This window comes from Vipera ursinii (assembly GCF_947247035.1).
Source record: "Vipera ursinii genome assembly, chromosome: 2".
Lineage (NCBI taxonomy): Eukaryota > Metazoa > Chordata > Lepidosauria > Squamata > Viperidae > Vipera > Vipera ursinii.
Window position 1 is genome coordinate 203758974 of NC_139513.1, and position 261124 is coordinate 204020097.

At 40.8% G+C, this 261124-nt stretch overlaps 1 protein-coding gene across 11 annotated transcripts; it reads left to right on the top strand.

Annotated features, from left to right (window-relative positions):
- The first annotated feature begins 60234 nt into the window (after positions 1 to 60234).
- ZNF462 (zinc finger protein 462) lies at positions 60235 to 236681 on the top strand. 11 transcript variants are annotated; one of them, XM_083352498.1, is made up of 15 exons: positions 60235 to 60462; positions 140588 to 140838; positions 141567 to 146995; positions 148867 to 149031; positions 152664 to 152941; positions 161190 to 161225; positions 161727 to 161845; positions 170510 to 170701; positions 195185 to 195304; positions 206403 to 206658; positions 212363 to 212499; positions 223207 to 223430; positions 226240 to 226372; positions 230911 to 231025; positions 233633 to 236681. In XM_083352498.1, exons 2-15 carry the CDS (start codon positions 140622 to 140624, stop codon positions 233847 to 233849), a joined length of 7638 nt encoding a protein of 2545 aa, XP_083208624.1. In that variant the 5' UTR covers positions 60235 to 60462; positions 140588 to 140621; the 3' UTR covers positions 233850 to 236681. The 11 variants fall into 11 exon arrangements, with proteins under 11 accessions (XP_083208624.1, XP_083208630.1, XP_083208628.1 ...); XM_083352504.1 differs by having other exon boundaries at positions 152838 to 152941; XM_083352502.1 differs by lacking the exon at positions 195185 to 195304.
- Positions 236682 to 261124: the final 24443 nt, after the last annotated feature.

A 261124-nucleotide genomic window follows, 5' to 3' on the forward strand; every position in this document is an offset into this window, starting at 1 on the left:
TTAAGAATCTGGCAGAAAGGCTTGGTTTGAGTCCAGTGCCACTGAGCTGGTCTGAAAGTCTTCTGTGTTGCTCTGCAGATGGCTAATGTTACAGAGCGTGACAAGAGAAGGGTAGAGAAAATCAGGATCAAAAGGAACTATTGGGCCACTAGGTCCTAGGACATTCTTTCAACAGTCAGCATCCTGATCAAACTGGCATCTTCAAACAACTGATCAGTCAATGAATATCTGTTTCAGTAAATTAAATCAATATCTGTATTGGACTGTTAGTGAATAATAATTAAGGATTTGATCTGTTAGAAACATTTCACTGGGAATTAATGTATGTCTCCCTCCCTCCCTCCCTCCCTCCCTTCCTTCCTTCCTTCCTTCCTTTCCTCCAAAGATCTTAAGGCAAAGAAAGTATGTGTAATTGCTTTCGTCTTTTCATCTCTTTAACTATTCTAAGATTCATGACTGATCTGATATTTGAACTCAGGTCTCCTATATATCCTGTCATCTGTAACAAATTAACAGAGGCTGTACAGGGCTACTTAGACCCTCTAGATCAGCGTTTCCCAAGCTTAGGAACTTGAAGATGCGTGGACTTCAACTCCCAGAATTCCCCAGCCAGCTATGCTGGCTGGGGAATTCTGGGAGTTGAAGTCCACGCATCTTCAAGTTCCTAAGGTTGGGAAACGCTGATCTAGATTGTCTCACTACTCTGGCAAAATTATTTATCTTCTTCCTGACCTGTTCTAGGATCTACCTTGGTTTTGAATTAGACCAGGCTTTCTGAAGAATGGGGTGACCTTAGCGGATTGCCTCTTCTTTGATTCTCAAGGATTTCTCAGTCACTCCAGGGGCTCTGCAAATGCAGCTGCAAGTTCATTTAGTTGACTTCAACCCTGAAGGCTTAGATTCACTTAATGTCTTGTTTCAGCACTCTTTCGTTGTTGCCATTTTTGTTTTTGTTTTACTTTTTCAACACAGTCTTTGGGTTGATGTCTTTGAGTTGATCCATTCTGCTTGCTCCAGTGTGAAGTCGGGTCATCTACCTTTTGGGGAAGCAATGATGGCATCATCTTCAGCCCATTACTGGGAGAGGCAGCCTCCCCGATGTTTTCTGGCACCACCTTAAATGTAGTATTCTCCCTTCCACCCCAAGTCTCAGTGGTGTAAACAGGGAAATCCAATCCATCTGCTGGGCTTCCATTACACCAATGCTTCGGGACCAATGGGCCAGGATGGGCTTTGCCTTCCATTGCCATTTGCTCCCCATGAAATAATGTGTGTTTACAGATTCAGAAATCAAATAGTAAAATGCTAGCCATTTCTCTGTCATTGCTCTTTTAAAATGTTCACCAGAAGAAGAGAGAAATACTGACTGTACTTTCCTTATATTCTATTTCCTTCCTTCCTTCCTCCCTCCCTCCCTCCCTCTCTCCCTCCCACCCTTCTTTCTTTCCTTCCTTCCTCCCTCCCTCCCTTCCTTCCTGGGTGAACTTGAAGAGTTCTCTCAAGTCTCCCCTTCTACCTCAAATAACAGAAAGGCCAGTAAAGATTGAGATTCAAGGTGCTGGTGATGACTTATAAAGCCCTAAATGGCTTGGGGCCGGATTATCTGAGGGAACACCTGCTGCCGGCATCAACTCCCCATCGTCCTGTGCGCTCCCACAGGGAGGGCTTTCTTAGGGTACCGCCGGTGAAGGATTGCCGGCGGGTGACTCCCAGAGGGAGGGCCTTCTCTGTGGGTGCGCCTGCCCTTTGGAACCAACTTCCTATGGAACTCAGGACTGCCTCCGACCTCCGCTCATTTCGCCGGGACCTAAAAACCTGGCTCTTTGAGCTGTCTGGCCTAGACTGATGGGGTTTTTAATTGGGTTTTAAAGTTTTAATTTTTAACTTTGGGGCTTTAAATTTAATTAATTGTTTTAAATTTATTTTAACTTTGGTATTGTATGGTTTTGATTGCCCTGTAAACCGCCCTGAGTCCTATGGGAATAGGGCGGTATATAAGTCAAATTAAATAAATAAGTAAATAAATAAATAAATAAATAAATAAATAAATAAATAAATAAATAAATAAATCTGTTGTCATTTTTTGCTATCAATCCTCCAAACATGTACACAAAAGAGAAAACAGCTGGTATGGATTGCAAGGGGAAAAATCCTCCAGTCAGGGGTTGTGTTGATGGCAATCTAGTCATCACTAGAATAAAAGCTGAGAAAGAGCTTAAAATCTGGGAAAGGGTTTTTTAAAGCTGGTTTCATTATCAGCTAAGGCAATTTCTTTGAAATTTTAATTACGGTATTTTTCCATTTCAGTTTTCACCATTCCTCTTCCTATTCCCATGATAAATTTCTTAAGTTCACTCTCAGGTGTGTTAAGTTGACTGGCTCTCTTCCTTCCTTTGATCTTATAGTCTGACCCAATGTCCTTAAGCCAATATTCTTGGTATACCTCATTTCTTGAACATTCTTAAGTTTAAACTGTACATTTGCTGACAATAATTCATGGTCTGATCCAGAGTTTGCACCTGGAAATGTCCTGGCTAATTGGATTGCATTTCTCCATCTTTTATTTTCTAATAACTAGTCAATATTATGTTAAAATCAGGGCTTTTTTTCTCATAGAACGCTCAGAACGGAGTTCCGGCACCTTTTTTGGATGGAACCTTGTAGGGTAGGCAGGCGGGTTGTATGACATGTGTGAGTTCCGGCACCTTTTTCTTTTACCAAAAAAGCACTGGTTAAAATTGTGCATAAAGTGCTCTCCATGTATTAAGTCTGTGTTTATGTTGCTCAAAGAAGATGTCGGCAGTGACAAAACTCTTGCATAATTGCAATTGTCAGCTATTCCTAAAATATCCAATTTGTATGTTGCCTTTCTGTTTTTATAATTTCATAATTTATTTGGTTCTCACAGGGTGGGACTGCTCAGTAACCTCCAGTGAGGCCAGTGATACCTTCAATAATAATCCAAGGTAAAGTAGAAAGAGAACTGCTAAAAGTAATCCATAAAGGGAGGCGGTAATCAAGTGAACTGAGGGAAGCCAACCCAACAAGAAATGCAACTCCAAAAAACAAATCAGAAGACGGCAAAGGGTAGATCACTTTGGCATAATTTCAAGGGAAAAGATACTTGAAATATTTAGACAGTTTTCATGAAAGATGATGAGAGCTCATGTGGAAGGCTCTTCTGTAGTTGCTGAGGAAGAACAATAACACTTCATTTGGCATCTTTGGTTCCTGAAGCTGTGGCCAGATACCATCTGCAAGAACGTCTGGTCACAGAGAGTGCCAATGCTGAATTGGACGAGGAGTACCTGTTGATTCCGAGTGGTCTATAAGATACTTCAAATAAATATTTTTCCAAGCTTAGTACTTATTATATTTGGGGGAAATACCAGAGGTAGAGATGTTTATATGTTTCCAAAGGCAAAGCTAAGGTTACCATAAGTGACTTAAAAACTTTCAAACCTATTGATTTAAATGCGAGACAGTTAGATGCATAGGTTACCTTCTCACTAAGAACAATGAGACATAGATGTGCTTGATTCTGAGATACACTGTGCTGATTCCCCCCCCCCAAAATAGGGCAGCGATATTAACATTCTGTTTTGTTTTGTTTTTTAAATAGAGACTAATGGACAAAAAGCATTTTGGTTTCTCTGACCACTGGGTCTTTTAGTAATCTTTAAGTTTAGAAGCTGGCAATCTACAGTTCAGATATGGGTTTGCACAGCGCCCAACTATTTTCTGAGTTGAAGTCTGAATTTCCCCCCCCCCCCGCACTCCTGTTATCTGAAGCAACCTTCCCAAGCCTAATGCCCTCCAGATGTGTTGGGAACGGTCTCTCCTTGCTCAACATTTGGCTTCTCAACACACAAAGGTGGGGCTGGGGATGGTTTGTCTTTGTGTTTTTTTTATCAAGGGGCTCCTGACATCACTGTAGAGGGCCCTCCCATTAGCTTTTTCGGAGTCACTATGTACAGGAAAGCACACACAAAGCTTAAGCTGTAGCTAAAGCATGTAATATAGCCATAAACAAGCTTGCAGCATAATATGGACACGTTTTCTAGTTATGCTTGGCAACACCTCAAGCATTAAACTAAACAAGGCCAGTCTGATGGCTAGGAACACTACTGGGGGATGGGGGGGGCTCAAAAGAGAGCAGGAAGGGGATTCCATGCTTAACCATCTGCTCCGTTTAGTTGGCCATGTGGACAGCCCTATTAAGTTCAGTGAATCAAAGTCCAGGTAAGCAAATACGTGACTGTGACAATAGTAATTCAAATTACTGTTTGTTGCCCTCAGATGGTTGAGATTCTGATTATCAGAAGCCGGAGCAGGATTTTTCCCTGCCTCTTTTCTTTGAAATTTTTTTTATTTATTTTAATTCCATTTATATCCCGCCCTTCTCCAAAGACTCAGGGCGGCTTACAAACTTAGCAATGGTGTTTTCTTCCTTCCTGTTTTTCAGTATTGGAATAAAAAGGGTTTGATTATAAACATTGTTTACCTCCCGAACAATTTCTCTGCTCAAGATCACAGTGGAAGTTCAGCAATCGGACATGTTCAGATGCAACAATTAACTGCAACTATGAGAAATAAACTGTGAAAAAGATATATCTGTGTAAGAGGTTTTGTTTTTTTCCCTGCTCTTCTTCATTTGTAATGTGAAATAATGGGCTACTTTGTACCACTTGTTGAAATCACGCAACCTGGAGATGCTACACAAATGCTACTCATTCCTTTTATCTGGCTACCTTTCAGATCTCTAACTAATTTCTATGATTTCAGGATGCTTGGTGTAAATAAGGGCGCTACCTTGCTATTGTTAGGATGATAAAAAAAGGCACTCAATGGGAGAAGAAAAGGAGCAAAAATGGAAGTTGGGGAGGGAAATCAATTTACCTTTCAGGTAAATGATAATGCTTAATTTGCAATCCAATCAGGGGAACCTGAACTTAAACAATAATTTGCTTATTACAACTTGGCTTTTGTGACTTGGCAGTTAATTACCCCTAGGATTAGACAGCCATTTAGATTATGCTAAATTGCCAAATACATCATCTCAACCCTAGCTGGAGGTTGTATTATTTGACAGGTGGTGTACGAAGCAGTTCAGGAAGGCTATGTATTCATTGGGCCGAGGAAATCTTTCTGAGCGGCTTTTCAGACCAGGAGCGGAAAAAAACATCCTTTTTATTCCTGTCGGCTCAAAACAGGATTAATTGATAGGTCTCCCGTGACCCTGGGTGAGAAAACAACTTTATTACAATTTTCCAGTAAAGTATCAGTTTTAGACGCTAGACCTACTGTGTGACAGCAGGTTTCCAGTTCTTGACTGTGCTAACTTGTGCTTTTGGAAAATAAGAAAACGACTGGCCCCTAAATGGGAAAACAATAGTTAGAATGATCATAAACAGAGTTTTGGCTGACTTGAAATTCGTATGTCCATGGCAAAGAAATATTTTGATGTTAGATCAGTGGTTTGGGAGGGCATGTTATATTTCTAAGGGGGGGGGGGCAATAGGTTTCTGAGGCAGCACCCCAAGCTTACAATAACAGAATTGGAAGGCACCTTGGAGGTCTTCTAGTCCAACCCTGTGCTCAAGCCTATACTATACTATACTCAGTGCTTTTTTTGTAAAAGAAAAAGGTGCCGGAACTCACACATGTCATACAACCCGCTTTGCCTACCCTACAAGGTTCCATCCAAAAAAGATGCCGGAACTCCGTTCTCAGCGTTCTATGAGAAAAAAAGCCCTGACTATACTATACTATACTATACTATACTATACTATACTATACTATACTATACTATACTATACTATACTATACTATCCCCTTCATGGATTACTGCCTTGTCGTGGCGAAGGGGCTTGCGTAATTCAATGAAGCTATGAGCTATGCCATGCAGGGCCACCCAAGACGGAAAGGTCATAGCAGAGAGTTCTGACAAAACGTGATCCACTGGAGAAGGAAATGGCAACCCACTCCAGTATCTTTGCCATGAAAACCCTATGGACAGTACCAAAAGGCAAAACGATATGACGCTGGAAGATGAGCCCCTCAGGTTGGAAGGCGTCCAATATGCTACTGGGGAAGAGCAGAGGGCTAGTACTAGTAGTGCCAGAAAGAATGAAGCGACTGCGCCAAAGCCGAAAGGATGCTCAGCTGTGGATGTGTCTGGTGGTGAAAGGAAAGTCCGATGCTGTAAAGATTTTTTCTCCATAGGAACCTGGAATGTAAGATCCATGAATCGAGGAATGCTGGATGTGGTCAAACAAGAGATGACAAGACTGAACATCGACATCTTAGGTATCAGCAAACTAAAATGGACAGGAATGGGTGAATTTAATTCAGATGACCATCAGGTAGACTACTGCGGGCAAGAATCCCTCAGAAGAAATGGAGTAGCCTTCATAGTCAATAAAAGAGTAGGAAAAGCAATACTGGGATACAATCCTCAAAATGACAGAATGATCTCAGTTCGAATCCAAGGCAAACCATTCAATATCACAGTAGTCCAAGTCTATGCCCCAACCACCGGTGCTGAAGAGGATGAAATTGACCAGTTCTATGAAGCCCTACAACACCTTATAGAACTAACACCAAAAAATGATGTCCTTATCATCATGGGGGATTGGAATGCTAAAGTAGGAAGCCAAAAGATAACCGAAGTAACAGGCAAGTTTGGCCTTGGAGTACAAAATGAAGCAGGGCACAGGCTGATAGAATTTTGTCAAGAGAATACGATGGTCATAGCAAACACTGTTTTCCAACAACCCGAGACGGCTCTACACATGGACATCACCAGACGGTCAACACAGAAATCAGATTGACTATATGCTCTGCAGCCAAAGATGGAGAAGCTCTATACAGTCAATAAAAACAAGACCAGGAGCTGACTGTGGCTCAGACCATGAGCTTCTCATTGCAAAGTTTAGGCTTAAACTGAAGAAAGTAGGGAAAAGCACTAGGCCACTCAGGTATCAATTAAATCATATCCCTGTTGAATATACAGTAGAGGTGACAAATAGATTTAAGGAATTAGATCTGATAGACAAAGTGCCTGAAGAACTATGGACAGAGGTTCGCAACATTGTACAACAGGTAGCAACCAAAACCAACCCAAAGAAAAAGAAATGCAAGAAAGCAAAATGGCTGTCTGAGGAAGCTTTGCAAATAGCTGAGGAAAGGAGGGAAGGGAAAGGCAAGGGAGAAAAAGAAAGATACACCCAATTGAATGCAGAATTCCCAAGAATAGCTAGAAGAGATAAGAATGCCTTCTTAAATGTACAGTACAAAGAAATAGAAGAAAACAATAGAATAGGGAGGAGCAGAGATCTTTTCAAGAAAATTGGAGAGATGAAGGGAACATTTTCATGCAAAAATGGGCATGATAAATGGCAGGGACCTAACAGAGGCAGAAGAGATTAAGAAGAGGTGGCAAAATTACACAGAAGAACTATACAAGAATAATCTTAACGTCCCTGATAATCACAATGAGGTGGTCACTGACCTCGAGCCAGACATCCTAGAATGTGAAGTGAAGTGGGCCTTAGAAAAGCTGAGCAACAACAAAGCTAGTGGAGGTGACAGTATTCCAGCTGAGCTATTCAAAATCTTAAAAGACGATGCATTAAAAGTGCTGCACTCAATTTGCCAGCAAATTTGGAAAACTCAACAGTGGCCACAGGATTGGAAAAGATCAGTTTACATTCCAATTCCAAAGAAAGGTAGTGACAAAGAATGTTCAAACTATCGCACCATTGCACTCATTTCTCATGCTAGTAAAGTTATGCTAGTAAAATCCTACAAGCTATACTCCAGCAGTATGTGGATCGAGAACTACCAGAAGTACAGGCAGGATTTTGAAGAGGCAGAGGAACTAGAGATCAAATTGCCAACATACGCTGGATCATGGAGAAAGCTAGAGAGTTCCAGAAAAACATCTACTTCTGCTTCCTTGACTATGCTAAAGCCTTTGATTGTGTGGATCATAACAAACTCTGGCAAGTTCTTAAAGAGATGGGTGTACCAGATCATCTTATTTGTCTCTTGAGAAACCTATATGTGGGCCAAGAAGCTACAGTGAGAACTGGACATGGAACCACTGATTGGTTCAAAATTGGGAAAGGAGTCCGGCAAGGCTGTATACAGTACTGTCACCCTACCTATTTAACTTATATGCAGAGCACATCATGAGACAGGCAGGGCTAGATGAATCAAAAGTTGGAATTAAGATTGCCGGAAGAAATATCAACAACCTAAGGTATGCAGATGATACCACTCTAATGGCAGAAAGTGAAGAAGAACTAAAGAGCCTCTTGTTGCGAGTGAAGAAGGAGAGTGCAAAGGTTGGGTTGAAACTTAACATTAAGAAAACCAAGATCATGGCATCTGGCCCTCTCAATTCCTGGCAAATAGATGGGGAAGACATGGAGGTAGTGACAGATTTTATTTTCCTGGGCTCGAATATCACTGCAGATGGGGACTGTAGCCAAGAAATTAAAAAACGCTTGCTCCTCGGGAGGAAATCCATGTCAAATCTAGACAGCACACTAAAAAGCAGAGACATCACCCTGTCAACAAAAGTGTGTATTGTCAAGGCTATGGTCTTCCCAGTTGCAATGTATGGCAGTGAGACTCCTGCCTTGGACTGCAAGGCGATCAAACCAGTCAGTCCTAGAGGAGATCAACCCTGACTGCTCTTTAGAACAGTGTTTTTCAACCTTTTTTGGGCAAAGGCACACTTGTTTCATGAAAAAAATCACGAGGCACTCCACCATTAGAAAATGTTAAAAAAATTAACTCTGTGCCTATATTGACTATATATACAGTAATTCTCTTGAATAGGAATCAAATAAACACAAAGAAAGTATTTTATAATTACTTTTCAATTTTTCCCACGGCACACCAGGCAACATCTCGCGGCACACTAGTGTGCCGCGGAACAGTGGTTGAAAAACACTGCTTTAGAAGGCCAGATCCTGAAGCTAAAACTCAAATACTTTGGCCACCTAATGAGAAGGAAGGACTCACTGGAGAAGAGCCTAATGCTGGGAAAGATTGAGGGCAATAGAAGAATGGGATGACAGAGAATGAGGTGGCTGGATGGAGTCACTGAAGCAGTAGGTGTGAGCTTAAATGGACTCCAGAAGATGGTAGAGGACAGGAAGGACTGGAGGAATGTTGTCCATAGGGTTGCGATGGGTCGGACACAACTTCACAGGTAACAACAACAAAAATACTATACTGTACTGTACTGTACTGTACTGTACTATACTATACTATACTATACTATACTATACTATACTATACTATACTATACTATACTATACCATACCATACCATACCATACCATACCATACCATACCATACCATACCATACCATCACATCACATCACATCACAACACAACACAACACAACACAACATAACATAACATAACATAACATAACATACACCTGATACTATTCCAGACAAGTGGCTGTCCAGTCTCTTCTTAAAAGCCTCCAGTAATGGAGCACCCACAGCTACTGAAAGCAAGCTGTTCTACTGGTAAATAGTTCTAACTGTTAGGAAGTTTCTCCTTAACTCTAATTTGCTTCTCTTCTTGATTAGTTTCTGTCAAAGTAATGATTTAGAATCTAACCAGCTTGTATAATGTGAGATGAGCAATGCAATTTTTGGAATGATTCAGCAGGAGTCTGTATCCCTTTAAGAGCTTAAGATAAAAGGGAAGGCTTTGCTGGAGTCTTTCTCTCTTCCTGTTTCCTGCTGTAATTGCTGTGTATTGGAGTTTGCTGAATGACCATGTATCTTGTTTCTAGTGTATATTGTAGATAGTGTAATATAAACCACCATTTAATAGAAACCACTGTTTACTGTTTTTACTCCTGGCTTACCTCAGCGCAGTAAGACTGTGCAATGCTCTGACAGTTTCTATCCATTGTTTCTTGTTTTGCTTTCAGGTGCTTTGGAAAATAGTTGACTGTTCCCCCTCTTCTTTGTGGCGGGCCCTTCAGTTCAATAGCTGAACTACCAGACCTATGATCAATTTGTTATAATCCTCACATCTCATTCTGTGTGTTGATTTCAGCAGTATAAACACTTGAGCTTTAATAATAATAATAATAATAATAATAATAATAATAATAATAATAATAATAATAATAATAATAATAATAATAATAATAATTTGGAAGGGACCTTGGAGGTCATCTAGTCCAACCCCCTGCTCAGGCAGGAAACCCTATACCATTTCAGGCAAATGGCTGTCCAGTCACCTCTTAAAAACTTCCAGTGTTGGACCATTCACCACTTCTGGAGGCAGGTTGTTCCACTGGTTAATTGTTCTAACTGTCAGGAAGTTTCTCCTTAGTTCTAGGTTGCTTCTCTCCTTGACTAGTTTCCATCCATTGCTTCTTGTCCTGCTTTCAGGTGCTTTGGAGAATAGCTTGACTCCCTCTTCTTTGTGGCAGCCCCTGAGATATTGGAACACTGCTATCATGTCACCCCTCACTCTTCTCTTCGTTAAACTACACATACCCAATTCCATCAACCATTCCCTATATGTTTTAGCCTCCAGTCCCCCAATCATCTTTGTTGCTCTTCTCTGTACCCTTTCTAGAGTCTCGACATCTTTTTTACATTGTGGTGACCAAAACTGGATGCAGTATTCCAGGTGTGGCCTTACCAAAGCATTGTAAAGTGATATTAGTACTTCACTTGATCTTGATTCTATCCCTCTGTTAATGCAGCCTAGCACTGTGTTGGCTTTTTTGGTAGCTGCAGCACACTGCTGGCTCATATTGAAGTGATTGTCTACTAGGACTCCAAGATCCCTCTCACAGTTACTACTATTGAGCAAGGTACCACCTATACTATACCTGTGCATTTGATTTTTCCTGCCTAAATGTAGAACCTTACTTTTTTCACCATTGAATTTCATTTTGTTAGATAGCACCCAGTGTTCGAGTCTGTCCAGATCCTCCTGTATTTTAAGCCTATCTTCTGGAGTATTGGTTATTCCTGCCAGCTTGGTGTCGTCTGCAAATTTGATGAGTTCCCCATCTATCCCCTCATCCAAATCGTTAATGAAGATATTGAAGAGCACTGGGCCCAGAACAGAGCCCTGGGGCACCCCACTACACACTTCCTTCCATGTAGATGCAGTTCCATTGAGGACCACACGCTGAGTACGGCCTGTCAGCCAGCTATGAATCGATCTAGTGGTGATGCTATCTAACCCACATTTGTCTATTTTATCAAGTATTAGGTTGTGATCTACTTTATCAAATGCCTTACTGAAGTCCAAGTAAATTATATCTACAGCATTCCTCTGGTCCACTAATTTTGTCACTTGGTCAAAGAATGTAATAAGATTTGTCTGGCATGATCTGTTTTTGACAAACCCATGTTGACTTTTAGTGATGACTTTGTTTGCATCAAGGTGTTCGCTGATTTGTTGTTTGATTATCTTTTCCAGAATCTTCCCAGGTATTGAGTTCAGGCTGATAGGTCTGTAGTTTCCTGGATCTATTTTTTTCCTTTTTTTGAAGATGGGAGCTATATCAGCTCTCTTCCAGTCCTCTGGTAGTTCCCCAGTGCTCCAGGATCTTTGAAAAATATAGTTTAGTGGTTCTGAGATCACATCTGCCAGTTCCTTGAGAACTTTGGGGTGTAATCCATCTGGTCCTGGTGATTTGAACTCGTCTAGGCTGGACAGGTGTTCACTTACCATTTTTATGCCTATCTTAACTTGTGTTTCTATTCTGTTTTTAATGACACTGGTTTTGGTAGGTTGGACTGTTTTTTTCCCTTTGTGTAAAGACAGATGCAAAAAACGAGTTAAATAGTTCTGCTTTCTCCCTATTGCTTGTCACCTTCTTGCCACTTTCCCCCACTAATGGACCAATCATTTCCTTAACTTTTTTCTTGTTTTTTATATGTTGAAAGAAGCATTTTTTGTTATTTTTGACTTTGGTCTCAAGCCTTAGTTCATTTTGAGCCTTAGCTTTCCTCACTTCATCTTTGCAGGCACAGGCTATTTGCTGATATTCTGACTTAGTTATGTGCCCCTCTTTCCAATTCCTATACTTGTCCTTTTTATCTTTCAATTTATCAGAGAGTTCTTTATGCAGCCATGCTGGTTTCTTTTGAGAGCTGTTATTTTTCTTCTTTGTTGGTATTGTACTAGACTGGGCCTTTATTATCTCACTTTTCAAAATTTCCCAAGCTTCTTGAGTTGTTTTCCCCTTTAGGATTCTCATCCATGGAATTCTTCCCATGGTCTCTCTAAGTTTATTGAAATTAGCTCTTTATTTGTTTATGTATTGGTATGGTATGGTCTAGAGCAGGTGTCAAACTGCTGGCCTGCGGGCCAGACGCATCATGCCGAAACCGCACCCACCTCATTGCCAGCAATGGAAAAAAAGTCACGATATGTCGCGACACGTCACGTGATATTGCGAGTTTGACACCCCTGATCTAGATTTTAAAAAATGCAGATGTTAAATACCTTTTTTAAGCTAACAATGACTATAGGAGGATCATAAAGGTACATGATGCTTAGAAGGGAGCCATGAACAAAAAAAATGGTTGAGAATTCCTGCATCAGATGACATGTGATGGCTGCAAAGATGGCCTGCAGAACTACTCAGGCCAAGCTACGAAAGGTAGTCCTCCCTTTAAACAAGTAGTCTTCAACTTACAACCACAATTGAGCCCCAAATTTCTGTTGCTAAGCAAGATATTTGTTAAGAGGTTTGCCCCATTTTATGATCTTTCTTGCCAAAGTTGTATTACTGCAGTGGATAAGTTAGTATGATGGTTGTTAAGTGAATCTGGCTTCCCCATTGACTTTGCTTGACAGAAGGTCACAAAAGGTGATCACGTGACCCTGGGACACTGCAACCATCATAACTGTGAGTCGGTTGAGAAGCATCAGAATTTTGATCACATGACCATAAGGATACCGCAATGGTCGTAAGTTTGTTGAATGGTCATAAGACACCTGTTGTCGGGTTCTTCTGCACATCATTTTCTTGGTGGAGCAGTGGGCTAACGCCTCCTTAAGTAACACCAGCTGCCTGCAATTAGTGCAGGTTCGAGTCCCACCAGGCTCAAGGTTGACTCAGCCTTCCATCCTTCCGAGGTAGGTAAAATGAGGACCCAGATTGTTGGGGGCAATTAAGCTGACTTTGTAATAATGCCGCTTGGGGTGTGTGTGAAAGCCGTAATAAGCAGGCATATACATAGAATGAAGGCTACTGCTAAGCTTGTAAGCCGCCCTGAGTCTTCGGAGAAGGGCGGGATATAAATGGAATTAAAATAAAATAAATAAAATAAATTTTCCAACATAAATAGTTCAGCCTCTGGAAATTTTGTGGGAGGCAGGGCCATTTTCCCCACAGGGAACTCATGCTAAAGTTCAAAATCCTTCCATATGCTATTATCATCTGGAAATAAAAGGTTCCGTGTCCAATAACAAGTTTAACATCTACTGAAATTGAAAGCCAACTGAATCAGTTGATAAAGTTAGTGCATAGCACTTAAGATTTTGAGGAACAGCTGCAAAAGTTTAATTTCTGGCAAAATAACTCAGCCTTAGTAAAAAAATATCAGAATCGGGAGAAAACCTGGGATGTAGATTCCAACAAACATGCCTTGAGATAAAATTCCAAAGAAAATTGAGACTAAAGGTTCTTAAGGAGAATATATTGATATGAGCAAAGGCATAGTTGGAAAGAAAACATAATTTAGTAAATTTAGTAAATCATAGACATGTTTTGAACTCAATCAAAAACTTAATTCTTAGCCCTGGCAATACATATATGGAATAGAAAGTACTTTAAAACATGTCTAGATTGTCATTTCTCCCTGAGTGAGCATGGAGAAAGGAAGATTAAGAGGAAAAGAAGAGGAGGAGGAGAAGGAGGAGTTTTACTGCTGAGAAAGATGACTTGTCTCCTGAAAAGGCAATTTGAAATATTCTGTGCTTACTCCTAAATAAATACGTTGCAGATAATAATAATAATAATAATAATAATAATAATAATAATAATAATAATAATAACAATAATAATAATAATAATAATAACAACAATAATAATGATGATGATGATGATGATGATGATGATGCAGCTTCCTGCAATAACTCCAGCAAAGCTACAAAAAACTGTGCTACTTGGAACATCTTACGTTTTAAGGAGGTACCTGATTGATACCTGGGATGATGACAGCAACCCATGTCAACCATCAGTGCCAGTCAGTTTAAATGTTCAGTTGACTAAGGTTCATGTTTAATGAATAAAAGTTCTATATTATTATTATTATTATTATTATTATTATTATTATTATTATTATTATTATTGTTGTTGTTGTTGTTGTTGTTGTTGTTGTTGTTATTTTATTAAAGAGTTTTACAAAAACAAAATTTTACAATATGTCCCCAAATCCCCCCCACCCCAAACCCGCCCACTTCACCCCCCCACTTCCCAGAGCTAAATACAGGATTATAGTTATAATAATCATATTCTAAATAAAAATTATGCATAATATACAATTAACCAAATTCATAATGTGCTTTAACTCCCCTTTAACATAACTACATACGAAGTACCAATAAGAATATCCCACTAAAATCTACTCATAAGCTAAATGGAACTTTTTAGTCCCATATTTGTTCTGAATATAATCTATCCATCTCCTCCAAACTGAAATTTTTATTATTATTATTATTATTATTATTATTATTATTATTATTATTATTATTATTATTATTATTATTATTCAGCAAAGAAGCTGAAGAAACAGTGGACCACCTGGTAAGCTGCTGCAAGAAGATCGCACAGACTGACTACAAGCAGTGGCATGACAAAGTAGCAACAATGGTGCATTGGAGGATCTGCAAGAAATATCCTTTGCCTGTAAGCAAGAACTGGTGGGATCATAAAATAGAGAAAGTCATAGAAAATGCTAAAATTAAACTGCTCTGGGACTTCAGAATTCAAACAGACAAGCACCCGCAACAGAACACCCCGGACTTAACAATTGTCGATAAGAAAAACAAAAAAGTCTGGATAGTGGACGTGGCAGTGCCTGGAGACAGCAGAATAGATGAGAAAGAACTGGAGAAGATAACAAAATACAAAGACCTACAAATAGAAATAGAAAGACTGTGGCAAAAGCAAGCAAGGGTGGTACCAATAGTAATAGGCACCTTGGGTGCAATCCCAAAACAACTGGAGCTCCACTTGAACACCATTGGCATTGACAAATTCACCATTAGTCAATTGCAAAAGGCGGCCTTACTAGGAACTGCTTCCATCCTGTGACGATATGTATAATACCATCAAACATCCACATCTGCCTATCCCAGGACCTTGGTAAGGACTTGATAGGTAGACAAAAATGCCAAATCCAGTCTGAACATCTGGCTGACTGTGTGATAATAATAATGTTGGAAAGGACCTTGGAGGTCATCTAGTCCAACCCGCTGCTCAGGCAGGAAACCCTATACCATAGTAGAGATGCTCCTAGCACATCAGGTGTAAAAACTCTTAATTTTTTTCCCACACTTTCAAGAGAAAACTGGCACTTTCAGACTGGATCTCCTATTGCTACTAATGGTCATCCATCTAGAAATGGTAAAAGTTGCCTAATACAGTATATATCAAGACTGGGAGATAGCTCTGTATACAGAAATTACAGTGTATTTCCAACAAAATGCAAGTTGTCTGATACATTACAGGGAGATGGTGAATGTGTAGCTTCTGTTTAAGTAACAGAACTTTAGTTTCCTCAACTCCCAACCTTATTCATTCTCCAAACCAACATCAATCTTCTAGTCCAGAGGTGTCAAATTGGTGGCCTGCAGGCTGGATGCGTCACGAGGAAACCGCACCTACCCCATTGCTGTGCCCTGGGACATCACACATGGTGAACTAAAGATCGTTGAAGAGACGAGGATGGTATTGTGGGGGAGATCAGCAGCCCAATGGTGAATTCTAGCCAGTGCAGTATCCCCACAAAAAAGGAGTGATCATGAGATCGTCCATTGCACTCTGGACAGCTACTCCTTATTGCCAACCTGTAGGAATTGGGTTTTTCAGGTCAACTTGTGAGTTGAGTAGCTGGAAGTCAAGGGATTTCAGTCAACCTCACAGTTGTAATGAAGCCTACATGGGGATAAGATTTTCACAAGCCTCATTTCTTAACTACTTTTGGGTATAACTAACTTACAGATAAAGAGAGATTTTCTACTTTGGCAATAATTTTATTTAAGGTTTTAATTACAAGAAAAAAGTTAATGCAAACTAAAAGAAAAAGAAAGGAAAAGAATAAGAAGAGTTCAACAAAGCAAAAAAGTGAAAAGAATCCCCCCTCAAGGAAGCAAATTCTCACCACAAGTGTAAACAATTTCATAATCTACTCACTTCCTCTTAATTAACAAATATAAAACTTTTCGTCCTATAATTCATCTCTTAATAACAGGCAAATCAAATAAATAACATCTTTCCCAATCCAGTAAAAAGTCCAATCAGCTCTAAAATAATATTAATTAACATATATAAAACTCAACATTCAACATCCCAGTTCTTAGCATTAAGCAAACCTCCCTTTAAAAGGCATTAAGAGGTCTCAATATCCTGGTATAAACAAAAAACTAAAGTTTAACATGACAAAGAGTAATGGTTTCCCCTTTTAAAAAAGACAAACTCCAATGCACAACATTTTTCCATTCCAAATGCCAACAGTTCCAAAGAAAACCATCCCAAATATCAACATATCTCATTCAAATAAACATTCCCTATCTCAGCTCTAAACTATAAACAATTCTACATTTAGCAAATATAATGTAATGCCAGCATTTGAAGATAAACAAAAGATTAAAATTTAACATAATGAAGAGGTATAATTTCTCCTTTAAAAAGAATAAATTCACAAAACATCCTTACTTTAAGTAAAAAGGCAGTTAGATGCAGAGCCAGTTTAAATGCTAACAAATTAGGATACATAAAGTAACTGTAGGGGAAAATGCTTAAACATCATATTAAATGTTGTTGTTGTTGTTGTTAGTTGCGAAGTCGTGTCCGACCCATTGTGACCTCATGAACAACGTTCCTCCAGGCCTTCCTGTCCTCTACCATCTTTTGGAGTCCATTTAAGCTCACGCCTACTGCTTCAGTGACTCCATCCAGCCACCTCATTCTCTGTTGTCCCCTTTTTCTCTTGCCTTCAACCTTTCCCAGCATTAGGGTCTTCTCCAGTGAGTCCTTCCTTCTCATTAGGTGGCCAAAGTATTTGAGTTTCAACTTCAGGATCTGGCCTTCTAAAGAGCAGTCAGGGTTGATCTCCTCTAGGACTGACCGGTTTGATCGCCTTGCAGTCCAAGGGACTCATAGTTCAAAGCACCATAGTTCAAAGGCTTCAATTCTTTGGCGCTCAGCCTTTCTTATGGTCCAACTTTCACTGCCATACATTGCAACTGGGAAGACCATAGCCTTGACTATATGCACTTTTGTTGGCACAGTGATGTCTCTGCTTTTTAGTGTGCTGTCTAGATTTGCCATGGCTTTCCTCCCCAGGAGCAAGCGTCTTTTAATTTCTTGGCTACAGTCCCCGTCTGCAGTGATCTTGGAGCCCATGAAAATAAAATCTGTCACTACCTCCATTTTTTCCCCATCTATTTGCCAAGAATTGAGAGGGCCAGATGCCATGATCTTGGTTTTTTTAATGTTTAGATTCAACCCAACTTTTGCACTCTCCTTCTTCACTCGAAACAAGAGGCTCTTTAGTTCTTCTTCAATGCTATATAACAGTCTTTTTGATAAGCAAAAAAAAAGTTACAATTGGTCTCTGGAATTGTCATTTTTATTTCTTTAATTTTTAAAACTTAATCCTATTGTTTCATTATATCTAATGACAAATTATAATTCAAATTTTCATTCAGTTGTTCTTGGGCAGATTTTGTTGCATATATTTTGCTATAACAACTTCTTCTGGGAACATAGCTGACATAATTGATTCAAAGTCCCAATGCAGTTACCAGTGCAGTTCCTCAAAGATATCTCTGAATGCCATTATATATATTACTTGTCTTATTATATGTCAAAAATAAATTCTCTTTCCCACAACATGCATTTATTCTTTAAAATTAATTTCAAAGTCTTAATATTCAAATACAATACTCCAATTCTTTCTGAGTCCTTAATCCACTTAAAATTTTCTGTAGCCAAAACCTTGTCTTGTTTTTGCTGTTTATTTTAAATTCTTAAAATTATAAAGGTACATCTTCATTTTCTTATATTAAGGACTGAGGGCAATCTCCTGGTATTTGCAATCATGTCACTCTGAAGTTGTCTAACCTCTTTGAAGCGGTTAATAGGCAATTTCTGAAAGTAGCTAACAAAGGACTTACTGTCTTTTAAACAGGCTCCATGTGTGACCGGAGCAATTATGGTGAATTCCTTCATCTCCCAATTCTCCCCCAACCCCTTCCAGACACAACTATCTTGCTGTCCCCTTCTGACAATCAACCATAAGGTGAAGTGCTTGGGTGATCTCACATTCTCTCTTTATCCAGAGAGGACTAAAGGAGTTGATCTACTCATTGGCTCCTATTCACGAACGCAAATATTGGATCCACATTTTAGAGAGTTATTTTCAGTTTGCTATCTTCCTGAAAGTCCCTAAAAATTGGTGTAAAAAAGCTAGAAAATTCTGCATTCAAATACATACTGTGTTGTTGTGATTCAGGGTCAGCCTGTGGGTTCGGCAGTTGAGTCGGACGATTCAGAGGAGGAGGAGGGGGGTGTTGGAGAGGTTGCTGAGGGTGTTGGAGAGCTTGCTGATGAGAGCCCTCAGCCAGGCCCCTCCCACCTGGTTACGACACAGACCCAGCTGTGTGAGCCTGACAGCATGGATGAAGATGACCCACAGCTGGCCCTGTTCAAGGATGCCAGACGCAGGAGGCAGTCAATCAGGAGTAAACAGAGGAAGGCAATGGGGCACCTCGGAAGGAGGCAGAGAGAAGCCACGCCCTGATCTGTTTAAAAGGGGAATGCGTGGGAGGGCTGGTTTGCTGAAGGCAACCATTTGAATAGCTCCTGTTTCATGGTTCGTGTCTTGTTTTTGCTCTGTTTGCTTTTGTGTCCATAAATTTGGCAGGCTTAGTTCCAGCCTCTTGCCTTTTTGTAAAGGGGTTGTCCCTGCCTTATCTGCAGGGCCGGTAGTAGGTTGGTACAGAACATGTGTTTCCCCAAAAGTAAGACCTGGTCTTATAACTTTTTTGCTGCCAAAAGAGGCAGTAGGTCTTATTTTCTGGGGATGTCTTTTTTTCCTTGACGCCTTCCTTGTCACTGCGTTTTTTCCATCTGCTTTGGAATAGGGCACTTGGAGATGAAGCGAATTGCTCTTTTTCAGAGCACCCCATTCACAAGCAGATGGAGCTTCCAGTCTCCATCAGATCTCCATTCGGGTGAAAAGCGTTTGTATACCTATGGGGTGCTTAGGAATGAAGCAATTTCCAATCACTCAGTTTCCAAGTGTCCCACAGGCACCCGAATACTTCCCCCCCCTCTGCCTCTGCCTCCACACACAGACTTACCTGCTCTGTGACAAGTGGGCTGTGGCTGCTGCCGGACACCATTGGCCCCTGAGCTCACTGCCGCTTGTGCTGGCCACGCCCACCCCTAAGCTTATTTTTGGGGTAGGGCTTATATTAGGCCCATCCCAAAAAAATCAGGCTAGGGTTTATTTTCAGGGTAGGTCTTATTTTTCAGGGAAACGCAGTACATTGATCCAGAAGATTTTAAAGAGTAATATACAATTGAGACCAGATGTTTTTCTTCTAGAATTGTTGGATAATCAATTGGAAAATAATCATGGAATTTTGCTTTTGTACATGATAACTGCAGTGAGGTTATTATATGCACAAAGATGAAAAGATTTAGCACTACCCACGATGGAGGAACAGTTGATGAAGATGATAGAACTTGCTCAGATGTTGACTTATTTGATCAGAGACAAGACAACATTTACATTTATGGCTGAGATGTAGTGACATGTAGTAACTCCCTATGGAAATAGAAATCATAGCACTGATTTCAGAATAGATACTTTTATGAACACTAAAGCATTTAGATGTAACTCCAGTTTAATAAACAAGGATCTCATGTAGCTGAAAGGCTAAACACTGCCACTGTATTTGTAAATGGCTATTTTTTTTAAAAAAAAATTCTCATAATAAAATAAATCATTTAGTTTGATTTGAATGTGACAAAAACTGTCAAGAAACTGGCCTTACATTCAAATATTAACATGATTTTTTTAAAAAAAAATTCAGAAATGAAATTGCCCTCTCATCAAGCAACTTATTTTTACGTTGGTATAGCTACCAATTAAACCTGTTCACATTTTAAACTCTAGTGCTTTTCCTTTTTGAAACTGGGTTTATTCTTCAAGCCTTTGTAATTGAAATTTGAGAACTCATAAATAACTTTAATTTTCGGTAACATTTTTATTTAAAGGCTGTATAGGTTCCCACTCCGGTGGGAAGGTAACAGCGTTCCATGCGCCTTTGGCATCTAGTCATGCCGGCCACATGACCACGGAGACATCCTCGGACAAGCGCTGGCTCTTCGGCTTTGAAACGGAGATGAGCACCGGCCCCTAGAGTCGGAAACGACTAGCACGCGTGTGCGGGGGAACCTTTACCTTTACCCAGGGCTTTTTTCCTCATAGAACGCTCAGAACGGAGTTCCGGGACCTTTTTTGGATGGAACCTTGTAGGGTAGGCAAGGCGGGTTGTATGACATGTGTGAGTTCCGGCACCTTTTTCTTTTACAGAAAAAGCACTGCCTTTACCTTTACCTTAGGTTTAAAAAAAAAGTCAGCAAAAGAGTTTGAAGGACCAGATGCTTCAGAATTAGGTATATTTATTCATGGCTATTGATTTGTTTTTTTAAAACAAACAAAATGCATTTCAAAATAATCTGTTCTCTACTTGTTAGAATCTGCAAGATTAGTAGTAATGACCAGAAGGAATGAAGACCTTAAATCTGATTTTAAAAACTTCTTCCCTTCCAAAAAAAGACAAAATTTGAAGGAGAGGTACCTGAGAATAAATAGAGTCCATGCTAAAGGAATGGGTAGATTGATAGCTATAGGACAGCATTGTTCAAATTTGGCAGCTATAAGATGTGTGGACTTCAACTCCCAGAATGTCCCATCCAGGTTTAGAGTTTCTTCTTATTACTTTCTGTAGGGTTGGCAAGTGTCTCTTACACAGACTTTATGGTCTACTGTGAATTGGAAAAATGCAAACCTAGAGCATCACACAAAGAAGAAATGAAAAATAGCAATCCTTTATTTTAACTTATGGCATTTTCACACCATCAGAATTTCCACCAGCATGCTTTGCAAAGAACTTGCTCAATGTTGACACTGAAATATAGAGAATATTAAAAAAAAAATACAGTGTGGGACGTGAGTTCTCTCCTTCCTCTCCTCCAACTAATAAACAGGATATAATAAAAAGCATTATTTAATCAATGGCCTGCCCCCTGACTTATCTTCAGTTATAAAATAGAAACATCTACTCAGTCTCCATAAAATAAAATTTTCCCATCCTCACTGTGTATTTCGATCTTTTTCAGTACTGAATAGCTCTAGGCATTTGCTGGGATGTGAATCGAGGCAGAGAAGACTGATTGTAATAAATAAACAAAAGCAGATTGAAATCCTCAAAAGGATTTTAATCCTCCTCTTTGCCACTGTTCCTCTGTCACGTTTAAAAGCCCCTATGAGTTGTAACAGTGAAATGCTGCTGGGCTGGCAATTTTGATGCTCAGTGCTTTCCCCCAATACTGTGACCAAAGTTGTATATTACTATTATGGCTAGATTAGTAAAAGAAGCAGTGGTTGGATTCAGCCTGTTCACACCACCTCGGTGGAACCGGTAGCTAATTTTTTTGTTGCCCAGGCCCAGAATGGACTTCCGGAAGCAGTGTCCACACAGAGAACCGGTTGTTCACATATCTAAATCCCACCAGTGAAAAGAGGTGAGTGCCGAACAGCGTTTGCAAGAAGATATAATCCCAGAAATTTCTGTTGAATTTATAATGTGGATATGAGGACAGGAGTAAAAAAAAAATGGCCTTTCCTGAGCACAGGATCTGAGAGCAAGTAAGGGAAGAACCATCTGCAAAGGCTGTAGAACCCCAGTGATTCCAAAGAAAATACAGGTTTTGCTGCAGTTCCAATAAGCGGGAGTAGAATTACACACAAGTTGCTTCAGCTTCCCAAAACTAATTTGTTCATGAGATCAATCAAATCCAAGGCTGATTCCAAAGTGGAATGGAAGTACCTGTTTCTCTTGGCTTCCTGGAGTAAACTGGCTAGGTTAGAATAAACCGGCTGAGCTTATTCTATTTTATTGTAAAGCTACATCGGCAGAACTTTGCAAGTCTGAAAGTACAATTTTCTCCCCATCTCCTTTATAACCCAAGAAACAAAAGTGGGTCTCTTAGGAGACTCTTGCCTCACCCACTATCCAGTTGTAGGCTATGCTATCTCTTATCTGACTGTTCCTTGGCAGCATTTCCTTGCTCAACCTCCCAAGGTTTTTCCCACATACCACTAGTTTCTCAGACAACCATTGAGCCAGAAGGTTTTAAGAAAGAATCTGTCAATTAACAAGGAAATTGCCAGAAAAAAACCCCCCAACAAACAGATCGTGATATTTGGCCTAAGGAATTACAGAAATGCTTTTTTTAATGAAGCATATTAAATTTAATACCCATTGTGTTGCCATTGAATAAAACACAAATAAGAACCCTAATCAGGGAAGTTCAGTAGCTAGTCAAGTGAGATATGATCTGCATTAAATATTTGTGTCATTTTCAGTGTCAACGAGTGATAAAATGAAGTGGTATGAGCGTTATTGCAATTTCACGCTTCTACCAAATCTGTCTCTCAGTGAAGTTGGCAAGATTCAGCTGCCATAAGGACTTGAGTCCACCTTCCCTTATGTGATGCTCTCTAGCTGTGTCACAGTGCCCATGATATTCAGTCATGAAATCATGAGGTTAGAACACACCAGAGGTGGGAAATACTGTCTATCCAACCTCTCTAGGGAGATGCTATCTTACTTACCAGAACAAAATGGTTGTATGGGATGAGTACATTTTGCTATGCATTGTACTATATTTCTGTGCAAGCAGGTCTAATTATGATTACATTTCTTTACTAGTTGACAGTACAAGGCAGGTGATCAAGCTATATCAGATAGAGAGAAAAAAAATCAATCCAGGACTGATTGCTTATTATAAGGCCATACATCAGGGGTGTCAAAATCAATTTCATTGAGGGCCGCATCAGCATTGCAGTTGCCCTCAGGGTGGTGGGTGGGTGTGGCCTACTAGGTGGGTGTGGCCTACTGGGTGGGTGTGGCTAGAGTGCGTATGGCCTACTGGGTGGGCATGGCCAGCTCTACATCATTGGCATCAAGGGTGCCTATGGGGGCCTGGGCAGAAGTGGGACAGATCTGAGGGTCTCTGGCAGAAGGAGGGTCTCTGGGCCAGGGCCAAGGCAGTGAGGGCCGTTCCCTCACTGTTTCCAGGATGGCTGGAAACCACTTCGCGGGCCGGATCCGGCCCCCGGGCCTTGTGTTTGACATGTCTGCCGTACATGAAGGCAAACTACTGATGTTGTCAGATATGTAAAATTCAAGTTTTACCTGCCCAAGAAGCAGAAGAAAGTAAGCACCACCGATCTTAAAAGAACAACAACAACAACAACAAAACCATTGCAAGTTCAGACTAGCAGCACATTTTGATTAATTTGTAGCTCTTTTGATATTGGGATGCAGGAGCAGTGTTTCCCCCCTGAAAGCTATCTTAACAAAGTATTCCAAATTTACGTACATTACATAGGATCTTCTGCTTGTTTTCCCCTTTAATCCTTTCTTCTTTCTATTCAGAAGATCTATTTAATCTAATAATATAATCCTCTAACTTGGAAATTGTAAAATCAGTTGCCTTTATAACCATGTTGGATTTATTATTAGTTCAGAATAATGTCATTTGTTTTTAAACTGAAGTCTCACTTAGGTAATATATCCACAGACAATTTAACCATAGGTAGCTTCTATTCAGAAAGAGAGAGAGAGAGAGAGAGAAGGAGAGAGAGAGAGAAACGGAGGGAGAAGGAGCGAGAGAGAGAGAGAGAGAGAATTAAACTAGAACTTTTTAATGTAGCAATGATCAGTTTGAACTCTGGGAAAATTCCAAGAAGATTTATTCCCAGGGCTTTTTTTGTCATAGAACGCTCAGAACGGAGTTCCGGCACCTTTTTTGGATGGAACCTTGTAGGGTAGGCAAGGCGGGTTGTATGACATGTGTGAGTTCCGGCACCTTTTTCTTTTACAAAAAAAGCACTGTTTATTCCTAACATCATTTAATAACATTTGTTTGGATAGTCAGTTATTAGCCATCCATATAAAACTCTGTTCTAAATATGTTCTTCTGAAATGTACTCAGAATTTCATATTTTTTTCATTTTTCATTTTTCTCTTTCTTGGGATTTCAACACATTCTGTAAATGAGAATAATTTCTTTCCAAAAACTTTCTTTGAAGACATGTAATATATAAACTTTCTTATCTCTCTTTCCTCTCCGGTATTTCTTCTTATTGTTAATATTTACACACTGATCACAGAATTTTTGGTAGGGTTACTCAGAAATATGCCTCATTGAGCTCACTGGGGATTATTTCCATATAATTGTGTGATTTTTTAAAAAAAAATGTGGATTGCTGTAATTTCCAGAGGGTGCAGTAATGACATAGTGAGGTCATCAGAGGAGGAAAGCAAGGTGTGTGGACTATTTTGGCCTTTTTAAAAAATTTTGTTTGAAGGAGGTCAATTTAGCATGGATAGGTTAAACACACTGGCGTCTTTGATATACATGTAGTTAGTTAATTTCCCCACATTGGAGTCTTTGAGGAGATAATTACCAAGAAGACAAGTCTTAGATGCAGAAGTGAAGTCATCAGGATTCCTGCAACAAGAATAGAATATCGCATTCTATTGTAATATACTTCTGACAAATAAAGAAAGAATTGGAAACATGGCATACGGTACTGCAAAGGAATGTGCAAGCCTCCAGATTTTTCTTTATTTCTAAGAAGGTGCTATAAGTATTCTTAAGATATACAAAAGAGAGGGAAAAGGTCGATAATACGCTTTATGTGCAGAAAAGTGTGCCCAAATTCTGGACTGCAATAATCCTGATTACCCTTAGATGGCAAACTCTTCGCTGTTTACAGCTATGTAGTGGCTTTTGTATTTTCCCAGTCTGAATCTGGTGATTTCTTCCTCAAAATTCTAAATGTGTCGATCAGTTTGAAACGTTGGCAGGCTCTTTCTTTGAGTGGAAAGTTCAATGAAAAACTGCTCATTTTAAAATTAGATCTTGGGCAGAATAGAAGCATTGGTATCTTCAAATATCTGTCCTTCAAATATTTGAAAAATGCTATCATTGTTTTTTTCCCCTTCATTTTTTCCTACCCCCCTCCCATTCCTTCCCCAATCCTCTTCTCAAATTACTTCCATCTTTTCTCATACAATTTATTTCCCATATTCTTAATCGCCTCCTTCTGAACTTTCCTCATTTTTTTGACGTCTTTCTTAGTATATCACTTGAAATGCTGACCATATTTCAGATGATGTATGATCTGTTACAATATCTAACAACTTGGAAATTAGCCTAACTTCTGCCAATCCTTCCTAAAGCTGCATAAACATTTTTTACAGTCACATTATCCTTCTGAATCATGTTTACCTCCTGTATGTTCAAAATGCTTTTACACATATTAGTGCCATAACAATTTTTGTCATTTTTGTAGCAGCCAGGTTTGTTGAAGATGATAATGAAAGTTTACCTCAGCACAAAAACTTTGCACTTGATTGGGTGGGGATGATCACTTTTGGGCAAGCTTTCCTGAATAATCAAGGTTATTTTGAATTGTATTAGTAACTTTGCATGTATTAGCTACTTTGAGTTTTATTTACCTGCAGATATAATAAGGATTCTCAAAACACCTTAACTACATAAAGGTAAAGGTTCCCCCGCATATGCGTGCTAGTCGTTTCCAACTCTAGGGGCCGGTGCTCATCTCCGTTTCAAAGCCGAAGAGCCAGCGCTTGTCCGAGGACGTCTCCGTGGTCATGTGGCTGGCATGACTAGATGCCAAAGGCGCATGGAACGCTGTTACCTTCCCACCGTAGTGGTTCCTATTTTTCTACTTGCATTTTTACGTGCTTTCGAACTGCTAGGTTGGCAGAAGCTGGGACGAGTAACAGGCACTCACTCTGTTACTCAGCACTCGGGATTCGACCCGCCAAACTGCCAACCTTCTGATTGACAAGCTCAGCGTCCTAACCCACTGAGCCACCACGTCCCTTCTTAACTACATAATTGAGTTAAAAAAAATAAGTCAAACAAAAGAATGGTACTGGATTCAGGACAGAACTACAGTATGAATAAATCACCTTCAATAAAATGTTCTTCCATTCTTCTTTTCTTCCTTCTGTTTTCCCCTTTGGCCTGACTTGAGATTATGTTTAGTAATTTCCTTTTCAGGAACTCTTACCTATCTTAGCTTGCTGTCTCTATTATTTTATCTTGCCATGAAGTCCTTACCTAGCATTTATCTGACAAATCACCTTTTCTGAAATCTAAGATACAGGATTGATGTAAGATTACACTCATACTTTTCTAAAACTCTGATATCTCCTTGACCTTGACCAATCCTTCCCTACTGATTAGATCAAATAAAGAATGTAAACTGATCCTCTCCACTTTAGGAAAGAGTAGCTGGTCAACTAACTATGGCAAAATTTACTGAAGGTTCTATATTAGCAGAGTTCTCTTCAACAAATGCTAGGTACTATACATCTCTATATGTATGAATAAAAATGGTCCATATTTTCCCCATATTAATGCTGCAAAAGGGAATATTTCTAATTCTTAGTAAAAAAAAAGAGCTGGGAAAGATTTTTTTCCACTTTTATTTTCATTTATTTATTTACAGACTGATTACAAAAGATCAGACAGAGCAGGTGACCATGGTCTCTTATCATACAACAGAAATTTCAAAAATGAAATTTTTCAAGTTTCAATGCAATGCAATCTGCTCCAAGTATTCAGTAATAAAATGGCAAGTGTTTTCCAGAACACGCTTATTTTTGACAATTTGATCTTGAATGTCTCAATGGGGGTGTACATTTGCAAATGTGCAACTTGTTGCCATAGGAGCTTTAAGAATGGAGCCCTCTTTACAGTATTTAACCGTAGCGGTTCTTTGATTGCAACTGATCTCAAAAGACTGCATAGCTGATTTCTAAAACTATTTTTCCCCATGCACCCCTTACAGGACATTTAATAACTTTTTTCAAACTGTACTAGCACCTGTCACAAACTCTTGATCATAAAAAAAGGGCTGGGGGTTTCTTTTTGTGTGTGTATGTTTCATAGACCCCAGCTTTGCATTTTCAGTTATTTTATTTATTTGAGCTGAAATGCCTTCTAATCTTATTGTAGACACTTAGGAATTATTGAGTCCAATTTGACAGCTGCGTCATCATTTCAGCTGCAGATGTCTTTTGAATAACAGTCACTGGGTCTTCCATATGCAAAGACTGTCAATTCTACTCCCTTTACTGTAGTTCTATAGGTTTCTTTTTTCCTAATAAGATTCTTTGAATCCTCCACTTGTTTGAGTTGGTTTTTTTACCATGGCATTGGATTGTGGAAATAAATAACGGAGTCAATAAAGTGAAAAAATCCTGTAAACTACATATCTTTTGCGAGTATCCTGAAACCTAGAACAAAATTAACAGAGGTTACCATTTGCAATCCCTTTTGGCATATTCTGCTTTGCAGTCTAGAATTGATTACTAATTTACTTGTGACATTCTCAAGCAATTACTGCTTCTTCCACATAGTTGAAAGCACTCTGGAAATTCATGAAGTAATATATGTCAGTTGGGGTGATGTAGGGATGGGAGGAGCATTATTTCTCACAAGTTAACTTCTGACACATGATTATTCCAAATAAATAGAGCCATGAAGCTTTCTCTTCATCAAGGTTGACATATGACCACCATCTTGAGCACTCTTTCAAATGCCTTGACTTGTCTTTTGTGTTCGAAACTGCAGAAATATGTTATTTTCCTACTTAACCTACTTCAGTTTCTGTATCTTTTGAGCAGTCTGATTTTCAATTGGTATGAATTCTCGCCTCATCTCACTTTCTAACTCTTGACTCCATAGTGATGAAAGATCACTTATGAAAGAAACAAACAGAATTCAAGATATTCTTAAATGGGTTAAGGCATTTTATGGCTAATATTCAAAACCAGATAAGATTACTTTCCTGTAATATGGATTCTAAGCTTGTATTTGGAGGAACAGCAGGGTGACCACAGAAGCAAGAACCTGAAGTCAAGTAGCAGAAGACCCAAAGTAAACAAGATCAAATGCTACTGAGTGAACCTGTACGTAACAGTGAAGTTGGTCAACGTAATTTACTTTGCTACCTTCACTGTGTCTTCAGGTAGCAATTTAACAGAGCTTCTTCAGCTGCTGAAACGACTACAAAAAAACAGTTCCAGTAACCAAAAATGGTAGACTGCTCAAAAGCTTATTGTGACAAATTTGCAACACACCCTTTTCATCCAAGTTCTTCAGAAGATGGGAAGCTCCAGAAACACTTTGCAAATTATCTTGCCCTGTTTACACTGGTACAGTCCCAGGTTGAATAACAAATGACCTAGATGACTTTTGCCAGGAATGACAGAGTATCCTCCTGACGACAGACAGACAGACATTTTATTTCAGTCATTGACCAATAAAAGTGCAATCAATAACAAGCAACACAAAACTATCCCCTAACAACCAGAATTATTAGCAACCATTGGTGGGCGAAGCTTACATATAACGTAGCAGAATTTTGCTTTTTTTAGAGAAATTTATCTTGATTTAAATGATAGTGAAAATAAAACTTATCAGAGTGTCCCTGAAATTTAAACAAAAGGCGGCAAATGTCCCTGTTAGAACTGGCAATATAGAAGTACATGGGCTCTGGTTTCTCCAGTACCTACATCACAGAAACTGTATCAAAATTCAAATGGCGTTTTCCTATATTTTCCTTCCAGGATAGCTGTGGGAAAACATGAAATTGAAAGACAGGGGTCTCCTAAATTTGGAAACTGTGATGTACTATAAAATATGAACCTTGTTTAGACACTAAAATTTGGTTATTTGCAATTGTATTATGAGAGAAAGCAGCCATTTGTGTTTGACCTTCTGTATCTAAGATGCTCTGCTTTAGTATTGATCTAGCTCAGGGGTCTTCAAACCTGGCCCTTTTATGACTTGTGGACTTCAACTCCCAGAATTCCTCAGCCAGGCATACTAGCTGAGGAATTCTGGGAGTTGAAGTCCACAAGTCATAAAAGGGCCAAGTTTGAAGACCCCTGATCTAGCTTGAGCTAAATCTAAGGTTAAGATGGCACCACTGGAGAAACCATAGTGGCTCAGCTTCTTTTCTATCGCTATTTCCTGGAAGATTTGCATTGTCCTATTGATTTTCTAGACCTCACATTGACGTCTGATGCATGAGTACAAGATGCTTTGGATCAGACCAAGGATTTTCTAGTCCAACATATTTTATCAGTGACTATCTAGATACACAGCTATTTATTAGATTTCGCCCTGCATGCAGGAGCCCAAGGCATATGAACAAGGAGATCATAAAATCTTGTTCCACTGGTGTTCCTTAGTGGCTGGATTCTGAATGTATGCCGTCTATGATTCAAGAATTGTAAGACACCAAGGGCTATATATGAAATGAATTTGTCTAGTTCCTTTTTAAAAAAATGCAACTAGACCCATTTTAAAATATCTAAATTGGTAGTGTTGCCTCAACTGATCAGATGGTTTAACTATGTTAAATAACTTTCTGTATCGGTTTCAATGGGTGAGCTCAATTTCTAACAGTATAATAGAGCAAGGGGAAAAAGCCTCTGGCTACAGTATGATTTTATAATATTTTTTGGTCACATTTCCCTATACAGTACTTGCTTATAAACTAACACAAAAAGCCTGGTCACTGTTGTGTTTCCTTGTAAAGGAACTGCTGTAGCCTATTAATCACATTGGTAGTCCTTTATTGGATATTTTTCCCAGCATCTTTTTATATGTAAAAGTCAGATACCATCAATCATGTTATGCCATGATTGATAAGGCAATTGGACTTTCTTTTTTTTTTTCATTTGAAGACATTTTGCTTCTCATCCAAGAAGCTTCTTCAGCTCTGAGCTTCTTGGATGAGAAGCAAAACATCTTCAAAGAAAAACAAGAAAGTCCAGTTGGCTTGTGAAAAAGCACCTTTGGGATAACTATGACCTGGATGACTGAGAATCTCCATAGACGTATTTTATTCTCATTTAATAGCAATAGCACTTAGACTTATATACCACTTCATAGTGTTTTACAGCCTTCTCTAAGCGGTTTACAGAGTCAGCATTTCCCCCCCAACAATCTGGGTCCTCGATTTAGCAATCTCGGAAGGAAGGAAAGACTGAGTCAACCCAGTCAAACTCCTGGCTTTGGGCAGAATTAGCCTGAAATACTGCAGTGCATATAAGGGATGCAGTGGCTCAGTGGGTTAGGACGCTGAGCTTGTCGATCAGATGGTCGGCAGTTTGGCGGGTCGAATCCCTAATGCCGCATAGCAGCGTGAGCACCGGTTACTCGTCCCAGCTTCTGCCAACCTAGAAGTTTGAAAGCACGTAAAAATGCAAGTAGAAAAATAGGGACCACTACGGTGGGAAGGTAACAGCGTTCCGTGCGCCTTTGGTGTCTAGTCATGCTGGCCACATGACCACGGAGATGCCCTCAGACAAGCGCTGGCTCTTCGGCTTTGAAACGGAGATGAGCACCAGCCCCTAGAGTTGGAAACGACTAGCACGCATGTGCGGGGGAACTTTTACCTTTACCTTTTACTGTAGTGCATTCTAACCACTGCACCATCACGGCTCTTTAACAACATTGGCTTTATTTGGATGAATCTCCATGTGATCCTCCTTGCATACTGATGATAAACTGGATGTAAAATTAATTCAGCCATTATAATTAAGCAATCATTCATAAGAAAATCTTGGTGGAGGTTTGTTGTTGTTTTTTCAATGTACCCCATTTGCTACCCCTCCCTTTCTCTTTCCACTTTTTCCAAATCTTTGCAACACTTCCCTGAGATTATAGATGGACTGTTTGTTTTTTTCCTTCATTGTTTTACTTTCTGTTTCCCTTTTTGACACTCTGCGATCTTTGCTGCTGGAAAACTTTATGAAACAATGCCACCGGAGGAAGGGAAATTACTCCATGCTGTGGAACTTTTGCTGCAACTTGATCTTAAGATATCAGCGGTGAGTTTCATTTCTCTCCTCCTGCTTCCTATAGCCACTTCACTTCACCCACACGTTCGCTGTGCATTTTGGTTCCTGCTATCATTATGCCTTTGCAAGTTGCCTCTGCATTTTCCCATCACAGAGGCCTGAAATATTGCCTCTGAATGCAACCAGCATTCTCAGGTAATTGTGTGTTATGCCACTGATGGTAATGGAAGGAAGGCATGCTGGAATCCTGCTTGGAGTAATGTACTGATTAGAGCAGACATGTCAAACACAAGGCCCAGGGGCCAGATCCGGCCCATGAAGTGGTTTCATGCGGCCCGCGAAGCCATCCTGGAAACAGTGAGGGAACGGCCCCCACTGCCTTGGCCCTGGCCTAGAGACCCTTTTTCTGCCAGAGACCCTCAGATATGTCCCACTCCTGCCCAGGCCCCCATAGGCACCCTTGATGTGAATGATGTAGAGCTGGCCATGCCCACCCAGCAGGCCACGCCCACCCAGGCCACACCCACTCGGCCCCTTGAGGGCAACCGCAATGCTGATGCGGCCCTCAATGAAATTGAGTTTGACACCCCTGGATTAGAGAAAGCAATTCAGGTTAAGTGGCCTTTTTCAACGAAGGAAACGGCTATCTACTTCTTTCTGCAAAGCTACCTTCAGTGCTTCAGGCTGCCTTAGGAACTGCAGAAGTGGCCTAGGGTTCAAAAAGTAATTAATAGCTTGGGATGACTATTGTTGGATGAAAGAATCGGCTTAGTAGGAAAGGAAGTTGCACTGGTGCTGCTCTTTGAATGAGGTTTCCAGCAATGCAGCAAGATAGTTTTAGATCTGGGACTGAATGATGTTAAAAGGTGGTTAGGGATTTGAAAAGGCTCTGGGTATTGCATTCCTTTTGTCTTGAGATATATAAATAGCTTGGGAATAAGCACAGTTTTCTCGCAGACAAGAACAATATCTTTTTGGAAAAACAAAAGGCAATGGAGAGCTCTAACCAAGGGCACCTCCAGGTAGCTCACAATATATTTTTTAATAACAATAAGACAAAGGGAATCACCAAAGGTGCTTTTCTGCCTTTGTGACAGTAGACTGTCTACGAATACCTCCAGGGTGGAAAAGATTGCTATCTTTCTAGTGACACCAATACAGAATTGTTTTTACTATCATTAAGTTTCTTCTGATGTTCATGTGAAATATGTCCTCCTACCCTTGCAGTTTGCAAGATCTAAATCTCTCCAGGGCAACAAAGAGTAAGCCTTTGCTTCGGGTACTGAGAAACACGATCTTGTTCCCCGTTACTTCCTCAAACTCTGTCACTAATGATAAAACAAAGTCCTAGTAAATATTTTCTGAACTTTCATTATGTCTGGTGAAAACAAACAAACAAACAAAAAAATAATCAAAGCCCTATTGTAAGCATTCCCAAAACCATTTGGGAACACATGCCCTTAAATCATTGTAGATCTGCAAGGCATTTTCCCCACACACACACATTTTAGTGGTTTATATACTTTATATTATCAAGAAAATACTGCAGCCTACAGAAAATGTTTCATAAAAGAAATCTTGCATATCAATAGTGAAAGGAATACAAATGTAATTTTACTACCTGCAGACTTTGCATTTGTTAAATATTTGAGGCTTTTCGGACCTATCAAAAAGTAAGTGCTTAGAGGGACTGATCAAATAAATACCTGAGTGTATCCCAACTTGAAATAGGGTAGGAGTTACACAATATGGGAGTTTTTAAGGATCGAAGGACAGAAAAGACACCTCAGCAAGAGATAAGCTTTTTGGACCTCCAGACCTTGAAAGTAGAAATTAATCATCCACAAGACTTGGGTAGCATTGAACAGCTCATTTCTGCTGTCCAGCAATTTCTGTGTTGTTGTATTCTTTTTTTGCATCAAGAACATGTAACACTTTATAAAATGCATAGCCAACAAGAAAATAAGCATATTTCTGGACTGCACTGGGAATACTGCATCTAGTTTGGGTCACCACGGTGTAAAATTGATGTTGAGACTCTAGAAAGAGTAGAGCAACAAAGATGATCAGGGGACTGGAGGCTAAAACATATAAGGAACGCTTGGTGGAATTGGGCATGTCTAGTTTAATGAAGAGAAGGACGAGGGGTGACACGATAGCAATGTTCCAATATCTCGGGCTGCCACAAAGAAGAGAGTCAAGCTATTCTCCAAAGCACCTGAAGCAGGACAAGAAGCAACGGATGGAAACTAATCAAGGAGAGAAGCAACCTAGAACTAAGGAGAAATTTCCTGATAGTTAGAACAATTAACCAGCGGAACAACCTACCTCCAGAAGTTGTGAATGCTCCAACACTGGAAGTTTTTAAGAATAGACTGGACAGCGATTTGTCTGAAATGGAATAGGGTTTCCTGTCTGAACAAGGGGTTGGACTAGAAGACCTCCAAGGTCCCTTCCCACTCTATTTTTGTTATTGTTATTTCACCACTTAGGCGGTGCAATCAAATACACCTGCACATAAGTAGAGAAACAAATGGTCCTTGGGGAGCAAATGGTCCTTTATACCGCCCTGAGTCCTTCGGGAGAAGGGCGGTATAAAAATATAATAAATAAATAAATAGCAAGCTCCCTTTGCCATGCCACAGAAGATCAGCGTGGCATGGAAAAGTTAATTTCAAACCATTTTCCTTGATGTGCTAGTTTTCTTAATGTGATACAAAGTCTTGGGAACAAAGACTATATTTCACTCACAAAGTACCCAAAGGAAAGCAAGCTAATTTCAATCAGAGAAATTATGACTTGGTGCTTTTATTTAGGAGATCCAGTTGGGCAGCAATCTCTTTCTTGACCCTCCAATTGTGTTGGATTGCAATATCAGTTTCCAGAATATTTGTGTATCATGGGAACTGTAGCTTGAGCTGAAGAAAGCCAGGATGAATTTGAAAGAGCTATCTTGACTTAGAGACTGAATCAGTGACTGAAACAAGAGTCGAGATTTTTTTTACCTGCTGGCATATAAAGCTCTGAACAACTTGGGAATATAATATCTCACTGGATCTTTCCAGATATAAATCTGTGCAATTATGATGCTGATTAGATAGGTCCTTGTGGCTTATCTCACAACCTGTGGGCTATCATTTTCCATTGATATGAACCCTTTTAGAACGGCACCCACACTTTAAATGATCTTTCCCTGTCATGTGGACCAACAAAGGGCCAGTTACTACCTCTTCCAGTCTGTTCTACTTAATTTTGATTTTTTTATTTATTTTGATTTTTTTATTTTAATTCCATTTATATCCCGCCCTTCTCCGAAGACTCAGGGCAGCTTACAAGCTTAGCAGTAGCCTTCATTCTATGTATATGCCTGCTTATTAGGGCTTTCACACACACCCCAAGCGGCATTATTACAAAGTCAGCTTAATTGCCCCCAACAATCTGGGTCCTCATTTGACCTACCTCGGAAGGATGGAAGGCTGAGTCAACCTTGAGCCTGGTGGGATGCGAACCTGCACTAATTGCAGGCAGCTGGTGTTACTTAAGGAGGCATTAGCCCACTGCTCCACCAAGGCTCAACAGGGTTGCATATCTTTTGGTTTTCAATGCTTGTATATTCTAATTATTTACAGTAATTATATTCTCCCTATCAGAAAAAATATATTCTGAATGTTCAGGGCTTACTGTATAGGCAGTCCTTGACTTAGAATGGTTCATTTAGTGACTGTTCAAAATTACAATGGCATTGAAAAAATTGCAACTGTTTTTCACCCTTAACGACTGTTGCAGCCTCCCGTGGTCACGTGATAAAAATTCAGATGCTTGGCAACTGACTCATATTTATGACTATTGCAGTGTCTGGGGGGTCAGGTGATCAAAATGGAGAAGCCAGACTCACTTAACAACCGTGTTACTAACTAACTAAACAACTGGGGTGACTCACTTAACAGCTGCGGCAAGAAAGGTCACAAAATGGGGCAAAACTCACTTAAGTGCCTCAGTTACAATGGAAATGTTGGGTTCGGTTGTGATCGTAAGTCGAGGACTATCTCTAGCTGATTGTTACTATGCACCATTCTGAGGTGTTTTTTTTTTAATATACAGAACCTGAGGATTGATTAAATAAATCAGTGGAATAATGGATTGGACGGAAACGCGCACTAGGGTGAACTTAGTAATTTGCAGGAAGAGTTGGAAGGGCTGGGAAACATGTAGCCTACTCACAAAGGAGTCATGGTGTCCTCTTCTGAAGTCAATTGCCTGCCTTGAACAGCAACTGGGACACAACAGCATGTCTTTTATTCACACCTATGATTAACATCTGAAGCCTGCTCTCTGTTTTACTTACATCCAGTAAGGAATGTGGGAGAGTTAATAGCTATTCAGAAATGTATCTTTCTTTCCCCTCTAGTCCAGCCTAAGGATAAGCTGGATCGATTCTAAAATTCACACTTTTTGCAGTGCATTTCAACCAATGCCTTGGCTGGGAAGGTTTAATTGACCGTAGAGATTTGCAAAGTAATCCACACTTCACTCAAATATTTTGCTTACAATTATCCTTGTAGGTAGTACAAAACTACTACTGCTAGCAATGGTGGTGGAAGTAGTGGCAGTAGCATCAGTGTCATTCAGGCCAAGGTTGTTGATATTTCAGGACGTACGTCTAGGTAGTAAGTTTGCCCTGCAACCTTCACACGTTCCACAAGAGGTGGATGGAGCTTGGTACCACACAATTGCTAGCAGTGCTGTTTTATTTCTGATCACAACTGTCTCCCGCCCCTCTTTGCACAAGGCCTGGATGGGATATAGGGAGCCGAATCATTTTTAGCCACACAACAACCCTATGATTAAAGCTCGGCTGAATGATGAAGGGCTGAATCGAGACTTTCATTAATATTGCCAAGTGAGACACAAGTCACTTAAAATGCTTTGCCTTCTCCTATAACTAAACAAAGGGCCTTTCCACATAAGGCTTGGGTAGTACACACACGCACACACACACACACACACACGCACACACACACACATAAACACAAACGTACAAACGTTACAATTGGAACTTGAGAAATTCGAGAGCAGAGCATGGTGGAAGTCCCCGCCTTTTGGCTCCTAGGCTAGGGGTCCCCAACCCCCGGTCCGTGGACCAGTACCAGGCTGCAGTATGCCAGCAACCGGTCCGCACAAACAAGCAAAGCCCCATGCGTGGGATGCAGGCAGCACACAAAACCATGTACCCTCCGGTCTGCAGAAAAATCTCTCTCCATGGAACCGGTCCCTGATGCCCGAAAGGTTGGGGACCTCTATCCTAGGCTGTCTTCTTTTCCACCAAAATGTAGTTCTACAGGTAGCCCTTGATGTACGATCACGACTGAGCCCAACATTTCTGTTGCTAAGCGAGACATTTGTTAAGTGAATTTCTGCTCCATTTTACAACTTTTTTGCCACAGTTGTTAAGTGAACCGCTGCAGTTGTTAGTAAGATGGTTGTGGAGCGCATCTGGTTTGTCAGAAGGTTGCCAAAGGGGATCACATGACCCCGGGACACTGCAACCATTGTAAATACAAGTCAGTTGCCAAGTGTACAAATTTTGATTATGTGACTGTGGGGATACCACAACGGTTGTTAAGTGTGAAAAGTCTTCATAAGTGACTTCTTTCAGTGTCGTTTTAACTTAGAATGGTCACTAAATGAAAGGTGGTAAGTTGAGAAGTCCTATTTTGTTTTCTTTTGATGCTCCTTTTACATAGCCATGGGCTTTGTCCATGACAGCTATTTAGTCTCCCACCACATCCTGATAGCTTTTACCAGAGAGGCAAAGACCACTCAAGAGAGCAGAGCGCTGGTTCCAAGTTACCTCTTGCCTTCTGGAATTAATCAGATGGAGGCAGGCGACTCAACAGGGGCATCCCTAGGGACGATGAAAAAATGTTCAAGATTCAGTCCTCAAAAGCCCTGCCCTTTTTGTAGGTTTTACCTCTATAAGACATGAAAAAGGGGCGGGGCTTTGATTGCTTTACAGCACCTGCCATTTTGACCTCACTATGACCACCTATGCAGAAATCAGATCCGTGGAACTGAACCGTACCGTAACACTGAGTAACCAGACGCATAGCACGGTATTCGGCTTCAGGAAGTGGATGGGGATTTCATTAAAACATGTTTGGCAGACGCTGTCTTTTAAGGGCTCTCCATAAAAGATTATTGTGAGAGGCTGTCAAGCCAGGCTGAACCTCCTGACACATATAGACTAAGAGCTCTTAGTTCATCTAATCAGGGCATCCCCTTCAAGCCAGCTCTATTAGAAAGAGGAAAGAAGATATTTTGGATTTTCCTGCCCAAAGCCTAGAAATGGAGAACAAAACTGGCGCCAATCTTTAAACTCAAGAGCTAGCTGTGTAACTGTAAACTTGCCTGTAGGAAGGATCTAACCAAAGATCTCTTGTTACACCCAACCAACCAACCAACCAACCAACCAACCAACCAACCCCGCCCCCCCACACACAGAGTTTATTGGGAAAAGGAAAACAGTGGTAGGCTAGAATTGGATGAACTCTAATGCACTTTAGGATGGGTGGACTTTAATTCCCAGAATTCCCTAGCCTGGGCTAGAGAATTCTGGGAGTTGAAGTCCATACAGCTTAAAATTGCCAGCATTGAGAAACAGTGTTCTAGATTTTCAACATCTACTCACAGCAAAGAGATGGTATTTATAGGGAGTCCCTCCATTGCTTTTCTCTTGTGCACTTCTTCCTAGTTTTATAGAATGTGGGTTAAGCGAGGAGGCTGACTGTTGCTGTGCCCCCGCTAGCCAACAAATCAGAAAGTCTAGCATTCCCCAGTTTATCCCTTTATATAAATGAAACCCATTTGAGTAACAAAAGGTGAATTATATTGATGTCCTCCGTGGGTGGAGTCAGTGTAGCAAATGCTTTAGGGAGCATTGTGGTGCTATATCAAGATTTGAACCTTATTCCACACTATAAATGAACTTAACTGTAAAACCAGGTTTGGGTCTGAGCTTGAATTCAGATTTTCTTGACTCAGTTGCCTACCTCAATGGTTTTTTGTGTGCTCCCTCTTCCCCTGCCACTGCCAAACATGCCTAATAAAAAGAACCCATAAAAAGAACATTAGTTTAATTTAGCCCTGACACTAAACTACAATGAGATTTTTTTTAATTTTGTCTTAGTATGTTGAATGAATCCAGATTTTATGGGTTTGCAAACCATAGTTTATATAGATAAGCATCTTGGGGCAGCACAGCCAATAGTGATTAATCCATTAAAATATAAAGCAACTCTTGGTGTACCATGATTGATATAGACACTCAGTGGCAAGTTGGCTATGGCACGTTGGCCATGGTGAGTTGGCCGTGGTGAATTGGCTGCAGCAAATTGTCCTAGACCCAACCTGCCCTGATGAAAGGTCTAGTGATGTAATGTATCATAATACAAATCTCACGAGTTCCCTCTGACATCAGGGTAGAAATGGAAAGGTGGAGTTTTTGTTGGGACCTCAGAGCACAAACCTTGTAGTTTTGCATTATCATGGCTAGCTGTGGAGACCAATGCCACCATGAGTGATTTGTTGGTTACATCCCCTGTCAATACCAGTCAGTAAATATTAATGTTCTCAGATGTGCATAGATGCAGTCCAGGAGAAGAACGGCCTTTGCTTTAATTGGCAGAGGAAAATTTAAGCTCAATTGAAATGAACCAAATTGTTGTCACAAGCTGAAGGTAATCCTGTGGGCTGCTTCAACCTTAGAGCAGAAATCTGCTGCCAGTGGCAGAAGTGCTCAAAATATCCTCTGAAATCTCTGCTTCTACAAGGAACTGCTAGATTGGAACCAATAATTCCATGACATCCATTTGTGACAGATCTGTGCTTGCAGAAACAAGTCTATGATTGCATGCTAAAACTTTGCACCCCATCTCTATAGGTTAATTAAGTGATGCCAGAAAGATGTCTCCCTCTTCGCTCTACCAACAAGTAACAGGATGTGGATACAAGACATGATTTTGCTTCTTGAAATATGCACTTAACTGCTATAATTGTATACATTTATAACATCTACTCATATGTAAAGATTACTACTAAATAAGTATACATAAGGATGGCAATATTATTTATCACATGATAGTACAGTACATTTCAGCTAGGATTTCTGAATTGGCTGCCCTTGCTATTTCTGCTTATGCTTAAAATAGGCATTTAAGTTTATGTTTAAATTAGCAATAGCAGTAGCACTTATACCTATATACTACGTCATAGTGCTTTACAGCTCTCTCTAAGCAATTTATAGACTCAGCAAATTGTTCCCAACAATCTGGGTCCTCCTTTTACTGACCTTGGAAGGATGAAAGGCTGAGTCAACCTTAAACCCTGTCAGGATCAAACTCCTGGCTGTGGGCAGAATTAGCTTGCAATACAGCATTCTAACCCCTGCGCCACCACGGCTTAAATGTAAAAACTATGTATTGGCTGTATTATTTGTCATATATGTCTGGAAAAGCATGGGACAATTGAAATATCAATTAATATAACTCAGTGCCATTGACTGTCACCTATACATTTGGTGAATGTTGAAAAAGAAATCTGGACCACCAGTAAAGGCAGAAAACTATGAAGAGTTTTCCATGTCATCTGCCATCCAGTGGTCCACTGGATTTTTGCAGCCTACATCTGGTAGCCTTCTCTATCTGAGCTTTGGGTTTAATTCAAGTGTTTTGATCAACTTCACATTCAACTTGAAGGAACCAAGTATTTTGGAGAGCACTTATGTCCTCCTCTCTTATGACATTCTGTAGTTCAGGTATGTAAAAAAATCACAAAGGAAAGTCCTTTCAAAATATGGGGACACAAGGGCAAAGACGGTAGAAAGCAGGAAATAATGATCAGATAAGAGATGCATTATGCAGTATGTGATATGATCTTCTCTTGACCCTTTAGACTAGCTTGTTCCCTTCAAAAGTAACGTAAGAGGATGCCCAATCCTCAAAGTTAATGTAACTTATCAGCTGTCAAGGGTGGTCAATTGCTTTACCTGGATTTCTCAATCTGTACATGCCTCAGATAACAACATGTGATCTGATACTGCATGAATCCAGCTTTTATAGTTTGCAAACCATAGTTTATATAGCTAAACTATAGAAACCATAGCTTATATAAACATGTTATGGGCTAGTTTGAGTAAAGTGTACTTCCTGCCCTGCTAATCCTAAATTGCTTTTTAAAAAAAAATTGAATGTATGTTCTTCATTTATAATAGTGCTTCAGAAAATACATTTTGAAGACTGGATGTTCTATTATTTCTATATGCATATTAGGGTTGTTAGATGTCATATTCCCATTAAGAAGAAAAGGACACAATGAAATAAACAACCCCAAATAAACTAAACTTAAAATGTAATACTGCCTGCAAGCTCAGTTTTCTTGGCATAGTGTGGCATTGCCTTCTTCCAGAGTATTGTTTCAATTTTCCAAATTAACCAACAGTCTTGAGCTTCTCAGATGAAGCGACATCAAATACTAAGCAAGGATGAACTTGTTTAGTTTCCAAACCAGACATATACCTGGACAATGATTGAGAAAGAATAATTTTGCAATAATAGAAACATCCCTTTCAGGACATTCAGTTTTCACATCACCAAAAGAGATTTCTAAGCTTCATGTTAACCCTCCAAATGTGAATAAATGCCTTACTGGCTTGGTGAATTCTCTCATCAGGAAAGCTGAAATGTCACTAAGTGATGTGCCAACTTTGCTTATTCATCCTAAAGGGCTGTTAATTGCAGAGGTTCATTAAAAACACTTGGGTGTCAACTGGCTAACAAGAAACAAGAGTAATATGATTCCGTAATGAGGATGCTGAGATATGCCTTTTACTGTAGGCAACTCAAGTTCCCTTTATAGAACAATCCAGCTAAAGTTAGGGATTTTTTTAAAAAAGCCTTAATGCCTTTAATGGGAAAAAAGTTTGCAGTTAAAACTTTTGTCTGAAATCAGTGGGAATTAAATGAGCTCAACTTTAGCTGGCCATTTGTTTCACAGGTCTCTTCCCTTTCATCAAGCAAAGGTTTCAGGCCTGGGTACAGCACGGAGATGGCATTGGTCGCGCTGGTGGATGATCTCTGGCGGGCCCGAGATAGGGGTTATTCCTCTGTCCTGGTCCTATTAGACCTCTCAGGGGCTTTTGATTCCATCGACCATGGTACTTTGCTGCGACGTCTTGAGGGGTTAGGAGTGGGAGGCACCGTTTTATGGTGGTTCTCCTCCTACCTCTCGGGCCATTTGCAGATGGTGTTGGCAGGGGGGCAGAGGTCAACCCCTAGGCCCCTTAGTTGTGGGGTGCCTCAGGGGTCGGTACTCTCGCCCCTTCTGTTCAACATCTATATGAAGCCACTAGGTGAGATCATCCGTGGTTTTGGGGTGAGGTATCATCAATATGCTGATGATACCCAGCTTTTCATCTCCACCCCGAACCAACCCAGCGATGCCCTCGACGTGATGGCCCATTGCCTGGAAGCGGTACGGATTTGGATGAGGAAGAACAGGCTCCAGCTCAACCCAGCCAAGACTGAGTGGCTTTACGTACCATCATCTCGTTTAGTCCAAGAGGTTCCATCTTTGGTTATGGGAGGAGAGGTGTTACCTCCCATTGATAGGGCATGGAACTTAAGTGTCCTCCTGGATTCACAACTCAGTTTTGAAGATCATATAGGAGTCGTGGCCAGAGGGGCATTTGCCCAGGTTCACCTGGTGCGCCAGTTGTGCCCCTATCTGGACCGAGATGCCTTACATACGGTCACTCACGCACTCGTTACCTCCCGTATAGACTACTGCAATGCTCTCTACATGGGGCTGCCCTTGAAGACCACCCGGAGGCTTCAGCTGGTGCAGAATGCAGCCGCGCGGGTAGTGATGGGAGCATCCCGATACTTCCATATTACACCCGTGAGCTGCATTGGATACTGGTTGTCCTCCAGGTGAGATTTAAGGTGCTGGTACTTACCTTTAAAGCCTTACATGGCCTAGGCCCGGGATATTTGCAGGACCGCCTGCTGCCAGGAACGACTTCCCATCGCCCAGTGCGCTCACACAGAGAGGGCCTCCTCAGGGTGCCATCGGCTAGACAATGTCGGCTGGCGACCCCCAGGGGGAGGGCCTTCTCTGTGGGAGCGCCATCCCTGTGGAACCAACTTTCCCTTGAGCTTCGGACGGCCCCGGATCTCCAGTCCTTTCACCGCAGCCTTAAAACATTCCTTTTCCATCAGGCTGACTTGGACTGACGATAGGGACTTTTAAAATGTTTTAAAATTTTAATTTATTAATTTTAATTATTTTATTGGGGCTGTTAGTTTAATTTTTTTTAACTTTTGCATTGCTGTATTTTTATTGTTGTTAGTCGCCCTGAGTCCTTCAGGAGATAGGGCGGCATATAAGTCCAGAAAGAAAGAAAGAAAGAAAGAAAGAAAGAAAGAAAGAAAGAAAGAAAGAAAGAAAGAAAGAAAGAAAGAAAGAAAGAAAGAAAGAAAGAAAGAAAGAAAGAAAGAAAGAAAGAAAGAAAGAAAGAAAGACTGTAGGAGAGGGAGTGGCAAAATCTGGGGTGGAGTTAAAAGAGGGATTAGCCTAGAATCCCTATGTAGCCACAAGTGGACTATGTAGGGATTCCAGGCTGATCCCTCCTTTATCTCTCCGCCCAGGTTCTACCACTCCTCTTCCTACAAAAGCCTTTCCACCTATATAGTGTTTTCTAACCATTGAGGGTTGGTGGACCACATACAATTTGTAGAGGTGGTTGGGGCTTTCTAAAATATGGAGAGGGATATGCCCTTTCACAAAATGGTTGATGTGAGAGATATTAGGAGTTACAAAGCACTGATTTGCCAGAATGCTATCTACTCCAACATTCCCTTTTGTACAACACTATTACCCATTTAAGGGACGCGGTGGCTCAGTAGGTTAGGACGCTGAGCTTGTCAATCAGAAGGTTGGCAGTTTGGCGGGTCGAATCCCGAGTGCCGCGTAACAGAGTGAGCGCCTGTTACTCGTCCCAGCTTCTGCCAACCTTCGAAAACCTGCCCAGCTTCAAAAGCACGTAAAAATGCAAGTAGAAAAATAGGGACCACTACGGTGGGAAGGTAACAGCGTTCCGTGCGCCTTTGGCGTCTAGTCATGCCGGCCACATGACCACGGAGACGTCCTCGGACAAGCGCTGGCTCTTCGGCTTTGAAACGGAGATGAGCACCGGCCCCTAGAGTTGGAAACGACTAGCACGGGGGGACCTTTACCTTTACCTATTACCCATTTGCATTTTTTTTTCTTTTTTGCAAGTGGGCCTAACAAAACCTTATTTGCCTTCCCTTCCTTTTCAGGTGTGTATTTTTTATTTTTTTATTTTTTGGCAAAGCTTTAAAGCTCAAAGCATTCTTGTAAATGATGCTGATGCTGGAGACTAGTGCTGTGCATTGTGGCTTTATCTACATGAATAGAATGCTTTTAAACTGGGAGGAATGAAGAGCGAGACACGGTGCAAGGGGACAAACGCATGGATGCCTTGCAAACTCTGTAGGCTGCGGGAACCAGAATTTTATACAAAGAAGATTAAGAGAAGAAAGGGAGTTTAGGCGAGAAAAGGGAAAGATTGGTGGCATCTTATGAAAAGCATTTGAGAGTTCTGATGTTTTTTTTTCCAATTGTGTTGCTGGAGAAAACCTATGAGAATAACTTGATCCCAGGGAAAACAAGCCAGGCTGTTTGCTGAAAGCACTAAAGCTAAAGTTTAAAAATACTGGATACATAATTCAAAGGCAAGAGGCGCTGGAGGAGACCTGGAGAAGTTCCTGGTGATACCAGGCTTTTTGTAATCTGAACATTTCTTCTTGTTTCTTTAAAAACACAGTCTCTCTTTCTTTCTGTCTCCTCCCTACAAAATGCTTCACATAAGTGATGTGCGCTTAGAACTAAACTATTCTGAATCGAGGGATTGTTTTCAGGACCACAACTGACTACTACACCATCCCTTTCAGACAAAAATCCAGACCTATCACACCTCTCCCTTATAGTTTTTTTTGTTTGTTTCGGCAGTATAACGTAGGAGTTTGTCCTTAAACTATTGCTAAAATAAAACCATTAAAACTCAGCAACCCACTGTTTAAATGCTAAATGCTCAGAAATCTATCTGTAGATTCCTTTAATGATGTAGACCAGGAAGTGAAAAGATGTTTTCAAAGCAGACATAAATAGACTTTAAAAGATGGGGCAGAAGGACCCATTCACAGTTAAGAATGTGTACCAACCAAAGTGTAAAAGTCCAAAGTTTAAAAATGTCCATCTGACTAGGAGAGAGTTACGCATGGCTCTGATTCTTCCTTCAGTCCCATCAGTGTGGCTCCAAAGTCTTCAGCACTGATTATGTCTTCTCCAAAGTATACAGAGCCAAGAGAACAAGACTACAGGAAGAGTAATCTTATCTGAGAATTCAACATTAGTTGACCAATGCTGAAGTAATCTCAGCAACTCAAATTTAGATAGACTCCTGATCTGTTTCCATTACTAGTCCTTCCATAAGAAATGTATCTATCAAGTCAGTAATCCACAAGGACATATAGTTCACAAGACTATTCACAAGACAACAGCCAGATCTGATTTTTGGATGTAGGGAAGAGCTTTGTCCAAATACTTTTTCTTCTCATTTAAAATCATTCTTGTCCTGATCCAACTTCATCTGACCTGAAACCTCTAGGAATGGTGGACTATATCCCTTCATCCCTACATAGTCATGTTGTCTTGGTGGGGATCATGAGAGAGATAGCTATGACATGTCTCATAAAATGTATTTATCCAAATTTTCTTCTCAGAACCATTTGACGATCTTAGACCCGAGTCTGTTCCTTGGGAGTAAACTTTACTATACACAGTACATTTTCATACAGGTAGTCCTCGACTTACGACCACAATTGAGCCCAAAATTTCTGTTGCTAAGTGAGACATTTGTTAAGTGATTTTTGCCCCTTTCATACAACCTTTCTTACCACAGTAGTTAACTGGATCACTGCACTTGTTAAATTAATCCCGTGATTGTAAAGTGAATCTGGTTTTCTCACTGACTTTGCTTGTCAGAAGATTGCAAAAGGGGATCACACACACACACACACACACACACACACACACACACACACACACACACAAAAACACCTGGACCCTGCAATTGTCATAAATATGAGCCAGTTGCCCAGCATCTGAATTTTGATCACTTGACCATGGAGATGCTGTAATAGTTGTAAGTGTGAAAAATGGCCATAAGTCACTTTTTTTAGTGATGTTGTAACTTTGAACAGTCACTAAACAAACTGATGTAAGTTTAGGACTACCAATACAATATAGGACTGAAACATATTATTACAGCTCTCCAGGATCCAGATGATGCCAGCCTGCTGCACTTTTATGAACCTGATTTTTCCCTTGAACATTGGGCCTGGGGGTTAAGTAAGCTTGTTTTTAAGGGGTTAAGGTGTTTAATTTTAGGGACAACTATATACATTTGGCCCTTCACTTTCATTGTCTCCCCAAATAACTTTGACTTCATATAAAATGAACATGATGTTGGGATTATTCTGATTTAGTTACCATTTTTATGTTCTAAATTATGCTTTCAATTCTAGTTGCTTTGTACCGTACTTGGAAAGATAGTGGCCTTGAAATAATGTGTGCTGCAGTTGTTAAACAATGTTTGGGGAAAGCACATCTGTGTAAAAGTTGTGCTTTTACACAGATGTGGAAATTAAGTGTTATCTACAACCAGAAAACCATTCTTAAAAATAAGAAGAGGCCAAGGTTGAGCTCTTTGGAAAGACAATGAAGAGGATCTTTGCCGCTGGATGTAAGAGACCTTCTTTTCCATGGGTCAACAGTTGAGACGTCTTTGGTGCAATAGAAGAAAACCCTGCCACTTTCCAGAGGTCAACAGAACACAATTCTGTTCTTCTCCATAGCTCCCTATCCCCTCTTGCAAAAAGCTTCTTAGTTTGCCTACCAACATTCACTTTGGAGAAGCACAATTTTAATCATAGCTAGCTATCAGTTGGCCTAATAAGGAATCTGGCAGGTACCAAAGTAGATGTCCATGAGCACAGATGTTGTGCATTTCAAATATAGTCAATTCTCTCTCATATACAAGAAGAAAAGGAAGGCTGCTGTGGATATGCTGTCATATCCAAAACCCTTCCTTGCCTGGTAGATCCTTTACAAGATTCGATCTCTTCCTCAGGACAGTTGCTCTGCTGAAGTTTGCAAAATGCAGTGAAATGTTCAAAACTGTGAAGCAATTATGTTTGTGAACGAAAAACCTGAGCAGAAATTAGGGCGGAAAATGGAAATGAGGTAGGCCAGGAAAATACTTTGAATGTTTGTGTTATCCATATAAGCCTTATTCCCCTCTTGAAGCTTGGTTATCATCTTCTTTTCTGTCTGTTTTCTTCGTTTGTATGCCAACCATCTCCCTGGTTTATTTGCCATGTTCAAAAAAGTGTTGTTTTGCATATTTAAGTTTCTTTTCAATATCTGAAAGAGTCAATAAAGAAATTTGTTGTTGCGATAATTTTGGCTGATTAAGTATGTTAGGATCTTCTGGTGAATTCTGGAGTTCCCTCTCCTTCAGTTAAAGTTCTTGTAGCACATTTTGGATTTTTGCTCCCCTCCACGTTAATTGCTGTATTGTATTGTATAATATAGGGACGCGGTGGCTCAGTGGGTTAGGACGCTGAGCTTGTCGATCAGAAGGTCAGCAGTTTGACGGGTCGAATCCCGAGTGCCGCGTAACAGAGTGAGCGCCTGTTACTCATCCCAGCTTCTGCCAACCTAGCAGTTTGAAAGCACGTAAAAATGCAAGTAGAAAAATAGGGACCACTACGGTGGGAAGGTAACAGCATTCCGTGCGCCTTTGGTGTGCAGTCATACCGGCCACATGACCACGGAGACGTCCTCGGACAAGCGCTGGCTCTTCGGCTTTGAAACGGAGATGAGCACCGGCCCATAGAGTCATCTATATATAGAGAGAGATAGAGGCAGAGATAATTTATGGGAAGTAGATAAAATTCACAAACACGCATGTGTGAGGGAACCTTTACCTTTATTGTATAATACTCTAACGCAATTCAGATTGAATTGAATTAAATTGTTTTAAATGTATTTAAATCTAAATCAAATTAATAAAGCATTAATGATAATATATTAATTTCAACCTCTCCCTTCTCTATCTGTATATATACATGCATATATATGTATACATATACATATATGCATACATATACATGTAGATGAAATTTAACTATTCTCTGAGCTTGATTGTTTGCTTGCAGACATTTCATTACCCAACTAGATGACAATGTGAGGGAAATGTTTGCCCCTTGTTTATATACAGTAGCTTGCCTTGCCAGTTTGTAATTGCTTGATTAGAATATTGTTTTATGCTTGATTATTTATCTGGTTTTAATCCCTGCTAATCTAGGTGTTGACTGCTGGAAGAGATGTGTTCTATCCTTTTTGTTTCCTTCTTAGTTTTGCTTTGCATTTTTGTGTTATTTCATTCCATGCTGTATTTAAAATCTTTCCCTTTTTTATAAGTCTGAATTTTCAACTTTTGGAACAGCTCTAGCAGCTGTCCTTATGACTTGAGAAGGCATTTGTGTACCTGGAGCTTCCAATCCCACATTCCTGATGCAAGAAGAGAATGAGTGTTAATTTGCCAAAGTAGGCAGTGGACCTTTGACAGTCCAAGGAGGAACTTCCTGAATCAAGAGTCTGGCCAGGAATTCAGTTTATTACCAGGTAATTTGGGAGGGTAAGGAAAAAGAGAAATGCAATCAAAATGTGAAAGATTGTGATGGAAAGAATGTTACTTCAGACATAGAAAAACAAAACAAAACCTTGCCCATTTCCAAATCTCTGGCCCTGAGTGGGCATCCATTTTGTTTCAGGCCCCACTTGTTTTCCCAGTGGACAAGGAAGTGATAATAGTCTCATTATTTGTACATGTTGCTTTACATTCAGGAACTAATGCTGTTTAATGACACCAGCCATCTCAACCTGGAATCCTCTAGCCCGGGGGTCCCCAACTCCTGGTCAGCGGACCAGTACTGGGCCGCGGCATGCCAGCAACTGGTCCACACAAACAAGCAAAGCCTCATCCATGGGATGCAGGCAGCACACAAAACCACACACTCTCCGGTCTGCGGAAAAACCTCTCTCCACAGAACTGGTCACTGGTGCCCAAAAGGTTGGGGACCTCTGCTCTAGACATATAAGATTATAGCTTTCAGAGCTCTCAGTCGCACCTGTACGAATTTGCTTCAGATGCCATGATGCCATTACTTAAGCACACCAATGACCTCATTTTACCTAATGACATCCAGATTGACAAGTCATGGTTCTGATATAATTTATGCTTTTTAAAATGTATTATTTTATTATTTATAAAGTAGCGACTAAAAAAGCAATGGGAAAAAGAACAACATGCAAAGATAAAAATACAGGAGGGTCCTAGATTTAGAAGCAGAACTGAGCCCAAGGTTTATGTTGCTAAATGAGATATATATATATTAAGTGAGTTTTGCCCCATTTTGCAACCTTTCTCACCACAGTTGTTTTAAGTGAATCACTGCATTTGTTAAGTTAGTAACCCGGTCGCTAAGGGAATCTGGTTTCCCCATTGACTTTGCTTGTCAGAAGGTCCCAAAAGCTGATCACATGACACTGCAATGGTCATAAATATGAATTTTGATCATGGGGACGCTGCAACAGTTGCAAGTGTGAAAAACAATCATAAGTCACTTTTTTCAATGACGTTGTAACCTTGAACGGTCACTAAACAAACCATTGTAAGTTGAGGACCATTTGTACCTACATTCTTAAGGAAAATTTTATAAAAACATAAAAAGTATGATTGGTGGTTAGTAATGGAGGCTGCTGACGCCAACCTTGATCTGCATCTAATGTTATTTCATCGTTTTTGTATTATTAGTTCCCTTCCCACAATTGGGCAGATTGCAGAGTTCGTATTTTACTCCTTGTACCCATTCTCTATCCTACTTGTCACTTCAGACCTGTGATTGGTCTTATTTTGTGCAAACCCTTCTACTCTGATTTTCCACAACATCACAAACCAACCAACCACATTATGACATGACATGAATGACTCAGATGGTCCTTGACACTTGCTTTAATAATGGCAAAGAGATGGAGGGTTAAGCTGACGTTTGTAATATTAGATTGTGCTGAGCCAGCTTTTTTCCCTAACTAAGGAAATCAGTTTCTTGGATCTAAAGACAGTGAAATAATTTGCCTGGCAAATAATAGAGGAGTCACAAACTGCTCAAAAGACCCATAAAGATTCTCATAAGGAACTTTGGCTTGTTTTGTCTTTTCAATGAGCCATTTAGGCTAATGCCCACAACCAGTTTGGAAAACTAGTTTCCATGTTTATTTATTTATTTATTTATTTATTTATTTATTTATTTATTTATTTATTTATTTATTTATTTATTTTATTGCATTTATATACCGCCCTTTCCCTGAGGACTCAGGGCGGTTTACAGGGAGTTAAAAGACCAGCAATACAAAAGTTAGAAACCAATGTAAAAAAGATTAAACTAACCCTGTGCAATTAAAAAACCCCGATTAAAATAAATTACTCCTCAGCCAGGGCCCGAGAGCTCGAAGAGCCAGGTCTTCAGGCCCCGGCGGAATGACCGGAGGTCGGGGGCAGTCCTCAGCTCCACTGGCAGCTGGTTCCAGAGGGCAGGCGCCCCCACTGAGAAGGCCCTATCCCTGGGTGTCACCCGCCGGCAATCTCTTACCGGTGGAACCCTGAGCAGACCCTCCCTGTGGGAGCGCACTGGGCGAAGGGCATTTGAAGGGCATATGTTAACTATAACTTCAACTTGAATGAGGAAATGACATTTTCTATTTACCTGAAATAGGACTCGAGCATCTGTATACGTCCTTGAGATGAAGACAAAAATAGACAGACAGACAGGCCGGCAGGCAGGCAGAAAGACATCACTATCAGCTGATATTTTTCCTTTCCACCTATAGGTTCACATTTGATTTTATATGGTATAGGACGGTTCTCTTTAGACAGTTAGAGATTTAGGTATAAGCGGCAATCACATGATAATTAGAGAGTCTTGTGGAATTCCTTAGCAGTAGTGTCTTGCAGCATTTTTCAAGATAGTATCCTGATATATTGGTTATCAACTCATATAATTTCTTGTTGATGTTTATGGGAATTTAGATTCCATACGTAGGTGGGATGAGCATCAGACCAGTAGACTCTAATGAAAAATGACCCTCAAGAACCAATTTTGTATCTAAGTAATTTAATACCAATAGAGGACATTCTGGGCATTCTAATAAACATATTATAATCAATATCCTTCTCTTCTATAGTATTATTTTCCTTGTTCAAAAACTTAACTTTAATGAAACTGCTGAGGTTCTAGATCAATAACAGAAGCAGGCCACAGCTGTTGTAAATGGAGAAGTGCTCACAGTGAAAAAAAATATGTCTACAGATTAGTGGTGCTTTCTGAGATTCAGGCATGCCTCTGGATGGCCAGATGGCAAAGTATCCAGGAAAATCTTTGGCAGTTTAGACCAGTAAACCGACATACTTGCTTCTGAAGAAGCCAAGTAGCACACTGTTTAGTTACATCTAGATTTAATTACTGCAGCATGCTCTTCCTGGGGCTATTTCTGAAGTGTTTTTTGGAAGTTGCAGTTGTTCCAGGCTGCCTCGGTAAAAATGTTAGTGAGCACTATCCATGAATTCATTAGACTAGATCTCACAATGTTTGAAATTATCTATTTGCTCCTAGGCCTAAATCAAAGTATTGGCTAGCCCTTTGAAGAACTAAATAGTTTGGTTCCAAGTTGGTTGGCAGATCATCTCCAGACATGCTAGAGATAAGTAGCCATTCTCTGCACTTCCTGTAGCAGATACTGGTTAACCAAATCCCTTTCAAAATCTATGTGTGAAAAGAAAAAATGCTACTATGCAAAAATGGGCTATTTAACCAACTTCTATAGATTGTCTACTAAGCTACACGCTTGCTAAAAACATGACTTAAGGGAACTAGTTCTTTTCCAACATTTCTTGCCCTGTATTTTATTCCTATAGGCTGTTTGCATTTCTGATCTAGATTATATTTACCTGATCTTTAATATTCTTCTTGTTGGTATCTGTTTGTTTTTCTGCTTGGTGCCTTTCAGGACTCAAATCAAGTAATGAAACAAATGGAAAAAAATATGACTAAAGGATAAAATTCACAGTAATAAAAAAGCAAGGAAAAAGCAACAGTTAGAATTGTTCAATAAAATCACGGGTCACCTTCAGATTAATCAGTTCAGTTTGGCAAAAAAATACAGGCTTTAGACCATATTAAAATCAATCAAAAAGTAAATGAAGCTCTATTTTTTTTCTGGGAGCAAGGGTGAGTATGATCACAGAGAAGGCTGCTTCTCCTGGGCTTACCAGAGCATGTGCCTTGGGCAACCCTTAAAGAAAGTTAACTTCACAATCCACAGAACACCAGGTTAATGCTTCTTAAGTAAGCGTTCATGCCAAGTCTATTGAATTCTAGTTGGCAGAAGGCATAAAGAGGCATACATTTATGCTTTGTGGGACTATGACATTCTGGAAGGATGAATCGCCATTTTAAAATAAAGGGTTATCTGTGGCCTTCTTTGGGGATAAAAGTAATGCATTACCTAAGACAATCTGTATATAATTATGCAAGCTAAGATAGCAGGAAGACAAAACCCTTATGGCCATCTCTATGGAAATGAGGTCAGCTAAAAAAAATAATAATCTCTGGGACGATCAGTTTTGATTTGAAGAGAAAGGGAAAGAAGGAGTGTAGGGATGATATGAGTCGAGTTTCCCATAACTGAAGTTCCAAGCTTCCTCATGTTCTTATTTTCCAGGAGAACTAGCTGACTGGAGGATTATTAAAAGACAAAGAGACACATTATCTGCTCTTGTGCTGAAGGTACGTCAAAGATTTTCTGAAAAGTCTTGGCGTTCCTTTCACGAGAAGGGATGATTTATTGAAAATTGCTGCCAGAACACATGCACACCCTGGCAGCAGCAAAGTCTACCCCCCACCCCCTCTTCCCTAATAATGTTCTTTTATCAGCATCTTAGGTTGTGTCTGCTTCTCTTGTCTGCATAGAACTGTGAGAATCCATACAAATTGTTCCAGATCTTCCCCCCACCCAATTGATTTTCTAAAATCGCCAAATGTTGTCTATCTCATCCCCCTCATCATTTGTTTCTTTTTCATCTTGTTTAAATATCACTCAGTAGAATAGTAGAATTGAGGCCTTTGAACTATGGTGCTGGAGAAGACTCCTGCGAGTCCCTCGGACTGCAAGGCGATCAAACCAGTCAGTCCTATAGGAGATCAACCCTGACTGCTCTTTAAAAGGCCAGATCCTGAAGTTGAAACTCAAATACTTTGGCCACCTAATGAGAAGGAAGGACTCACTGGAGAAGAGCCTAATGCTGGGCAAGGTTGAGGGCAAGAGAAGAAGGGGATGACAGAGAATGAGGTGGCTGGATGGAGTCACTGAAGCAGTAGGCATGAGCCTAAATGGACTCCAGAAGATGGTAGAGGACAGGAAGGCCTGGAGGAACGTTGTCCATGGGGTTGTGATGGGTCGGACATGACTTCGCAGCTAACAACAACAACAGAATAGTTAATTCATGTAGAATTACAGTATATAGAATGGGAGATCCAGTTTGGTGTAGTGGTAAGGCACAGGCTAGAAAGCGGGAGACAGTGAGTTCTAGTCTCACCTTAGGCAAAAGCCAGTTGGGTGACCTTGAGCCAGTCCTTCTCATCAGCCCTAGGAAGAAGGCAATAGCAAACCACTTCTGAAAGGCTTTACTAAGAAAATCCCAAAGGTGCTTTTTCAAAAGGCAATTAGATGTTGTTTTTCCTTGAAGGTGCTTCGCTTCTCATCCATGAGGCTTCTTCAGTTCTTCATTGATGAGAACTGAAACATCTTTAATGAAAAACAAAGTCCGGTTCCCTTTGGAAAAAGCACTTTTGGAATAACCCTGATCTGGATGACTGAGAATCTCCATGGACATTTACTAAGGAAACTGCAGGGATTAAAAGGACTTGTCTGGGGAAAAAGATTGGATGAATTTGGTGTTCCCTTAAGATAGTTAAAGGGATGGGATCCAAAATACAGCATATGATGTGCATCAGTTAGTATATAATGTCCAACAACCAATAAAACACTTTGCATATCTTTTCAGAAGCATACGACACTGGAATTTATTGTAATGTAAATAAATTTATGATTGCAGAACTAAATACTGCTGCTCCGTTGATTTGGTTTCAGTGGGAATTATCTGAATACATATGTAATAATGTCTATTCATCAGAGATGAGCAACATGTAACTCTCTTTATGTTTCACTACAAGCTCCATAAACTCTAGCCAGGATCACGACGGTGAAGGATGATAGCAACCTGCAATCTGCAGTTGTATTATCAGTGCACCTAGAAGTCTTCTGCTTTACTGCCTACTGCACCCACAGCATTAGCACAGCCATGGCCAATGTGTTCTTCCTCCAGCATCCATCTAACAAGATTCTCTTTCTATCATACCACCCATTGCTTGCAGCATTGTCCCTGACTTTCCAGTTAGAAGTGTTGCACACAAGTCTTGCACTGAGAACATGGTAAATGTTCTACTATATTCTACTGCTAAGAAAAATTGCCTCTAAACATTCCAGCAATGCTGTCTTTCTGCAGCAGCTGAAGGATGCGGCACACAAATGCCTTGCCCCATGAAAGGAAAACTGTGACCTATGCCCCACCATGAGGACAACCATGCATTTTGTCAACCACTTACATCAGGGGTCTTCAAACCTGGCCCTTTTATGACTTGTGGACTTCAACTCCCAGAATTCCTCAGCCAGGCATGCTGGCTGAGGAATTCTGGGAGTTGAAGTCCACAAGTCATAAAAGGGGCAGGTTTGAAGACCCCTGACTTACATCATGACTTCTGCAACACAGCTGCAACATTCCACCTTGCAGGATTATTATGCTTCCACTATTAGCCTTCAGATTACACCGTTCTTTGTGCAGCAGCCAGAACAAATAGGAGCATAGCCCTGCATCTTTATGTCCCATACAAGATCTAGCCTGTGGTGGGTTCGTCTGTATCCACATAGGTGGACTGTCAATCCTGTTTCCAGGAAGCTAAAGACTGGATAGATCAAGTTTTCTATGGAGGATTCAGAAAATTCACTGCTGGATGCAATGTAGATACTGCTGCATGACATTTGTGGACAAGGGCCATGGTATGTATTACTTAGAGCCAGGACCTGAGAGTGCTGAACTGCCCAGAGAGGGCTGTAAAGCCCTATAGAGCGATAAATAAGTCTAGGTGCTATATTATTAAATCCAAAGCATATTACGAGGACCAAGCAGTGAGAGGCCACTGAACAGGTTGGCTTGGTGCTGATTTGGCTTGATTTTCCTACATGTCTGTGCTTGCTAACTTGTACAGGTCTTTTGCCAAACTTTGCATGGAGGACTATCTGTTCCTCCATGTCTGGCCCAACCAACAACAAATGTGAAATTATATTAGTTGTGTATGTCCGATATCTTTTGATAAGCCTACATCTACCACTCACTGTTTCCAAGTGCTAGGCACAACGGGAGGCTACTGGAGCCCACCAGACTCCCTGCATCAGTAACATACTCAGTCTCTTGTCATTTATATTCCACCTGTAGTAGGAAAGGGAGGACCCCTGCTACCTGGCATTACATTTTGGAAACCCAGTCTTTATCCCAATACATTACTTTGTGTTACAATCTGCACCTTTTGCTTCTGAATTGTAGACAAAGGCAGGAGCTGTTCTGTGGGTATGCCGTATCTCTCAGTCATCCCACAACAACCCTAGTGCACAATAACACAACATGCCAGTAGTTTTAAATTCAGTTTCAACAGAGGGAATCTGGGCAGGGATATAAGCAACTCTGCGATCAGAGAGTACACTTGCAAAAATTGCCAATGCAGACTATTGCTCAAGTTTCATGATGGGATATTGGGAAAAGTTTTCAATTGGCAATAATTACACCTCTGATTAACCTCATTGCCACTGTGTAAAAATGCAATACCATTCAGGGGAAGAAGAGAAACAAAACTAGTGTAGTGTCCTCAACGTAGTAGATTATGTCCCAGTGTCTCCTAGACATGGTGCAACATTTTTTGTATTCTCCTGGTAAATTAGACTCTATGACTCCATAGTTTGAAGCTTTCAGCAGGGATATGCTGCTTATGCAGACTGGTAGATGTATCTGCACGGAAGTCCAATTTGGAAGTTATGTTTCCTTGTATAGGAAGACAATTCTGCTATTACGCTCGCAGGGACCGCTCTTGTTAAAAGGGTCAGGATGACATTGCCTCTGGGAAATCGGCATGGTGAGATGCCCATCACCCACCAGCATACCAAGACGTTATGGGATTTGCAGCCTTAGTGATGAAAAATGAAACCAAACCTTTGGGTTGGGAGACTGGTGCCTGCAGTGTGCAACTGACTGGAGTTAATGACTGCACCATGATGGCATTCCAGCCTGTGGTGTCATAGCAGATGGTGAGGATGGTGCAGGAACTCACATTGGTGAGTCTGTTTTCATTGCCTTGTCGGAAAACCTTGGTTAAACTGTTAAAATTCCAACAGACCCATCATTTCTCAGCTGCAGAATTGTATGGCCATGCCCACCACTCTCTCTCTCTCTCTCTCTCTCTCTCTTTCTCTCTCTCTCTCTCTCTCTCTCTCACACACACACCATATCTGACAACACTTGGGACTGTCCAGCATGGTGTTAATGAGGATTGGTGAACCTTAAGGTGCTATGTTTATGGAAATAAGGAAGGCTTGTCAATTTAAATCCTGATATTTGTTAAGGGAACCTCTGAGCCAACCACTCAATACTGTTTAGACTAGTAACCTACTACAATCCTCACCTTCCTTCATGAGCAAAAGAGAAACTCTGGATTATACTTGACCCCTGATGTGCTCAGTAGGGGGTGTATCTGCCAGAGAAAGAATGGAAAAGATAATATGACCATCTCCGGTGCTATTTCGCCAATTCAGTGTCCATTTGCAGGCCCATTGTGCCCTCCTTCCATTGCCTTCTGTGTGGCTGGTGTACAGGGAGAAAGCCCTGAGCATGAGCAAAAATATATGGTAAACAGAAGTAATGTTTTGGTTGTGGCAGAGAACACTGTCAGGGTTTCCCCAAACAGCATTGCTCACTGCTGTGTAAACTGGGAAAGCAACACATAATCATTGAGAATGAGGCCAGGGGACAAAATGCATAGCAGTTAAGTGATATTCCTTCCAATATGGTCTTCCACCCTTCCTACCCACCGTTACTTTATAGTACTATATGAATAAGCTTAAATGGACTCCAGAAGATGGTAGAGGACAGGAAGGCCTGGAGGAACGTTGTCCATAGGGTCGCAATGGGTCGGACACGACTTCGCAGCTAACAACAACAACAACTATATGAATAAGTGGGTGACTGGTGGCCTTCCCTAATGCCCATGGAGAACCAGTCTATCTTTAGCCTTTTAAAATTCATTTGGATTTGATATGATAACCATTCAAAGCTGGCCTTACCAGACACACACACAAGCAATGCTACCAAACTATGGCTGGCAAGTAGCTGTGGCTGCCCAGATTAAGGAACCGCCCCAGAAAGGATCTTGATTTCCTTACATTCCGGCTCTAGCAGCAATGCCATGAGAGAAGAAGGGGGCCGAAAATCTGCGGGCCTCGCTTGTAAACACCTTTGAGCGCATGGAAATTGTGCAATTAGTGGTATGCCTGGAAAGCAGAGGATTCAAAGTGAATGGATAGTTTGCCACGATGATGTTGAGAAGGGCAGCGGGTTGTCAAGATGGCTGGTGTTAGGAATTCGCTTCCAGCCTCATTGGATGCCTGTGTATTAAATATAGAAGCACACGTCTCTAACTTTGTCTCTCAGCACTATGTATGTACGCATGTATAAACAGAGAGCAGTAGTTGGGGAGTGACCAAAAAAATTGAGATCTCATGGGGGGAAAAAAGAAGTTGGCATGATAATTGGGCATTGGAACATATTGGCATTTTTTGCACATAAACAAAAACACGCACAAAGTAAAGAAAATGATCGTTGAAAAGTGACATCAAGTGGGGGAATTCTTGTCTAATAGTTGTTTATAGGATGAAAGAAACTTTTTTTTTTAAATAAGCAATGGTGTACCAACTTAAGAGTGGTCTGAGATGCAGATATGGCAGCCCCTCACGGTTGGAAACACCATCCGGGATCCTTACAGTGTTGCAACGAATGAAAGAAGGGCCTTGGACAGTGGAACTGAAGCAAGTGCACAATAAAAACCCAAATGCAAAATTGGCAGGGACACCATCGCTAACAGCATTGTCATGAGAGGTTGATACGTGGATCTTCTTTAAATTCAGTGGAATTTATCTTATTTAGCCCTATAGCTGAAGAGTGATGCAATTCTGGCGGGGATTTGCCTTTTCCCACAAAGAAGGCCGATGCACTTTAGTTTTGGCATGTCCACCTTGTTAGAAGAATTATTGCCTCTTTGATGACAAAGTCAAAATTGGGGCGGTGAGAAGCATCTGCATAGGTTGATAAATGTATTACTCTCCCAAGTGCGCAAAAACAATCCCCCCAATTATTGTAATAATAAAACATGAAACATTAGAAGGGTTTATATACTAGAAGCCATTGATCTCTCATTCAAGATCACATCAATCCTGGCAATTTTAGAAGGACTAGGTTTTACTCATTATTAATCATCATAATTTAGGAAAGGAGAACTAACACTGAGGACAGGATGGAAAATTACAGACAGATACGCTTTCTCATTTTTACTTAATTGATGAATGTTTTTTTCCTTCCAGCTTCCCAATTTCAGGTTTATTCTGTAGCTCCTGGACTCAACTATTCTTTAAAGCCTGAATCGAATTGTTTCTCGTCTATCTTAATTAAAACCACATATTTAAAATAAAAGACTCAGCTCTTTTTTTCCCAACAGAAGATTTCTCATTCCATGGAAAGGATTCCCTCCCCCATCTTTTAAAGTCCTACCCTCTCTTTACTCCAGAGAGACTAGTTGAAGGACTAGAGAAACAGAGAAATATCAGGAGTGCCATGTCTTCCATTTCAAATTGCTTTCCTCTTCACTACAGTGTTTATTGATTTTTTTTTGCAATGTTAACTTCATCTCCCTTCTACCCTTCTCTCTCCAACCTACTAGATTAAAATCTGAAAGGTATTAAATTTGGCACTGAAGATCCAACTAGAAGGAAAAAGGGAGAGAATCCTACACACTCATAGGCACACGCAGGTATATTGTGTGCAGGAAGGGTTCCAAATGATTTCCTGGAAAAATAAAGATGCATGATTGTAATATCTTCATTTTTTTTCCCTCCCGTCTCTCTTTTGTCTTCAAGGTGATGACACCTTATCATTGGCAATCTTGATTGTCACTTTCCATAGCTTGCACCTATTATAGTCAGCCAGAGAAGTGCAGACAAGGAGAGGGAAGGGAGGGGGAAGATGGCACCAAAGTTTTATTTTTAATTTTAATTTTAAAGTAGGATCCTGTGTTAGTCAAGACACTGCACAAACCTTTCTAAAGAAGCAGAAGCATTCACTCCTGTGCGCTACAAGCTTTCTCCTTTTGTGTCTCTGTGCGTGTATATATTACACACACGCACACATATGTATATACGGACACACACACACACACACACACGCTAGGAGAAGAAATCAAACGACAAAGAATCTTTATTTCCGGGAGAAGACTTCAAAATACGTGCTAGAAATGGACAATTTGAGTCCTTTTTCTCCCCTCACCCACAAATGCAAGCTAAAAGAGGAGGGAGGGGGGGATTAAAATCAACCACGTGGTAGATCTGAGCTTTCCTTTTCCTTTTCCTTATTTTTTTTAAAGATACACTTTGCAACCTCCAGTTCCATTTGTGTTTTTTCACGCTCCCGGGGGGGGGGGGGGAAGAAAAAGACTAAGCCTCTTCTAGGTGGACGCATCTCAGGGATCAGCTTAGGGGACAGACAACAAGGCGCATCTCTGGAGGCGCACAAACCCGGCGGTACAGATTTTATTAGAACTTGTCAGGTCTAGTGGCAAAGGCTGTGGTAACCCAGCAGCGTGGAGACCTCAGCATCTCCAAGACTAAAACAAGGGTTGGAGTTTTCAAGCAACAGCTTAGAATTGGGAAGCCTCTCCAGGTCGCTTTTTCTTTTGAGCTCTCTCCCATCTCAGGAAGCCGGGGAGTGCCTCAGAAATATAAATCCCAAGAGGACTTAAGTTTGTAACCACCTTCTTCTCTCATCTTCTTCATCGCCACCACCACCACCACCTCCTCCTCCTCCACCATCACCATCTCTAGCTTTCTTTCCCCCTCCTCTTATTCTCTTGCCTTTCACCCCCCCTTTTTTTTCTCTTCTTTCTTCCACACCCCCCCCCTCCACGTTGTTGTTGTTAGAAAGCCTTCTTGCACCCCCTGGTGCTCTTGCGTTTTGTGTGGTAGGCAAGGAGATTGTCTTCTCTCGCTCCTTCTCTCGCTCCCTCTGGTTGCTCATTATTCAGAGAGACACACAGAAGGTTGAGAGAGAGAGAGAGAGAGAGAGAGAGAGAGAGGGAGAGAGACGGATATCTCAGGTCATCTGCAGCTGCAGCAAACCAGTAAGGGAGAGAGAGAGAGGGAGAGGGGGGAAAAAAAAGCAGGGAAAAAGATGGCGATTCTCCATTGCTGAGACCTGGCAAGGAGCACATGAGTCTAGCAAAAACAACTTCCACAACAATTACAAGCAGGAGAAGGAGAGAAAGGAGAGCCGTGGAAAGCTACCAACGCCGGCGCCAGGACCTTCCTGCTGTAAGTTCTTGCAATTAAAACCCATCTCGGGTCTAAGCTATGGGAACGGGGAAGAAAAGCCTTCTTTTGGCTGTCCCACCACCTTGGGAAAGATAGGGAGATAAGATCCTCCTCTCAAAGCCCCTGATCCATTCATTCCGGCAAGCCAGAAGAAGCAGCAGAAGAAGCAGAAGAAAGGGTGTGTGGGGGGGGGGGGACCCGAAGTAGTGGTGGGAAACGATGGTTTTGTTAGGGAGAAGAAGTCTCTTAATGGGGGAGGAGGAGAGGAGGAGGTGGTGGTGGTGGAGAGCTGGTGGTGGGAGGAGGAGGAGGGAGGAGGAGGAGGAAGGCAGTTAATTAATTTTTTGTTGTTCTTGCATTAAGATGGGGGGGAGGGAGAGATAAGTGAGAGGAGCGGAGCTCAGAAGTGTGTGGGGGCAGTTGGGGGGGGTTGGATGTGGGGAAGTGATTGGATCACAGGCGGGAGAGGTGGGGGTGAAAAAAAAACAGCTCTGAGCTGACTCGACCCAGCTATGTGGTGACCTCTTTCTTTCTTTTTCTTTCTTTGCTTTCTCTTTCTCTCTCTCTCTCTGTGTTCCTCTCCTTGCAAATCTGGTCCCTCTCTCAGGCAGGTATACTGGATCCAACACCCCTTCTCCTCCTACAGCCGGTGTGTATATATAGAGATCGAGATATAGATACGTGTGTATGTGTGTACACACGAGCTCCCGCCTTTCCTGAAGTTGATATAGTGGGGGGTCTTCCCTTTGGCTGCAGTTTCTGAAAGGGTTGGAGGAGAACCGCGGTTAAGCTGGAGAGAAGCCATTACACACGTCCTGCTCTTTCCTTTGAGAGACAGAAGGGGAGAGAAGAAAGAAGGGGGGAGGACAGAGACCTTCACTTTTTGTTCAGTTCCGTGGTGTCTATGGCTTTCTAGGGAATGAGAAGCAGCTGAGCTTCCTCCCCCCCTCCTCCTCTCCTTCATTCCCCCCTTTCTTTCTTTATCTCCTTGTCCTCCATTTGCAAGCTGTCTGCGTTGGTTCCAGTCCAGATTCCAAAATACAAAGCTACTTCTCTTTTGCTCACACAGGCACATACGCGCGCACAAACACACACACACACACACACCGTCTTTCTTTCTCCTCTTTCCCCCCCCCCCTCTCTTGGAGAGACCTTCTTTCTTTCTTAAGCTTGGCAGTTTCTGGGGGAGGGGAGCAGAGGTGTGTGTGTGTGTGTGTGTGTGTGTGAGGGGGGTAGGAATCTCTTCTTGGAGATCCTTGAGATCTGTTCCTTTTGTACCCCTGGAGAAAGTTTTCTCCTTTTGGTTTTGGAAGGACCTTCTGGTAAGGGGGGGGGAGGGAGGAAGGTGGCGAGATATGGAGTTGCTTTCTGCTGCTGTTGCTTTGTATGCCTGGCTGTTTGCCTCATGAAGCTACTTGCATGCCTAAGAGGAAATGAATAGTTGGACAGAGGGCTGTGATCTGAGTCAGGTAAGCCATGTCATGTTCTCTAGCTCCACCAGAAAATGGAGGAGAGGGAGAGCAAGGACAGGCTTTTCCACCAGACAAAGCTGAGATGGGAAGTGCTCATGCAATTATGGATGTTTCTCCATTTTTTTTTTCTCTCTGAAGGTTTGTTGGCAAAGCCTGGCTTTGACAAGATTTTTCCTTCAGCCAGCGACGTTTTTTGATGTCTCTTCTTTTTCTGCCTCCAGGAAATGGATGATTTGAGGAAGTTTCATAGATTCTTTTCATAGAATCTCCAGAGACAGTCAGAGAAAGAGAGGAGAAAGAAAGAAAGAGACCTGTCTTCTAAAAAGGACGTGTTTTCTGTCCTGTCTTTTATAGTTTAATTCTGAAACCAAGCCTTTTTTTCTTTCTCTTTTTCTTTTTCTTTTTCTTTTTCTTTTTGGTTGAACTTTATGGCATTCAAGCGAATGTGATTCAGTTGATCAAAGAGGTTGATTTTTAAAGAAAAGGAATAGTTTCGTGTAATCTGATGAGACTGGCAGTGTTCTTCCTCAGTATGACATGAGAATCAAATGTCAATCATATCTCGAGATGGTCTTAAGGTGGTGATCATTCCACATTGGGAACCATGATAGTAGGCTGCCTTCTGGAAACCATTATAATTTGGGCCTGTATATATTATTACAACTACTCTTCGTATTGTTGCTCTTATTTTTTAAAAATCTAAATGGACCATTGTTAGGTCCTCTGAAATTCCGTGAGGCACTTTATGGATTCATTTGTGATAAAGAGCAAACCTTAGTTCTGGCCCTTATAAATGGTGACATTTCATGTGAATTACCATTATGAATCAATCATATCTGAATATATTTACATTTGTTTGATTTCAGTAAATCTGCATCCAGAACTAAGTGCCACTGACTTGTGTAGAGCTAGGATTAATTTTTTTACACTCCTATCTACATCATTTAAAATGTCTTTAATCTAGTTTGTGAACTCAGTTGTTAAGTATATGGGTTCCTTTTTTTTAACAGTATGGCAGCTCAGGCAAAGCACGGTTCTCTCCATATATTCATCAGTTTTATTTGGACTACTTTAAGGTCTGTATGGATGAAAAAGTATATAGCAGTATATGTAACATTTAACTTTGCCTTCTAAATTCTCCAGAACTAATTACCATGAGAATTTATTTATTAGGTTAAATTTCTCTTTCAAAAATCAATAAAAATTTCAACAGTAAACTATTGAAAATAAGGTAACAAAAATATTTGACATATTTAAAGGAGTTTGGGTTTCCACAATGAGCAGTAAAATTGGAAAACCAAACCAGGTAATGCTGCCAGATAAATTTCTGTGCATGCCACTGATAACTGGAAGTCATGAGAAAATAATGAATCTTCCACCTCGTCAGTATAATTGTGACTAACATACTGACAAAACAATATTATAAAAACTCTTGTACAACTCTTGATTATAAATAGATAACTTTTGATTCAGCTTATGAGATGCATGTTCACAGAGCCATCCTTGAAACAAAGCACAATGTAATCTGGGCTTTATGCTTAAGCTTTAAGCTATGATATGATGGTCCTTGGGAGGGCCCATTCTGTGAATGTCATTGAATTTACACCTAGGCCAAGGGTCACCATAATTGACACCATCATTTATTTTAATCATAGTTTATTGAAACACATATAGTATTTGGGTTCACACATTATGCCAGGTCAAAAACAAATACACTGGGATGAACCTAACCCAATTAATATCTGTTCTTGATTTATTTAAAAAGCTTGTTAAGTCCTGTCGTTTTTTTTCTTTCTGTGATGAATTTATTCATATTCCGCTTCTACTTATAACAAAATGTACCTACCCCTTTTCACAAAATCATATATTCTTTTCATCTCACTTTAAGGTAAAGATGGATCAGACATCACTTAAAGGCATCCTTTGTAGACATTCAAGAAAATTGCTATAAAAAATGTAAAGGTCATTTGCATGACAGTTTTTAAATGAAATACCATTTGTAATCAATGATGAGTGTTCTTTTTTAAAAAAGGAAAGAGACTCAAGTTTCTTCCCATTACAACTACTTAAGACAACTTTTAGCAGGAATTTAGCAGTTTGCCTGCACAAGCAAATATTCCAATTGTATTCTATTAGGAAACTCTGAAGTATTTAAGAGCTTTGACTTAAATTGAGTGTGGGTTTCTTTCCCTTGATGTCATGTGATTTGGATGTTTTGGCCATTTCCATCTTAAAGATATTGCAATCACCTACATGCACACCTTCATATACTGTATGTTGGAATTCATCTCTTTCTTCTAATGTTGGCCTTAGGCTATATGGTGATTGAGCCCTTTAGTTTTTGATTTTTGTCTTCCAGTCAGCTGTATTCTTTTTCTTTACCATGCATTATTTTCTTTCTGATTTTTAACTGTAGTGGCTCAGAGTAGCTGTGGAGTTGAATGGCCTCAAAACTGAACTAATAAAAACATAGATATGTCAACTTGTTGGTCCTCTGAAAAAGTGGACATGTTATTCCTTAATAACATGCTATTATAGAATGTTTTATTAGTATAGAATATTATTCTATAACAGAACTTTCTATCAATGAGGAAATTGATATATGAATAATAAGTAATATAGAAATACTAGTATGGGTAAAAGTGTAGCCTCTTGAAGTTCTACTTTTGTAAAGTACAGTGAAGTTCAGCACAAGGGAGTGACAGCAAAAAAAGGTCATCCAGAATGGATGTGATTACTATAAATTATATTCCCTTTTTCTTTGCTCTTGGAGTTAAATAATATAAAATATGGCAAATACCCCCTTAAGTTAAGTTGCAGCCTCCCACAATAAACCTCTGTAGTTTTCATCACCCATCAGTATCTGTTTTTCTTAAGGGTTCAATTAAAATGGAATCCAGATAATCTCCCATACAAGCAAGAAGCAAGGAATCTTGCATATTTTATGCATTAAGTTCTAAATGATTGCTAAGGTGGTGAAAATAAAGATTTGAGGGCAAGATAATGTCCCTTAATGTGGAGTTAAAGAGGTGTTAAACATTTGTTGTTTATTCAGATCTTTGCAATTTTTTGAAGTGAAGGAAAAATGCATAGCTATCTGATGAATTCTTTAAAAATTAACAGAGTTGCTCCCTAATTTCAATTCTTTGTAATAGCCTCCCTGCATTATTAAAATAATTCTAATAAAATTTCATCATTTTATCCTCAGTTGGAATGATTTTATTTCCTTTTGCCTTAATTTATTAAAGTATGTTGCATTACCTTCTCATTTGACATTGCAATATAGAAAAACAAGTTATTTTTGTTAGTTGAAGGGATGGAATCTTATGATGACCGCTAATAATAAAATTTATCAGATACATTGAAATATATATATATTCAGTTATTCCTTTGTAGCACTTAACTTGCAAATCATCAATACATTTAACCACTAGAAGAGCATAATTAAATAATAGTAATCCAAGTTTAAACTTTAGCTAAGGCTGACAGGAAACAAAAATATTTTGTGGAACAGATATTCTTAGTGGGAGAGTGGAATAGATATTCTTAGTTGAGAGAAAAAGGATGGAACTGTGCACATGTTGAAAATTAGTAGGGGAAAAAATACCTTAACCTCTTGTGTGAACATAGCATCTCTCTACTGTTGCTTAAACCACCATCTGTCCTTTTAGGTGTTGCATATATATATTTCGAGGATAGGGAGGAAGCTTATATGGAAAGCAATAAATAAATAGATGTTGTAGATTTGTGAGGTCCAAAGCATTCAATTCCTTTAAAAAATGCAGTACTGATTAACATAAATTTCTATAGTATACAGTAGTATGTTTGAAAACAGCATTAATTTCATTCTTATCAACTTGTATAACAGTTTTCTTTCAGGATAACACCTATCTTGAGTTAACTTTCTGTATTGCAGGATGCAGATGTTAATATTTTGCTTTTTTCACCAACTGGCCTAATCAGTCAAACTGACAGTAAAATATGATTTTTAATATTTATTGATTGATCTGATCTGATCAGACTTGGAGGAAGTGAGAGGAAGCTATGTTTATGTACATTTTAACTAAGAGTTGAAAACTTATACTGAAATAGTAGGAATATGTAGAACAGCCTTCCCTAGAAAATGTGAGCATTGAATTCCAACACATCTGGATAACACATAGTTGGGATAAGCTGCTAGGAAAGATGTGCACTGATATGCTAGGGAAGTCCTTTGTTATGTTAATTTTGAAGATTTTGAAAAATATGTTCACTAGCTGGATTTTCAGCCTATTTCTGGAAAATATTTCAATAGTTGCAGTAATCCTTCTTGATTTGAAGGCTACCTTTTTCCTAAATCAGACAGTGCTATTACTCAGATGTGATAGTGTTGATTTTTACCATAAAACAAAGATGCAAAAAAAGTATTTTCCAACTTCTGCTATCAGAGACACAGCTGTTGATATTTATACTAAATATGAAAAAGTATTCCATTTTTGCATGTAAGGAGACAAAAAAAAAATCAATTTCCATGGTATCCTTCCATGGCGGCGCAGTGGTGAAAATACAGAACTGCAGGCTAATTCTTCCATCTGCCAGGAGTTCGATTCTAACTGGCTTAGTCTTCCACCCTTCCATGGTTGGTAAAATGAAGACCCAGATTGTTGGGGGCAATATACTGACTCTGTAAACCACTTAGAGAGGGCTGTAAAGCACCGTGAAGTGGTATATAAGTCTAAATGCTACTGCTCTTGCTATCCTTCTTGCATTTGGCTGTGAGGAACTGTGGTTAGTAAATCCTGACCTTTTCAGACAATTGCTCAGCAACTACTCCCACCAGTGCTACAATGCTGCAAAGTTGTATTCAGTAGAATTTGGAAAGCTGCAGGTTCCCTTAATCTGGGATTATGACTTCTGGGATCTTCTATCGCCTGTCAGATTAATAGAAGATACATTAAGGAATCCTGGTGCACTCTAGTAGTGGCCTTGGGATAATGTCACTGTGGACACACTAGCAGGTTAAGGTCAGTGTGTACATATCAGATGAATAAGACCTTGTTTCACCACTTAATGGACATACTGGTTATGATGGTTTACGGTACTTTTTCAAGAAATATTTCAGCCTGTTGTGAGAAAAAGAATTTCTCATCTGTTTGGGCCTTTGACAAAGCTATGGTTAATCCCGAAGCTCCTGAAATGAGATAGCATTTACGAAATTCTTAATTGCAAGAGGTGGCAGCAATAGCATTTGAAAGATTTAGACTGAATATAAATCTAGAAATGCATTTCAGTGAGGTGCTTGGAAAGTAGTTCTGCATAGATATGTATTTAAGAAATAAAATACTGCAACAACTTTTTTAAAGAAGTATTTTATTGGTTTTCTATCATTACAATTTATCTGTGCTTAGTAAACAACATGTTGTCTGGGTTAATTTTGCCTAGTCATACAGATTAAGTTCTTACTCTCTATCCCGCTTTTCTAACCATTGGTAAAATAAGTTCTATGTTTGAAAGTATACCGTGTCTTCTTTTAATTTTGATTCTCAATGTAAGTCTGTCCATCCATTTCTGCACAGTCCAATATTTTCTTAATTATCACTTCCTCCGATGGTGTTGTCTCATTTTTCCAGTGGAGTGCAAATATGATCCTGGCTGCAGTTAATACATGTAATGTTAAATATGCATACGGCTTTTATAAAGATGAGAAAGTGTTTGACCAGGTGTTGTTGACTTCTGATGAAAAAAGATTAAAAAATTGTATAATTTTCAGTTGAATTTAAAAATGGAAGACGAACAAGTAAAAGAAACAATGATTATATGGGCAAAAAAAATGTGGGCATAGCATAGAATTAGAGAAATGGCAAAATCTATGGGAAAGAAATTATAATCTGACAATGGCTACTTCATATAAAGAAAACCTATATAAAATGTTTCATAGATGGCATTTTACACCTGTTAGATTACCAAAAATGTTTAAAAATATGTCTAGCAAATGCTGGAAATGTAATCAGAATCCTGGTACATATTATCACTTGTGGTGGACTTGTGTAAAAGCCAAAAAAAAATATTGGACTAAAAAAAAGACTGCAACAACTTTTAATGATCTGCTTCTATAAATATTCAGAGGTGGCTTTTCAGAAGATATATTTTGATGTTTTTGGAAATGTGGACTTCTTGAAAGCTGTGGTTTTTGTATATGAGTGTACTAATGAATTTCTTGATGTTTTGATATGCGTTACAAAAGTGGCCCTTTCTGTAAAAACCAGCATGAAAACATGAAAGCCATCTCCACATTGTTGCAATTGTTTATCATGGTCTTACAGGTATATTGAATTTTAGAAAGATTTAAAAATACCTTCTTATGTCCTAGAATTGAACTTTTTAGTTGTTGAAAAGTTAGAATTACAGTTTCCCCCATTATTTTTTTTAAAAAAACAAGGTGTTTGGGACACCGAGAAACGTAAAGGTAATAATATAATATCTGCTGTTACAGTTAACATTGCAATGGATGAACCTCACTCACCATGGCAATACTCCAGATGAGTTTACTGTTGAAAATAAAATGTTCCAGAAGAACTGGGAGAACAGGAAAGAAGTTAAAATAGCATGGTTTGTATGCCAGTGCTGAGAGGAGGAGGAAAAAGGGAGACAGAAGGTAATTATCACAACGTGTTGCTTGGAAGAACACAATTTCAGAGGTGCATTTGAATGATTTCTTTCCTACATCTCTCAAAATGGTCTCTGAATCATTTTTATACTACCGTCTTCACTTCCAAGCATAAGGAATTAGAAAATAGGGGAGCTGTGTTTTAATTTAGATCATAGCAAGTATACTTTTTTTTTGGGGGGGGGGAAATAACACTCTCCAATATTCTTTATGATCTAAGTCGAGCATGAAAAGATGTACCTGCACATGGTTATTTTTGGGTGGAAATTATGCCTAGTTTTTTTTCTTTTTATAATTGGTATATTCTGTTCCTTGGCCAAATAGAGACAAGTGATCCCACATTAATTTACTGGAAAGCATAGAATTATCCTTGTTCACCAAAGGATTTTTCTTCTAGGACAGGGGTGTCAAACTCAATTTCATTGAGGGCCGCATCAGCATTGCGGTTGCCCTCAGGGGGCCGGGTGGGTATGGCCAGGGTAGGCGTGGCCTACTGGGTGGGCGTGGCTAGAGTGCATATGGCCTACTTGGTGGGCGTGGCCAGCTCTACATCATACGCATCAAGGGTGCCAATGGGGGCCTGGGCAGGAGTGGGACAGATCTGAGGGTCTCTGGTAGAAGGAGGGTCTCTGGGCCAGGGCCAAGGCAGCGGGGGCCGTTCCCTCACTGTTTCCAGGATGGCTTCGCGGGCCACATGAAATCACTTCGCGGGCCGGATCCGGCCCCCGGGCCTTGTGTTTGACATGTCTGTTCTAGGAGATATCAGAAAGTTTTCAAAGCAGCTTCTCCCAGGAAATGGAGTGATGTGACTCTTATTGTTTGGCCTGTAAATGTTTACTAGCCACCAAGCCCAGACGGACAACTAACTAACCCTAACTGAGATGTTGGAAGTTCCCATTACCTTATGAAAAGCTATTCTGTAAGCAGTATGAAACAGGTCAGGTTGTCCTTAGAAGTGTGATTTAAAATCAGCTGGTTTGATTTATGTGATACTTTATAACAAGAGGATCTGTTATAATTTTATAACACTTAAAACAAGCCTCTTAAGCCAGGGAAATTTAAGAGCATTCTTTTCTATTCAAAAAAATAGCCAACTAATTGATTCTGATTCATTGCTTAGTGGTCTGTTGATTTAGCTACCACTGAAAGTTATTCTAGCTATATTGAAATGATACTTAATTCTCCAGATGGGATGTTGATCCCTATTCCAAATCAACAAAAGTTGGGCTCATTCCATAAGTACAGTATACAGGTAATCCTCGACTTACAATCACAATTGGACTAGGAACTTTTGTTGCTAAGTGAGATGGTTGTTAATTCAGTCGGACCCGATTTCATGACTTTTTTTTGCCATGGTGGTTAAACAAATCACTTCAGTTGTTAAATGAATCGTGCATTCATTCGGTGAATTCAGTTTGCCCCATTGACTTTGTTTGTCAGAAGCCTGTAGGGGAGGTCTTTAATGGTGATCACCTGACCCCAAGACTTTGCAACCATCATTAAGCCATGCCAGTTGTCAAGGGCCCGACTTTTATTCATGTGACCTCAGGGATGCTGCAATGGTCTTAGGAGCAGGAACTGGTGTTAAGTCAGTCTTCAGCGCTGTTTTTAAGTTTGAATGGCCACTAAATAAATTTTAAGTTGAGGACTACCTATATAGGAACAGTCCAATATTTTATTGGACTGGAACTAAGACATTCCTAATAAGACATACTTCTGAAACTGTCTTAATTTTAGTAGGGCATAATCATGGTTACTTGAGACCTGTATGTCGGGCTAAATATAATTGAAGATTGAAGAACAGTGTAAAATGTTTTTCATATCTTTATATGCTAGTTACGCTTTTAAAGATGAAAAATAAGTTTGAAATAATATTCAAGAATAATTGTAATTGGCATTATTTATATGGGGTAGATATGGTGGTATCCTATAGCAATGATGATGTAACAGATCACTGTTCAATTAACTCTTACATTTCCTGCAAAGAAGAGGCTCCTAGCTGGATTTTTTTAATTTATGGACCCTGTCATAATAAATTTTGAAATATTAACCCACTGGTGACCATGTATGGCTCTGGGTGCCACTTGTTCACTGTCCTGTGCTAAGGCATTCAGTTCATGTTAAATGTTTGGGAAACATTGGTTTGTGCTTAAATTGTAAGCCGCCCTGAGTCTTTGGAGAAGGGCGGGATATAAATGGAATTAAAATAAATAAATAAATAAATAAAATGCTCCCGTTTGCGTGACTGAATCTTACCTTATGCTATCAACAATTATGTAGCAAAGAGCAAGTAATGGTTTCCACTGGTTTATGTACAGATAAACATTGTTTTTTTAATACACAGAAGGGGGTAAACCAAATATATACATTAGATTGGAGGAGAGATTTTTAGGAGGTGATCTGGTGTCTTTCATGCTCCAAGAAGGGAAAAACCTTTGCCAGAAGTTGTAAGTGATTCTAAGAAGCTCCATTGTTTTGTGAGGGAATGTACAAGTGACTATTAAGGGAACAAAACAATGTTTTTGATTAGGGGAATGAAATAACTGCTGAAGAAGAATTCATCAGGGACAAAACCTGTGGACTAGTTAAAGTCAATTCTTGGAAACTTCACTAGTAATGAGTATATGGGAAATTACTCTGGAAATCATAATCATGGCTATAAAGGCTTTGCAAGCAGTGAAAAATCAAGACAAGTCATGTTTATTACTTAATGTTTTCCTTTAAAGCATTCAGAGTGATTTGCATATACATACGTTCAGAGTGATTTGCATATACATACGTTAAAAGCTCTTACTGTGGATTTGCCATGTAGTTCAGCATTAATATCCTTTTTTTCTTTTTGGTAGATAGGGAATTAAGGCAATCTGCTCCATAAAGCTTTAAGGGAACAGATGTCTCATACTGCCATAAAAAGGTAAAAGTGGAGTGGACCAGCTTTAGCCAAGAAACTCTTTCATTCCTCAGTATTTCTCAGTGCTGGCTTGGTTTGTGATTTTTTTTATTTAAATGTTCAATGAAAGGTAGAGCTTGCTGTGTATTTCTCATCTTGCTGCCTCTTTTCTCTCTTTACCACTTTATATTACAGTTAATTACTTAATAATTATCAAGGGAGAGGAATTACCTGTGACATAACAATATTGTGATACTGACATCCTGCAAAGCCATCTGACACCCGAAGCGTCTAAACTGTCTTGAAAAATGAAGATAGGTGATGCTTAAACCCCTGCATGACTATTATTAATGGAAAGTATTAGAAGAAACCTAAAAACTAGAATGTCAGCTTATAGGGTTGGCTTTCAAAGATGCAATGATCACTGTCAGGAAGAGGAAACAGGAGACACAGAAGCAGAAGCAGAAGGCAGGCAGAGCTGTTAAGCAAGCACAAAGTAGGTTAAAACATTCCATAAGCAATATGTAGTGGAAAATCTCTGGTAACAAAGCTATCTGTGTTAGAGAAAGAGAGACTGGGCAATTAATCATGGCCTATAAAAGAAGGTAGACTTTTCTGAAAGATTCTAGAGAAGTAGAATCAGTAGACTTCAAATGAGAAGACGATTTGGTACTAAAATTGGAAATGTCATTTGTGGACACTTGTCTGGTTCCATGATATTTTTGACAGCTGTTGACAGTTGAACAGAAAAAGAAGTTGTCTTATTGGTAAGAGTTAGGAGATTTAAGCTGTGAACTAAGATCTGAAGTTTGTGATTGTGGAAGAAGCTGTAATGTGAATATAACTCTCATGCTTCCTGTGAAGTCATAATTATAGTTGTGGTATTAATAGGAAAAGGAAAATAATGTTGTTCTGTGTTGTATTTAGAGATTGTGGCAAAGATAGGTACGCCGTTTGGAAACAATCAAGATTTTCAGCTCTTATGCAACTGGTAAGCAACTTTTACTTTTTCCTAGAGGTCTTTTCAAACACTGTTTGGATTTGGTGTTCCGCTTTTTCAAAATGGCCTGTTGCCAGATGCACTTGGCTAGAGACACTGATTATCTTTATCGATTTTATCTCTGAGTTCAGCCAAATCATACTGTTCTGGGACGGATATTAGCCAATAGTCCATAATAGTTATGAAGAGACACTCTAACCTCGAGTGTGAATTTGAAGGCTTAGCTGCACAAGTAGGCCAGAAAATAAAATAATTTACCCTTGAAAATTAACCTAGTTCATTGAAAGCATTGCTTTAATGTGTAATTGGAAAGTCCATTAATCATACGCACTAGCATCCTTCAGGTGAAACTGTTCTACCCATAAAGCAAAAATGGAAGCATCAGACAGTTTTTCCAGCATCTCATCTTCCAGATTTCCCTCTGAAATCCTTTAAACCAAGTTATCTATTTAATTGATCACATTAACCTTATTTGGCAATACCTTCATTTGTACATCTTAACACACGAGGGAGAATGAGCAGTCCCACCTTTCTCTAAGGTGCATTGGTGACGTCACTCAAGAGCTGTCTCTAAGGGGAAGATGTGACTATTTTTCAAGGAGCCTTTGCAATTTATGCAAAGATTTTTAAGTGAGCTGTAATTTTGAAAATGCAACACATATTCTGAAATGGGAAGGAAAATGCCATGAGTCTTCCTGGAAGCAATGTTGTCTTGTTTTAGAATGCAGACATAAGGAAATCATCAGATATGTCTAGAAACTCTTTATTTGATGTCTCTGAGTCAGTGCTGACTTCTGGTGATTGCCTGGACTAGTCCGTGAAGTTTTCTTGGCAACATTTTCAAAAGTGGTTTGCCCTTGCCATGAACTAATAGGAGTTCATGGCCTTCAGTCCAAATCTGTATTTTAGGTTTATTTTTGGTGAAACAACTTAAGTCTAGTTAACAACATAAGATAACGTAAGACTACATATTATTTGCCTTTTCATAGCTGACTTCCTCAAGTTGAGATGGCAACTTGCTGGTTGAGTGATTATGAGGATGTACAAGGTCAATATATCTGAAAGGCAGTGGGGTAGGGACTTGATTGTATAGTATGTATGGTTGATAGTTTTTCTTTTTCATGCTAAATCCATATTTGTTGCTAATTGGTGTTTAGTTTTATGCCCCCCCCCTTTATTTTAAATGTTTGGTTTCTTTCTTAAATATGTTCTAAAATAGTTTTGACTAAAATTATTTCTGCAAGGAATGAGATAGAAGAAATAATACATTGTTCATGGCTTGTCGATCATGACAGTGAATGGTTTCAAGTGGAAATCCATACCGCAGAGAACATTGAATGCTATGACATTCTGGCAAAGATGGGTTTGAATATGGTGAAATTTAACTTAATTGTTTCTTAATTCTTTCATTTAACTTACTTTACTAGTTTGATATTATTAAATTTTATCCTGATCACTTAGACAATTAAGAATATTTTATATAGAAAAGAGACTACATTTTCTCTACTATGCTTAACAATTTTAATCTGTGACACCCCCACCCCCCAACTGTTATGGGAAAGGTTTTTTTTTTCTAGAATAGAAAACTTGGATACTGGTTATTTCAGTAGATATTTCAATGCTTTCTTCAAGTTGATGTTTGTTATATTTTCTTCTTAGCAGCTAGAAACTGGCAGCTAGGTTATTAAAATCATGATAACCCTACTGTTCCGTTAATCTGTAGTACATATTTTGAAAGCAGATGATGTTGGCCTATGCATAACTTACATGCTGCTCTTGGTCTAAAATAGCCTCCTGTATGTTCCTTCAGGTGGTTCTCAAATCATTTCATCTATGGTGATGGACTCCTGGTTTTCACTGTAGAGTTGTTTATTTTAAGAGTTCATGTCTACTTAGCTTTGCTAATGCTATACTGCTATATCAAATGGTCTATTGAGACTTCAAGGGGTTGGTAAGCTATTTTTATCATGTCAGTTTGGTAGATGAAGTTTCAGATTATCTAATGGTACTTTGGAGGTTCTGTTACCATATACAGAAGAACGTTGCCGCTTTGTGCATCTGTGGAGTATTGCCATGTTTTGATATTACATAATCTCGAATTAGTTTTTCAAAGCTAAATCCCAACTCTGGATGTTATAGACTGTATTTTGATTTATCAATCTTAGCATTTGTTAAGAAGCATAGAAAGGAAAATGCGTTGATTCTGGTGTTATTTCAGAATCTTGATATTTTATAAAGTTGTTTATAAATTCAGAAGTTATTTTCATCATTATCATTTTTGGGAAATACATGAATGGGAGAGAGAGAGTTTACTGAATGTTTGTTGATTTAGAGACATGCATGATTAAATGAGTAGACCTGAAGTACAGGATGTGTTGCGTGATTATGGAGCTGAAAGTTGATTTCTGAATATGATAAGAGAAGATAAAGCATGTGTAAGAATAAACAAAATTCTTAGAAATAGTTCAACACTGAGAAGCTAGTAAGACCAGGATATATGATAGTATTTAGTATTTATGGATAAATATATAAGGAATTATTAAAAGTGTTTTGGTTGTCGGTGTGTATATAAGTATACTTATGTATACAAGTAATGCCATGTTGGAAAGAAAGATTGTAAAGTTAAATAAGCATGGTGAGATACAGTATTCTATGTACTGTATACAAGTATTCTATGAGAGACATGGGTGGCCCCTAAATATGATAGATAGATAGATAGATGGATGGATGGATAGATAGATAGATAGATAGATAGATAGATAGATAGATAGATAGATAGATAGATAAAAATGGTGTTGGTGTAGATTAAGTTTACTTATATATCCTTTTTCATTGATCATGTCTTTCATTTATTTGCTTTATTATATTTTTACCCCCTTTCTACACTTTACATATTATTTATTCTGAAAGGGAAGAGTATGATAAGTACTATTACTAGTATTAATATTATTCTTACCATCATCCTAGCTAACCTCACCAATATACTTTATACTTTATAGAGTAAAATATTACTTTGTAAAAGAGTTTGTTTTTTGTATATTTTTTTTAAAAAAATAAGATTTTCAATTTTTTTAAAAAAATTCTATTGAAAATTTTAATAAGAACTAATATATATTAAAGTAGGAAAGAGGCTGAAAGTGCAGAAAGAAAGAAGTAAAGGAAAAAGAAAAAAAGTTACAACGTTATAAAGAAATGGCTCCTGATCTTCAGAGCAGCTATTAAGTACATTTATATTTTAAACTCTCTAAAGTTACATCATGCTTCTCTTCTTTCTATAATCTCTTCAGTACAATCATCAAAACCATAACTCATAAGTTTATTATGACTTTTTATGCAAAAAGTCCATAAGAAGTTTTTAGTCACCCATAAATGTAGGTACTGTCTTTTTTCTAATAAAACAAAACTATTTTGGCAAATTCTGTCCTCACCAGCCATTCCTTTTATTGTAGGTAATGCCAATTTTTTTCCATTTGTGTGCATGCAATAATCTTGCTTCGATTATCAGATGTAAAAACAACATTCCATGGCTCTGGAGATCTATTCTGAGAACAGTTCCTATCTTGCAAGAACGAAAAGGGGAAAATGGTCTACAGTAGTATTCTTAACCCAGAGATTCAAAAAGCACACTACAACATCCTAATTGCCATAGTCATCCTGGTTGGGAATGATGTGTTACTGTGGGGGGGGGAAATATTTTTTTCTGACTGCAATAAGCGTAACACAAGTAAAATCTGACCTAACTGAGGCATACTTTTTCTTTCGCACCATTTATTTTGAACAAATTAAATTTAAAATTAATTTGAAACCTGGATTCTGAGAACATTGCTTGTAGTCTCAACTATGATTAGGGACTATTATTTTTACATACACAACAATGTGAAACCACAGCTGCCAGTTCTTTAACTGGTGTTGGGATTCATATCAAGTTCTTCCCAAGAATCTAGAATGTTGGTAATGTATCCATGTAGTAGTACACATGCAGATCAAGTGGTGTGGCTGGCCTTTATAATTGACAGACAGAATTTTTTGTCAATGTGCAGCTTTTCTATGTGTTGTCTATTTATTTTTTTTGGTATAACACCCATTGTGCTGATAACCACTGGGACCCCCGTGGCTGATTTGTGCCATAATCTTTCAGCTTCAGTTTTCAGATCTTGACACTTTACGATCTCCTCCAATTCTTTGTCTTCTAATTCTGCTATCCCCTGGTATTGCCACGTGAGTTATCCATATTTTCTTCTTTTCAACTACAGTAAATCTTGTGTATCATGAGCCAAGACTTGGTCCATTCATATTCAGAAATCCCACAATATTTTAACCTGCTCATTTTCTATTACTTTTTCAACTTTCCTATTACTCATTACTGCCACGTGATAATTTTTACAGTTGTCCCGGTGAATCATTTGGTCAAGTGTGTTATGTTGGTTTTTTTTAATAATTATTTTGTGCAATCCCCTTGCATGACCTGAGTATAGGATTTACTGTTTCTTCTGCTTCTTTGCACAATGTGCACTTTGAATGATCTGATTATTTTTCAATTCTTGTCTTGACTGCATTCATTCAAGTCCCCGGCTCTTAAGCAGCCAAAATCAAGCCTTCAGTATCTTTTTTTAAAAAAATGGCTTCCAGTTGTAAGCCATTGCCAAGTTTTATCTTTATCCACTTTCCCCTTGATCTTTTGTAGAATTTTTTTTTATTAAAGAGTTTTACAAAAACAAAATTTTACAATATATACCCAAATCCCTCCCACCCCAAACCCACCCACTTCCCCCCCACTTCCCAGAGCTAAATACAGGATTAGTTACAATAATCATATTCTAAATAAAAATTATGCATAATATACAATTAACCAAATTCATAATGCGCTTTAACTCTCTTTTAACATAACTACAAACAACGTACCAATAACAATATCCCACTAAAATCTACTCATAAGCTAAATGGTACTTTTTGGTCCCATATTTGTTTTGAATATAATTTATCCATCTCCTCCAAACTGAAATATATCTTTCCTGTGAATGTTCCTTCAGATAAGCAGAAATCTTAGACATTTCTGCAAGATTCGAAACTTTAAACACCCATTCTTCTACAGTGGGCAAACTATCCTTCTTCCAATATTGTCCCACCAGTAACCGTGCTGCCGTTATCATGTTCAACATCAAATTAGTTTCTTTAACATCACAATCTACAACAATGCCCAATAAAAACAATTGCAGGGAAAACTTTATCTTTCTCTTAAAAATCTTTTGAATGTTCCACCAAATTTTAATCCAAAAAGCTTTTATATTTCTACAAGTCCACCACATGTGAAAATAGGTAGCTTCTAAACTACCACACCTCCAGCATTTAGACTGTACATTAGGATACATATTGGACAGCTTCTTGGGATCCAGATGCGATCTTTTGTAGAAATTGAACATGTATTTTTTTTTCCTTTCCAGTATTCTGTTTGGGTTTATAACAATAACAACAACAACAACAATTACATTATTTCCATATTCATTATTTTAATATTTATGTCTTATTTTGTGTGCATTCAGAAAGTTCCAATTTTTAACTTGCACCAATGCTTGTTCTTGGTTATCTTTTACATAATCAGCCAAGGCACATTTTTCTTCTTCAACAGTTTGTTTGACCTGAAGTAAACCTCTGCCTCCATTTCTCTGAAGCAGGTATATAATCTATCAATATCACTACAAAGACATAATGCACAATGAATATTCCTCAGTTTCCTTGTTTTCCAGTCCAAACTGTTAAGCTTATGTCCAGTTAAATTATTCCAGCAGTGCCTTGTATAACAGGTACAGTATGGGCCAGGTGTTGATGGCTTTGATTGTGTTTCCACTATTCAATATTGTCTTTAGCAGACTTCTCACTCTTTGGATATATTCTTTATTAATCATATTTTTAACTTGTTCATGCTTGTTGTTATCCATCTGTAATATGCTCAGGCACTTGTTGGCTTCGTCCTGATGGCTCCTAATAGTTTGGCTGTGTGGTATTTAATTCCATTGCTGTTTGTGATTTTTAATCCAATTTATTGTTCTGGTAGCACATTTCCCTAGGCCAGGGGTAGGCAACCTTGGCTCTTTTATGACTCATGGACTTCAACTCCCAGAATTCCTGAGCCAGCCATGCTGAGGAGAAATGGAAAGGTTTCCATATTGAGCCATGCTGGCTCAGGAATTCTGGGAGTTGAAGTCCACGAGTCATAAAAGAGCCAAGGTTGCCTACCCCTGCCCTAGGCCTAGTTCCATTGCTATTGAAATCTTACAATGTTTCTTAAAGACTAGATTTCGATTTCTGATTTCCCATTATTATGATTGGTCGCACAGTCAGCCAGATGTTTAGACTAGATTTGGCATTTTCATCCACCTATCAAGGCCTTCACAAGGACCTGAGATAAGCAAATGTTATTACTATCTGTTCACAACAATGTGAAGTCACAGCTGCCAGTTCTTTAGTTGGTGTTGGCCTTCATGCACATTGAATTCTTTCCAAGAATCTAGGATGTCGTAATATATTAGCGTAGTATAGTTGTGGATCCAAGCATTGTGAACTTTTGTTGTTGTTTTTATTGTTGTTATTATGGGTTTGTGTGTTGCTTTTGATAACCTTGCTTCCTTTTCCCTTGGTATTAACGGAAAACTACATTGTGTTTTTTTGTTCCTTAAAGAGTTAGTCCTAGAGTATAGCAGGATTTAGCATGGTAAACAATAAGAGAGATTAAACTATATATGTATGTATGTATGCATGTATATGTATGTATATGTATATGTATATGTGTGTGTGTGTGTATATATATATATATATGTATGTGGACCTTTGGTCATTCGGGTTTTTTCCCGCGTAGAAATGAAGGTGTAGGCGCAACGTTTCGACGGAATCCCATCCCATGTATATGTATACACACACACACACACACACACACACACACACACACACACACACACACCTGTCCTTATAGATCATGCTCTGTAGATTGTGATCTAATGGAACATGAGTTATGCTTAAGGATGTGATTTTCTCATGACTTGTTCCTTTCCATTTAGTCAGAATTTAAAACTAAAGTACAGGAATATGATTTTCAGTTATTTAAATAAACTGTATTAGTTAAATTGGACTGGAAGCCAACAAATATATTATTGTTGTTGTTGCGAAGTCGTGTCCGACCCATCACGACCCCATATATCTGGATCCTAATCTTATCTATTGAGAAACCCAGATTTTGTGGTCACCTCAAGGTTCACAACTGATAGTTTTCTCTCTATTAAGATAAATATTTTTGATAGCCTGAACAATTGAGCGTTTGGCTAAATTTGAAACAGTTGATGAGAATCAGTATATATTGTAGCAGCCAAAGTTGTGAGTGCAGAAACTTAACCCACATTCTACTGACACTCAACCATATTCTTTTCTTTCATCACCCTTGTTTATATTGATCACTTGGGTAGCAAGGGAATATTACAAAGAGCTTTTGTAAACATGTAGTTTTGGTTTTAAAGACTACTGTAAAGGCAGTTCCCTGGGTTTGAAATTAGATTAACTGGATAGTAAACAAATGAGAAGTGTTTCCATGGCCTTTTAAAAGTAGAAATAGGCAGTTGTTCAAAATATATGTGGTTTACCTTGTCATGGTGCTCAGTCTGGCACATCACTTCATTTGTGTCTCTCTATGTGTGTTTTTCTTCCCTGGTAGTGTGAATTACAGCTTCTCGTTATTCTTTGAGGTCATGTTCTTCTCGGCAGTCCAGTTGGAGATAGACCAGGCGCACTGTTGCTCGCAGACTCTACGTTAATGCTACAGTTTTGATGTTGCTTTGTGCTTGATTAAAAAAAAAGATTGCTTTAATGAAGTGAAGTTTTAATGCGTTTGGGGGGAAAAGAGACCATCTGGCTAACAGAAGTTTAGGGCAGGTAATGTCTTGCTGAGAGTGCCCCACAGATTAACTCGGTGTTTCTGAAAAATGTGCTCTGTTACCGCTTATGTTAGAGTTTTGAAATAGTGCCTTTCGTATTTGCAGAGCTAGCAGATCTATTACCACTGCTGTGACACAGGAGATAATTCTGTTGGGCAAGCAGTAACATGGGGGTGGTTCTATAGCAGAGGATGTGTAATGTCAACATGAAGCACTGGAGTTGGCACTAGGAAGAAAAGCAGCCATTTCATGCCAGTGCAGGAAGTCTAAACAGATTCTCCCCACTCCAGGCTCTGCATCTTGTCCTTTACAGCACAGCCTTCCCATTTTGTAATAAAGCTGCACTGTTGTGTTTTATCATCTGAAAAGTTCAGCCCAGACGTGCATTTCTTGGCTCTCCCCCCCTTTTTTTTCTTTCTCTATCTGCCTTTTTTATTTCTCCTGAAGGAACTGAAGAATATTCCAAAAGCTTTGTATAATGAAGGCTGGGAAGGGATGTTGGGAGAGGTTCACAAAATCTGGAGAAAAGGGAAGCATTCAGTCGTGTGAAAAGTCCTAAGCTTCTGATGAAGATCCATTGTAATGTGTTGATTCCTTCTTTTGTCTCCAGCCCAGAGACACTTTTGTTCAATGGCTGCAATCATCTGAGAACATTGTGTGATGACTGTGAAGTGGGGAAGGGTGTAGAATACCGCAAATGATACAGAATAGACTGTGCAATTATGCAATTGTCATGTTATAGTAAAAATCCATCACAATTGTCTCTTAATAAGATACTACTGTAGATTTGGGGAGCATTTCTTCCTTTTCTTTAAATTCATTGCCATTCAATTAGGTGTGTCGCAAGGAGGTTCAGTGCTGTTAATTAAGGAGTCTGTAAAAAAAAAGGCATATATGGTGCAACGCTTATGTAGGCAAAGTTCTGGGGATGTTCAGAAAATTTTTTATCTTTATTCTTCAGAACTTATTGACCAGCACAGCGTTCAGGTACACTGAAAATTGGGTTGTTTTTATGAATAATAATCAGGGTTCTGCTTTACTTATGTATAGTCCTCGACTTACAGTCGTTCATTTAATGACCATTCAAAGTTACGACCCTGAAAAAAGTGACTTATGACTGTTTTTCACAGTTATGACCTTTGCAGCATCCCCATGATCATGTGATCAGAATTTAGATGCTTGGCAATTGGTTCATATTTATGACCGTTGCTGTGTCCCGGGGTCATGTGACAAGTGAAGTCAATGGGGAAGCCAGATTCACTTAATAACTGGGTTATTGCAGTGATTTGCTTAACAACTATGGCAAGAACGATCATAAATGGGTCAAAAGTCATTTATCAACAGACATTTTGGGCTCAATTGTGGTCGTAAATCGAGGACTATCTGTATAGCATAGATATTCCTGTGTTTACTAAGTTGAAAGCATAGATGAGGTTTTTCCAAAAGTAAGATATTTTCTAGCTTTCTGGAGTATACTGAAACATTCCCATGGAATGATTAAATTGAAATATTATTGAGACCTCAATGTGAGATGTAGTTTGCATTTCTTGGCACCATCTGGGATGGGAGGGCAGACAGTAAACTGAAATTACATAGCAAGAACCTTCTGTTGCTTACCCTCCACTTATTATTGCAAGGAGATGTGGGGGGAGAGTAATAAAATTGAGTTTTTAATCTAATCTTTTGGTAATTGTTCAAGGTTTACATTTAGGTGTAATGAGATAATGGTCACCTTGCAAAAATTGTTCTGTTGTTTTCCGCTACCTTGTAAAGAGTTGGCACCTCCATTCATGCTCAGCACAAAGTAGAACTTAACACCTGCGTGTGTTCAACGGGGATTGCAGTGTAATAATTAGGTTTTTACATGGCTTTTTCTGTCCAGGTTCCTCTGTTTCTTTGTATCCCAGAAGTACTTTGAATAAACAGTGCCCATGCAGGTAGTTTAATAAAGATGTTGCTTATGGCTAATCTTTCCTGTGTAATAAGGAATGGGTCATAATTTACAATTAGGGATGACTCGCAGTTACAGTCAATGAGTTATATCACCAGAATCTTTCCTCCTGCTCACCAAAATGAACATAGTAGCTCAAGGCTACTGGAGCCTCTGTATTCCCAAGAAACCAGTTTGGCAACATCTAAAGTAGCTTTCTAATCTTAGTGTTACCCAAATATCCTGGACTACAACTCCCATAATTCTCCAATCAGAGATGAAATCACATTGTGCATGCTGATTAAAAAGATAAGCTTCAGTTCCTGACCTGCTACATTCCAGTGTTAGAATCTATAATTTTTTTTAAGTAAATAATCTGATTGTGCTTATTGTCATCTCTTTTTTAAAGAGGTTTTTTTTTGTGACAACAAATATATAAACCAATTGACTGAAGGACTGAATGGCTGTTTGTGTCTTCCCAAGAAAGCTGGTGATTTCATTCAGCAGTATAGCTTTTCTAATTCTCAAGACTGCTTGATAAAATGCTAAATATTAGTCCCGCCTAGATAAGTGAGTGGAAGCAATAAGGGTACATTTGATGTTCAGGGCAGAATATAATGCTGATCAAAAGTATACAGGGAGTGCAGAATTATTAGGCAAGTTGTATTTTTGAGGATTAATTTTATTATTGAACAACAACCATGTTCTCAATGAACCCAAAAAACTCATTAATATCAAAGCTGAATATTTTTGGAAGTAGTTTTTAGTTTGTTTTTAGTTATAGCTATTTTAGGGGGATATCTGTGTGTGCAGGTGACTATTACTGTGCATAATTATTAGGCAACTTAACAAAAAACAAATATATACCCATTTCAATTATTTATTTTTACCAGTGAAACCAATATAACATCTCAACATTCACAAATATACATTTCTAACATTCAAAAGCATAACAAAAACAAATCAGTGACCAATATAGCCACCTTTCTTTGCAAGGACACTCAAAAGCCTGCCATCCATGGATTCTGTCAGTGTTTTGATCTGTTCACCATCAACATTGCGTGCAGCAGCAACCACAGCCTCCCAGACACTGTTCAGAGAGGTGTACTGTTTTCCCTCCTTGTAAATCTCACATTTGATGATGGACCACAGGTTCTCAATGGGGTTCAGATCAGGTGAACAAGGAGGCCATGTCATTAGATTTCCTTCTTTTATACCCTTTCTTGCCAGCCACGCTGTGGAGTACTTGGACGCGTGTGATGGAGCATTGTCCTGCATGAAAATCATGTTTTTCTTGAAGGATGCAGACTTCTTCCTGTACCACTGCTTGAAGAAGGTGTCTTCCAGAAACTGGCAGTAGGACTGGGAGTTGAGCTTGACTCCATCCTCAACCCGAAAAGGCCCCACAAGCTCATCTTTGATGATACCAGCCCAAACCAGTACTCCACCTCCACCTTGCTGGCGTCTGAGCCGGACTGGAGCTCTCTGCCCTTTACCAATCCAGCCACGGGCCCATCCATCTGGCCCATCAAGACTCACTCTCATTTCATCAGTCCATAAAACCTTAGAAAAATCAGTCTTGAGATATTTCTTGGCCCAGTCTTGACGTTTCAGCTTGTGTGTCTTGTTCAGTGGTGGTCGTCTTTCAGCCTTTCTTACCTTGGCCATGTCTCTGAGTATTGCACACCTTGTGCTTTTGGGCACTCCAGTGATGTTGCAGCTCTGAAATATGGCCAAACTGGTGGCAAGTGGCATCTTGGCAGCTGCACGCTTGACTTTTCTCAGTTCATGGGCAGTTATTTTGCGCCTTGGTTTCTCCACACGCTTCTTGCGACCCTGTTGACTATTTTGAATGAAACGCTTGATTGTTCGATGATCACGCTTCAGAAGCTTTGCAATTTTAAGAGTGCTGCATCCCTCTGCAAGATATCTCACTATTTTTGACTTTTCTGAACCTGTCAAGTCCTTCTTTTGACCCATTTTGCCAAAGGAAAGGAAGTTGCCTAATAATTATGCACACCTGATACAGGGTGTTGATGTCATTAGACCACACCCCTTCTCATTACAGAGATGCACATCACCTAATATGCTTAATTGGTAGTAGGCTTTCGAGACTATACAGCTTGGAGTAAGACAACATGCATAAAGAGGATGATGTGGTCAAAATACTCATTTGCCTAATAATTCTGCACTCCCTGTACTTTTGTCAGGTTTAATTACCTGGATTGATTTTGGCTTCTTCATCTTTGGGTGCCAGTCCTGACAAGCCACATAAAATTTTGGATTATAGAGCTATCATACCATATGGATTCAAAACCCCCACATAGTCACAGGATGGCATGCAGCCTTTTATATTTTCCATATATTATAATTAACCTCAAAAGGGTAGAATAGGATAATCCCATGCAAACTATTACATATGAATCCAGGGTGATACTGATTTCTATAATCAAACTAATATTAATAGCTAAGGGGTGCTGTTGGGAGAGATTATGGAATTCATTACAACATATTGGGCAAAAAGAAGTGCCTAAATTAGTATCTATTTGGAGATATAACAGCTTTAAGATTGATCCTTGTCCATTCCATTTGAGTCACTGTCTTATTAGTGTCTCCAGTTTCAGGTCAATGCTGCGTGTTTTCAGTTTTTCTCTGTTTGCAAAAGTTTCTGTACCCTGAACTATTTGCAGTATATATACATCATACCTGTAGGAATAGGCTGCCATGACATTCTTTGTGTTCTTCTGGTTGTCTTTCTTGTGTGAAACAGTACTATATAAATTTACACCTTACAGGAATTGGTACATATGTGTGCCCACATATGTATGTATACACAAATGTACCAATGTACATATATGTATACACACATAAGTACCAATACCTATACTGTCCCTGAAATGTACGTGTGTATGTATAGATTTAAACCTTAATAATACCTATATCGGCCCTGAAATGAAGTGTTGGGTTATAATTGATGGTTGCAGAGGAAATAGAGGTTGAAGCTTCTTTGCTGGCATAATGTTTAAACGAAGGATGACTTCGTTTTACCCAGACCGCAAACACTTGATAAGTCAGATAATGTAGAACGGGGGTGTCAAACTGCCGGCCCATGGGCCGGATGCGTCACGTGAAAGCCGCGCCCACCCCATTGCCGGCAATGGAGAAAAAGCTCCGATACGTCGCGCAATGTCACGTGATGTTGCGAGTTTGACATGTCTGATGTAGAACCTACTTTGTCATTCCCAAAAACGTGTTTCCTCTGTATTCTGTTAAAATGTGATATTTATGATCCACTTTTCCTTTCAAGATGGAATGCATCATATAACAGATTTTCAGGCAACCTACCTCTCAGTCAAAATACAAATTGTGCAACTTCACAGTTTTTGTTTTTCTTTAATAGTGGTTTTATTCAAAAATACAAGTACAATAAAACTAATAGAGATAAAAAGAATAAAAAAGGTGCAGAGAAGAAAGAAAAAAAGGATGGAAAATAAGGGAAAAGATAGGAAAGAAACTAAAGAAAAATATATATAAAGAAATGTCTTCCCACTTTATCACAAGTATAAACAAATTTAGTAACTTTTCTTAACATACCAACATATAATAGCTTTTTTCTCATATTTGATCTATAAACAAATACTTAAACCCTCATCATTTCAACCCTGATGTCAGCAGAAGTCCATTAAGAGACTTAAGACATCAGTCGTTTTTCTTTTGTATGTCCAGACTTTTTCTGTATCGCTCTTATAGCCTGTCATTTTTAAATCCATCTTCCAATCATTTCCAATCTTGGTCAGCTGTTTCTTTTAAATAACATTTTTTAAACATAATTTATCTATAGAGACACAAATAATTCCCAAATCTGATTTCAAATTTATCTGGATATACAGTCCATTTGTCATTTTCTAAGTTTTAATCATCCTTTTGCTGTTTATTCAAAAAAGAAAAAGAAAAAAAAGTCCTTAAACATGTTATGCATTTAAAACTTCTTTTGCTAAGGATTGAAAGAAATTCACGTGATGCTCTAAAACGTGTTGATCCAAAGGTTTCTAATAGCTGAAAAGAAGTTAGCCAGCTTTCTCTGAAAGTGATTAGAAAAGGAAGCATGTGAACTCTTGTCATTTTAAAGGTGCCAACCATATTTTGAGCAAGATGGCTGCTGTTCCTTCATCTTCCAAAGCTCTCTACCTGGTGGAGCCCTGCAATATCCTTATGAGAAGCAATTGTCTGGAGCGCCTGTGGGCAATCTGAAGTCTTCTCCTTGTCCAGAGGAATTTATTTTATTTTTATTTTATTTTATTGCATTTATATACCGCCCTTTCCCTGAGGACTCAGGGCGGTTTACAGGGAGTTAAAAATCAACCATACAAAAGTTAAAAACCAATTATGAAGAGCTGATTTCCTCACCATCTCCTCATTCCGCTGTGGTCCTTGGCTCTGGTTTTTGTTTTTTTTCTTCAATCTGCCATTTCCCTCCTAAGTCCCGTAATGTCAGTTTTTGTGTATGGTACTTTTACATCCCTTCCCCCCCCTAGTCTTTATCTTTGGTTTTTCACTGTTGATTAAGAAACTGGTATATATAGTGTGTGAGGTTAAACACCCTATAATTCCTATGCATTCAGGGGGAGGAGTTAAAATGATGACACATGTTAAAGACGTGATCATGAAAATGCTGTGAATTACGTATTACCAGATGTCTTGCTTTTGCTCTAATTATTTTGTAATAAACAGTAGTCAGGCTTAAGGTATCCGTTTCAGTTTTGATTCATACTATTTTGTTGAGCAAAATAACATTACATAGTCAATCTCCAAGCAAAGAAATGCTTCTCTTCCTAGATGCATAAATTGCACTTCAGTTTCTTTCTGACAGAATAAATAAAAAGTCAGGGAATGCATGAATATTCTGGACCTTTAAATTTAAGAAACCATAGCCAACGGTGGCTTCTAAATTTGTTTTGTTTTTTCTGTGAAAGTTTCTAGTTTACTATATAAGAATTTGAATGGCACTTATCTTTCTACCTATGGCCCTCTGTGGGAGCTGTGCAGTTTTTATAATCTTGAAGGTTCACATTTCATGGTAACAAGACATCTAATGCACCTTTCTCCAAGGTACCCTCCAAAGTTGTTCGACTCCAGCTTGCCTATCATCATATTCTTTAATCATCATTGTGGGATGGGACATGGTGGCATATGTTTGATTTTGGCCCAAGCTTTTTAATAAAAACTAGAATTAGTTAGTTCCTACTCATAGAAAAAGGGAGGGAGCGAAGGAGGGAAGAGATTGACAAGAATATACAATTTTTTGGATGCTTAACAGCCAGAAATAATAGTCACTGAACATTACATACTGTATGGATTTGTCCTGATCACCCATAAAGCTTTATCATTTGGGGCAAACATTATCTTCTTAGGATGACTATGAAAACATTAGATAATGGATTCCTTGAATGTGATCAGAGTATACTAATATGAGTTGATTCCTAAATCTATTGTATGCATGTTTATTTGAATAGATAACCAGGAAGCCTGTTTACACTTGTCTGGAAATAAACATATTTTAGAATAAAGAACACTTGAATAGATAAGTATAGAATTGTAGTGCTGGCTTCATTTATTCCACTGATTTATTACTTACTTTTACTGTGATTTACAAATAGAAGTATGCAGATACTGGGATTTCATATGGAAATTTTAAAAACTAGATCTGCCTTAATCCCCATTCAGAATTTTTTTTTCTTATTTGCCAACATTTGAATTAAGCTTAAAGGGCAGACACCTATGAAGAATCACACTAAATTGCTTTCTATTCCAGTTAATGGTTAATTCAGTACCTTGAGGAAATTTGCATGTGAAACATAACCACAATAACTCTTATTCTGACTTTGGCAACTCTGACTTTTTGAAAATTTTGCTTCCTCCCTCTTTCTACTGAAGAGAAATACTAAATAATAGATAAATGCTAAATTTTGCAATAGGAAAGTGTTAATCCTTCTGTCAGAATGAATAACGAAAATCTTTGCCTGGTGGCAAACCTGCAGTTAGGAAACTTCTCCTTTGTAGTTACCCCAGGCTCTGAAGTGTCAAGTGGCAAAGAACAATGGAATAAAACCTTATCAGAGGTCTGCTACAACTATATAGTGACTCTGATGATTTTCTCTCCTCCCACCCCAGAGATGTTTAGGAAAGCTTGCAATGCTGATTATAGAAAATGAAGCTGTGATGAAGGCAAATTCTCCACTATGTTCAGGCTTGTTAAATCTGATAGCTGTGATGTAAAAGAAACCTTAGTATTGACCTCTCCCCTCCCCCTCTTTTTTAAAAAAAATGGAATGTCATTTTAACTTGTGGTGCCTGAAACTTTTCTACCTTTGGATCAGGGGTGTCAAACTCAATTTCATTGAGGGCCGCATCAGCATTGTGGTTGCCCTCAGGGGGCCGGGTGGGTGTGGCCAGGGTGGGTGTGGCCTACTGGGTGGGAGTGGCTAGAGTGCGTGGGCCTACTGAGTGGGCATGGCCAGCTCTACATCGTTCGCATCAAGGGCGCCTATGGGGGCCTGGGCAGGAGTGGGACAGATCTGAGGGTCTCTGGCAGGAGGAGGGTCTCTGGGCCAGGGCCAAGGCAGTGGGGGCCATTCCCTCACTGTTTCCAGGATGGCTTCGCGGGCCACATGAAACCACTTCGCGGGCCGGATCTGGCCCCCGGGCCTTGTGTTTGACATGTCTGCTTTGGATGAATCAGGCAGCCTTAAAGAAAGTCCTTGGAAGCTACCAACTTTAACCTGATTGAGGGACATGTTCTAAAGAACTAATTCATTAAGCAGACTTTTGAAGGGCATCCTTTATATAACAACTACCCATTTTATTTGGTTAATGGTTGACCTAATTCAACTGTTCTGTTTCCTGGAATGCATTTTAATATAAAGAATGCTCCAAACAAGATGGGGGATAAAAGCAGCAAAAGTCAAATCTATCATTGAATTAAAATCAGTGCCATGCTCAAAAGAAGGTTGCAGAGTGTGTTACAGAGTTTTTAAACGGCAAGAACATTTTGTAGAAAATTTTAAGATCAAATATTGTTTGAATATCAGTTAGCAACCCAGCTGCTGTATTTTGAAACAAGTTTGCAGATCCAAACAAGTTTCCAAGGCAGACCCGTATAGAGCACATTGTAGAAACTTAATCAGGCTCCAAATTGTGTATTTTTATATTTGTGTTGACTGTGGTCAGGCTTTTCTTTTTGTCTCCCATTTCAAAATGGAAATGTACATATTTTACCTAATATATTTGGAAGTCAGCTTTGATTTTTAAATTGAAGCAAATTATAAAGGGGAAATTTTAGCCTTTACCTTTTTGGAGAACATATCCTAAGTAAATAATATAAGAGCAATTTTCTTACAGAGTATCTGTTATCTGGACAGAGCTTTTTCTTGTGTGCCTTGATTGGGCTCCTTGTGACTTTAGTTACAGAATTTTGATAAGCACATTCAATAACATAGTTGTCTCTATGTTAGTATCTACATTGAACATTAGTTTTTGCGTAGACAGTGGCACTTAAATGTTTGTGAACTGTTTTAAATGTTCAATATTTCAGCATAAATATGACATAAAATATTATTTGTTCTCCACACGTCCTAAAACTAGATAAAGAATCCAAATAAATAAATCAAAAGCATCACACTTCTTCATTGATTTATTGAGGAAAATCATCCAAAGCTGCATATTTGTATGTGGCAAAAATATTGATTGAAACATATGACTCTATTTTCCCCGTTAAATGAATTGATGATCCTAGATGTTCACATATGTTTGCTACACACAAATACATAGCTTTGGATTATTTTCCTCAATAAATCAAGGAACAAGTATAATCAAATCAAATCTTTATTATGATCATAGACAAGCCTAGGAACAAGAATGATGCTTTGATTCAAATTTTTAATTAGGTTCTCTTTATATAGTTTTGGGACTTGTGGGGAGAACAGATCATGTTTAAGTCATACTAATACAGAAATATTGAATATTTAGAAAGATTCACAAATTTTTAAACTCAGCTGTATAATAGTTTTACACTACTTTAATTTTGTTGAAAATACTGTTGTTGTTTTTTCTTCAAAAGAAAGATCTCCTTGTATGATTGCAGCAAGCTTTTTTTCCTGGTTTCTAAAAGGTTTGCCATCACTGCTCTGCCTCCTTAAAAGAGAGAAGCCTTCTTTCTTTTATTTAGACAGTTCTTCTCATTTGAAAATAGAATAATTTCTGGGATTCTTAATTTTCCCCTGAATAAATATTATTCATCAGAGTTCTAAGAAGCATGACCTTTGGCTTAATTTTACAATGTAAGTGATTGTGAGAGAAATCCAACATACTCCATAACATTTTATCTGGGTCTAACTAAGTAGTTTTGATTTGTTCCCCTCCCCCCTCCTCACTTATCTCACTGTTCTTTAAGGATGGAAAGGTAATATAGCATTTAGTGTTGGAAAATTCTAGAAGTCTTCATCTGTAGGTTTCCTCAGTCCATTCACAGAAAAATTCACTCCTGTTCTCTGCCTCCTCGTTATTTTTGGAATTTAGCTTGGGTTAATGTTGAATGCACATTTTATTTCTGTTACCGTATTTTCCGGCGTATAAGACGACTTTTTAACCCATGAAAATCATCTCAAAAGTTGGGGGGTCGTCTTATACGCCCAGTCGTCTTATACGCCGGAAAATAGTACATAAATCAATCGAGCGCCCTCGTTCTTGCAAAGCAACTTTAAGCCTCCTTAGTCCAGTCCCCCCTCCAACGTGACTCTCCCTTCCCACCCCCAAGAGCCTCTCAGCCCCTTCCCCTCCCCCTTGCAAATGCCAGACCCCGGGAGCTCTTGCGTCTATTCCAAAGGGTGGGTGGAAGGAAAAGCCCCTTTCGGCTCCAGCTTGGCTGCAAGTCAGCGAGCCCGGGAAGGCACGCCCTCCCCTCTCACTGTGGAGGAAGCAGGGCAGGCTGGCGTCTGGCGGGAGCCGGCAGGGCAGTCCTGCGCATGCGCACGCTCCCCAGCTCCTAAGGAGTCCTCGGGGAGCCATGGCAGGCGCCTCACACTCTTCCCTCTTGAAGCAGCATCGGCGGAGCCGTCCGAGTGCTCTTTAACAGCCGGGGAGCGCGTGCGTGCGCAGGACTGCCCTGCCGGCTCACGCCCGACAGCTCCGCCGATGCTGCTTCAAGAGGGAAGAACATGAGGCGCCTGCCATGGCTCCCCGAGGACTCCTTAGGAGCCGGGGAGCACGCGTGTGCGCAGGACTGCCCTGCCAGCTCCCGCCAGATGCCAGCCTGCCCTGCTTCCTCCACAGTGAGAGGGGAGGGCGTGCCTTCCCGGGCTCGCTGATTTTCCGGTGTATAAGATGAAAAATCTTGAAAATCATCTCAAAAGTTGGGGGGTCGTCTTATACGCCCAGTCGTCTTATACGCCGGAAAATACGGTATATACCCTTGCTTATCTTTGATTCCTAAAATATCACAGAATAAATTCATATTTACCTTCTGCCTAAGCCTGACTTAAACAATTAAGTCTTTACGTTTCCTTGAATTTATATAATTGGACTTTTGAAACAGAATATTCCAGGTGGCTGATTGAGATGCATAAAATAATTCATTAAAAAGTTTATTCCCTCCCTGCTCTCCTGTCCGCATATAACATGGCTTTCTAGTCCCTTTCTGAATAGCAGTGCGTTTAAGACTATATTATTAACTAGAGTTTTAGCAATACATGATTTGCAATTAAGAGAGGTATCATACCATGACACACAATAGACTCTCCTTCTCTGTGTTATTTTGACCAGATGGCATATTTGCTGTTTTTATCATTAAAAATAATCATCTTGCATGTAGAAATCTGGACTTCAGGTACTTTTAAGCTTGATGTCTACTAAACGATAAAGATAATTTAGCTCTGTATGAACAAATTCAACCAAAGCCAGACATTGTTCTAATGTAGTTTTCTTTATAGGAAATAAACATTTTATCAAGAAAAATTGCACATAAAAAACATGTTCAGGTAACACTTGATTTACAACTGGTTAGTTAGCAACCATTTAAAATTATGATAGACATCCCCCCCAAAGTACTTTTGACCCGATTCCAAAGTTCCAATTGGCTGCATGTGACTCCATTATTGACACATGGCAATTGGCCTGCATTTACAGTTCTTTGCAGCATCCCATAGTCACATGAATGATAACTTTTTTTTGCCAACTGCCCCCCCCCCCAGAATTTACTTCCTCTTTTGGCAAAAATGCCCCAAAGCAAACAATGAGCTTGCTTGACAACAGCAGTGTTTCTTTAACATCATGTTTGTTTAACCACTGCTGCAAAATAGGTCATAAAATTTGGTTGGTCATATGATGACCCTCTTTATAAATGTTATGACATACAACTGTAATTAGCAGACTCCATTATGGTTGTAAGTTCAAGGACTTTGTACATAACTTAGAGATCATATATGTTGTGTAATAAAGATTTGTTTGATAGATTTTTTTTCTAATAAAGCTGAGGATGACTGTATGAGGTGGGATACTAAAAAAATAGTTTTTCATAATACATATTTGAGGATCTGCAACTGTAAAGCAACTGTTCTAAAATAGATATTGATACCTAGAATTCTAGGACAGTAGAGGGAAAGGATTTTTTACTCTAGCCATGATGTAGACCAGGCATGTCCAACCCGCGGTCCATAAGCCTTGTGTGACCCTGGACAGCTAGTAATGTGGCCCATAATTCCGTAATAGAAATATACAAAAATAAAAGAAGTTATGTATATACATTAACTATATAAATGATGATACATTAACTATATATTGATGATACCCAACTTTTTCTTTCCACCCCGAACCAACCCAGCGATGCCCTCGCCGTGATGTCCCGTTGCCTGGAGGCGGTCCAGGTCTGGATGGGGAGAAACAGGCTTTGTCTCAATCCCGCCAAGACTGAGTGGCTGTGCATATCGGCATCTCGGGCTAACCAGATTATTCCACCTCTAACGATGGGGGGTGAGGTGTTACCCCCGTTGATAGGTCTCGCAACTTGGGCGTCGTCCTGGATTCACGACTCAATTTTGAAGACCATATAGGAGCCGTGACCAGGGGGGATTTTGCCCAGGTTCGCCTGGTGCGCCAGTTGCGACCCTATCTGGACCGAGATGCCCTACGCACAGTCACTCACGCGCTCGTGAACTCCCGTTTAGACTACTGCAACGCTCTCTACATGGGGCTGCCCTTGAGGACCACTCGGAGGCTTCAGCTGGTGCAGAATGCGGCCGCACGAGTTGTGATGGTGGTTTCCCGATACTCCCATGTAACACCTCTACTCCGCGAGCTGCATTGGCTCCCGGTTGCCCTCCGGGTGAGATTCAAGGTGCTGGTGATGACCTATAAAGCCCTAAATGGCTTGGGTCCGGGTTATCTGAGGGAACACCTGCTGCCGGCATCAAGCTCCCTTCGTCCAGTGCGCTCCCACAGGGAGGGTCTTCTCAGGGTACCGCCGGTAAGAGATGGCCGGCGGACAACACCCAGGGATAGGGCCTTCTCAGTGGGTACGCCTGCCCTTTGGAACCAGCTGCCAGTGGAGCTTAGGACTGCCCTCGACCTCAGTTCACTCCGCCGGGACCTGAAGACCTGGCTCTTCGAGCTCTCTGGCCCAGGCTGAGAATTTTAATTTTAATTTTAACTGGGGTTTTATTTGTTCAGGGATGGATATAATTTTTTAACTGTTTTTAACTTTTGTATTTTTTGTTTTAATCACCCTGTAAACCGCCCTGAGTCCTTCGGGAAAGGGCGGTATATAAATATAATAAAATAAATAAATAAATAAATATATTATACTGTATATTTTTAACCCACTTTACTGAATGCGGCCTAGGCAAGCCAAAAAGTTGGACATGCTGATGTAGACTGTGATGCTCTCCTTTATCATTGTTAAAGTGCAAAGATAGCTATAAAATAGTTCATAGTACATAGTGTTTATAAACAGTGAGGTGACGTTTACTTCCTCTATTTCATCTATTAATATTGTTTGTGTTAACAGTTTCCCTAACAATATAATTCATGGGTTAATTGTTCTGTGAATTGTGTAAAAAAGTATACTATTTCCCTATTTTTATTTTTACTAAAGCTATTTCAAATTTATAATATGTGAATTCTTTGAGTAACTTCTTAAGAGTTGCATTTTTTTGTGAAAACTCCTCATTCATTTTATCTATTTATGACCCTTTAAGTTTGACATCTCTCTGAGGTGCTTTTGTACTCTTATATGTAAAAGAATTTTATTCTATTCTCATTACTTGGATTTGTCATTCTATCGTACCCTGAAGGATCAAGCCTCTAGAGTATTTTTTCCCCTGTGAAAATGTGATTTGATATAAATAGACACAAATATCCAATGGTGAAGTTGGTTTAAGCAGAATTCTATGTTTTTAAAGGAAAAGAAAAGTTGTCAGCTATCTGAATATAGTCACATACTGAATAGTAGCCTATTACCTATTTTAGGTATTATCAACAGATTATATAACAGACTCCAAAATATAATGCTATACCTCAAAGCCCACATTTTTCTAAGCCTAGCTTGCCAGTGGAATCTTCACAGCTTCTCATCACTTTTCTTTCAGTGAAATGTACTAATCCATTGTCAGGCAGACAGTAATTATTGTACAGAGATGGGGAGATCAACCAGCTTGTGTTCCTGAAGAAAATGTAATGGAAATCTTGCCTGAAGTTCACCTAGTGTCGAAGTCACAAACTTCTTGCAGAACAGACAAAGCAATATAGATCCAGTGAGTTACCTCTTAGGCAAAATAACTGATTTTTCTTTTTTAACAAAAAGGTTGTTTGCAATTTACCCTCTTAAGGGCACCCCAAAGCTAGGAGTTAGTGTTATATGTTCCTGAAACTTAGGTTCTTTTTTTTAATGTAACCTTAGAGGTGAAAAAAGCCTTAGATTACCTTATAGGAGAAGCATAATTCTTAGGAAAGCAAGGACTATTACTGAATAGGTGCCGGAGTTAATTGAGGTAGGCAACCTTGGCTCTTTTATGACTCTTGGACTTCAACTCCCAGAATTCCTGAGCCAGCCATACTGAGGGGAAAGAAAGAGGTTTCCATGCTGATCCAAGCTGGCTCAGGAATTCTGGGAGTTGAAATCCACGAGTCATAAAAGAGTCAAGGGTGCCTACCAGTGAGCTGTTATAAGGAGAGATACTGCAATACCAGTAAGAATCAAGATATAGTGCCTTGCTGAATATAAGGAAGAATTCCTATGGAAGGAATATGGAAGGTTATCTAGTCCAACACCCGTTTGATATAAGTAAAGCTGTCAAGGTTCCAATAGACGAGACCAAACAAATCAGAACTAGAGGTTTCCTCAAAGAACATGTTTATTGGCTACATAGTATCGGCACAGTCAAAAGTGAAACCAAGCCTGAAATACCCTTCAAAGAGAACTGCTATTACGAAATTAAACTTTCCACCCCATTTCTATGCAATCAGCTACGCTTTCCAATAGAACAGTTTGGTGGACTTTCTAACCAAATGCTCACCCCACCACCTAATCAACAGAAATGACCTTAGTTCCCATGGGACAGTGAAATGTTTACACTAGGAGAAATCTTCCATACCCCCTCCTATTCTTGTGGCAACCTAGAACGAGCAAGATGGCTGCAGCCAGGTTTGTTGTAGAATTGACAGAAGTACTTGTGAGAAGGTCATCTCATCTTGACTTCAATATTTCTAGGGAGAATATAATTTTGAGGTAAATCTGTTGAACACTTTGTGCCATAAGGATGCTTATCAAAATGTAGAATTACCTATGAAACACAAGTTCCTGATAGAGAATGATAAACATATTGATCTTTGGAAGGGAAGGGAGCGCAATATCTTTTTGAACAGTGAAGAAGTATCCGTAGAACATTTGACAAGTGAGTCATTAATATTTTCATAAATGCAATCCTATTTTTTAATATTGTAATAGCTTTGAGCACTTGGCTTTTCTGAATCCCGATTTGTGCTTGGATCAACATCAGGCAAAAATTAACTTCCTCTATGTAAATATCCATAGTAAATTGCATGTATATTACTTAAGTTAATCTTCTCTATCCTGGTGCCTTCCAGAGATTGTTAAGAGTTCTGTAATTTTCACCCAGTGTGGCATGCTGACTGGAGACATTAGGAATGTCAAAATTGAGAGTCATGAAAATACTGAATCATTTCCCCAAGCGCTTTCCCCTTCTAGTTAAATTAGGGATTAGGAACAGGTTAAAGTGCAGTAAAAAGTTACTCTGGGCGTCATTCACTTCTGCAGAGAACCTAAGTAAGTTTCAGCCTGGAGCAAACCACCAAACCTATAGGCAGGTTCTCATTCAATTGCACCTGAGGAAACTGAGGAAATCCTTCACTAGAATATATTAGCATTAGTTCTACTAGAGAGGGATTGCTTTATTTACTGAGGGAAGACAAATTGGAGCCCAACTATATATTGAGCATCAATAACTTTAGCTAACTCTCATTGTCTGATCTCACCAGAAGTTGGAGAAAATGTGCCAAATTCTTCTCCTGTCTAAAAATTAATTTCTTGTGATTAAAGATGAAACATTGACATGTGCCAGACTGCCTGACCTAATAAAATACAAGATTCTTCTGCTTAATTTGTTGGCTCAGCAACTTCATTTCTTACTGCATTTAGATTAAGTGCTACAGTAGTACTAAACCTGCAAGAGACTGCTATGAAACACTCAGACTTAACAGATAGCCAACATGTTTTAGCTGCACAAGTGTTTTAAAAATTGGAGGACTTCAGCAGGGGTTTTTTTCCCCCTGATTACATACTATATATTTTTTTAAAATTTTGGGCAAGGCCTTTTCTTCTAGAAAAGTTTAGTTATTGTAAATATGAATGCTCCCCAAATCCAAATAAGGCTGCAAGTAAGCAGATTTATAGATTGACACAGAAGTTCATTAGAAGGACCAGCCTATTGTTACATTCATTATTTGTGTTCTAAGAGCAGAAGTTCAGGTAATGCTGTTTAGCACATATGTCCAGACATGCAGAGGGTGGCATTCCTTCAGTTAAGTTATAAAGAGAGAACCTGAGGAGCTTTCTTTGTCATATGTGCTGTGACAGAATTATTCCTAATCCCATTTCTATAACATTTGCTCAAAATCAATAAAGCAAAGCACTAGGAAAATGAGACCAAAAAAAAGCTTGTCCTCTCCCCTCTGACTCAATTCAACTCTTTGGATGCTGGTCTAAGCAAACAGTCCAAGAACTAAAGCCAACCTACTTCTGGGACATTAAAAACAGAGAGATTTTAACTACAATACATAGTGGGTCCCTCTACCCTGACTCTCTACATTCACTTGACTTCACTCAGGCTAGGAGAGTTATTAGAAAAAGGCTTTTAAAAATTGAAGCCAGAATGAAAAAGGACTCATCCCAAATTTGGTCCAAAACTCAGCTTAATCATTGCTAGGTGGAAACTAGCCAACTATATCAACTCACTCATCTCTCCAGCCCAACAAAAGTTCTTCTTCAGAGCCAGCTATAGTAGTCTACCCTTAGTTCCTTTATTCAGTAGATTCAATACAACCCCCATGATTAAATGAACCTGCCCTTGTAGTGATGGTTGAGTTGAATCTATTCTCCACATGCTGCAGCACTGCTCCTTTTACAATTGTATTTAAAGAAGACTCTTCTTTCCTCTCATGCTACATGCACTAAATTCTTCCGAGGAATATCTTGTTAACTTTCTCATAGCAGATAAAAGAACTGCTTTCTCCCATAACATAGTGAAATTCTGTATAGCAGACATGTCAAACACAAGGCCGGGGGCTGGATCCGGCCCGCGAAGTGGTTTCATGTGGCCCGCGAAGCCATCCTGGAAACAGTGAGGGAACGGCCCTCACTGCCTTGGCCCTGGCCCAGAGACCCTCCTTCTGCCAGAGACCCTCAGATCTGTCCCACTCCTGTCCAGGCCCCCATAGGCACCCTTGATGCGAACGATGTAGAGCTGGCCACGCCCATCCAGTAAGCCACCCGCACTCTAGCCACGCCTACCCAGTAGGCCACACCCACCCGGCCCCCTGAGGGCAACCGCAATGCTGATGCGGCCCTCAATGAAATTGAGTTTGACACCCCTGCTGTATAGTGTTGTGAATGTGCACAAAAAAACAATTGACTGATGAACATGACTGAAATCTTTACATCTGATTGACTGATCTTATGGCAATTCGGATGCTTTTTGGCGGGGTTGTTTTCTCCCTTTTTTTTCTACTGTAATTTATGTTTTGATTTATCTTGTCTTTGACCGAAATAAGTGTAGGTAGTCCTCCACCTAGTGAACCACTTAATGAAGCAGTAGTGATGATGGTTCAGAGCAGGGGTCTTCAAACTTGGCCCTTTTGTGACTTGTGGACTTCAACTCCCAGAATTCCTCAGCCAGCCATGGGTGGGAGTTGAAGTCCACAAGTCACAAGAGGGCCAAGTTTGAAGACCCCTGGTTCAGAGTAACGGCACCGAAAAGACCATTATTCACGCTTGTGACTATTGCAGCATCCCCATGGTCACATGATCAAAATTCAGGTGCTTGGCAACTAACATGTATTTATGACATTTGCAGTGTTCCGGGATCATGTGGTCACTTTTTGCAACCTTCTGGCAAGCAGAGTTAATGAGGAATCCAGATTCACCTAACCATTGTGGCAAAAAAAAACATTGCAAAATGGGGCAAAACTCACGTAACAACTGTCTTGCTTTGCAGTGGAAACGTTGGCCTCAGTTGTGGTTGTGAGTCAAGGAGTACCTGTATCTATGGAAGGTCACAAATTGTATGACTTGAAGGAAGGCCATTTCCCCCCTTCCCCCCCCCCCCCAACCTTTTAGTTTTGCTTTGTAACCAAAATACGTTCCTGGAATGTTTATATGCCAAGCTAGAGGTAGCATCTAACCAACCTTTGCAGGTCTTGGAAGAGTAAGCGTCTGGTGGTGAGTGCTCAGACCACAGGAAGTCCAAGGCAGCAGGCTTTTCTGGGGAGCTGAGAAATAAAAACATTTTGGAAGAAGGCAACAACAACCCACTTGATAATTGTTGCCAAGAAAGCTATCTAGATAAGTCATGAAATCACCAGGAGGAATCTAAGTGAGTTTACATTAGCAGTTTATAAATCTCAGTAATGAGACATCCTTTGCCCTCTGAATTACTGTCTATAAGGCATCCCACACAAGAGGGGAAGAAGGAGGAGGAGGAAAAAAGAAAGTTCAGACATTCCTTTTGAAAATTATCAAGTCTTACGCCATAATGACCTGCTGGGAGAAACAGTTGAGATACTGAAGTATGGTTTAGCAGAGGAAGGATCATGTCACCTAAGAGAAGGTGTTAGAAGGGGGGATGTGAAAGTTTTGGGAAGGGAGGGGGGGGAAAGTGTTTTGATAAATAATTTTAGGAAGAAATCTTGCCTAGCTTCTGTTGCCTCTCTTAATCATGATTCAGCTCTTTCTGATAGGTTCAGGTTTGAATATGGGTATGACCAGGGCTTTTTTTCCTCATAGAACTCTCAGAACGGAGTTCCGGCACCTTTTTTGGATGGAACCTTGTAGGGTAGGCAAGGCGGGTTGTATGACATGCGTGAGTTCCGGCACCTTTTTCTTTTACAAAAAAAGCACTGGGTATGACAGTCTGTTATCGATCTGGCAAGGGAATTCTGAATATACTTCTGGAAAGAGAATACCGGTAGATATGTGTGTAGGTCAGGTATCTAGATCTAAAATGTAAAAAATAAAAATTTGGATTACTTTTTTCAGAGATTATAGAGATAATCTTTAGTATGTAAGATGCTCTTTTGCAAGACTACTTTTAAAAAATCAGGGTTTTCTCTTAATAAAGGAACATATATGTATATACTTAAATTAATACAGTAAAGGTACAGGTATTCCCTGACTAACAACAGTTCATTTCGTGACCATTCAAAGTTACAGCGGCGCTGAAAAATATGACTTATAACCGTTTTTCAGTTACAACCTTTGCAGCATCGCCATGATCATCTGATCAAAATTCAGAGGCTTTGGCAACTGGTTCATATTTACAACCGTTGCTGTGTCTCAAGGTCATGTGATCCCCTTTTGCGACCTTCTGACAAGCAAAGTCAATATGAGAAGCCAGATTCACTTTACTAATTACTAATTACTACTTGATTACTAACTTATCAACTGCAAGGATTCACTTATCAACTGTGGCAAGAAAAGTCATAAACTGGGGCAAAACTCATGTAATAAATGTCTCACTTAACAGAAATTTTGGGGTCAATTGTGGTCCTAAGTCAAGAACTACCTGCATTATTTTTAATAAAGCATTATAAATCACAGCCAGTTACTAACACATTCTGTTTACTCTTGTTTGAACTTGCTTAAGTAAAACATTTATTCTAATGTGGCTTCTTGGAAGTAGTATTGTAGATATATAACTTACAAATCAGTGAAGTGCTCTGATTTATTATCTTCTCCTCTCTGAAAATAAACATACAAGCATTAATACTGTTCAATATGTTTTAAAATCTTCTGTTCTTCATGGTCACATGCATTCTATACTTTGATTTATCTCCTGAATTATCATTTGGATTGGGATAAAGTACAATTGGGACTTTCCCCATTAATATCAGTTCTGCAGAAATGCACTGTTTTTAGGATGTCTAGGAAAATTCAAGAGCATCATGTAGATAGAAAAGTAACCTATCCAGGTCAGTGCTTTTTCCTTGAAATACTGTTTTTTTACGATGTATCAGCAGGTGTAATGTGACTTTTCTCCCAATTCTGATTATGATGGATCATAATAAAAGTGTCAGTAGCAAATGTGGCCTGCAAAATTAATCATTATGTAGCCTTTTTGTTGTTTAAGAACAACCTGCCATAGTCTGCTGTTGTTCAGCAGTTGGTAGTGTTGGCTGGGGATAGTAATTATATGAATTGTATAAGTGGAGGGCACCAGTTTGGGAAAAGTGGTTCTACCCCCTTGCTGAAGAAAACTTTCTATCTGGAGACCCTTATTTAGACAAGTAATAACATGATAAAAAGAACCAAACTATTTAAAAAGTCATAGATATTAACAACACACTGATCCATGCTCCCGGTTAGACTACTGCAACGCTCTCTACATAGGGCTGCCCTTGGGGACCACTCGGAGGCTTCAGCTGGTACAGAATGCAGCCGCGTGAGTTGTGATGGGAGTCTCCTGATACTCCAGTGTAACGCCTCTTCTCCGCGAGCTGCATTGGCTTCCAGTTGCCCTCCGGGTGAGATTCAAGGTGCTAGAGATGACCTATAAAGCCCTAAATGGCATGGGTCCAGATTATCTCAGGGAGCACCTGCTGCCAGCATCAGCCTCCCATTGTCCTGTGCGCTCCCACAGGGAGGGCCTCCTTAGGGTTCCGCCGGTTAGGGAATGCCGGTGGGTGATTCCAAGGGGAAGGGCGTTCTCTGTGGGCGTGCCTGCCCTATGGAATGAACTGCCGGTGGAACTTCGGACTGCCCCGGACCTTAGCTCGTTTCGCCAGGACCTGAAAACTTGGTTATTTGATCTTCTGGCCTGGACTGAGGGGGTTTTAATTTAATTTTAAATTTTAAATTTTAATTTGTTTTAATCGTGGGCTAGTCTTAATTTAATTCTACTTTAATTGTATTTATTTGTATTGTTTAATTTGCCCTATAAACCGCCCTGAGTCCTTCGGAAATAGGGTGGTGTATAAAATCAATCAATCAATCAATCAATAAAATAAATATTCTTAGAATAATAAAAAAATAATGAAAGGGTACTCAGAATGACAAATTCTCTCTCTCTCTCTCTCTCTCTCTCTCTCTCTCTCTCTCTCTCTCTCTCTCTCTCTCTCTGTGTGTGTGTGTGTGTGTGTGTGTGTGTGTGTGTGTGTGAAAGAACTTCGTTGTAAAAACTTTGGATTTCAGCTCAACTTTCATCTTACTAAAGTTGTTAAAGCTTTCTTTTCAGTTCAGTATTTTTAAGGATAGTCATTGTCTGCAGCACAACTGCAAGGCCCTCCAAAAGTCCAAGAATGGTCTAACACTTCTTAATGATAAACCTAGCAAGTTGGTTGCTTAAAATTGAGTTACTTACAAAAGGGAGAGAGGGTTGACTGTAGGCAGAATCTCTCTACACAGGCTGAAAAAGCTGTTTTTTGAAAAAATTATATTCTGAGCGAATTTGGCCTAGTTCTATTTAAATCTTTTGTGGCATCTAGTCTGCTGTGAGATTCTCTGGCAGACCTTGACCTCTGTTGACTTTCTTTGAATAGGTGGGCTTAATTTCTTCTGAGAGCTAGGTAGGCAGGTAACTACTAAGCTACTTTGGAAATATTACGGCATCAGGCTTTGCTTATGTGTTGGTTTCTGACGTCTTCTGTTCTGCTATTAGAAACTGATTTTTTTTTGTCGGATTAAGAAGGCTGTCTAAAAGTGCAAATCATGACAAAATGGTTATTAGGGTAATCAGTTGCACAAAGCTAACCATTTTACTCTTTCCCTATCTGCAGTTGAACTTAGACCAAATGGCATCTGTGTCTTCCATTATCTGTTCATCTGCCCATTTTTTAATTTTTTTGTTTACTAAAGTTGCATGCAACTGAACATAATATTCAGTTTTTCCCCACAGTCTTAAATTTTACAATTCCATGAAAACTTCTAAGATTTTTAGAAGACCCAATTATGTTATTTATTTGTTTTTTAAAAAGTCATTGGAAAAAATAAAACTACGTAGGTTTCACTTTGCATCATTTTTGTTTCAAGCTCATTAATTTATTGGTATGTGTAATATAAGTGTGTCCTGAAACAAAGACTTAGATAGGTCACAATATTAAAACAATTGGAAGTCAGTAATAGTGCCGTGTAGCAGAGTGAGCGCCTATTACTCGTCCCAGCTTTTGCCAACCTAGCAGTTCGAAAGCACGTAAAAATGCAAGTAGAAAAATAGGGACCACTACAGTGGGAAGGTAACAGCGTTCCATGCGCCTTTGGCGTCTAGTCATGCTGGCCACATGACCACAGAGACGTCCTCGGACAAGCGCTGGCTCTTCGGCTTTGAAACGGAGATGAGCACCGGCCCCTAGAGTTGGAAACGACTAGCACACGTGTGCGGGGGAACCTTTGCCTTTACCTAATTAATTTAAAACAGCAGTAAAAAATAATTGGAGGATAAAAACGCAAGACATGGGAAGCAAAATTAGAATATTGCTGAGGTAATTTTAGGCTGCAGAAATTGGGACAGTCACAAGATGGCAGCAAAGAGTTTGAAGGACCATTATTCTCTCTCCACTGGTCACGTTTCTATGTAAATCAGTCTTCCACTTTGTTGAGAAAATGTATTAACAGATCAAATAAAGTGAAGATATGACTTACTGTAGTTAGGTGGTATGATAGGATGACTGGAGCGTAAAAGTAGTTTGAGATGAAAGTATTGGATTGAAGAAAAGAAGTTCTGGGTTATCTGGACTGCAAGAATCTTGACTGACCATTAGATAACAGCAAGATGGTGGCATCTTGTATCTCTTTGCAGCTATCTGGTGCTTTTACATTTTTTGCAACACCCTCCCCCCACAAAAAAAAATGGCTGCAAAGTTAACTGCACAAGAGGTGTCAGGCAACTCTCCTTGAGGAGAGCAGTCCAAAGTCAACATTTCTCAGCATATCTTAAATGGTAAGAAAAGTAGATTTTCAAATAATATTGACACAGGTCTCCACAGATTAAATTCGGCAATAGGAAACAATCCAGAAACTACAAAAGGAGACCAAACTGTTGATTAGTTTGGTTTGGATCTAAAATGGGCAAGAGTGCTCTAAATCCAAATCTGCATAAGATTGCAACATATTTATTGACTGTGTGCCATCAAGTAGTTTTTGACTCCTAGCAACCGTATAGATAGATTTCCTCCATAACGATCTATCCCTAACGTGTTCTTCCAGGTCTCAGGAGAGTGACGGTACGCTTATCACCATCTGAGTCCATCCAACTCTGGTTATAACTCTTCTTTCCTTTCCTTCTACCTTTCCCAGCATAAGACCCTTTTCCAGGCTTCACATTGTGTGTCTGAAGTAGAATACATTGAGCTTGGTTAATTGTGCCTCCAGTGAGAACTTGGGTAGATTTGTTTAATGAGCCATTGATTTCTTTTCATGGATGTCCATAGTATTCTCAGGAGACTTTTCCAGTACCAAAGTTCAAAAATGTGAATACCTCTTCCTATCCTGTTTTGCCAAAGTCCAGCTTGCATTTCCATGGAGCGTCATAGGGAATATACGGCTTGCAAGATTCTAACCTTTGTAGGTGTAGACACATCACAGCATTTGAATATCTTTTCCAAGATCTTCATCTTTACCCAAATGCTTATTTGTTTGTTCCTTTATTGTTGATTGTTGATCCTAAAAGGTAGAACCTACCTATTACTTTAATATCTTTGCTGTCAATTTTGAGGCTGGTTTTACCTGTTATCCGTTTGCTCTCCCTTATATTTTAGTCTATTTTCCCCCCCACTATGCTCTTTCAGTACTAGGGCTTGCAGATCCTTTGCATTTTCAGTTATCAGGATAGTGTCATCAGCATCTTTCAGGCTACTCATATTTCTTGCTCCCATTTTAAAATCATGCTTATCTTTGTCAATCCAGCTTCCCTTAATATAGATTCTGCACGTATATTGAATAAATAAGGAGAGAATATGCAGCCTTGTCACACGTTCCTTTGCCAGTCTAGAGCCAGTGTGCTTCACCATCTTCTTTCTATACTGTGGCTTCCTGATCTGTATAGAACTTTCTCATGAGGATAATGAGCTGTTTTGGGATTTCTATTTTTCTGAGCACTTTCTACATCTTGATATGATCAACGTAATCCAAGTCTTTTCTATAATTGATGAATTTTCTTTGTTGTTCTTTGGCTTTCTCAATTATCGACCGTGCATCAGCAATAATTTTTCATGTTCTTTGGTCAATTTTAAAACTAGCTTGAACATCTGCTACCTTTTTTTCCATGTGAGGCTCTAATCTAGGGGTCTTCAAACTTGGCCCTTTTATGACTTGTGACTTCAACTCCCAGAATTCTTCAGCCAGGCACTGGTTGAGGAATTCTGGAAGTTGAAAGTCCACAAGTCATAAAAGGGCCAAGTTTGTAGACCTCTGCTCCAATCTGTGTTGGATGATCTCAAACATTATTTTGCTAGCCTATGAAATTAAGAATGTTGCATGACTTTGTGTGCTCTGTTAAGTCTCTTCTATCTTGGTATTGGAATGTAGATTGACCTCTTCCAATTTGTTGCCCATTGTGTTATTCTCTAGATTTGCTGGCATAACTTGGTTAAAACTATCACTGATTATTCTTCTGTTGCTTGCTATATTTCAGTGGGATTCCATAAGTTTCTCTGTTATCAAGTTTTGACCTGATAATGGCCAGAGTGCTGATCTAACTTCATCTAGTACTTGTAGATGTTTTTGTAAGTAAGGAATATTTTCTAAGGTATCTTAGATGTTGAAATTTTCTTCTGTATAGTGTTTCAGTATACCCCTTCCATCTGCCTTTGATCTCCTTTGGTTACTATCTGTCCATTGACTCCTTTAACATTACCAATTTGAGATTAGGACTTTCTTCTGAGTTCAGAAACCTGTTCAAAGACTTTCCTTGTTTTTCCATTTCTTTTTCAATCTTCAGTGTCTCTTATGTCTTCTAACAGCTCTCTGAAAATCTTCGTTTAAGCTCCTTTCTGAGACTTTTTGTTGATCTTGGCTTTGGCTTCTCTACTTGGCAATTTCCACAGTTTTGTTCTGACATCCAGTTTGCTTTCTTCTCTTTCTTCATTTTTGGCAGACTCATTTGACATTCATCCTTAGTAACTTCTTTGAACTTCATTCCATAATTCCTCTGGTTCTCTGTCAGTGAAGAGCAAGATTTCAAAGTGATTTCTGAAGTTCATGAACATATCATATGTTCAGTATCATATTGTAGAAACCGATTAGCTTTCTTTTTCTTCTTTAGCTTAATTTGGAACTTGCACATGAGCAGTTCATGATCTGTTCCAAAGTCAGCGCCAGGCCATGTCTTTAAATGGCATAGTAGTTGGTCTCCTCTATTGCTTTTAGCAATAAAATGGTCACCTTGATTTCTATATACTCTTATCTGGTGATGTCAATGTATAGAAGTGTCATTTTGGTTGTTTGAAGAGTGTTAGCTATGTGAAGACATCATTGGAACGGTAGAATGTAATGTCGATCTCCTGTTTCATTTTGGTTTCCTAAGTCATATAATTCAACTAAATTTTCTGTTTTTGCCTTCTAGTCTCCAGTCACAAGCAATGTGCATATTGTTTGCATATTCTGTTGATTTCAAATTGGGCTTGGTCATAAAACTCATCAACTTCCTCTTCTTTTTCATTGTTGGTTGGAGCATAAACATGAATGATTGCCATATTAACAGGTTGTCCATGAAGTCTAATCCATGCAGTCCTTGATTGCATTGTAGTCAAGTACAAAAAGGGGCTATACCTTTCATAACTATAAAAGCAACACCACTTTTTCTTTGTTTTTCCTGTCCTAAGTAATAAATGATGAGATCTTTTGGCTGAAACAGCCCCATCTCAAATCATCTCAGTTTGCTGATACTGCAGATGTCAGTTTGTAGTTGTTCCATTTCATCTTTCACTGTCTTGAGCTTTCCCGTGTACACGCTTCTTACATTCCCTGTTCCTACATAATATTATCTTTGCAGCTTTGCATTTCCTTAACATTAGCAACTAGATATCTGGAACACTTTATCACAGTAATAATTAAGGAACTGGTTCTTTTAGGGCAGAGTCCTGCAAGCATGCAGGAATTTGAGGTTCTCCAGATGTTTCTGAACTATAGTTCCCATCTTTCATTGTTTCACGCTGCAAGTACAGGTAGTCCTTAACTTACAACCATTTGCTTAGTGATAGTTCAAAGTTGCAACACCACAAACCGACTTACGACTGTTTTTCACACGGCCATTGCAGCATCCCTGTGGTCACATGATCAAAATTCAGACGCTTGGTAACTGGATCATGTTTATGACGGTTGCAGTGTCCTGGGGTCACTTGATCTCCTTTTGCCACCTTCTGATTAGCAAGGTCCATGGGGAAGCCAAATCCACTTAATAACTGTGTTACTAACTTAACAACTGCAATCATTCCCTTAACAGCTGTGGTCAGAAAGATCGTAAAATGGATCAAAACTCACTTAACAACAGTCTCGCTTAGCAATGGAAATTTTGGGCTCAATTGTGGTTGTAAGTCGAAGACTACTTGTATTGTAGTGCAAAGTAAGAGCTGTCAAACTTTTTGGATTGGTAACTCATTAGCCAAATAAATAAACCACTCTTTGTAAATTATAGACGTGCTGCTATTCTAATATATTTTATTTATTTATTTTTCACGTTTCTGAACTGCCTGTCTTCCTTAAGGAGGGACTCTGGGCAGTGTAAATGAAATGCAAAAACATAAACCAGTATATAAAATTTTAAAAGTTAAATATGTGTATTATAGGTCTGTCTGGCTATCATCTATCTATTATCTATCTATCATCTATTTTTCTATCCTCTATCTTTCTATCCTCTATCTATCATTGTCTATCTATCAATCATCTATCTATATCTCTGTATCTATCATCTGTCTATCATCTATCTTCAGTCTATGTATCATCTGTCTTTATCTCTGTCTATCTATCTATCTATCTCTATCTATCTATCTATCTATCTATCTATCTATCTATCTATCTATCTATCTATCTATCTCTATCTAATCATCTGTCTATCTTCATCTGTCTGTCTGTGCCTATCCCTATAGATTGTCTTGCATAACCCCTCATGTAGGTACACTGTACTTCAGAGAATACTGATTTGGAGGACCACATGTTTTTCAACTTTTCTCTAGGGGGAAAAAGATTGAATACTCTTTAAACTACAACTCAATTCATTGGCCCTCATTCAATCCATCGCTGCACTCAGACATTGATTTGGCAATCACCTGCAGAGTAAAAGTGGAGGTCACATAACCCCTATAATGACGACATATTGATAATCAGTCATGTGAATAATAAGAATCCAAGACTCTCACAGGGGCAGAATTTACAGTACGCATCACAGTCACAACAGACCCAGAGAACTAATTAAAACTAAAATTGAATCCAGATTAATATTTAGGAAACAAATTTAATTTGAACGATTTCATTTGAAAGATTTTTTCCCCCCCACAAAGAATTGGAAGTTGCATATTTTAGGATTCTTAATTTGAAATAACAATTTCCTTCTAAATTTCCCTTTTAAATTCAGGAGCTTAAAGTAAACATTGTGGAAATCTATTTACCTTCCTTTTAAAGTAGTCATAATATAGTAGGTCTAGAAGACGTCCCTTCCTAATATTATAATTGTTATTGTTGTTATTGTTTTCTCAGGCTATAATCTCCAATATTGATTATTTTTGCTGAAGCATAAATAAAACCCACTCATACATGAGATAATTAATTTACTTATCAGAACTTTACTGATTATTCTGCATGAGATTGCTGTTCTGTTCTTGCCCAGATTTGATACTCCCATTATCTTTTCGACTTTTCTTTAATAACACATCCGTCAAAGTGGGCAGAGCTTGCTTAAGAGGGGTGGGGCTGTTCAGACTTGGCAAGACATGGTTAGGTTTCAGAGAGGAAATGTTTTCAAAGACCAGAACGATTAAAGAAGTCATTGTTTTCTCACGAGGTTAATAAGCAGGAGATGATCTGTATCCTTGGCAACTGAGAAAAGCCATAGTTTCAGTGTTTGTCCCAGAGTTGAACAACTGCTAGAATGAGCTAATAAATATACACTATATTTTTGCATGTTGTCCATAGATTGCACAATCTTTAGTTAATTTGGCCCATAGTTTAATATAAAGAGATTTGGAAGAAAATGCACATCAATGTGAGTACAAAGCTAACAATCATGATTAAAGTGAAATCCATCTTTAATGTTCTTCTCCCCCCCCCTCAGGTACACACACACTTACATATTAACATATATAACATATTTGAATCAAAGGAGATTCCATAAATAAATTTCTAGTTTATTAAAACTATTGTCTAATTAAAAATGAAAATGATCCTTTCTATCTCACTCACACTCATTCCATAGCAGAGTTACAGAAGTTAAATCATTCTGAGCATGGCTTTATTATGTATCAGCTACACTGCTTTGATTCTTCTTTTACATATAAAAGTATTTTTCTTAAATTTTAATTCTGTGTTACTGTTTCTAAAATCACAATTTTGCATTCATTTTTTAGGAATTTAGTTGGGCTCTCCAAGCTATAATTCCAGATACCTTGGAATTATACACAAATATATCTGGAAACTACTTAAGGAAAACTTCCTGAAGTTTTTTCAAGAAAGTTAGAGGGATATTGCAAACAAAAACTCCTAAATTTATTTTCCTGAGGATGGTGGGACAGAATCAGAGAAAGTAACTGCCATCATTCCAAATTTAAGTTTTACAGTTCAGCAATAAGAGTAAAAAGTTAGGGAAAGGGGAAACCTTATTATTCATATCATGGTCCATCTTTTACAATTCTGCCAGATTGAAGAGAAACAGAAATTTTTGATCTGCTACGCAAGGGTGCAAATTTTCATATACCACTCAATCAAAATTCAGTGAACTTAAGAGGATAAATTTAAGAAATGTAGGTAACATTATACTTTATGAATTAGTCCTAGTGAATTCATTGGGATTATGAGTGATTTTTTTTTCTTTTGGAGTAGTTCAGATTTTTTATGTGTTTTGATGTATGATCCAAATTGTATGATACAAAGACAGAATTAACTAAACATTTAGAAATCTGTTGTGTTTTCAAAATATACTGTCTGCGTATCTTTTATAATATTTATTAAAACTCAGTTTCATCGTTTTTTGGAGAGTAGCTTTGTTCTAGATCAGACATGTCAAACTTGTGGTGTCAAGTGATGTCACGCGACGTATCAGAGCTTTTTCGCTATTGCCGGCAATGGGGTGGGCGTGGCTTCCCAATGACGCATCTGGCCCGTGGGCCGGCAGTTTGACACCCCTGTTCTAGATGAAAGAAAACAAGCTTGCCTTATGAAAGAAATTGTGTCTTAATGTAAGGATGGGTAATAAGGCCTGGACATACGACAGTATCTGACATGGGATCCCAAATGGTTGCAGAACAATCTCTGCAACAAGAAACTGCCCACAGTGCTTCCTTGGATAGAAAATAACTCTAGTCTGATTGGCAGGAAGATCAGTTAAGAACAGATTTGAAAGAGATGTCCTTGATAATAGCACAGAGAGCTATTGTAACTCCATATAAGGGTTGGTGTATTACTTCTTTCCTTCTTTGCTTCTGCAAACATGTGATTAAATCCTGCAGTTCCTTGTTGCATTAGTAAAATTCATACTTGCTTTATTTTATTCTGTTAAATAAGGAAAAATAATAAATACAGCGAGGAAAAAACTTATTTGATTCCCTGCTGGTTTTGTACGTTTGCCCACTGACAAAGAAATGATCAGTCCGTAATTGTAATGGTAGGTTTATTTTAACAGTGAGAGACAGAATAACAACAACAACAAAATCCAGAAAATCGCATTTTTAAAAAAGTTATATATTGATTTGCATTTTAATGAGTGAAATAAGTATTTGCAAAACATGACTTAGTACTTGGTGGCAAAACCCTGGTTGGCGATCACAGAAGTCAGGCGTTTCTTGTAGTTGGCCACCAGGGTTGCACACATCTCAGAAGGGATTTTGTCCCACTCCTCTTTGCAGATCCTCTCCAAGTCATTAAGGTTTTGAGAGGCTGATGTTTAGCAGCTCGAACTTTCAGATTTTCTATGGCATTAGAGTCTGAAGACTGGCTAGGCCACTTCAGGACCTTAATGTGCTTCTTGAGCCACTCCTTTGTTGCCTTGGCCGTGTGTTGTGCTCACTGTCATGCTGGGATACCCATCCACGAACCATTTTTAATACCCTGGCTGAGGGAAGGAGCTTCTCACCCAAGATTTGACAGTACATTTCCCCCTCCATCGTCTCTTTAATGCGGTGAAGTTGTCCTGTCCCCTTAGCAGAAAAACACACCAAAAGCATAAGGTTTCCATCTCCATGTTTGACAGTGGGGATAGTGTTCTTGGGGTCATAGGCAGCATTCCTCCTCCTCCAAACATGACGAGTTGAGTTGATGCGAAAGAGCTCAATTTTGGTCTCATCTGACCACAACACTTTCATCCAGTTCTCCTCTGAATCATTCAGATGTTCATTGGCAAATTTCAGACGGGGCCCTTACATGTGCTTTCTTCAGCAAGGGGACCTTGCAGGCGCTGCAGGATTTCAGTCCTTCACAGCGTAATGTGTTGCCAATTATTGTCTTGGTGACAATTGTTGTCCCAGCTGCCTTGAGATCATTGACAAGATCCTCATTTGTAGTTCTGGGCTGATTCCTCACCGTTCTCATGATCATTGAAACTTCATGAGGTGAGATCTTGCATGGAGCCCCAGACTGAGGGAGACTGACAGTTATTTTGTGTTTCTTCCATTTGCGAATAATTGCACCAACTGTTCTCACCTTCTCACCAAGCTACTTGGCGATAGTCTTGTAGCCCATTCCAGCCTTGTGTAGGTCTGCAATCTTGTCCCTGACATCCTTGGAGAGCTCTTTGGTCTTGGCCATGGTGGAGAATTTGGAATCTGACTGATTAAAGAGAGTGTTCCTAATCTCAGTTGGTTACCTGTATAAAAGACACCTGGGAGCCAGGAATCTTGCTGATTTGATAGGGGATCAAATACTTACTTCACTAATTAAAATGCAAATCAATTTATAACTTTTTTGAAATGCATTTTTCTGGATTTTTGTTGTTGTTATTCTGTTTCTCACAGTTGAAATAAACCTACCATTACAATTATAGACTGATCATTTCTTTGTCAATGGGCAAAGGTACAAAATCAGCAGGGGATCAAATATTTTTCTCTCTCACTGTACATGTAATATAACTTTGTTAGCAATTCCATATACTCAGAAGTCTTCCTTGTACCTTTGATGAGGTGGGGGGAAACCTTATACAAAAAAACCACCAACCATTTATTGATTCATATCAATATGATTTTTTTCCCTGACTGTTATGTGATTGTTCTCTCTGCCTGAAAAATCTACATAGATACCAGATACTGGAAAAATAGCCAAGGAGAACATACACATTGTTTAACTTCATTTTAAGGTTGTAGGAAATTAATTTCATGTTCCTAATCAAAAGAAGACATTTGAGCTTATGTTTCCATTATGTTTGTAAATAATTCCAATTTTGTCTCCTTCCTTCCACCTTCTGTGAAAGAGGCTGCCTAGTTTGGGATCTCTGGGGCCTTTTTTCTAAATCCCATGCTGTAGAATAGATGTGGGGAACAATGGCCCGTTTATGATTTGTGGACTTCCAACTCCCAGAATTTGTGAGCCAGCCATTTCTGGAAGTTGACGTACACAAGTCATAAAGGGGCTATCATTCCCCACCTCTGCTATAGAACTTCAGAAACAAGCAGGAGCTTCTGAACCAGGTCAAATGGTGTAGATTTCCACTTTCTATCAAATATGGATCAAATTAGGTAGAGCAGAGGTCCCCAAAATTTTGGGCACCAGGGACCAGTTCCGTGGAGAGAGGTTTTTCTGCAGACCGGAGGATGTGTGGTTTTGTGTGCTGCTTGCATCTCGCAGATGAAGCTTTGCTTGTTTGTGTGGACAGGTTACTGGCATGCCGCGGACTGGTACCAGTCCACCGACCGGGGGTTGGGGACCCCTGAGGTAGACTGACCATTTGAAGTTACGATCCTGAAAAAAGCGACCTATGACCATTTTTCACACTTATGACCATCACATCCATGGTCACATGATTAAAATTCAGCCGCTTGGCAACCAACTCCTACTTATGACATTTGCAGAGTTCCTGGGTTCATGTGATCACTTTTTGCAACCTTCTGACAAGCAAAGTCAATGAGGAAGCCAGAATCACTCAACAACTAAGTTACTAACTTAAGAACTGGCAGTGATTCACTTAACAATTATGCCAAGAAAGATCATAAAAGGGTAAAAGTCACTTAACTGATTCACTTAACAACAGAAATTTGGGGCTCAGTTGTAGTTGTAAATAGAGGATCACCTGTACATTTTGCCAACTCTTTTGTGTGTATTTTTTAAAAAAACCTTAATAATCCTTAAGAAGACCCATTTGTAATATCTGCAATTAGTATTACAACTCCATTTTTTATGATATACCTTATGTTTTGCAGCTGAGGGAAGAAGTGTCTCATATGTCCTGAAGCACTTTTAGTTTAGCAAAGGTGATGTATTGTGCAATGCACAACTCTTAGAAATATTGTTTAAAGGAAGTACATGCTGTGCTGTTCTTCCACTTCATAGACCATTCTTTCTCTGTTCCTGCTGACACACCATAGGTAAAAATGAGCCAGGTCAGTGTTGATAGTATCTTCATTTGACTATTTTTAAAAAAATTGCTTTTAATTTTTGTTTGCTTTGGGCATAATCCATTAGGAAATTCTTCTGCACAGTTCCAGTTAAGAGTATATAGCAACTGAAAAAACACCAGAGGTTGAGAGGTAGATGTCTGACTTCATTTATTGTAACTTTGAACTTCTTCAGAGCTTTATTAGTTTATTTGCTAAAACATTGAAACAAAACTTGTAATAAGATTGGTGACCTATAATATTTCATCATCATATCCTGGTGATAATCCTCTTTTTTTGTGATTTAAACTAGGTTTCCTACAGCATCAACATAAGGTTTTGTTATATTTCACTGCTGTCTTACCTATTGCAGACAGCTTACCTGGTATTATACGGTATATGAATATTTGCAGCGAGACCCAGTTTTTAAGTGATCAGACTAGATCAGGGGTAGGCAACCTTGGCTCTTTTATGACTCATGGACTTCAACTCCCAGAATTCCTGAGTCAGCATAGACTCATAGTCCATGAGTCATAAAAGACCCGAGGTTGCCTACCCATGAACTAGATTAAGTGATCAGATTAGAAACTGGGAGACTATGATTGCTAGCTCTGTCTTAGGCAGAAAGTCAGCCACTTTCTCTCAGCTCTAGGAAAGAGGCAATGACAAACTACTTCTGAAAAATTGTGCCAAAAACTTGAGGGACCTGTCCAGGCAATTTCCAAGAATTGGATATGATTGAATGGAAGGGGGAAAAAGTTGCAGTAAAGTGTTTTTGTTATTGTGATATTTTTCTGAGAAGATACATTTAGCCAAAGTAGGCTTGTAAATTGACTTTTTGCAGTCTCTGCACTTTTTCCCCATGTTACATCCAACTTTTTTCTTTCCAAAATGGGAGGTCCTATCTTTTGTAATAAAGAAGCATATGAAGACGCATATACAAGTGGTCTTTACCACACTTTGCTAACAGCTGAAGTTGTAGGACTGAATGAACCTAGGACTTCCGCTAAATCCATATTTCAAAGAAGAATGCTAGAAGGAACAATGTATATATTATGCTCTCTATATATATTTCAAATGCCTGCAGATCCCTGTGAGTGCTGACTTTCTTAAATAACTTTTTCCAAACCAAGAGAATATTGAAAAGAAATAATGTAAAAGGAGGTTTCAGTGTGTGTCAGTATGATAATTCTCTGAAAACAGAACATAATGGGACCAGTTTTGGTGTGGTAGGAGAAGCCAGGAAAAGAAAGATGGAAATGAATTCAACTATGGTTTGTAGAGAAAAACAAACACATCTTTACTGTTTAGTTTTAGTTTAGTTTTATTGAATTTTTATACCGCCCTTCTCCCGAAGGACTCAGGGCGGTGAACAGGGCATATAAATAGAAATACAAAAGTTAAAAAAGAATTAAATCATTGCCCAAATTAAAACAATCAAAATATAAAAACATTAAAACCCTGACATTCTCCCATCAGGCCAGGCCAGCTTGTTCGAATAGATGGGTCTTTAACCCGCACCAGAAGGAGCGAAGATCCGGTGCCATCCGGAGCTCAACCGGCAGTTGGTTCCATAAAGCCAGGGCGCCCACAGAGAAGGCTCTCCCCCTTGTCTATGGAGATTCTTAGTCATCTGGGACATGGTTGTCCCAAAGGTGCTTTTTCAAAAGACAAATGGCCTTTGTTTTTCCTTGAAGACGCTTCACTTCTGATCCAAGAAGCTTCTTCAGTTCTGATTGAATGGTGGAGGATGGAAGGATTTATAATTCCTTGCAGTCATCTGATTGTTAGCACTCTTTCTTAGAGTTGTTGAGGCCACTTGGAGGTTTATCTGTGCCCTCAGATTCACGGGAGTAGTGCAAATGAGTATGGAGCCTGCTTGGAACTGCACAGGTTCCAAGGCACAGATAAAACTCCAAGTGGCCTCAATGACTCAATGGAAGCAAAATGTGTTCAGTGAAAAACAAAGTCCGGTTGCCTTTTGAAAACACCTTTGGGACAAAATGAATCCTGATGCAAGAAGTTAGTAGTTCAGAAAATTGCTGCCTTCTCCATTCAAAGCCTACTTTGACTCAATCAGTCAAGTATATCTTCTCAGAAAAAAGTCAGTTTACTGAAGCTTGTTTCTTCGTCCATTGAGTCACGTCCGATTCTTAAAATTGCCTGGACGGGTCCCTGAAATTTTTGGCACACTTTTTTCAGAAGTAATTTATCTAGTTTGGGTAATGAAACATCTGCAAGGGAACAACCAAGCTCAAGAGAACACCAAAGACCCCTCATTTCAATCCTGGGCTACAAGTATTCTCCTTCAAAGTTTGATTTGTTTAAAAATGGAGTTATATTTGTATGCTTCTTGCTATATTTGTGTGTGTGGATAAAGTCCCTGTTTTTCTTTTTCGTTTTTGTTTTAGTTCTCTGTTTTCCCTGTAGGATAAGCTTACATGGCTTAGGCCCGGGATATTTGCAGGACCGTCTGCTGCCAGGAACGACTTCCCATCGCCCAGTGCGCTCACACAGGGAGGGCCTCCTCAGGGTGCCGTCGGCTAAACAATGTCGGCTGGCAACCCCCAGGGGGAGGGCCTTCTCTGTGGGAGCGCCTGCCCTGTGGAATCAACTTCCCCTTGAGCTCCGGATGGCCCCGGACCTCCGGTCCTTTCGTTGTGGCCTTAAAACATTTCTTTTCCATCAGGCTGAGCTGGACTGACAATAGGGATTTTTTAAAATGTTTTTTAATATTTTAGCATTGTGGCTTTAATTTATTTTTTTTAACATTTGTATTATTGTCTTTTATTGTTGTTAGCCTCCCTGAGGCCTTCGGGAGATAGGGCGGCATATAAGTTCCATCCATCGACCCACCCACAAACAAACAAACAAACAAACAAACAAATAAATAAATAAATAAATAAATAAGCAAGCAAGCAAACAAGCAATAAATACGTAAAAACAAAAAAGTGTATTTATGTAATATTATATTGTCCTTTTCATAGCTTGCATTAGTAGAAAACAAAGAACACAAAAAACATATTATACAACTAGATGAGATGGATCACTCTTTAACTCCATAACTCTCAATTTAAGACCTTAAAGACAGTCTATAGAAAGAGGGACATTATATTGACTTAGATCTTGAAATACAACTTAGGTTTATGTGGTTTAGCAAACATACCAAGTTGCCAGCCTTCCCACTGGCAATGCAAAGGTGTTATGAAGCCTGATTTCAAGCAATTACGCTTTAGACACGATTAGACAAAAACAACAGTTTGATAGCTGAGGTAATTTTCAGCCTTCCAGTAATTTCAGCAGCTACATCTGAAGTCACTGTGTGTTTTGCTGTGTGGGAAAGTTGTGGCCTATAATCTCTCAACTTCATTCCCTTTGTATGAAATTCTAATTATTAACATCCAGGAAATGTTATAGATGCTGAACTGTACAGCAAGAACTCATCCATAAATTTGTTTACTTGTTTTTGCTGCAGTGGTTTTTTCTACTGCAGATACTTATTTGTCTCTTCTTCCAGAATCCAAAAGTACACATTCCTTTCCAGAAAATGTTCATATTTTTTATTTGAAAACCAGACACTGGCATGAACTGAATAATCCTAATTTCCTGTTTTATCTACAGTGTTTTACAAAATAGTTGAAGGCAGGGACCCAGGTTGTGTGGTGGATCAAATATTATTGATGTTGGTTCAGATTGCAGATTTGGGGGTAAACCAAATGCATCTATTCCACAAAACCAGCCATAAAGACCCATTTATAAGTGAAATTATTTTTCCATTATGTTCAGGAAGCATATTCCACAGAGGGAAAAAAAAGTGTTTCACCTTTTTTAATTGGACAAATGAGCTTGCTACGGGATAGCCACTCCCTACATTTCTAAAAATTATTTGGTTTCTCTTTTGATGTGGTGTTGCACTTCCTTTTATCTATGCCATGAAAACTGTAGTAGCTTAATAATTATACAATTAGCTGATAAACCTGACTAATAATGTATAATTTTCAATCTGTTTTCTAGAGGGCTGCTTCTGACATTTTCGGAGTAATTTATCCTAGTGTATTATACATGTTGTAACATGCATAGACATGCAGGGTTGGATGCTTATGTGCAAGTATTCAAAAGTGGATTCCTCTGTGCCTTTGGGGTTTGAGGCCTTTCTCTCCCCCCCCCCCCCCGTTTCATGTGGATGTTGCCTCCTGGTGAAGTTTTTTGGAAGTGGTTTGCCATTGTCTCCTTCCTAGGGCTGAGAGAGGGGGACTGGCCCAAGGTCACCCAGCTGGCTTTGTGCTTAAGGCGGGATTAGTATTTACAGTCTTGCGTGTTTTAACCTTAACCACTAAACCAAACTGGCTCTCTATCTGTGTCTAGCTTCTGATATTTGAAGGAAATAGATTTCTTGATTTATAGTGCTATTCAGCATTAACAGTATCTTCCTTTCCCTTACCAGTTCATATATAGAAATGTTCATTCCAACTGTCAGTTTGTTATATTAGCCACATGGCCAAATGCAAAAAAAATGTATTCTATTAGTTTTCCTTTCTTTTTAATTCCTCCTTTTTTTTGCACTGTGTTGTTGTTCCATCCAACTCCCACAAGACATATGGCCAAATTGTAAAACTGGTGATGGCCCTAGGTGGCTAAAATAATTAATGAGCTGTTGGGAAATGTATTAGCATCTGCTATTCTAATTTGCTATTAAGCACAGCTGCGGGTAGAAAATTTCAGATAGAAGGTATCCAACTGCATATTTTCTTCCCCTCCAGCCTAGGCTGAAGGGTTCAGTTTTTAAAATTTTAATGAATCAGTTTTTGGCATAAAACAGGGTTAGATTTAGTGTGCAAAGGCTATAAAATAAAAAAAAAATCCCATAAGTTTTAATGCTTGATGTGTTTGTCAGGCAACACACAATCATGTATACTTTTACTCAGTGGGAAGGCCCGTTGAATTCTCTTGGATTGCCCCCAAGAAAGCATACATAAAATTCTCTAGTAGGAACATTAATAAATAAAATACATGTAATTATTTAGCATATATTATATGTGTCACTGTTTCCTGAACACACTCCAAAGACGTTGGGCAGAATCGAATACAGTTGTATACATTACATATACCATGGGTAGGCAACCTTGGCTCTTTTATAACTGGTGGACTTCAACTCCCAGAATTCCTCAACCAGGCACGCTGGCTCAGGAATTCTGGGAGTTGAAGTCCACGAGTCATAAAAGAGCCAAGGTTGCCTACGCCTGTTAGATTTAGATGGGACGCTGAGGTGAAGTTCTGTAAAAGGCAGATATCGTGTTCTCTGTGAGCTACCTGATTCTCTAGTTTGGTGATGGCTCAAATATTGATCTTTTTTTTTAAGAAAAAAGATGTAAAGAATGACATCTTTAAGGGTGTTTTTTTTTTTAAGAAAGAAAGACCCTTAAAGTTGCTGCATTTTCATGGTGATTTCCTTGATCACGTTTGGGTATACATGAGCTGATGAATAAGAAAGGAGGGAATAGGAAAATGAGGTTGTTTGATAGAATTTGGTTTTGTCAATCTGTCATTCCCCCCCCCCTTAATGTAGTGTTACATAATAGACCACTCTAAAGGGCTTTCGTGCAATTTGTTTTTGCTAATTACAGTTTTGATTACCATTATCTTTCTAGGCTTTATAAAGAGCACTAGGATAAAGAGTACTAGTGAAAGCAATGAAACTTTGCATAGGTAGCCCTCGACTTAACACTGTAATTGGCCCAAAAATTACGGTCGTAAATTGTGCAGGTCATGAAATGGGTCATCTTTTGTGCGGCAGTCATTAAGCCAAAACAGCAGTTGTAAAGTAAACCTATTGTTCACTATGTTTTTTGTTTTGCTTATGGAAGTAAACGCCGGCTTCCAGCAAAAACGTAGTTAACTTGTGCTCGTGTGACTGCGGGACACTGCAAACAGATGTAAATGCAGGCCGGTTGCTGAATGCCCAAAATGTGGTCACATGACCACTGAGAGGAACACAACCATCGAAACTGTGAAACTGAGTCATAACCTGGGGGAGATCCATCATAACTTCAAAAGGTCGCTAAGTGGCCAGTCATAAGTTGATAATTACCTGTATAGCAGGGGTGTCAAACTCAATTTCAATGAGAGCCGCATCAGCATTGCTGTTGCCCTCAAGGGGCCGGGTGGGTGTGGCCTGGGTGGGCCTAGCCTACTGGGTGGGCGTGGCTAGAGTGCGTATGGCCTACTGGGTGGGCATGGCCAGCTCTACATCGTTCGCGTCAAGGGTGCCTATGGGGGCCTGGGCAGGAGTGGGACAGATCTGAGGGTCTCTGGACCAGGGCCAAGGCAGTGGGGGCCGTTCCCTCACTGTTTCCAGGATGGCTTCGCGGGCCACATGAAACCACTTCGCAGGCCGGATCCGGCCCCCGGGCCTTGTGTTTGACATATCTGCTGTATAGTATCTAATTATTAGAAACCGCTATAAGACTTTTATTTGAGGCTCTTTTAAGAAAAGCAAAATGGGCATTAATGTATTCGGGGTAGTTGGGTGGAATAAGCTTTTTAGACAGCTGTTAACATACTTTTTTTAAAAAAGTATATAACTTTTGAAAAAATAAAACAAATCTAATCACTGTACCTACAGTAACAGCAATAAGCAAATATAAGAATAAATATATAGAATACATTTGGGTTACCACAACCAGAAAGGTCTATCAACACTACGTCACGTGATGTCGCGCAACGTATCGGAACTTTTTCCCATTGCCGAAAATGGGATGGGCGCGGTTTCTCCGTGACGCTCCGGCCCGTGGGCCGGCAGTTTGACACCCCTGCCTTAAAGTAAAACAAAGTACATGCTTGTAGCGATGTATACACAAGGAAGCAGTAACCAGCAAGTCGAATTTAGCCTTTAAAGAGATGATGATGATAATATTGACAAATTCGCCATTAGTCAATTGCAGAAGGCGGCCTTACTAGGAACTGCTTCCATCCTGCAACGATATCTATAATATCATCAAACATCCACATCTGCCTATTCCAGGTCCTTGATAAGGACTCAATAGGTAGACAAAAATGCCAAATCCAGTCTGAACATCTGGCTGACTGTGCAATGATTAATAATAATAATAATAATAATAATAATAATAATATATAAATTGCTATTAATGTGCTAATTTCATATGTTGAAATTATATTTGTTTTGGTGTTATATTTGTTTTGACTCATTTACCTATGAACATTACCACTGTTCCTTGAGCGCAAACCAATCTAAAGGCCAGGTTGTATAAAATGTTATGAGAGAGGTGTGTGTGTGTATCTATCTATCATCTATCTATCTATCTATCTATCTATCTATCTATCTATCTATCTATCTATCTATCTATCTATCTATCTAATCTATCTACCTATCTATCTATCTACTTAATACCGTGGTTCTCAGACTTTGTAATATTCCCTAAAATGATAAATGAATTTATGTACGTATTAGTAAAACTAATGATGTTATTAGGTTTCAATTTGCCTAAGAAATAAAAATGGCATTAACATTATGAAAGGTTACTCCATATGTTATAGGAGTTTACAAACTTTACCCTACAATATATGGGTTTGTATTGGTAAAATGAGGATTAGAGCCTAGTGTAAGTTTTGATGTTACTTTCATATTGCCTGCCGAAGCCCAAGTAGTTTTTTTTTAAAAAAAGTGACTCCTCCCATTTTGTTTTGTGATCCCACAAGGGGGGGGGCAACCCACAGTGTGCAAAACCTCAAGTGTTATCTAAACACATCCCCTGCTTTTCTTCTATCATGACACTCAAAATTGGCTTCTTGAGTTCCCAGCGAGTCCCCAACCAGCTACTGCTCTCAACATGTGTAGAATTAAATTTCAATTTTTAAAAATCTGTTTAAGTAGATATTGGCAAATCTTCAAGGGCTATATACTTAGGCTAATTCCTTTGTGAAAACTTCACAAGACCAAATCATCTTGTTGTTTTATACTTAGCTAAGATTATGGCATTGTGCTTCTGAAAACACAGACATTTTGGAATTATGCATGTCATACCTTGAATGTCAAATGTTAGACACCATGCAGTCTGTTTTTTACTATATTTTATTAGCTGTGGAAAATGCTTGCCCTCTGCAAAGTTTCAGGAACCTTTAATGCAATTTACTGATCACTGGTGAGTGGGAAATATAAGGTAGTTAAATGTAATTATATCATGCATTTCAGATAAAATTTACATTCTTTTTACTTTTTTGTCTTCTTTCCTTGGCATGGAACCAAGTTTGTTTCTCCAGTTAGATCTATCCCTGAATTTCAATTTTTAATTAATCTTAAAAGGATAAGATGGCAATAAGCAATTACTACAGATTATCCTTGGGTTAAAAATGCTATGTTAAGTACAGTACCATGAGTTCAGAATAGTGGAGCAGCTTACAAATGTATTAATCATATTTTCCTAAATTATAAAAGATTCTTATTGAGCCATTCTAGTTTAGGCAGGTTATTACTTACAACTTTGTGTGATAAACTCCTTAGAGCTTATATAACTAGATTTACTACCTAATAGAATTGAAACTATCCTGACACCAAGTTGAAATGTAGCGAGACTATCAAATTTATTGTCTTACTGAAAAGTCATAACAAATTCAGAAAGGATATTGAAAATTAGTTCTTAAGTTTATACCTAGTAATACAAATACACAGAGAAATGTATTTTTCAAATATGTGCTTATTAAGAGTGTGACTTATAAAAAGCTCAGGTTTCTTCCTCTTTTTCCATTTTTTATATGAAGGAACTTACGCTATATGTGAGTCCAACTAATAACAGAAATTATCTGGATCTCTTAAGTTGTTCATTAAATAATTCAAATGCAATACAAAACGAATATCAACTAACAGGAACAATTATCAGTACAAAATAGAAATCGGGGTAGATCTCTAAAGTCTAGGGTAATAGTTTTAATCAGGGGATGACACTTTTAAATTTTGGGAGGACTTTGTCTCCTGCTCAAGAGACAAAGTGTTTGTGCCAAGAGAGCATCCTTGAAGAAATGGAAATTTAAAGAATCTGGTAGTATCTTTTGAGACTGACAATTTAAGGCGTAAGTTTATTTAAGGCATAAGCCTGCATCTGATAAAAAGAGCTGCAGCTCATGAAAAATTTATACCTTAAATAGTATTGTTAATTTTGGTTAAGGAGCCTTCTGTTCCTTGTGGTGTCTACCATCCTGTTAGAGTGGAAAAGAGTCAGGAAAAGCATGTGCTGAATCCTGTCTGCAAGAAAGTGTCACCTGTCAGGACCCCAGGAGAAGAGATTTTTTTTTTTTTGCCATGGGACCTGCCTTTTGGCATATCATCCTCTCCAAAATTAGACTTGTCCCGAAAAAGCACTAAAAACCTGGCTTTACCATTAAGCTGGGGCTCTGACAGCATGGGTGAGCCCATGTCATGGTTCATTTGAGTGTGAGTCTTCTCAGCTCCTATTCTTATTTTTGTTGTCTTTAATTCTGGTTGTTTTTACTGTTTTGTTTCAGTTGTGAGACACCTAGAGTCCTTTGAATGAGGCGAGCAGCTTATAAAATTTATTCAATGAATAAATAAAACATTTAATAAATCATCTCAAAAGATGTTACCCGATTGTCTCTGAATTTTGGCCACCATTGAGGCCACGTGACTCTCCTTCCACAATATATTCTATAAATGGAGTGACACAGATTTCTTTGTGATAGCTACCCAACAGCCAGGCACTTTGGAGAAAGAAACTAAAAGCTTTGGGCAGTTATATTTCTTAGATCTCTAGCTGGAATAGAAATACAATAAATTCATTATTGGTTTAGTCATAGGGACTTGTGACTTTGGTATGCATTTGCTAGTCCGTATATGCATATTATTACATATAACAAACCAGTTGTTACTCTTACAAACAAATGTCTTTTCATGGTGATGACATCTCAGAGGTGTGATGGTTAAGTATGCTAAATGGATCACTTTTTATGATTATAATCACTGCCAACTGTGCATTGCTTGCTTGTCTGTCAGCAGTAAGGTGGTATCTAAAAGTATTTTTCTATAGCATCTGCTGGTATATTTAACAGGTTTCCATTGAAAGCTGAACATTACTTATTTTCATGGATCATACAATCCTTATGTTTGCATATTGTTCCTTTGCAGGGAATACATCAAGTAGCTATGATGTATATACAGGTATTCCTTGACTTATAAAAGTTCATTCAGCAACTGTTTGAAGTTACAACAGCACTGGGGGAAAAATGACTGATGGACGGTTTTTCACATTTACAATCATTGCAGCATTCCCACTGCCATGTGATCCAAATTCAGATGCTTGGCAGCTGGCTCCTTATTTATGACAGTTGCAGTGTTCCTGGGTCACGTGATCCCCTTTTGTGACCTTCTGATCAGCAAAGTCTCTGGGGAAGCAAGATTTACTTAACTATTATGTTACTAACTTAACACCTGCAGTAGTTCACTTAACAACTGTGGCAAGAAAAGGTCATAAAATGAGGCAAAGCTCACTTAATGGTCTCACTTAGCAACATAAATTTTGGGCTCAGCTGTGTGGTCATAAGTTGAGGACTCCCTGTAACTCTGGGGAAAAGACAAGATTTTTATTTTCCATTAGATAAGTTAGTAAGAATTAATTTAATCCTCTGTCTCTGTGTTTGCGTAGGTACACACACACACACACACACATATATATATAATATATATGTATATAAAGGTAAAGGTTCCCCCGCACATGCGTGTTAGTCGTTTCTGACTCTAGGGGCCGGTGCTCATCTCCGTTTCAAAGCCAAAGAGCCAGCGCTTGTCCAAGGACGTCTCCGTGGTCATGTGGCCGGCATGACTAGACGCCAAAGGTGCATGGAACGCTGTTACCTTCCCACCGCAGTGGTCCCTATTTTTCTACTTGCATTTTTACGTGCTTTCGAACTGCTAGGTTGGCAGAAGCTGGGACGAGTAACAGGTGCTCACTCTGCTACGTGGCACTTGGGATTCGATCCGCCAAACTGCCGACCTTCTGATCGACAAGCTCAGAATACACCTTGCTAATTAAATCTTTCTTTCCTGTTTTGGCCTAACCCAAGGCTATCCACAGGATATAGTCACAACTTATGACAGCTCATTATTTGTGTAAATTATTCAAATTGCTAATAAAGAATTTATATATATATATATATAAGATTGTTTTAATCTTCAGTTGTAGGGTCAAATACTTACGTCTCCATATTGACTCCGTTGTGTGAGCACACTTGTGCATGCAGCAGATAATCTTCTCTCTTATAAACTAATTGAGTTAATATCAGAAATGGGCTCTGCACTCTGACCTTCCTATTCACAGCTAGCCTCCTTCAAGACCAAAGGAGCAACAGGAAGAACTGTGATAGGGAGTTGTAGTCATTCCAATTTATCATAGTTCTCATCGACCCCATGCCAGACCACACAGACTGTAAACAGCTATGTTTAAAGCACCTCACAAAAGTCCTCCTTTGCCTAAAAATACTTTTTCCTCCTGATTTTCGCTAAGACTCTCCAAATATAAGGAAATTTTATTCCTTCCTTCCTTCCTTCCTGCGCTATGTAAATCATTCGCCTTTAATACAATTATGGCAGGCTGGTTGTTCTTATTATTGTCCAAAAATTCATGTTTATGATGCTCAGTGACTACATATCCCACTACTATGCATCGAGGGCTCAATATCTTCAAGCTGAGATGGCCTTGAACCAGGAAAAACTAGTCCAAGATAGTTTTTTTCCCAACGGGTACCCTCTGGGTTTGCTGGTTCCATCTCCTGGCACTGAAAGCTAGTTACAAGCCAGAGAGTATCAGCTTGGCCGTAGCTTGTCTAAATTAAAACCAGACTGTGGCCTTGTTTTCCCTAAATGACCCTGCTGGTAGATAGGTTGTCTCAGGAGCTTTGAAATTATTCCCTACCTACAAGCGATTAAGAAACCATGATTTGGGATGTCTGCTAAATACACAAGGCTGTCATCTGGAGAAAGAATTTTCTTCGGCAGATTTAGTTTTATTTCTTCAAAGAAAAAGGGAAAACTGAGCCAGATGTAGTCTCTCTACTTTTTCCCCCCCAAAGATATTAATTCAGAAATAATTAGGAGGAGAAAAGAATATACAGCAAAGGCAGCTCAAGCTGCATATACTGCTTGGCATATTTGCTGGCTACGGAAGCAGAAACGAAGAGCACTGAACAGGAAAAGTGTAAGGAATGCATATTTTATAGCAGATAAAAAATTAAAACATAGGAACATGATAATTGGCTTTTTACATAATTAGTGCTATACATATGCAGTTCTCATGGAAGAATATATTTAGGAATGTTCTGGAGAGTTAAATCATCAAAGTATAAAAATATTTTAAATAAAAATTCAAATAAATGTTTTTTTTTAAAACTGTCCTTAAATTTACTCAATTTTTATTATCACAGCTGTATCACAAAAAAGCAGACCTAGAACAATTGTTAACAATTTTTTTAAAAAATAAGACAAAAATCGACAGATTGCTGAAAGGAAGAGAGAGCTTGAAAAGACAAATCCACCTTGGTATGAGAATCCCAATAGAAAACATTTTTCCCCAAGAAATTAGCATACAAACAAGAATGATCTATTAAGCACTTTTAATATATAATTAGGCTTGATAGAATATTTAAGCGAGCTCTACTTTTCACACTACTAAAAACTATCCTATCGTTTAGAAAATGAAAATGCTCTCCTTCAAATATTTGTAACCTGTTACCTATCTTAGCATGGATATATATATATATATATATATATATATATATATATATATATATATATATATATATATATATTTGTGTGTGTGTGTGTGTGTGTGTGTAGAGTAAAGGTAAAGGTTCCCCCGCACATGCGTGCTAGTCATTTCCGACTCTAGGGGCCGGTGCTATATATATATAGGGACGCGGTGGCTCAGTGGGTTGGGACGCTGAGCTTGTCGATCAGAAGGTCGGCTGTTTGGCGGGTCGAATCCCGAGTGCCGCGTAACAGAGTTACTGTTACTCGTCCCAGCTTCTGCCAACCTAGCAGTTCGAAAGCACGTAAAAATGCAAGTAGAAAAATAGGGACCACTACGGTGGGAAGGTAACAGCGTTCCGTGCGCCTTTGGCGTCTAGTCATGCCGGCCACATGACCACGGAGACGTCCTCGGACAAGCGCTGGCTCTTCGGCTTTGAAACGGAGATGAGCACCGGCCCCTAGAGTTGGAAACGACTAGCACGCATGTGCGGGGGAACCTTTACCTTTACCTTATATATATATATATGCATACACATACACACACACACACACATTATTGGTCAGGGTCTTTTGTTTGTTCATTGTCCCTCTATCCTTGTTCTTTAGTGATGTGCATTCCCCCCCTTTTTTTTCCTCTTGAGCTGCCTATACTTTTCTTCCTTTCATTGTAACTTGGCTACAGAATGTCTAAACAAGCAGATAACTGACAGAGAAAAAGAATTGCCATGATTCTAGGTTGTAGCCTTCATGTTTAATCTTTGCTAGGTTTCAATTCCTGAATGTCTGCGAGTGAGTTTGTGTATGTGTGTGTGTGTGTGTGGGGGGGGAACTGAAGCCCTGCAGATGTTCTTGATCTTCCAATAGTTCCAGTTCTCATGGCCATTGGTGAGCCACACTGGGAATTGTAATTAAGCAACATAAGGAGGTTCCTCCTCCTGAGACAGTTCCTATTCTAGTTAACTTGATTTACTCTTCCTGCCTTCCTTGCGCTCTTTATTTTGTTGTTGTCAGTGTTGTAAGGATGAGAAAATGTTCACTGAAAAGTCCTCTTTCCAGATCAAAGCTTCTGTCTGATGAGTCCTTTCAAAGCCTTCTGAAGGTTTTTAACCTTTTGCTGAGAACGATTTTGCTTCTTTTTGCAATATGTACCTAACCTTGAAACAATCTGTTTTAAGCTCTTTGTATTTCCAGCATTAACCTTTTATTTTCTGTTGCTGTCCAGCTTGGTCATTTCCAGCTTGGTTTTGTTTTTAAGTCACATCAAAGGCCAGAGAAACATTTCTTGGGAAGGCAGGCTTAAATCTTGGGAGGTAGAAGAAAACGCTGCCATGTTCAATTAATTTAGCTGCATGTCAAATATGGGATTCTCAATTATTTGCCCTCAGTCAGCTGCCATGCTGGTTCAGATTGCTATTTAGTGGCCCACCAGGATTGTGCAATTAAAACCTGTCTTTATGGGGTAGAGCTATTGTCCATTTATCCTAGGACAGGGGTAGGCGACCTTGGCTCTTTTATGACTCGTGGACTTCAACTCCCAGAATTCCTGAGCCAACATGGCTCAACTTGGAAACCTCTCCCTTTTCCCTCAGCGTGGCTGGCTCAGGAATTCTGGGAGTTGAAGTCCACAAGTCATAAAAGAGCCAAGGGCACCTACCCCTGTCCTAGAATCTTACAAAGTGTTACAATTTTCAGAAGGCCAACTATGGGATGGAATGAAAAAAACAACAACAAGCAGTCCATTGGTGAAAAGAAATTTAGTCACTATCATATTCCAGGGATCAGAACAATCTGGAGCCTAAATGGAATCAAGAACAGTTTTAATCAAAACTATATACTTTCTCCTCCATGTGTACGGTGTTTAATGCCCTGGGCTTACAACAGGCTACATCTTCTGTTTCGTCTTTCATCTTTAGGGTAATGTTTCCAGAGTCAGAGAAAAAACTTGTTCCCAGAATTCCTTGCAGGAGAATTGGAATCCCGCAAATTGGGATTAGGAGAAGCAGTAGGTAGAGGGGATGAGTCCTTAGGCCCAATAGTTCAAGTTCTTGAATGAGTGCAAGGAAAGCGAGTTGGAATATGATATATACACATAAATAAAATGCAACTGCTTAGAGCAGTTGCAACAAGTTGGTCCTTTAGGAAATTAAGCCTGATAAAATCAAAATTCACAGCCTCCTGAGAAAAGGAAGAAAATATATATAAATCAAGATACTTTGCTCTCTGCAGAAATTCTTTTGGTAGGTAAGATCTCTTATAATATTCTCCCTGATAAGCTTGTTTATGAACTCAAGGAAAAAGCTATTTAGGTAAAGTAGATTCAGATGTTGCATTAATTAATTTTTTTAGTTAATGCAATGCTGCTTATTCTCCGTTTCTGACTACAAATGCTTTGGTAATATTTATCCTAATTTGTTTTGTAAGGTACTCTTTTTTTGCATTTGTCTGGAGTTTATCTGCCAATCTAGTAGCAAATTGCATCATATTAATGACAATATTTAATTCACGTAGTGCAGTTATTCTGGATTTTCTTTATATTTAAACATACTGAATTAGCTGCTATCACAATTGAGAAGGGACGTATGCACGCAAAAGAAAAGCCTGAAATCTGTTTTGACCAGGACCCTAAATAGCGGGAATGGGGGGGGGAAATACACTCCTTGCTTTCAGTGCTGAGGTAATTTTCTTAACATAAGCTCATGAGCAATGGCCTGCTGCATCAGACCTTAGACCAGGGGTCAGCAACCTGAAACAGTGAAAGACCTACTCGGAACCAGTTGCCTCACAAAAGGAAAAACTGGGAGCCGCAAAAAATGTGTGCACAGGCACGTACATGCGTGCATGTGCAGAACAGGGTTTGACTGAAGAGTGGAGCCAAGGCGAGATATGCACCTACCCTGCATATTTGAATTGATTGGTTGAACTTTTTTTAGTCACACTTATTTTATTTTTTTTGGACTGCACATGGCAGAGGACTGGGAGCCGCAAGAGACGGCTGAATGAGCCGCATGCGGCTCCGGAGCCGCGGGTTGCAGACCTGTGCCTTAGACCCATCTAGTGCAGAAATCTGTTCTCACAATGGCCAACCAAAGGAATAAGAAGCCCACAACATCAAAGAATTGCCCTGAAGAACACCGTCACTAGACCCTTCACCCTCCAGCGTGCAAGAGGAGACACTGTAGGATTGGGTGGCATTCCAAGAATAGGAAATGAGGCCTCCTAGGCCTGGTTGCACTTCCTTCTATGACTGTGGCTTGCTTTTGACTCATATAATGTGGGGCTGTGCATAGATTGCATTACAATTGCATTATCTCATACTTTGGCCTTCGTTTGTGGCACACTGCCAAAAAGGTTAGCCAGCACTTTTTTTTTAATAAGCATGCTGATAATAAATTCTGTCCTTTAATCTGCTCAGACTGAATTGAGTTTAAGTATTTTACATAGTTTTCTTTTTAAAAACAGTGCAGACCTTAACCCTGAAGCACGTTCACTGGCATTTCAATCTAGCATTTTATGACATCACGGAAGGAGTTTCATAATTTTTAGATAACAATTTTTATTCATTTAGGAAAGAGCATATAATGCTTCTCATTTGTGACAGGTTTCAAATTCAGCAGAATAGGAATTCTGTTTCTCTTCTGCACTTGATTGTCCTGTCCCTTTATTGTCTTATGCATTCTGGCTTACTTAGCTCAGCTCCAGCAGCATGTGCAAGAGAATAAACTGTTCTCATCTAGTCTATGTCTTTACAGAAATGATTTTGGACTGAAAACTAGAAGTCTATAATTTTCAAAAGTTGAGAACTGTTAATTATTCTGGACAGAATTAGTTTTATGAGATGAAAGACAGAAGTCTCCATGAATATAATTTGATTTGTTTTCATATGAGTGGCTAGTATAAGTTTGTCTTGATCACGATGAGACTTAATTATAACTATTTTTAATCGACAAGTTAGTATTTTATTGATGTGAAAAATTAAGCTACAATTCATAACTTTTTTAAAGTTCCATTTTTAATAAAAAAAAGTTGATTATTATATAATTTGAAAACAGGTAAATTTTGAAACCAGGTAGAAATAATAGTGTACTTAATAGAACCCAATGCAAAATGTTTGAATGATAATAAGAAAAAAAGATGAGAAGATGTCAAGCCATTTAGACATCAATGCATCATTTATATATATTATCAATAAATAAAATAAGAGGCATTATTACATTCAGGTACAAAATACGAAACCATGGGAAACATCTAAACAAAGGGAAGTCCATATGACAAAAGTTGAAGAAGAAATACAACCTAGGCATGGCACAATTATTTGCATATCTACTCTGAAGTAAATGCCACTGTATTTAATAGAATTACTTCAGGGATATGTATAGGATCAAAATTTTACATTAGTAAAATACAGCATTACAGACTCCCCACTTATAAACTTTTATAAAACAGTTGTTGAGTTCAAACCAGAGTTTCATACTGGAATGCAGTATGAAGCCCAAAGCCATCAAACTGATTTTCACCCTAATGTCTTTGTTTTCAAGGAAAGCATCACATTCTGTTACATTTTTCTCTTCTGGGAAAAAAAATCAAGTCATTGAGCTTGAAGCAGAATTGTCCCTCTAATGAACTGAAACTTAAATTCATCTTAGTTGTTTCAGTGTTCACCAATTATCCCACTGCAGCCACAAGGCTGCAACAGACTGGTTAAGTAGTGTTTTCTATGGCATACATAATCTAGTCTTGCCTAAACCGGCATCATCCGGACGTATTGGATTAGACCTCAGTTCATTATATATTATAACTGGAGTGCAGCAGGTTTGGGGAACAATGCTCTACGCCGGTGGTTCTCATCCTGTGGTCAGCGGATTCCTGAGGAGGGGGCCGTGATAACACAGGGAGTCTGTGAAGGCTTGAAGAAATGTTATGATTTGAATCTTGAATTAGATCTTGGGGGTCCACGGCCATGGGCGGTGGCCACAAAAGGTATTTAAAGGGAGTCCATGGTGAAAAAAAGGTTGACAACCACTGTTCTTACACCACAGTGTTATAACAACACTATAAGGCATGCTGTAGAAATTAATTGGATTAATTAAGCAACAATGGGATAATATCAGCAAATAGGAGAAAAATAGATGGTTACAACTTTCAGTTGAGATTGGGTTTAGATTTCTGGAGTCACTGAAATGTGAGAATATGCACCAACTTTTATGATTTGTAAGGCTCTTCAAATAACATCTGGAGAATCGAATTCTTTCCCCTCCTGTGGCAAGGGACGTGGTGGATCAGTGGATTAGGATGCTGAGCTTGTCAATCAGAAGGTTGGCAGTTTGGCGGGTCGAATCCTGCGCCTGTTACTCGTCCCAGCTTCTGCCAACCTAGCAGTTCAAAAGCACGTAAAAATGCAAGTAGAAAAATAGGGACCACTATGGTGGGAAGGTAACAGCGTTCCGTGCGCCTTTGGCGTCTAGTCATGCCAGCCACATGACCACGGAGACGTCCTCGGACAAGCGCTGGCTCTTCGGGTTTGAAACGGAGATGAGCACCGGCCCCTAGAGTCGGAAACGACTAGCACGCGTTTGCGGGGGAACCTTTACATGTGGCAAAAGCAGACGTAAGTCTATATAGAATGCCATTAATTGACAAACCAGAACATTTGGAACATAATCAGTTTTTATGTTTGTTTCCAATGTCTTATTTTATTGATGTCTAGAGGAGAGGCCCCTATCTTACATATCCATTAAGTTAAGATTTTGAGACCTTACTCTGTCAAGCACTCTCTTAATATTATCTGATCTGTATTCTCCTTTGCTGCTCTTTAGCAGATATAGATTAAAATATTTATTTTAATTTCACTCTTTGGTCTGTAAAATGATATTAAGTTACATTTCATACCTTTTTTAAAACAGTTCATATTTTTAAAATAAAAATTATTGATTTTAATATAGTTTGACAATGGAAAAGCTATGGTACAAGGTTAAAAAAAATTAATTAATAGAACATGATGCAAAATGTTTGAATGGTAAAAAGATGACATCAAGATGTCAAACCACTAGGCATCAACGCATCTACATTTTTTTCTTGTTTTACATTCTTTATTGCTCTTTTAAAAAAATGCTAATTGATTGTATTAATATTTTTATGTTTTCTTTTTAATTATATTGTTTTCTTTGGAAAGAGGTTTATTTTGGGAAAGGAAAATAAAAAATAAATACATTCCTTTGGAAAACAGGAATCCTGAGAATCCTTTCCTCCCTTTGGACTCAATATAATACAATTATATTTAATTGTATTTTAACTTTTATATTCTGTTTTTTATATTTATTGCCCTGTACACCGCCCTGAGTCCTTCAGGAGAAGGGCGGTATAAAAATATAATAAATAAATAAATAAATAAATAAATAAATAAAATAAAGTGGATTTGTAATATTAGAATAAAACATTGATTCACTTCTTATCTTTCCACCATATTTATAATCACATATCTTTAACCATATATACCTGCATGAATAGATTTCCACTTGCATGTTACCTACTTCCTTGTCATACAACACAAATATAAGTCACACCCACGCTGTATCCAAGCCAGCACTTATTGCACACCTTGTATTGTATTATATAATGCTGGAACCTAATTCCAACAAGAAGGACTTCCATGTTTATTTGCTTCTGTTTGTATGATTGAGGGTGTCCAGTGAAGCTCTCCCAACTTTTCATGCAAATCTGTTTAAGTTTTGCTCTGTTGAAAAGTACTTTTTTGTCCACCCCTACTGCTTAAAGTTGCTCTCTGAATGGAGATATTGGAATTTTCCTTTAAGAGCTGAACCATTTGCAAGTTGACCAGGAGAACATCTCTTAATGTTGGAGTGATCTCCTGGTTTTTTGTAACAGTGTTTGTAGAGGTCTGCTGAGTCTCAAACTTACGTTGAGTTTGTTTGTATGTATACATGCAAAAGCCTCTTAAAGTCTTTTTTTTTTAGTAACCAGACATTCAAGTGTGATCTTCTTCATATATGTCTTAGAAAATTTTAACCCTCTCCCACGAAGCCACAAATTGCAGCTTGGTAGTTACTCTAGTATTCATGAAGTCTTTTTAACTAGCTAGGCATCAATCTACTTCCTTCCTTCTGCTCCTTTGCCACATTAAACCTATCAGAGGCAGATGGCCTTCACGTATTAAACTTTCTCTTGGGCTCAAGGTCACTGCACCACGTCTGGTTGCTTTTCTATCTATATAGTCACATCCTGTCACCCATTTCCTTTCTGTTGCCTCAGCGCTACTAAAAAGGGCTATTTTCCATTACTTTCATATTTCTTCTAAATATTTCATGCCCAGAAGAACTTAAGGTGAGTCTATATTGAGAATGCACAATTAACATTTAGTATGGCTATCATTTGTTGGTTTGTTCAAACTAAACTGAGATAGGCTTCTATCAGTTCTTTACTTGTGAAGCATACTGGAATCTCACACATGCACAAACAATTCAGGGTTAACACTAACCATTAACCCTTGTTTCCCATTGTGATGTTCTTCCGTTGAACTTTGGAACTTTGGATTGGAGAAGATTTGCAAATGATTTTGAGCATATTTGGTAGTTGCCTATGCATAGAACTAGAACATAGTTGAAACCAGATAGCAGGAGGAAATTCCTTACTAAAAAGGGAGCTGCCCATTGCAAATCTAGTTTCTGATTGGCCAGTTTTCAGGAGATAGTGCTGTGTTTGCAGTAGATCTAATATGGATGATACAGAGATGACCGTTCACAATATTTTGTAAAAGTGTCAAAATATTTGTCCTAAAGACACTCCCAGGTTTGTATGTAAAATACTTCACCAGCAATCTAAGGTAGCAGGAGGAGGCTTTGCATTAGGACTGCTTAGCGTTTCGTGATTTAAAATCAAGACTTCTGTAGCCGGGAAATTGAAGGTTTTGTAAGATCTATAATTAGTTGGCTGTTGAATCACATTGCTGTTTCAATGCTTATTTTGGGTAGAGTAATCTCTCTCCAGCGTAGAAAATAAAAAAAAGATGAGGCCGATGCTATGGCCTTCTGGATTCTATTAAGAGATGCTTGCTCAAATGTATGAAAAATGCAGAACTTCTCTACGAGTGTATCTTTGGAGGATTCATAACAGTTTTTCTCAGTGGTGGTATTCAGCTGTATCGCACCGGTTCCATAGAACCGGTAGCTAAATTTTGCTGAGTTCAGAGAACCAGCTGAACGCACATTGCTTCCAGAAGTCCATCTAGGCCTCAGAGGCCTGGAGGAGGCTTCCCAGGCTAGAATGGCCCACCGAAAGTGCATGGATGCCACTTCCAGAAGTCTGTTCTAGGTCTTGGAGGCCCGGGCCTGCATCCAATAAGAGAACCGATAGTTCAGGTATTTGTATCCCACCACTGGTTTTTCTCCAACAAAGGATTGCTCCTTCCTTACTCATCTTCCTACATGGAACTTAAGATCCTTCTTGAGCTAGGTTTTAGAAAAAAGTCCAGCATGCTTTTATTTAAATAAACTGTAATTATCCCCCAATCAATTCTGATATGCCTGCTCATACATGTGTGTGTGTGCTATCATGTTAATTAAAGAGACCTATGTTTGAAGGTTGAAAGATTTCACATACTGAATAATTTTAAACAATGGCTGGGACAGATAGAAGTCATTACAACTTTTTACTCTCTTTTCTTCCTTCCATGAAATCTCTGAATTTTTATGTCACATTATAATATTCAAATATGTAATCTTTTAAAAACGGAAAAAAGTTTCTAAGCCTGGAAGCAATTTCGCTATTCTTTGATCTAGAATGCAAATATAGTGGGATTAGAATTTTAGATAAATGCTGTTTAAGTATTTACCTGAATGTGTGGGGAGACCTAAATGATTTTTGTGTTTGCTGGATTATAGATATAGCTTTCTGTGTGATCAGGAATTGAAATAAATAAAGAGTTCTGGATTGCCTTTGATAGGTCTACTTACATTGGAGCAAATAGGATTTTCTATCCAGATTCCCACTTGGGAACTTGACTGATAACGGAGCTGGACCCTGTGCTCTACCCCAGTCTTCACAACCTTGACAACTTTAAGCTACATGAACTTCAACTCTCAGAATTCACTACCCAGCCATTGGGGAATTCTGGGAATTGAAGTCTATATGTCTTAAAGTTTGTAAGATTGAAAAACACTGCTCTAGACTTTGGAGTTCTCCACATTAAATGGGGTTTGAAACTATGCGGTATATTCATCTCTCATACATGGTTGTTTCAGTGCAGTGCATAGCTCCTTGCAACCTTCTTTAAGGTCTCTTCAATTCTTAATCCCTCCAAAATGTTTCCTAATGCAAATTATGAGAATAATCAAACAGTTGTTTTATTAAATAATAGTAATTAAAAGATCTGGGGACATGGTGGATCAGTGGGTTAGGACGCTGAGCTTGTCGATCAGAAGGTCAGCAGTTTGGCGGGTCGAATCCCAAGTGCCGCGTAACAGAGTGAGCGTCTGTTACTCGTCCCAGCTTCTGCCAACCTAGCAGTTCGAAAGCACGTAAAAATGCAAGTAGAAAAATAGGGACCACTACGGTGGGAAGGTAACAGCATTCCGTGCGCCTTTGGCGTCTAGTCATGTCAGCCACATGACCACGGAGATGTCCTCGGACAAGCGCTGGCTCTTCAGCTTTGAAACGGAGATGAGCACCAGCCCCTAGAGTTGGAAACAACTAGCACGCATGTGCGGGGGAACCTTTACCTTTACCTTTACTAATTAAAAGATCAGGGCATAAGACACTGACCCCAGTGGTTATTGGCACATTGGTAGCCATGCCAAAAAATCATTGATGATACCTTCACCTTGGATGTTCAGCAGATTTTCTATCTGCACACTGACAAAATTTTCATCTGTCAATTGCAGAAGGCCACATTGCTTGGATCAGCACATAACACTATACCCGTAATATCACAACATCCTAGATTCCTGGAAACAATTTGATGCATATGAAGGTGAACACCAGCTAAAGAACTGGCAGCTGTGACTTCACTTTGTTGTGAACAAATATTAATGATATTTTTATGGTTGCATATTTTTCTCTTGGTTGCCAAATTTTTAACATTTTCTTTGGCAGCCAGATTTTGAGTAACTTTCTTAGTCTTTTGGGTTTCTTTTTATTTTGTTACTGCATAAAATCCATCGATAATCTCATGGGCAGTATGCCACTGCTGTCTTTGTCATTATGGACAAACATGCCAATATTGTTTCCATATATTCTCTCTTTCACGTGCATCTTGACAGCATATTAACATCGGCAGTGAAAAGCTCCATTCTTTGGCTGACAGATGGTTCTCCCTGCTCTCTTATCTTCCCAAGACAAAGAAAAATACAGACACTCTATTTTTACCACTTAAACCACGGAAGGCCTTTGGAGGAAGCTCATCTGTATCTTCAAACGTTCTAGAAGTAATCAATAAATAATAAGGAAATGGTTTATTCAGATTTTGGTGAAAACGTGAAACTGAAGATCACTCAGAAATAACTGACCATAAAATAAAGTTATTAAAGGCAGGGGCATTGTCTTATAGTTGGAGATTATATGCTAAATAATGTATACTGATCAATGCAGTTCTCCAGCGTGGTGTTTTTTTTGTTTGTTTCTTTGTTTTTTGTAAAACCTCCTTTGAAACAAACAAAAGCTGAGCCAGCAACCTCTTAACTATGAGAATCCGGGTGTCGGGTGTGCTTTTCTTCAGCTCAGCTTCTGCTCAGTTCAGCCAGATCCGTCCTGGAACAGTTGTCCTTGTTAATAGTTGACAATTGCATTGCTCTGCATTCTGTTTTGCTACAGAACAAGTGGAGTGGTTTCCTCATGGGTAGGCCGGAGTTAATAACTTTTAGAAGAAGCTTCAAGAAAAGCAACCATGCGGTACTGACAACTCTCATTTGCTTTTTCTTTTCTTTTTTTTTAACCTTGTGGGGCAGGGGTCTTCAAACGTGGCCCTTTTATGACTTGTGGACTTCAACTCCCAGAATTCCTCAGCCAGTGTGCCTGGCTGAGGAATTCTGGTAGTTGAAGTTCACAAGTCATAAAAGGGCCACGTTTGAAGACCCCTGTTGTAGGGAGTTGGTTCATTTGTTTCTTCCTTCTGATTCCTAAGCTGAGGTGAGATCTTTCTAAACTTTCTAAACAAGGAGGATCACACAGCAGAGAAAGTCCTGCTTCTTTTTTTCCCCTTTTCTTTTTTCTTTTTCTCTTCTTTTGGTTCCTTTCAGTCCTTAAAGGAAGACTCCATCCAGTATGTAAAGGAAGAGATTCCCCGCAGGTTTTTTTTCTTTTCTCTTTCCCCTTGGTTTCCACACACAATGGAGCTTTCAAGAGAACCTCTCTCCAAAAGAATAGCTCCAGCCTTTGTGTAGAAGGGTGTGCCTATTGGCAAGGCTTGCTAAGCAGACAGCTTGGCTGGTGATTAACAAAGGTCATTAGACTTTGGAATCTGGCAGGCAGAGTCAGATGGTATGTCTTCTGTGGATAGAAGAATGACTCCCATGAGGTTAAAGCTCATACTGTGGAAGACTTTTCTCGTCCCTTTGCTTTTTCTTTCTTTCTCCCTGTTCTCCGTCTGCCTTCCTTTCTTCTATCCATCCTGTTTTATAATAATAATAATAATAATAATAATAATAATAATAATAATAATAATAATAATAATAATAATAATAATCTGGTTGCATTACTGCTTCTTTGCTTTGGACCGGAGGGGAGGCCACCTGGCCAGTCCTTTTTTTGCTTAAGCAAAGGCTTGTTGCTGATGGGTCATTGAGGGTTGGAAGAACCTTCAGAGGTATTTTGTCCATGGCTTTCTTAAAGAGAGGAGGCAAAAAGCTGGTTTGATTGCAACCTTGAACTCTTAGGCATCTGTTCTTTCTCCTTCAAGGGAAAAAAGAACATCTTAAAATGTTGGGTTTCTAACCCTGGTCTTGGAAAGCAAAGGGGAAGCTGGAGAATATTGTGTGCTGGAGATGAGGCTGAGATAAGTGAAGCCATGTTGTGTGCAGGCTAGAAGCTCTAAGACTATCTCTCCCTTACTTAATACATGGCTTGTCTGAGCTAAAATGGCTGCTCTGTCTCTCTCTTTCTCTCTCTCTCCCCCTCTACCCCTCTCTCTCTCTCTCTCCCTCCTAAAGCTCATAGGACTAGGACAGCTTAGTGAGTCTTAAAGCGTCAGTGACGCAGGAGCTCATATCTCTTGAAAGTGTGATAAACACATTCAGAGAGCTGTGGCTTGTTTGACTTAGATGAAAGGACTATGCTGGGGGAGGAAGTTTAAGAAGATGGACAGTGAGAAGATCCGTTTCATTATTTTCTCTCCTGCTTTTTCCTCTGGAGCATTCTGAATTCAAGAGTCGTCTGCTGCACCATGGCAAAAGGGGTGGGTGGGTGGGGGAGAGAAAGAGATTGTTTTCAGGTCTAATGGACTGTGCAAAAGGAGACTTACGGGGTGGGGCCTCTGTGTTCACTGCTGTAATTTGATCCAGAGCAGATAGCAACCTCTTCCACACAGTCTGGTCTGGTGCTTGCACATAAAAGATTTTGAGTCTCCTGATTCTTGTTAACATTGTTAGCTGAAAAGAAGGCAGGGCCAGCTTTTAGTCTTTCAGTGCAAAGAGGAAGGTGAAGTGGGGCACCAAGATATTGCAGTGGACGTGCGTTTCCCCTCAGTATGTCCACATTTTTAAAGCCATGCCACTGAGAGGAATTTTCTTCTGATGCAGGATCTTGGTAGCACTGCGTTTTCTTTGTAATAAGGGTGGGAGACCGTTCAGCTTTAAACATTTCATAAACATAACCTCATATTTACATGACAATGAGAAGATGGGATTTTCCTCAAGGCTCATTTGGGCTGCTGTTCCATCTTTTGGTCTGGTGGAGCTCCTAGACTAAATATGACCTGAATTACGTGAGGAGACTTTAAAATAAGCAGCTCATTAAGGTAATAGCTGCTGGATTAGTCAAAGCTAGCATACAGTTGCTGTATGAAAATAAGTAGGTATCTTGTCCTAGTCTGCTACATATTTTCAACTTACTCAATGATAATTTCTCAGAAGCGTAGACACTATAGAATTTATCAAGTATTTATTCAACATACTTAAAATCATGGGGTCTGAAGTACTGGGAGAAATACATGTGTGTATATATATATATATATATATATATATATATATATATATATATATATATATATATATATATATATATATATTGCTAAAGTTTATTTTCTGTTACTGAAGGAGGACTAGATGATGTTAGGCTATCATTCCCCCCCCCCCCATCTTGCAGGCTTGGAATTTCACAATTTTGGCCCTACACATTTGGAAAGCTCTCGAGTTGAGAGGGGTTACATAAAACAACATTCAGTAATAGCTGCTAATATCAAATGTAGTAATCTTGGAAAGGGGGAAAATAGCTTAAAAGCTTTTTGGTTAAAAGTTTGGACTCATAGTGGAAGAGAAGGTGGCCGTACCAATTTAAAACTCAAGCTAGTTGAACTTAAACAAGCTGCAGTTGTCAGCCTAACCCACAGGGTTGTTAAGAAGGTTAAAATTGGATAAGATATAATATGTGTCCCATATAAACTTGAAGGAAGCATGGGATTAAATGTCTTAAGTAAATAATCTGCTTGGCTTTCTAAAACTTTTTCAACAATAGTTCCCATGCATTTTATTGTTGATGGATTTCCAACATATGCTTCCTTGTTCTTTGGAATTGGATTGGTGAACAGGTAAAGTGAGAGTAGCAGAGGCAATTGGGCAAGACTTCTGCATATAGTAACTATGAGTCATGTAGTTGAATGTATCAAGTACGTTAGGTCCCAGATTTCTGTAAAAAAAATGTTACTGTTCCTCTGTATGCTGTACTTCTTGCGCTTGGAGAACATTTCTTTTCCTATATTTGCGCAAGACTGAATCTGCTGCTGTGACAGTTTTCTGAACTTTTCTTAGGCAATATGTTTCTTCTCCATCTCTTTCAGGTTTTCCTAATGTAAAAGCTTAGCAACAAAGACCATGGAGGTGCTGCAGTGTGACGGCTGTGATTTTCGAGCACCTTCCTATGAAGATCTTAAAGCTCACATCCAGGATGTTCACACTGCGTTTCTACAGCCCACAGATGTTGCTGAAGAAACTCCTAGCCCATCAAGATTCAGTTCCATGAACAGTGACCAGGCTGAGGTGGAGTATTCTTTGGTAAAAGATGAATTTGCAGTGGCAGATGGGATGGCAGGTAACTTTCTATTTGGAACGTCATTCTGAGAAGTGATCCCATTGCAGCATTCTCACGTCACCATCCTATTCACCATATCTGGATCTTATGACAGATAAAAATAACCAGGAATTGCCTTGTAGGACAACCACTACCTGTGTTACTCATATGCAATAGGAAGCAACCGTACCCAATGGCTGAGAATGTAGATTCCAAGACGTTTCAAGCAATCTGTTGTTCATGGGTTGTTTGAAAAAGGAAAAAAAAGCCACATATGATGGATTGAGTCTCAGCGCTGCTGAGTTTTTGATCAGATTTTTTTTTGTTACATTCAGAATTTACAACACGATGTCTAGAAAGCTATTTGTACACGAAACTCATAGTATGCATGCATTTCAAGATAAGTGTTTTATGGAACGACTTTAATAGTTTATCTGGTTGCTAGCAGCCTTTTGTTGCTAACAATACTTGAGGTGTGTATGAGTGTGTGTCTCTGTGTGTGTATGTATGCCTAAATTGCACTGGATTTTTTTCATGCTATTGTTAACTGGTAATTGGGGGCGCAGGATGGTTAAATTATTTAGAAATAATACATATGAATTCAGCACACTATAAGTAACATTAAAAATTATGTATCTGTGTGTATGAGTTAAAATTTACATTTCAGTTTCAGTCGTACTTTTATTACTAACTTGTAATAAGTGTACTTCACAGATAATGTTTACTATTTCTTTTCTTTTCTTTTTTAGGGCAAAATGCAGCTCAGCTGGGGACTGGCAATTACTATAGCCATAGCCAGGGTTATTATGGCCAACATATGCTCTCCAAATCAGCAAGCAAGTTTTTCCAGTGTAAATACTGTGTGCGTTATTTCCGATCCAAAACCCTTCTCATAGAACATACCCGGAAAGTCCATGGTGCTCAAACTGGAAGCTCTCCAACTGGATCCTCAAGTGCTGGTTCCTTAAACTACAACATCATGATGCACGAGGGCTTTGGGAAGGTATTTTCATGCCAGTTCTGCACCTACAAGTCTCCTAGACGCGCACGGATTATAAAACATCAGAAGATGTACCACAAAAACAGCCTGAAGGAGAGTTCGACCCCTCCTGCTTCTTCAGCTGCTATATCTGAATCAGCTTCTGCGTCTGTCTCAATGCAGGATTCATGCAAGGAGCTTCCGGCTGAAGTTGTTGAGCGTAGTATTTTGGAGTCTATGGTCAAGCCTTTAACCAAATCAAGAGGCAACTTCTGCTGTGAGTGGTGTAGTTACCAGACACCCCGAAGGGAACGTTGGTGTGATCATATGATGAAGAAGCACCGAAGCATGGTGAAAATACTCTCCAACCTGAGGCAACAACAGGATGGGACCAATATGTCAGATGTTGTAAACAAGAGTCCCCCAAGCCCTCCCCCAAACTCTAACTACATACCCATGAATGCTTCTGGGCGAGAGATGCCGAACGCAACTGTCCCAAACTACAGGAGTTCGGTCAACAATTCTCTCATCAGGTCCAACACCTCTTCAAAATTTTCCTCCGCTTCCTACTCTCAGATGAAACATAAGTCTCCTCACAACTCAGGCATTGTTAATTTGTCTGACAGATCACGTTATGGGGTTGGTGACATGGCAAATTCTACTGACCTGGATACCAACAGTATGCTGAATGACTCCAGTTCGGATGACGAGCTCAATGAACTAGACAGCGAGAATGGGTTGAACTCCATGGATCACCAGAGCTCAGGACTAACTGCTGAGCAGCTGATGGGATCTGAGGGCCACAAGTTACTGGAAACCAAGGGGATCCCCTTTAGAAGATTTATGAATAGGTTCCAGTGTCCTTTCTGTCCTTTCCTCACCATGCATCGGCGAAGCATTTCTCGCCACATTGAAAACATCCATCTCTCTGGAAAGACGGCAGTCTACAAGTGTGACGAATGTCCTTTCACCTGCAAGAGCTCTTTTAAACTTGGTGCTCATAAGCAGTGTCACACTGGTGTGGCGTCTGACTGGGACGCCGTGAACTCCCAAACTGAAAGTATCGCTTCTTCTTTAAATGAAAGTACAGTATCCTATGAAGGAGGAAATATAAACGGCAGGAAGTCCGGGGGGATCATGGATTCCATGCAGCAGCAGCAACAGTCTCCGCAGTCCAATTCGCAGCATCCGTATAAATGCACCATGTGCAATTATTCTACAACGACTTTGAAAGGTCTCCGGGTTCATCAGCAGCACAAGCACTCGTTTTGCGATAACTTGCCAAAATATGAGAGCCCATCAGCTAATGCCCTGCAAGACAGTGAGCCTGATGCTCATGCTTCTCCCAGCACTGTGAAGAAAAGCCAGACCTCAATTCTTGGACTGTCTTCTAAAAATAACTTTGTAGCGAAAGCCTCTCGAAAGATGTCCAATGACTTTCCCCTAGATCTGTCCCCGGTGAAGAAAAGAACCAGAATTGACGAGATTGCCAGTAATTTGCAAAGCAAAATCAATCAGAACAAGCAGCAAGAAGATGCAGTCATTAATGTAGAGGATGATGAAGAGGAAGAGGATGACAATGAAGTGGAAATAGAAGTGGAACTGGACAAGGAAGAAGAACAAACAGAACCACTGCTGGAAATAGCGGCATTTGCTTCCCAGCAAATATGGGGAAGAGACACAGGAGATCCTCAGAAAGAGCCCTACAGGAATATCCCCCATGATTACAGCTCCACAAATGGGGCAGAAATTGAGCTAACTATATCTGAGGATGAGGAAGAATATTATTGTTCTTCGGTGGGTTTGAAGGATCCAGGACTGAATTCATCTATTCTGGGCAGCCAGGCAAGCCTATATGGATCTGATCAGAACAATGAGAATTCAGATTTTGGTGATTCCGGAAGGCTTTACTATTGTAAACACTGTGATTTCAGCAACAAATCTGCCAGGAGTGTTAGCACTCATTACCAGCGGATGCATCCCTACATTAAGTTCAGCTTTAGGTATATTCTTGATCCCAACGACCACAGTGCGGTGTATAGGTGTCTTGAATGTTACATTGATTATACAAACTTTGAAGATCTGCAACAGCATTATGGTGAGCATCACCCGGAAGCCATGAACGTACTAAATTTTGACCATTCTGATTTGATCTATCGCTGTCGCTTCTGCTCTTACACCAGCCCAAATGTTAGGAGCCTCATGCCGCACTACCAAAGAATGCACCCAACCGTTAAAATTAACAATGCAATGATATTCTCAAGTTACGTAGTGGAGCAACAAGAAGGGTTAAGCTCAGAATCGCAAACGCTGAGAGAGATACTGAACTCTGCTCCAAAAAACCTGACCACGTCAACCCCAGTTGCACGTGGGACTTGTGGCATACCGGCTGCTTACAACAAAAGTTCTTCAAAAGGCAATAGCCCCGAATCTGAAAGCCAAAAAGAGTCAGCAGTCAACAGTGTTGTAGTTTACGACTGTGATGTCTGCTCCTTTGCAAGTCCCAACATGCATTCTGTCCTAGTGCATTATCAGAAGAAACATCCTGATGAGAAGGCTTCATATTTTAGGATTCAAAAAACAATGCGTCTGGTGTCAGTAGAGAGGGGCTCTGCTCTGGCTCAGATGGCTTATGAACTAGGATCACCTGGCTCTCCCAAAATGTCACCCCTACCACCTCCTCCACCTCCAGACCTTACCACGGAGCTTTACTACTGCAAACATTGTTCTTACAGCAATCGGTCAGTGGTTGGGGTACTAGTACACTACCAGAAAAGGCACCCAGAGATAAAAGTGACTGCCAAATACATTAGGCAGGCGCCCCCGACTGCAGCAATGATGAGAGCTGGAGAGTTACCTCCTGGCGTTCATAGACCTCCAGTTTCTATGCAGCAGCAGAATAGGGACAGCTCTGAGGGTGCTGTCGCTCCAGCAGAGAACGAGATGTTCTTCTGCCAGCACTGTGATTATGGAAACCGGACTGTAAAAGGGGTCCTTATTCATTACCAAAAGAAGCACCGCGATTTCAAAGCCAATGCGGATGTGATAAGGCAGCACACTGCCACCATCAGGAGCCTCTGTGACCGGGGTCAGAAAAATTCCCCTGGTGGCTTACAGATTCCTACTTCTGGTTCTGACCAAGAAAGGGCTAAATTGAGAGCTCTCAAGTGCAGGCAGTGCTCTTATACATCTCCTTATTTCTATGCACTGCGGAAGCACATTAAAAAGGACCACCCAAGCTTGAAGGCCACTGTCACATCTATTTTGAGATGGGCATTTTTGGATGGTTTAATAGAAGCTGGATATCACTGTGAATGGTGTATCTATTCTCACGCAGAACCCAGCGGCCTGCTCGTGCATTACCAAAGGCGACATCCTGAACATTATGTTGATTACACATATATGGCAACAAAACTCTGGGCAGGGCCAGATCCTTCACCTCCAGCCTTACTAATACCATCAGAAATGAAAACCTATAGATGCAGAGATTGTATTTTTGAAGCTTCTTCCATTTGGGATATCACTAATCACTACCAAGCTTTTCATCCTTGGGCTATGAATGGAGATGAATCAGTGTTACTAGATATTATCAAGGAAAAAGATGCTGTTGATAAAATGAACCCAGTATCTGATGGTCTTGGTGCCAGAATAATTTCAGAGGATCAGTTAGCATTACCACAAGGGGATCTGGACACGGAATACGCAGAGGAGTCAACCCTTTCCCAAGATAAAGCTCTCCAGCTCACCTCTGTGAACCCTGCAATATCTTCTACACCGTACCAGTGTACAGTGTGCCAGTCTGAATATAACAATTTGCATGGACTTCTCACCCATTATGGAAAAAAACATCCTGGGATGAAGGTTAAAGCTGCAGATTTTGCACAAGACATTGATATTAATCCAGGAGCGGTATACAAATGTAGGCATTGTCCTTACATTAACACACGCATTCATGGCGTTCTTACACATTACCAGAAGAGACATCCTTCAGTGAAGGTCACGGCAGAAGATTTTGTGCATGATGTGGAGCAACCTGCTGATATGAGCCAGAATGACGTGGAGGAAACCAGCAGGATTTTCAAGCAAGGGTATGGTGCTTACAGGTGTAAATTGTGCCCGTACACGCATGGCACTTTGGAGAAGCTAAAAATTCATTATGAGAAATACCATAACCAGCCTGAATTTGATGTATTTGCACAGTCTCCTCCGAAATTCCCTGCCTCCATGGAGCCCGAAGTTCTCGCTGAAATTAAGCCCTCTCCTGAGATGGCTCCAGAAGATCTCCTTGGAGACGATTCACTACCAACTTCCCATTTCTCCAGTTCCCATTTGGTTTCTCACACTGTATTCCGCTGCCAGCTTTGTAAGTATTTTTGCTCTACCCGGAAAGGGATAGCAAGGCACTACCGAATAAAACACAACAACGTTCGGGCACAGCCGGAAGGCAAGAACAACCTGTTTAAATGTGCCCTGTGTTCCTACACAAACCCTATTCGTAAAGGTCTGGCTGCACATTACCAGAAGCGGCATGACATTGATGCTTACTACACGCATTGCTTAGCAGCCTCAAGGACTATAAGCGACAAGCCCAACAAAGTGATCATTCCCTCGCCCCCCAAGGAGGACTCTCCTCAGCTAAGCGAGGAGCTGAGAAGGGCGGTGGAGAAGAAGAAATGCTCCCTCTGCTCCTTCCAGTCCTTCAGCAAAAAAGGCATAGTCTCCCACTACATGAAGCGCCACCCTGGAGTATTCCCCAAGAAACAGCATGCCAGCAAGCTTGGGGGTTACTTCACGGCGGTGTACGCGGACGAGTATGAAAAGCCGCAACCTCCCCCAGAAGAGAGGAATGATTTTGAGAAGCCAGAATTGGAGGTGGAAGCTCCAGAGATGGAGTGGCTTCCTTTCCGGTGCGTCAAGTGCTTTAAACTCTCCTTCAGCACGGCTGAGCTCCTCTGCATGCATTACACTGACCACCACAGCAAGGACTTGAAGAGGGATTTTAGCATCCTGGGAAGTGGGGCCCGTTTCCAGTGCAGGCACTGTGACAGTAAGCTGCATAGCCTGGCGGAGCTGACCACGCACTTGAACGGCCACAATGAGGAATTCCAGAAACGGGCCAAACGCCAAGAGAGGAGGAAGCAACTTCTGAGCAAGCAAAAATACGCGGATGGTGCTTTTGTAGACTTCAAAGCAGAGCGGGTAAGGATCTGACTTTACATTGCTTTTTCCTGTTGGGTATTTCTCCTTCCTCTCCACCCTGCCCGCTCTCCCAAGTTTACTTATTTCTTATTATTGCCCTTAGTAACTGGAAAACTACAGGCTCTACAGTCATTGGGCTGTGCCAGTGAGTTCGATGCCCATTGTGTCCTTGTTTGATTTCTTTCCTCCTTTAGACTCCTGCAGTGCTGTTTCATTTCCTCCTTTCCTAACCTTTCATTTCCAAGTTAGTTTCTCTTTGAATAAGAAAATCATTGTTCTTCTTCCTACCTCTTCCTCTGTCCCCATGTCGAATATATTTCTTGTTTGTGACCAAAAATATCAAGAATGCAAGGAAATAATTGAGAAGAAAGTCCAGTGTAAAGCCCTTTGTATCGGTGGATGTAAACCAGGGGTCTTCAAACTTGGCCCTTTTATGACTTGTGGACTTCAACTCCCAGAATTCCCCAGCCAGCTTGCCTGGCTGAGGAATTCTGGGAGTTGAAGTCCACAAGTCATAAAAGGGCCAAGTTTGAAGACCCCCTGATGTAAAACAATCTCTCTAAATGAACTGCCTATTAAATCCTTAGTTTGCTTGATGATGCTTAAGAGCGAATGTCATGTGGAATAAAACTCGCTCTTAATGGCATTCTTTCATACTCAGAGGTATTTCACCCAAGTTGGCGGTAGAGAGAAAAGGAAAATGATAAAATTGATCATTGGATCAAAAGCAACCTTCTGGTGTTGCAGGGAAATAATTTGCAAGTGGGATTCCAGTGGAATAAAGTCTTGAGACTGATTGTCAGATTAATGGGAATCTAAACACTGAATATTTTTGGTGAGGGAAGAAATAAGAACATGGCAGATTACAGAAATGATAATGATGGTTCAGCATTCTGGAAAAAGGATCAGAATGATCAAAACAGGGAAGTTAGGAAAAACCTAGTGGCCACAGATCCTGAAGAGATTGTGTTTGATTGGAATGATTCAGTGTTTAACAGCAAATTCAGTCATACATCAGAATATCTAAGATTTGTCTGAAATGTGTACTATTAGCTATTAGCTCTCATCCTTCAGGTGCAAAAGATTATTTTGAAAATCATACTTTCTTAAAAAAAATCATCTTCTCTTTGGTACTTCCATTGACCAAGCTGGCTGACGTTTAAATAATTGGGAACTGTACTCCAGCAGATACAGAGAGCACCAGATTAAGGGGGACTTCTGTGTGTAATTTTACATTAAAAAAATACCGATGAAGGACATGCAAATTCTCAATTAAATTTTGTGGTGCTTGCAGGTGCTCACAAACTGAACTCCTAGAGTTGCTTCCCATAGAGAAAAAGATATTAATGTCCGGTTTAGCATAGCTACAGCTAAAAGGATGCTGTTTGAGTGGGAGGAAACTAAATTTATGGGGTTTTTTTTTTCTTTCTGTATACAAACTCAAGGTTTTGCCATCACATTTAGCATTGCTAGTAGAAGAATGCTGCAGACTGAAGTTGAGATTTTCTACATGGCCCAAGGGTTCGAATCAATATTGTAATAGCACGCTGTATCTATTTTGGGACTTTTAAAAGTCAGGTTTTTTAAAATAAACTCATGCTACCTCAGAGTTTTACTTATTCCAAGAAGCCAAATGTTGCCTCTCATTGTATTTAAATCTGCAAATTTTTAACATTGTTTAGAGCCATGTTTCTCAACTTTGGCAGCTTGAAGATGTGTGGATTTCAACTCCCAGAAATCCCCAGGCAGCCACGCTAGTTAGGGAATTCTGGCAGCTGAAATTCCACAGGTTTTCAAGCTGCCCAAGGATGAGAAACGCTTGCTTAGAGATGGAATGCTTGAGTAAGTTTCGAGTTTTTATTTCCTTACAGCCTTTTGGCAGCTTGGAAGAAGTTTCAAAATTGAAAGAGAGAAAGGTGGTAGGATACAAATGTAAGTTCTGTGTCGAGGTTCACCCCACCCTTCGAGCCATCTGCAATCATCTTCGTAAGCATGTCCAGTACGGGAATGGTTCCTCCGTGTCTACTGGAGTCAAGGTGAGTTTTAAGGGCTTGTTTTGGGGTTAAATGCTTGGATTCATCCAAGGAGGAAGAAATCCCTAACCGCTTTTGTGGATCTGACACCACAATCCAGAAATAAATATCGGCATTTATAACATGAATTTTATGTAGCTTTCCTTCCTTTTTTTATTGGACATAAGCCTAGTTCTTTGTAGGCAGAATATGATGCGCCCATATTAATGTTATTATAACACAACAGTGTGAAATCATACCTGCCCGTTGTTTGCTGGCGTTGACCTTCCCAGTCAAATTTTCCCCAAGAATCTAGGTTGTTCTAATGCATCAGCATAGCACAGGTGTGGATCCAAACAATGTAGGCCTTAGTAACCGCGGCTGGAAATTTTGTCAACATGCAGATTTTCTTCAGTGCCAACCCCAATTTTTGGATACGGCACCTTTTGCGCCAATATCCCCTGGGACCTCCATGACTGATTTGTGCTGTAATCTTTCAACTTTTAATTTTCTGTTCGGGATACTTTGCAATCTTCTCCAATTCTTTTATCTTCCAATTCTGTCTCCTAGAATTGCCACATCAGTTATCCACACTTGCCTTTCAACCCCGGTTAAATCTGGTGTGTTATCAGCCAAGACTATCAAGTCTGTATTTTGAAAAGTCACAATATTTTAACCTGCTCATTTTCACCTACTTTCAACTCTTAAGATTCCCACCAGTTTTTCATTACTGACACAGATGTTCTAGTGAATCATTTTGATGATTATGTTATGTCCTTGTTTATAATCCGTTTGTGTGAACTTCAACAAGCTGAGGATCTGCTCTTCTGCTTCTTTGCCCAATCTGCGCTTTGAATCATTTGATGATTTATTTTTTCCCCAGTTCTGGCCTTGATTGCATCGGTTTGGATAGCTTGCTCCTGATATTATTAGCTATAATAATGTGAAGTCAGCGCTGCCAATTCTGTAGCTGGTGTTGGCTTTCATATGCATTAAGTGCTTCCCAAGAATCTAGGATGTTGTAATGTATCTGAGTAGCATATTTCCGGATCCAAGCATTATTATTACAGGTAGTCCTCAACTTACAACAGTTCATTTAGTGACTATTCTAAGTTACAATGGCATTGAAAAAAGTGACTTATATATAAAAAGTATGAGAAAAAGTATCCCATGTTCTAAAATAAACTGAGTCTTCTTTCTCTTTCATTTTCAATGACAATCTATCCATTTCTGTACACACTAAAGGTTTTTTTAATTAACACTTCCTCTGCTGGTAGATCTTCATTTTTCCAATGTTGAGCAAATGCAATTTTTGCTGCAGTTAATATATGTAAAATTAAATACATACACTCTTTCTCATAGTTACCTACAAAAAGTGACTGATGACCATTTTTCATACTTACGACCCCCATGGTTGCACGATCAAAATTCAGACCTTTGGCAACTGACTCATATTTATGACAGTTGCAGTGTCCTGGAGTCGTGTAGTCACTTTTTACGATCTTCTTACAAGCCAAATCAATGGGGAAGCCAGGTTCCTTAACAACCGTGTTACTAACTTAACAACTTCAGTGATTTACTTAGCAAAAGTGGCAAGAAAAATCGTAAAATGGGCCAAAATTCACTTAACAACTGTCTCACTTAGCAACCAAAATTTTGGACTCAATTCTGGTCGTTGGACTACCTTGTATTAAACTTGTATGCTGCCTGACTCTCAGCGACCCTGGGTGGCTTACAACAAATAGACCTGCTAGATAGTTATTGGTCTTTTGTGGAACCTTGAGAAAAGGTTTGGCCTAACGTATCTAAAGCTTGGAAGTTCTTGGTATACGCTGCTCTAGGATTCTTCGCTTTGAACTGCTTTCTGTCTTCTAAAAAGCAGCTGTTTACTTCCTTTTATATGAGAAGCAATTCTTGAGTATTACATGTAAAACCCCAGAAGACAGAAGAATTGCTGCCGGAAGTCGGTCTTGCTTCCATAGCTTTCTTCCCGTGTTTTATTTTTAAGGAAATGTTTTGTTATATAATGATACACATTTTTTGCTTAGAACGTTACTGCCTGTTGTGCGTTTATTTATATATAAAATTCTTCATAGCTATAAATTATGAAAAAGAATCGAATCAAGGCTTGCTTATCCATTGGGCATAGTTTCTACATAATTCACCTGCAATTGCTGCAAAACATGAACTTCTGTTTTTTTAACTCAGAATATATAATATACCCACTCTTAAATTTAAATTTAGCTTTCATTTAGAGATAGCTTCTTTAATTAAATCTTGGTATGAGATATGTTAGTACAATAAATGAAACTTGCTGCAAATGGCCCCTTATTTGCATTCTGTTATGCGTCCTATCTTTTTACGAATACATGCTATTGCATGGGAAAAAACGGTCTTTCTACAAATGTGGCAGTAAATATTTTATACAAATTTATTTCCTTCCCAAGTTGTTATAGGTCACGACCAGAGCTTATATGCCTTCTGGTAGTGGTGGTTAGTAAACCATCTGTGGATCTTTATTTAAGGCTGACAGATTGATATATTCTATAAATTAATGCAAATAAGCTGAATATGCCCAGTAGGTGAGAAGCATAATGAATACTGTTTAGTCTTTTCTGATATTCTTCTTAATCCCTGCTCACACACACCCCCATTAAATCTAGATTACTTTACTCAAGCTTGGACTTTTTTTTTTGAACAGATCTATAGAAGCCAATAAAAGGGACACGGTAGCTCAGTGGGTTAGGATGCTGAGCTTGTCGATCAAAAAGTCGGCAGTGTGGCGGGTCGAATCCCGAGTGCCGCGTAACAGAGTGTGAGCGCCTGTTACTTGTCCCAGCTTCTGCCAACCTAGCAGTTTGAAAGCACGTAAAAATGCAAGTAGAAAAATAGGTACCACTACGGTGGGAAGGTAACAGCACTCCGTGCGCCTTTGGCGTCTAGTTATGCCGTCCACATGACCACGGAGACGTCCTCGGACAAGCGCTCGCTCTTCGGCTTTGAAACGGAGATGAGCACTGGCCCCTAGAGTTGGAAACGACTAGCACGCATGTGCGGGGGAACCTTTACCTTTACCTTTATAGAAGCCAATATATAGTTGCCAGTGAAATAGTTTGAAAAAATATTCGTTTGGGCAAATCTGCAAAAAAATTGAATGCTTATAGCAGGGGTCTTCAAACTCGGCCCTTTTATGACTCATGGACTTCAACTCCTAGAATTCCTCAGCTAGCATGCCTGGCTGAGGAATTCTGGGAGTTGAAGTTCTGAAGTCCATAAGTCATAAAAGGGCCAAGTGTGAAGACCCCTGGCTTATAGTGCAGTGTCCAGGAAGCCAAAAGGAAGGTGAGATAACACTCCAATAATCTTCTATAAGGGATATTGGCATTTCCTCAAAATTGGGACATTTCTATCGAATGAAGTGAATTATTCTGAAAAAAAGAGAAGGTTTTAGCAACAGAGTGTGCTCCAGCCATGCTGATCACCACTAATGGAACAGCCGTATGTTGCTTCTAAAGACATCTTCACTCAGATTGCATAGCTGGGTTTTAAGATTGCTACTGCCAGAAGAAATTGTTAGGCGTCCACAGATATAATGGTAACCATAGGGCAGAAGGGAGAGAGAATTGATGGCTTTGGGGGGGATGTGTGTCTTTTAGCAGGAAGCTGAAGATCCTTCACATGCAGCTTTCTTGGAGGGTGTTGAGGGAGCCAAAGACCATATGGCCACTATGGAACTTGCAGAAGCTGAATCTGGACCATCACTGGAAGATGAAACCAGACCTGGTGGCTACCATTGCAGCCAGTGTGATCGGGTTTTGATGTCTATGCAGGGTCTACGGTCGCACGAGAGGAGTCACTTGGCACTGGCCATGTTTACTCGCGAAGACAAGTACAGCTGCCAGTACTGCTCCTTTGTTTCTGCATTCAGGCACAAGTAAGTTTGTGTTACTTACTATTTCTGATTCCTAATGTTCATTTGCCTACATTCAGAAGACCATACAGATGTACCCGAACCAAAGCAAATGTTCTTATTTTCTGTAGGTATTAGTTTTGCTGTATGGTTCTCATCTGATATCAAAGGTATTATGTATGAATCACAGTAAGCCCCCCCCCCAGTAATTCTTAATAAGCAGTTATTTTGGCTTTTCAACCCTTGAACTAATCAAAATTACATTATAGAATTTGAAATGTAAGCCCCATAACTTCTAGATTTTCAGTTATAAACTGAAATCTACATTGAAACCAGCTCATGTATTTCAGGGATTTTTTTTTAAATTGTGAACTTATAAATGTTCTGGGTCTATAACCCTCAATTATTTCTTACCAGCTAGATAACAGATTGGGTCAAGCAGTCTGTTCCCTAGAGGTTGTACTATATAAAGGTGTAGAAATGGAAAGCAAAACTAAACTTTTTCACTCCCCCCTCCACAGAACTAAGTTTATTTAGGCTTGTGATGTTAAACTTTGAGCTCTGTTGGATTTCTGCATTCGTCCTGTGGATAAGTCCATATTTTTCCCCCTGCTTGGTTTCCTTGATACTTGCTAGAAAAACTATTGATAAGTGAATGTATGAGTGATAGGTAAATTGACTGGATCAGAATTGTGAATGCCTGCAAAACATTTTTGCAATTTTATACTAGAGTATTACAAAAATGTATGACAGAAGAAATTGGAGATAATTCTCCATTAGGAATCTTTCCCCTCGTTCTGTTTCTATGGCATGTCACTACTGAGTTGCCTGTGCTGGAAATCCTTTCTTGCCTTTCTGTTTTCCTATTCTCTATTCTCCGAGGTAGGTAAAATGAGGACCCAGATTGTTGGGGGCAATTAAGCTGACTTTGTAATAATGCCGCTTGGGGGTGTGTGTGAAAGCCCTAATAAGCAGGCATATACATAGAATGAAGGCTACTGCTAAGCTTGTAAGCCGCCCTGAGTCTTCGGAGAAGGGCGGGATATAAATGGAATTAAAATAAAAAATAAAAAAAATATGGAAAACACTGGTCACCAAACTTGTACTCCAGGTGCAGCTGATGAAGCAAAAAAAAGGCCGCCACAGTGAAGCTATAATTTTAAACATACTTACTCAGAAGTAAGCTCATATCAACAAAATGGAAAGTTCTGAGTAAGCAGGCTTAAGATCAGGCTTTAGAAAACAGTAGGAACCAAAAAGCTAAATTCTTATCTTGCCCTCCAAAGGGGGAAAGGGGAAGGAATAGGCTAAAAGATAATTTTATATTTTATCTAAAAAGAAATTAAATAAATTAATCTGTTTCTTTAAATTAAGCTGAAGTTATTTAGAGACACACCTCCCCGTATACATAGTAATGGTGAAAAAAAATACTATACATTGTGACATTGAAGATACCAAGAAATAAGGAAGAGAATGCAAAAGTGAGCTATGCAGGTGTGTCCCTTGAAAAAGTCGTAGAACAGGCATCTTTTGCAAGGGAAATTCAAGACTGTCTGCATTTAGATGAGAACTAGAAAGCAGGGAAAGAAAACACAAGTCTATTTGTGTGTGTGCTGCTTCCTTTAGTGCATTTCTTTTTAACATCCCAAATAATCTAAAGCAGGAATGTCCACACTTGGCAATTTTAAGACTGGTGGACTTCAACTCCCAGAATTCCCCAGCCAGCATGGCTGGCTGAGGAATTCTGGAAGTTAAAAGTCCACAGGTCTTAAAACTGCCGAAGTTGGACATCCCTGATCTATAGTGTAACTTCATGTCTTTTACATGCTGGGATTGGGTTTCTATGAAAAATAGCCTGGTTTATAAGATAAGGCAGACCCGGATTGAAGTAAAGGACTGTGACTGATTGACTGATTGATTGATTACAGATGCATTTATGCCACCTGAGTCATCAAGCTGCTAAACAGCTCACAGCAATGTTGTACATAATAAAAAATGTACAAATTATAAATTTGTATTAATTACTAGCAAATAAATATAGTGTCATAAAACTATATGACATAAAAGAAGTCTTAAGAAACTAGTCATACATTTTATTTCCTTCCTAATAGTTTCCGACAAGTATAGGCTCTGTTTTTTTCCCTGTTTTTTTTTTTTCAAATTGACCAAGTGTTGATTCAGTGGTTGCAACAGGAATTGACCGTGTGGGTTGAGAGAGTGAATGACTGACCCAAAGTCACCCAGCCGGCTTTTATGTCTGAGGTGGGATTAGAACTCATAGTTTTCTAGTTTCTAACCTAGTACCTTAATCACTAGACCAGGACTCAGGAATTGTGGGAGTTGAAGTCCACGAGTCATAAAAGAGCCAAGGTTGCCTACCCCTGCACTAGACCAAACTGGCTCTCCATAAAAAACTGATTATAAACCCGCTCATGTCTCAGCCTTTTAAAAATGCACGTCTTTTCATAGCTTTCAGAATGCCAGGGATGAGAGTATAGGTCTTGTGGGATGGTGGTCCAAGGAAGAAATATACTGGATTAGGAAGGAAATCTGTTTAAGGTAATGCAAAATATGTTGTGTACTTCATTTGCTTTAGTTATAGAAAGTGACGGCAAAGAAATAGGCTACATCAAAGGATCATAACTTTACTGCTTCAAATTTAACTGTAAGCAGCAAGGTCTCAGATGAGGTGGAACAGGCAAGGGATGTCAGGGGATTTAGGTTGAGTAGGGAGGTTAAGGAAACAAATGAAGTAATCTACAAACATGGGTAGTAAAAAAAATGTACCAGCTGGAAGTGGGAGCTAATTAATACAAGACTTTCAAGTTCATCTTGTCCACCTGTCAGTCTAGAGAAGTACCTTGTTTAGCTTCTTCCATAAGCTCACAGAAATAAATGATGCATTGTTATTATCTAACCGGAAATTAAATATTCGACGGAGGTAAACAATCTCTAGGTCTGGCCCATTTGAAATCATGATAGTATTTACCGAATAATTTGTTTAAATAAAAACCTTTTAAGAACGCAACATCTATAATGCTGTTAAGTTTGTAAATAGGCACTCAATTGAAGCTAAGCGTAAACCGTTACAGTCGGGCTACACTTTTGAAGCAGAATTTCATTCTGTCAGCTTTGTCATTATCATCTGGATCCAAAACAAGGCAATCTTGACTATTACCAGGAAAAGCTTTCCATTTTAGGATATTTTCCTGGTACAGATAAAAAAAATCTGAAATCCATCCAGTGAAGAGTCTTCTAAAGCTGTTAGGAACATGCAGAGTTTCCACCGTCAGAATGGTGGAAATGGTGCTCGCTCCTTGTAAGATCTTCCCAAATCCTTCAGTTTATAGAAAACTTGAGATCTTGCAGGTATCAGGATGGGTGGGAGACATATTGGTATAGTCTGTGAAGATTTTTCCTACATGTTTTAGGGTACCCATATTTAATAAAAGCAACAGCACTGCTTTGTTGCTATTTTCTGAGGAGATGTGATGGATGCAGTGTTAGTGTGTACTAGCTAGCATTCTTCAGGGTTCAGCATTTCTAGCATCCATAGAAACGGATATACCTTGGACTGTGCATTAGGATCACACATTTCTGGAAAAGAATGTTTCAGAGATTTGAGAAAAGCATTGCCTTGAAGCTGCTTGTAAAGCAACAAACCATTTCTTGTAAAGAGAAGTGCTGTTCCAGACTGTTCCTCATTGCAGCCCTTCCTCAGCATCCTTCACCACTTGGGAAAGTCAGAAAAAGCTTCTGGATATAAGCTTCCCAGAAGCCTATTTTGGCTTTTGCAAATACTGGAGAAGACTAGAAGGAAACTGCAAGAGAATGTAATCCTCTTAGCTTTCTCCAACACTGTGATGTCATTTTCTGAGTTTACAGCTGAGAAAAGCAAGATAAAACAGGAAGGCTTCAAAGTGATGCCAAAAGCTTCCCTAACACAGGTTATGTTGCCTCCTTGCCCAAACAAAGAGGACATTGTCTCTGTGATGCACTTCTAGGTCATCTCCACAGGCCTACATTCTGGATAATACTCTTAGGCATGAAAGCCTGCTGGGTGACTTCAGACCGTCATTCACTCTCAGCCTAACTCACCTCACAGGATTATTGTTCTGGAGAAAATCAGAGGCCTTGCTTTTATTTTTATTATTTTTATTTTGTGTATGTGTATGTGTATCTAAAGATATGAACAGCTGCGGGACTTGGGTTTGGCTAGTCCAGGGGTCAGCAACCTGAAACAGTGAAAGAGCCACTCAGAACCGGTTCCCTCACAAAAGGAAAAACTGGGAGCTGCAAAAAATGTGTGCACATGTGCGTACATGTGCGCTTGCGCAGAACAGGGTTTGACTGAAGAGTGGAGCCAAGGCGAGATATGCACCTACCCTGCATATTTGAATTGATTGGTTGAACTTTTTTAGTCCCACTTTTTTTGGGGGGGGGGACTGCACATGGCAGAGGACTGGGAGCCGCAGGAGACGGCTGGTTGCAGACCTGTGGGCTAGTCTAAACAAAAGAAGAAATAGGGCAGACATGATAGCAGTATTCCAGCATTTGAGGGGCTGCCACAAGGAAGAGGGGGTCACGTTCACCAGAGCACCAGAGGGAAGGATGAGAAACAATGGTTGGGAGAAACTGATCAAAGAGAGAAGCAACCTGGAATTAAGGAGAAACTTCCTGACAGTGAGGACAATCAACCAGCGGAACAGCTTGCCTCCAGAAATCGTGGGCGCCCCCATCACTGGAGATTTTTAAGAAGAGACTAGACAGTCACCTGTCTGAGATGCTATAGGTTCTCCTGCTTAAGCAAAGGGCTGGACTAGAAGACCTCCAAGATCCCTTCCAGCTCTATTCTATTCTTATTCTAAAAGGTGGAATAAAAATATAATAGTAACATTAATGATTATTATATTAATAACATTAATGATAATAATCCATGACTGCCATGCAGGCTCCCAATTTGTATTGTTTAGCTATTACTAGATTTCCCTCAGTTTCTTCTTTCTTGATAGCACCAGCTTCTTGTATTTTAGTCTTCCTGAGTCAGTCTCCTAGGATGGGTAGGCAACCTTGGCTCTTTTATGACTCGTGGACTTCAACTCCCAAAATTCCTGAGCCAGCCATGCTGAGGGAAAAGAGAGAAGTTTCCAAGCTGAGCCATGCTGACTCAGGAATTCTGGGAGTTGAAGTCCATGAGTCATAAAAGAGCCGAGGTTGCCTACCCGTGTCCTAGGACAAGAGATTAATTTTTTTTAATCACTTTGAATAGAAAAATGAGGCCACTAGGGGGCTAATTTTATGGGGAGACAGGGAAAGGATTTGCCCTTTTAGTTCTTTTTAAAATGATACTTTAAAAGTATTCTAAATTAAATTTAAAATTAAATTCCTTCGGGCTCCATTTTATTATTTTAAACTTGTATTTATTTATTTTTTTTAAGTTACTGGATTTCCTTTAGGATAAGTCTCCTACTAATAACTTAAAATAAAGCATATTGTGGAAATTATACTCTCAATATTTTAGTAAAGCACCGGAGATAATTGGTTTGCTCGTTCTTTGGAATTATTTCTTCATTAATATATTTCTCCAAGTTATGCATTAATCAAAATTATATTTTGTATTCTGTGGATTCAGTGAAAAGTAATAATGAAATAGTCAGGTTTTTAATGTTTTACTTATATTGTCACCTCAGTATTGATAAAAGTTATATTATTTCCAATTTATCCTACCAAAGAATATATATATAGAAAAAAACTGGAGTGATAATACAGGAACAAAAATGATAATCTTATTAGTGAATAAAAGATTTAAAAGTAATTTGCAATTCACATGATCAAATAAATGGTCTGAGGATGTTAACCATACTTTTTAAAAGTAAAAATGTCCAAATTAGAAAACAGAAGTGTAGATGGTGTTATAAAATAATGACTTTGATTCTGGGCTAAAATTAAACAGAAACAAGGTTGTATAATTTCATATTTCATTTATTTGTTTGGCAGCTGTTGTTAACAGTGATAGCTGAACAGAGCCAGCTGTGCAAATGAAACAATATTTGAGTCAATTTTAGTGATCTGTTAATGAATTCTTTCTTAGTACTCTCTCTGGTCATTTGGTGGAATAGCTAAAAATTCAGAATGTTAAACTTCAAATATTTGTTCAGCCGTAGTTTATTATATCTAACCTTAAATTGTAGTTAACCCTATCTTTTGTTTAGTGAAAATTAAGGTAAAAAAATAACTTGTTATACCAGACATAAATAAGATTAGTTCTAGTTTTCCGTTTGAACTAATGGTAAACTATCATTAAGTAAAAATACAAGCTAGTATTTCCTTTTTCTTTCCTCTGGCTATTATCATCTGAAGGATCCCTGAAAAGTGTTAGGTTTATAGATACCTCTGGTTTTCTCCAACTTCTCCACTACAGCTGTCAAACAGTTTGAAAACTGGTTTCAGAATGTGTGAAAGCACTTTTTTCAGGTGTGCGTTTTGAATTTTTCTCATTGAAGAGGTTGTGTCTGAAAGCAGAGAGACAGCCAAGAGCAACTTGATGTGGCTGCTTTGAAAAGATGAGCTTCAAAGAGGCTTTGGAATACTCTACCCCTTTGAAACATTTTTGCAAAAAAAAAAAATTCATTTTAGGTTAACCTTACCAGCCATTAGGGTTGATGGCTGTTTTTATGAAATAATTTTAAATTACATTTTAATTGGCAAATTACATTAGTCTTATTTTACTTCTGTGGTGATCATTCTACCCAGCAGAGAATAATTAAAAGTACTGGGGATACTTTTCACCTGGGGATGAAAATTTATAGCAAGGACATTTTTTTTACCGTTCAGATAAATAGCCCACTAGGAAACCAACTTCTCCCACATATTTGCATGACTTTTAGGAGATATGGCTTACTTTTGTTGGAATCAGTATCTTGAATGGATCTGTTTCATTCATATTCTGCAGGTGGCTCTCAATCCTAATTTCATTTTAGTTGTTCAGTTGTTTTCAATTAAATAGGAGTTGTGGATCTAGCACCCCTAGGCAAATGTCTTCTTTGGTGCAAAAATTCACGGCATTTTTTTTCTCCTACTAGGAAGCAGGAACTTTAACTGTCTGCTGAATATTTTTATTTCAGCTGAGGAAGACTGAAATAAATGGGCAATTGTTAGATGAAAAGAGAAGTACTTGATGCTACTGCATACTTACAAAGAGGTTAGCTATTGAAAGTCACCTACCTCTTCTCATAGTAGCAGTCATATTCAACTATGCAGGCTGCAGTCATATTCAACTATGCAGGCTATTAATAGAATTATAAAGTGAGTGCTTTCAACTTCTAAAATTTTGTGTGTGTAAACAGAGGCAAGGATTAGATAAATTTAACGGCGTCTATAGGCCTGGTACTTAGTGTGTGTGCTTCTGTGTAAGAAAAGGGGTATTGAGACAGCTGTGCATCTGTGATCCTCACCATCACCCCACACAAGATAATACCTCTTTCTGAGCCTTAGGACAAATTAAGAGAAGCTTGGTTTGAGAAACAGAACATATCTGCCTTCCTTGTCACACACCCCTGCCTTCTGGCACAGCATTCCCTTGGAGATACACACAGTTGTGTCTCTCCTTGATTTCGCTGTGTTCCTGGCTTGAAATTAAGGTGTTTACAGAGTTCCTCTTTAGGTTTTTATTCCCCATCCCCCATTTTGGGAGTCTTGTTTCGGTCCGGACAGTGATGTGATTTTTAGTTATGTTTTTAATATATGCATTGGACATATGATATGATGCCAAAAGTCTTCTTAGAGTTGGGTGACCTTAACAAATCTAATAGATGAACAATAAGCAGCTTCTCAGTTTAATCATTTTCATGTTATCAGTGGTGTGACTATAATGGTGGCGCAGTGGTTAGAATGCAGTATTGCAGGCTAACTCTGCATTCCACTGCCAGGAGTTCGATCCTGACCAGCTCAAGATTGATTCAGCCTTCCATCCTTCCGAAGTTGGTGAAACAAGGACCCAGATTGTTGGGTTGAAATGCTGACTCCGTAAACCGCTGTAAAGCACTACAAAACAGTACATAAGTGCTATTGCCCTTGCTATAGTGGAGACAGAAGAAGTGGTTCCCTTGAGTTTTGTGAGCTGAGACTTCAGTCAAAAGAAAGAAAGAAAAAAAAAAGATGGACCTGGCCACAGGCAGGTGAAGGACCAATGCACATGGTCCCACGAGGAGAAGCTAATTTGACTAGGGAGCATATTGGATATAGGTGACCACTTTCTTCCTTTCCTCCTCAGCCCTTCAGAAGACTCATGTCCACTCTTCTGGCAGAGGTACAGTTGTGCGATGCTTCTCCTTTTCTTCCTTCTTTCTGCCCTGAATTGCTATTGCTTGAGCTTTCTAACCCATCGATGGGGCCACTGGAGAGATCTGGCTTGCAGCTTAGGGGGCTAGTGGTGGTGAAGGTATTAGATGAGGAGAGGAGAGACCACTTCTCAGCTACGTAAGCTCCCTGGTGACTTCGGGCCCATCATTCGCTCTGTGTCCTACCTAGCACACGGTGATGCTGTTCTAGGGAGAAATTGGAGGAGGGAGTTCTAGGGCACGCTACCTTCAGCTCCTGAACAAAAGGCAGGATATAAATCCAATAAATAATAAATATTCAATGGTCCTGCATCTCTTCTGTGAAAAGAAAATACACTTGTGCTGGCGCAGAGGGTACGGTAAATGTCTTTAGCCATCCCGTACTAGTTGAAATGATTGATATTGTTGCTTCTTTCTTTTTCTTTTTCTTTTCTTTTTTTGCTTCCCATTGCTGCTTTTCTCCTGCCAAGTTTGGACCGCCATATGCAAGCACACCATGGACATCACAAACCGTTCCGCTGCAAACTCTGCCCTTTCAAGTCCTCCTATAATAGCCGGCTGAAAACTCACCTACTCAAAGTCCATGCTGGTAAGTCTCTTCCTGAGTTTCATAACAACAAGGTCCCCTTACTTTTTTTTTCCCCCTCACTGTTTTCTGCTGCTGTAGCCTCGTCAATTAACAGTAGCTTGCAGCCTTAAAGTGAGCCTTGGGGCCAATTAGGGGAAAAGTGCTTAAGTTAAGCTAATTCTCCATTCAGCAAATCTTAAGCTGGAATTGAACCAACTGAGTTAGGTGATCCTAAATTAGACACATGCTGGAACTTAATTCCAGAGCCATAATTAAACTTCTACTAGGGTGGAAACCAGGGCAAGAGGTTGAATTAAGAGCTTAGGCTACAGCAGAACAGCCAGCCCCTTTGGATAGTAAATGTTAATCAGGTCGAAATAAAAGAGCTGAGCCAAACATTCACATTCAGATTAAGCGGTGTAATTTTACACTTTGTTTTGAGCTTAATCATAGCCATTGTTCCTTGCATATTTTGTTGTTTGGCATAATTTTGTGTTTACGTTAACAGTCTGCTTTTTTGTTACTGTGCAAATATCACATATTGAACACTTATAAGGACGTGGACATATGATGTTGCTATATGGTTCAGTGAGAATAAGCAACGAGAATGGCATGCACACTTTAATAGACAATTCATGCACAGATCATCATGCTTAAATGAACATTTTGAAGCATGTATATTCTAAGAAATCACATTCTGATCAAGAATCTCAATGTGTTATGTATTAACCCAAGGCATGCTGGGTGCATTTCTTTTCCTCAGCAGACACTTTATAATCTTTAAAATGTGGGGAACCATGAATATTTTAATGTACCGTAATATTCTGAAACTTCAGTTTCTATAGTTTACCTAAATTCTAGTAAGTATTACAGTGTGTAGCCTATTCAGTAAAGCATAGAGAAGTCAGGTGAGTTTGTTAAATGAGAATTTAATCTGACAGTTATAATTTTGAAACATAAATAGCAATAGTTCAAAAGCAATTAAGTACAGCCGGCCAATTCATTAGTTAATGGGAATACATTTCAAAATCTAGAACTTCAATAATAGTTGTGGGCTTCAGAGATTCCTCTTCAAAATTAATGTTGTTATTTTTTATAGTTGTGTCTGATCGTTCTTGTAAGGCTTAGTTCTTCAATAAGTACAGCATAGTCTTTGATTGGCTGTCATGTTCTGTCCTATTATGAATTCATTTCTGATGAGCTTTGGTTTCATGTATCAATTAGTCCCAAAAATTGGGGGGGAGAGGGTAGATTGGCCCCATCATTCAGGTTGCTCTACTGTGTATAATTTTGAGATCAGATATTTAGGAAACTATATTGCTGAAGGTATTCCCTAAAGTCAGTTGTTCCAGTTTATATTATTTCAGGAATGTTTAGCCTAAAAATACTTGCATGCGATTTACAATGTTTGCGATCCTCTGTAACATAGTCATAAGTATCAAGATGTGATTATGTGATCTTCATTGTGTTCTGTGATGCTACATTTTTACCAAAGTTTACATATCAGGATCATATGACTTATTTCTACTTTGACCATTTTTGCCCACAATTATCTTTCAATTCAAAACTGGCATTTTATTTCCCAGCTAGACATGACAGAGGTACTATATTTATTCAGTTCTATTTTGATTGAGTATAGAATTAACTTGTGGTATTTTCTACCCCTAGATACAGAACTGGCCACTAGCCTAGATGGTTTTAAACAGGGGTTGAGCACATTCATATACATGACTATCAGTGGCTAATAATCTTGATAATTAAGGGAATTTCTGTTCAGTGTCTCTGAATGCCAGCTGTTTCATTTAGTCAGCAGAGGAACGGTGGCTGCTTGTACATTTGCTTATACACATCCTGAAAACATTTATTCAACATTGTAAACGGAATATTATATTAGAATCATCAAGTTGAAAAGGACTTTGGGAATAAACTAGATTCACCCTTTCTTCTAGCTTAATAAAGTTGTTCTTATGAGCCTGGGTATGCTGCACAGTATATATTTTTTATATTACTAGGTGTCCATTTCAGGTGACTCTTAAATAGAAAATGGCCAGATTTGGAGATTTCTTTCAGAAACTTTTTTTTAAAACAAATGAAGTGTTGCCTTTGAAATGCTACCATATTTCTTTGTAGCCACAGTTCCTACTTAGGTTTCTTCATTTGATTGGCTACAGATATTTCCTTTCGCATTTCTGAGATTCTTGACCTAATGTATACTATGTAACTAATCCTTTGGAAAGCAATTTAGGCCAATTAATTGTCTGTCTGCAGAATATCTTTTGCTTGTTTTTTAACGTCAAAGGGTTTGTTTGGGTTGTTGAATTATTAGCCGCATAACCAGAAGTAGAGCAAGAGGCCTGGAAGCATTTAGTGTCTTGCTAAAATGTATTTTGGGGTTATAAGATGCTGTCTCAATGGAGGACTCAAATAATACCTTTCTGTACTAAAAAAAAAACTGAGCCTCTCATAATATTCTCTGGTGACCTCCGTATTCTATTTTCTATTTTTATTCTACACAATTCATTTTTTGCCATTCTAACTTTTACTCAAAACATTCACATGTATGGGACTTCTGTTTTGTGAACAAACTTAGAATATGGATAATATAATATACATACGCGCGCGCACACACACACACACACACACACACACACACACACAGAGTACAACATACTCATCCTGCTGTAGACGTTGGCATTTCTGCTTTTTGTATTTAAGCATCTGGAACAGTCATTTTTCTACCAACAGTTGGCTGATGGGCTTGTTTATACATATACTTAGCAACGCATCTTAAGGCACTGCCATTTGTTTTCCCCTTGTCAATTCTTATTTTCATATTCTCATGTGGTAACTTCTGGCTGAAGTGTGTATTTTGGTCTGCTGGGATTGTACTTAGAAGAAACACTAGAATCAGTTTGTGGCAGGTATTCTCACTCCCATGAATATCTCCTGTTTCCTGGTGCATAAAAAATCGATAACTATCAGCAGCTCATTTATCTGAATGTACAATGCAGGATCCAATCTGGGTCAGTCACCAGGACCAGAGCTTTAGTCTTCCGAGTTCTCAGACGTGTGCTGGAGCACATCCTCAGGGAACTTTTGGTGAGAGAGATCCCTGAGGACAGGCTCCAGCACGTGTCCGGAAGCTTGGAAGACTAAACCTCTGGTCTCAGTGATCAATCCAGATTGGATCTTGCATCATTATCCTTGGGCATGATAATGTACAATGTACAATCCCTCCTATTAGAGCAGGGGCCCCCAACCTTTCTGGGTTGGCGGCCCTGTGGGAGAGGAAGGGGCAGGCACCTTACGCGCACATGCACAAACCTGAATGTGGCCACACATGCATGTGCACACATAAACAGGCCATGTGCATTTGACCATGCAAACAGGGCTGCGAGCATGCGTGTGAGGCTCTCAGCAACACTGGCGCCTGTGTGAAGCTTGTGGCGCCACTGCTGCCAAGCTTGTAGCGATGCTACCACCGGCACGAGGATCGCACTGTGGCCTGCTTGCGGTGCTGCCGCCGCCCGCACAAAAAATCCATGGCAATGCCACCTGCGTGTGGCATGCCGCCTACCTGCCGCTTGCGTCACTGCCACCGCCCACACAAGGTTCGTGGCAATACTGCCACTCATACAATACTAGTAGCACTGCCGCCGCCTGAGCAACACTTGGGGCAACAGTGGCAAGGGCACGTGTGAGCACACGCGCCCTTGCACTGCCCTGCTGTTCACGCGGTCCGGTGCACAAGAGGTTGGGGACCTCTGGTCTAGGTAATCACCATGAGTCAAAATTGACTTTGATGGCACAACAACAAATATTAGATAAGATAAGATAACCTTTATTGTCATTTTTTTTACTGTGGGCACAATGGCACACATCAAAAATGAAATTTAGTTGCCTGCTCTCAAAGTGAAATACATACATGACACATACCTGAACATACTATATGCAACGTATGTATAGACCCACACTCCTACATATACATAACAAATAAATACTGTCCATCTTGAATCTATAACGGAAGGTGGAAGCCTGAGAGTTCACAAGGTTAATACCACGGAGCCCCCTCCTCCCAGAAGGTAACAAGGAAAACAGGTCGTGAAGAGGATGTGTAGCGTCCCAGACAGTCTTACGGACCCTGCTCAAGCAACGCTTCTGTGCTATGTCCTGGATGGGAGGGAGGGAACTGCCAATGATCTTTTCGGCCATCCTCACCACTCTCTGCACCGCCTTCCTGTCTGAAGCAGTGATTAGATTATTTTGCGGGTTCTTTCTAACCTGTCTCCCCCCCAAATTTTGGTGCAGGAGGAATAGCAGGAAGGTTGAATAGGTAAACCTGAACCATAAATGTAAGTCTGCCTCAGTAAAACAAAAACAAAAAAAAAACCCTTCTCATCATTCATACTTTGTAATCTCCTGAAACAGCCATCTTTTCCTCTACCTAAATGTCATTTTGTTTTTTAAAATGAAATTTTGTTCATCATAAACAATTGACCTAAATAAGCATTATTATATAACATCCACCAGATCTTAGAGCAATCTTGCTTTCATGTCAAAGACTATGTCCTTGTAAAATTTGAAACCCTTTTATTACTTAGTTCCTAATTGCACTCCGTTTTGTCCTTTGATCCTTTTGCACGTTTTCCATCTAACATCATTATAGTCACTTTGTTAGTGCATCTTCAAATGTTCTCAGTCGTTCGGGCACCAAAAGCAGTTAGGTTAATTCATAATTCTATTATGCTGCATTAGATTCTTATAATGAAAGATGATCAGAATGCAAGATGGGTTAGAAGCAGTGATGGGATTCAGCCAGTTCGCACCACTTCGGCAGAACCGGTAGCTAAATCTTTGTTGCCAAGGCCCAGAACGGACTTCCGGAAGCGGCATCCACGCAGAGAACCGGTTGTTCACACATTTGAATCCCACCACTGGTTAGAAGTCATAGAATCACAGGGCTGGAAGAATCCTTGGAGGTCTTCTAGTTCAGAGTTCACCAACTTTTCCGGGTTGGTGGTCCAGAGCAGGAGGAGGGGAGAAAGAGGGGATAGTTTTATAGGAGGGGCATTCCTGTGCTCATGCATGTGCGCTTGCATGAGCACCCATTGTTTGCATGAGTGGGGCTAAGAACACAAGTGGGGCTGAGAGCACCTGTGATGCATAAGTGAGGCCCCCAGCACTTGCGTGAGTGGGGCTGTGAACGCCTGCGATGCTCACAGGTGTGGGGCCCCGAGCGTCCGCAACACTCGCACAAGTGAGGCCCCAAACATGCGTGTGCGCCAGCCAACCACACATGCAGCCCAGTTGTGAAGAGGCCATGGATCAATAGTGGGCCGCAGCCCACAGGTTAGGGACTCCTGTTCTAATCTAACCTCCAACCTCCTGGACAAATGGTTGTCCAGTCTTGTCTTGAAAACCTTCATTGATGAAGCGCTTACAACTTCAGGAGGCAAGCTGTTCCATTGACTAATGGTTCTCACTCTCAGAAATTTCTCCTTAGTTCCTGTTGGATCTTCCTCTGATGAGCTTCCATCCATTGCTTCTTGTCCTGCCCTCAGGTGCTGAATTGACTCTTTGGGAATCACATCAAAGACAATTAGAAAGTAGAAATTATTTCCCATTAGGCCAGCTACATGAGGCTCATTCCCCATTGACATATACTTTACTGTTCCATTTTGCTATTTTGTTTATATATACTGCTCTTATGACTTTAAAGAATTGTAAATGTCAGGAGGTGGTGGTGGTGGTGGTGGTGGTGGTGGTTTTCCATGTGTGTGTAATTGATGTAAGAGAATACTGGGGAAAAAATTTTAAGACACTTACGTGAGAGTAGTATTGATACACCAGACAGTGGAATTGAAATGAATGTTATCACTATAAGTACTGAAGGGAAAAAATGATGAAAAGCAATTAATAGATGCTCTGAGAACGTTGGAAAATGGTAAGGCTGCAACCGTGGTGGTGCAGTGGTTAGAAGGCAGTATTGCAGACTAATTCTGCCAGCAGTTCGATTTTCACCGGCTCAAGGTTGACTCAGTCTTCCGTCAGTAACATGAGAACCCAGATTGTTGACTCTGTAAACCATTTAGAGAGGGCTGTAAAAGCACTGTGAAGCAGTGTATAAGTCTAAGTGCTATTGCTATTGCTATAGATGGTGGAACTGGAGAAATATCAAAAGAGGAATGTGGTTTGGAATGGCTGTGCATTTATATAATGTGTGTGAAGATTTCTTCGGTGTCTGATGATTGGAAGACTGCCATTATGTTCTTTTATACAAACGAAAATATAACAAGAAGGAATGCAAAAATTATACAGCAATTAGATTGTCTCATATGCCTGAGAAAGTTTGGGTAGAATTCTGAACTCAGAATGTGGCACTGAGCAGAGTTGGAGAAATGCATATGGTGCTATGCCAACCAAAGGGTTAGAAAGCAGAAGTTTTGTTTTTGAGCAGGTTAGTGAAAAATATATCAACGTAAGAAAGAAAAGTTATTATACTGATTGATATATAGAACACATGCTAAAATAGCATTGAATTAAGCAGAGCTTTTTTTTGTAAAAGAAAAAGGTGCCGGAACTCACACAGGTCATACAACCCGCCTTGCCTACCCTACAAGGTTCCATCCAAAAAAGGTGCCGGAACTCCGTTCTGAGCGTTCTGTGAGGAAAAAAAGCCCTGGAATTAAGGAATTAGGGTTGAAAGCTGTTGAGAATAGTCTGTTGAATGTAAAGTATGTTCAAGAATAGTAAGAATAATGAATAATAGAATAAAAATAAGAAACAAATGCTATACACATACATACACACACACACACACACACACACACACACACACTATAAAATACATTGACATTAGAGGTACATTTTTTTTGGGAATATGAATGTGTACATTTCTGTAGAAACGATGCTAAGTTGCTGGCTGAAGACCCAGATGATTTGCACTTAATATTGTGGATCTAAACATTAACGTATTAAAAGACCAAAGTAGTTACCTTTGACATGAATAATAAAGTTAAGCACTGCAAGCTGTGCAAAAATTGTGAAAAACAAGAACAGGGTTTTTTTAGATGAATTTGTGGGCCTCGGTAAAATATTTATCGAAGATGGGAAACTGAAAGCACATAGAAGTGATTTGGTGATGTTAAGAACAAAAAAATGGGTCAAGAGGAAACACAAGAGGATACGATCTTCAAAAACAATGAGAAATTTAAAGGAAAGGCAGCGTATAGATGTAGTGGATACAAGGATGATTTTCCAGTATAGAAAGGTAAGGAAAATTATGGTGTTACAGGTAATACTCATTTAATAATGGAAATTGGGACCAGAAATCTCATCACTAAATTGTGCAGTTGTTAAGCATGATGTCATACAACTATGCTACTTAGTGATAACAATTCTGGCAGCCCCAGTTGCCATCATTAAGTGACAGCAATGCAGTTGTAAAGCAGCGATATAACATGGCGGTGATTTGCAACTTCTTGTCGGCTTTCCCATTGACTTTATGAGAAGCCAGCAGGGATGGTTACAAATTGTGATCACATGACCATAGGATGCTGTGATGATTGGAAATGCAGGGCAGTTTACCAAATGCCTGAATTGTGATCACATGACTGGGGGTGCACTGTGGAGGCTGCAGCTAAGAGGACCAGTTGCTATCACTTACTAATGGTACTTAACACCTGCCACTGAACAAGTGAGAACGACCTGTATAAGAATTAAATTTCTTTCTCCTTTTGATACTTATGCTTTAATTCCTCTGGGCTATGTTTTCCTGTTCCTTTTGTGCGCTTACCTTGCTTCCCCGGGAAAGAAATAATGTGATGAGGATGTAAGTCTGTATGTATCATGCCCAAATGTCAAGTTCAATTCAAGTAAAAGGATTAATTAGTAGTTACCAGTAGACACACTAGGAAAGTTTACAGTTTCACCCCTGGACTCATGACCTCAATCAACACGGTACAAGTAACACATCATTAATCATGTTAATGAGGGTTATTATCATTTAAGTACTGTTTGGCATGAATATTATGTTTTCACTGTACACTTTTAGCCCCTGGTATTTCCCTTCTTGTCTCTTGGAGATTGACTTGCTTCCTCAAGCAAAACTGCCCCCAACCCCATTTTCTGCCCCCCTCCAGCAATTTTTGTTAAGCTTTGCCGGCCCCATGGATATGCCTTACCTAGGGAGTTTTCACCATGGATAAAACTGTCAGCAGCTCATTTGTCTGAATGTGCAATCTCTCATATTAGAGACAGTTTGGTATAGAGGTTAAGGCACCAGGCCAGTGACTGTGGGACCCTGTGAGTTCTAACCCTGCCCTAGGCAGTGTGACTTAGGCTTCGGGCCGGCCATTCTCTCTCAACCCTAGGAAAAAGCAATGACGAACCGCTTTCCAAAACTTGGTTTGAAGGAAAGAACAGCTTCTAGTATGGCAACCGGGTTTCACTTTTGGCCCCGAGGCTATAGGAAATAGGACAGTTCAAACAATCTTATCCCGTAGGATTCACCCACCCACCCAAAGGAGAGGATCCCATGGGATTTGATTAAAATCCATTGCCGATTCCATTTGAACAACAAAAAAAAATCCCCTCCCCAAGCTTCCTTTCCCACCTGCCTACTTTCCCCCCCCCCTTCCTCTTGTCCTGTGAGCTGATGACTTGCTTGTTGTTTTGCTCAAACAGGTGAACATGCGTACAAATGTTCCTCCTGTTCCTTTTCCACCATGACAATCAGCCAGCTAAAAGAGCACTCTCTGAAAGTCCATGGGAAGGCATTGACACTACCAAGACCACGAATTATCAGCCTTGTAACCTCGCATGCTCAACATGCCTCCAAGAACCACACTACTGCTGAAGAAGCGGAAGACTCGAATGGTAAGAGGTGCTCTCGCCACCCCCCCACCACCCCCCTCCCCAGGGTTCTAGAGGGAGAATCTGTTTCTTCTCTTCATGGGGGAAAAAAAAAAGCAGTCTAATTCAGGTAATTTTTTTTCACTTGTAAAAAAGAAGAAGAAGAAAAAAAATCCCTTCCCAACTAAGCATATTGCAACCCGCGGATGTCTATAGGCACAGAAGAGCAGTGCTCATTACTCGTGTTTTATCCCTATAATTGGCACGTAAACCATTTAGATTTCCCTGCGTTTTTGGCCCGTTGTCTTAGGATCCCGCATTGCTATCCATATTTTGCAGCTTTCAAATGAAGAAGCAGAAGCATTACAGACTTTCCCTAGCCGAGGATTGTCTTGCGGAAACGAGGCTAAAATATTGTTGATCCTTGGCTGTCACCATTCGTACAATAGCAGCGAGAGGTGTTTGGGAAAGCAAATTTGTTGATTCATTTTTAAGCCATGCCATATGGAGTCAGGCAACATGAAATGTGAGCCTTCCTTAACTATAGTAAAGAGATGCGCCCTGCAATCCTTCCTCTCAACACATATTATCTTTCGTATAAATTCTGACATATTCTGACACCAGGCTGTGAAAATATCTATAAAAACCAGCTAGCAAGTCTCTGAGTAGCTGTAACAAAATTTCTAACCACCATAAAGAGTAATGCTGTGAACTGGTCCACCACTTCGGCTTATTGGGGTCTAAATAAATGGCCTAGGGATTTTTGTTTAGCAAACGTGGCACCTGTGAATGGAAAAGTCTGGTGGTAATGCTTAGTATAATTAATTTCTTAGACTTCTATAACTTTTCCATATAACAGATTGTTTAGAGTTTGATAATTTACTTTTAAAGCTTTATCAGGTTGCACACATTTAATAAAGTTTGGTTAGTTTATCGTGTTTCAGATTGTGTAATTTTTGTCATCTTGCTTAATCTTAAAAAACTATGAAGGGTCAGACAAATACTTTAGCATTATATATCTCTGTCTCAGACTGTTTTAGTAGATTTAGTAGATCAGTTAGAACAATTAATCAGTGGAACAACCTGCCTCCAGAAGTTGTGAATGCTCCAACACTGGAAATTTTTAAGAGGAGACTGGACAGCCATTTGTATGAAATGGTATAGGTTCTCCTGCTTGAGCAGAAGGCTGGACTAGAAGATCTCCAAGGTCCCTTCCAATTCTAGTGTAGTCTAGTCTAGTCTATATCATTAATCCTGATTTAAACCAAAGTAGTGAGTAAAAGAAGCATTTTTTTTCCTAGCATGAGGCGGGGGGAGGGGGGGTTGTATCTTTTTCTTCATTAGGACAGACATTGCCTTTGTTTTTATATAATATTTGTGAGATGACTAAATTAAATTGAAGGGCTTTGGATGTTGGAGGGAAAAAGAATCTGTTGATTTTATTAAAAGGCAGTTTCTTATATAAGCAGCAATACAGTCTGTGTTTGCTCTCAATTATATACTTGTTCAAATGTGATGGTGAAATATACTTTATTTTCAAAATATATAATTTTACACCAAGAGGCTATTAGGAAAAAAAATGTGTAATCCCAAACAACTTAATATTGGCCATGGGGTTGGGGAATTCATTGTATTTTAAGTCATGTCCCTAATAACAAGAAACCAGTCCACATATTAGCAAAAAGGAGTCTTTGTTAGCCAGATCAGCTTACAGAATTAGAAAGACTGTGTTGTAGATATCCACTCACCCTTTACTAATAGATTTATTAATCACATTATTTTTTGACAATTAATGGAAACGGCCTGCTAAGGTGCCCATCAGAGTACAGGTGTTGAAATAATGAAATTGACATCCTCAGCCTCGGATGAAACCCCTCCAGTGATTTTTCTAAACTTTATACCGCTGGACATCAATTTCATTACAGGCAGTCCTTGACTTACAACTGTTTGAAGTTATAGCTCAGAGGTCCCCCACCTTTTGGGCACCGGGGACCGGTTACATGGAGAGAGATTTCTCCGCGGACCAGAGGGGGTATGGATTTTGTGTGCTGCTTGCATCCCGCGGATGGGGCTTTGCTTGTTTGTGTGGACTGGTTGCTGGCATGCCGCGGCCTGATACTGGTCCATGGACTGGGGGTTGGGGACCCCTGTTATAGCTGCACTGAACAAAGGCAGTTATGACCAGTGCTTGAAGTTTCTGTCATTGCAGTGCCCCCTCTGGTCACATGATAAAAATAAAGGCATTTGGCATCCCACCTGCATTTACAACTACAGGGGCATTTCAACTTCCTCTTCCTTCCTATTTCCTCCTCACATCTGCACCCTGTTTGCTAACCAATACGGCCACGTGCCATTGTCCTTTATGACTGCATCACTTAGCAACAGAAATCCCAGTCCCAATTATGGTTATAAGTTGAGGCCTACCTGTGCATTCCTTGAAGCGATTCCTGTCTCTAGAAGGGCTTTCATGTATAGAACAAGCTCAACAGGCACACTTTACTGCTCAGTTGCTCACCGTTGCTCCTTGGTGTGTAAAGTTAAGTGGTGGTTTAAAAACAGAGAAAACTGGGTGCATATATAGGACCGAGGGGATATATGGCAGAGAGTGTTTTGGACCTCTTTCACATTTCTAAGTACAGGTAGCCCTTGACTTACAACAGTTTGTTTAGGGACTGTTTCAGGTTTCAACGGCACTGGGGGGGGAAGTGACTTATGATCATTTTTTCACACCTACAACCGTGGCAGTCACCCCAAGGTCACGTGATCAAAATCCAGACACTTGGCATCATATTGATGACCGTTGCGGTGTCTCGGGGGTTGTTGTTGGTCATGTGATCACCTTGGGTCACCTCCTGGCAAGCAAAGTCAGTGGGGAAGCCAGATTCATTTATCGACCGTGTTACTAACTTAACAGCTGCAGTGATTCACTTAACAATTGTGGCAAGAAAGGTTGTGAAATGGGGCAAAAGCCCCTTCACAACTGTCTCGCTCAGCAGCAGAATCGTTGCTGCTCCATTGTGGTTGTCACCTGTACTTTGTATTAACTTTTATCAGACTTCCTTAGATAGGCAGATTTCTGTAACACCAAGCCCATTGGGTTAAATTCCATCTAGCTGCACGCGGCCTCAAGCAACACAGTCACATTTCTTTTTCACACAATGACTGGTTCCCGTGTTTTCTAGAGGAACATGGAGCTATGTCAGCGAACCAAAGGGATTACCGAGAGCGGACCAAAAATGATTATGTCCTTCTTCCATTTCAGCCACAGGCTGTTGGCTAACAAACAGAGTAGTCAGGGCCTGGGATATCCAGCCTGGGATATCTTCTGCTGTGGGTCAGTATTAAGCAGCTGTCGACAATGGATGATTATATAGTAGAAATGACACTCCTAGCTAGGGAAAGGCAGATTTAACACACAGTTTGTGAAATCCTGTTGTGGTTAAGCAGTTTGCAAATACATGCGGTCTAAGATTGTAGAAAGGCCTTAGGTGGTTTCTGGGTTGGTTTGTTTTTTTTCCCCTGAGGTGTGAAGTAACAGTCAGAGCGGGTCAGTCTTGGTGTGAGGATTTGTAGAGAATATTTGTGTACTCAAGCTGCTGTTTTACTGGAGAGCGGTGTTTAGTAATTAAATGTTAGACAGGCTTCTTCACCAGGTGCTCCCTGCGCTGTGGCACTGCAGTGTGGAAATGACTTTTGCAGCAAGAGGGAGCTTGTAAAAGCAAATTTATACTACTGCAAAGAAATTATATATTGACAGTGGATATTTTTAGAGCAGCGGAATTTATGATTGGGCATAACCACAGCTAGGGATACCTGTGGCAGCTAGTAAGATCCTGGCCAGATTGAGAATGTCTTATTAATAATGTCTTATTTAAGAAGTATAGCTCCATGATAAAAATGTTGAGTATGAGGGTGAAGGTTCGTTCTCCGAGCTTGTGGGTTGTTACCTAGCTTGTTACCTAGCCTGGTAACAAACGTTTCGTTACCAGGCTAGGTAACATCTTCAGCCGCAACAAAGAGAACAAAGCTTCATCCTACACCTGATATTTGCCACTATTGCAAAATTCTGTATATTAATATGTATTGCTTGATCATATCTACGTGGTTGTTCATCCCAAAACAACTCTCGTCAAGATTGGTTTATTGTGATGTCAGAAACAGTAGTCTACCTTCCTCATCATCTCCATCTCCATCTCCGCAAGCCATAGTCAGAAGCTATGATTAGTTGTGGTCTTCACCACTCCTGATGTTTGGAGGGGGGGGGAATATCCACCTAAGTTCAAACATCATAGTCAGTAAATCGTGGAAGGCAATTTTATTTTTTGGAAAGAAGAGCAAAGTGAGATCAACAAGGAAACTATACTAGCAAATTGTTGTTTATGATAATTTTTTAAAGTTCTGGCTATAGATTACTTAGGAACAAAAACTGATAAAAAAAGAATGGTTAGTTGAAGAGGGAAACCTATCTATCTCATTACCATTTTTTCAGCAAAGCCAAGCTTGTTCCCTTTATAACAAACCACAATGGCACCAAAATTTGGATATAGGTGTAAGGATATCCTTCGTGGGTCATCTTTCTCCATGCCTACAATTATAATATTAAATGAGTCACTTGATAATCTGGGATGTAAGTGAAGATAGCTAAATGAGTCATGGGTGATGGAGGATATTACATTATGGAACGACTGGGCTTGATTCCAGTCTACCAAAACGATGGAATAATGCATTTATTTCTGTTTCAGCACCCTAGGTATTTAGGTTGCTTTTGGATGAATAGCAATGCTGATTTTAAAGATGGGAAAGAAACTAATTTTAAAAAACAAAGAACCTATACCTACTATCAAACCAAATATTTAATAAAAGTTCTTGCCCCACAAATGTTGCAGTTCAAATTCATCTCTGAATGATTCTGGGAACTTTTCAAGAAAGTTACCAAAGAAGAGATTAGAGAGAAGGTGGGGAGATGCATAATCCTAAGAGATTTTTTGCATGCCAAGAATTATATCACTTTAACTTTGCATTCTTTAAAGCTGAAACAAGGTGTCAAGTGGCTTCTAACATACAAATTATTATTTAGCAGTTGGCTTCAGTAGAAATGTTTTGCTTTAAAAACTTACAGCACATCGCAAGTTTAACTTTGCAATTTACAATAGTATTTGAATTACAGTTTAAAAAAATCTCCCAACTCTACAGGTAATAAATAATAATGATAATTTATTTAACTTGTATGCTGCCGACCCGATGACGCCGAGTGGCCCAGAATATCGAAGAGTTTTGAATCAACTCAATAAAACATAAAAGAAACATACATTAAGATATAGCATTATATACAAGAAGTACAAGCAGATTCATAAAATGAATGAATTGGGAATGAATATTTTCAGTTGTCATGCAAAGGATAAAATGTCTTTTGAATTCTTTTAAGACAAATCTCATATACTTTGGCACCACAGCCTGCATCAACTTATAAAAATACACACCCAAAAAGTCCTTACTTATGTCAAATGTACAGACAGTGCTGCTGTTGGAAATAGAAATAAGAACAATATATTTTGAAAGGAGAGTGTTTGGATAAGCATTAGAATTAGTGAAAATTATTGCAATTACAAATGTTGTTGTTTTTGGTGATTCCTTTTTGAAACTGTTGAAAGCTCTTCTAGCAATACTTTGCAGAGTACTGGATATTTTATTTTCTCCTCTGACACCATATTTCACAGGCATCCACATTGTGTGCATTAAAATATCAAGGTCCCTTTAGACCATAGAGGAAGCAACTTCCCATGTTTTGAGGCTTTAGCTCTCATCAAACTCCAGGGATCTTGGATTCCTCCTCAAGGTTAAAAATCAACACGCTGTTTGTGATGCACAGAAGACTCTTGGAAAGAACCCCCCCAATTCTACAAAGATGAAAAGTTGCTTAGCTTTCTGAGTGTAGCATTTGGGAGCTTCCCTTCTCTGCTTTTGCAGTCCCTTTTAATTCAGGGTTATCTAAGGTTAGCCTTACATCTCATTTCCATTCATCATAGTTAAGACCCAATCATGTTTTGCGTTATTATAGGCAGTCAGATGTTTGGACTGGATTTGGCATTGTTGTCCACCTCTCAGGTCCTTCCTAAGACCTGGGATAGGCAGATGTTATTTGATGATGTTAAATGTACTGTTGCAGAATGTAAGCTATTCCACGTGAAGCAGCCTTTTGAATTGACGTGGTGATTTTGTCAATGCTAATGATGTTCAGTGGTGAGCCAGTTGTTTTGGAATAGCACCCAAGGTGCCTATCACTATTGGGCGCTGTCTTTGCTTTCTTTTGCCACATTCGTTCTACTTCTATTTGCAGATCTTTGTATTTTGTGATTTTCTCCCGTGCTTTCTCTTCTGCTATCTCCAGGTTCTGCAACATCCAGTATCCAGACTTTTTTGTCTTTCTTATAAACAGTCACTTTATTTTTCTTATTGACTATTGTTATTACAGTTGGCCGCAAATCAGCCAGATGTTCAGACTGTCTGAAGGACCTGGGATAGATAGAAGTTATCGTTTGATTGTTAAGATTCATCACACAGTCAGCCAGAAGTTTTGACATTTAGATTTGGCATTTTTATCCACTTATCAAGACCTTCCCAAGGACCTGGGATAGGCAGATGTTTTTGCTCAACAATGATACAGGATGGTGATGGTGTCACTGGATATAAGCTGTTCCGAATAAAGTTGCTTTTGTAAATGACTGGGGGTGATTTTGTTAATGCCGATGGTGTTCAAATCTGAAGGACTGAAGAAGATGCACTTGAAGCTTGTATACCACAAAGGATTGTGGTTGTTGGTCGCACAGTCAACCAGATGGATGATGATGATAATGATGATGATGATGATGTTTGGTCACATAGGTAGCCAGATGTTTAAATTGGATTGGGCGTTTTTATCCACCTATTGAGTCCTTTCGAAAGAACTGGAATAGGCAGATGTTGATGGTGTTAAAGGTGTTGTCGCAGGATGTAAGCTGTTCTCCAGCATGATAGATGGAGAATCCACGAATGGGTTAACTCTGTCTTCCTGCCCAATTAGACTAAGTCAGTCAAACTTGCCACGCCTCTCCTGGCCCAGGACAAGATGTGGTAATTTTGGCTCCCAGAATCTTGCTGAATCATCTCTTCTGAGTAATTGAGCAGGTCGTATATATTTTTTTCCCCTTTGTGGATTCAGCACAGTGCGTAATTCCCCTGAGATTCTTTCCCCTTCCAGCTGCAAGCTCTGACTGAGCTGCAGCCTTCTGGAGGTTTCAACTGTTTCGCTGTAGTTCTTCTCAGGATCGGAGTTTGCCCTTCTCTTTCCAGCTGCAGCTCTGATTTAGCTGCAGTCTCTCAGAAGCCCCAGGCCAGGGGTAGGCAACCTTGGCTCTTTTATGGACTTCTGACTCAGGAATTCTGGGAGTTGAAGTCCATGAGTCATAAAAGAGCCGAGGTTGCCTACCCTTGCCCCAAGCTGTTCTTTCGCGGCACACTAGTTGCAGCCGCCATTTTGAATTCCAGCTTACCAGCAGCTGACCAAGAGGAGGCTCCTTGTCAGACAGCCTCCGCTGCCTTTTTAAGTGTGCCAATAGCATCAGAGGCACGCGAAGACTCTCAGAACTGCCTGCCTTCTCTCCTGAATTAAGGGGGAAGGACAGGTTGCTTCTTTTTTCACTACCAGCAGTAGCGGCCGCCATTTTGGGCACCATGACCACATTGCTTTTACTCTGAAAAGGTTTGTGCAGCCTTCTTTGCTAGCTTCTGAGAAGGGGGGGTAGATTTCAGCCCCCCCAAAACCACAGACTTCAAAGGGGTTTACCTTGCCTTCCAACTCAGGGAAGTTGGTCCCTGAGCCTCTGGTCAGTCGCAGGGGTCCTTTTTCAGGCTTCTCCTCTCCCAATCATTGCAGAGGGTTCTGAGTTCAGATCCCTTCTGACTGTAGCACAGTCATTGTTTGCCTTGCCCAAAACATTTCAAAGTGGATGGTCAAGTACAGGAGGCTTCAACTGTAGCTCTAGGCCTCAACCTAGCTGTCTCATTGTCCATTCCAACAGAAGAAGTGTGCTGGCTGTGCCATTCTTGGCCTTGTTGCCACCAACTAGGACTTGTGAGCTGGCTGTTATCACTGAGGTGATCTTGCCGCCACAGTAGACTTGGCCTGTGCTCCAAAGCTGCTTCAACTAGTCTTAAGGCCATCAGGAGCTTTGCAGGTGTGCCAGTTGTCCATTAAGTTGGTCCTACAGCCACCATTGCCATAGAGTGGCACACAGCCTCAGATCAGTACTCTGCTCCTCTGTTTGAGATCCTTCTCAGCATTCCACTGAGATATTTCCCAATTGTGATGGCAGACAACACTGCACCTCAGGCTTCACACGGTGCCCCTACCACTCCTGCACAATCAAAGCATAAGTCCTCCAAAATGGAGGCTGCTGAAAAGCTCAAGGCCAAAGCCAAGGCCATCTCTGGCAAAAGATCCTCCAAGGCAGCAGAGAAAGAGGCCAGCAAGAGGCACCAGGCCTTAGAAAGACAGTTTGCCAAGGCCCAGAAACAGGGCACGATGGGCGCTGAACAGGTCTTGTCTCCACTGGCCACAACTTGCTCCTCCTCCCTCATCTTCCCAGAGGGTCTGTTCTCCAGAGGGGGATGATGATGACCGACCTTATCTTCCCAGGGCTGAGCAAGAGGAGATGGTTTCCTTTACCCAGGGACCAGGTATCCAACTGACGCCTCCAGTCCCCAGAGCAATGCAATCCAGGCCCGAAGCCACCATTATGCCCACAGCAGCCGGTCTTCAGCCCTCAGAGGCGGAGGGAGTGTGGTTGCCAGAGCAGTTTCAGGCTTTGATCTCCCAGGCGGTCACCCAGGGATTGGCCTTACAACGTCAACAAAGGTATGCACCCGAATCGGTGGCCTCAATGACCCTGCCTTATCTCCCCCAGTTGGGAGCACCAGAATATTCTGACCCTATTTCTCCTGCCCGGTCTCCTCGCAGCGGAGTATCTTTTTCTGCGGAGTACGACCTGATGAAAATGCCGCTCTCAGAGGATGAGGATCTTACTCCGGAGCCTCCTCCCTTTGTTGGTCTATTCAATCGGGTGCTCTTTAAATCTCTGCTTCATAAGGCCAGCACTCCTGCTAAGATTGGTCCTGACCAGGTTCCCCATCCTGGTCCATCCACCAGCCAAGACACAAGGCTGGGATTTTCAGAGCATGTGGTCAGTGGACATCACATCCCCTGTCCCCCTCTCTTCCTCAACACGGTACAAAAGCAATGAGGAACATCTGGCACATGAGTCTTATTCATCGGAGGTAATTACGATGATTCAGGCCTCCAGATGGCCTACAACAGACATGTCAAACACAAGGCCTGGGGGCCGGATCCGGCCCGCGAAGTGGTTTCATGTGGCCCGCGAAGCCATCCTGGAAACAGTGAGGGAATGGCCCCCACTGCCTTGGCCCTGGCCCAGAGACCCTCCTTCTGCCAGAGACCCTCAGATCTGTCCCACTCTTGCCCAGGCCCCCATAGGCACCCTTGATGCGAACGATGTAGAGCTGGCCACACCCACCCAGTAGGCCATACGCACTTTAGCCACGCCCACCCAGTAGGCCATACGCACTCTAGCCATGCCCACCCAGTAGGCCACACCCACCCGGCCCCCTGAGGGCAACCGCAATGCTGATGCGGCCCTCAATGAAATAGAGTTTGACACCCCTGGCCTACAACAAACAGGATCTATGACTCCACTTGCAGGTGTTTCTGTCATTGGTGTGCAAAGAACCTGTTAGATCTTTCGGCTGTTACTATCCTGAGGATCTTGGACTATTTATTGGAGGGGCTCAACAAGGGCTTGGCGCCCAATACCATCCACCAACAAGTAGCAGGTCTCCCCACCGTATTTACATGGGGCAATTCAGAGGCATTGGCTTAACATCCTATGGTACGCTCATTTCTCAAAGGAGCAACCAACACCAAGCCTCCAGTGGTTCAGCGGTATCCCTCTTGGGATTTGTCACGGGTCTTGCAGGCCCTTATCTCTTCTCCATTTGAACCCATCAGGACCTATACTCTGTGGTTCTTGACAATTAAGGTGGCCTTCTTGATAGCCTTCATGTCGGCTAGATGCATTTCTGAATTGGCAGCTCTCTTGTCAGTCAGGACTTACGCGTTTTTCATGCTGACAGGGTGGTCTTTCAATTGGATCCCTCCTTTATTTCTAAGGTCAATACCTTGTTTCATAGAGCGCAGGAAGTCATTTTGCCGGATTTTTGTCCTCATCCATCTCATGCCTTGGAACGGTAATGGCACACTCTAGACGTCCACAGGGCTTTACGCCACTATATTAAGCGGACAGCGTCTTTTCGCAAGTCGGAAGCCCTCTTTGTTTCCTTTCAACCCTCTACTATGGGGCGGAAGGTTTCTGCCTCCACTATAGGCAGGTGGATCAGGGCTTGTATTACAGGGGCGTACCAATCTCATTCCCTGTCAGAAGTTCCCAGGCGTATCACTGCTCACTCCTCTCGTAGTGCTGCAACTTCTGCGGCTTGGGCGACACAGGCGTCCATTGAGGACATCTGTAGGGCGGCAACATGGTCCTCACTTTCCCCTTTCGTGAGGCATTATAAACTGGATAGGTTTGCCTCCACAGATGCCTCATTTGGCTGGAGAGTGCTGCAACAGGTAGTGCCGCAGGGTGGGACACAGGCTCAGACTAATTCCCTCCCATAGGGACAAGGCAGCTTTAGCATGTCCCATTCGTGGATTCTCCATCTATCGTGCTGGGGAAGGGGCGTTGTCTTACCTGAATGCCTTTTCTCAGCATGATGATGGAGAATCCACACCCACCCCTTAGTGTCTGTCAGGTTCTGTGTCGGGTATGGGAACCAACACATCAGACTGTCGTCATTTGCTTCGCCTTATGCACTTATTATTATCTGTTCACAATTAATCTGAAGTCACAACTACCAGTTCTTTAGCGGGGTTGGCCTTCATAGGCGTCAAACTCTTCCCAAGAACTCCCAAGTTGCAGTGTATTGGCATATGTGCAGATCCCAGCAGTGTGGCCATTTGCAATTAACAGATGAAAAGATTTGTCAATGTGCAGATTTTCTAAGTGCGGTGCAAGATTATTTTGGTAGGGTCCCCAGTGTGAAATTGATTATATAGCTACCATATTTGAAAAGACTAGGGCAGCTATAGTTCTTTCCCATGGTGAAAAAGGGTCTCCAAACTCTCGTCTGGATGAACGGGGGACTTGCAGTCGTTGGGTTATTTTTAACCATATTTTATCCCAGAACTAAAAGGAATAAAACATGCCAGGATAAAAAGGAGGCCCAGAGTTGGTTTGAAGTGGCCTAAATCTAAATAAATCATAAATTTGCTGGATGCTTTTGCTCTTTTAACTTTTAATTCCACATGGAACCATATGAACAGGGTCTGGATCTAGACTGTATAGAATCCGCTATATAACTGACTTGTGCAGTCACTGAAAATAAGATTAACTGGATTGTTCCTTCAGTTGAACCTAGTGCACTCTGCTAATGATCAATAAGACATCTCTGGAAGCCCACAGTATTACTTTTATTGATTCCAGTACATAATGTATGTAGTAATGATGTTTATGTCATATTGAAAATCTATTCCTTTTGCCATAAAAACGGCTGTACAACATCTGTCTGTACTCACCTGTGAATACCATTGTAGTTTATCTTTGTTTCCAGGTGATTCTTTCCTTTCTCCTGGTACCTCTGAAGTGGCTCTTTAAATTCCTCTGGTTTTATGATTGATTTGGGAATTTCATTCAGTTGCCTTTAAGAAAAGAATAGCCTTCTGTTCATCAGGAGAACCAGAAAACCTTTCTGAATTACATTCCCCTTTCTTTCTGCTTTGGCTTTGTTTGACCTGTAATGGTCTTGTCTGCCAAGGTAGAGGGGAAAAAATGTGATGGCTTTGTAGCTGTAGCTAAAAAGACGTGATAGTCTTATTGCAAAGTAAGTAACAATTGCGAATAAGTTCTACCTTCCCGAGAAGCTTGGAGATGCTTCTGTCCATGGAAAAATGGGGAAGGTCTAGGGCAGGGGTAGGCAACCTTGGCTCTTTTATGACTGGTGGACTTCAACTCCCAGAATTCCTGAGCCAGCACGGCTCAGCTTGGAAACCTCTCCCTTTCTCCTCAGCATGGCTGGCTCAGGAATTCTGGGAGTTGAAGTCCACGAGTCATAAAAGAGCCGAGGTTGCCTACCCCTGGTCTAGGGAAAGCCCCAAATTTAGGATGAGGATTTAGGATGAGGCATTTGCAACAATTGTGAGTTTGGGTTCTCTCGGAATGCCACGATTTGGACACTCAATGACATAGATGTAACCTAAATTTACCATTGTGGTAGTGAGGTAAATGAAGGTTCATAACTCAGCAGGTAAAGCACCTACTTTGCATGCAGTAGATGACAGGTCAAGCCCGGGATCTTCAATTAAGACTTGTGAAATCAAGCCTGAAAGCTTTAGAGAGCTGCCGTCATCCAGTTGCATGGTGGCTGGACCAATGGCTTGACTCATTATTAGAAGCTTTCTATGCTGTTGTCTTGTCTCTTGCTACTGATACTGACAGCCTTGTTAATCATAAATCTCTTTTCGCACTGCAAGTGTAGAAAGCAGGAAATGACAGTTTTCTCCCTCTAGGAATCTGCAGTAGCGGGGATAAAGAGGTTAGGTCTTGTCTGAAACAAGAGTGGCGGGGGGGGGGGGCAAGGTGGTTATGATTTGTTGGGGGAAAAATCTGTCCATTGTACTTTACCGGCCTAATTGATCCCATTTTTTAACTAGCAAAATTGAGAGGACTTTCAAGCAGGCACATACAGCTTACTGGGATCTTGAAAATTGTACATCTTATCACACTTGTCTCTGAACAGAATCCCCATGCAGAGGTACAGGAATCTTAAGAGGATAGGAAAATGTTAGGAAAGCTAATCATTTTGTATTCTCCCCAGCCCCAAAATTGGAAATTCTAGGCTTCTACCCCAAAGCTCTCCTGTGTATTTACTAATTACAATTACTGTCTCGTTTTTTTCTGTTGAAAAGCTGTCAGTTCTTTTCTGTCAATGGGAGGAGAGCCTGTCAGCAGAGCCCAAAGGGAGAATAGTGAGCGAGCAGTTGGAAAGCACCGTTTGCTTCTTAGCAGCAGCACAAACATCTTTAGATGACTCTGTGATCTGAAATACAGTTTAAATTACTCTTGCTTTAATCATCCCAAATTCCTTCTGCAATATTTCTTTCAGTGATTAACTGCGTAGATTCCTAAAGCTTTGCTTGGTGCATCCAGGTGGAAGCAAACCCCACCATAACTACAGTAGCTTATACTTCAAGAGGAACTGAAATAAATATCACCTGTAGTAAGAGATGACCAATTTAAATTGATATTGCTAAGCTTTCGTTGCTGTATAGCAAGGGTCTTCAAACTTGGCCCTTTTATGACTTATGGACTTCAACTCCCAGAATTTCTTAGCCAGCATACCTGGCTGAGGAATTCTGGGAGTTGAAGTCCACAAGTCATAAAAGGGCCAAGTTTGAAGACCTCTGCTGTATAGTTTTGCTAAGAGACAACAAACCTGCTTCCTGGATAGCATAGCATTTCCAATAAAATGTATGCTCTTGTAAAGGAAAGTAATTATCTCAACTCCTTGGAATTTAAGAACAGGATACTAGTTAACACATACATTCTTGGGAGAGAAAATCGATGTAAACTTTTATTAGAGAATGGGATACTTGAGCAATTGCAGTTAAAGCTCCTTCTTAATAGGAGATGTTTTCTTGAGTTAACAAGTAGGCTTTGGTGTCTATGGAGATTCTCAATCATCCAGGTCATGGTTGTCCCAAAGGTTGCTTTTTCTTGAAAACATTTTGCTTCTCATCCAAGAAGCTTTCTCGGTTCTGGCTGAAGAATTTCCATTCCCCACCATTTATCCAGAACTGAAGAAGCTTCTTGGATGAGAAGCAAAACATTTTCAAGAGAAAAAAACAACAACAGCAAGAAAGTCCAGTTGCCTTTTGTAAAGCATCTTTGGGACAGGTAGGTTTTGCTTCTTTTCTTGGGCTTTCATGATCAAGAGGATGCTTTTAGAGCAGGGGTGTCAAACTCAATTTCATTGAGGGCCGCATCAGCATTGCGGTTGCCCTCAAGGGGCCAGGTAGGTGTGGCCTGCTGGGTGGGCGTGGCCTGCTGGGTGGGCGTGGCTAGAGTGCGTATGGCCTACTGGGTGGGCGTGGCCAGCTCTACATCATTCGCATCAAGGGTGCCTATGGGGGCCTGGGCAGGAGTGGGACAGATCTGAGGGTCTCTGGCAGGAGGAGGGTCTCTGGGCCAGGGCCAAGGCAGTGGGGGCCGTTCCCTCACTGTTTCCAGGATGGCTTCGCGGGCCACATGAAACCACTTCGCAGGCCGCATCTGGCCCCCGGGCCTTGTGTTTGACATGTCTGTTTTAGAGCAAGAGAGAATAAAGGATACCATTCACCTGAGGTCCAGTTTTACTGATGTTCTTAAGCATCAGTACAAAGGAGCTTCTTTTATATCTTCCTTCTAAAATAATTTAAGTTTCATATGGTGGGTCTGGATCAGGGGTCTTCAAACTTGGCCCTTTTATGACTTGTGGACTTCAACTCCCAGAATTCCTCAGCCAGGCATGCTGGCTGAGGAATTCTGGGAGTTGAAGTCCACAAGTCATAAAAGGGCCAAGTTTGAAGACCCCTGGTCTGGATCATATGGACTCACCCAGATAATTTTAGATACCTTGCATGCCAGTTGCCGATGATAAAACTAGAAAGGATAATTCAAAAGAATGGAACTGTGACAGGAGCTTGAGGAGTCATCATAGTAATAAGGAGTAGAGCCATTTAGGGAACAACTTACCACAACTCTTGATATTGTAAAAATCAGGTTACTGTTTCCTTTCCTCTGAGGAGCAATGCAGTTGAGGAAAAACTGGCTGCGGATCTGGGGAAATAAGGAAGTTGAGCAGTGCATAAGCAAGTGAAAATACAAAATAAATTAGTGGGAAATTTTTTCCATTTCTTCCGATTCCCCCTGGCCGAAAGAAGATACTTGATTTCTGTTTATCTCTCATTTTCCGTTGTGCTGTTTGTGTTGATTCAGCATCTTGGCGATCTGTTGACTATCTCCTGGGGCCTTTTGTGGGGAGGGGGGGAAATGAGGGGAGGGGGGGAAAAGAAAAAAAAGTAAAATGGATAGTAGATAAGTTAGAGTGAGTTTCGTTTTGAAGCGATCAAAGTAAGGAGTGAAGAAATAGAAGCCCTTCCAAAAATGCTTATCTTTTGTAAACCAACAATTGGCGTGTATGACAAATAATAGGAAAACAAAACACACAGTGTGCGCGCAGAAATGATTCAGTGAAGTTTAACCTATGTCTGTCCGAAGGATTTTCTGAAGGGACGTTTTACAAGTGTATTGAAGTTCTTCACTGAAATGTATGGAAATTTAAAATGTGTCGATGTGAAAATGCTGCAGGCAGTGTAACGTGCGTTATTGTCAGGTTGTCTTTCTTTCTGAACACTTTGAAATGTCCGTCTTGGAGCTTATAGCTGCTGTTTCAGATTCTCTGTTACAAAACTGCAACACAGAAATGCCATAACTGATCACACATTTCCAATGTCCCTTTATTGCATGTTAAGTTATTCTTAACCTCTCTAAAATGCGATCAAGATTAAAAAAAAAAAACCAGAATAAAATTGGTTGGTGTAGTTTTGCAATGATATTCTTGTTGTGTCCTCTTTCGTTTAGGTTTATAGTACCGTAGTTCCAGATAGATTTCTTTATAATTAAAATTTAAAGTGCTTTTAAAAAAAACAACCTAAAAATAAATTGCAGGAAATAGAACAGTGTGAAGCTAGAGGCTCACCAAATTCTTTTAAACTTCCTCTTGGTTTAAATTCTTACTGAATTTGACACATGTGAGTTGTTGCTTAGCGTTCATCTTCTCTAAACCACTCGATCAAACTTGCATGTATACAGAATATAATTTTTAAAAAGGTGTTTCAAATGGGTGTAGATAACCTAATAGGTAACTTTCCTACAGTCTAACCTCTTCATCTTGCCTTCTTCACAATATTCTCACTCACTCTCATATATTTCAGTGTAGTTTAAAGGCCAGAGCTGATGTAAAATCAACCTTGATAGGCTTCCGTGCAATTTCATGGCAGGCACAAAAGAAGAACTAACATAATTCTGAAAGATAACTGTCTTCTCTTCAGCTTTCCAAAAGTTTATTCCAAAGCTTTGTTTTATTGTTTTTCACCTTTTCCTGGTGCTTCTTTTGTAACCTGTAAAACTCACAACTTCTGGCTTTTTGGATGAATAGGATGGACCAGTATTTACACATCACGTTGCTCACAACGTGCAACATTCCTTTGCATGCAACTTCCATTACTATTTTCTTATTCCCCTTCCCTCAGTGTAGTTTAGGCTAAGAGGCCTGGTTGGTCCCATCCTGGATAACAAGTCATACCTCCTTCCAATCTTGGTGATTTTATAGATCATCTGTGTAGTTCTAACAATGACCTTTAAAAAATGTTTACAATACAGAGTTGTGCTGTTTCAGCTGCCCATAATAAAAGCCAGAGTGCCCCGTTTCAAAAAGTTTAGGGCAGGGGTAGGCAACAACCTTGGCTCTTTTATGACTCGTGGACTTCAACTCCCAGAATTCCTGAGCCAGGATGGCTGGCTCAGGAATTCTGGGAGTTGAAATCCACATGTCATAAAAGAGCCAAGGTTGCCTACCCCTGGTTTAGGGGCATGCTCGGGGAGTCTGTATCCGTTTATGTCTCTCTGTGTTCAAGGGATGCCTGCAGTTTTTGCTGGATTGGTATAGATTAGGAGTAACTGATTTCTCTCATTTGGTTTGAGAGTAGAAGCAAAGCAAGAGTAAGCCAGGGGTCTTCAGACCTGGCCTTTTTATGACTTGTGGACTTCAACTCCCAGAATTCCTCAGCCAGCGTGCCTGGCTGAAGAATTCTGGGAGTTGAAGTCCACAAGTCACGAAAGGGCCAGGTTTGAAGACCTCCTGGACTAAGCTAACCCTTGAAGCCTCCTCTCCCTGGAATTTGTGTTGCATATTAGTACAAGGGATTATGCAACATCACCAACCCATTTCCCCTTCTATTTGGATTTCTTAATGATCAGCCCATGCATTCACATGGAGAGCCTCTTCACTAACAAACTAGCCCAAGGGTCCTTCTTGAAAAGTGTCATGTCTAGCACAAGCAGGAGTGATTTCCTCCAGTGAATTAGAAGGGAAAATCCAATTTTTCTTTTTAACAAAGCGTCTGTTGCTTCTGTCAAAGATGTCTTGGCATCTGTGCACTTTCGTAGCGCACGGCATTAGACTTTCAACCCACCTGTTTGGTTCACCAACCTATCTCCCCTTTACTGAGAATTCAAGTCAAGGTTTGCTTGTTCTTCCCTAGAAAGATACGGGCTGGTTCGCTCATTTTGGTTTTGCACATGTGGATTTTTGACTACAAATACATTCGGTGTTTAGAACTGAACATATAGAGAAAACACCCTTTTGTACCCCAGCTTTTAGCTCCACTCTTGAATTGGTGATATATGTTGCTCACTTGGCATGCGCTCAGTAGAACAATAGATCCAGATGCACGATGACCGAATATTAGAATAGAGCTCTTGAGTGAAAGGTTCAGCTGAAATAAGCATTAATTTTAGAAATTTGTGATTTCTGTCAGTTGTACACCGGTATTTTTCCTAAGACAAGCATATAGAGTGAAGAGTACTTGGGTCATCGATGCCTAGAAAGTAGTCCAGAACCATACTAATTTGGAGCTAAGCATGTTTGGTTATGTTAGCAGCCTAGATAAAAAATTGCTGGCAAGTATGTGTAAACTAGTCTGAGCTCTCCAAAGATAAGGCAGATTGTCATTCTAATAAATACAGTAAATCCATCTCCCAGAGACTCTCCCACCCTCTTATGAAGTTCCCTGTGGCACCAACCGCTCCTTTAACACCTCAGCAACTTCCTTTTGTAAAAGGCAGCTAATCCTCCCATCATCCCTGAGAGCCAGAACTGACTTGAAGTCCCTCGCTTGTGTCTTACTCCTGTGAACAAGCCAAAATGTAATCAAACAAGAAAAAGCGGATGAAACACATAGAGGCTTCCCCCCCCCACCTCTTCAAGAAGTTTCTTTTGCTGTTGATGCTGGGTTACGTGGAAGGAAAGAATGTATGTCGATGGTCTTTAGCCTTTTATCATTTTAACATACACATCCATGCCTTTAAAAAAAATAGATGCTTAGAAGTGTATGTGCTAGGGCTATTGGATCTAAACTGTGGAAATCTAGAACATGGCTTTTCAACCGGTGGTACGCGTACCACTAGTGGTACGCGAGCACCTGACTGGTGGTACACGGCGTCGCTTGCCTCCCCGCCGCCTCCTCCCCACCCCTACACTCTGCTCCTTCCCAGCTCACTTGCTGCCGGAAAGCATGCTGCTTGGCAGCGGCCTGCAGAAACCCTACAGAGGGCGTGCGCAGGTGCAGAGCGAGACCCCGCCCTCCCCAGGGACTTGTTGTGCAGCAACCGGATTGACTTCTGATTGGCACTTCTTTGGGGCACACATGGCCGGGAAGGCGCGTCAGAGTCCCAGGTACCGGGAAGGCGATCGGCCCGCTCCTCCCCCATCGCCTGCCAGCCCCGGGAGAGCCCCGCACGAGTGCCTCACCAGCCGCCGAACCCTGCCTTTCGAGCAGGAGCGGCCTTGCCCTGCTTGCCCTTGGCCGCCTCTGCGGGTGCTGCTCTAGCACGGAGTGGGCGAGGCTGGTCCCCGTTTGGCCCGCCATCCCCGGGAGAGCCCCGCACGAGCGCCTCGCCGGCTGCCGAACCCTGCCTTTTGAGCAGGAGCGGCTGTTGAGCCCCGGATTTGAGCTGCCGACAAAGCGCAGTGCAGGGAAGACGCACCAAAGCCAGCTGCTCATTGCTCTGCTGATCAGCTGGTTTGCTGTGCGGATTCCTCCCCCCCATACCCACCGAGTTGATTGTCGAGCCTGGGGCTTGATAGCGGCCTTGCCCTGCTTGCTTTTGGCCAGCGCTGTGAGCAGCTGCCACCGCCCACCCCGCTTTTTGCAAGCCCCGTTATGCCACCGTCGCAGGCTTCCGGCAGCGGAGGCGCCAGGACAAGCTTTGGCGCATCTTCCCTGCACTGCGCTCTATCAGCGACTCAAATCCGGAGTCTCAGCCTCCCAGCTGATCGGCGGAGCAATGAGCTGCTGGTAGGCCAGGTAGCCGGGGTGCTGCATGGATTCCCCCCACACACACCCGGTTGATTGTCGTGCCCGGGGCTTCATAGTGGCCTTGCCCTGCTTGCTTTTTGGCAGCGCCGTGAGCAGCTGCTGCCGCCCGCCCCACTTTTTGCAAGCAGGCTTCCAGCAGCGGGAGGCTCCGGGATGAGCTTTGGCACATCTTCCCTGTGCTGCACTCTTCGGCGGCTCAAATCCAGAGTCTCAGCCTCCCAGCTGATCGGCGGAGCAATAAGTGGCTGGCAGGCCAGGTAGCTGGGTTGCTGCACGGATTTCCCCCCCCCCCCAACCGGTTGATTGTCGTGCCCGGGGCTTGATAGTGGCCTTGCCCTGCTTGCTTTTCGGCAGCGCCGTGAGCAGCTGCTGCCGCCCATCCCACTTTTTGCAAGCAGGCTTCCAGCAGTGGGAGGCTCCACCTGCTTGCTTTTGCCCTGTTTGCTTTTGGGCCACGCCGTGAACAGCCGCCACCCACCCTGCTTTTTGCAAGCCTCATTATGCCGCTGCTGCAGGCTTCCGGCAGTGGGAGGCTCTGGGACAAGCTTTGGCGCGTCTTCCCTGCACTGCGCTGTGTCTGTGGGGGCTGCCTTGGGAAAGGTGGAAGCGCAGCTGTGGTCCGGGACAGTCAGCCGTTCCGAGCCCTGTTTGGCCTGCTTTGTGCCTCCGTCCCCCAAGAGCAGCTGATTGTGATTTGCTGCCGTGTGCTTCCCCGAGTGTGCCTCAGCCCCGGATCTCCCCCCACCCGGGACTCCGGCTGTGTCTGCAGAAGGCAGCAGGGCGAAGGGTGCTTTGGCGTGTCTTCCATCCATCCCGTGTGAAGGGCGCCTTCCTGCCCCGCGGTCCACAGTAGCATTGTTGGCATGCATGGATCGACTGTGAGCGAATGTGAGGTGTTTCTGTTGCTGGAATAAAGCTTATTAAATGAGCTAGCAACCTCCAAGTATCGTTGATAGATCTTCCCTAACTTTCCTCGGGTGCTTCATAAAGAGTTACGTGGGCATCAGGTTTCTTGGTAAAATGGATTAGGAAGGAAGGCAGGAAGGAAGGAAAGGAAGGAAGGAAGGAAGGAAGGAAGGAAGGAAGGAAGGAAGGAAGGAAGGAAGGAAGGAAGGAAGGAAGGGACAATGGGAGAGGGAGAGAAATAGACAGAGGGAAAGAAAGAGGGGGAGAGAGAAATAGAGGGAGAGAAGGAGAGAGAAAGAAAGGGAGGGAGAGAAAAAGGGAGAGAAAGAGGGAGAAGGAGGAAGAGAGAGAGAAGGAGAGAGAAAGAAAGGGAGGGAGAGAAATAGAAAGAGGGAGAGAGAGAAAGGGGGGGAGAGAGAGGGAGAGAGATTAAATTAGTAATATGGTGGTTAAGTGCTTGTCACAAGGTTGCAAAAGGCGATCACATGACCCTGGAACAATGTGACCATCATAAATATGAATTGGTTGCCAAGCATCTGAATGTAAATCACATGACCCTGGGGATGCTGCAACGGTCATAGATGTGAAAAATGGTCATAAGTCACTTTTTGCAGTTCCGTTATAACTTTGAACAGTCACTAAGCGAATTGTTTTTTCTTTTTGGTCAAGTTTTTGACACCTTGCTGGGCGACTGGTGGTACTCGGACATTGCCTTATCCTAAAAGAGGTACAATGGGTGAAAAGGTTGAAAAGCCCTGATCTAGAAGACTTTTACATGGCAGAGAAAACTAACTCTTGCTACTGTCTAGTGGTGGCCTGGAGTTTTGCAGCTCAGATCTTGCAGTCTGTCTGTCTGTCTGTCTGTCTATCTATCTATCTATCTATCTATCTATCTATCTATCTATCTATCTATCTATATTATTTATTTATTTATATAACATCTATCTTATCTGTCTATATGTATCTATCATCTATGTATCAATCATCTATAATCTTATCTGTGTTTATATAATTATCCTTATATTTAGGTATTATCATCTGTCTATATCTATCTATCTATCTATCTATCTATCTATCTATCTATCTATCTATCTAATTTAGATAGAGTTGTTTACAGATAAAAACAATTATGTGTGCTATATGTTTTTCCTGCATATTTTCCTCTTCTATTGGTTTTTCATTGGGTTTGATTTTCTCTTCTGTGAGCGTGCTTCTCCCTCCCGTTTTCTCTTCCTGTGCTTCATGAAGTGAGCAAATCTTTAGTGCTCTTGAACTCTGCTTCCTTACCTCTCTACTTCCCACACGCTGCCACCACATTTGTCACCGCTGTTTAGCCTGTTACTTTCAAGTGAAGATTTTCAAACTGGGAGATTTGTGTGGGGAGAAAACAAATGCGGTGTTCAAGGCAAGCAAGCTGTGCGTTCCCTTTGCTGATGCGTGGAAACATCTGAAGGCTGAGTTTTTCTTTACCCGATTTTTTTTGAAAATTCCTTCCCACAACTTGCATCCACAACTCGTTTTACCGGTCAAAATAATACATTCACACTCAATTGTCTATGAGCGCTTATAGAAGTACCCTGACTCACAGATTAAACCACGTTTAATGTATAGCCTATAGTTTTAATAGATGTTTCCAGATGGGTAGCTTTTAGCCCTGCCAATCAAAATGCATTAATGAGCTATTGGGTTTTTTTTATTTCAGGATAGGAAAAAAAGATAAGCAGTGGGAACGCATATGGGAAAGATGATATTGCTGTCATAATCCTTCATACAAGGCAGGGTGGATGAACGAAAATAGGCTTGGAGACAACAGTTGTAGGATACAATTCTTCCTGAAGGGATGATTTGTAGGCTGCCCCCATTTCCTTTACTCCAATTCACGCAATAGTCCTGTTCAGCACAAGTAAACCCAAAATGGGTTCAAGATTAGGACAGGACAGGAATAGGAGGGGAAATTAATTGCTTGAAGTAGAACCTGATGCTGATTTTTCTTTTCCTTTTTCTGTAGATTTTTTTTTCTTTAAATGTTAAAGGAACTCAAATGTGCATGATACATGGTCATCTCTACTTCTAGTTCCTTATATCTGTCTAATCAAGTACCATTATAACACAATCATATCATGTACTGGAAGTTTTTTCAAATTTGTTATATTCCAGTGTGAAAAAGATAACAGCCAAGCTTGGTGGGGGGAGGGCATTCTTCTAAGAAACACAAGAAGCCCTCAGGACTTTTTGTTGGATTAAATGAGTTTTTACAAGAAGTATACATAACAGTTCTTAAAGCCTGCTGTCAATGATTTTGCAATGTAGGTTATTCCGACTCCATTAAATATTTCATTTTCTTTTTCTTTTTTTATAAATGGATAATAGTAAATGTAGTTTGGTCTCTATGAATGTAGTTTGATGTCTTTAAAAGCCTTCTGCAATGCATCCAGGGCTTCCACAGTTTTAGAAGCTGCTCATTAATGCATTTTGCAAAATCTGAAATTAGCTAATGATTTAGCTTGTCTATACTGCCATTCGATTGTATTAGCTAAGTTATATTCTTTTTGTAACGTTTCAGCGGTTCTTAAGGTGTCATTACTTGCTACCTGATGAAATATGAATCCCATTCTAAATCCAGATTCTCCAAATCAAAGTTTCCCAAACTATTTTTAAACAAGGATTACTTTACAACATCACATCATACATAGCCCTGATTGTGTGGGTAGCTTTTTACTATCACACTGAGTATTTGAAGATTAATAAATGTGATAATCTAAGACTCTTGCACAGGACAGCATTGACCGCAGGTAGTGTTGCATTATAGACATGAACCTCAGTGATTGAGCCATACAGATACTCCAAGCCAGTGGTCGTATTTCGCAGAGAGAGACAGCATGGTGCACAGCCTTTTGGTATGCCTTCTATGTCAAAGGGCCTCTTTCTTGCAATGAGCGATAAGAACTGGGCTCTCCTCCCGTATGTTTTTTTTTTGTTGTTGTTAAATTTATTTGCCAGCCATCTCACCATGGCGCTACACTGGGCGGCTTACAATGGCAAAACAGAAAAATGACAAAACAGATGGTAAACGTAACACGCTAGCAATGCAATGAAACAATAAAACAGCAAAAGGACAATAATAAGGGTGAAAAAGAAGGGCAGAAGGGGAGCAGGAAGTGCAGGGGGATGGGGTCAGCTAATTAGTCCAGCATCCACCTCCCGTGTGAAACTTCCCTATTGGGTTCCCAGGCCAACCAGTACAGCCAGTCTTCAGGCCCTTACAGAATGATAGAGGATGGAGGTAGGGGTATTCCAGAGGGCTACAGCATAGAAGGCTCTTCTTCTGAATTCCTCATCCGGAGTTACTTGACCGACGGGATCCACAGCAGGTGTCCTCTGTCAGCACAAGTGTGGCAGGCTTGTCTTAGCACAGGGGTGGGGAACTATGCCCCTTTTATGACTTGTGGACTTCAACTCCCAGAATTCCTGAGCCATCACTGTGTAATGAACCATAATGTGCTGTCTGACTTCCGACAATTCAGGTGCTATATAAATTATTATTATATGATATATTGTATTAATTATATTACATATATTTTATGTATTATTACATATTAAGGTCGAGCGGAGTGGTGGCCTAGTGGTGAAGATGCTCACCTTCCACTCAGAAGGTCAAGAGCTCAATCCTACGTAGCAGCAGATGTTTCTCTCTCCTAGGATGCAAAGGAAAAATATCTGCTGCAAACTCTCTGTGTGGCATCAGGAAGGGCATCCAGCCAGTAAATGCTCACCTCCATCCAGTCACCCTGACTCAACCCCAAATTAAGGAATTACAGGGTCGTAAAAATGAAATATTATTATATGTTAAAGTGCTGGCTCGGGAATTGTGGGAGTTGAAGTCCACAAATCATAAAAAGGGGCCATAGTTTTAATTATATATATATATTTGCCAAGTTTTCACAAAGAATCAAATGAGATCAGATTAATCACACTCTTATTATTTTATGTGAGGACTCAACTTACAATCACAACGAATTACAACAGAAATTCTGGTCCGAATTGTGACTGTAAGTCGAGGACTACCTATAGGCCTTTGATAAGCAGCTGTTTGTTTGAGTGAACAGAAAACTGTGGTGGGTTTTGGAAAGGTTGTCTTGTCATTCTTCTCAACTAGAGAAGCAGTTGCCTAGTTCCTGGAGTTAAGCTGACGACTCTCCCCTTTGTGTGATGCCCAGAAACTATAATGAAGAACTTTCGTTCTTCAAGTGGTCATCTGTGCATTCACAACTCCTCCCCTATGTTCCTTTCTTCAGATGCTTACTCATCAGTCTTGGGGAGCTGGGGGGAATGTTGGAACCCCATCTTGATGCATGTGCAGAGGGCCAGGCTTCCTTCCAAAAGTCTTTGCTGTAGAAGAAGAATCACAGTTAGAGGTAAGAAAACCTGTTCTTGTAGCACCAAAGGAGAAAAGCAACAGTGGTGCCTTTATGAACTCAGGCAGTTGCCACTAAAATGTCCTGGAAGTAATGTAGCATTTGCTCAGGAAGAGAGTGGGTCATTCTAAAGAATCTGCTGTCACAAGAGAGCCACAGAGAGCTGGTGGGGAAGAGTGAGGCTTTACTTGGTTGTATAAAATACTTTGTTCCTCTCGTTTTCCCATCTACTTGTTTGGAACCAAATTAACTGAGAGAGGCAAAAGCGGTTAATGCCATATGCCCTCCCTCAAGTTCTTCTCAAGTTTCTAGTACCCCTTACGTGGTGTTAAGCTGCAATTTACATATTGCCGGTCTTAGTTCCTTAACCATTTTGGATGCAACCTGCCTATTGTGAGCAGATTATCCATCCTTGGCATCACCGTCCATATCACCTTGCCGTTCACCACAGCACCATGTTCAGTTCTAGCAAGCAAACACTCGACAAAAGATTCTGAACATTCCCCCATGTTTAAGAAGAAGCTCCCATGAATGCCCTAACTCCTCCTTGGCCATTTTGCTGAGTGCCACTTCGCACGCCACAAAAGCAGAGAGGACCCTGGCATTGTTATCAGCAGTAGTCGGTAGTCTGTTACGGGGGTCCCCAACCCCCGGGCCACAGCCCGCAAGTGGACTGCAGCCCATTTGGAATTAGGCCATGTGATCAGTGTGCATACATACGCACAGCTCCATTTGCACGAGCAGCGAGCAGGTACGTAAGATGGAAACATTCCCTCTCACCCCGCTGGGCCACCAAGCAGGAAAGGCTGGGGACCACTGGTCTACTATAGTACAAGTAGTCCTTGACTTACAACCCTTTGTTTAATGGCAGTTCAAAATTATAACAACTTCCTCTGAAAAAGTCATGACCGAAATTCACACTTAATGGTCATCGTACTGCTCCCCCTATAGTCACATGATCACAGTTCAGGTGCTTTGGCAACAGGCACACTTTTACATCGGGTTGTAGCATCCTGCGGTCACATGATTGTGATTTGCAATGTCCTGGCAAAAAAAAAAGCCCGACCAAAAATGCGATTAGGAAAGCTGAATTCGCTTAATGACTGAGAATTTGCCCAAATTACTACTTTTTGACACTATACTTATAAGAAGCCGCCTGTTTACAATAAGAACTCTTCTTAAATTGTCTGTTGAACTACATACAAGACCCTAGTTCCCTATCGATTAGCACCTAGACTTACTGCAATTTTATATGTTTAACTGAAGTATATTAAAAGAAAGAAGGAAATTTATGATAGCTTATTATGGGGAATGTTTTGATGCTAAATGTGAGCCAAAGTAACCACAAATTGTTGGCTGTCATCTGCTTCTGCAGAGGAAATGTTAACAGCATATTGTACTGCAATAGTATATCATCTTTGCTTCTCATATGGTAAATCCTAGAGTTTCCAGTAAAAGTATAGATACTTAATTCCTCTATTTTTTCTTAACAGATGGATTGAGCCAACATCCTGAGTGTCTGTCAGTATGTTTTATGTATCCAAATTGCAATCTGTGAGCAACATATTATTGCTTATCCCACCTTTGTTACTTTTATCAGTAATTCAAGAAGGAGAAAATACTTACTACTTCTTCCTCCTCCTGTTTTCTCCCTTTGAGGTGGGTTGGGCTGAGAGAGAGTGACAAACCCAAGGTCATTCAGCTGGCTTGCCATGCCTAAGATGGGACTGAAACTCAAGTCTCCTGGTTTCTAAGCCAGCTCCTTAACATGTAATAATATTCCCTTTTTACAACCCGGTAATCCCTTAATTCGGGATAGAGTTGGGGGTGACTGAATGGAGCTGAGCATTTACTGGCTGGATGCCCTTCCTGACGCCACACACAGAGTTCAGAGCAGATTTTTTTTTCTTTGCACCCTAGGAGAGAGAAATATCTGCCACTAGCTAGGATTGAGCTCTTGACCTTCCGAGTGGAAGGCGAGCAGCTTCACCACTAGGCCACCACTCTTCTCGGACCTTAATATTTAATAATATTTAATAATATATATATAATAATACAATATAGTACTATAAAAATAATTTATATGGCACCTAGAATTGTCAGAAGTCAGGCAGCACATTATGGTTCGTCACAGAGTCAGCCTAATATTTAGACTGGATTTGGCATTTTGATCCACCTATCAAGGTTTTCCCAAGGACTGTCCCAATAGACAGATGTTATTATGAGTCTGTGTTAAAGTATGGTCACAGGATGCAAACAGTTCCAGATAAAGCTACCTTTTGCAATTGACTGATGGTGATTTTGTCAATGTTTATGGTGTTCATTGCTGTTATTATTATGTACACAACAGTGAAACAACAGTTAACTCTTTAGCTGATGTTGGCTTTCACATGCATTGAGTTATTCCCAACAACTTGGGACGTCGTAAAGTATCGGCATAGCATATGTGTGAATCCAAGCAGTGTGACCTTTTGTAATTGAGAAGTGGGGGGTGTTGTCCAAGATTATTTGATATGACATCCAGTGTGCCAATAACCATTAGGACCATTGTGGCTGGTTTATGTTTCTGCTTTGATTTTCAGACCTCGATATTATTATTGTGTCCCTTGGAACAATGAGTAATAAAGATTAAAAAAACAAATGGAACAAAAATTAAGATGTATAAACACGGGTAGAAAGATACCGAGTAGTATGTGTCCTTTTGCCAGGAGTGAATATTTGTTAAAAGTAGCGAACACGAATGCAGGGTTATGGAGTGCTTAATAAGCATGCATAATAAAAGAAGAAGAGATAAGGTCAAAAGTGAATGGAATAAAGGCAAAAGTGAGTAATAATGTACAAGAGGAGCAGTATGAAGAGACAGATTGCTCGTGTAGAGAGAATGGATGTGTATTCACAAATTGTGAATGGGTCGACAAGAAGGGAAAGCCCCCCCCCCCAAATTTGTGATTGGGCAGAGTTTATGGGATCCCAAGAGAGAATAAGGTGTGATGATTTAAAAACAAAAGGGTAACGTACGAAGCAGCATATGATTGGGGTGGTGGAAGCAAGGATAGAAAAAAATATACAGTGAACGGTATTCCTGTAAATTAGTTCTGACTATTTGTCCTTTCATTTGTCTCGACATTTTTAAATTTTGTTTGGCTTGCTGATTCTTACTCCCTCCCTGCACTTTGCATATGGCTGCTTCTCCTGAACAGGTGTAGTGTGTTACGGCTATCTATGAATGGAACTGAGCCGGCAGCTCACTATGGAGAATGTGTCTGTTTGTCCTAACGCACTCTTCAGCTGGTCCAGCAAACCTTCTAAAGACTCCACACTCCTTCCAGCAGAATGTAGAAAAAGAAATTTAAATGCTCGCATGGTCACCTTTTCTCTCTCCTCACCGATCGGAAGTGCAGCCTTTTCTATTCGATACACTTGTGTGCGCTTCTCTTCATTCTTGGACTTCACTTCTTACTCAGATTTTGGGATGACATAACGGCGTGGGTGGGTGTGTGTGTGTGTGTGTGTGTGATCAAACTTTGTGCTTTCCATTTTTGTATCGGAGGAGCTTTCTGGCGTGTGTCGGCTTTGGCTCTCTTTATTTCTGGAGGTTGGAAAAACAGACCCACCACGGGGGGCATTTGGCCACGATGTATCAGAGCTGCGCCATGGATTTGAGAACCTTGAGCAACCAAATGTCCCCTGTCATGCTTGTTTTAGGAAAAAGAAGGAAGGTGGAGGACTGCCACTCTGGATGTGTAACCTCTAGTCAAAAGATGGAAATAAAGTTGTGATCAGCAAAGCCTATTTTCTCCGGGCCACCTTAGACCTCGCCTTTTTTAGATTGTCCTGTTGTTATGAATTAATCCCTCCTCCCCAATCCTCTAATCCAGGGCTTTTCAACCTTTTCACCCATTGTACCACTTTTAGGATATGGCAACATCCAAGTACCACGAGTCACCTAGCAAGGTGTCAAAAACGTGACCAAAAAAAGAGAAAAAAATGATGAACTACAGGTAGTCCTTGACTTACAACAGTTCGCTTAGTGACTGTTTGAAGTTACAATGGCACTGAAAAAAGTTCCCCCCAAGCCACAGCCGAGCAAGACACCTGCCTGCCTGCCTGCCCGGCAGCACTCTTCCTCCTGTCCGAGGTTTTCATTGTTGTGAGCATTTCTGTTGAGAATTGGCAGCGGGGGTGGGGTGGGGTGTTTGGTTTTTATTCCCCCCTGTCTGCTGGGTGGTTGCAGCAGGTTTTGGTCACTTCACATGACCCTGGAATACAGTGACCATCATAAATATGAATCAGTTGCCAGCTGGAGCCTGGCACTGATCCTGGTGCTTCCACAGAGCCTGACAGCCCCGAAGAAGCGCTGATCCTGGTGCTTTCGCTCAGCCCTGACAGCCCTGCAGCTCCAGCCATCTGTCGCTCAGGCTTGTGTGGTGCTACCACCGGTTCAGCTCATTCCCCTGCCCCGCTACCACTTTTCTAGGATGGTCGCGTACCACCTGCCAGGTGCCAATGTACCACAGGTGGTACCCGTACCACTGGTTGAAAAGCCTTGCTCTAATTTTTATTTTTTTATTTATTTTAATTCCATTTATATCCAGCGGTCCCCAACCTTTTGGGCATCAGGGACCAGTTCTGTGAAGAGAGTTTTATCTGTGGACCGTAGGGTGTGTGATTTTGTGTGCTGCCTGCGTACCACGGCCCACTACTGGTCCATGGACTGGGGGTTGGGGATCCCTGCTCTAATCCATGGTATGTATTATTAAAATGGCACTTTTTTAGGGGCGGGGGGAGGAATCGTTTAAGTTACCTTATCCTGCCCTAGCAAAGTCTGTTAAACATACATTTTTGGAGGCCTGACACCAAAGTGTAGGCATCAGTGTGGCTTACTAATTATAGACTATATTAGCAGAGCAAGAATTTTCTGGCGCGCTCTCCAAAAGTGCTGGGATCACCGCTCGTGGGATTCCTGAGCAGAGGGCTGTTTTGATGCCATAATTCAGCCGAACCCTTGGCTCCATTCCGTAATCTCTTTGGCTTCTCCCATGACTGGCCTTTTGGTTACCATATCCAAGACCCCAATAACATGTTGAGAAGGCAGATGAGCATCATAATGAATGGTGCGCTTCAATTCTGGAAGCCTGGATTTTAACTCTCTACCGAATCCTGGCATTCACTGGTTATTCTTGCCTGCCTTAGCCTGGAGGGCAATTTTAGGAAAAATAGAAAGGAAAGGAGACAAATCTTTCTGAATGTGCTTTAAAGCTTTTTTTTTTTTTTTGCTATTTGGAGTTGTATCTGCTATCTTTTTCTCTGACAATATACTTCGCCTGATTAATGATACTACTAGTTCACTGTTACGACCCATTCTTATATTTTATTCAGAAGGGTGTTTTACTTTCATTCTTTCCTAGAAAATACAAGTACAGTATTTATTGGTCTTAAATTAATTTGGAGAAGCTTTAAGGAGCTACAAGGGGAAGGGTTTCAAGGAGGCTTGGCCCAGCCTGAAGTCTTTTGAGACTAATCTGCAGTTCGCATATGAAGATACTAAACAGAAACCTGTTTTCATACATCTTCGCTCCTGTTTCAGAGCAGAGCAAGCACTTGTGAGTTTTAAAAAGAGAGTTGTTGGTCCAGGATCTTTACTTAAGTACTCTTGGAGATAAGGTTCATCGCTTGAGAGCAAAATGACGTGAGGTGCCTTATGGATGGTTAGAAATGCTTTAGTGTGGGCTGTGGTGTAATTTCAGGAATGTAGAAAATGCCGTTCCAAATTAAAATATAAATGGTTCTTTCATGACTCATAAAATGCATATGCTATTGTGCATATGTAAAAAGAGGCCCATGTTGCAGTGTAGTACTAGACCTCGAAATGATACTTGAAATCTGACTATAAACACCTAAATAGCAACAACATACAAAGCATGAGCATATATGAGATTTAAAAGAAACAGTAAAGAATTGAAAATCCTCCAGAACTGAAAGAACATTGACAGCTGCAGGCGTTAAGTAGATTAGTTAGATAAAATAATTTTGTCTCTTCCTAAAGGCATTGAAGTAGACCTTAGGACAGGACAGAGATAATTTGAAAAGATAATTGGGTGGTTGGAGGAGTGTAAACGTAGCAATTGTTTGTAACTGTTTAAAGCAGCCATATCTTCCTAGAATATCATGTGACTTGCACCTGCTTCATGATTCCAGGAAAAGTGCAGTTGCTTTCAACAGTTGCAGCCATGTGCGTAATTCACAACTGCATTGAATGGTGCTAGTAATGCTACTTTCCCAGATTTTTCTGAGAAAGACATTTGGTGTGTGTTTTTGTGTGTGTGTGTGTGTGTGCGCGCGCGCGCGCGTGTGCGTGTAGTGGTTGGAATGCAGTATTGCAGCTAACTGCCCATAGCTAGGAGTTTGATCCTGGCCAGCTCTAGGTAGACTCAGCCTTCCATCCTTCTGAGATCTATAAAATGAGGGCCCAGATTGTTGGGGGCAATAGGCTGACTTTTTTTTTTATTGAAAAGTTTTAACATACATTTTATCTTTAACAATCCCCCCTCCCCCTCCCGTACCCATCCCTCCCTACCCCTACCCCCCTACCCCCCCCCGACTTCCCAGAGCTAAGTACAAGGTATAAAAACAAAAAAAAACAATCATAAACATCCATATGCTAACAACCATAAACTCTAAAATCTATCACTCTCTAGCTCATATAGGATAACTACAAACACTACAAACACAGGCTGACTCTTTAGTAGTAGTAGTAGTGATGGTGGTGATGCCTGGAAACAGCAGAATAATAATAATAATAATAATAATAATAATAATAATAATAATAATAATAATAATAATAATAATAAGACCTACAAATAGAAATAGAAAGACTGTGGCAAAGGCAAGCAAGGGTAGTACCAATAGTAATAGGCGCCTTGGGTGCAATCCCAAAACAACTGGAGCACCACTTGAACAGCATTGGCATTGACAAATTCGCCATTAGTCAATTGCAAAAGGCAGCCTTACTAGGAACTGCTTCCATCCTGCGACGATATCTATAATACCATCAAACATCCACATCTGCCTACCCCAGGTCCTTGGTAAGGACTTAATAGGTAGACAAAAATGCCAAATCCAGTCTGAACATCTGGATGACTGTGCGATGAATAATAATAATAATAATAGTAATAGTAATAATAATAATTTGGAAGGTACCTTTACTCTCAGATTCATAACAAGGCCAATGGCAATTTGTTCTATTCTGAGTTCTTAGATTTATAAACTCTCCCTTCTAAGCAGGGATTTTACATATTCTGATTAAATGTTTCCTTAAAAATTAGCAAAAGGTGAAGGAAGCGCTGTACAAGAGCAGAGCAAAATTTCGGGAGGAAGCTGTAAAACTTTAGCTAAAAACACAAACTGGTTTAAAACTGATGTTATTTGCAGATTTCTGAGGAGGGAACGAGGAGGGATACAGCCAAATATTGAGTTGTATACTATTAAATCCCTACTGAATATAAGATGCATGCCTTTGTGTTATCGGTAGAAATTTCCATTTTTACTGTAGGTAATCTTGGCTTACAACCATAATTGGGACTAGAATTTCTGTTATTAAGCAAAGCAGTCATTAAGTGAGTCACATCTGAATTGACAAAAAAAATTTTTTTGCCATGGTTATTAAGCAAATCACTGCAAGTGACTCACACAGTCAATAAGCAAATTTGGCTTCCCACATTAACTTTTCTTGTTGGAAGCCGGTGATCATGTGACCCCCCCCCCCCCAAGAATGGTGCATCCATCGTTAAATACCAGTTGCTAAGCATCCAAATTTTGATCATGTGGCTGTGGAGATACTGTGACAGTCATACGTGCAAAGACCAGTCATAAGTTACTTTTTTTTTCCAGCGCCACTGTAACTTTGAACGGTCGCTAAACAAATGCTTAGAAGTCAGAGGCTACCTGTATTCCCTTTTTATCTGGAAATGGAAACTGTTTTACATTCTATAGCAGTTTTACATATCATATATCACTCTATTAATTCCAGGATTAAATTGTGGCAATTTAATTTTCTTTGTCTTCATTTTAAGGGAAGAAGCTTAAATGAGACAACTAGACTCAAGGGAAGAAAGCAACGTGTTAAACTGTGATTTGGACTTAAGGCTCATTAAAATCTCTGTGACCTTGCTTTGCCCTATACTCGCACAATAAATAAATGAGAGAATTTAGCTTAAGGACCTGAGTCTTGCTTGTGTGGATGCCATTTAATTTATACCCCCTTGTATTACAAAGACTTAAGAAGTGTGACCTAAAACTTTCAAAAGGATACGATTCATGTCCCAAATACCGAGGTGTGCTTTATGGTGCTGTAGAATTAATTGTATTGTTATGATCTAGTTGAGCAAAGATCAACTACTTAATAGCATCCAGAGCTATTTTCATAGTGCTTATGAGCAGAGGGAGCTATCCGAAGAACACCTGAAAGACTTCATTATGGAATGTCCATCTGAAACCCTATACCCAGGGGTAGGCAACCTTGGCTCTTTTATGATTTGTGGACTTCAACTCCCAAAATTCCTGAGCCAGCATGGCTGGTTCAGGAATTCTGGGTATTGAAGTTCACAAGTCATAAAAGAGCCAAGGTTGGCTACCCCTACCACGTATATTTGAATGGTTAGAAGCTGAGAAAGGTCCCATTCAACCATTGTTATTTCTTTTTCTCCTCCATATTGTTTTGTCCTTCTGTTATTCTTTCTGTAACAGTAGTTAATCGAGAAACATTTCTTATCAAGAATTAGATAGTGCCAGTTGGCACAAGTCTACCTTAATGAATTAAACAATGTTGTAATTATGCTTAACTGTTTTCCCATCAAGCAAATAATGTGGTTTGTTCAAACAGATTCTAAGTTATTTCTCTTAGGACAAGCCAAGAAAAGAAGCTACAATCCATCTATACTTTATTACTCATTCCCTGAATGAATGAAGTGCGGACTAACAAGCTTTTTATTCATTGGTGACCTTAATATGGTCATGCAAATCACTTTAGAGTGTTTCTTCCCTTTTGGTGATTTTAGAGATTGGTTAAATATCATAAACTTATAGCTTGTAACAGTTAGACACATCTCCCCATTACTTCAGATTGTAATTTTATAATTCCTCCTTTTCTTTTCCACTTTTGTTTGCTTCAATTAAAAGTCCTTTTTGTTTGTGGTTATATTGATTTGACTAAATATGATTACTTGATGTTCACCTTACAGTTCTAAAGGAGGAAGTTTCTAAATCTCTTATCTTTCTCTTTTTGGAAGTATAATGTATTTTTGATCAGCCCTTGTAGCCTCCCACTTTAATTATATCTGTATTCCCATGTACAGCATACACTTTATAAACAAAGCTTGCCTGCTGATACTGCATATAGACCTTTTCCCTTCCTCATTGGAGTAAAATCTGGAAAAAATACATTTCATGATGGGATATTCCCTTTAGTGAATCTGGAATAAAACAGATGTTTTCCCTGTTGCAGGTGGAAGCTACTTTGTTTTTAATCTACGTACAGTATTTTCCATACTTGCATATTATTTCATACAGGAAACCTTCAACTTAACAGCCCCAGTTTGAACCAGAATGTTCATTGCTAAGCAAGGCAGTTGTTAAGGGAGCTGCACACAATTTTATGACTTTTATTTGCCACGGTTGTTAAGTGAATCACTGCAGCTGTTAAGTGAATTATGCAGTTATTAAGCAAATGCAGCTTCCCCCATTGACTTTGCTTATCAGAAGTTAGCTGGGAAGTTTCATATGGAAATCGCATGACCCCAGGATGCTGCAACCATTGTAAATAAAATGCCTGTTGCCAAGCGCCCAAGTTTCGATAATGTGATGCATGCACCGGTTGTAAGTCACCTTGTTAGTGCTTCTGATGGTCACTAAATGAATGGTTGTAAGTTAAGGACTACCTGTAAAGTCAGGGCACCCAGATCTGGGCTGCCAGATTTGATCTTATCATTCAACGGCAAGAAAGATACAGAAAATGCTGGACTTCTATCTATTGACCATCCTCATTTTTTGCAGCCCAGATCCAGTATCCCTAAAAGAAAACGTACATGCGCATACTTTAAAAAAGCATTATATTATGTGTACTTGGACCTTCCTTTTGGTAGCAACTAGACTTGCTTTAAAGTAAATAAAAATGGGGGGGGGCGCATTATAGAAAATTCTAATTTCTACCTGAAAGCTAAGTTAATGAGGCAGTATTCTGTATGTTTTATTTATTTATTTAGTTTTCTATACCGCCCTATTCCCGAAGGACTCTGCGCTGTGCCTGGTAGAATTATCTGGGCTAAAACCAGCAACTTTCAACCCAAAAATAAACTTGAAGCAAATAATGTTAATACTAGCATAAACAGTTCCAGATTACAATGGGGCTGCAATAATCTTTAGTATTTCAGTAGGTGGCAGCACTTGGCTGATCTTATCTATGTTTTGAAGCTAAGCCAGGTTGGACTTGGTTAGCATGTGGAATTCTTAGAAAATCCCAGGGCTTTAAACTAGATGGAAAGTTGAAAGAACATCCCAACAGAAGGCAACGATAAGCTTTTTTTTTTACTGCTGCCAAGAACACTCTATAACCATGAGTCAAGCTCAACTTGAAAGAGGCTCCATCTTTTTGATTTGCCCTAATTGTAGTTTCCAGATCCTCTTCAAAAACATTTTTAATACCCTGAAATAGGCGACTCTGTTTATTATAATGTGGATAAAGATGGACACCCACACAGCTGGCTCATGAGTTGAAGTTGATAAAATTCACTGTGTGCTACTCCTCATACTACATACCGCACTTTACATTTAAAAGTATGTTTAAGCACCTTTTTTGGACCCAATCTGCCCAAGCAGCAAATGAATACAATAAAATCATCATGTTGACTGTCAACTAGGTTAAAACAATAAATCAACCTATAGGAACCAACTTTCCTAGAACCAAATAAAAAATAATAATAATTAGCGGAGCAGTGTTGATCTAACATTGCAGTTAAATTACAACTCAGTTCCTCCTTTGTCCTCCTTCCTTCTCTCCCCTTTTTGATGTTAATGCTAAACAGGTTTTCACTTTCCCTTGCAGATTCTTCCTATTCAGAACCTCCAGATGTCCAGCAACAACTGAATCACTATCAGTCGGCAGCCTTGGCAAGGAACAATAACAACATTAGCCCCGTCCCGCTTTCTGGAGGAGACCAGAAAGCTGAAGCCATCCTTAACTGTGAATTTTGTGAATTCACTTCGGGTTACATTCAGAGCATTCGGCGTCATTATCGTGACAAACATGGAGGGAAGAAGTTATTCAAGTGCAAAGACTGTTCATTTTACACCGGCTTTAAGTAAGTTGCTACATTGGAGAGCTAAGGGTTGTTCTGTTGCCAATTGAGCAGCTATTCATTTAATCCTGGCAATTTGTGATGGTCTGTTGGAATGACCTTGGGAGACAGGAGGAAGAACTGCAATCTAGACAACATTCTGGTAAGTGAGTCCAAAGAAGGGATATGTCAAGGATGACGCTTTGGTAGCTACATGCCTCTGTGTTTCAACTTGCCTTTAGATTAAGCGAGGGGGTGGGCCGAAGTTAAACAGAGAAACGAAACTTCTACGATTCAGTTGAAGACTCTTAGAGTTTTTCAAGGACACCAGTACAGGTGTGGATTTGAAGCAGACGGTTTCCATAACAGAATGAACTTGTTTATATGGACTAAGTTAGATGTCGAGGGTTTGGCTGGGAAAATTATTGTTTACGTCTAAGAATTGGTGTTGGAACCTCAGAGTTAGTTTTGCCTCAACATTACCATGCAGTATATTCAATAAACAGTAAGATTTTCAGAGACGGAATGAACCTGGAGTTTTATTTTGATTCTCGGGCTGGATGTTGACAGGTTAGGCTGGAGAAAGCATGTCAGAAGGGAGACTCCCTAGTCTTCAGGAGAGTAAAAAAGAGAGATTTTCACCCTTGCAAAATTCTATTACTCTAACCCTAAAATAAAGGTAGTGTAGGTGCTCATGGATGGTGCTTCTTGTCTGGACCACCTGAAGGGCTGACACAATTTATGTCAGTAGACCTGCATTTCCTATATTTCTGTATTGTGACTTAAGCTTCCATATCTTGATATTTATGTCCTATTTACACAGTGGGGGGGAAAAAGCATCTCTTTGTACTAAATACTGCAAACTCACCCACTTATTAGCAGTACTAAGATATAACGTGCTTCTAGTCTTTGTCGTGGAAAAGTAGACAAAAATATTTGCTTTATTGTACAGCCCAATAAATATCAGCTCAGAAAGATATCACTGGATTCACTGCTAGATCAGTGACTACAACAGGATTGCAGTCTCAGTTTTAGAGTTTGAGACAAGATGGTAGAAATGAGTAAGGAAGGGAACTGTAACCTATATTGCTAGAAATACCTACGAAAATTTGAACACTTAATCCAGGGGTCTTCAGACTTGGCCCTTTTATGACTTGTGGACTTCAACTCCCAGAATTCCTCAGCCAGGCACGCTGGCTGAGGAATTCTGGGAATTGAAGTCCACAAGTCATAAAAGGGCCAGGTTTGAAGGCCCCTGACTTAATCCAATAGACTACATATTGTTCGAATTAGAACTTCACTGTTTCCCATGTGAAGTGAAGTGTGGAAAACAGCAAGCTGCTTTCTCTTCTCTCCTGAAATCCACTTTGTCATTGAGGAAGTTGATCCTGTAAGGGCTGTTTCCCCTCAAAACATTCAAGTGTCTTTAAATAGTTGTCCTTTTTATATAGGGGTCCTTGGGATAGTTCTGTCTGTAATCCAGAACAATCCAGTGGGCAGCACAAGACGCAAAGGGCTGTGTGCTTGTGGATAATTGGATAAACCTCTCTATCAGCTGAAATATGCATAAGACAGAAAAATGGTTGAAAACCTATTGGTGTGTGAAGTGTGCACATTTTTGCAAACAGCTGCATTGGCTATTCTCCTGTGGTCTACACTCTTAATATGGTCTTCACTCTGCCACACACAGATTGCGGCTGTGTCATGTAGAAATAGCCTTGGCGCTGACGGTGCTGCACTTGTACATTTGCAGCTTCAGTAAAGTTATGTGTACATAGGCTGAGAGGGACTGTGCAAACACAGCTCTTCCAGCAGCGCTTTGCCGTATCTCTTTAGTTAAAGTTGACGTTTGGCCCGAAGGGAGAAGAATTTAGAAACCTGCCTTGGGGAATATAATAGTGAATTCTTATTGACTTCCTGTAGGGTTCTGCGGTCAGCAAAATCTTCCTTCTCTTATGTTTTTGAATTCCCTAAAGTTGGTTTTAATGCTTTTCAAAAGAAACTTCATAAAGGGTTCCTGGAGTTTTCGGATAAAAAAAACTTTGAAAATGGTGTTACGCTCTACTTTGTGTGCGTCCTTTGGAAGGAATGATGTATTATATAAGTTATATGATCCTGCAGTTACTTTGCAAGGATAGATCCTAGTTCAGATACAGTCTGCATACAAAGTACTGGGTAATCCGTACTTTGAGAACATTTTCTGCATCCCAACACTTTTTTTGTGCATGAACACACTTTGACAACCATGTGAGGAGGTATGTCCAGATGTCTCAATCAGCGGGATATGGATTTCCCATTCTGTTTGTATGGATGGATTGATATTATGAGTTAGTGGATAAGTTTCCTATTTCGAGATGAATTCCTTTATTTCCTTAAAATGCCTTTCTGTGGCCATACTGTACATACCCAACCTGTACCATTTGGAATACATGCCAGTTATCTATAGGTGCTTTAAATACATTTGAAATTGGAGCCAATATAACATTGATCTAGGGCAGGGTAGGCAACCTTGGCTCTTATGACTCGTGGACTTCAACTCCCAGAATTCCTGAGCCACCATAACTAGCTCAGGAATTCTGGGAGTTGAAGTCCACGAGTCATAAAAGAGCCAAGGTTGCCTACCCCTAATCTAGGCAGTACAGGTAGTCCTCGACTTATAACAGTTCATTTAGTGACCATTCAATGTTACAACGGCACTAGAAAACATGATTTATGACCTTTTTTCACAGTTATGACCTTTGCAGCATCCCGATGAGCATGTGATCAAAATTCAGGTGCTTGGTTCATGTTTATGATGATTGCAATGTCCTAGGGTCATGTGATCACCTTTTGTGACCTTCTCACAAGAAAAATCAATGGGAAAGCCAGATTCACTTAACAGCCAGGTTACTAACTTACCAACTGCAATGATTCACTTAACAGCTGTGACAAGAAAAGTTTTAAAATGGGACAAAACTCAGTTAACAAATGTCTCACTTAACAACAGGAATTGTGGTTCTAAATCAAGGACTACCTGTATTCAAATATCCATTAACATAATCCTAATTAGGCTTAATCTGTATTAAGTTCCAGATGGCGCTTGGGTCTATACCCATCGCCCTCACTCACAGCCCAGTTGATGCCTTGGTTGATGCCTGGGAAAAGGCGGCCACTGAGGCACTCAACTGTGTTGTACCCTTGCGACCCCTGACCTGGCGCAGATCCCGTTGGGCTCCATGGTTTTCTGTGGAGCTCCGGGAGATGAAGCGTCGGAGACGGGGTCTAGAGAACAGTTGGAGGTCCAGCCGTTCCGAATCTGACCGATTGCAGTTAAGAACCTTCATAAGGTCTTATCTTGCTGCAATGAGGACAGCGAAGGCTAATTACTTTGCTGCCCTCATTGCATCCGCAGATAATCGCCCGGCCGCCCTGTTTAGGGTAACTCGCTCCCTCCTTAATCAGGAGGCGAGAGAGGAGCCCTTGCAGGGGCAGGCCAAGGAGTTTAGTCATCATCTGACGGACAAAATCGCTCAGATCTGGGCCGGTTTGGACTCTAACTGGGCAGAGTCTGATATGGAGGAATCGGACGGTCTTGAGCATGTTATCTGGACTAAGTTCGATCCTGTTTCCCCTGATGATGTGGACAGGATTATGGGGAGGCTGAGTTCCACCACCTGTTTATTGGACCCGTGTCCCTCTTGGCTAATTTATGCGGCTTGGGAGGAGACACGAAGCTGGTTCCAGGCAGTAATATCTGCCTCTTTGAGTGAGGGTGTCTTCCCCGCCGCTTTGAAGGAGGTAGTGGTGAGGCCCCTTCTCAAGAAGCCTGCCCTGGACCCAGTGATTTTAAACAACTATCGTCCTGTCTCCAACCTTCGTTTTCTGGCGAAGGTTGTTGAGAGTGTGGTGGCGCATCAGCTTCCTCTGTTCCTGGAGGAAACTATCTGGACCCGTACCAATCGGGTTTCAGGCCCGGGTACAGCACGGAGACGGCATTGGTCGTGCTGGTGAATGATCTCTGGCAGGCTCGGGGCAGGGGTTGCTCCTCTGTCCTAGTTCTATTAGATCTCTCAGCGGCTTTTGATACCATCGACCATGGTATCTTATTGCGGCGTCTCAGGGGGTTGGGAGTGGGAGGCACTGTCTTGCAGTGGTTCTCCTCCAATCTCCTGGGCCGCTCGCAATCGGTGTTGATGGGAGGGCAGAGGTCTGCCCCGAGGCTTCTCGTTTGTGGAGTTCCTCAGGGGTCGGTTCTCTCTCCCCTCCTGTTCAACATCTATATGAAGCCGCTGGGCGAGATCATTCGTGGTTTTTTTCTCTACCCTGAACCAACCCAGTGATGCCCTCGCCGTGATGTCCCGTTGCCTGGAGGCAGTCCAGGTCTGGATGGGGAGAAACAGGCTTTGTCTCAATCCTGCCAAGACTGAGTGGCTGTGCATACCGGCATCTCGGACTAATCAGTCCATTCCATCTTTAATGATGGGGGGTGAGGTGTTCCCCCCCGTCGATAGGGCTCGCAACTTGGGCGTCCTCCTGGATTCGCGGCTCAGTTTTGAAGACCATATAGGAGCCGTGACCAGGGGGACTTTTGCCCAGGTTCACCTGGTATGCCAGTTGTGGCCCTACCTCGACCGAGATGCCCTGCGCACAGTCACTCATGTGCTCGTGACCTCCCAATTGGACTACTGCAACGCTCTCTACATGGGGCTGCCCTTGAGGACCACTCGGAGGCTCCAGCTGGTGCAGAATGCAGCCGCGCGGGTTGTGATGGGGATTTCCCGATACTCCCATGTAACACCTCTACTCCACGAGCTGCATTGGCTCCCGGTTGCCCTCCGGGTGAGATTCAAGGTGCTGGTGATGACCTATAAAGCCCTGAATGGCTTGGGTCCGGGATATCTAAGAGAACACCTGCTGCCAGCATCAAGCTCCCTTCGTCCTGTGTGCTCCCACAGGGAGGGTCTTCTCAGGGTACCGCTGGTAAAAGATTGCCGGCGGACAATACCCAGGGGGAGGGCCTTCTCTGTGGGTGCGCCGGCCCTTTGGAACCAGCTGCCTGTAGAGCTTAGGACTGCCCCTGACCTTCGCTCATTCCGCCGGGACCTGAAGACCTGGCTCTTCGAGCTTTCTGGCCTGGACTGAGAGTATTAACTGGGGTTTTAATTGTATTTTAATTGTAATTGGGGTTTTTAGTTCAAGGTTAGTGTAATCATTTTAATTGTTTTTTATTTTTGTAACTTCTTGTATTGTTTTTAAAAAACCTTGTGAACCGCCCTGAGTCCTACGGGAGAAGGGCGGTATATAAGTCTAATAAAATAAAATAAAATAAAATATTGGTTAACGTAACATTTATTCCTACCTAAAAAAAAGGGAACAAAGAAATCAAGTAAAAATGTGGCTTGAGTTCATTCATCAGCTAAGCTATAGTTTACTGTCGTTTTGGTTTGATCAATAAAAAAAAGATAATTGTACTAAGCCTTAAACCATGGTTTACAAAATAACGTCTGAGTTGACACAAACCATTATTGTTTAACTTGAGTCAGACCTAGCTTTTATTTGTATCAGTTCCTGGTAACACTAAAACCCCTCCGTTCCTTAAGTCGGAGGAATTTCTCTTGACAAATTTGTATAGCATGCCTCTAAATGTTGATGTCTGTAGCTTCTGTCACACACACACACAAATATATTACTCAAAGGTTAAGGTTCTCTCCGCTTATCTGAGCTTGTGTACTACTCTTTGTGTTTGTAGATCTGCTTTTACTATGCATGTGGAAGCGGGGCATTCAGCAGTTCCAGAGGAAGGACCCAAAGATCTCCGTTGTCCTCTCTGTCTCTACCACACCAAATATAAACGGAACATGATTGACCACATTGTCCTTCATAGAGGTAAAGAAGTTTACATGAATGGATGGATCAGTGACCTTCCAAGGTCTTTGCGTGTGGCTCCTTATTAGTCACTGGAAAACATGGTGCCTAGGAGAGTGCAAGAATTGCAACATCCATGATCGCTTGTCAATTTTCAGCATGCAGATGATATAGGGATGGCATAAGCACGTGGCTTAAAGCTGGGTTGTTGTTTTTTTTTTTGTTTTTTTTTGAATGCTCTAGATCAGAGGCGGGGAACGATGGCCCCTGTATGACTTGCGGACTTCAATTCCCAGAATTCCTCAGCCGGTATGGCTGGCTCAGGAATTCTGGGAGTTGAAGTCCACAATTCATAAAAGGACCATCGTTTCCCCACCCCTCTGGCTATCATTACTAAAAACCATTCTGAGATAGGAATCACATGGAAACATAATATTTTTTTTAAAAAACAACCCTAAGAAAGCTTCCAGAACCCTCATTGGAAGTCTAGAAATGAAAGAAGGCCATTGTGGCTACCAGCCTTCAAAATGTTGCTTATTCATGGGATATATAGAAATGTGGAGAAGAAGAAGTGAGCCTGATTTGCTGCCATCTGTAACTCAATGCTTGCCACATTTGTACTTGTGACGAAGACTTGCCCTTACAAGCTCTGTGGATGTGTGCCTATCATAAAAATGCTCATGTGATCCTGGTTTCCATATCACCTTAGGCCTAGGTCAGGGGTAGGCAACCTCGGCTCTTTTATGACTCATGGACTTCAACTCCCAGAATTCCTGACTCAGGAATTCTGGGAGTTGAAGTCCATGAGTCATAAAAGAGCCGAGGTTGCCTACCCTTGGCCTAGGTTGTCTTTCTATGCCTGGCATCAGATCTTACCTAGTCTTTACAGTGTTGGAAGCATTTAGCATGCTGAAAAGGCAAAATAATATCTGATTCTCTTGGCTACAGATTTATATGCTCTGAAAAGACAGCTGCTTAGAGTCCTCTTGGCTGGGAACCTTGCCCATAGTTATCAGCCTTGATGTTTTGAGATGGTCTGTTGGCTATCGAAACCACATATCCATGTGTTGGGGTGGAATTCTGCCTTATTGCATGCTGAGCAGCGTTCCTCAGCAGGGTAGTGGCACCGAAGCAATGAGTAGCATGTGCCATCTCTCCAGGGGAAGATATTTTCCTTTTTTGTGTTTCTGTTTGCAACTTACACAGTGGCTTGCCACTTCTTTTTAAGCTTCTGCTGCTTCTGAGAATTTGAAGGGAGGGGGGAGGCAGGAAAAAGCCAGAGCTTCTTCTGTAGTCATTTTCTCTGAATGTTTGGGAAGATCAGACTAATGACTTTGACAGATGCCCTTTTGATAGCATCCCAAAAAAGGGGGGGAGGGGTGTCTCTTTGGTGTCCAGATGCATGTAGCAGAATCCTGAAGGAGAAGTTAAGGAAACAGTTGCTGTTCCAGTTGAGCTTTAGGCCTGTGGGAGTTACGGGGCCGTGTAGCCCGATCCTGTTGGTCTTCCATGTTTGCAAAAAGGCTTTTGAAGATTAAATGGTGGGATTTGGAGGAAGGGAGAAAATAGGAATATGAATCAGAACCAGAATGGTACAACTTGCTGTTGCCAATTTGCTGTAGCCAACTCACTACAGCCAATTCGCCACAGCCCACTCGCCATGGACAACTTCCCATGACCAACTCGCCAAGGGACAATTCGCCATGGGACAACTGGCAGCAGGACAATTCAACAATTCAATTTAATTTATGAAAACAATTTTAAGATTATTTTAATTTCTTGTCATTCGTATTTCATTTTGGTCCTCCCTTTTGCATCCTTTCTTTCATGATTCTAATTCGTTGATATTAGTGTAATTCTTGTCCCACGGCGAGTTGTCCCGTGGGCATGGCGAGTGGTTGTAGGCCCAGTTAGAACCAGTGTTGGGTTTGTGTTATGCACTCTGAAATGCAGATCCTGTGCAACTCCTGTTCACGTTTCTGCTGTTTCTATGAAGAATGTGTTTCTTAAGAAACTCTTGAATTACAAATATGTATGAATTGAATTCAAATACTTTGGCCACCTAATGAGAAGGAAGGACTCACTGGAGGAGAGCCTAATGCTGGGAAAGGTTGAGGGCAGGAGTCATAAAGGAGCCAAGGTTGCCTAGCCCTGCCCTAGTCCATGGGCTGTATGACTAATACAGCCTCTGGATTCTAATTTGTCCATCATCTCTAATATTTGTTTTTACTCAATTTACTCAAATTAACTTTTTCCTGGGCAATGTTTTGAGTTTAATTACCTTGGCCACTAAATTCTAAATCCCAATTTTGCCCGACAGATCTCAGGTGTGAAAGCCTACATCAATATCTGACTTCCTTTTTTTCCTGCCAGTCAAGCCACGTTTGATTGAATGTTTGAAGCTTTAATTAGAAACTTTTCCCAAACAGTAGTACTCGTGACAATAATTTCACTGGAAATTCAAACAAGGAAGCCTACTCAGAAGCACGCCCATTGTTTCAAGGAAATGGCAAACATCCTTCAGATAGCATCACCAAAAAGCAAGCATTATCAGAGCCTTGGTGGAGCAGTGGACTAATGCCTCCTTAAGTAACACCAGCTGCCTGCAATTAGTGCAGGTTCGCATCCCACCAGGCTCAAGGTTGACTCAGCCTTCCATCCTTCCCAGGTAGGTAAAGTGAGGACCCAGATTGTTGGGGGCAATTAAGCTGACTTTGTAATAATGCCGCTTGGGGGTGTGTGAAAGCCCTAATAAGCAGGCATATACATAGAATGAAGGCTACTGCTAAGCTTGTAAGCCGCCCTGAGTCTTCGGAGAAGGGCGGGATATAAATGGAATTAAAATTAAATTAAATTAATTAAAAAATTATCTGTTATTTCGCATGAAATCCATTAGCACCTGGCCTTCAGATTTGATCAACAAAAACTGAAAAGTTTGTTGTATCTGATTCTCTGGCCCATGTGTCACAAAATACAGAGGACCTTGAGGTTTAGTGACGATCTACCATTAGCATTAGACAAAATGGGTCTCAGTTTGTGATCTATTGGTCGGAATCCACTTGAGCGCTTCAGAAGATCTTTTTTTTTCTTTTCCCTTTCTTCTCTTTTTCTTAGTTCGCACTAGTTTTTCATCTTAACAGGTGTAGTCCTCGTCTTACAACAGTTGTTGTTTTTTTGTGACTGTTCAAAGTTTAAGAACAGAAATTTTGGGCTCAATTGTGTTCATGTCTCAAAGACTACCTGTATTTTTAAACTTCAACAAAGAATATTATTTTAAAAAGAAGGTCTACGGTATCTACACATATTTATAGCTGAAATCCCGCAAGGAATCGTGTGAGATTTAGGCATTTTCACCCACCATCCCGTGTATTTGGTAATCTCCCAGGATTTCTAAACTCAAAAGTTTCTGGAAGTAGGGAGAGAGGAAAAATGGCCACAGCACTTGGAGGGCCATTTTCTGATTCCTTTCTTCGTTTTGGAATAGCATTCTTCCAGTGAAAATCAGAAATAACAAGTTCAGATATGTGCCAGAGAGACTTCTTAGGTAGAGCTGGGATTAAAATGCATACATTCTGTTTCCATTCAGATCCAATTAAGGTACGAGGTAGAATTTCTTGTGTAGTCAGAGTTAAGGGATATATGTGGAAGCAAATACGGATCTCATAGAAAAAATGTTTCTCATTAAATAGGATATCAGTCTGCCTAAGCCAATACTGAGCTGCTTGATTCAGTCATTCAACTGGAACACCAACCTAAGCAGGGGTTCAGCTAACCTCCTACAGGCCTAGTGGAAGGGGGATTCTGTGTATTTTATCAAGATTTGCAGGGCGATTTTTAGAGTAATTGTTGCATAGTTGCAAGGGTAGTAAAGAATTTACTTCTGACTTGTAAACGAGCTTGCTTTTCCTAACAAACTCGCCTCTTGAATCCTTTGGCACTCTTATTCTCAGGGCAGTGGAAATGCTAATCCTCAGCCAAAGGTTAAAGCTTTCTCATTTAGCCCAGATAATGTAATTAGCTAGCACCTTCTAATAAATCAAATTTTCACCCTTTCAAATTTTCAGCCTTTCAAAAAATGCCCGTGCAGTTTACCAAATAATATATGCTTGAGGCCTTTAATTTTTTTAAAAAAAAATCTCGTTTCATCATGGTCAGCAGAATAAAATTATAGTTACAGTTGCAAGAAAAAGTATGTGAACCCTTTGGGATTACGTGGAGTTTTGCATGAATTGGCCATAAAATGAGCTCTAAATGTCATGTAAGTCACAACAATAGAAAAACACAGTCTGCTTAAAATAATACTACACAAACATTAGCTGTTGTCATGTTTTAACTGAACATAAGATGGAAACATTCACAGTGCAGGGTGGAAAAGGTATGTGAACCTTTGGACTTAATAACTGGTTGACCCTCCTTTGGCAGCAATAACCTCAACCAAACATTTCCTGTAGTTGCAGATCAGACCTGCACAACAATCTGGAGTAATTTTGGACCACTCCTCTGCACAAAACTGTTTCAGTGTAGCGATATTCTTGGGATGTCTGGTGTGAATCGCTCTCTTAAGGTCATGTCACAGCATTTCAATCGGGTTGAGGTCAGGACTCTTGACTGGGCCACTCCAGAAGGTGTATTCTGTTCTGTTGAAGCCATTGTTTTGTTGAATTACTTGTATGCTTTGGGTCATTGTCCTGTTGCATCACTCATCCTCTGCGGAGCTTCAGTTGGCGGACAGATGGTCGTACGTTTTCCTGCAAAATGTCCCGATAAACTCTGGAATTCATTTTCCTATCAATGACAACAATCTGTCCAGGCCCTGAGGCAGCAAAGCAGCCCCAAACCATGATGCTCCCTCCACCATGTTTTACAGTGGGGATGAGGTTTTGATGTTGGTTTGCTGTGCCTTTTTTTCTCCACACGTAGTGTTGTGTGTTTTTCCCAAACAACTCAATTTTGGTTTCATCTGTCCACAGTATATTTTGCCAGTAGTGCTGTGGAACATCCAGGTGCTCTTTTGCAAACTTCAAACATGCTGCAATATTTTTTTTGGACAGCAACGGCTTCCTCCGTGGTGTCCTCCCATGTACTCCATTCTTGTTTAATGTTTTCCTTATTGTAGATGTGTCAACAAAAATGTTAGCATGTGCCAGAGATTTCTGTAGGTCTTTAGCTGACACTCTAGGATTCTTCTTTACCTCATTAAGCGTTGTGCGCTGTGCTCTTGCAGTCATTTTTATAGGACGACCACGCCTAGGGGGGGTAGCAACAGTGCTAAACTTTCTCCATTTGTAGACAGTCTGTCTTACCGTGGACACATGAACATCAAGGCTTTTGGAGATACTTTTGTAACCCTTTCCAGCTTCATGCAAGTCAACAATTCTTGATCGTAGGTCTTCTGAGAGCTCTTTTCTGCGAGGCATGGTTCACATCAGACAGTGCTTCTTGAGACCAGTAAACCCAAAACAGGTGTGTGTTTTTAAAGGGCAGTACAGCTGTCAGCAACACATCCAATATCATCACACTAGTTGGAGTCAAGGTTGGCTCACTCCTGGCTCCAATTAGCTCTTGGAGAAGTCATTAGGCTAGGGGTTCACATACTTTTTCCACCCTGCACTGTGAATGTTTCCATCTTATGTTCAATTAAAACATGACAACAGCTAATGTTTGTGTAGTATTATTTTAAGCAGACTGTGTTTTTCTATTGTTGTGACTTACATAACGTTTAGAGCGCATTTTATGGCCAATTCATGCAAAACTCCATGTAATCCCAAAGGGTTCACATACTTTTTCTTGCAACTGTATTTGGAAGTGTGAGGACTGTTTTTCTCCCTCACCTGCTGTTGCTTTTTTTTTAATACAAGGATAGTTGCTGTGCACAGGATATCAGTGCTTTGAGTTTTCAAAGCTTAGAGGAAGATAATGATTTCAGCATGATTCGCGGCAAACAGAACTGCATATTTACCACTGAAGTCTTATTAATACTGTTTTTCTTTTAAATTCTGAGAAACCATTCCTATGCAGGTATAAGCTGCAAATAAGAAATTCAGATTCTGCAGACCACAATTTGAAAAGAAAGGTGGATTTGACAATGGGCTAAGATCTCTGAGATTAAAGGACTGGCAATTAAATTCAGATGGTTAAAGAGCGAGCTCTGCTCTCATCATGGCAAGGAAGAAAAAATAGGCCACCCTTTCCTGTTGTGTGCACCGGAAATCCATTGTGTGATGCACTTATATCATGCCCTGACTCAGGCTGTTCTTAATGATGATGATAACTTTATTGTCACTTTGAATGTACACCAATCGGCATACATCAAAATGAAATTTCGTTGCATACAGCTCTCAAAGGGTCACCACCTCCGATATATACTCCTTGTTTGGGGCCCGCTCAAATTTCACATTGTCCATTTTAGTCTCTAGGGAGTGAACGATGGCAAACAGGACAGATGGAAATGGGGCTCCATGTGGATTAGCCCTCAAATTAGCTTGTATTCTGACAACCTCGCCTTCTTTCCTTTTTCTGATCCTGACTCTTCCACCCTTTCCTTAAAGAGGCCTTGCTTCTTTTCGCCCCTGGAGCACGTTGCTGCCGCCGCCACCAACTCTCTCTCTTCCTCTGGGCCTGCCGACAGCCTCATCCAGTTCCTTCGCTCCATAAGCTCCAGGTCCTCTCTGCCTCCTCTGGAAACAGCCCTGATTTGCAGTAGAATCCATCACTGGGCCAGCAGTCAGATCTTGCTGCTGGCAGAACAAATTCAAACAGTGCCAACGACTTTTAACGGTCTCACCAACAGTTCCAAAACAACTAGAAACTCGCCAGGCCAGCAAAGATTGTCGGTCGTATGTCGTATGTTACCTTAGTTCCACCATGTTGCTCAAACACATTAAAATCTTCCTGATCATGTGGCTTATAGCCCTTACTATCCCTCCCAAAACTATTCGTTTTCAAGAGCCAATGCAGCCGCAGCCATTCCAGGCGCCGCCATCTTAGAAAGGGAAGAAAGGGAAAATGAGTGCTTGGGTCACACACGACACAAGGTGTGATGACAAGGCAAACCAAGTACCCATCTTATGTGTTGCCCAGTAAGTGTTTGATTTGGCCTTTGAATTGCTGTGAGACCTGCCACCACTTAAACCTCTAAACAGAAACAATCCTTGGCTCCATTTGTTGAGGAAGGTATAATTTTATTAGAAGTCAAGCGTAGTGCAGTAATGCATAGACAGAACTGAGAATCATGCACCAAAATCCCTAAGTTCAACTTTTCCCTCCCTTAACTGCCTCCCATCACTGACACGTATCCCCCCCCAAAAAAAATGACCAATCGGGTTCATGCAAGAAGCATAGGTTGGTAGGCAGCTGCCCTCTTTTCCCAGCCGGGTGACCTTGAGGCAGCATCTTGGGGAGATAACAGCAGTTACTTTCATTTTCCCCCAAGTACTCCCCCTCCCAATCACCTTCCCCAGCGTTCAAGGCAGACTATCCCCACATGGTAGTGAGGCACAAGAAAGTGTCAGATGGCAGCTGATAGCTTAAGCTCTTTCTGTAGGCTAGTTCTCAGATAATTTAATAACCTACATGGAGGCCATGGTTCCATAGGAGATGGTATGTTGAGAGTTGACATTTTTTGAAAAAGTGCTACTGCCTGAAAAATATACTTCCACACTATCTGGGGCTGTGAACATGACCCAGTAATAGCTTATTTGTTCGACTTCTTTCAAAAGATGATGCTTGTTCTCCCTCTTCCCTACTGTGGATGCGTGGTAGCTCGCTTGCCTACAGGTAGTCCTCGACTTACAATCATTTGTGTAGTAAATTAAGGATTGCGCTGAAAAATTTACTTGCAACCAGTTCTTAACGATGGTTGCGACGTTGCCACAGTCAACGTTGGTTGTCATTTGTGACCTTTCCAGACAACTTCCATCAAGTAAAGTCAGTGAAGGAAGGAGGAAGGGTAGTTTGCAAGTCACGATCATGTGATGTCTTGTTTAATGACTGTACTCCTTAAGTGATGGATTTTCCAGTTCTAATTGTGGTTTTAAGTCAAGGACTACTTCTGTTTATTTACCTGTTTGTTCATTTTATCTGAATGATTTATTTATTTATTTAATCCTGCCTTCATTCTTTTTACAAATAACTCAAGGTGTTGAACCTCTATGTAATACTACTACTTCTTCTTCCTATATTCTCCACAATAACAACCATGTGAGGTGAGCTGGGCTGAGAGAGAGAGAGAGAGAGATAGATAGAGAGAGAGAGAGAGTGACTAGCCCAGGGTCACCCAGCTGGCTTTCATCATCATCATCATCATCATCATAAAAGTTGGAAGGGACCTTGGAGGTCATCTAGTCCAATCCCCTGCTCAGGCAGAAAACCCTTCTGGAGGCAGGTTGTTCCACTGGTTAATTGTTCTAACTGTCAGGATGTTTCTCCTTAGTTCTAGGTTGCTTCTCCCCTTGATTAGTTTCCATCCATTTCCTGCCTTCGGGTGCTTTGGAGAATAGCTTGACTCCCTCTTCTTTGTGGCAGCCCCTGAGATATTGGAGCACTGCTATCATATCCCCCCTCGTCCTTCTCTTCATTAAACTAGACAGACCCAATTCCAGCAGCTGTTCCTTATATGTTTTAGTCTCCAGTCCCCTAATCATCTTTGTTGCTCTTCTCTGCACTCTTTCTAAAGTCTCAACATCTTTTTTACATCCTGGTGACCAAAACTGGATGCAGTATTCCAAGTGTGGCCATAACAAGGCATTGTAAAGTGGTATTAATACTTCACGTGATCTTGATTCTATTCCTCTGTTAATGCAGCCTAGTGTTGGCTTTTTTGGCAGCTGCAGCACACTGCTGGCTCATATTTAAGTGATTGTCCACTAAGGCTGTGAGATCCCTCTCACAGTTGCTTCTATTGAGCAAGGTACCCCTTATACTATACCTAAGGCAGACTAGAATTCACAGTCTCCCACTTTCTAGCCTGGTGCCTTAACCATTCTTGCAACCTCCATTATTTTAATCATTTTTTTCTACCAGTTTAGACTTTAGTTTCTGCAAAGAAGCAGCAGAATTCAAACTAATTACAGCACGCTTAATTGTTTCCATTGTAGGAAATGCCTTTTTAATCTTGGGAATTGTGCACACATTATTATTATTTATATCAAAAACTTAAGAAAAAGATGCACGTTCTTGCAAATAATTCTTGCAAGAATTATTTGCTGTGTATTTTCTCTGCTTCCCCACCCCCGCGCACACGCGCGCACACACACACACACACACACACACACACAGATCCTTCCACCAAACAAGGAGGAAAGGGAAGGAAAGTTCTGTTGGGTGAGTGGAAATTCACTCGCATGAAGTTGGTTGGTTTCAAAGTGTCCTCCTGCTTGCTGTTTCTTTTGAAGCTCATTCTAAGGAGTTGCCCTTAATCTTGACAGCTACAAATGGGGAGTTTTGAGAGACCCCTTAAAGACAATAAGATATTTCATCAGATCCCCGAAATATTGCCTTCAGTTGGCAAATATACACAGATGAAGACGTAGAGGAGGAAAGCTGTTAAAAGAATGATAGAAGACCGATGGGATGCAAAAAAATAAAAATCTGGCAAATTTGATTAGAACACCATTTTATGCCCTCAAAAAAAACAAAAAAAAACCCCACAGCAACCACTCATTACAACAATAATCGACCATATAAAGTCTTAACGTTGCTAAACAAGCATCTGTTTTAGAGAAAAGCTGTTGCCCGCTTTGTAATAAAGTCAAATTTTACTATTTCTGATTCAGCTACTTTGCACTAGCATCCAATTTCAAGCCCTTCTGCTGAGGAATAATAGCATTCAGGCTTGCAATAACTTCCAATGGAAATAGAAGTGTTCTCCTGCAACAATTTTGAAGTCCAAAGTAGCCAGTTAATATGTTTATTGTTCTGCTTTGCTCTGCTCTCCCCCCCCCCCTTTTTTTTTTTTAAAGGCAAATGGAACATGCCGGAGCAACATTTGGAAACACTTCCCATTTTTCAGGGCCATTTTTGGGGAATCTTGGCTAGAACAAAACAGAAGTGGACAATCTTTGAATTACCTATTCCGTCTCTCATGAATGAGTTGGTTTTAAGTTTCGGTAACTAGCTGGATAATCTGATGTAGGTGGGCTCAGAAGTAATGAGTTCAGTGAAATTGACTCCCAAGGACACAGCCTGGGCATATTTGCAAAACTAGAACCATCATGAGAATTGGGACAGAAAGCGGGTCAAAGGGTGGAGTTTTCAATGACAAGTACAGGTAGTCCTCGGGTTACGACCGCAATTGACCCCAGAATTCCTGTCGCTGAGCGAGACAGTTGTTAAGTGGGTTTTGCCCCATTTTACGGCTTTCCTCGGCACAGTTGTTAAGTGATTCACTGCACTTGTTAAAGTTAGTAACACGGCCGTTAAGTGAATCTGGCTTGCCCCGTTGACTTTGCTGGTTGGAAGGTCATAAAGAGGCAATCACGCGATCCTGGAACGCTGCAAGGAGTCGGTTGCCAAGCATCTGAATTTTGGTCACCTGACCGCGGGGGGTGCCACAAGAGTCACGAGCGTGAAAAAACGATCCTAAGTCGATTTTTTTCCCCCCCAGTGTAACTTTGAACAGTCACTAAAGGAATGGCTGTAAGTCGAGGGCTACCTGTTCTACAAAGAAGCGGCAGAAATGGCCCTCCTCGCTAACGGTGCTTCCCTTGTCATCTCTTGTCGCCCTCATAGAAGAGCGAGTGGTTCCCATAGAGGTTTGCCGTTCCAAGCTGTCCAAATATTTGCAGGGAGTCGTTTTCCGCTGTGACAAGTGCACCTTCACCTGTTCCAGCGACGAGAGTCTACAGCAACACATAGAGAAGCACAATGAGCTGAGACCTTACAAATGCCAACTCTGCTACTACGAGACCAAGCACACGGACGAGCTGGATGCTCACCTTCGCGATGAGCATAAGGTGAGGGTGAGGGTAGTTTGTGCTCGGTGAGGCCCAGGCCTTTAGAGCAGACATGTCAAACACAAGGCCCGGGGGCCGGATCTGGCCCGCGAAGTGGTTTCATGTGGCCCGCAAAGCCATCCTGGAAACAGTGAGGGAACGGCCCCCACTGCCTTGGCCCTGGCCCAGAGACCCTCCTTCTGCCAGAGACCCTCAGATCTGTCCCACTCCTGCCCAGGCCCCCATAGGCACCCTTGATGCGAATGATGTAGAGCTGGCCATGCCCACCCAGTAGGCCATACGCACTCTAGCCACGCCCACCCAGTAGGCCACGCCCACCCAGGCCATACCCACCCGGCCCCCTAAGGGCAACCTCAATGCTGATGCGGCCCTCAATGAAATTGAGTTTGACACCCCTGCTTTAGAGAGAGGGGGTGAGGGGGGAAAACCAGGTCTTGCCTTTCTTGAGATGTCCGTTGGCCAGCATCTTCTCAAGGAAATAGTTTTTCCCCCCATAAGTATCCAATGAATTTAACACAGGGTGGGTTTCCTCCCCCCTCCCCCATAATTATGGGAATATTTGCCACATGGGTGCAGGCCCTGGGCCTTTAAAATGACATTAGAGGTAAATGCACAGAGGAAAATCTTACCAATAATTATTAGGCAAAAGAAGTATTAGCCTGTTCTTACGTGTTGCACTGCGGAGACCTCATTCCGACTCCTTCAGCTGGGTTTTCTGAATTGATACTCTAGTAGCATGCTAATAGAGGTGACTCAACACCTTGTGGAACTCTTTCTCTTCTGCTCTTTTGCTTCCCCCACCCCACCCCCGGAAAATATTTCACTTCTACTAAAAAATAATAATAATAATAATGAGTGAATCTACCCTCCATTGGAAGTGGATCTTTACTCAGAAGGTAAACTTGCTGTGGCAGGTGCATGGCAGAAAATAGATTGACATAAATCAGTCACTGTTTTCTCATTATCAGCAGTTTAACAGCAGCAAGTTCAGAAAAAGTTCCCCTCCCCTTCTAAATCGGGGCAGCTGTGATAAAACGAGCTTGGGTGTAAAAACCAGGAATGGATTTTTGCCTGACTTGACCACGTGCTCGTCTCTAGTATAAAGGAACAAATTCCAGGGCTGAACGCGTGGAGTGTCAGCTTTTTATTCTTTACATTTAACAATACAACCTACCGGCATCACCGCTTTGCATCCGGTTCTGGGAGGTCTAGCTAAAAGGGCTCTTTTTAAATGGTAGAAATGGCAAAAGACGTACAGCCTAAAATCTTACCCTCTATAATTCATCAGATGACAAGATGGAGCCTTTTTTTTTAAGAAGCTCCCTGCTCCGGTAGAAGACAGGCTGTTGGGATTTGATGTAGCATCCCACTGCAAGCAGCGGATTGTTATAAAGGCCTCTGCACATATTTGTTTAATTGTGTGCTCATTGAGATGCAAAGTGAAACACAATATTCCAGATGGTGACATGATACATGACATTAGGAAGGTGTTCTGTATTCACCACCCTTGCCCAAGCTGTCCTGCCAATGTTTTGTTAGCAGGAATCTCATCCCAAAGAGTCAATACTTTTGGCTGGCGAAATGTATAAATTGAGTTGTGTTATGAAGCTTGCAGTGAAAGGCCTCCTTGCAATTTGCAATTGTACAGAGGACCGCATTTATTCCTGTCAGATAATATTGGCGTAGGACAACATTGGATACATTCTGCTCAATTAAATAATATGTGGAGCGAGGAAGATGGTACATGTCACCTCAAGCTGGTCAAAACTGTGGTGGACAGTTTAATTTTTCCCACCTGTTCCTGCCAGAATCACCCAGTGAGTCGATTAAAGGTGCCATCTTTAGTTCTCATTCCTTGTGGTTGTATCTCAAAGGTAGGTGGCAGGATCCAGGTTTTCACCATTCTTCCGCATGTTGGCTGCACTGGGTGGCGAGCCAGCAACATTATAAGAGGCGTGGGTGTTGCTTGTACTGACCTGAGAAAATAAGGGACCCCTTTGGAAATCCACTCATTATGCACAGCCTTTAATCAATCTTTCAATCAATCAATCTAGGGAGCTCGAATTCTATTGCTCGACTGTGCTGGGACTTGGAAGATCAGAACGGATCTGCCCACTTCCTGATCCACCCTATAGAAAGTTATCGGTGGCGTTTGCTTGTGTCTGTAAGAGTTTATAGAGCTGCCCAACTTGAACATTGAAACTCTGGATGACGTACAGTAGTGTCTCCAGATCAAAACGAAGATGAACAGTTTTAATTAACTTCTAAGAGATCAATGGGCAACCAGAAACTGGCATTCATATCTTGCTCCAGACGGGAAATCCAATTTTCCCAGCCCAAAGAGAAAGCACTTTTTCCGTTGCCTTTCTGAAAGCCAAAGAGGGTCCACCCCAGTGGTATCTTGGGAGCAGATTGTTCCAGACGGCCTTGTTTCTCTTGCCTTTTCTTTCATTAGCACTTTTCATCTTTCCTCAAACAAGGGCAAATCTACGCCCTGCCAGAAGAAACCCATCTATCTCTCTTACTTAACACTTTTCAGGTCCTCAACTCTTTGGTTTGTTCCCACGGAGAAGATTCTCTGTTGTGGAGTAGTGAGAAGAGTATTTGTTCTACGGAATTTCAAACAGGCCTAGTGCATCGCAGCCTTTTTCAACCGATGGTTTCCATACTAGGCTATATACTATACAGTGTTTGGACTCTCCGTTCCTTACAGGAGTGTCCCGCTCCTTGGAAAAGCGAGCAGCGGCTTTCAAGAGGAGCGCTCAGTGCAGCTTTTGCAAATACACTCTGTTGTTTTCTTCCCCAAAAGGTGAGTCGCAATTTTGAGCTGGTTGGACGGGTTAACTTAGATCAGTTGGAGCAAATGAAAGGAAAAGAGGAGAGCTCCAGCAGTGATGAGGAAGAAAAGGATGAGGAGATGAGCCCGAAGACGGAAGAGAGAGGTCAGTGTCGTGGTTGTCTTGCTTAATTCTCCACCCAGCAGTTCCAGTGAGAAAGCTTTCAGCCGTGCCAAGATGCAAACTGACTTGCCTTTCCTCCAAACAGGAGCCTGTTCAAAGGACAGTTTGTTCAGGCAGCTTTTAGAATCTGTCCGTCGTTCCAAGAACGTATCATCATGGATTGCTGTTTTGTTTTGTTTTGCAACAGTCCAGGTATAATAAGGTTCCCCAGTTCCTTATAAATAGATCTCGGATTTGAGGAGTATAACTAAACATCAACACCTTTGAAACTTAACTCATGGATCTGATCCTCCCATAGTGTTAATTTTTCAACAAAAAGGAACCGCCAGTGGGCATAATAAGCACACTGTCCCAAAGTGTTCTGTTTGCTAAACAATTGTTAAATCCATGCACACGGCTGGAAGGAAAATGTATTTGTGTAACACCATAAGGATTACATTGAAACAATATGAACCTTTGGTGTGTGTGTGGGTCGGGGGGAGGACAAGGCAAAACAAGGTGCCCTGACTGAGAAGGCCGTTGTCTTGAGGACTTGCTGTTTGTCCATTATGTCCGCTTTTCACCTGAAACGTGCCCATTTCCTGCACTGCTGATCTTTGATTGTGAATTTGATCCTCCCGCTGGCAGGCAGGCAGTGAGAAACCACAGTCTAATTCACTGGGATTTCACATATGCTAATTCATAAGGGAATCATAATTAATAACAATATCACCCTTATCATCCAGTTTTAGCTAATCTGTCTTAATAGCCATTGCTAGACCGGTTCTCCATAAACATAAGTCTCTTTCTTTCTTTCTTTCTTTCTTTCTTTCTTTCTTTCTTTCTTTCTTTCTTTCTTTCTTTCTTTCTTTCTTTCTTTCTTTCTTTCTTTCTTTCTTCCTTCCTTCCTTCCTTCCTTCCTTCCTTCCTTTCTTTCTTTCTTTCTTTCTTTCTTTCTTTCTTTCTTTCTTTCTTTCTTTCATTCATATGCCCCCCTTCTCATAATGCAGGACTCTGGGCAGCTAATAAAAACATAGTAAAAAGCAATAGAGCCTTGGTGGAGCAGTGGGCTAATGCCTCCTTAAGTAACACCAGCTGCCTGCCTGCAATTAGTGCAGGTTCGCATCCCACCAGGCTCAAGGTTGACTCAGCCTTCCATCCTTCCGAGGTAGGTAAAATGAGGACCCAGATTGTTGGGGGCAATTAAGCTGACTTGGTAATAATGCCGCTGGTGGGGGGCCCGAAAGCCCTAATAAGCAGGCATATACATAGAATGAAGGCTATTGCTAAGCACATTGATTTGTGCTTAGATTGTAAGCTGCCCTGAGTCTTCGGAGAAGGGCGGGCTATAAATAGGATTAAAATAAATAAATAAATAAATAAATAAACAGCAGAAATAACATAATATAGTAATTGAGAACACTGATTCAGCACAACAGTGACCAACAAATGGTTCATCCACTCTATTAGGGCTTGACAAAACCAGATTCTCCATGCTTTGCGAAAGGCCAACAGGGTTGAGACAAGTTTAATCTCTGGGGGAATTTTGTTTCTGGGAATGGGCACCTTGATAGAAAAAGCTTTGCTCCTAAACCAGATGGCACTTTATCATGGGTGAGACATGGGGTATGCCTCTTCCAGATCTCACAAGATGGGCAGACACCACTAGAGAAACATAATCTGGTAGGTAGCCCTGCCCAGGCCCAGAAGAACTTTAGAGCTAACTTTGAATTGTACCCAAAAGCATCCTGGTAACAATGCCGCTCTTAGAGCAAGGTATAGCATGTACCAATTGACCGGCACCCTTAACTGGCTCTGCTGCCATATTTTGCACCAGGCAAAGCTTATGAATACTCTTCAAGGACAGCCTGTTGTAGAGTGCTTTGCAGTAATCCATGTAGGAAATGACTTGAAACATGGGCGACTATGAAAAAGACCTTCATGGTCCAGAACAGATACCTGGTGCATAACACAAAAGTTGTGCAAGAGACCTCCTGGCCATGGCTGCCACCTGCTCTTCATATAGAAGCTGCAAGTCCAGGAGGACACAGGATCTAATTGAGGTAATGCAACCTCTGCTAGAACAAAAGATGGAGATGGCCAAAACCAGAGTGCCCTAAGACACAAAGCCCCCCCCCTTCATCTTACTAGCTTTGAGCTGAAACCTGTGGACATTTTATAAAGATTTTCCAGTAGTGGGCCCTTCAGAAACCTGTGGAGAACCCTAGGAGAAATAAATTGTTAAATGATGGAGTTGTGTACCTACTCTTGAGTTATCTTTCAATGGCAAAAGTCTGTAAAACTATAGACAGCCTTTGCCTTTCCCTCCAAGAATTTGCTTGCTTTGAGGACCTAAACTTGTGAAGCAAATAGATTGGGGAATTTAAAAAAAAAAGTTTAACCTCAAAAGAACAAGTCTTTTTTTAAAAAAAAACTGTCTTGAAGATAGTTTAAATTGGCCTGGCTTGGATTTCAGAGAGTTGTAGTCCAGCATCCTCTGAAACAAAAACACATCTATGTGTTTGGAAAAGTCTTGACAATATTTCTTCCAGCCATCCCCACAAAAAACAAAACTGCAGAGAAAGAAGGGCGTACAAGGTTTGTGTGTGAGATCACACAGAAAAGCAAAAGAGATTGTCAATGTGTTAGGTTGGCTCATGAGTTGTGTGTAGTATAATACATAGTAGAAATGAGGCAAGCAAAGATCAGCAGTAAATGAAGTGAAATCCAACTGTTTTTCATTATCTACTTTGAGAGGACTCTGGGAAGCGAAAGACAATTGGCATTCTGTTGTTCTTTTTACTCAAGATAATCCCCACTACAGAATTAATGCTCGGAGCAGATGGTACTGTCTCATTTTCAGTGAAAAAAATCAAGCAAGATAGTCCAAGTAATTATTTTTAATGGCCTGTGTGGCAATCGTCTTAATTTTGTGAGAAAACATTTTCATCTTTTGTTTGGCAGACAGCTCTCTGGTTCACACTGGTCCCGTATTTCAGCCAGGAGGAATGTCCACTGTGATGTCAGGGTCTTGGGAATGCTCCATTATGTTCTGCAGAACAACATCCAGCCAAAGCTTAAGCCGATAATTAGTGCTTCCCCCGTTAGAATCAGTGAGAAGTATTTGGCTGGTCTACTCTTGAAGCGTTGATTGGCAGAGCATGCTCAGATTAATAAATACTTTCGTTGAGTGTTACTCCACAAGGAATGCCTTCCCTATAGGTGGTGATCGTATCGCTGCATACCTGTAGCTCTGATCTATCACTGACCCGAGGCATAAACCACATCCAGTTAAGTGGAAATCAAATTGCACTCTGTATTCAGAGCAACTTTCACTTCCTTTCCAGTGCATGCTCACGGAATACTAGAGCAAGTAAATTTAGCCCCAATGAACTAAAAAAAACCCCAAAACCCATATTTTTGTTAAGTGACTCTTCAGTTGTTATCGCAATAGGTTCATTCACAAGAAACGTTAAGGCAGTAGTGCTGGCTTAAATTTGATTTGCTGTCAACCCGCATCTGTTTTTCACAAGACAAAGATGACACCTGTTAGGCATTTTCTGCATTTTTGTACATTCTGTGCCTTGTAGTATACAAAACAATTCATACAAGTGGAAAGATTTCTCTCTTTTAGAGATGGATAGTATCTATATAAAATAACAATCCTAGAAGTTACGAGATCCCCCATAATTCCCCCCATAACCTCTGGGATTGTTATTTTATATAGGGACTATATAGCTAGCTAACAATAGTTAAGTATGGCAACTACTAACGGTAGTAGTATTTGTTATAATAATATATTTAACAATAGTCGAAGTAGTTGAGCTACGGGAGTGAAATCCTACCTTTGGAACCTAGAATTATTTTCAAGGCTAATGGATGATGATGATGATGATAATGACGACGGTGATATCTATTGAGTCGAGTTTGACTTTTGGCAATTCTATGGGCCATGTCTCTCCACATCATCCAGTCTTGCGCTATTTCTTCGAGTATTTCTGTGCTGTGTCTGGTGTCAATTTGGATAGTGAAGTTAATGTACAATTCAGAACAATGACACAGGTACAGTGGGTAACGTACAGTGATGGCGTATGCGAATATGTAACTTTGGCTCATTTTCCTCAATGAACTGCTTTTTTTAAACTTATTTGTTTAATTGGGTTCTCTGTCTCTACTTTTAGGATGTGTGGAGAATAGATCACATTTTAGATCAGATTTATGCAGAAATATTGAAAGTTTAAAAGGATTCACGAACTATTAAAGCACCACTGTAGGTATAAAAGAGTGGAAGACAAGACTGGCAACGCTGGAACGTTCTGTTCGTGGAACGAAATTTCACCATTTCTCACATACCATTAAGCAAAATCTGACCTTTTTATATATATTTCCATCTCACGAGCCCTTTCTAAGAAAGAAAAAATTGTGATGTGTTTTTCTGTTGGACTTCAAAAGTACTTTCCCTTTCTGCCTTCTACCTCCTCGAGAAGACTTTGGCTTATATTTAAGATTGACGCCTGTCCATGTGCTTCTTTTCCTCCTAGGGGACATGAGGTTTTCCGAAAACAGTCCTCCTGAAAAACGCTTCTCCTGTGAATTTTGTGGCCGAACATTTGCTGAAGGCTCTGAATGGGAACGACATGTACTGAGACATGGCATGTAAGTGGATCCAGAAGCTACCACTTCTTCCACCAGCAAAGGGGAGAATGGAGCCTTTCCCTGGGATACTGTATATTATGAAGCAAATGCTACAAACAAAGCATATTTATTATCGGCCAGTTAAAGAGAAATTAATGCTGACTGTGGGAAACTCTTATTTTTCCTCTAATGAAAACAAAGAACTTGTTGGATTAAACGGATACTAAACCATAGTTTCAAACTGCATTCTGTTTACTAACGCTAAATAATAAAGTCCTCCTACTAATATATAATTGCCTCTAATATATAATCAGAGTGATATTGTTGAAAATTAGAAAAATTAAAGCCACTATCAGCATAACTCGCCAAGAGATCCTGTGTGTTTTTCCTCCTACAAAATGTCATTATTAACATATTCATCTGTATCAAATGTTTGAATGGGACTAAAATACATATCAGCTTTGGTACAAAAGTCATAATTTCTCCCTACAAACTCAACTATATTTTCATCTACCTCTGAATATCCTCCACCAGGATGGTAATATTTTGAAATGTTTTTATCCATTAAACTAGGTAGTAATTCCCAACTTGGATTATACTGTAGAGATTTGACTGTATTCTATATTTTTGGGTGTTTATCATTACTTGGACATATGCATTATATTCTTAAATGGGTCTGCCTCTACTGTGTAGTTGCTGATATGCAGACACACATGCCCCCCCCCAAAAAAAACCATGCAACCCCCTATTTTATGTTTAGACTTAAACTAGGGGTCCCCACCCCTGGTCCATGGACCGTCACTTAGGCTGCAGCATGCCAGCAACCGGTCCTCACAAACAAGCAAAGCTCCATCCTTGGGATGCAGGCAGTATTCAAAACCACACCCCCTCTGTTCCGCGGAAAAACCTTTCTCCATGGCACCAGTCCCTGGTGTCCAAAATATTGGGGACCTCTGACTTAAACAGACGCTTAGCCCATGAACTCCTTTTATATAAATAATAATAATAAAAAATTGCTGCCTTTGAGTCAGATCCCAGTAACTGGCTAGACAAGTCCCTGCAGTTTTCTTGGCAAGATTTTTCAGAAGTGGTTTGCCATTTTCTCCTGGCCTAAGGCTGAGACTGCCCAAAGTCACCCAGCTGGCATTATCCCTAAAATGAGACTAGGTCTCATAATCTCCCATGTTCCATCCTTGGTGATTTTAACCCCACTACACCAAACTGGTTCTCTTAAGCTACAAGAAATTGGCCAGTTACTCTTAAGTCCCAGAGAAAGCCATAATCTCACAAAGTCTAATTAAAAGGGGGGGGGGGAAGCCTTATTACAAGGAAAAAGAAATTAAATCACAAAGTCTTAGGAATCAAATATCTGTATATTTTAGTTCCCGACACTCCCACAAATTAGTGAGGGCATAAAGGCAGGGGGCCTTCTGGATTCCTTTGTTCCTCTACCTGTCTTCTGATTTAAGGGGGAGTTTGCTAACCATTTGGGAGAAACAACATCCACCTTATTTTTGCCCTGTATGGGTAGTCCATGAGTTACAACAGTTCACTTAGCCACGGTTCAAAGTTACGTCACCACCTCCCAAAGTCCTTGCAACCCAGTCCCGAAGTTACAAATGTTGCAGGAGCACAACAGTCGTTCACTCTTCCGGATGACTGCAGACCCCTTCCCAGGGTCTTAACAGGCCCTGGCCCTGATATACTAGCCCACTGATTCCTCCCCATCCTGTCACCAGTCGCTCATTCTCTGCAGAGCTCGGGGCCACGTGGCAGAAAAGCAGCCATCTTCTCAGACTCTGGTGAAGCTGTTCTCGTTTGGTCTTGTGTTCTTACACCCCCATCTGTCCCCTTTGCAAAAGGCTTTTTGCACAGACAGAGGAGGCCTGCAGGACTGTGAGATCACGCCCCCAAAGGCTTCCATCTCCTTTGCAAAAGGCTTTTGGTGCAGAGGGGAGACAGCTGCCGGAACACGAGATCACCCACCCACCCCTGCCTGCAGGCCTACCTCCGCTGTTCCAAAAGCTTTTGCAAAGGGGACGGAAGCCTTCGGGGGTAGGTGATCCCGCACCCCTCTAGGCCTCCGTCGTCTGCAGGGCAAGCTTTTTCTAAAGGAGACGGAAGAACACAAGATCTAAAGAAAACTTCACCTGCGTTTGAGAAAACAGCTGCTTTTCTGCCACGTAGCCCTGAGCAATGCCGATCTTCGAAAGGTAAGTGACGAAAAGGCGGAAGCAGCTATGGGGACCCTAAGGATGGGAAGGGGAGTATGAGATATCTCAGTGGGTTGCGGGGAGACCTTGGGTGGCCAGAGGCAGGTGGTGTTTTCCTGCACTAGGCCGCCCGTGGTCTTCCCCACCCCTGAGGTGCCTCATGTGCACTTAACGACCTGTCCGTTCGATTAACCAATGCCTTGGGGAGGTGGGATGGGGTTCAGATTCCATTAACGTCGTGACCGTAATGGGCAGCCTCTAAGAATCCCATAATGAGACCATCTGACTCACTAAGTCAGCGTGGATTTACTCTTCCAAATTCCCAAGTCATCTAGGCTCTTCCTAGCGAGGAGAGCTGATTGGTCCCTATGATGTCCGAATTGTTATTCATTGCCCTTCCTGTCTCCATTTCCAGGGCAATGAATGAAACCAACCGGGTCGTCAGTGACGAAAGCCAGGCCAAAGAGAATGCAGAAGAAACGGTTAAGGTACCATTGGCAGAAGAAATGGAAAGCAGCCCGAAGAGACTGGTGGACTTTTCCCACAAGAACCACGACGACGCTGCCATCTGTATCACTGCTGCTGCTGATAATAAATCACTCCCAGAGATGGCAGAGGTCAAAAGTGAATGAGCACCTGGTGTGATTTCGACAACCTACTTGAACAGTGATGAATGGGGAGGGGGCGGGCAAGGGGGAACAAGGAAGAATCAAAGCTGCTTTTAGGACTGAATGATCTATTTTCAAAGCACTGGTACCTGTGTGTGCGTGTGGTGGGTGGGTGTGCGCGTGTGTGCGTGTGTGTACATAGATTAAATTTATTTAATTGAGGACGGTGGGATACGTGACTCCATGACACCCGCACGACTCTTCTGGATCTTGACAATGGGAAGTTACGGTCATAACTTTGGACTTGTGAGAAATTCCCAAGACGCGTCTTGCATTTTTGCCTTTGTGCTCCACCGCGGAGATTTCGGGATCCTTCCGACGACGGAGGCGTCCCAAGGATGGAAGAATGCAGGGGACGACAATGTTCCGTGTCCAACTTTGGGGCACTTTTTTTTTCTAGTTTTAATATACATATTACGCTTTTCCAGAGCGACAAAAAAAAAACAAGGAAAAAAAAAGAAAGTTAAAAACTGCTTTTGCTTAAAACAGTCACCTGTTTCCTAGTACCTCAGAATTAACCAAGGGAAATTAAAAAAAAACAAAACAAATCTCTGCATTTGTGAGTACTACCTGTTGTTACTGTGGTTAAATATATATATAGAAAGACTGCTGGACAAGATGGTGAATGGAAGAAAAAACCACAAAAGTTTTAAAAGAAAAAAACAAAAAATGAAATTGTGCTCAAAAATCCCTGTGGGGGGTTTATTTCTTAAAATACTGTGATTTTTTTAATTATTTTAGTAAAAAAACAAAAGAAAAAAAGAGAGAATTCCTTAGAATACCTGTCTGTGACTTGTCATCTTTTATTCCAGGTAAGCTGTTTGTTAGCGTTCAGCTATGATTTTAGGGCGTTGGGTTGGTTGGTTGGTTGTTTTTTTTTTTTCCTTTTTGAAGACTCACGTGCCGTTGACTCTGTGCCGTTCTTGTTTGCCCCATGTCTTATGTCAGCTCAGCCTGAGGGATTACAATACAGCACAATTTTTTTCCATGTAAAGCAACGTTATTTCCCCACCTTTCTCCTTTGCTCACCCAATGAGACAGGGCTGGGAAGGAGAAGCGGTTCCTGTGAATAGATTATTATTATTATTATTATTATTTAGTTTTAAACATGTGAAGATATCAAAGAAGTAACTTTTTTAAAGAAACTCGAAAACAAAAAAAACCCTTTAAACTAAAGAACCAAACTTACAGCACAGCTATGCAGGTTGTGGACCGATCCAAGAGGTCCTCAGATTCATTCTGTCGTCCAATTGAACATCTTTCACTGATTATTATTATTTTGGTTACTTAAGAACGGTTGCCTTTTTTTTCCCCTGTGGTGTGTGTCGTTTTGATACAAGGAGGGTTGGAGGGGGGGGGAGTTGATAACCACATAGTTCTAAAGTTCAGGTAACCCGGTTTTGCAATATTAGGAGCCTCGAGATCTACATTTTGTGGACCTCAAGGAGGGAGAGAAATCCCCACGTCGCCTCGCATTCTTCACGTGAGGGGGAACAGCAGAGCCTAAATAGGAACAGAAGTTGTGTTTTGAGTTCCATTTTTCATGTAAAAATGTTGGGATTATCTTGCATGAACGTGAAGCAGAAAAGTCCAGGCCCAAGAAGAATGGTCTAATAGTCAACAAATGGGGTTAACTTTCCAAAAGTAGAAAGTGCTTGAGTGAAATCTAGTTTTAGAAATGCATGTGTCTCTCTTTGGGTTGCTTTTCATTTTTTCCTTTTATTTTTCTTTCCTTTTTTTTTTCTTTTCCTCTTTTTTTTTTTTTTTGTAAATTTCGAGGGATGGGATGGGATGGGAGACAGGAAGCTGCTGAGAAGGTGATATCCACGCAAAAGTTCTCCTCAAATGGATGGCGTAAAAAGAGGTGAAAAGAAGAAGAAGGAAAAAAAAGAATTACCATTGCATTTGTGGAGAAAGTGCTACTTGAAAAAGCATGATGTTTTGAATTTTGCAGATTCTTACTTTGTTAGGGTGGGCTTTCATTTTCGTTTTGTTTTTTTGTTTGTTTTTTTTCCTTGTTTAATTATTCGGTGGGGAGGGAGAGTCATGCGGCGAACATATTGGAAGGAGAAGTATAAATAAACATTTTGTGTCTGAATGTTTTCTTTTTAATTGGCCTCATATCAAATGTATTTAAACAGTTCCATACCTGGATTGGATGTTTGTAATGGTTACCAAAAATGAAAAAGAAAAAAAAAAAGAAATGATTGTGACATGCTTTTATCACTACTTTATTTTTCGAATAACATGTAAATATTGTAATCCATTGGATTTTTTTTTTGGATTTTTTTTTGGTTTATTTTTTATTTTATTTTTTTTGCTAACCTGTTAATAAATATATGGGACCATTATCCTTTTTAACAAGTCTAGAATGTCATATTTTTTCTTGTGTTTTTTCCCCCTCCCAAATGTATCCCTTGATATATTGTGGACACACATTTTAGATGCATTATTATGATTCTGTTGGCTGTAACGATGACCTAGGATTGAGAATAACATCCTTTTTTTTATTTGTTTAATTTATACAGAGGACTTTTTTCAGAGTTTGAGAGAAGGAAATAAATAGCAAAATGATAACCCACTGGCTTCAGAACTCAGTATTTCCTAATTAAAATTAACTACTGCTCAGTGTTTGGTGGGTGAGGCGTGGATGTTCTGAAATGTTGCACTGATAACTTTTTTAAGGCAAAAGAAAACGAATAAAAAATTTTCAAACAGAAGTGTGCGTATGGTTCTCTCAAGTTCAGAAATGCTTTGCCTTTTTTTTGTCTTGTTTTAACCCTGAAATATTGGCCTTTTAATATGATGCCATTGTTATCATCAGTGAAAGGCAAGTACTTTTTAATCATGCTCAGACCCGGCTAATTTTTCCCAGTGAAAAGTTTGGTGGGATTACTTTTAACATTTTTTAGAAGTTTGTCAATATTTCTCTCTGTGTGTGTCTCTCACTCTCACTCTCTCAGTCTTGTGAAAATTAAGTTCTTCATTTGGGGCTAATCTTATGGGGTTCAACACATTATTTTCCTGAAGAGACATCACCAGATCTTCCGTTGAACTCAGCAGATTTGAAACGCATTTTAAGGTTTAAAGGTTTCCCCCATCCAGTCGCAACGGACTCAGGGACATGATGCTCATTTCAGATACTCTACTGAGGGAGCCTGTGTTGTCTGAGAGACGTATCTGTCATCATGTGGCCAGCATACAGAACACAGTAACCTTTCCCGCCAAAAAGGTATCAACTCGCATTTGCATGCTTTCAAACTTCTAGGTTGGCAGGGGCTGGGGCGAGTAACGGGATCTCACCCTGTTGCATGGCACTCGGGCCTGTCAGTTTTCCAGCTGACAAGCTCTATGTCTTCACGGCTCAACCATCATGCCCCTTGAAACTCATTTAACTAACAATATAGCTGATTTAATTGTTTAATTAGTGATAATACCTACCTAGTTCTTCCCTGAGGTTAGTCATCCTGGTCAGTGAAAACTAGTTTTCCTATTAAGAGAAAATGGCACAGTATAAACCTGGCAAATGCCCATAGATGTAGGTTTCAGTAACAAAAATGGCTTAGCTGTTCACACTTCACTTCTGATGCCATCTAATATCACTTGGGGGGGGGGACAGGGAAGGATTGTCATAGGGTGCTCTTTGTTGGCTATGCTATCTGGATATTCTAAGAATGCCTTCGAAATTTAGGAAAGTGTGAGACAGGATGCTGTAATTCCAATCACCATACAGGTAAATCCTCAATTTACATTTCATTTAGTGACTGTTCAAAGTTACAACAACCACTGAAAAATTGATGTCAACGCTGCTGACATCGAATGCTCTTGCTTGACAAGAGATGAAGTAGCAGCTATTTCATATGTTAAACTTGTGTATTGCTTTAAGAGATAGGGTTAAGGCAGGGAGGAGGAGGATTGTACTTCAAGGCCATCTGAAATTAAAGAAGATAAGAACTTGGCGTCTAATGGAAGGGAAACTGATTCTTTAAATTAATTGGAGAATATGATTAATGACAAAATTAGAGAGGTGGAGAATTGTGCTTAATATATTGTGGAAGGGGCAGAGATTTCAGATTCCAGCTTCCTTCAAGTAAGCATTTGCCGGTGTATTAGGCTAAATAAAGGACTTTTAAGGTAAATGCCTCAGAGTCACTTGAAAAGCCCATACATCGGAAACTTGACAATTGATTTATAACCAGTTTTGGCACAATCATTGCAGCATCCCAATGATCATGTGCTGGGTGCTTGAATTCAGGTGCTTGGCAACTGATTCATATTTATGACGATTGCAGTGTCCTGGGGGGCAGAAGATCTGTGATATTCTGACAAGCATCAGTGGGGAAAAGCCAGATTCATTTAATGACCATGTTAATGACCATGTGGCAAGAAAGGTCATAAAATGGGGCAAAACGTACTTAACAAATTTCTCTACAGTTCTCCCCATACCACTTGGGTGCAATCTTGGAAGAGCTTTACTTACCTTATTAGGTCAGCAGTTTGGCGGGTCAAATCCTGAGTGCCATGTAACAGAGTGAGTGCCTGTTACTCGTCCCAGCTTCTGCCAACCTAGCAGTTCGAAAGCACGTAAAAATGCAAGTAGAAAAATAGGGACCACTACGGTGGGAAGGTAACAGCACTCCATGCGCCTTTGGCATCTAGTCATGCCAGCCACATGACCATGGAGACGTCCTCGGACAAGCGCTGGCTCTTCGGCTTTGAAACGGAGATGAGCACTGGCCCCTAGAATTGGAAACAACTAGCACGCATGTGCGGTGGAACCTTTACCTTTACCTTTATGAACTTGAAGAGTTCAGGGAATATCAGGAAAAATCTACTGCGGGCAAAAAAGCAACAATAAGAACAGAAAAAGAGCAAGAGTAAATACTTTATCCCAGTGCAATTAACAGCCATCAAGATAGGGAACTACTTTAGACATTGTTGGGCAACAATCCCAATATCCCTAACTATTGGCCATGTTAAGTGGGGATGTAGCAACTCTTAAGCTGTGGGTATTTCAATTCCCAGATCGGCCATTGGTCTATAGCAGAGGTAGGGAACCTTGGCTCTTTTAGGACTTATGCACTTCAATACCCAGAATTCCTGAGGCAGCCATGCTGACTCAGGAATTCTGGGAGTTGAAGTCCACAAGTCATAAAAGAGCCAAGGTTCCCTACCCCCTGGTCTATAGTATTCTGTAGTATTTTTTTAATAATCATTAATTTTTGTTAATTTGAAAGCGTTTATAGGCAATGCATGAAACTATACGTAAGCGATGTCCTCATACCAATTAATGGACTTTGAAGTATGCCTATTTCAATATGAAAAGAAGTTGCACATAACTCTCTTAAAATGAAAACGGAAAGTCATTGGACTGAATAGTGAAAAAAAATCTCAAAGAGTGCTGGTGTGCCCTTGTGTGTTCTCCCATACTCTTAACTGATTAGTAGAAGAATGGATTACAGATGGTTCTTAGGTTAGTAAACTCTTAACAATTAACCTATAATTTCATTTATCTCTTGCATGTTGTCTTAAAAAACCCATTCTACTGTAATCATAAACTTGAGATGTATAGTGTACTGAAAAGTTGTCAAATATATTGTGAAGATCTTCCATTGTTAGCCAGAAAGTCTGGCCATGATAACACAATGGTCTGAAAAATCTCACTCTTGCCATGACTTATACAAACTAGATAAATGGTCATTTATCCTATGTCACCTGGTGTGGGAAAGTAATATTAATTTAGCTTAATTTAGCTAAATTAGATTAGCTCTCTAATCTGATATCTTCCATTAACGTACACAGTGTGATTGCAGAGGACTTCTATAGTCTCAACACTTCTGGAAAAATGCCAGCTTGAGGAAAAAAGACTGGTCAGATTCTTACAACAAGATATAGGTAGTCCTCATTTAGTGACCACAGTTGGAACCAGCATATCAGTCAATAAACAAATTGATTGCTAATATTTCAAACTCAAGGAGTCTGTAGTGCAAAAATGTGCTAATTAAGTCCCCCCCATACTTCCTTCTCATTTATTTAACTCAAGGGTCTTCAAACCTGGCCCTTTTATGACTTGTGGACTTCAACTCCCAGAATTCCTCAGCCAGCTATGTGACATACATCCATACCTACCCATCACTCTCTTCCTTTGAAAGCGAGTGTTGTCAGAAAACACAGGAATGGAGCAAGAAATAGCATGCCGAATAAGTAAAGGTGTGATATGGGTTTTGTTTTTGTTTTTGTTTTTTTAAAAAAACGCTAAATCTGGTTTATACCAACACCTTTCCTTAAACCACTTCATACAAGCAGTCCATGGCTTATGGCCGGTCATTTTACAACCATTTGGAGTTACAACAGATGTCAAAAAAGCTAATTATAACCTGTCCTCAAAATTACTAGCGCCACCCCCTCAAGGCCACATGATTGTATTTCAAGTGCTTGGCAACTGGCTCACATTTACAACCCGTTGCAATGATCCATGGTCACACAACCATTTTCTGACAGAAAATGGCAAAAAAAATTATCATCCATTGGATATGTTGGATTCATTAACGACCATGGTGACTCGCTTTGCAACCATCATAAAAAGTTGTGTAATATTGAGTTTGGTCACATTATGCCTCAACTTATGACTGCAATGACTTATGACCAAATTTCCCATCTCCGTCGTGTTGTCACTCGAGGATTAGCAGTATCTTCCTTTCCTTGCAAACCATTTTTTTTTTGCTTCACCGACATCCCCACAACGCTTCATATTTTGCCTTTTCTTCTTTATATCTTATTCCTTGACTGTAAGGGAAGCAAATGTACCTTCCACATCCATTAAGTCTCCCTCTTTAATCTTCCATTTCTAATTTTAAAAACCACAATGAATTATATAGCTGTTCCTTGGAGGTAAGGTTTTTCAGCTCTCTAATTACTCTGATTGTCTTTTTTTTCTCTTCCTGCTCCAGAAGGACAGCCTTCCTGAAGGAAAGCAATTAAGATTCCAGAAGGCATTCCAAAAAGGATTGTGCTGGGAATTTGTACCAAAATGTTACCACAGTGGAACTTTTACTTTCTTTTGACCCACCTATTTCTTCCCCTTCCCCTAACAGCCACACAGAGACGCCATGGCAATGTCTTTTCTTCACTGGCTTCCCCGTGATGTTACCTTCTTCATCTTCTCCCTTCCCACTACTGTGACACCTGTTAGAACGCATTACCTATTACTTACCTTGAAGAGAACTCAGGTGATTGAAAGCGGTTGAGAACAGAGGCAGTAAAGGATTTGGGGACAGCCTCTTTCACACCAGTCTTGTTTTCTACTCATTGGAGGGCTGGGTAGGTACCCCTTTAAACCAGCAGCAGGAAAATTAATATAGATAGCATTCCATGGTAAGCATCAAATCTTGGCACAAGTACAGAGATCCTGTCCTTGCACTGGGATTTTCCCCTGATTAAACATGTTTAAGATTGCTCTGAAATGTGATTAGCTGGAGGAATTGCTTCCATTTACCACTGACCCCCACTTCTTCATTTATCGATTCAATTTGTGGATTGGTTCATAATGTGTAGACTTCTAATAACTTGGGTTTTCTCCACAAGCAAAAAATAATGTGGGGTTCATCCAACTCTGATCAAATTCATTGCTCCCCCTCCCCCCCTGCATTTATGCCCCAGTTAAATTAGAAGGAAGGCTAAGCAACGTCACCGCTCAGTGGAATCTAATTACTGTAAGGGGTGATTAACAGTAGGCAACTCCTGATTTTTCTCACAAAACTCACAGGTGAAGGGCATTCATTGGCCAGCCTTTGGGAAACCCAATTACATTGTTTTAAAATAAGGAATTCCAAAAAAAAACTGATAGAGCTCAGCCTTCCCTTGCAGAAATCACGCTGATATTACCTGAATAGCATTTTCCCTATTTTTGGAGACATTTTAATTCTCTGTATGATATCGGAGAAAAACTGGAAAGTTGTCTTTTATAGGCAGAACAAACTGCAAAGAGGCATTAGATTTTACTCCTCAAACACTAATTAGTTCAGCAGATGAAAAATTCTCATGGACTTTGTATAAAGGAGAAATTTATTGTTCTCCTTGCTGGGCTTATGGACTTGGTTGTGTGGATGTGGGCTGTTAACTCTTAATTACTCAATAAGCTCTATTTGATTAATTATATTCATTTGAATCCTTAATCTTCCATAAATTGATAGACCTTATGCTTCCTTTTGCTTTCCAGAACCAATATTTAACACGGATTGAGTTCTTTGTGATGGATTAAATACATAAACCTCAATTAAGAAAGAAAAATGTTGCTGGAAAAGTGAAAAGTAATGAATTTTTCAGCATTTTAAAGTTTAAAACATTTGGCAGTTTTGATGTTCCATATTGTCATTTGAATCTTGATATCTATTTTTTTGGCTTATTAAATTAAACGGAGCAAAAATATTTGGAAAATATTTTCACTTCCACAGAAGTCTCTGGATGTTTACTATCAGATGGAAGGTCTAATTTTTACATTAAGGATAGTTTTTTAAATGTGTTGGTTTATAAATCCATCACCTCCAGCCAGCAGGGTTAATGGGTTACAATGATGGGAACTGGAGTCCTTCACATCTGAGGTTGTCAAGTTGAGTAAACTAGCATTAGGTGGTATTTGTTAAAGGAAAGGAAGAAAGATTTTGGGAAAAATTATGCTTGTTAATCTGCCTTTTTGTTGTTGTTGTTCAATTCTTTCCTCTGTCCCGTTGCCATCTTTCTGTCCCATCTGCCAGACCAAGCTGTGATGGCTGAAAAGGAAAAGTGGGCAAGGGTTAAATAAGCCAAGGGCCACAGCTGCATTTTAATTCTTCTGCAGCTGGAGACAGTGAGAGAGACAGCATGATTTTCAGGCTGCAACCTGGCAACCTTATTAGCAATTAACTTAATGCATCCACTCCCACCCTCTCTTTTTTTCTTTTGTTACTGATACTGTGGCTTAATTCAATTTACACTATAGAGTAATTGGATTAAGGGGGAAATTCTGATCAGGTTTTTTTTTTTTGAATCAAATCAAGTGGATCCAGTCCAAGCTGTCAGTTTCTATCCATCACGATTGCGCTTGAAGGGCAAGGGTGCTGTGCACAATCCTAAAAATGCAAGCTGACAATCATACTTTTAGCTCCCCCACTCCCTTCTTCCCCAGGAAAGCAAAATTTGGAAGGTAACTCTTCCTTTTGTGTAGATGAACATTTATATAGGAAAGATTAGCTACTCAATTTCTGTTCATAAAGTGACCCTTAGTAAGCAGGTCACACAAGTGCTTGGATTAGGAACAGAAAGAAAGGATAATTCGGTCCTTCTGTCCTGACCTGAAGACATGGATGTTCCAACAAGCGGGCCTGGACTGACTGTGGTTTTAAATTTATTTATTTATTTATTTATTTATTTATTATATTTTTATACCGCCCTTCTCCCGAAGGACTCAGGGCGGTGTACAGGGCAATAAATATAAAAACAGAATACAAAAGTTAAAAAAACGATTAAATATAATGCCCAAATATAAAATTTAAAACAATACTTAAAAACATATTAAAACCCCAACCCTAACCCATCAGACCAAGTCAGATTGCTCAAATAAATACGTTTTTAGATCGCGCCGGAAGGAGCGAAGGTCGGGTGCCATCCGGAGCTCAAGTGGCAAGCGGTTCCACAGGTCTGGCGCGCCCACAGAGAACGCCCTCCCCCTGGGGGCCACCAATCGGCATTCTTTGATCGGAGGCACCCTGAGGAGGCCCTCTCTGTGGGAGCGCACTGGACGGAGGGAAATTGATGCCGGCCGCAGGTGTTGCCGTAGGTAATCCGGACCCATGCCATGTAGGGCTTTGTAAGTCATTACCAACACCTTGAATCTCACATGGAGGGCAACCGGCAGCCAATGCAGCTCGCGGAGCAAAGGTGTAACATGGGAGTATTGGGAAACTCCCAGTACAACTCGCGCGGCTGCATTCTGCACCAGTTGGAGCCTCCGAGTGGACTTCAAGGGCAGCTCCATGTAGAGAGCATTACAGTAGTCTAGACGAGAGGTCACGAGCGCATGAGTGACTGTACGCAAGGCATCCCGGTCCAGATAGGGTCGCAACTGGCGCACCAGGCGAACCTGGGCAAAGGCACCCCTAGTCACAGCTCCAATATGCTCTTCTAAAGAGAGCTGTGAATCTAGAAGGACCCCCAACTTGCGCGCCCTATCTACGGGGGGTAATAGCTCACCCCCCCATGGCCAGAGATGGAATAATCGGAATTTCCCGGGATGCCGGCACGAGCAGCCACTCAGTCTTGTCAGGGTTGAGCCGAAGCCTGTTCCTCCCCATCCAGACCCGGACCACCTCCAGGCAGCGGGACATCACGTCAAGGGCATCACTGGAGTGGTTTGGGGTCAAAATAAAAAGCTGCTGCTGATGATACCCAACTCCAAAACCACGAATGATCTCACCCAGCGGCTTCATGTAGATGTTGAACAGGAGAGGCGAGAGGACCGATCCCTGAGGGACTCCACAAATGAGAGGCCTCAAGGTCGACCTCTGCCCCCCTGCCAACACCAACTGCAAACGTCCCAGAAGGTAGGAGGAGAACCACTGGAGAACTGTGCCTCCCACTCCCAACCCCCTGAGACATCGCAGCAAGATACCATGGTCGATGGTATCAAAAGCCGCTGAGAGGTCTAAAAGGACTAGGACAGAGGAGCAACCCCTGTCCCGAGCCCGCCAGAGATCATTCACCAGCACGACCAATGCCGTCTCCGTGCTGTACCCGGGCCTGAAACCCAATTGGTATGGGTCTAGATAATCAGCTTCATCCAAGAACAAAGGGAGCTGTTGCGCCACCACACTCTCAACAACCTTCGCCAGAAAGCGAAGGTTGGAGACCTGACGAAAGTTGTTTAATATTGCTGGGTCCAAGGCAGGCTTCTTGAGGAGGGGTCTCACCACTGCCTCCTTCAAGGCGGCGGGAAAGCTACCCTCACTCAAAGAGGCAGTAATCACTGCCTGGAGCCAGCCTCGTGTCCCATCCCGGGCCGCATAAGTCAGCCAGGAGGGACACAGGTCCAACAAACACGTGGTGGAGCTCAGCTTCCCCATGATCTTGTCCACTTCTTCAGGAGTCACAGGATCGAACTCCTCCCAGATAACATCAACAAGGCTGCCCATATCCTCATCGTCAGACTCTGCCCAGCCGGAGTCCAGAAGGGTCCGGATCCGAGCGATTTTGTCTGACAGAAATTGACTAAACTCCTCGGCTCGACCCTGCAAGGGTTCCTCCCTCACCTCCTGATTAAGGAGAGAGCGAGTTACTCTAAACAGGGCAGCTGGGCGATTATCTGCGGACGCGATGAGGGTGGCAAAGTGGTTAGACCTTGCCACCCTCAGCGCCGCGAGATAAGTTCTCATAAACGACCTTAGTCGTAACTGGTCGGATTTGGATCGGCTGGATCTCCAACAGCTCTCTAGGCCCCGTCTCCGACGCTTCATCTCCCGGAGCTCCATGGAGAACCATGGAGCCCATTGGGATCTGCGCCGGGTCAAGGGCCGCACGGGTACAACTTGGTCGAGTGCCTCTGTGGCCGCCCTTTCCCAGGCTTCCACTAGGGCATCGACCGAGCTGTGGGCAAAGGAGGCAGGTGGGGGCCTGCCCACCTTGGCTTTTATTTGGTTAAATTGTCACTTATTTATTACATCCATTGTTTAATTCTTTTTAAAATTTTGTACTTTATGTTTTTTAATTTTTTATTGTTGTGAGCCGCCCAGAGTCCTTGGGCAGAAGGGCAGCATATAAATTTAATAAATCTCAAAGCTCAATCTCTAATTCCTTGGGGAATAAAACCCAATTCTCTAGTCCCTGTTCTTCAGTTTTAGATTAGCAGCGCCCAATGTTTTGGGCACCAGGGACCAGTTCCATGGAGAGAGGTTTTTACGCAGACTGGAGGGGGACTGATTTGCGTGCCGCCTGCATCCCACGGATGGGGCTTCACTTGTTTTCGTGGATCAGTTTCTGACCTGCCACGGAGTGGTGCCAGTCTATGGATTGGGGGTTGGGGACTCCTGTTTTTAGGTAACTAATAGCCCTCAAGAAGACCCAGACTGGTATAACGGTTAAGGCACCAGACAAAAAATGGTGAGGCCATAAATAGTTCCTGCAAGACAATATGTGCTGATGCTTTAATTTCCCCCCCAAAATTTTCATTTCTGCTTCCTTACAGTGCAACAGATCTAGAAAAGATTCCAGTCTGAAATCCCGAAGAATTCCTCAGTCAGCGATGACAAATGTTGAGCTCACCACATCAGGGGTCCAGCTGTGGTTAAAGCCACTTTCTTTAATCTATTTTAGAAAATTGAAATGTTTCCAGACAAATCCCATGAAGTCGCCGTGTTTGGGGGCAAAGGGGTGTAAGTTTCCTCAAATGATCCATCGGCATTTGGAAAGAAACGTGGGCAGGGAAGTCAAAATGGTGGGTGATAAAGTAGCTCTGCCTCCTTCCCCCATCTTGTTCCTCTCCTCTCCCCTTCCCCTCTTTTTGAAGGCATCCGTAATTAATCAGCTCATCTGGGCAAGAATGCTGGTCTCACAAGCAAGGATCGTGTTATGAATGGTTTCAGCTAATAAGCTTTTGATGGCTGACTAGCTTCATTTCATCCTGACCTTATTATTATCTCCCCTCTCCCGCATCAGGCTCCAAATTCCTCCAATTCCCATTGGACACAATCCCCAGTCACCGCCATGATTTGTTCAATAGTCAGGCCCACAAGGGCTTAGCTCTTTAGGCCGCTCCGGGGAGTCTTCCTCAACATCCAGCTCACCAGAGACTCAAAAGAGCAATTCCCAGCCTACATGGCCAATGGCGAGGGAGGCTCCCAGGTGTTCCTGTGCAACATCTGGAAGGCAATCTGTTGGAATGGCCTCACCTTCCCTGCTGAATGCACCTGCTGTCTCACAGACAACGGCCCTCTAAAGTGATACCCGAGAACTGAATTCTTACTATAGGTGGGTGTAATGTTTTATTATTCCGTGGGAGGGAGGGAGGCGGGGCTGCTTCATGGGGTTGCCAGGCAGAGCTTCCTCTGAATCGTTGTGGAACTGGGCCCACGTTTTCCCCAGTGTTATGTACTGGGCTTTTCAGGAATACCACGTGGGTTGCTGGAGCAGCTAACGGCTCTCCAGCAAACCAGACTAGAAGTCTCCTGTGCTGCAATTGTCTATCTCCAGGCGGCAATGGTTGATTAAATCCTATTGGCTGCCACCTAGTGGCTAGACTATATATTGCAGCTAGTTGCAGCCATTTCCCCAGTACAGTTCCAGCATGAAATAAACGATGAGTTATCCTGTACTCCGTTCCGCATCCTCATTTCTGCGCCAAAGAACTTGCTATTTAACACCCAGCTCCAACCAGTCTGCAAAGAATCAGTGGACAGGAGCCCATGGAAGGAGGACAGCCTGTCGCTTCAAGCCTTTATGTTCCCTTTCCATTGCCCTTTGCACTCTCTTTGTCCTTTTATTTCTTTCTGCCTTTTATTTATTCTCTGTCCACGCAGCAAAGGTGGGTCTCCATCCACCATCTCAGCTACTTCACACTCTGTCCAGAGGGGTTCTTTTAACTACTAATATAATAATAATATTAATAATAAAGCTGGAAGGGATCTTGGAGGTCATCTAGTCCAACCCCTGCCCAGGCAGGAAACCCTATACCTTTTCAGACAAATGGCTGTCCAGTCTCTTCTTAAAAACTTTAAAAAAAACCTTAAAAACTGATAAGATGTTCCAAGTAGTTTTGCTAGGTATGCACTCTGCAGTCTCTCAGAGACCCCACCCCCAGATGTTACAAAGGCCAGCTTTAGAACACAGTATACTAATGATCTGTGTGTTCTGGCTTGCTGTCTCATTTCCCACTTATTTTTCTCTCTTGTGAACTCACAGTCTCTCTCTCTCTCTCTCTCTCTCTCTCTCTCTCTCTCTCTCTCTCTCTCTCTCTCTCTCTCTCTCTCTCTCTCTCTCTCTCTCTCTCACACACACACACACACACACTTTAATTTCTTTTCTTCTTCCTACATTCACCTCTCCATCCTGTTTGTAACTTCCTCTATAATTTCAATAATGACTTCAATAAATCATGGCAGATGACAGAGCATGATTCAATTGGAAGGATTTTTTTTAAAATGGGCAGCCCTTCTCTTCCTTATCAGAGCAAATTATCTTTCTTGATAGATTCAGAAAATGAGCCCTTAGCTGATGCCAATTGTTCGTTCCACTTCCATTTCACTGTACTGTGTTCACGTTGCTGGTGTTTTGTGATTTTTTTAAAAAAAAAACACAGGAAAATGCCTCAGCATCATCTCTTTCTTTTAAAATAAAAGGTTTTATTTCAAAATAATAAATGGACTGGCAATATTTGTAAATACATACCTTTATCAGATCACAAACATGTTTGGACTGGTGTTGGGACCCTATCTCCAATGCCGTGTGCACCAGTTTTTACGTTGGTGTACATTAAAAGGTAAAGGTAAAGGTTCCCCCGCACATGCGTGCTAGTCGTTTCCAACTCTAGGGGCCGGTGCTCATCTCCGTTTCAAAGCCGAAGAGCCAGCGCTTGTCCGAGGACGTCTCCGTGGTCATGTGGCCGACATGACTAGACACTACAGGCGCACAGAACGCTGTTACCTTCCCACCGTAGTGGTCCCTATTTTTCTACTTGCATTTTTACGTGCTTTCGAACTGCTAGGTTGGCAGAAGCTGGGACAAGTAACAGGCGCTCACTCTGCTACGCGGCACTCGGGATTCGACCCACCAAACTGCCGACCTTCCGATCGACAAGCTCAGCGTCCTAACCCACTGAGCCACCGCGTCCCTGGTGTATATTACAGCTGTTCAAAACCTTAAGACTTCAGAATAGATCCAGGCAAGTTGTTTTGTTTAAATAAGCCCTCAACTATTGAAATCCACCATATATATTTTTTTTTTTTGGAAGCAGGTGAGAACTGCAGAAGGTAGCCACGAAATCCCGAGAAGTGTTTTGAAGAGTTGCAAACAGGTTTGTACTCTAAATCAGAGTTCCCCAACCTTTTGGATGCCAGGGACTGGTTACGTGGAGAAAGGTTTTTTCTGCGGACTGGAGGGGGTGTGGTTTTATGTGCTGCCTGCATCTCGCAGATGAGATTTGCTTGTTTGTGCGGACCGGTTGCTGGCATGCTGCGGACCAGTACCTGTCCACGGACCAGGGGTTGAGGACCCCTGCTCTAAATGTCCTTCTCTGGATTATTTCCAAAGCCCTCATGCTCATTATCCCAAGAAAAACCCTGTTGCTGCTGAAGGATGAGAGAGAAGGCCAAGATGCATTTAATAATAATAATAATAATAATAATAATAATAATAATAATAATAATAATAATAATAATTTAATTTTTATACCGCAGTACGTTTGATCTGAATTCTTACCTACATTCATAATGTCCAAACCTGGATGAAATTATTGAACGTCACAGATAGTTGGATTTGTACATATATACCCCTAACCAGAATCCCTGGCTTGCTTATGGAAGCCACACCATTTGAGGCTTCCATGTTCAGAATAGATAACACCACCAAGGGGTGGGGGACCCCCATTTTTGGCACAGGGAAGAAGTAAACATCTGCAAAGTTAGGTGCACATATACAACACCGAGCAGCAGCTTGCCTGAATTATTTTAATTCCTCTTCCAAGTGCAAGCTAGGCATTTATGCACATTGTGCCCTCACATGGAAAGTTAACCGCAACAGCACTTACGATGGCATGTGTCATCAAGCTTTTGGCCTCAATCCACACACAAATCCTTCAGTCCTGTGTAATTTGTTTGGGGCCATGGGGATCATGCAATGGTGGGATTCAGCCGGTTTGCACCAGTTCGGCAGAACCGGTAGCTAATTTTTTGTTGCCCAGACCCAGAATGGACTTCCGGAAGTGGCATCCACACAGAGAACCGGTTGTTCACATATTTGAATCCCACTACTGGGATCATGGCCTACATAACAACAGAGTCTTGCGACTAAACCTCTATAAAGATAAGGTAAAGGTTTCCCCTGTCCAATTGTGTCCAAATATAGAGGGTGGGGCACATCTCCGTTTCTTTAGCTGAGGGAGCCAACATTGTCCGAAGAACTTTTCCGTGGTCATGTGGTCGGCATGACCATATGCTGAGGTGCACGGAACGCTGTTATCTTCCTGCTGAAGTGACACCTATTTATCTACTCGTTTTTGAATGCTTTCAAACTGCTAGGTAAGCAGGAGCTGAGGCAAGAATGGGAGCTCCCCCCTTCAATGGATGCTTGGGTCTCAAACTGCCAATCTTCTGGTTGACAAGCCCAGCATTTTAACCCCTAGGCCTAGGCCACCATGCTGATCCTAAAAGAAAACAAAGTTCCTTCCCTACGTTTGAAGTGGGAGAGATCCTCCGTTTACCGATAAATGTCCTAAGCAGGGACCGTAGATAACTGTGTGATAAGCTTCTTGTAATTGTGGAATCCAGACATTTTTCTAGCATCCTCACTTTCAGTCAGCAGGAGCGATAACCACGTCTTACCTTCTGAAGATGTGCAGCCTACTGTATGAGCAGGGGCAGCCATGCTCACATCCTTGAGTGGGAATAAACTGTTGTAGCGTTTCATATCTGTATAGGACTAGAGAGCTACATGTACTTGCTTGAAATCAAGAACCATTGACTTCAAAGGGACTTCTCTAAAGTAAGAACATATTCAGACCTGGCCATTTTATGGCCTGTGGGCCACATCCAGCCCTTTGCTAAGCCCCTGTCTGGCCTGCAGCATTGGTGTAGGCAGGGCGGAGAGTGGATGAGGCATTTGGTGGGGAGCAGTGGGGGGGCATGGGGCAGGGTATTGGTGGGGCATGGGCAGGGCCCAGGGACAGTGAGGGCAGGCCTCCACAACACCCCAATTTTTCATGTGGCCCCTGAGGAAAATTACCTGCTCAGTCCTGCTTATATAGATTTATGTTTCCTGATTGGTTATGTAGACTTTTAGTAATTTCATAGATTTTCTCCAAAATGATCTGTTTATTCTTTTTAAAAATATTGAAAGCCACCCATGTCACGTTACAAAACAGGAGCAGGTCTTTTAATTTAATTTAATTTAATTTAAACATGTAAAGTTGCTGCCTCCGGATATTCTTTGGGTGCCAGAAAGCGGCAACGAAATCAGCAGCGCTACATTCTTGGCAGTTCTCTGATGAGGCCATCCAAGAACGCCTGGTGTGGTCCAAGCTCCAAAACAATTTGAGATTGAGTCCACCTTCCATCCACGCCGAGCTATGAGCCTCTCAGCTCTTGGGATCAGGACAATTTGCCACCAGAAAAGGACAAGATGGTGACCCCTCCACCATTCCAGGCATTTTGCTCTGAGAGCGCTGATGAGACACCATCTCAGGCCAGATCTGAGGATGACTCAGAGTCTGAGATACACAAAGGTTTATTATCCACCAGAAGGAAATGTCCCAAGAGCTCCTCCAAAGGAGCCCGGGGGGGGGGGAAGGGGGGGAACTACTGCTGTTTTCAGCCACCTCTAACACCACAAGAGTGCCTAATGGTCACTCTACTAGGTGGCCATTCTGCTTGGGCTGAGCAGGCAGAACCAGCCTTGGACTCAAGGCTGCAAACTCAAGAGGAAGAAAGCTGGAGGCGTAACTCTTATTAACGTCCATGTGCAGCACCTCATTTCCATGCTGACCTTAGCGCACGTGCCAGAGGACCATTAAACTGCTGATTAAATAGATCAACAAGTGCTTTGGCAATAATTTGATATTTAATGTTCAGCGTGCTATTAAAATGCTAATTAAATGTTTTAACATGCCACACATGTTTTATGTATTAATAAGCAATAAGCATTCAACTTACACTTCTTGTGTGATTTAGAATTAATTGAAGGGTAGTGAGGGTTCCTCCGTTATATACCTATTAAACCCCTGTAACTGCTGTTTTTACAGTTGATTGGTGTTCATTTAACATACCATAATTGCTCTTTAAATACGTTAAGTGCGTCTTTGAGACAATTTACAGTGTAGCAGTTTCCCAGCAGTATTCCTCAGAGGTATATGCAAAGTGGCTTCTGTGCTGGAATTCTCCCCGAAATGCGTGGCAGAGCACCCCCTCCCCCTTGCATTGTGAGTGAAGTGAGAGGGCGGCGGAGGGGGGTGGAACGACTCTGTGCAAGCTGAGAATCTCAAGAGGAGAAACTGGTTCCCTGGGTGCTAAAACAATGCATCACACCTCCCCTAGGCTGGGGGAACTGGAGGAGGGGGGCTAATAGAGATGTTTCACTGGCAAGCCAATTAGAGGGCATGAGATAATGAAGGCATCTGTAAGTGCTCTGTGCTCTTTGGGCAAAGCTGTGTCTGCCTGTCGTTTGCGAATCTTGCCAGATCTTGAGAATGCCATCAATGCAACTGCCAAAACTGTTGTCTAACTTGGCTGCTTTTGTTGTTCATTTTTTCCCCTTTCTTTAATTGACTTTCCCAAAGGAGGGGAGTACGGGACCAGGTTCATTTCAAATGTATCAGGCTGATAGTGCTGGATTCTGTAATAACAACAACAAACAACAACCACAACCACAACCACAACCACCACCACCACCACCACCACCACCACCACCACAACAACAACAACAACAACAACAATAATAATAATAATAATAATAATAATAATAATAATAATAATAATAATAATAATAATTTAATGTTGGAAGGTACCTTGGAGGTCATCTAGTCCAACCCCCTGCTCAGGCAGGAAACCCTATATCATTTCAGACAAATGGCTGTCCAGTCTCTTCTTAAAAACTTCCAGTGTTGGAGCATTTACAGCTTCTGAAGGCAGGTTGTTCCACTGATTAATTGTTCTAACTGTCAGGAAGTTTCTCCTTAGTTCTAGGTTGCTTCTCTCTTTGATTAGTTTCCATCTGTTGCTTCTTGTCCTGCCTTCAGGTGCTTTGGAGAATAGCTTGATTCCCTCTTCTTTATGGCAACCCCTGAGATATTGGAACACTGCTATCGTGTCACTCCTCGTCCTTCTCTTCATTAAACCAGACATACCCAATTCCAGCAGCCGTTCCTTATATGTTTTAGCCTCCAGTCCCCTAATCATCTTTGTTGCTCTTCTCTATACTCTTTCTAGAGTCTCAATTTTTACATTGTGGTGACCAAAACTGGATGCAGTATTCCACGTGTAGCCTTACCAAGGCATTTAAAAGTGGTATTAACCCTTCACATGATCTTGATTCTATCCCTTTGTTAATGCAGCCTAGCACTGTGTTGGCTTTTTTGGCAGCTGCAGCACACTGCTGGCTCATATTGAAGTGATTGTTCACTAGGACTCCAAGATCCCTCTCACAGTTACTGTACCTGTGCATTTGGTTTTTCTTGCCTAAATGTAGAACCTTACTTTTTTCACCATTGAATTTCATTTTGTTAGAGAGCGCCCAATGGTGTCTTGGTGGTTTTTAATGAGGTTTTTTTTGGGGGGGGGGTGAATTCTTTAATTAATGTTTGCTTGAGTTTTTAATGCATTTGTAGTTGTAACAAAGCAACATTTCTTCAGCAATGGAACAGACTTTAATGTTATGACCTGGGACTGAACAAGGAAGCGACACAGCTGAAGGGAAGGGTTAACTTCCTTTTATTGCTCCAATTTTCCCCCAAAATTCTTACTGTTCACTGCAAGCTCAAGAGCAAGCTCTAAACACACACACACACACACACACACACCTCCAGCAGTTCTTGGCTGCTAGAAATCCAGGGGAGCAGCACAGTTCAGGAAGCTTGGTCACTGGGTGTCCTTGTCCCCTGAAGGGTTCGAAGGCAAGGCAAGGCAAGGCAAGGCAAGGCAAGGCAAGGCAAGGCAAGGCAAGGCAAGGCAAGGCAAGGCAAGGCAAGGCAAGGCAAGGCAAGGGCAAGGGCAAAGGCAAGGGCAAAGGCAAAGGCAAAGGCAAGGCCTCAGTAACAGCAAGTATGGATAGTTCTTGGCTGCTAGAAATCCAGGGGAGCAGCACAGTTCAGGAAGCTTGGTCACTGGGTGTCCTTGTCCCCTGAAGGGTTCGAAGGCAAGGCAAGGCAAGGCAAGGGCAAAGGCAAGGGCAAGGGCAAAGGCAAAGGCAAAGGCCTCGGTAACAGCAAGTATGGATAGAAAAATGCAATGCTTGTTCCCGACAAATGCCCTCCTCACAGCATCTCCTTAAATCCTATTCTCAGGTGAGACTTGTGAAGAGGGGTGGGGTGCCCTCCTCCCAAGTAGTCAGTGCCCTCCTCCTTTGTTTCTTCAGTTGTAAAGGTGACAGGAGAGAAAAGTACTTTCAGACTTGCAAGATTCTGTTAATGCAACCTTAAATTAAGGTTACATTAATAAATAGAATTAGCTCACCCTGATGTGTTTCTTGTCTGGATTGTCTCTCCAGGCTGATGCAATGGTATGTGAGAAAGAGCTTGGGAGATGCGGCAAAGACACAACTGGCTGGGGAAGAGTCAGATAAGAGACAGCATAGCCCACAACTGGATAGTGGGAGGGGCGAGAGACTCAGAAGGGACCCTCCCTAGTTCCTTGGAGTGTAAACGAGATGGTGGGAAATTTGTACTTTCAGACTTGTAAGATTCTGTTAACGTAGCTTTTATAATAAAGTAGAATTAGCTTATCTCATTAGTTTTCCTGTCTGGTCTTCCTCATAAGGCTTCCAGCTGATAATAGGATATCTATGTGCCACAAGCAAAAAATCAGCTATGTTCAAAGCAGGATAAGTAGATCCCGCATACCCCACCAGGGACAGGTGAGCCACACGGAGAGTTCTGAAGGGCTATTGCAGCATGCCTGGTTGTACAATACACTAAGACAGGGGTAGGCAACCTCGGTTCTTTTATGACTCATGGACTTCAACTCCCAGAAATCCTGAGCCAGCCTAGCTGGCTCAGGAATTCTGGGAGTTGAAGTCCATGAGTCATAAAAGAGCTGAGGTTGCCTGCCCCTGCACTAAGACATCAATTGTGGTTTATGAATGGCAATAACTGGAACTCCCCATCTTGCTAGTCACAAATGAGCATTTCACAGTTGGGCTTAGTGCCTGGTTGTTTTCTCATGGTTAGGATATTTTGTGTATTCATTTACTAGATTTACATTCAGGTGCTCAGAGTATCCTTTTGTGAGGTAGGTTGAGAACAAATGGGCCAAAGACACTCAGGATACTTCCATGGCTGAGGGGAGACTTGTTGATCCTAGACCAGTGGTCTTCAAACTTGGCAACTTTAAGGCTTGTGGACTTCAACTCCCAGCCCTGGCTGGCTGAGGAATTCTGGGAGTTGAAGTCCACTAGTCTTAAAGTTGCCAAGTTTGAAGACCCCTGTCCTAGACCAATAATGAGAGTCCAGTTCTTCCAGTGGGTTCAGTTACCATTTTTAATGTTTACAATTTTCAGTTACAATTTTTTTTTTACTGCTTTTAAAATGAAAGACTGAAAAAGGGAAAACCAAACAAAAACACAAAGATAATTATGATCGAAATAAGACGTTATCAAAAGGAAAAAAAATGCACATAAAAAGTGCTTGTGGAAATGAAGAAAAGGAAAAGGAAAAAAAGGATTTTAACTGGGGTTTTTATTTAGACAGGGACACATATAATTTCTTTTAAAATTTGTTTTAACTTTTATATTTTGGTTTTTTAATCACCCTGTAAACCGCCCTGAGTCCTTCGGGAAAGGGCGGTATATAAATGTAATAAAATAAAAATAAATAAAAAAGGAAAAAGGAAAAAAGAAAGAAGCTTTGGAAATGAGATGAATGTCTGGTTTCTCTTCAGGAAGTATGATGAATTTGTATGGTTGGCTGAGGAATTCTGGGAGTTAAAGTCCACAAGACTTAAAGTTACAAAGTTTGGAGACCCTTGGTATAAACGATTGTCTTCCAGATTTTTCTCACCTACAAAACATAAAGAGTTGTATGAATATTTGCCCCTTCGTTCAGTGCAGATCCCTCCTAAAAAGTACGGTACATTTTTGGATAGACCAACGTAGGGCACAGGATTTTATTACAGCCAAAGTCAGGTGCTTAAGCACATAATAAGAAACCTCACAGTTACCACTGGAAAGCCTTCTTTCCTGCTAGCCCAGCTTAGCGCATGTGCATGGTTGATGAACTCTCTGGCCTTCTTCTTTCCTGCTGTTTATTCAGCACGTTAATGTTTTCCTTGGCTCAGAAATGGAACTACTTAGTAGTTCCCAACAGCCAGGCCTGACTCCACTCTTGCCCCTCTCAGAATTCACTTTCAGCTGGGATAATGTCACCTCTCCCACCCTGCCCAGGAAGTCATACCAGGTTAGGGAAGCCTAGCAGAGTCTTAGAATTGTGCAATAACATTAGAACCTTCTGGTTCCTGCTGCTGTGCTCTGATTGGTAGAAGATTTCCTGCAGGCTGCAGACCTGCTCAAGAGGCACAGCAGCAAAGCCAGAAGGCGAAAATCAATCACCTTGTCTAGGATAACCGGTATACCCACAAATCAGGACAACCCAATTCAGCGGTGACTTGAACAAGATGTAATAGAGGCAGCTTAAGAGATTGGCCGTGGCAGCAGATTTACTAGTGACATTTTTGTGTGCCAACACAAAGTGGGTTGATGGCATCATGTTAATTCAATAGTGCAGAAATGACCACAGCTTAAAAACATAGCAGTTTAATATAGGGTCAGGAAGAATGTCTGGCCATCAGATGTCATTTCACAACAGCATCAGGCAGCTGATCGAGCAGGGCCACTGGTGACTGATGCTGGGAGTTGTTCTTCGGCAACATAATCTCCATCCTTCACGTGGATTAGAGGCAGATAAACATTTTGTGGTTGAAGTAGGGTAGCACTTTTCTTTTTTTAAATGTCCGATCAAAAAGAACTAGAAGTGGGGGGGAGATTTGAGGGGTAAAATATATATTGCAGGATCAACCTGGGTGGATCACCAGGACCAGAGGTTTAGCCTGCCAAGCTTTTGGACTTGTGCTGGAGCCCGTCCTCAGGGAACTTTTCTCTAGCAGAGTGTGTGCTTTGGGCTATCCTGTGTATAGTATTTATATGGTGCCTGTTGTGTGTGGCTTTTTAGTTGTTGACTGGGGTGTTGATGGGTGGTTATTAAGTCACTGGCTGTTGTTTCGTTGTGCTGCCAAACCCTCACCTCCTAAATACTTGATAAACTGACCAACCCAGATTGGATTCGGAAACATTATCCTGGGAACACATATATTTGCCTTCATTTGTGAAAATGCATATCATCTGTACTTTATAATAGCAAAAATGACAATTATTTAAAAAACAAAATAAAACAATGGTAGAATTAATGTATTTTTCACTGTTACCAAGTTTGGGTGCTATTTAGTTACTGTATTTTCCGGCGTATAAGACGACTTTTTAACCCATGAAAATCTTCTCAAAAGTTGGGGGGTCGTCTTATACGCCCAGTCGTCTTATACGCCGGAAAATAGTACATAAATCAATCAAGTGCCCCCATTCTTGCAAAGCAACTTCAAGCCTCCTTAGTCCAGTCCCTCCCTCCAATGTGACTCTCCCTTCCCACCCCCAAGAGCCTCTAAGCCCCTTCCCCTCCCCCTTGCAAACGCCAGACCCCGGGAGCTCTTGCATTTATTCCAAAGGGTGGGTGGAAGGAAAAGCCCCTTTTGGCTCCGGCGTGGCTGCAAATCGATGAGCCCGGGAAGGCACGCCCTCCCCTCTCACTGTGGAGGAAGCAGGGCAGGCTGGAGTTGGGCGGGAGCTGGCAGGGCAGTCCTGCGCACGTGCGCGCTCCCCGGCTGCTAAGGAGTCCTCGGGGAGCTGTGGCAGGCGCCTCACGCCCTTCCCTCTCGAGGCAGCACCGGCGGAGCTGTCCGGCGTTGGGCGGGAGCCGGCAGGGCAGTCCTGCGCACGCGCGTGCTCCCCGGCGGCTAAGGAGTGCTCGGGGAGCCGTGGCAGGCGCCTCATGCCCTTCCCTCTCGAGGCGGCACCGGCGGAGCCATCCAGCGTCGGGCGGGAACCAGCAGGGCTTTGCACCATCTGCATCAGACGGGGCTGAATCGGGCTTGTGTTGGACACTTGGCAACTGGCATGTAAGTATTTTCCGGCGTATAAGACAAAAAATCTTGAAAATCTTCTCAAAAGTCGGGGGTCGTCTTATACGCCCAGTCGTCTTATACGCCGGAAAATACGGTACTCTGCTGGCTGCAAAATAGATATTGGGTGGATTTAGATGACTGGGAGGCCATCAATTTTCCTTCTTTTGTCTTTGGGTTTAGCAGAAGACACTGTAGCTCTTCAGACTGTACTTCTGGTGACTTAATATTTCTGGTGCTCAGCCAAAGAGGATACTACTGTACTAAAAATGAGTTCGATCTAAGCCCTGCGGTTTTGACTTAAATGCTGAATTCCTAGGCTTTTCACAAAGATTCTGAAGATTCAATTAGCATTGTATATCGGCTGTTGGATGGCTGTTATTTCTGGGTAATTTGCAGCTGTCCCAATGAAATGGTTTGAAGTAATACATAAGATCTATCTGTGTTGGTGATTTTATGCATGGAAGGAATTGTTGTGAGCATCACTGGCTGCAAGCAATGCTCATTTGCAGAGCCCTGAGGGAACGGCATTTCTATGCAGACACACATCCATTTCAATGTTATTTTGATACAGACTAAGACAATTCTATTCTTCTAGGAGTTTTATAGTTTTATTATTATTACTTTTAAAAAAGGAGGCATACATTAAAAAATAAATGTTTGATTTTTTAAAATATTTTTAAAAAATGTAATATTACCTGATGATATTAGTTTCATTGTTTTTACTACTACTGCTGCTGCTACTACTACTAATACTACTGCAGAATTCTGGCTATTGGATAGAAATATTGGGTTCAGTATAGCATTAGATTACATCAGGCACATGCCTTGCCAAAAAGAGATTTGCCCATCCAGTCAAAACATCTCAAGAATTTCTGTTGCGAATATCTCTCCGCATTGCCCAAGAAATATGTGAAGTATGGGTGAGATTGTAGGCTTTGTTTTTATGTGGCGCCTGTGCTTTAGAACTGTCTCCTGAAAGGAGTGTTTAATTTTGCCCCTTACTGCCTCTCTGTAACATGGTAACGCTTACCTTAGTCCACTGACCTTCCAGCTCTGATTAAATTGTGAGGGGCATTCATCTAGGCTGGGCTGATTTGTGTGGCAGGGTTTTTTCAGATACATGGGGTGAATGCATACTTAGCTGTATCCTGCTTATATTAAACTGGGGGGGGAAGGAAGGGAGGGAGGGAGGGAGGGAGGGAGGGAAGGAAGGAAGGAAGGAAGGAAGGAAGGAAGGAAGGAAGGAAGGAAGGAAGGAAGGAAGGAAGGAAGGAAGGAAGGAAGGAAGGAGAGACGTGTGCAGAATAGACAGACGGAAATATGGCTCCACTATTGTACAGTGTGAGAGAGCCACATAAATGACATATGGGAGCAGAGGTGAGGTGAGGTGAAGTATTCAAAAACAGATCTCTGTGTATTCTGATTACTTTGGAGAGACATCTCATCCTTCACTGCAAACCACTTAACTCTATCTGGCCCTGCCTTTGTAGTTTCAATTAGCACCTAGATCAGTCTCTCTCTTATCCTAATGCTCTTCAGATGGGTTGAAGCTACAAATCCAAAATTCTCACTGAAACATTGGGAGTTGAAGTTATATAAGGCATAGGATGGGCATTGCACTGGGGAAAGAACAGCGTGGCCAACAGCTATGCTGGCTTAAAATTCTGAATTTGGAGAAATTGAATTTCACTCAAGGGAGATTACACTTTTTTAGTCCAAATGTCTGGAAGGCATCAGGCTAGAAAGACTGAACGAAATCTATGAAGTATGGTCAACTGGGAGTGCTTACAATAATGGGCCCATTGCTAAGCCAAAGTATATCTGTCTTTCTTTGCAGTAAGCTTGGGCGAACCTATACATTCTGGTTTATAGGTCATAGGTTTTGGCTAGCACAATGTAGCACCAACCAATGTTGACTTAATCAACAAAAAGCTGGTAGGCGCATCACAGTTTAGCATGAACACCGTAACCAATAAAATAAGCCCTTCTTTAACTAGCAAGGAAGTGAGGTGGAAATTATTGACACATCCTCCCTGTATATTTTAATGGACTTTTTTAAAGGCTAAAATAGGCTGATTGAACAACCTCCTTTTTACAGTAAATTTATCATGCTATTGTTTTTGAAAAAGCACCACTGTTTTATACATCATGTGCCGTAATGTAGAAGCAATTTGAAATATTACCAATTTTTCTCTGCCCGCTGGGGGAATGTCCTAATAATTAATGACCCATGAGGCAACACTGTGATGGCTTTCATTTACTATTAGGAAAATACAAGGCAAATCTCTGATTCTGTCCAAGAGATCAGATGCCCCTGTGCTGTTCTTTAGCATTGGCCCAGCTCCATGAGCAGGGACAGAGCTAATTCTGAAGGGAAACTCCAAGCTCTGGACTTTTAGCTATGGGGGCAACGCGCTCCTTGCTAGATCACATCACGCCCAAGGAAGGCAGAGAGGATTCTGCTAGTGGATTACCTGTGATTTTTAGGTCAGTGTGGAATATGCACAGAGAATGAATGAGAATGAATGAAAGAGCTGGAAAAAGCAAAAGCTTCATGCCTTCCAAATCAGTAATAATCTAGGCTTGTTGGCATCACTGTGCTAACCGCTCTTGTGGCCAACTTGCCTTTCCAGTAGCTCTGTCTGAATTGGCAAAGTCTCCGAGAAGTAGAATATGCGCAGGCCCAACGTGGTGTACTTCAGGGCATCCTTTCGTTGAGGGTCATTTCATCGGCTCGCTTCCTGGGAATGCTCCAAAACTGACTGACCTATGCCAGTGGAACTATAAAACAGAGCTTTAATTGTAAGGGGGGAAAAAACAGAATTCTTTGGCTGCTTAGTCAAAAACTAAGGAAGGTTGGTGCTTTCTGTTATAAGATCTGTTTACTAAGGCAGCAGCCCCCAATCTTTTGGGCACCAGGGACCAGTTCCATGGAGAGAGGTTTTTCCGCAGATCGGACGGGGGTGGGCGGTTTCGCATGGTGCCTGCATCCCATGGATGGAGCTTTGCTTGTTTGCGTGACCCAGTTTCTGGCCTGCTGCAGCCCCATGCCGGTCCATGGAGGACCCTTGAGAAAGAAAATGGCCATATTTTTCATTACTATGGCAAAGCTGCAGGAAGGAGTTT

Coding starts and splice junctions, on each gene's coding strand:
- ZNF462 (XM_083352498.1), top strand. CDS start 140,622: ATGGAGGTGCTGCAGTGTGACGGCTGTGATTTTCGAGCACCTTCCTAT. Junction 140,839..141,566: donor AGTGGCAGATGGGATGGCAG/GTAACTTTCTAT, acceptor TTTCTTTTTTAG/GGCAAAATGCAGCTCAGCTG. Junction 226,373..230,910: donor CCCGAAGACGGAAGAGAGAG/GTCAGTGTCGTG, acceptor TTTTCCTCCTAG/GGGACATGAGGTTTTCCGAA.